Below are 288,358 nucleotides of genomic sequence, written 5' to 3'. Positions count from 1 at the left end.
CTGTACTGCTGTTTTTTCCATTCCAATAATTCTTCTCAAAGAGAGTTTTCACCTATAAAAGTATGTTAGGAAGGACTGCAGATTTGATAGGCGTCCTTCAAGAACTCCGTGCCCCCTAACACACAAGCATTTATTAAAAATTAGCATTCAATCCCTTTTGTGAAGGCTTCTTTGAGGGAATCTCAAACATAGTGCTGAAAGGAGGTAGCAGTTGCTATCTCCTTCCGTTCTCTTTACCTGTAGAAACTGAGGCAGGAAGGAAAGACACAAGTGTGCCCAGGCCCTTTGAGTGGCTCAGCTGACTGAACTGCTTCCAGGCCAGAATCATGCATCTAGATACATAAAGCAAGCCAGAGGAATGGGAAGTAAGAGAAGTGGAAATGCACAGTTTAAAAATACTGCAGTTTCCGATGTGAATTGACCAGAATTGAGGTTAAAGACAGATTTCAGCATTTTTTCATCACCAGTTTCTCAATGGACCATTTCCTGTCCTCTCATTGTCAAGTTTAGAGCATTCAACAAACCACAAGGACACGTCTCTGCTCCACACACTGCCTCAAGGCAGAGTTGGTGTTCACAAACAGCAAAATGCGCGCACTACGTCTGCAAATGTACGTGACACAGCCTCGCATTTCGTATGTGTGTGACCACAACCTCAAAGAAACAAACAAAAAATGGTAAGACGTTTCATTTCACCAGAGTACAAAAAAATCCAAAAGTGCAACAGAAGCAAAGAATGTGAGGCTTAGGAAAAAACTTAAGAGTCTGTGTTAGCCGAAACTCTTCATTTTATAGAAAAAGAAACTGGACCTCAGAGAGATTTCCAATTTAAATGGGAGTTACATCTGAGAGTCTGAATCTGCGAACTTTTGTGGTACCACTTGAAGATAGGGTTGGAATTGACCCTATGAATAATGTATTCTAAGTTCCTTACTTCACGGATGAGGAAACCGAGGCCCAAAGACATTAAATGACTACCTGGAGGTCATAGAGTTCCTTAGTAGAACTAAATCCCCTGTGTTTATGTTTCTCAGAGAGAGCTTTGGTACCTTCCTTCCTCCCTGTCCCAAAGCCCATCCAGCAGCCTTCGCCACTCTTTCATTCTACGAGATGGGCTATTGATGTTCTTCAGATGTTCTTGTATAGATAACCACATCAGTAAGGGTTAAAGACCCACATCTCCTTTCCAACCAGATGAGCATTCCCTTGCAGAAATTCAGGAATCACCAGTCAAGCCCAGCCCAGTGCAAAAATGGCCAGATAGCATCCAGGCAATTTTAAATATCTGCCTGTGTTTTACAACCACCCAAAGTCGGTCAGCCTCAAAGAGATCAACCAGGAGCATTCAGCATTTTCTCATGTGTAGTTTATCTCTGTTAACCAAAATGAACAAATTAGAGTGCTGAAAGGCTACCATAAACACAGGTATTTTTACCTGTGCTTACAGTGGCTATGCTGCTCTTCTACTCTTAGTGGTGAATATACTGAGATAATAAGATTGCTGAAAATTAATCAAATTTAAGAAGGTGTTGGGGCCAGCCCCATGGCCGAGTGGTTAAGTTCATGGGCTCCGCTTCGGCGGCCCAGGGTTTCGCGGGTTCAAATCCTGGGTGTGGACATGGCACTGCTCATCAAGCCATGCTGAGGCAGCATCCCACATGCCACAACTAGAAGGACCTACAACTAAAAGTACACAACTATGTACCAGGGGGCTTTGGGAGAAAAAAAGGAAAAATAAAATCTTTAAAAAAAAAAAGAAGAAGGTATGTAGATTCTATGTGGTCCTGTAGAGAACTATTCCATTAATAATTCAGAAAAACTCAAGCTTTAGAGCCATTTGTTTCATTCATTTAATAGTTTGACAAACATTTCTTACTATGTGCCTGGAACTTTCTAGATGCTGGTGATGCAGCAGGGAACAAAGTTGCTGCCCTCTTGGATCTTACATTCTAATAACAGAACAAGGTAAAGCCATAATATGTTAGATGTTGATATGTGCCATGGAGGAAATAGAAAGCTGGGAAGTAGGAGTGTGGGTACCAGACTGAAGAGGTAGGGAAGGGGATTTGCTAATATTATACTTAAGATGGGCTTGCTGGTAAAAGAAATGAGACAGCAAGCTTGTGTATATCTGGAGGAAGTGTTTTCCAAGCAGAGAGCCAAGAAGTGCCAAGTCCTCAAGCAGGAGTGGCGTATTCTTGGAACAGCAAGAAGGCCAGTGTGGCTAGAGCAGAGTGAGGGAGGGGACAGTGGAAGGAGATGTTGTCTGCAAGGTGATTGAGGCCAATTGTGTGGGCCTCATAGGGCATTGGAGGGGCTTTGACTTGTACTCAAAGTGAGATGGAAACACATTGGAAGATATGGAACAGAGGAGTGACATGATCTGATTTCTATTTGAAAGAATCACACTGCCTCTGTGTTGAAAAACACAGAGCTTATTGTCTATTACAATAATCCAGGGAGAGATGATGGTGGCTTGGAGTCTGATGGTACTGGGAGAGGTGGTAAGAAGAAGTAAGGTTTTTGGAGGTAGAACGCACAGGATTTCTTGGTGAATTGGATGTGGGATATGAGGAAAAGAGAAGAATCAGTGACTTCAAGATTTTCCATTTCAGCAACTCCTGAGTGGAACTGCCATTTGCTAGAATAAGGAAGACCACTGGAGGAGTAGGTTTGGGTTGCAGGAGAGACAGTTATGAATCAAGAGTTCAACCCTAACGTTGTTGGGCTGGAGATGCCTATTAGATATCCAGTTAATAGACACATCCTATTACAGACAATTCTATTAGAGATGTGTCTCAAGAATGCAGTTGAATATACAATCGAGTTCAGAGCAGAAATCCAGCCTGGGGATATAAATGTTGGTGTTGTTAGCATATGGACAATACTGAAAGGCATGAGACTAAATGAGATCATCTAGTGAAAGTAGATAAAAAAATAAAAGAAGGGCCCTGAGACACTCCAATGTTTGGAAGTCAGTGAGATGAGGAGGAACCAGCAAAGAAGGTGGAGGAAGGGACCAGAGAGGAAGAGAAAGATCAGATACCAGTATTCCCAAATCAGGGGCGTGATCAGCTGTACCCAACGCTGCTGATTCTGGAAGCAAGGTGAATTATAGTGGGAAAAGCAACAAATAGCTGCCTATGTCTCCTGCTATCATATCTACAGCCTCCTGTTAATAATAATAGCAAGAATTAATTAGTAATTAAGAACTTCCACCTATAGAATGTATATCAAGTCCCAAGGATTGTGCTTTGGCAAGTGTCCCATGCCAACTTTGACAGTTCAGTAGTGGCTACCCAGAGCATTGTGTTGAGAATGGGTACGAGGCTGCCTCTTAGCTCAAGGAAAAGGATTGAGTTGTGATTTCTGCCATGGGCATAGAATGAGGAACGGCATCACATTTGCCAGGTATTCATGATCCCCATAGTAGGACTTTACATACAGCCCTTTATCCGTAGGGCTCACCACACCTCAGTGATCGTGTAACGATCCCCATTTTACAAATGCAGAAACCTAGTTCAAGGACATTTATCCAACCTCCCCAGGTGGCACTGCTAGATGTGGCAAAGGGGAGACCTGGCTCAGGTCAGCTGGCCTTTGCCCCACACTGCATAGTTTCTCTCTCCATCTCATCAGAAAAGTGCACAGAATTTCAGATCCCTGGAGTGCACCTCTTCTAATTTAAACCTACGGCACCAAAAGTATATATAGTCATGCACAGCATAATGACGTTTTGGTCAACAATGGACCACATATACGACAGTGGCCCCATAAGATTAGCACCATATAGCCTAGGTACATAGTAGGACATACCATCTAGGTTTCTTTAAGTACATTCTATGGTGTTCACACGATAACGAAATCGCCTAACGACATATTTCTCAGAATGTATCCCCCTTGTTAAGCAACGCATGACTATAATCAAAAGTATAAACTTCAAAAGTAATGGTTCCTCGGGGCTGGCCCCGTGGCCGAGTGGTTAAGTTCGCGCGCTCTGCTGCAGGTGGCCCAGTGTTTTGTTGGTTCGAATCCTAGGCACGGACATGGCACTGCTCATCAAACCACGCTGAGGCAGCGTCCCACATGCCACAACTAGAAGGACCCACAACGAAGAATATACAACTATGTACCGGGGGGCTTTGGGGAGAAAAAGGAAAAAAATAAAATTTAAAAAAAAATAAACATAAAAAAAGTAATGGTTCCTTTATGCTCAAAGACAGTACGGCACTACTGGGTTCATGAGCTAATTTAGAGAGAGAGATTTGCAAACTTAAATACAAGAGAAAAAACATAAGATAAGAGTAGTCAAAGTGATCCAAATAGAAGTTTTTTCAACCAAGGGCAGTTGAAGATGACACAGTAAGAGTAACCATTAAAAATATGACACTATTATTTTATCTTCATTATTCCCGTAGCAACTTAGTATTATTCCCTGCCAAAAAATAACTCAGTAGGCACCAAGAATTCTCAGCCTCTCTTTTAGCACCAAGCCCCTCCCACAGCCATTTGTATTAACATTTGCAAAAGATTTATTTCCCTTTGATTCAAATAATTCCACATTCCCAAGAATATCTGGACTGGACCATGGCCAGTTGCCTGCAGGGCCTGCAGCCGTCTCCCTGGTCCTGGGTAGCTCCCTGGTGCCCATGAATGGCTCATTGTTGAAGACAAACCCACTGCAGAGAACAGAGAGAAAACACAGAAGAGGAATCAGTGTCGTGTTCTGAGGACTGGTCTGGATTTCGAGCAATGAAACTGAGTGGGAGTGGCAAGCACATAAGGCTGTTACGAGTCAGTGATTGATGCCTCCCCTTGCAGGGCTCCTCTGAGCTGCTGCCCAGGTCACCATCAACGAAAAACTCACTTCGGGAGATTTGGAACTTCCATGTGACCAAGCAGAGAGCGAGAGCAGCCCTCAAACTGAAAATCATCTTCATCATCCCCAAGCATCTGTCAAGCACCAGCTGTATGCAGGAATAAACACTGGTATTCAGAGAAAAGTCCAAGGTCGCCTTCAAATGGTGTGTATGACTTGAGAAATTGGCCAAAAATCCAAGAAAAGTGTGATCTCTAGACCCTGACATGATAGATACTGGGAACACATACCTTGCTCTGATTTTTGCTACTGACTTTCTGCATGTGTTCTATTTTATCTCTCTCTCTTCTAAGAGGGTACTTTGGAGAAAGGTCCAGCTGCCCACTTCAAAGTCCATTGAAATCAAAGATAAAAAACACTATAATTTTAGCATTTCTTGGAATTAAGTAACCTTTTACTAAATTCAATTGCAGAGTGGATTAAATGTTTTCCTGACTTTCTACATTTAGACCATATTTATTACTTCAGAGATATATTAATAAACCCCACAATTAATGCTTGATGGATATAATTTAGTAGCCGCAAGCTATGGTTCAGAATATGGCTCTTCATAAAGCTGCACATTCTAATACTTATTCAGACCTTTTATTGTCCTTATTGGAGAATTTTCTTTTTAATAGTCAGAAAACTACCATATTTTGGGCCGGCCCCATGGCCCCGTGGTTAAGTTCGTGTGCTCTCCTTCGGCAGCCCAGGGTTTCGCTGGTTCAGATCCCGGGTGTGTACAGGGCACTGCTCATCAAGCCATGCTGAGGCGGTGTCCCACACAGCACAGCCAGAAGGACCTACAACTAGAATATACAGCTATGTACTGGGGGCCTTTGGGGAGGAGAAGGAGAAGGAGAAGCAGAAGAAGAAGAAGAAGAAGAAGAAAACTACCGTATTTCAAGATAAAATTCTCATGCTGCACTACTTCTCCCAGCTCTCAGAAACCCACGAAAACATATCAGAGAAAAGCAAAGAAGTGATCCAGAAACAAAAGACTCATTCAGTTATGGTCATAATTAATCTTTCTGCAAAAACAATAGCTATATCTGCTCGAGTGAAAATATATCTGACTTTACGCCATGGAGAAAAAAATAAACCTAAATTGCTAAGACATGCCTCTCTCTAACTGCCCTACTCACCGTTCTGCAAATAAAATTGAAAGACTATATGGAGTCTGAACTTCTCTCCTATGGACACATCTCAGTCTTCATTGAGGCCATTAATATATTAAAAACACTGATGAAGGGCTATTTGTTGGGTAAGTCATTTTTCCCTTGACATTTATTATCAGTAGAAAAGTTTTTCTGTTTTAATACCCACATTCTGGCATATAATTACTGTAATAAAGTCTACTTCTTCACTCTGGGTGACTGCTGCCAGTATTATGAAATCATGGCAATGGTTGTAAAAATAAGGGAGGTCACAACCTTTCCACACACACACACGCCCACTCTGCAGCTGATATTAAATAGCTTTGGTGGGAAAATGCAGACCTTTAAACTTTCTCCACCAAACTCAATGCATTCTGTATTTAACTTCTTCTTTAAAACAGTTTGTGTTATAAGAATTCAAAAACTGCATATGGCTTTGGAAAAAAAAAAAAGAAGGAGCTTATACTTAATTAGCTCCTAAGTCTGACTTGGACGAAGCATAATAACAACCGTTTCTTTGTGCTAACTATTTTTAATGATATGCATTGCATGCATTGGCCTGTCTACTGCCCAGACTATTCCAGCATCATTCCTGCTTTGGTGTTACGCTTTTGGCAAAGCACAGCCTTGGGAAAAGTCTCCATTTCAATGCTTTGCCATTTTGGTAGGGATAATAATTCCTAACAGCATGAATTCCCTCTAAACGTTAAACCACCACTGTGGCTTCACGACCACAAGATAGTCAACATCCAAGTACATCAGATGCTATTCAAAGATTCTCCTTATACCTCCAGCAGTACTCAATATTTTGATTCATCCTCTCTGGGCTTAAACTGCTTGAATATTTTAATCCAATTGCTTTCAGCTATTCTCTTACATAATTGTTGGATATAATTTTTCTACTTCCAACCAAGACTCAAATCAAGCTAATTCAGGATCATAATAAGGACAGAGAGGCCCAAGAGGGAGTATCTTGTGCATTTTTTGAAAATCTGCTAGTTATTTATGGGATAAGAATTTCCTTAGGGAGGATCTAAGGAAATACCTATTTTAAAAGTAGAATCTTAGATTTCCAAATTTAGATAATCCTGAGTAGAGATACTCTTTGGAGGGTCAGAAGGTCAGAATCTCTCCTTGCTCTTGGAATGGAAAATCACGGAATCTGCTGTCTTTCAGAGAAACATAGAGAAATAGAAGCAAATAGAATGTTGGAGAACAAGGTGTGTTAGAACCACAAGAAAGCACCAACAGAGCACCATACAGAGAAAGCCAATGCTGGGACTGACACCTGCTTCAAGCAGCACAGCTCAGCTGTCATCTCCTTCATTTCCTGGCCTTGTGCAGCAGGCTTTGTTTAGGGAGGAAAAGAGCTACTATAACCACGCTAGAAAACAGGTTGAGGTGTTCATACCTTGTGACCAGCAATTCTGTTCCTTGATATATATCCTGGAGTAATTTGTACGCATGCCCCACATCGCACGTATATGAATGTTCACAGCACTGTTGTCCATAGTGGCTCCACCAGAAGCAGCCCAAATGTCCATCCTCAGTACAATGGATCAGTACATTGTGGTGAATTCTTACAATGGGAAACTACACAGCAGTAGAAAGAATAAACCAGAGGTTTGTGCCACAACATGGATGAATTTTGCAAACATGATGTTGTATGAAAAAAGCCAAGATATAGAAGAAATGTAGAATTATTCCATTTGTATAATACAAACAAGCAATATTAATCTATATTGTTTAGAGATGCACATATTGGCAAAAAAAACACCAAGAAAAGCAAGTAAATGGTTATCACAAAAGTCTGAAGAATATTTCCTTTGGCGGGTGAGAGAAGGCTGTAGTCAGGACTCAGGATGGGAACTAGAGGAGATATCTGGGATTCTAGTAATGTTTTGTTTCTCATCCTTTAAAATGTTTCTATGTGAATATTTTATCTTTTATTTCAATTGCAAAAAACAAAAAGCACAACTCCTAAAAGAGAGAAATTTGAAAACTCTCTGCTTCGATCGAGCTTCTTCATGGGAAAGATAAGGAACTGGAGGCCAGGGAGATTAAGTCAATTGCCCATATCTCCTGTCACTCTAATGTGCAGCTCCTGGGTCCAGGGCTCAGTCACAGAGTCTCTTCTCTGGTGGTTTAGGGGGTTGAAGGTCTGGAGGCTCAGAGGGCCTGTCATTGTCTCCTCAGGCTCTCAGTCCACCTTGCAAACTGACCCACTCCTCTCCCTTCCTCATCCCACCACCCCTCCCCCTTATGACCAGCCCTCAGCATCTCTCGCTGTGGATTCACAGCTGAGGTCCTCCTCTGAGGCCCAGGGGACAGATGCACATACAGTACATGCATCCGCAGATAAATACACATGCCCACCTGTACTTTCTCTTGATTATATGTCTACCTGGCTTGCCAATTCTATGTAGACAATATCTAATATTCAATCTACACCCTAAGGCCTACTATACTTTGCATTCTACAGCTATTTAAAACCCAAATAAAATTTGTTAACTACAAATATTCAATCCAATTCTTGTAGACACTTTTCAATCATCCTTCCAATAAACAGTGGAAGAGGCAGTGTGAGTTATATCCTTGCCACTGTGGGGTCTCTTCCTGAACTACTTCTCCTTGAGCTGCACAGTATGTATTGTTTCTATAATGGAGTTTTAAAATAATATTTCTATTATTCTCTTCTTTAAAAAAAAATATGTTGCTCAGAAAACACCTAGCCAGAACTTTGATTAGAAAGTAAAATTGTGAGTTAACAAATATGAGACATTTGGATAAGCCATCACATACGGATATGAGTAATAACATGATTTTCAAAGCCTATGCAGGAGTCTATTTATGGGAGTCTTCAAGTCAGTGACATTCTTGGATTTTTTTCATATTTAAAGACTATATATTTTTTAGGAGCTGTTTCAGGCTCACAGCAAAATTGAGAGGAAGATACAGATTTCCCATATACTCCTCGCCCCTACACATGCATAGAATCCCCGATTACCAACATCCCCTCCAGAGTGGTACATTGGTTACAGTTGATGAGCCTCCATTGACACATCATAATCACTCAAAGTCCACAGTTTACATTATGCATCCCTCCTGGTATTGTACATTCTATGGATTTGGACAAGCGTATGATGACATGTATCCATCATTATAGTACCATAAAGGGTAGTTTCACTCCACTAAAAATCCTCTGTGCTCCACTCATCATCCCTCCCCACTCCTTCAACTCCTAGCAACCACCGATCTTTTTACTGTCTCCATATTTTTCTTTTTCTGGAAGGTCATACAGTATATAGCCTTTTCAGATTGGCTTCTTTCACTTAGTTGTTTGAATTTCAGTTTCCTCCATGTCTTTTCATGGCTTGATAACTGATTTCTTTTTAGTGCTGAATAACATTCCACAGTTTATCCGTTCACCTACTGAAGGACATCTTGGTTGCTTCCAAGTTTTGGCAGTTATGAATAAAACTGCTGTAAACATCCATATACAGACTTTTGTGTTGACATAAGTTTCCAACTCCTTTGGGTAAATACCGAGGAGTGTGACTGCTGAATCATATGGTAAGAGTTAGTTTTGAAAGAAACCACCAAACTGTCTTCCAAAGTGGCTGTAGTATTTTGCATTAGGTTAGAAATTCAGACTTGACAAGGTAAAGGCAGAAAAGTGAAGCTATATCCCATACATTAGAAATTCTATGACAATTCTCCTAAAAATGGAATTACAGAGGAAGCCAAAAATCCAAGGTAGTGTACATCACTAAGCAGAGCAAAAGTACAGGAGAGAAGAAAAAGCAAAAATGTAGTCAACAAAAGAAAAATATTACATAAGAAAATCCAAATAAAGGGATAGAGTCCTTAGCCTGTGTACAGCTTCTCTCCAAGTACACTTGCTATCGTTCTCAAACAAGCCCACATGCATGTGGGAGTTTTCCAGCCATGGATAAACAAGAAAGAAGCGTCACTTCAAGAAGACCATGGCCATGGGAAAAAATGCTTTTGTCAGAACAGCAATATTTCCAATCTCCCACCTTATCTGTAGAAGGCAAATGTAACTAAAAACATCTGAAGAAGTCAAAATCCTGTGTCATGCTGGCATTATGCCAGTTGCAGATAAAGCAAAACAAGAGGGGTGATTCTTTTTTCTTTGAAACAACCCTACGCACAATGATTTGATTTGTCTTCTGGTGTGCACCTTCAGTGGGATGAACTCATTTAGTTAAATTCCAGACTATATCACTTTTTTAAAAATCATTCCCAGGGAATTTGCTCTCTGGTCCTGCCGTCTGTGACCAGCTATACTCTACTCATCCTTCATGGAGCTGCTTGAGCACAGCAGCCCGCAGTGAGCCTCCTGTCTTTGAACTCCTAGGGCACCAGCCGTGCGTCACTCATTCCGACTCAGTTCCGCAGAGCCCTGCCTAGGGCCTTAACCACTCCCCAGGTGTGCATTGTTTGTTTCCCCACGCAGACTTTAAGATCATGGAAGACAGGCTTCTGATGCTTTCTTATCCACCCCATACCACAGTGCTGAGCTCATGGTAGGTGCTCAAATCTTCCCCAGGAGTTCATCCACTCCATGCTGCCTTCCCCTCCGTGGCTCAAGATCATCACCAGAAATAAACCCTCTTACAGCACTCCCCGTCATGGCAGCCACAGCTTCCCCACCTCTGTTACTTCAGTCCCTCTTCTTTCTGTTTTGCTTTAAGTAGATGGTGTGGACAGAAACTAAAAACACAGCCAGATCAGTGAGTATGCACTTTATGGAAAACAATGACTGTCAACACTAGAACGTAGATCAAGTCACCACTAACCTTTAACATATCATGATGGTAACAGAATTCATAAATGGGTTATAAACATGGCAGGATCACTGCGAACAACAAACAAATGCAGAGAACGGATTGAAGCTCTCATTGTCATTCAGAACTAGATTCTCAAAGCTTCCAACAGTACTGTTTCTTCTGCTGTAATGTGATATGTAGAGTCCTATAAATAACCTGGTTTCCTAAAAATTATGATATTAAAATAATTGTTTTTGAAGAAGAGGAAGGTGTTGAGGTTAGGATTGGAGAGTTTCAGACATAACAACCAAAAATAGAAGAATTTCATAGTCATAAGTAGATGTTATTATCATAATCTAAAATGTATATATCCATTGATCAAAGTTGACAAAACAAATCCAAATGTTTCATTCCACATACTCAGGAATTTCACAGTCTTCTCCATGTCCTTTGGCTTTTATTTTGTAGTCTTAAGTCAAAGAACAAAGGAATATAAGCCAAACTCAGAACAGCTCACCCAGGAGACAGGCAGCAGCATCTTTCCAGGCTTTGCAGAGCCATAGCTTTTCTCTTCCTCCTTGGGGTGCTGGTCCCTCAGTTACCCACTACAATCAAAAGCAATTGTATACTGCAAAAATGCTCCTTTCTTGATAGAAGGCTTCATATCTAATTTCCGTTATAAAAACTCCCAATGTAGGAGAAATGGTTTAACTCCAGGCTCAAAATTAAATTTGGGCTTTTCACATCAATCGCTGACATCTGCGATGTTTTTGCAAGGGGTCTATGGTCATAGAGACGTTAGCCTCATCCATTCCCTACCAGTCCCTTCAGATTCACTTTCCCCCAGCGCTGCAGGAAAATGGTTATTGCACAATAAACAAAACCAAAATAATCTAGTAGCAAAGGCCAGGTGCATCTCCTTAAGGTATAGGCAGCTCCCATATCAAGAATGATTTTGGAGATGAGACTGAAGGGGTCTGCGGCCACACCTTCAGGACAACTCTTCCTGTCACATGGCTTATTGGGACATGGTTTCTTGAAGAAATGCCATCAACAGTGAAACTAGCAGATTCCTAAAGAAGGTGAGAATGAAAATCTAGTAAACAACAATTCATCTGGTTCATCTTCTGCAGAATCCACCAAATCCATCCTAGATGAGTGGGTGAAAAGTCTTACTTCCATGTCAGTAGTCCTGCCAGTACTAGCATATTGGTCTGAGCTTAGTCAGGATTTTGACTCAAAAGCCTACACAACAAGTTTTGTGATGAACTCATTCTAAGTTATTCTGAGGCCCTGGGAAAATCAAACCTGGATGCTAAGTGCTCTACCCGAATGATACAGTCCATCCTTACATTTCAAGAAAGACTTCAGTAGTCTCATTTCACAGATGAGGAAACTGTGGCTCAGGGAGGTTAAGTATCTTGCTCAAGAACATGTGCCTGGTAAAACTTAGTGGGATCAGGATTCAAACCCAGACCCTCTGAAATAGACCCATGGGCTTAACCACTACACAACACTGCCTTTCTTGTATAAGCCACAAAGACAAAGGTTAGAAAGGATGATTGATGATTTGTTGGTGCCCATATCACATGCCCTCAGCCCACCTCTGATTTCAGCCACAGTTTTGGCAGAAAGTTTCATGAATCTCAGGCCATCTTTCTGCTTTCCTGCCTCAGGATCTCCTCTGAAAGTGCAGGAACCCGCTCAGCCCATGTTTAAGCTGGCTTAGAAGTCCTCAACCAGTGGGGCATGGGAACTGGGAGAAATGCCTCAGCTTCCCAACCTTCCAAAGGACTATCCGGGAGATACCCCGTACGCTTCTCGGAACACCAGTATAATGGAGCATCTGCTGCCCGCAGCAGCAGCCATGATAACACGCCCTTATAGTAGCTTTTTCTCCTTCCTGCTGCTCTCCCCATTCCCTCACTCATGCTTCTTGGGTCTATTTCCTAAATAAACTACTTACACCTGAGATCTTCTCACAGGCTTGCTTTTGGAGGATCCAAACTAAGACATTCTGCCTTTGTGGCCTGATTGACTAGACAGTTTCTTATGGCTCCTTCCTAATCTGTTATTCAGTGACTTTTAATCACAGAAAATTTCAACAATCTCACACCCAATTAGCCCTGAATGAAGTCCATTAGGAATACATTCCAGAAGGAGCTACTGCTATTGCAGGAATGTGGAGACGCAACTATGAGACAGTTCCGCCATATGACAATTCACTGGGGTGTGAACAGCTGGATCTGAATTTCCACCTAGATTTGCAGATAAGTGGTTGTTTATCTGGGAAGGCTCATTCTATTCACTAGTCTGTCCAGAAGGTATGCCATAATTCTGTATTAAATTATCCAGAAAGACAGTTCTGATCCTCATGTTATCATTTGCATGTGTCTGTATCCAATCTAGAGAGGTCTTGAAGCATGATTGACAGGTTCTCTTCATCCAAGTAAAATTTTCTAAGGCCTAACCCTTTCTAATTAATGTGACCCTATAGGCATACCCATGTCCCTCTGGATGACAGTCCCCAGAAACTCCTGGGGGTATGTCTAAAGAAGGAGTAGGGACAGGATAAGAAGAGGCACAAGGGTCATCTAGTCCAACCCTATCTTTTCACAGACGAGAAAAGTGAATTGCTCAGAGAGTTGTTGAGCTGTGCACCATGCCCCCAGCCAGTAAGAAGTAGAAGGACAGCCCAGGCCTCCCGGCACTGTGCTGCTTCCTGCATGGAGAGCCAACTGCTGACAAAATCCAGCCTGAGAAATTCTTCATAGTCCCTATATCCCGATGCTCTAGAATCAGTATGGCATACTACCTTCTGCAAATCTCATAAAGCCAGTCTCTCAGAAATATACCATGCAGTCAGATCACAAGTTTGCAGAGTTTTAGAGCTGAAAGAGATTCTGGTGATAGCTGTCACTGTTACGTGCCGTTAATTTGGAGAAACTATGTATTTCTATCTAAGAAGTGGCAAATTGCTTTTTCTTTTGTTTCTCCAAATGACTTGTTTTGTTGTTGTTGTTTTTTATTCGATTGTCGTGTCTCCTTAGTCTCTTTTTTTTATTGAGGTCATAATAGTTTACATCATTGTGAAGTTTCAGTTGTACGTTATTTCTTGTCTGTTCCCATATAAGTGCTCCCCTTCACCCCCTGTGCCCCAAATATCTTGTTTTTGAAGAGAGAATGGCAATAATAATTAACATTATGTGATTACTATGTTAAATGCCTTAAATGTATTATGTATTCCATATGCGGTAAGTACAATTATCGCCCCATTTAATCCCTATAGATGCATCATAAACTCAGAGTAATAAGTTAACGTTCAAGATAAATAACAAAATCTAAGTTTGCAATTCCCCACAGAAAGAGAGATTGTAAACATTTCTTTAGAGTTCTGTGACAGGAATGTTAGTTTGGTTTAAGACCTATTTTCAGTACACTGATCATTACTGGGGAATGTTATTTGTTAGCGTGTTGTGGTAAAATATACACAACATAAAATTTACCATCTTAACCATTTTTAAGTGTACAGTTCAGTAGCGTTAAGTATGCAGTCATGTGCCACATAACGATGTTTTGTTCGGTGACAGACCACATATTCAACGGTGGTCCCGTAAGATTAGTACCATCTAGCCTAGGTGTGTAGTAGGCTACACCATCTAGGTTTGTGTAAGTACACTCTATAAAGTATGCACGACAATGAAATCGCCTAATGACCTATTTCTCAGAATGTATCCCAGTTGCTAAGCAACGCACGACTGTATTCACACTGTTGTGCAACCAACCTCCAGAACTTTTTTATCTTACAAAACTGAAACTCTGTACCCATTAAATAACTCCCCATTTCCTCCTTCTCCAGTCATTGGCAACCACCAATCTACTTTCTGTTTCTATGAGCCTGCCTGGTCTAAATACCTCAAATAAGTTGAATTAGACAGTATTTGTCTTTTTGTGACTGCTTTATTTCACTTAGCATAACATCCTCAAAGTTTATCCATGTTATAGCATGTGACAGAATTTCCTTTTTAGGGCTGAATAATATTCCATTGCACGTATATACCATATTTTGTTTATCCCTTCACCCATCAATGGACACTGGGTTGCTTTCACCTTTAGGCTACTATGAATAATGCTGCTATGAACAAACATGGCTATACTAGCAAATTGCTTTTTTTGTTCCCTCCCCAAAGCCCCAGCACATAGTTGTATATCCTAGTTGTAAGTCATTCTAATTCTTCTACGTGGGACACAGACACAGTGTGGCCTAATGAGTGGTGTGTAGGTCCACACCTGTGATCTGAGCTGGCAAACTCCAGGCCGCTGAAGCTGAGTGTGTAAACTTAACCACTCGGCCATGGGCCAGCCCCCCAGATTGCTTTTAATTAAAATAAATTAATTGCACTCTGTGGTGTTCCTTCCAGCGCATAGTCTTACATTCCTGTTCTTAAGAAAACCTAACCTCAGTCCCTCTTATTCAGTTATCCATGCTCAGAATAATCTTAGCCTGTTGGCCAGTCATGATCATATGTAACCATTCATCTCACAGCACAGAGGAAAAGACAATCTGCCTAGGAGCAAATAGGCTCATGAAGGGCTGGCCTTAAAAAACTCATTTTATGAAGTGGTGGCAAAGTTCTTTAGGGAGATATTATAAGTAGTGATTATAAGTGCGAATCTGGGATCAGAATCCCTGCTCTAGCAGTTACCAGCTGTGTGACCTTGAGAAAGTTGCTTAACCTCTCTAAACTTCAGTTCCTATTCTCTAAAATAGAGGCAGTGATAATAACAGTACCTACATGCTGGAGTCATGGTAGGGAATAAATGAAATAATCCGTACAAAGAATTGAGCATAGTATCTGGCCCATAGTAAGTGCTCAATATTTATCAACCTTTATTCTGTGGTTATAAGTCACCAGCTCTAAGGCCCTCAATCACAGATGATGGAGGCCCATCAAGATGAAGGAGCACACACTCCTGCCTTCATAGCCACAGAGCTCCGGATGGACAGAGACCCTTCATCTGATGTGAAAACCCTAGTGATCAGGCATTCACTGTCTTTTTTTTTTTTTTTTTGAGGAAGATTAGCCCTGAGCTAACTACTGCCAGTCTTCCTCTTTTTGCTGAGGAAGACTGGCCCTGAGCTAACATCCATACCCATCTTCCTCTACTTTATATGTGGTACACCTACCACAGCATGTCGAGCCAAGCGATGCCACGTCCGCACCCGGGATCTGAACTGGTGAACCCCGGGCTGCCAAAGTGGAACGTGCGAACTTAACCGCTGCACCACTGGGTCAGCCCCTCACTCTCTTTTTAATCATAAAAGCCTGGTTTGTTTCAAAATTTCGATGAAAATTCATCACTTAACCTAAGTTTGGCCCTTTTAAGTCCACAAGCTTAAAAATAAAAGCTAAGAAACAGGAACCGAAAATGTTAAAAAAATAAAATCCAAGAAAAACCAAATAAATATCAGAGACACCTTTCTGCTAAGAAAACCCTTGACCTTGTAAGTATATTTCAATCTTGTTGAAAAAGTATTTGGTTTTCTTATGCTTTTGCATCAAATGTGGATCGTCACAGCCATCATGCAACCCACCCCATTTTAAACAATGACTCATGCTCTTACTTGGCCTTTTCATGGGCTGTACCAAGTTTCTCTCGCCACGACATTTCTGCCTTTGCAATTCTGATTTACTTAGAGTTTAACAAATTCAGGCAGTCCAAGGCTTCAAGGCAACCTGGGGGCCACATTCCGATACAATCCAGAGCACTGTTGATACCCTCAGCCCGAGAACCACTCAGCACATGAGTGCCGTGCATTAAAATCCTCTGGAGCACTTTTTTGGTAAAACTTTGGGTGCCTGGATATCACCCCACACCGTCTGAAACTGAATTTCTGAGGACTGAGTACAGGGTTCAGCATGTCTTAGGAGCTCTACAGATGACTGTGATGGATAGTGAGGTTAAGAACCTCTGCCCTAGCCAAAACAGGAAGTCAGAGCACAGCATCAAGCACAGCCCTCCAACGGCAGGCCACACTCAAGACAAAGTGCTGCCTGTATCCTTCAATCCTTTGAGCCACACTAAGGATTCTAGTATGTGACTCCAATTCACCACTGAAGGGGACGATGTCCTTCTTCAACTCATCTAGAAATCAAACCTGGTGGTAAACTGCCTGAATTGAACTCTGGCTCTGATCCATGATTTGGGGTAAACAAAAAAACAAAAGCAAAACATGGGCCAGCCCAATGGAGCAGCAGTTGGGTTCACACATTCCGCTTCAGCAGCCCAGCGTTCACCGGTTCAGATCCCAGGTGGACCTCTGTACCACTTACCAAGCCATGCTGTGGCAGGCGTCCCATATATAAAAGTAGAGGAAGATGGGCACAGATGTTAGCTCAGGGCCAGTCTTCCTCAGCAAAAAATGGAGGATTGGTGGCAGATGTTAGCTCAGGGCTAATCTTCCTTAAAAAAAGAAAAGAAAGAAAGAAAAAAAACCACTCTAAGCCTCAGTTTTCTCATCTGCCAAATGGAAATAATATTACTTTTCTCACAGTGTTATTAAACATGATAGTGAATGTGAGTACCAACACAACAGCTGGAGTCAATCAAATTTTAGCAGTACTATTATAAGAAAAAGAGGCAGCTCTTAGGACCCAAGACAGAGGTTTAGCCAGAAGGACATAAGGCAAAAGGCCAGTTACAAGTCAGAGCAGGCCCTGCAGTAGAACTGAGCAGCCAGGCCACCATGATGGAAGCAGACTAGGTTCTAGTCTCTTATTAAAAACCGGGGTAGCTCGAGAGTCTCAGGCAGATAGAGCAGTTGTGGCCTTAGCTGCAAAGGTTAGAGGCCTGGAGGCCGAGGGAACCAAGCAGACCATTACAGTGATTGCCTTGGCACAGGTTCAAAGCCAAGATCACTCCCTGGGACTCCTAGAGGCCACTTTCCTTTCAATCCACAGGTCTTTCCCAGTGTGGCCCTTACCTTCAGAAATTCCCCTTTTTTGTTTGTTTGTTTAATAACTCCTAGTATTTTGTGCCTCCTGTTCTAGATTCCCATTCTTGCCCTGGCCAGTGGCCTCCCTCCTGTCCCCCAGCTCTCCATTTTAATTTCTCTAGCACTTCCCCCATTTTGCTCAGTCTCCCCTCCTGCCTTCATTCTAGGCCCTTCAGACAGGCCCACGGAGTCCCCAGAGTCCGAAAGAAGGCTTTCTTCCCTACCCTTTCTCCCCTACCCCACCCAGTCCCACACCCTGACTACCCCCAACCAGCCAGGGTCCTATTAGCCTCCAACGCCACCCTATAAAGCTTTCATTTAGGAATTCTCATACATATTTTCATGTTAATAACACCCACCATCTTCCCTGGAAAGTTCCCATTAGATTTTCCTTAAGCACTCAAAATACAGTAAGACTTCACATTAACATCTTAACACAGAAATCTCTGTGTTGCTGGCTCTTCAGTTCACTGTCACTAGGGGGAAGGGAAGCATTTGACTGTACTCTGAAAACAAACCCAATCAGGAAGTGGATAAATGGGGACATTTTTCTAAATGTGTTTGTTTCTGATCTCCCCCACCCCCACCCCCATGAAGCCGATACACCCATCTCATTGGACCAGCACCCTGGTGACAATCTGCTGCCGTTTCTCATTGCAGCAGAGAGATGTTCAGAGTCTGTTCCCAGCACAAACCAATAGATCTCTTCTCTGCCGGGGCCAAAGCTTGAACTTTTAACCCTGTCCAACCATTTCACAAATTCAGTTATAGGTCAGTTATAGATCTGTGATAAGGCAGACAAAGCAAGAGAGCTCACATGGAGCCATCCAAGGGCATCAGTGTGGCTAAAGGTCAACAGGCCCAAGTGGTAGGGTGCCCAGAGGTAATTATCCATCTGGCAGAAAGTACTCCTATCTGTGCCTGCAGGGTTCTATCTTCTGCTTATTTTCTACACTCATGCAAAGGAACTGAGGGAAAAAATTGAATAATGATATTGTGGTCAGCTGTACTCTTGGGTTAGCCACTATTGGAAGAACATTCCCATTTTATAAAGATACCAACTCATAGACTATTTTCAGAGCTGGAAGGGACCTCAGGAGTAATCTTTCCATCTGCTTCATTTTAGAGATGAAGAAACTGAGATCTTGAGAAGTAAATGAACCTACCAAAGGTCACCAGAGTGGAACAGGAACCAGTTTGTCTCTTCCTGTACTCTGTCCACTGTACACTATTCCATGAATATCTTCATCCTGGCTATTTACAAAATGCACTTTTTAAATGTAAATATATGACAGAAACTGAAAGGGAATATATGAATGGATTTTTTTCCTTGAAAAGTATTTGTAATGCCACAGTGTTTTTACAAGTAAAGAATGAGAAAGCACTAAGGATCAAAGAAGTTACTTGGTTGCAGGGAAGAAAAGAGAAGAAAGTCAGATGGGGTGGAAAAAACCAAGATGGGAGGTTTAAACAGTATTGAGATTGAATACAGGATCAAGGAGGGAAGAATGGGGCTGAAAAATGACATTCATGGAAGAAGGATATGAGAGGCCAGGAGAGAAGAAACAACTCTAAGAATCCTGAGGAAGGACTTTGAATGGTAAAGTATGAGAATCCTTTATGTTAGAGATTTAAAATATAACAAAAATTTGCTAAAGTTTGATCATATTTTCGGTATAATTTAGCTCCAAAAATTTTGATAGTTCCTCTATTAAGAATATATCACTAGATACCCACGTGTTGGGGAAATGTCAAAGAATTGATTAAAAGTTCAGATTTCCTTGCTAGTTTATTCCATTTCAAGGAAATGGGTTGGACATATGATAATAACTTCTTTAGGAGGTGCAATTTGCTTTCTCTTAGGATTACAACACAGCTGGAAATTAATTTAATTTTCATGCTCTCTTATGTAGGTTCTTCTTTTGTTCTTCAGATCACTTCCTAATCCTCCTTCCCCCCAAAATCATAATATCAAAATAACTGAGCTGATGCCATTTTTTAAAGTTCTAACATGACAAAAGAATTCCAACAGCTACCAGAAGTTGACTTTAATCGATTTTGATAGATTTTGTTGATTTCAATAGATTAGTTATGATTTCAAATATAGTGAGAAGGTGGAGAAGGAATTGGAGAAGATAAGAACATCAAGAAAAAAGGAGTTTTTTCAGCAAGACAAATTTTTTTTTTTGAAAAATATTTCCAGCAATGCACTTTTAAAATCCTCTGGCGATATAATGTACCCTTTGCAGACCTCAGCATATACCAAATTTTTAATTTAATTGTAGGATTTGAATTCAGTGGGGACATACAGACCATTTCAGCAATTTAAGAAGGAGACAATTTTTGTTAATTTTTTTTAAATTCAAGATTGAATTCACGCTTTGTTCATTTCCCTGTTAAATTATAAACAACACGTTTTGAGGTGTTATTTTTAGATGTTTTTAATTTGCCTAATCTAATACACAACATAAAAAATTTCCACAGGGTGTGACAATGCTTAAAAACAAAACCTTTTTCCTGTTCTGTGTAAGGTGGGTGGATCAAAGAATGTCTAGGCAGATAAGAGAGCTTCAGATATTGGGCAGTCCTAGTTTCTGAGAAGAATAAAAAGGAGGGTTCTTACAATCATGGCTGTAAATAGTTTCTTGCCCAAAAAAGCAAGAGAATTCTCCAAACCGCTGTTTGGTAAATGCTCAATTCAGTTTGCCACATTTCACATCTTCTCAGTCTTCAAAGGCTACAAATTTGAAACTTGGGTAGGAAGGTTTTGAAACTCAAGTTCCATTTATTCTTGGCCAAGCCCAGCAGTCTGGTTCCTGGGATGGGGACAAGGGAGGGTCAGCCTGTTGAAATAGTTTCTCATTATTTCCCCATCACTCAGGCTCCCCAGAGAAGGAGTTAAAAATGTTTGTTTTTAAAGTATGCATCTAAAATACAACTACAAAAGGTATTTTGTATTTCAGCAGCCAAGGTCCCAGTTGTTCTGATTCTGTATATTGAGTCCCACCTTTCTTCTTGGGTAAATTCTGGTTGGTTGGTTGGTTGGTTTGGTTTTTATTCTGGGCACAGTGATGCTTTGAAAGAAATTGGGGACCTGTTAGCAAGGAGGAAAGGAAGAAGAGATTTTGAGTAGGTGTATTAGGTATCTATTGCTGTATAAAAAATTACCCCCAAAACATCCAGCTTAAAGTAGTAAACATGAATTATCTCACACAGTTTCTGAGGGAGAGGAATCCAGGAGCAGCTTCCCTGGGGGTTCTGGCTCAGAGGCTCTCAGGGAGTTACAGTCAAGTTGTTAGCCAGGGCTGCCATCACCTAAAGGCTCAGGATGCACGTCAAGCACACTCACATGGATGTTGACAGGGCTTGGTTCCTTGCTGGCTGTTGGCTAGAAACTTCATTTCCTTACCATCTAGAGCTCTCCGTAACGCTGCCCGCAACAGGACTTGATTCTCCCAGAATAAGTGATCTGTGAGAGAAAGACAGGGAGAGAGAGACAGGCACAACATGCCCAAGTTGGAAGTCACAGTCTTTTATGACCTCATCTCAGAAGTGACATTCCATCACTTCTGCTGTATTGTATTGGTTACCCAGACCACCCTGGTACACTGTAGCAGGGAATTACACAAGGGTATGAAGACCAGGAGATGGAGATTTTTAGGGGCCTTCCTGGAGGCTGGCTACCACAGAAGGCAACCAGCAATATCTGCCAGACATTGACACCCCCTTATTTCTATATCATAGACCATTATTGAGATTTCACACAGCCATGATACCGGGGACACTTAACAAATATTTGTTGAATGAGTGAGTTGAAAAATGAACATTTCAAGCTATTATGCCATGCTGCTATCGTTTAGCCAATGTTTGGCACCACAACTTTTATTAGGACTTCAGCATTTCTTTCTGCAATTATTTGAGTATTTATTGGAGTAATTTTCAAATGATGCTCCAAGGGGTCCCAAGTAGGGGCCCCAAAAGCTATCTCCTCAATCCTTCTTGGTTCAATCAGAGCAACTCCCCTGACATCTATTTTTACATGTTGAGCTTCCTTTGAAAAACAATTCTTTTGCTTAGGGGAAAAAAAAAGATGTGAAACTCTCCCTTTCTTATTGCATTTTGTCTATTTATTTCAAACAAAAATATTAGAAAATGGAAAAATGGAAGTGTGGATAGTACCAAAAAGAATTGGTGTCTAGATTTATAGAACTCAAAAAGAAATAGAAGTCCTCAGGGAAGCCAGAAGCAGTAAACTCTTAATGTCAGTTCAGACACTAGGTTTAAGCTGATTGACTTTGGATTCAGTTGTATAAAACGCACACACACACACACACACACAAATATTTGCAAAAATATAGAAGTATGCAATTAAAGATTGTGCTTTAAATGTAAGATAAAATTAGAAGTTTATTTTTCCTAGCTCTTGAGGAATGAGGACCTTCTCAGAACAGATGAGCTCATCTTCTGACCTTCGTGGTTGACTTTCCTATTACTTTGGGGTACAAATGACATAGTGTAGAATCTTGCCTGCCTGCAGGTGCCTAAATTTATCTTGATTTATCATCTTATATAGAAAATTCACCACATTTCAATGGCTAGCTAGACCCTAATCAAACACTGAAAGTGTTTCGAGGGGCCCTTAAAAGTCATTGGGCCCTTGGCCTCACCTTAGGCCAAACAGAATATTTGAATTTCTATTTAAATAGCATTTCTTCACTCAAGTTCTCAAAAATCACAAGTCTCTCATGTATCTTCTAAATGAGCTGTTTTGTGTTTTCTACTTAGGATAAAGCAAGGATTATTTGCTTTACCATTGGCTTCATGTCTTAGTTTACTGACATTTCGATTGACTTAAAGCTGCTGAATATCTACACATTGCCTATAACATTTCAGTAAGGTATGTCATGTCTTCTTAACTATTCCCATAGAAAGGGGCAATGAAAAAATTAGTGAATTAGCCTCCACTTATAATGAAAACAAAGACCTTAACTATTGAACTATGCTAGCTAAAGGAGTTGAACTGTGTCCCCCAAAAAAGATATGTTGAAGTCCTAACCCTTAGTATCTCAAGATGTCACCTTATTTGGAAATAGGGTCATTGCAGATGTAGTTAGTTAAGATAAGGTCATACTCGAGGAAGGTGGGCCCCTAATGCAATATGACTGGTGACCTTATAGGAAAGAGCCCTGTGAAGATGGAGGGTTGGAGTGTTGCATCTACAATCCAAGGGATGCCTGTGGCTTCTAGAAGCTAAGAGAGAGCAAGAGTAGACTCCCCGAGAAGCCTCAGAAGAAACCAACTCGGCCAACACGTTGATTTTAGACTTCCACCTTCCAGAATTGTGAGAGAATCCATTTCTGTTGATGAAGTCACTCTGTTTGTGGGCCTTTGTTTGCAGCCCTAGCAAACTAATAACAGTGAACTGGTCTCTGACTGCTCTAAGCCAGTGTCCTCAACAGCTCCAGGTAAATTAACTCTCACGCCATTCTGGGCAGACCACCAAAAGCCTCCATGACTCTTCCTTGTCCTCAAGAAGGCTCACAGGCTGGCAGTGACCTTGCAGACAGGTTTTATTTTGCCTGTTTGTTTTTTAAAAATTTGTTTTTGGTTCCACTTGTAAAGTTGGGAGATTTACATTAAAATCTGGATTCCCAGTTTCTCTTGAAAAATCAGGAAAGTTGGCAGCAAACTCAAACTCATAGGATTCTAGTCCTCCTTTCCACCCATTATCTTATCTGCTTTGTTATAGTTATTTTTATACCTGTTTTTCCCTCTTACAAACTTACATAAGTGTCATCTATGGGTCTCCTTCCACAATGGTTCTCAAACTGCACTGGGCATCAGAATCACCTGGAAGACTTGTTCAAATCCAGATGGCTGGGCCCCACCCCAGAGTTTCTGATTCAGCAAGTCTGGGATGAGGCCAAGGGTTTGCATTTCTAGGATTTCCCAGGTGATGTTGCAGCTGCTGGTCCCAGGACCACACTTTGAGAACCACTGCCCTACAACACAATGGATGGCCTTGCACATAAAATGGGCTCAATAAATTGTTGAGCTATTCTAGTTATTGCATGGAGATTAAGAGGACACAAATGCCTTTTGCAAATTCCAGTTTCACCATATGATTTTCACAAGTTACTTGAATCTCCTTGTACCTCTATCTCCTTGCCTGTATTAGGAGAAAAATACGAGACTCTGTGTACTTCAAAGGGCTCTTATCAATATTAAATGAGATAATACATGTAAAATACTGCATCTGATTGTGCTCGGCAAACAGTTGGCTGTTATCACTGTTTATTAATTCTCTCCGTTCCACTCTGTAAGTTTGAAGCCAGAATCTCCCTCTTATTTTTCTTTATGTAACCACCCCCTAGGATCCTCACCAATATCTAAAGCTGTACCTCATAACAGGTACTGAATAAGTATTTCCTGAATGCAGAAATGAAGCAACAATACACATTCAAATTTCATGGTTCAAACATGTCAAATAGGGCAAGCGAGCTCAGTCGACAGTTTCATAGGGACCTTGTAATTACACCACAAACCCAAATTAAAATGAGTATTTCTACATTAAAGTGTAAACTCAGAGATAATTGGTAAATCTAATAATTTCCCAAAGGGGCATTAACAGCTAACCTTTATGCACACTTACTTCGTGCCAGGCACTGTTGTCCACCCTGTGAGTATATTAACCCATTGAATCAGGCCTCAGGTAATATTAAAACTCAGGTTGATGTATGTTAGAAATTGCATTTGGCTACCCATGACAGAGAACCCGAAAGTAGTGACCCAAACACACAAAGGTATTTTCTCTCATTAAAAAAAAAATCTGGAGGAGCCAGTTCAGGGATGGTGTGACAATTCAGCAAAGTCTTCAGGGACCAGATGTCTTTTATCTCCTGCTCCACATCTCAACACAGGCCTCTGTCTTCAAGGTCACCTCAGAGTCCATAAGGGCTAATTGGGCACTAACCTCATACCAGCTTTCCAGCCCATAGGGAGACAGAAAGACTCGGGGCAAAGCTGTCCTCCCTCCCTTTTAAGAAGCCTTCCTGGAAGTCTCATAGAATACTCTGCCCAAGTCCAGTCAGCCAAAGCCAGGTCACACAGCCACACCCATCTCAAGGGAAACCCGATCTTTGAGATCTTTGAGCTGACCACGTTGCTGCCCGGGAAAGCAAGCTTCTGTTAGTCAGGATAGAGGGAGAGCCCGTGCTGGTTTAGAGGATTAGAGGTGTCTGCAACAGCTAGGACTCTCTCTCTCTCTTCCTTCTTGGCTCCCACTGAACAACAAATCACACATTTGAAACACATCTCAATATTTGTTAAGTAAGTTACTGTGATTGTAGGTTTCACTCACATATTTTTGCTATCACATTTTTGATGAGGCCAAACATGAAACTTAACTGTATCTCAGCCTTAGGGAGAGCAGCTGGCCCGGCAGCAGGGCCACACGCTGCGTAAAGGCAGAGTGTAAATTTGGATCACACACACTATGATGATGCTGGCAGTTGGCATAAAAATAACTATCTCCCAACACCCTCCACATTGTGATTATAGTATTCAAACCTTGGTGAAAGCAAACAGCAGGAGAACGAACCCACTGTTATACCTCCTTCAAGGAAAGCTGATGGGATCTGAAAAAACAGGAGGCATCATTTAGTAGGGAACTCTCCTCCTCCCTCCACCTCCCCCTTGTCTCTCTCTCCCTCCCTCTCTCTTTCTCTGTCTCCTTCTCTCTTTTATCCACTCCCACTCCCAGCTACCTAAGATGTATCATGGCCACAGCTTTCCTTAACTTTTGCGAGCTAAATTGTAAAGCACTTCTATGCAAACCTCCAAAGAAGGCCTCCTCCGCTGAAACACTCCAAGCCATCAGCTAACCTGGATTTGCAGTTCCTCCGTGGTTGGAGCCTTGCAAGGCAGACAAAAACTCCTTTATAAAGAAGCTCGGAAAGAACTGAACTCTGAAACGATAGGGTCTCTGTGTTCTTTGTGTAGGTAGGCAATTTCCCAGCAAGGTTTTGGGTTTTGCAGTTCGCTTTTGTGATAACAATAAAAGAGAGATAGTACCCTGTACAGTGAGTGGCAGCAGCACCCTAACACTAGGCTGAGTGAAAACAGGATCACATTACCGGGAGCCTCACATTGCAGCCGGGGCGTATTGTGCAAAACTGGGTTCCGTTCTAGGCATCCAGGTAGCCTTTCTTTATCGAGGCAGGTCGTTGCACCTGTGCAAAGCTGATTTGTTTTTCATTCAGGGAAAAACTCCCCTCCTCCCAATTCAATTGATGTTGAAAGTCACTGCTAAGTGGATTTGTGTAGGGAGCTGTGGGAGGATGGGCAGGAAAGGAGGAAATCTTGCAGGGGGCAGAGGAAGCACCCACAGGCTAAATAAACTACTGGGTGAACCCTGTCAGGGGCGACACTGGTCTGTGATAACTTTGGGTGCTGTCTGTGACCTGCTAGAGCAGAAAGATGGTAACTCAGCAGTTTGGCTACCTTGATCAGGCCACTGGACCAACAGAGTTTGCAAACAATGGTTTCCAAACCATGGTTGACTCTAATGGTCACCATCACCTGTGCTTTCCTGTGATGAGAATGGATGCTATTAAATTAGGAACTGTTTTCAGCTCTGAAGACTTTCTTTCAACTTAGTTCATAAAACAAGAGCATTGCATGCAATTATATCCTACCTAATAAATACCAATATTAAAAATCACATCCTAATAGAAAATCATCCTTCGAGCTGAGCTTCTGCTAGTAGAAGAATTTCAAGGTCATGGTTCTTATCTACTACTGTTAATTGGCCTCCACATCACCATGGAGGGGCTGGAACTGTGTGGAAGAGGCAATGAATGGTGGAAATTCAGTGCCAGTAAAGGCTGCTCAGTTGACAGAAGACATAGAAGATGTGAGGAGAGCAGTCATTCAGGCAACAAACGTTTACTGAGTGCCAGTGTCAGTAAGAACTGTTCTAGTGTCAGTCACTGTTCTAGGAACTAAACAGACCAGATCTCTGCCCTGATGGAGTCCATGTTCAGCCAATGTTTCTTGAGCAGGACATACGGGCAAGATTCCACACTAGGCATCGTTGGGGCACAAAGATTGATAATTCACAGCCATGGATAATCCTCAAGTTTCTTACCAATGCCATGTGAGGAGCTTTAAAAGGATATTGTCAGGGCTCAAGGGAGATGTGTATGCAAGTGAAGTGGTCTGAGACTACTAAATTTGCGAAAGCAAAACCAAATTGACACAAACTGGGAAGCGCTGAGGAGTTGGAGAAGGGAGCATGGAAAGTGGGGCCAACCTAGCAAGCCAATTTGGGACTGTGCTAATTTTGAATCTGGAGTTTAGGGCTCTTTGCCCCGGGTCCCTGCCATAATCTATAAATTTCTGCTGGATCCAATCACGCCATTAGCTAGAGGCCAGAACACATCAACTCTGCAGCCCGAGTGGCTGAAAGTGGGATGTGAGGGCCATCAGGACATTTTAGGTACGTGTATGTCTCCCATTCTGTCTTTGTAGGGACTGAAATGTATATGCCTCAGATGTCACAAAGCAACCCAAGAAAGTATTTTTTTGTCTTGAAAATTACTTGAAAAAAAATTTTTTTCAGCCCAATGTTTAAAAATCAAAAGATTTCACATTTTGAAATGGAGATTTCCAGCTTCTTTAAAAGAAAGCAGAAGATATGGCAACACCAGTCCTACATTACTGAAATATAACAAGAGGCCAGAGTCGGATAAGTTTCTGATCTCCACCCCATCCTCCCAAGTAGGTGGGCCTTGCACCCCCACACGTGGTCCCCACCACATCCCACGGCTTCCCCTAATGTGAAGTCACTCATCAGTTGTCATTTCTCATGACAATTATAATGCTGGTATTTTATACTAAAGAAATAACTTCTTCCCAAGTCACTATCAAATACAGGGACATGAAAGACCTGAGGGATTCTATTTCTTTTAAGAAAAAAATCATTCTTTCCTGCATGTTACCATTATTAATTGAGGACATGCTATGAGTCAGGTACTGTTTTAAACACTAGAGATACAACAGCGCGGAAAAAAAGACATGTTGCTACCTTGTGGAGTTGCTTCCTGTTTGTGAGAGAGAGATAATAAACAAATATACAAGATACCTTCAGGCAGTGGTATGTAATAAGAAAAAAAGTAGGAGTAAGATAAGGATCGAGGGCAGAGATGGGGTGAAGGGGCAGAGGTATGGTCAGGAAGGCTGTTCTGATGAGGTGGCATTCAAACAGAGATCTGAAAGAACGGGAGGAATGAACATTGAGAAAATATATTTCTTTGTGGAAGGAAAAAACTATTATGATATATTTACTATGCAAAGAAAATTTGTGTCAAAAGAACTTAAGACATCAGTATAAAATAAACCAAGGTAAAAACTATGGAACAGCACACAGAAAATTGAGGTCTAGTCTTCAAGAAGTCTGCTTTTTAAATGATTTTCTTTTAGAAAGATATACATTATATTTATTTCACTGGAGAGGAGAACAAAGTCTAGTTTGATACTAGCAATTGAATTACATTTCAATCTTAATGACCTTGTGGGATAGGTAAGAACATCTCCATTCTACAGATGGAGAAGCAACGCTCACAATGGTTGACATCCTTGCTTACAATAACATGGTTCCCAAGTAGTAGAGACAAGATAAGGCTCCCTTGACTCCAGTTCTAGCGTCTTTCCAAGGCTAGTGATTTAAGAACTCCCTCTGAAGCACCTGTAACAAGAGTAGAGTGAAAGTTAACCTGGTCAGAGGAAGTGAGGGGATACGGGCTAGAGGTCCAGGAAGGGCTTCGAAGCAACCAGCTCTAGATACACCTTTCTTCATGGTTTCATGTTATCTTCGAAATGCATACAGGTTTTACATTTATTCCATAATATATCTGTATTTTTTCCATTTCAATCAAATAAAGAAACACACTACAGGAAGTTGGGCTGTGTTTACTTCCCAGCTTTACTTGCCATCCCCCCAAATGCACTGAGTACCCCAGTTTTGAAAATGGTGCCCAAAGGCCTGCAGAATTTCACTATCAGCCTAGCAAAACCAGAGCCAGCAGGGAGTTGAAGACCCAGCAGTGCTATAGACCATAATATTCTATGTCAAACGCATACTTATTAAGATATATAAAGGTGATTAAAATACTCTGTATTGCAAACATGAGCAAGCATGTATTACAAAATGGCATTCAAGTGTCAAACATCATTTTATTTACTTTAGTGTAATTTCTAAGATGTTGTGCACATCTAGAGGTGAAACAGCACAATCCAAGACAACTGGGGATGGTAAGATCCAGTAATAAAGCTATTGCCATTAAGCACAAATCAGCGCATGACTGAGACAAGTTTCCCTTTACTGTATCATAATTTATTATTTCATTAAGGGTAAAATACAACGTTACTGTTCCGGAATGTATCACATAGATGTTTCCAAGGGTTGGTGTCTCTGTACTCTTCTAATCATAAGCTGTTACAGATGTGTTTCTGGGGTACTGTGGATCACATGATAAAAATAACTCTCCCTTGCCTTGTCTTTCAGTCTTCGTATAATTGCAGGAGGTTGTTGCATATCAGTCTTTGGCTCATTTGCAATAGAGAGACTCTCTTCCCTGGCTTTTCCCTAAAGGACTATATTTATATTGCACCTGATACTTTACCCAATCTCCAAGTAGAAGGATGAACTTGGCAAGCATCTTCCTTCAAGTCATTCATCACTCTTGCAAATGGTTGGCGTGAGTTGATATTATTTCCCTCATGTTCCAATGTATGTTGTTCCATCTCTTCATGTACCTTGTAGGAAAGAGCTCCACACACCAAGAAACAAAAACCAGCCAAGGAATCTAATATTCTGTCCAAAGACCTGTGAAGGAGATGCTGATGTTGGTTCACTTGAACCAAAGACTTCTAGAAATGAATGTGGGTGTGAGTTGGCAAAAGACTGAAAAGGCAGATGCAGAACTGTCCTTCTAGGGCCCATTTCAAGGGGGGAAAAAAAGGACGTCTTTCATCTGCAAGCCATTTGAGGAAGCACGTGATGGGGCAGTTCTCTTTAAACACTTTGATGTGGGCTCTCACAAGAGAAAAGCTGCCATTTCCCTTGCATCTCTTCTGCCACCTCCTGATTCCTGTCCTTTAAAAGTATTGATTATGTAAATCACTATAGTTCACACCTGCTCAATTGCCCTAGGTCAGGCTGTCATTTTTCTCTCCTCCATTGCTGAAATGGCCTCCTAATTCATCTGCCTTCCTCTTGCATCACCTCCCTCCCAGCTACTATACCCACTGCAAACTTAGTGAAGCACACATCTGGCCCCATCCCTCGCCTGATTAAAAGTCTTGGAGGCTCGCAGCTTACCTTTTTCTCCCATCTCTGGTGGTTCCCAGCCCCTTGTACTCTGCGCCCTGCTCTCCCTCCGCCACACCTGTGCACCTGCGGGCCTCTCCAAATGGAAAAGCTTTCCCTTCTCCCTGCCTGTCTGGCTTCTACTCATCCTTCAGGATTCAGCTCTCCTCCCTCTAATGTTTCCCTAGCTCCACGCAGAGCACCTCAAACATATCTCCAATTTAACAAATATACTTTAATTGTTTTTTTTTTTTTTACCACCTCTATGCAGGCCCCACCAGCCTTCAGAGGATAAGAACTAGGTCTTCATTATCTTTAATATCCCCCGACCCCGGGGAGAACTCCCTCCCGGGCACATCTAGTCCTCCCTACTTTGAAAAAACTCAAGGAAGGAAGCTGAGGGATGCTGCAGCAGGTGCTTGAGATGGGGCCCCCACAGCAACACCAGGACTTGTCCACCAAAGTTGCAACAGAAATCAGGAGAGCTGAAGGCATTCGACTCAGGGCACACAGTGTTCTGCTGCAGGCACACAACTGTGAATAGCATTGGAAGCTCAGTTTAAGAGAGAATCTCAGAGGCCCCCTGAGCCAGCCTCCCATGCAGTGCAGGACCGCTTTGACAGATCACTGACAGACGGGCAGCTTCTGCTCCTCCCCTCCTTCGACATAGCCAAATGATATCATCACACAGCTCATTGCTTGACATTTCTGCCAAACATAAGTAGATCTGATTTTAATAATAATATTTTTAAAATTAAATAATAATAACGTTATCGAGTGCTTATTATATGCCATATGCTGTACTAAGAGCATGGCATATTCCATTTAATCTTCCTAAATACCTTCTGTGGTAAATGCAATCATCATCATGCCCGTCTTCTAGGTAAAAACCGTAGCAGATGCAGCCAGTGCCCTGACCGTGCCCCCGCAGGTGCCCCATTTTAGTGCATTCTGATAGGACTCCCCAGTACCTGCGCCTGCATCCCTGGGCCAGAGACCACCCTCTGGTACCAGAGCTCATCTTCCTACAGCATAGTTGGACAGAAGTGCCAAAGAATTAACACCCCCTAGAAGCGTCGCTCTACCAGTGACTGAGAGGGCTGCCTCTCGAGTGGGTTGGCTCTGAGGTGTGTGGTCTGCTCTGGCTCCCACAGTTTCCCAGTGGAGTGAAGCTCTGGTTGCCCACAATTGTAACACACTTGATAACTCGCCCCTTATTGGCCACCTTCATGGACTCACTCCCCTACCAGCGTTTCCTGGGATCGTCTCCCAACATTTACACTTGAAACCTGGTCTCCAGGTTTACTTCTGGAGGAACCTAACAAGGACAAGGAGGGGAAAGCACAAAGAGATGCAGGGACACGCCCAGGATGTCTTGTCCTAGGGTCCACACTCGTCTCCACTACCCTGTACTGCTTCCTCATCCAGGTTTCCCACTGGAGAGAGAAATGCCATCTTTTCCTTCCTCTGTACAAAAAGGCATGAAGACAGCCAAAGCACCTCCTATTCCTTCTGCCACGAATGTTACAAACGTGGCTTTCATACCCATCACCCCATTGTGAGGCCTCCTATCTGGCTTCAAACTTTCCACTCAAAAGTAAACATATGAAATTTTTCTACTTTAAACCTTTCATAATTCCATCCATCTGTTTTTAATCCTGTGCCATTATAGAAGTAGAGAATTTAGAATATAGTCTCATAAACCATTAAATTTTAATCCTGGGACTATTTCTATGTTCAAAATAGCATCCATACACACAAAATGTTAAATTGGTTATGATGAATCTTATTAAATATGACAATATAAGTAATAATTATGTTAATAAGGCCTTATCAATTTACTATGATATAAATATCAAAAGTCTACTATGTATTCATTAACAAAATAACAACAAACACTCTAATAACTCTTCCCATGTATCTCAGTCAATCGCACCCTGGTCCTGGGTTTATCTCTGACATACCTCCTTCTCAAGCTTCTTCTTTGTTAGCTATAAATAAAAATTCAGGCATCATAGATTAACTGTCTAGAGAAAACATTCCCAGAAGTAAGCCCTCCACAGTGGGATGTGCAAAATGTATTTTTGATGAGTTTAAGGTTCTTGAACTGCTGTATAGAATCAATCTAGGTACAACATAGTCAGGTAAAATAATTGATAACTTCAAGAATTGTAACATGTCATAAACAGATTATGAAATGAAGATTTATAAAAATGTTAGGGGAAGAGGAATCTTACAGAACATCTACTTCAATTTCATCTTTTGCAGAGTTAAGACCTTACAACTAGGTTGCGACATAATCAGAAATAGAACCCAGATTTCTAAGCTCTCAATTCAGTGCTTAGTCCATTTTTCCACAATCTGTCACATATTCTGAGTAGTTCATTTTCCATCTCAATCACAATAGAGTATCCTTATATATCGAGTCACTAATTCATCTCCATGAAAACCAACACCTAATTTGAAATAAAGTCAAACTAATCAAATTTATGTCTCAGGAATTTAGAATTAAGACAATGAGAGACTGAGTCAGTGGAAAGTGCTTAAACGGAGAGGTGAGACTAAATACTGTAGAGTTAACGCCAGGTGCCATGTTGGGTCTAGGCAATAAGATCAATGTAAGTCACCACCAAGCCCCCAAGAGATAGAGAGTAGCCAGAGTATCACTTTCCCAGACCACTTCTTCTGAGGCCTAGTGTTCTTTGGACTTTGTGAAGCTTATTTGTATTTTTACATTAATATCCCTCAACCAATTTACTTGAACCAGCTTGAGTAGGCTTCTCTTCCTTGTAACCAAAAGTCCCTGGGTAGAAGTCTCTTCCCTCTTACGGCTACTAAACTAAGCGAATATAAAAAGGAAAAGTGTGTTGAATAATGGGATGGTAAGAATGGCCACTGGAACCAGCATGAAGAAGGGAATGAAGCAGGAGACTAAGTTTAGCCAGGTGCCAGCCATGGTTGGAGAATGTCATTGTATGGAAAAAAGACACTGAGTTCTCTCTCTAACTTCTTAAGCTAGTTTAGGAACAGTTCCTTCATATTACAGTGCATGGGTTTTGAATGACGAGTTTTCTGCCCCCCTTCTCCTTTAAACTCACCCTGGGAGTTCCAAGAAGAGGAAGAAAGAAGCCTAATCCGTGAATACGAAAGGGCATGTTCCCTTTCCCACAGGCTGCTCTTCTGATCATGAACTTAACAGTACTTCTGAGCTCTAAGCTACTTCCACCCTCTGGGGATAGGCCAGAATCTTAAGTCAATAGGTCCTCTTCCAATTTCCTACTGGTCTTATTGGTTTTCTATAGACCTAAGATAGTCAAATACCTAAATCAATAAATCATTTTAAAAGGTCTTCTCCCCAGTAGCATTAAACACAATTGATTTGATGCTCTGTTTTCAACCAGCAGCCATTCTCCTACTTCTTTGTTGACAGAACCCTGATGATCCATTTCTCAGGGAAGAGGATCCTATTTCCAGCTCACCAGCTCAGAAGAAAATCCAGATGAATTTAAGAGAAGCATGACAATGCCATTCCCTTTGTCAGTTATTGGTTCAGGCAAGGGCATGTGACATAAATCTAGCCAATGAGATAACGGTAGCTAATGTTTGTTGAAGGCTAACTATGTGCCCTGCTTTAAGTGTTTTACAGGAACACATTCTTTTTTTCTTCATTACAAGTCTATAAGATAGGATCTGTATTTGTCCCTACTCCATGTCTTCTTGAATTGTAAGATAATTCATCTTCTTCATGGTTTAAGCCATTTTGATTGGATTTCTATTACTTGTTACTGAAAACATCTGAACCAATACTCCAATTAATTTGTTCTCTTCTCTTTAGAATTCCATTTAAGCACATGTGCCAAGATAGCAAAAGACTACGTAAATGCCATACATACTACCACAGTTCTTTCCTTCTCAGTTCCTGTAAGGGTCTTTCTGATCCTTTACTATGAGCAGAAAAGAGCAGGCAGAGTGTAAAAAACCTCATTCTCATCTATTAGGCTTATTATTAGGATACCTTATTATTGGCTTATTCTATTCATTAAAAAACCAACCTTATAAATAAATGTAATGAATGTAAACAAGTTTTCAGTACAGCCCTATCAAAAAGATAGACACATAGCTCTGTCCAAGCCTACATTATTTCCCATAGGACTATGATTTGCTGAAGCAATGACAGAGCCTTCCATTTCTCATCCTAGGACCGCTGATTGCCTGGTTATCAAATGATATCCAGTATTCTGCTCTAATATAGCATATTTTTATGATTTTCATTTTTGGACCATTTCAAATCATTGTTCACTAGTGAACCATTTCCCCATAAAATAACATTTTCATTAGATGTTTCCTGGTACTTTGGTTATATATCTACATATTTTTGAAAACACAGAAAAAATTACGTTTAACTCCTTTTAGTAGATATATGAAATAGCCATTACATGGGCTCCTAGTCACTATATTTCTAATGTTATATTACTAAATTGGTATTCAGATGTTTCTCTGTTGCTCTCTGGCCAAAAATAAGGTGAATTGTGACTGGCCCCCTGGCATAGTGGTTAAGTTTGTGTGCACCACTTCGGTGGCCTGGGATTCACAGGTTTGGATCCCGGGTGCACACCTATGCACTGCTTGTCAAGCCACGCTGTGGCAGGCATCCTACATATAAAGTAGAGGAAGATGGGCACAGGTGTTAGCTCAAGGCTAATCTTCCTTGAAAAAAAAGACAAAAAAAAGACAGTGACTCAATCTAAAAATTTTAATATGTTATTATATATAATTCAGTTATGCTGAGGTAGTTTAATATAGTGGTGGAACCAGATGCCTAGTGTAAATGTTACTCTGTAACTTATTATCTTTGTAGCAACATTGGCCAAGTTAACATCTTGTGCCTCAGTTTCCTCAAATGTAAAATAGGGATAGTAATAAAAATAACTAGCTTTTAGGGTTGTTGTGAGGTTTAAATGAATAAATACATGTGACCCACTCAGAAAGTTTCCAGCACAAAGTAAGAACACTTAAGTATTATTATTCTCACCAGGGTTAACATGTAATTAACAGAAAACTTAACAGTGGCTTAAATTATAAGAACCCTTGTTATTTACTTAATAAGAAGTCTGTTGGTCCCAGGGTTGGTTCATAGCTCGAAGATATTATGAAGGACTCAGGCTTCTCCCATCCTTCTGCTTTGCTGTTGTCGTTGTATTGGCAGTTTCCCCTCATAGTCACAAGATGGCTGCCTCAATTACAAGCTCAGCAGACAACAGGGTCCCAAAGAGTAAAGTAAGGGCAGGAGGGCAAAACTAATAAACAGGGGAGGAGGGGGAGGAGCTTTTTCCTGATGAATATTCATCTTTTCAGAAGAAAAATATTTCCCAGAAATAGCCAACAAATGTCTTCTTCATGTCTTATTGGCCAGAACTGGGTCACAGGGTCACTTCAAGACCAGTCGCTGGGAGAGAGCAACAGAATTGCAGGGACTGATTTAGACCAAGCATGAGTCATTTTCTGGGGCTGGATTTTCTATTGCTTGATCAAAGACAGGTTTCTACCACCTGTCTTTGAAAGAGAACAGCCACTGGGTACCCAACCAGCAGTGTGTGGCATCAACAAGCATTCATCCATTGCCTACTGTGTGCTCGGCTTGCCTTCCTAATACAACTGTAGAAACTATCAAAGGAACAAATGGTAATTCCTTTGCCCTTGAGGTCCTGCTCACTTGGCATCTTTAGACTGACGGCTACTTCTGCCAGGCTCTTCCAAGGAGCTAACCCGGAGGTTTTAAGGCCTCCTTCCTAATCCACTCACTCTGAGTGGCTTCACTCATTCTCCCCAAATATGTTTGATCTTCCTTTTCTTGGTCACATCCTTGCATCTCACCTTACAGTGTTTTATACTCTGTATTGCTTCTCAACTTTCAAGTAGTGCTAACTGAAAGATTGCACAAAGACTTAATCATCCAAAACTCCATGTTTGGAAATTTTGAGCACCCCAGATACCCAGGGGCAGACTCCATTGCTCCATTGGTCTTTTGTTCCCCCTCTATTGAGGGCCTACTGTGAGCCAGACACTTCTGTAAAATTCTTTCCAATAATTCTCATCAAAAAAATCCAGGAAATATAAGATATAGATAAAGGAAAGAGAGATCAAAACAGATTAAGTGACTTATGAAAACCTCTGGCTAGAAATAGGAAAACTAAGTACCCCTTAATGAGCATCTGCTACATGGAAGCCAAGCACTGTCCTAAACGCTACGTGTGAATTAATTCCTTTAATTCTCTTAACTACCCAGCGAGGTAAGTGTTTGCTCACAACAAGCACTTTCTAAATACCCTCTATCTGCCAGTTTATAGATAAGAAATCCGCAGCTTTGAAAGCTAAGTAACTTTGAGTTCACCCAGCTGGAAGCAATAGGTATCATTTAAAGCTGGGTCTGTCTAATTCCAAAAGCTTTGCGTTCAAGTCCAGCCCATCCCTACACTGCAGGAATTTGAACCCAGGCCCCCCAGCTCCTGGGCCCATTCCATAATTCCTAAATCAGGGATCGAACACTCTGAGGTTTTATTCTGTCCCTCTTGGTCTCTGAGATGTTCTCCAAATAGTTCACGATTGGCCTAGCTGTCCAAAATGAAGTCGAGGATTTATTAGAAAATATTTAGCGAATTAACAATTCCCCTTCTTCCTTTTGAGAGTGGAGAGGCAAAGCTAGCTGTTCCCTGCTGAGTTTAAAGAAAACGGGCCCCAGGGAGGCACATCATCAACATTTATCACATTTCTGCTTCGCTCTCAAGCCCCAAATTGAATGTTAACAAAAAAACAAAACAAAACAAAATCCACTTGGATTAAGCAAAGTCATGCAGTTGCTCATTTTACCCAGTCTAAATTTTGTTAGCTGGTCGGTTTTAGAATAATATGGCCAAGGGCTCTGCTATAAACCATTGAAACCTTTCAGTCCCTGTCAGCCCCAAATTAGTCCTTGCCAGGAAAGAGATGTATCAATTTGTGACTGCTTCAGCTTCACCTCTGAAGGAAGCCCCTGTCCCTGCTTCCCTGTCTCACGCAGCCTTGTTCTGGGAGCCTCCTATTCAGAAATCAACTGGGTGCTATCCCAGAAACGTGGAGTTCGGAAGATCTTTCCTTGCCTGTTTCCAGCACAGCAAGAGACTGGCAAGAAGTGGGAGGTGCAGAGAGAGATTTGTTTCTTTTGTTCATTCTTTTTGTTTGTTGCTATCTTAATTTAGGTACCTAGGTTGGAGACATGTCATGAGTCAAAATATCACTAAGTCCTCTCCCCACATGCATTCATTTTCATGAAAGAGTGAGGTTTCAGAAAGTAAAACCTGAGATCTGAGCTCTGACACTAACTCCATGGCTCTGCAGGGCTGGCCCCCGCTAGCTGGGAAACCATGTTAGGGAAGCCTGTGAGTGCTGATCAACACGACTGTATCAACACCGCACCAAGTTAAAACAAGACAGATGTGATAATCCCAGTGACCAACAAAACCAGCAGCGAGTTAGCCATTGATGATTAAGTAGCTAGGAACTAAATGTTTTTTTCCTTTTTGCAATTACTGATTATAGCTTTTAGCTGTTTAACCCACCCATTGTTAACTGTGCTGTTTAGGCGATATGTTCTCTGATTCCCACTAGGCTCCTATAGGTAACATCTTCCTGGAGCCTGGGTCACCATGGTAATGGGTGTGTGAGCTGTTTTTCAGGAATTAGAAGCCCTTGTCCACCTCAAGTCAGCTGAGACCACCAATCCATCAACTGGGCCCACGAAGATGTCCAATTAGGCAACCTTTTGACATCAAGAGGCTAAAAACTCCACCCTCAGATCATGCGAACGTCGTCATTTTGTGAACATGGGTCCTATGAAGAGGCATGGAGTCTGACTACGCTTGTGCAGATCACCAATTACCTCACCTCTCCTCACCTCCAATCACCTCTCTCCACATTTCAGACCACCTTGCCCCTATCCCATAAAAATTCTTGAGTCCCTATTTTCAGGGAAGCAAATTTGAGGCTCATGCTCTTGCTTCCTCGCATGGCTGCCTTGTGATTAAACTCTTTCTCTGCTGCAATCTCGTCCTCTTGGTGTTTGGCTTTCTGGGCGGCGGGCAAAAACAAACCTGCTTCGCTAACACCACGATATTTCAGAAGGTCGAAAGGACTATGTAAAATAAACAATTACAGAAAACAATGTAATAAAGTAATATTACAATTTTCTTTTATTTGGATACAAAACACATACACACACACATACCAGAGTAACCCTTACAAAGTTCACGTGGGTGGGACAGAAAGCAAGATGTAGATTTTTAAGGCTTTTCACACAAATGAAGATACATTAAAGTCTTCCTAATTCTGAGCCCTAACTTTCTCTTTGTGAAAAAAGTTTCTGACAGACTAGAGAATTGTCTCCAAGGTTTCTTTTAGGGCAAAAAATCTTGCTTCTTCCTTTTTCTTCCCTTGCTCTTTGCAAGTCCATCTATTGTGGCACTAATTATATTCCACTGTTCTGTAACTAGCAGAGATGCTTTCTTTCTATCTCCTACCACTGGACATGAAGACAAAGCCAGGTACTAACCCAGGACATGTTTTATGGTGAAAATGTAGGAAATGTTCATTAAAATCAAATAGGGGTCTATGAATCTGTTCATTTCAACGTCTCAATCCAAATTTTGAACGCTGCTTATTGCTGTTAGGAAGTATTCAAAATCATCATGATTCTAGAAATTCCCAAGAAGCAATCAGCCAACTGTTACTAAAAACTGTGGTTCAATAACCTTTGGGCACTTTTCTATCATGTGTTGAATGTAATTATAAGATGTGTGCAATCTTTAGTCAGATGAGTGGATTAATTTTTTAAGTGACTTTTCCATGGGATCATGGCAGCCTTTCCCAACCCTTTCCCAATTATTTTTTTCTTTTTATTTTTTTATCGAGGTAACATTGGTTTATAACATTATATAAATTCTAGATGTACATTATATTTCAACTTCTATATAGAGTACATCATGTTCACCACCAAAAGTCTAGCTACCATCCATCACCATACACGTGCCTCTTTACCCCTCTCACCCACCCCCCAAAAAAACTACATAAATCCCAAGCACCACTAAATCATTTTTTCTCATAGTTCATTCTATGGACTCCTGTATCTGAACCAGCTAGAGTGCTTAACGTAAACACAGCACCCTGGGTCCTCTTGCAGCCCTGCTGAATTAGACTCTCCAGAAGTGGAACCCAGGAAGCTGCATGTTAATAAACTCCAGGGTGATTCTGAGACACACTCACGTGTGAGAACCACTTCTGAGGACCCATGAGTTAAGACTGAAGGGTAAACAGGATGAGACTGTGGGGATCTGTTGAAGCAATTAAGTGGGCTGAGGCTCCATTAGCTTACAAGATTACTTTGACTCCAGCACCCGAGAGAAGCACCTTGATTCCTGAAACTCTAAACTGTGCCTTGACTCAGTCTATCACCATTTGTAATTCCTTGGTCTTCTGGGTTCATTCTGCCTGCTTTCTCTGTGAATGGAATCATTTCCTTCTATGTCCATGACAGTTACTATACATTTTATGTTTAGAAAACAACATCCCCTCACTCCTCACCTTCTACATTCCCCCTCTACTTCTATCAAACTCCACTTCTCTGCCTTTCCTATAAAGAAGGGAGACACCTAAAAGGCTGCCTACCTTACAGCCATGTCACCCAGCGTTCTGCTCAGTGCTGGGGTGCTCTCCTCTGAACCAGAAATAATGAAACCACTTTATTTAATGGAGGACAGAAACTCGATCCCAACGAGAACATGTTGTTACTGAAAAGATGGGTGTTTTTAAAGATTTTTAAGTGACTATGCAAATACTCTCAGTTATTGGCAAACATAAGCTTTTCAGCGAAAACAAAAGTTTTTTGTTTTTTGGTTTTTTTTTTTTTGCTGAGGAAGATCGGCCCTGAGCTAACATCCATGCCTATCTTCCTCTATTTTATATGTGGGATGCCTGCCACAGCATGGCTTGACAAGTGGTACATAGGTCTGTGCCCAGGATCCAAACCAGCGAAACCCAGGCTGTGTGCAGAAGCAAAGCATGTGAACTTAATTGCTGTGCCACTGGGCTGTCCCCTGAAAACAGAAGTATTTTAACAATTATAATAATGGTGCCATTAAGGTGGCTTCTCCTTCTGGAGAGTACTCTGCTCCAATGAGAGAGAAAATAGGAGTTTGCAGAGAATCTCATGGGAAGACCTTCCCCAAAGAAACCATCCATTGTGCAATGTTCACTGGTCTCCTGTACATGCCTTTTCCAGCAATAAGTGGGCATATTCTGAGATATAGGAACAAAGAGGTTTAAAGGAGATAGAATGTTTTGTTTTACATGATCAGAAATAAGATGCTATCACAGACTGGATACTCAAAAAAAAACAAGCAATTAATGAGTGAAAAGTGTGTTCCTTCAAAAAACAAAACAAAAAATGTATAGAAGAAAGGAAGAAGGAATTCTCTAATTCCATTCGTTTGAGTACACCACTGTTAGAAGAAACGAGGAAAAGGGATGGATTTCAAGAAAGAGCCTGATATAATGGGAGAGACCTAAGAAAGGGAGTCTGTTCATTTCTCCACTTTCAATGAGTTGGAACAACCTCCCCAAGCAGATTCCTCACGCACTGGAGGAGAGGCTCTGAGAAGCAGCTTTGCCAAGGATGCATGCTTCTTTGAATTTTTGCTTTTCAACTGCTAGATAACAGCCACATTAATGAAGGAATTTACCAGACTTAATCATGCTAATCCCCCTCCACCCAACACAGAATGGAATGAGCGTCTTCTTTCCAAGAGAGATAGGCATCCTCCAACCTTCCCAGTGCTTGGATCCTGTCTGCAGTGGATCACCTCCAAGTCACCGGATTAAAACAAAGTGGAGTAAGTAATCTACTGAGTGGGAATGAGGATTGCTGTTGAAACAAAATGTCCATCTCACCTGGTTATTTGCCACATCCCTCTGGCCATCCAGAAGACACCTGAATTAAGCCTGTCTCTTAATTAAGAGAAATTGTCTCCAGGTAGCTGTATAGTTGAGTCACCCTATGGAGTCCAAAAAAAAAAAAAAAAGCAAGGCAGAAAAAACAGGATGCAATGATTATTCTATATCAATGTCCTCATTTCCCCATGCACCATTCCTCCAAGAGAAAATGGTCTTCGTAAGGAGCTCAAAATGCGAATAACATAAAAACCTTGGAGTTCAGACAGATTTCTAGTCTAGAAACAAAAGGACCACTGCTATAATTTAAATTGTTCTCTTACACAGAGGAAACACAGCCTGGTGCTGCCAACTTAAACCCTAGCACTGCAGCTGACTACAAGGAGTGAACATTTACTGAGTGCTTACTTTACCAGCTAAGCACTTATATGCAGTATCTCTTTTGAAAATCATGTTTGGAACAAAGTAACACAGATTTGTTACTTTCATGCCTAGAGCACAGAATCTAGGATAGAGGTTATTCTTCTCAGAGAAATTATTTCACCAAAGTAATTATAGTCACTTTATCAGCAAAGTAGCTGATACAAAGTAAGAAACTAATTTTTTTTTTTTTAAATCTTGGCTCAGAAACAAGGCAAAAGAGCATTTAACACAGTCCTCTAAACCCAACCTTGAAGTTGCCCTTGTCTCAGTCTCATGCTCTTATTTGCAAACCCAGCCTTTATATAAAAGGCCAACCTCACCGGGTGTGACTGGCATGCCCAGACAGGAGACATGTACATTTCTTTTTGGGGATCAGCATTTGGGGCAACCTCAGAGCAATGTCATCACGTGGCTAGCGTCCAGATCTCAGGATGAAAGCTGAGGCTCTGAATAAGCTGAATAAGAGAGTATCTGGGAACAAAAAAGTGGAACCTACCCACACGTTAATGTGGAAGAATTGTCGAGTCTAGAGGCCAGTTCAGGCTGCAGGGAGGCAAGAACCTCAGAGTGTAACAGCCCTGGATCACGACAGAATCAGATTTGGGTTTTCCACCCTGCCCATTAGTGTACCAGGAAACCAGAAAAGCTGATGGCAGCGCCGCATAAAACCAGCTCAGACAGTTGCCAAAAAGCGGCCCAAAAGGCAGCACGTACAGTCAGCAAGCCTGAAACGAACACTGCCCACAAATGCAATGCCAGTTGGGCCGCTTCCCCGGGAGCGAACGTGATCTTTCTTGAGATTAGTTCAGAAACTTGCCTTCCAGAGATTAAAGGAAATCTTACTCTGGAGAGCTTGGGTGCAGCTGTAGAACGAAAAATGCCCGAGCTTTGGAGAGAAAGCTGTACATGGACTTGACCCAGTTATAATCTTTCTTACTCTTTTTTCCCCCACCTGTTCAGGAGACTCTGTCCTTACTTGAAAGTATTTTTTCCTTTGCAATGGGATTTTCCTCTTAGGGCTCGAGTACATTCATTTTCATTTTCTATGACAATAAATGAAAACTTGCCCATTATAAAATTATACACAAAAATACAAAGAAGAAAATTAAAATCATACCTAAACCTACCACCTGAACGATCACTGACAATCTTATTCTTTATTAATTTCAAGTCTTTTAATTTTTCTTTCTGTTTGTGTATGTAAGCTACATATGTATCTATGTATATACATATGTTTATACATATATTCAGTTATTTTACAAAACTGGGATTGTTCCAAAATATGGTTTTGTGATCTGCTTTTTTCCACTCATTACAATGGCATCACATGCTCAAGTCATTAAATATTCTTTAAAAACACATTTTTCAAATGACTACACAATTACTATTCTTTTTCAGGATTTGACATTCTGAGTGCAGTACATTAAACGGAATAATACATGGATTTTTCTCTCTTTTTAATGTAACTTTGAGCCATTTGTATTTGATTGCACTCATTTTAATGCACTTCTCTACTGTTTGTCAAGATCAGACACTTTAAGTGCAGCCAATTAAATTGAAAACACTAAGAACATCAGGAAAGATTTATGGATGGTATAAACTACTAAAGAAACCTAAAGCAGCTGTGTTTCTCAAAACAGTCATGGATATCCAGAATCAAATAAAGTTCGTCTCCTATGAATAAGAGATTGCTTGTTTTCTGTGACTTTAGGTATTACAGTAGGCTGGTTTAGTTGTGTTGTGACCTTTGACGGCCCTCTGTCCTCAGCTATTGGCCATTCACTCACAAACATCTGAAATCTTTTATCCTATTAAATGATATTTGTTAGCATCACTCCATCTTGTCATTTAGAAAAATCTGGATGATTGATTGCATTATCAGTAGGACTTAGCTTTTGACAGCTATTATTCTCAATGTTTGGTTCCGAAGGTCCGGTTTCAACCCAGTTGTCTGGAGCTCTCAGAAAACATTCTCCCAAAGAAACAAGCTCTAAGTGGTAGTTAGCTGACCAGGAACCTGAGGCATAATACGCCATGCTAGGAGGACCATATAACAGTGTAACAATGATACTGGGAAAAAATGAATTCAGAATGCTTTGGTGGGATCCATGACTCTTTCTCACCTTTCACTCCAGCTATCCAGCAGCAAGGAGTAAGGGTCCCAGATGGCAATCTTGGGACACTCATAGCAGCAGAGTTGTGACAGAAGACTCAAGGGCTCTAGGGAAATTTGTCACCTTCTCAGCGATGGTCAGCTTCCAGACGCTCTGCACTGAGCACCTCCGGGGGGGATCTACTTGCTTCAACTTTCTGCCATCACCACTTTTTGACACCCCTCAAGATTTGCCCCCTGCCCTGGCCCATTTCCCAAATTCTCACAAGCATTTTTTTTCCTATAGAAAGCCCAAAATCTTTTTTGAGGTTTTCTAGGAGTTTGTGTTGCTAGGAATACTAAGAAAGAGAAAGTTAAAAGCTCCCTCTTAAGTCCACTCATAATTTAAATATTCTGTACTGAAAGACAAGGGTGGCAATATAGAAACCAGGTGGGTACAGAAGACTTAAGAAAAACAAGCATCTACATTTCAGAGGAACTTTCTAGTCCAATGACTTTCCTGATCATTGGGGCTCCTGGAGAGTAAGAAGAGAGGGGAGAGGATAAGGTAATGGAGGGGATCAGAATTGGCCACCCCAAAATGTGTCTCTTTGGCTTGATTATTTTTAAGAACAAAAAAGTCTGAAAGAAACTTTGGCCTTCCCCCTAACTGCCTAAAAGAATTTAAAATAGAAGGGCCTGTTCCAGGAAGGAACTAATACCATAAAATAACTGTCATGTAATCTAAAATGCGTCTCTCAGGTCACATTGTCTATAGTTGGCCCATTTGCATTTCCATCTTTATGTAAATTGCCTTCCTCCCCCTTGAAGTCCCAAAACACTACCCCCAACATTCTCCTTTGTCTATAACTGAAGATAGTATTTAAGGTGGCAGCTTCGGCCATTCTGACGAGTTACTCAGCTTTTCTGGGTTTCTCCCATGTATACATGTTATAAAGCTTTGTTTGATTTTCTCCTGTTATTCCATCTCATGTCAGTTTAATTCTTAGGCCAGCCCGAAGGACCTTGAGGGTAGAGGAATTGCCTTCCTCCCCTACAGTAGAGACTAGGATTCCTCCATGAAGGACCTCATGAATATTAAAGGAGGGAACCCTATAGAAGAATCAGCATCTTGTCCTATTTTCGTCCCTTTTTGCTATTATCATTTCCTCCATTTATGTGGATGGGAATTGGTTACATTAAGAAGGGAATGAATGTTTCTTAAGTTCTTAGCATGAGGAAATGAGGAAACAGACTCAGGGAGGTTAAGTGAGAAAAACGGACAAAGGGAAGCCGGAAGAGGGTGCAGTTCTTAGCAGGAGCAAAGCCAACACAAGCAAGCTGGAGGACAGAAGGAAGTCCCAAAGGATGTCAACTGGGAGGGGGAAAGAGCCCTCTGTTCCCCAACTGCCATTCCTTGATGCCTGGCTGGAATGGGACTGCCATTCCAAAGACTGTTGCTACACATGGGACGGAGGAGAGGTATGCACCTGTAGATCAGGGTTATACACTGACTTTCACTCAGATGTTTAGGCATCATGTACACACCACCATGGCATGATTCAGTTTCTACCAAAACAAAAGAGACTCAGAAGGAATTATTTACCTTAAATGTTTCCCACCAGGCAGCCATTTTACCCTTTCCAGCCTGCACTGTCAATCTCTGAATTTGGTTCCAAGATCCCACTTGAGTCTAGAGTCTTTAAGGCTGGAAACATGTCATGATTTAAATATGAATTGAATTATTTTCAAATTGGATGGTGCATGTCTTACTGTCAGTTCTTCTTAGATGAACTTAACAGGATTTTTTGTGGAGTAGGGGGATCACCCAATTCTAAGTTTCTTTTCTTTTTAGCTGGTTAAATCAGTTTTTTCAATGTTTTGAGTTTATTTGTTCTAAAGCCTTCCAATAAATCTAAGTTGTAGACTCTCTCCCTACAATCTCTAGAAAAGTTATCTTTCCTATGGTAACTAATTTAGAGCTTTATCATCCTAATAAATCACTTAGCATTTGTTTTTATTCTCATTGGTGGATAATATTAACAACAATAAAAAACATTCCTAAGCAAAGGAGATGGATTAGAAAGTTCAGGCAAGAATTGATATCCTAATAAATATTCTCTTACTTAGGAAATTTCATGTTTTTGCTCAGTTCAGAACTTGGCATTATTAATGCTGTAGAAACAAAAATACATGCATTCCTGGGAGAGTCTTATTTTAAAAGAGCAGGAAAACACTTGACAATCATCAGAAAAGGTCTAGACCTTTCTGCAGTGAATCAGGAGAAGGGTGTAGTTCTACCAGCAGCAAAGTCAACAGAAAGGGAAGCTCAGAAGAGTCTCTGGATTGTCTATTATAAAATAAAACTTCTTTGGGCTTCTTCCTGTTCCCAGCTGTCCCCTCAGCATGGAATACAAGCAACTGCTTCATTAGCACCACCATCAATTAGAAGTCCTTTGCAATCTAAGCATATTGGACAACTTGATGGCTGAGGGAAAGCAGGATCCAGCTCCTCAGTCAACAGCCAAATCCCAGAGGCAAAACGAGATTTTCTTCACTATTCTGATGGGACCCAAGATGTCTCTGAGGTTTATAGTTCAGCTTTCACAGGCACTTTCCCTCTGCTTTCAGGATGATTTTATACTTACGTGGTGGGGTCCCCTAATTCCCACAGGCAAATTTATTCCCCAAAAAAGAAGTCGAAAAGTCAAAGCAGACTAAAAGGCTCAGAGACTTCTGAAGACTTCAGATTTAATTTATATTTTTGGTGCCTTGGGATTATTCTTTTTGTGGGTTAGGTTATTGTGGATAAAGAGAACTTGTTCTTAAAAAAAAAAAAAATTTGTTCTTAAAATTAGGTGAAGGGGAAATCATGACAAGTCAATGCATTTATAGCATACTGGTATGGCCTGTAGCCTATTACGCCACATTGCTTGACTTTCACTCTTCAGTCACTAATAATTATATCTGAAAGGGATAAACCCTACCTTTCATTACATATGTTTATTTACGAAGCACGATTTCAATAACTATAGCTTTCCTTCTAAAGTTTTATGTGATATATTTCAAATGAGCCTGCTCTCTTTTTCAGTATTCTGTTCCATGATTTTGATTTCCCCTTATTTCTTTATTTTAAACATACTTATTTTATAGTATCCTAAATTTCATATTGCCTTATTGAGTTCCTGGGGTATAAATTTTTCGAACTTTTGTTCTCATCATTTCATTCTATGGCATGTGTGTGTGTGTGAGTTTTGTATTCTGTGAATTGTAGAAATGTTCTTAAAGAACAATTTTGAGTTTTCCTGTAAAAGAAGCTGCAGGGGTTTGATTAACCCATAGTCAGTTTCTACATTAGTTTTTCAGCTTAGGATGCCCCAAGATGCAGGGAGGATAAATTTGGATTCCACACTCATGCATAGCACACTCATGAAGTGTCAGTTTGTCGTGGGAGGTATTTTTTCAATAGAATCCAGGTACTCATGAGCTTCCTTGCGCTGCCATAAGTTTTTAAATTTCACCTTTTATTGAAAGAGCAGGCATCCATGGTCCTGGCTTCATGCTGGGATCTCAGCAGCCTTGAGTAGCCCAAGGACAGATCTTTGGGCATTAAACCCTACCATCTACCTAGGCATTTGGGGCCTCTATCAAAGTCAAATTTTCTCCTGGGCCATGGGGACATCTGCGCATGAGCTTATCACTCTGGTTTTGAGTTCCCTCTTCATTCCTGGTACTTGGAGATTTCCCATCTTTTTGAGTACAGTTTCTACTTTCTATTTTTAACATTTTATGTGTTGTTTAGAAATCCATTATTGCTATGTTTGTATACAGGGTTTCCACAATAGTCTATCATTTTCCCGGGACGAAAAATCCAAAGAAATTTTAAGTAATTTTCTCATTTACTCATCAGGACAGGGACATAAACAGAATTTATTTTCCCAGTTTTACCAACAAGGGAAGAGAGGCTCAGACATGTTAAGTCACAGAGCTAGTGTGTGATGAAGCAAGGTCGATGACATCTAGACCAGTATTCCTTCCACTCTGCTCGAGATTCCTAAACAGGGGCTCCTTCAAGGATTTTCCTCTAGGTAGTGTCTTCGGGCTGAATAAACAATGCCTTAACACATATATTCTAGCACATTTCCAATATAGCTAGATTTTTTTATTAGAAAATTAAAACTCCCAGCAAGTCTACTTCCTGGCATCTGTCCCAAAGCTCCACTAGCTACATCGTCCTAAGGAGGCACATACAGACAAAGGATGTTTTTTGCATCACTTTTCATAGTAGAAAAATGTAAATGACCAATGGGGAAGAGTGGATAAATAAACTAGACTACACAGGAGTAAAAAAGAATAAGTGGGGCTCCCAGTGAACTGACATGAAATGACTTCCAAGACACAGTGTTGAGTTGCAGCGTGATACATACAGCATAATATAGATTGTGTTAAAAACATATATATCACACATAAAAAGCAGTGCCAAATATTTTTATAGATGCATATATATATATATGATAATAGATAAAAGGCGTAAATGGATACCAGCTATGGTACTAATAGTTCCCTTCAGGGAGGGACCTGGAATTGGGGCTCAGATCAAGAGGTGAGAAGGAAGCTACTGCTTTATGGATTGTATCTAATTAATCCAAATGAAAATAGGGACATATATTAATTGTCTAACTAAAATTAATAAACAGTTATATTTAAGTACATTTAAAGAGGCCACGTAACTGAATGCACAATAGCTTTGTTTTTACATTATGTAATTTCTCAATCAACAGATACTAAAAAGACGTGCTAATCCATGAAAATTGTTGAGACACAATGGGCCCCCTAATCACATTACTGGTGACCTCTGTCCTTAGCCACATGCCTTTTATGTAATTAATGGCTATGCTCATGAGGCTGGAAAAGCAATCTGGCATTATTGTGAATCTGTAAGTCCTGGATGCTTGAAGTCCATGAGTAAGGCTACTAGATCCCACTGAGGTGGCATTAAATAGGAAAGTGTCACATGGACTTGCTGCTACCACAAAAGCGAATGTAAGAAAGGTAATAGATCACAGGCTCTCCCTGTGAACGCTGCCTTTACTTGCACGTTGAACTATAAAATGGATCAAATGCAAAGATCAAACAAACAAAAATATTCACATCTTTCTGGGTCTTTGTCACATATTCTTTGCTGTCTTTGGAGAGTCTTGATACTTGGTATGGGATAGGTACACTGGGTGTTTCTATCACCACTGAAAACACAGCACTTATCTTGTTTTCCCCTTAGGTTCTCTGAGGTGTTTTTTAAAAAAACAAAAAACAAAAAAAGGTGGCCCAAATCTATCGAGACCTGTGTCTCCTCCTGGTAGGAACTTTTACAAATACAGACCAAAGGATCTTTAAATTCAAATAATTTTTAGCTGCTAAAGACCCTGTGGTGTTCTGGGAGGGCTCATGGTGAAGACGCCTCAGAAAAGATGATAGAGGAAATGCACAGCGTTAAACAGTCAGACATTGACCATGAGATACCACACCTGAGCCTAAACATCCCCTTTGCTGATAACTGGGTTTCGGCCTCCTTCAGTCCAACAAATTCTTTCAGACCACCATGAATTCACCTTGGCCAGGGGTAAAAAAGTAACGCTGACCAACATATACCTTTAAAATGGGACATGTCTTTAAAACAGGGAGGTCAAATCCTTCCATAAATACAAATCCATTTATAGATCTGGAATTAGTCAGAAAGAAGGAGTTCTGCAAGGCTGAGCCAAAGCAGTCAGGAGCAGTTTGACTCTTGGAACGATGTGCAAGCTCCTCTCCAGAGTGTCAGGAGGCTGTAGGGGCGTGCAAGAGTCTAGCCTGTATGTCAACACCTCATGGGGAACACTTCTCATTTTTTTGTTTTGTTTTGTCTTTTTGAGGAACATTTCTCAATTTGAATCAAACATCTAAAAAATCAAAACAGATCTATCATAATGTCATTGGGGAAGTCAAAGCACTCATGGATATCAGTGCATGTCAATAAGGTTTAGACCCACGTTGCTGAGCGAAATCCCAACACAGGATTTAAAGAAGGCAGTTCTTATTCAAAAGAAAGAAAGAAACACATTCAGAAATCATAGGAGCAATTCTCCAAATGCTTGCTTTAGAAGACAATTTCCCATCACTTTTTTTCTTAAAGATTGGCACCTGAGCTAACAACTGCTGCCAATCTTCTTTTTTTTTCCTGCTTTTTCTCCCCAAATCCCCCAGTACATAGTTGTATATATATATATATATATATATATATTTCAGTTGTGGGTCCTTCTAGTTCTGTTCTGTGGCACACCGCCTCAGCACAGCCTGATAAGCGGCTCCATGTCCGCGCCCAGGATCCGAACTGGTGGAACCCTGGGCTGCCAAAACAGAGCACACGAACTTAACCACTCGACCTCGGGGCCGGCCCCCATCACTTTTTAATAAAAAAACACATTTCCTGGTACAAGGACATTTTCATACAGATTGAAGCATTTTATTCAATTTGGAAATGCAGCAAAAGTCATTTCTCAGATATTAGCAGAACAACACAAAGACTCCAGGGCCTTGTGGCACCATGGAAATGTGGGAGCTCTGTTTTTTTAAGTAAGATGCATTAACTTTAGAAATGCCAACCAGGCAAAGCCCTTAGCTGTTTTTCTCAGTTTCTTCATAATAAGCACCATTGTACATTTTGTCTACTCAGAGTTTAACAAGTTTTAATATTATCCCTTCAAGCAAGGGTGTGTCTTGTATCCACAGAAACATCCTTATGAATCTGAACAGAAGTATCTCGTTTACTTTCTCCCACTAGATAGAATCTTGGTTTCAAGGTTGCAGTGAAAAGTTGTATTGCATAGGGAATTCAACCTTGAGTTCTCATCCTTTCAACATGGCTTAGTTGTTCTTAGCTGTGTATTAAGGCCTCCTCCTGACATCAGATGGGTTGGCAGTTTGGATCGATATGGCTAAGTATAAACAGGGAGTGAGAATTAGATCCAGGATCCCATGAAGAGCGTGTGTCATCACACAAGTCAGACCAAGCATCACAGGAGTGTCATTGCTGCAAAGGTCCTTACAAATCTACTTAATTTTTCCACTGGACAGGAAAGGAAACAAATAACTATGGCTACCATCAATGGAGCATTTGGCTTTAATGCATTCTCTCATTGAATTCTCAGTGCTCCCTTGTGAGGGAGGCACTATCATTATCCCCTTTATAGATGAGGAAACTGAGGCGGGGAAAGACTAAGGACTTCCTTTAGATCTCCACCCAAATGTCACCTTATCTGTGAGGTATTCCCTTCATAAAATAGCAACCCCTCCCCAGCACTCCCTCTCCCAGTCATCTTGCTTTATTTTTCTCCCTGACACAGCACATATTTATGTTTTTGTTGTCCATCTCACCCTTCTAGCATATAAGCTTCATGGGAAAGGCCTTTGCTTTGTTCACTCTATGTCGCCAGCACAGAGTACCTGGCACACAGTTGGTGCTCAATAAATACATGTGAATAAAGAAACTATTAAAGAAAACTGCCCAAGGCCACAGAGCTATCATTGGTGGACACAGTATTTGGACCCAGGACTGTAACTCTTGAGCACCTACTTTTAACCATTTTGCTGTTACTTGAGGTCACTTCATTTTCTCTTTCTAAGGAATTAGCTTATTGAACATCAAGTTATTTTGCAGGAATTCCAGGCCACCCTTAATTTTCTCTGGTTGTCTCTCTTGCTGTGACTATGCTATGAGGATACTTATTTGAAGGACACAGAAGGACACATGGGCTGGGAGTCCTAGACGAGGCTCTACTCCCAGCTAACTGGCTAGTGAATCTCTACGTCTCACTTCTTCATCAACAATGAGTATTCTTTCTGTTCCAGTTCTAGCTCTATCATTCTAAGTCCTTAGAGCAGATATTTACAATGTGCCAAAGACTTGCTGGTGACTCCAAACGATGGATGAAGCCTCCAAACCAAATTAATTTTAATTGAATTAAATTTAAAAATAACTGTGCATATTATACCCCACATTCCACCCACCCAACTTCCCTGCCAAAAAACAAACCAAAAAACCTCTTGATAGAAAGATCTGCAAGAAATTACAGAAAAATATTAACAGAAATGGTCTTTGAGACCAAGGATGATTTTCTTTTCTTTTTACTCTTCTGTATTTCCATATTATTGTTGTAATGGAAAAATACACTTTATTTTAAAAATAAATCTAAAAATAAAATAAAGAGAGCCAGCCCTGATGGCCTAGTGGTTACAGTTCAGCACGCTCTGCTTCGGCGGCCTGGGTTCAGTTCCTGGGCACAGAACCACACCACTCATCGGTCAGTAGCCATGCTGTGCCGGCAGCTCACATAACAGAACCAGAAGGACTTAGAACTAGAATATACAACTATGTACAGGGCTTAGGGGAGGGAAAAAAAAGAGAGAGAGAGAGAGAGGAAGGTTGGCAACAGATGTTACTCAGGGCAAAACTTTCCCAGCAAAAAAAAAAAAAAAAAAAAGATAAAGATATATCCTGCACAACTTTTAGAGCAAATAGAGTTTTATCAAGAAAGCAACAATTCATTTGTCCTATAATTTGTTGTGTCATTATACAATAGGCACTATATTATTCCTCAAGAAAAAAAAGACTATCAGTCTTTATTTTATAAAGTTTAAAAACAGCAAGAGTCTCTGATAAAGGTTTTGCTAGATTTTATTTCAGTCTAAGAAGGGGTTAAAAAAAGAAGAAACTGAAAAAAAAAAGAATGGGTTAGATTTAACAAGAAGACAGGAAGAAGAAAGATTTCATCACCTACTCCGACCCTTTTCCATAGAAACCAGGTAACTGCTGGTGCCATTCTAACTGAGGTGAGTGTATTCATGAAGGAGTCAACTTAACACTGATTCAATGCTAGCACAAGCCATGGGTATTGACCAGAGAGTGGACATGCTTCTAACTGACAGAGGGTGGAACTCTCAGTTTGGAATTCTCCTCCTTTCCTTTCTCCCATTACGTGGTCCCCCTGACCTTCTCACTCTCCAGGTCCCTGCAGTCTCTGCCTACTCCATGTTTCTTTATGGACCAGTGCTCTCAGCCACATCAACCGCCAACTTCACAGTGCCCATCCTCTCAGATTTAGCCACAGCAGAACAACATGCCTAACGAGAGAACGGGCAAGGGAAAAATAGCCAGGCTCTTCTGTAGCCCCAATTTATTGACTCATTAATAATCTTGGTGTCACCTAGTCTTCCAAAAACAATAAGGCAGTAATTAGCTTGGCTTGGCCAGTCAGCCAGCCCACGATGAAAGGCAATAAAATGGGAACAAATGGAAAGACAAAAAGTAAAATAGGTTTATAAGCAACATACCTTTAAACATTTTATTATCATTTAAAATGAGAAGGTTTAGAGTTTTAACTACATAATTAATAGCCCAAGAAGCTACTTGTCTGGACAGAAGGCATACCAACTTCAAGCACCAGAGGGAGGGTGCCTAGGAGCAACCTGGGCACAGCAAGGTACAAATTATAAATTCTTTCACAGACAACAGCAAGGTCCAAAATCCTCTGATCTGCCTCATGAGTCTGCCTCCAGAGACTAGTAAGTGTTCTGTCCCTCTAGGAGTCGCCAGCACTGGCAGCCCAGGCACCTCACAGGGTAATTAGTGGGCTGTCCTTTACCTTAAGTGGAGGCAACAATGTCTATTTCTGGACTTGGTGCCCACTTCACAAACACCCCTGCTACATTCTCAGTAAATGTGCACACATATTTCAGTATATATGTATTTATATATACTTGTAAATATGTATTTTATATATACGTACATATATGTATGAATGAACCAACCCCAACTCCAAACATAAGTGTCACTTCAGTTTAGCATCAATGCAGGATTTCAGTTTAGTTATTCAGATTTCTTTCCGTGGTCATCTTGACTTGCAATGTTCTGAGGTGGAACTGAAGAAGACTTAAATGTTTCAAACTAGAAGCAAGAAAGTTGGGATCTTCTCACCACCACTGTCTGGTTCATCTCCAACTCCGTTTCCTCATCAGCAAAAAATAATGTTACTACTGTTATTGAGAATGACGGCCCTTGTGGCATTGTCTCTGTGGTCACATCTGAGCAGGTGCTGCTCCTGTGGTATGAGTGGGGGTAGGAGCATTGAGTTATGCTGAAACCATAATGCCAAGCCAAAGGGAAAAGAGAGAAAACCAAGAAAAGAAGGAGCCACAGCCAAGGGAATGAGGCCATGTAAGATGTGAGCCCCCAAGGGGAGTGTCCAGCGGTCCCAACTGCAGTGTGCAAAGGGGCAAGGTGACCTCAAGCTTAATGCAGACCAGTATGTATGGTGCTGAGGCGCTGAGTGGACACAGAACCTGGAGACCCCAGACAGACAAAGATCAGCACACTAATTCTAGGATGTCCTAGTTCAAAGCAGGATCCACCCCAGAGAAGTTTCTAGAAAGGGTTAAGGAGCATGTGTAGACCTCAGATAACCAGGCTACAATTCATACCTAGTTCTAAGAGGACAAAAAATAAGGAATGAGGAGAAAGGCCACAGCTCCTATAGCAGTGCTCAGGTCCATCGCCATCCTGGGGGCACCAAGAGGCAGGGATAAGGCAAGAAGAAGAAACAGAGTTGCTAATACCCTCCAAGCCCTGACCAAGATTGGCTCAGGATCGGAATCTGTCAATGGAAAATCCATGATGTTTCAGCAGAGCTGGGAGCACTGAGGAAAATCAGAGACTGACTTGACACTCATTGACATTCACCCCTGAAGGTTCCCAGCACCCTGGCATTAAGTAACTGAAAGCCCTCAATGGGAAAGAAGGTATATTGAAATAACCGCGATAGTTATTAAAGTTTGACATCTACCCTAGGCTGATGATTGGTGGAAAACTGCTTTTAAACCCTTTTTTGCTTCCTGAAAGTGACCATTAGTGTGAAAAATCAATACTCTGAATTCCTCAGTGTGTTTCTGCTGTCCATAGGCAGGCAACATGGCTCCTTGTGGCACAGGCCTGGGTACCATCTCCTCAGAAACCAAGATTAGGGGCAAGGCAACTGTCCTCCAGGTTCTACACAGAGCCACCCTCCAAGGCCAGAAGAGAATACTCAAGACTAGGAATTTTAACAAGCTACCATCTTGACACTTTTGAGTGAATCCAGTGGTTACATCTGTTCTTGGCCAGGAATTTTCTAACCAGATCTGAATAAATGCTTAGTGAGTATTGTTTTCACTCCATCGGGGTCTCTGGCTAAAAGGTTAGTGGTGTTTTGTTTTACAGTATGAGGGGAATTTGGTGCCTTGGAAACAGAGTGGTTAACACAGACCATAGGCCAGTGGTTTTCAACTCAAGCTGTACCTAGAATCATCTGAAAACTTTTTAAAAAATACCAGTGCCAGGGCTCCACCCCTAGAGATTCTGACTTAATTTGTCTGGGGTATGTAATATGCCACAGAATGTTTTAAAAGCTCCACAGCCAGGGGCCAGCCCAGTGGTGCAGCGGTTAAGTTCACACATTCTGCTTCTCGGCAGCCCGGGGTTCACTGGTTTGGATCCTGGGTGCGGACATGGCACTGCTTGGCATGCCATGCTGTGGTGGGCGTCCCACATATAAAGTAGAGGAAGATGGGCACAGATGTTAGCTCAGGGCCAGGCTTCCTCAGCAAAAGGAGGAGGATTGGTCGTAGTTAGCTCAGGGCTAATCTTCCTCAAAAAGAATAAATAAATAAATAAAAGCTCCACAGGTGATCCTTCCATCCTACTAGGTTGAAAGCAGCACTTCTCAAACGCTAATGTGCGTATGAATCCCTGGGGATCTTGTAAAACATGCAGATCCTGATCCAGTAGGGCTGGGGTGGAGCCTTAGATTCTATATTTTTAACTAACGTCCAGGTGATACTCAAGCTGTTTGCCTACAGGCCACACATTGAGGTGTTTAGAAAATACGGAAAAAAGTTTCAAGAAAGAGGGGTCCACGCTCCTTTCCTCCCAGGGCTCTTAGTAGGGGAGCCCTCCCTGACCAGGGCAGACCCACCCCCACCCCCAGATCTGTGGCTCTGACTTAGCTGTCTGTCAGGTTGAGCAGATGCTTCCAGAGCTCAAAGATGACCTTCTGAGTTAGCTATGAAAGTAAGAAATCGTCCAAATGTCTAGTAAGGCCTCAAATCAGTCAGGGCAGCACTAATGGGAATCCAAGAGTGAGCAAATAAGAATCAAGCAGTGAACTTTAAAAAACTGAACCTGCCTTTGTTTCGCTTTGGCTCCAGGCTTGTGGGGAAACTCCCTGAGCAGAAGCTTGGGTGGCCCCAGTTTAGTCAGATGGTGAGCAGAGGCTTCCGGGGAGGAAGAGGGATGCCAAGGAAGGAGGGCTCCATTTACAAACAGTGGCTTAGAACACAGCACAGTCCACACAGCTCTGCAGACCTAAGCCTTGTCACTGAGATGGGACCCTGTGAGCTCCTCCTGAGGTGACTGCCACTCTCTTCTGCCTTCACCTTCCTGACATCCTGCTTTTCTCGGCTCCCTTCCCTGATCAGGAGGATCCAACATGATGAACTTCAAACTCTGTGTGGCCTCCACATCTGTGTGATCCTTCAGCCTTACCTCCCAGGACATCCTTCTTTCCTCTCCACCCAAGCTCAGGGGCCATCTCCTCACCAGGGCCTCAGCATGGTCTTCCTCCACCTGGAATAGTCTCCTTTTCACATTTCCAATCACTGAAAGTCTCCCGCCCTTCAAGGCCCAGCTTCAGTCCTATCCTTCTCCTCAAGTCTTCCCTGACCTACCAGCTCCCACTCTGTCCCCGGCACTTCTAGAACATTCCCTGGTTGTTCCTGGCTTTTACATGCCCTGTTGGTCCCAACTTAATCATCTTTTCACAAGAATATGGTGCATCTCCCTAACCACATCATGAACTTCTGGCTTACAGTACTGTGCCTATACTTTCTTATACCTCTTGCACCCAGTACAGCTCTTCATAAACAAAACGTGCTCAGTAAGATTTGTCACACCTTTGCTAGAGAGCTCACCACAGTCGATGAAGCTGTGATGAAACCCAGAGGCAAGATTCCCATTCCACTCACAGACAAGACTTCTCACCAATAACAGAAGCATCCATTACCACAACGCTTAAGATCTCTGTCTAATCTGGGGATGTTTGCCATTATGTGGCATCAAACAGTCCCTGTTCCGGGTTCCCTCAATGCCCTATTCTTTATACTCCCTCGTGCCCGGGACAACCATCAAGCTGGGATGGGCATCCAGTTCAAAAACTTAATCTTCAGGCTGTACAATTTTCACTCCTTGTAAGGAAGTCAAAGTTCTTTGCAGGATCAGGCCGTCAGTCTGTTCTGAAGAGAAAAACAACAGGGTGTGGTCAGAAGAAAAGTAGAGACCTAGCGAAACAAACGTCTTCTGGAAAAACAGCTCATACAGCTAGAACAAACAGGTATAGCCACTTCCCTAGCTCCTAGCAGAACTGCACCAATGCAAAGATGCAGATACATATGTACGAACGCCAGCCAATGCCATCTGTCTAGGAACTACCATCAAGCTTTTCTGCAGGGCTAAATCTGTCCAAAACAGTAAATAAAAACAATGGAAGCTATGAATGTGATCATTAGATTGCTCCATGGGAATACTCTGAAAGCAGAACCTTGCTGGGGGTCTTAGGAATGTCCCAGTGTGCTGGCAGCCCTTGACAAACAGCAAAGGAGAAATGAGATGCATTTGCTGCACATTTCTGATTCTCTCCCAGGGTTCAGTGCACAAAGGCCCTGTTCCTTTCCCCCCCAGGACACACGGCCAAAAATGCTGCCCTCGGTTGCACACATGGCTTGCCTTAGCCAGGTTCTGTGTTGGCCTTGGGCACTAAAGCCTGCTCTGAATCCTCCCCCGCTGCCCTGGGGCTCCTCTTTTGTTTCAGCCAGCCTTCTCTCAGGTGCCAGTCCTCCGGCATCACAGAGAGGGAAGAGAGTTAAATTCAGTCAATGTTGAAGGGGAGGAGAAGACGTTGCAATTAAATTGCTAATTAAGGAAATACCAACCTGAAGAAGCTAATTTGCACTGACCTATTTAAAATATCTACCAGTAGATCAGGCATGAATTGAGGTGCAGCCCTTTTATGCAATAGCCAACTGGCTTTCTTTCAGAGCAGCAGCTATCAATAATTCCATGCTGAGGACCATCTGATAGGAAATCAACCGCTGGCCCCTGGAATGCCAGCATTCCCCACTGCTCTGTTTTCCCAGTTGTCAGCTCTGTTTATAAATTGTCCATTTATAGCAAATCCAGCACCTGCTATGAACACCTCATCCTGCCAAGTGTTGGAGTGCATCGCAGAAAGAGCCACTATAGACTTGCTCAGTTCCTTTTAACCTTTTCCCAGCTCGGGAGTTTGAATATTTGCATAGGAATTCTGAGGGAGGACTTATTCTGAAGGAAAAGGATAGACAGTCTATTAAAAGTTAGCATTTTGCTCCACTAAAAAAAAAAAAAGCAAATCATCATTCTCTTGGGAGACACAATACTCTCTTTCTGAACAAGTCTGACATTGGGACACATTTAAAATAACCCCTGGAAAATTCAACAGGGTAAAAACACTCTGGAGAAAGGTTAAAGGAGGCTTTCTTTTTAACTCCATTATGTGGTTTTTTAGCTCACTGACAATACTGCCACTTAGCAGATAATGCTGCCTGCTGCTCAAAACCATTATGTAAAATATATTTAAAGACACTTTCCCAGTGCTGGAAACCCAATACACGACTGACATTTGGTTTTGCTTCTTGCCAATTATCCATTTGCAAAATCCCTAGAATTGATTCTCATAGTCCCACCCCTTCCCCCAATCCCACTGTTTCTGTTCATTTTGTTCTTTGTAAAACAAAATAAAGTCAAATGGCACACATAGAATATTCATGTTGTGTGGGTTCATAGCTTCTGGAGGGTAGTGAAGGTCAAACCAGACGCCATGGCGCAAAGAAACATAGTGGTAACCTTGGGGAGGTGAGGCAAGCCCTTGATGCTTCAGTTTACACCTTCCTACAATAATCCTTCTCAAGCACAAGATTGTCACCCTTTTAAAGCCACAGAGGGAGACCCTGATTAAGACCACGTGGGCAGAGGCAGCTGGACTGAGGGGGCGGCATTCCTGATCCCCAGCCCTGCATTCAGCCTGGTGGGCGGCCCCATATTTTTATGAGAGGACTAAAGGGCTTAATACTTCTTTAAAAAAAAAAAAATGTTGAGCTATCTGCCTATAAAAGACAACCCATCCAAGGTTATTACTATTAGTGGGCCGGCAAAGTTAGGTAGTCCTGAGATCAGGAAAAACAGAAGTGATTCAAGAAACAGAATTAGAGGGCATGAAATTAAACACTCAAGAAATTAAAAATGCTTGCTCTGGGCAATGTATTTTCCTTTGCATGGCCCAGGGTCCTCAGCATTCCGTCTGGCATAGCTTGTAGCTTTTTGTTACAGTTTATGCAGATTAAACTAATCCTCGATTACATAGGCATCAATTCTTTCTTTCCAAAATGGAATCATGCTTAATCAGTTACATGTCACACTGATGCAAATCATCCTTGCTTACTTTTTGGTCATTCGATGGCCATCTGTTTTACCAACCTGGATTCTTTCACTCATCACAGAAGTCAGGCTCCATTACTCGAGATGATCTCTGAGATGCCCCTGCTGGAGAAAGGAATGTGCAAATTAGGAGACTACAAATCAGTTTGAAAACTCAATGACTCCTTCCCATAAATCTGTGTCCTTAATATTAAAAATCATTTGGAGGTGCTGAAAAGAAAGAGAACTGATAGCCAACAGGAACCAGCAACCCTCCTCTCTTCGGAGCACGGATTAGTCGTGGAGAGGGACTATGCAGATCTAAATCCATATTCCGCTACCAAAAATAGAAAAGAGGAAACCTTTGAAGCCAGAGAAGGCCTAAGAAGAACTGTCAGCAAAGAGCCGGAGCTACCCGGGCAGGAAGCAATGCTCCGGTGGCAGTTTCGTGCTGCCTTTTTTTTTCTCCCCTGTGGCTTTCACATTCATCCTATTAGAAAGATAGCTTTCAAAGGCTTCCCTTCAACACTGACACGTACGCGCCTTCACAACCTGCCTTTCTGCAGCAGCTCAGGGGCCTGGCGCTCGCTGAACGTTGCTTCCACAGAGCCCTTGGGTTTGGTGTGATTTTCCCCTATCGGTCATTTCAATCTGTTTAAGGCTGAACAGTGAACTCCTCATAGAGACGTTACACAGAGAGCCCTCAGTAGGAAACGGTTAGCTGAGCAAACATTTGTTTCCTGTTTTGCTCTTGATAATTTCACATTTCAACTCAACCTAGCTTTCATCCTTTTAATTTTTTTTAGAGTCATGGAAATCAATGCACCAAACCAGTGAAGTTTGTTTTTTCTCATGGGCTTTGAATGACACTCTGAAAATGACCCTTGAGTCTATCTTATGAAAGGTATTTGAATTAGAAGTGGTTCTTTGGAAGCAAGAGAGTGAGAGAGCTTTGGAATGGCCTGTGGGACAGCTGGAGAGGCACAGAGGGTGAGAGGGTTTCTAGTAGGAGATTAGGTTCATGGGTGGTGATGAGGCAGCTTACGGGTCAAAGAATGGAAATTAGGGTATGGAGGAGAACGCAGATAAGTGAGACGCTGAGGAAGGTGGCAGAGCCTCTGCTACCCCATACGGCACCTTATACAACTTAGGAAAAGTCACCCTTTCTTCTGAGGCCACACAAACCCATGTCAGGGCACGTGGCTAGATTTCAGTCCTAACTCTTCCCTTTGGCCTCGTGCCCTTCTGCAAGGCTCAGCCCGCACCGTACCATGTGTGGGGCTCAGGAAAAATGTGGGCAAGAGATTGAAAGGCCCAAACGGGGAACTTTAGAAGAACTGGCAAAAAAAAAAAAAAGTCACAGATGCTTCTGGTAGCATACAGGAAATCCTGTTTTGAATCATAGAACTTTGCTGGTGGGTGGGGGTGGGGGAGGATGGTTAGCAAAATTGATTTCTCCAAACTAGATATATGAAAACATCCCAGTGCAGCATTTTATCCTTTGTCATGTTTCATATGATACTTGTATTGTTCATTTGAAGAGAGCTTTATGTTCATCACATCTAAAGAATAACTTCCAGGATTACTACAACTTGTCTTTATTTGTCAGGATCAAAATCTGTGCCTAGATCCAAACTGCTGTGACTACTCAGAATCTGATGACAGTCTTCAGCCAAGATCCAAGAACTTTTGAACTTCCTAGGATGAATAATTAGAGATTCTTAACTGCCTTTATCACAAAATTCTTGAATGTTTTTTGAAACAACTGGTTAAGCTTCAGCGAAAGGAAAAAGTACAACAACCTCCACCACTCAGACCATTTTTCAAGGTCCGTCACCAATCTGCTTAGGTTAGGTCCACGAGTTGCATCATGGTTAGCAAAATTAAAGTGAGCAAGAAGTCTAAATCTCATAGAAAATAGAAAGTCAAGAGAACAAACAGTAAAAATGACATGACATGCCTATTATCAAAACACAGTGAATACGTAACAAATGTACCACTCTTGCTCTTGTTTAGAACCTGGGCCTTCAGTGACTACGAGGGAACCATTCATGTTCATGCGACAATTCAGAGAGTTTACAGTTCTTCAACAACTGTTGCATGCTCCATCTCCTCGAATCCTTTGAAGCAAGTATGGTTTTGTCACTGCCTTTTGGTAGATGAGAAAACTGAGATTTCAGACAAGCTAACAGACTCACTCAAGACCATCTAAATAGCAAGTTACAGAACCAGGACTCAACCCCAGGCCTTCTGGCTTAAACCAGTGATCTTGCTAATACACCAGCTCTCTGGTTCAAATGGAGACATCTCCTGACAGCCTTTTGCATCACAGACAGGTCTACCTATTTCTGGGAGGACAAATATTCAGCCTGACCAAGGATGGGATCAGCAATGATTTACTCTAGCAACCTCAATGACTTAGCTTTTGAATATGTACTTTACTTTCCAAAGATTTTGGTCTATAAAACTGTGTTCTCTGTTGCAATTGACCCAGGGCTCTAACAATCAAAAGAGTCAGTCAAATATATGGAATTACAAAAGTCATTAGCAATATTATTGAAACTCATGTTTTAAACAGGACAGTTAAAAAAATCACTTAGTTATTTTTAACAAATAAAAATTATATGTATTTAAGGTATACAAAGTGATGTTCTTATATATGTTTACCTTGTGAAATGACTGACAAAATCGAACTAATTAACACATCCATCACCTCCCATTGTTACCTTGTGTGTGTGTGTGTGTGTGTATGTGGTGAGAATGCTTGCGATCTATTCTCTCAGCAAATTTCAAGTAAACAATACATTATTATTAACTACAGTCACCATGTTGTACGTTAGGTTTCCAGAACTTATTCATCTTATAACTGAAAGTTTGTACCCCTTGATCAATCTCTCTCCTTTCCCCCTCCTCCCAGCCTCTGGTAACTACCATTCTACTGTCTGAACAGAACAGATTTTGTCTGGTTTTATTTTGGTTGTCTTTGGCTAGTTTGGGAATGTTAGTGAGTGTGGTGTTTACTGTAACATGAAAGCATGTAATGAAGTTTAAAGTAGGTCTTGCAAAGAACTCAGGGTTGAGGCCAATTCTAAAGGTAGGTCTCTAGTTGATCAGTTCCCGTTGTTGGAGCACCAACCGCCCATGTAAGAGGACACTCTAGTGTGCTGACTCACCATCCAGATCAGTAACTTGCACGTTGAAGGCTGAGACTAAAGTCCTCCTTCCTGCAGTCCCTCTGCCAAACACATTTTTGGAGAAGTAAGATGTTAACTGATTTCAGTTAATAACAGTCTCTAAGTTATCTGCTTCTGTAACAACATATCTCTCAACCCTACTTCAGATTCCTGGTTAAAAATGAAAAACTATTTTTAAAAATTGAGAATACTGTTGTATCTACCATTTCAGGTGTCTGAAACCAATTTGATCAAATTCAGAATATCATAGTCTTAAGTTGTCTAACAAGTGACAAAACAATTTGCGAGGTTTTAAGACCAAGGCTGGCAATGATCCATTAGAAGGCCTGCTTCCTAGAAGATTCAGCCATGTGATCGAATGATGACACTACACGGTCAAACTCATCCATCATCACATCTTCACAACAACAACAGCCCCTTAGAATAAGACTAATGGAAATGACATATATACTCTAACCAGGTAACTACTGAGAGTTCCAATAACTAGCCCCTTACCGCTTATAGCCGCCTCAGTCATGAACACCCAGGCGACAGTGCTAAAATTCACCATTTCCCAAGCTACTCTACAACACCTGCAATTTCACTTCTAGTTTTCTACCCTAAAAAAATTGTTGCATGTGTGAGACATACATAAGAATGTTTGTGGCAGTGCTTTTGTTATTTTTAAAAGGTTGGAAGCAACCTAACTGCCCCTCATTGGAGAAATGGATTTAAATACTTTGAATCCATGTGAATATAGCAGAATGCTATACAACAAATAAAATGAGTGAATTAAATGTACATGTTTCAGGGTGGATAAACCTCAAAAGATATTGTTGAACGAAGAAGAGCAAACTAGAAAAGGCCACATGTAGTGTGCTAGTTGTCTGAATCCTCGTGGCTGCTATAACAAAATACCACAGGCTGGGTGGCTTATAAACAACAGAAATGTATTTCTCACCGTTCTGGAGGCTGGGAAGCCCACGATCACGGGGCCAGCAAGGTTGGGTGCTGGTGAGGCTCCCCCCTCACAGTTGCAGTTTGCTACCTACTCGTTGTGTTCTCATATAGTAGAAGGCACAAGGGATCTCTCTGGAGCGTCTTTTAACCCCATTCTTGAGGGCTCTGCCCTCATGACCTAGTCACCTCCTAAAGGCCCCACTTCCTAATATCATCACCCTGGAGGGTTAGGATTTCAACAAATAAATTTAGGGGAAGGGGGGAACACATACATTCAGATCATAGCACTAATATTTAAGTAAAAGATTAAAACATACAGGGGCCAGCCCCGTGGTATAGTGGTTATGTTCAGTGCACTCTACTTCAGTGGCCTGGATTTGAGGGTTTGGATCCCGGGTGCAGAACTCCACCACCTGTCAGCCATGCTGTGGTGGCAACCAACATATAAAGGGGAGGAAGATTGGCAGAGATGCTGGCTTAGGGCTAATCTTGCTCAAGCAAAAACAGAAAAACCGAGGAAGATTGGCAACAGATGTTAGCTCAGAGCTAATCTTCCTCAGGAAAAACAAAAAGATTAAAATGTACAAAGTAAGTTATAAATAACATGCAATAAATGTATGAAAGCACTCATGGAATTGTGCACATCAACTTCACAAATGGTTACCTCTGGTGAAGGAGAGAAAGAAGAGACGTTTTGTTCTACCTACAATTCTTTTAAATCTTTTAAATAGATTTAAATTTTTTTTCACAGTAATCAAAACAGTATGGTACTAATATAAAGACAGACATATAGACCAGTAGAATAGGGAGTCCAGAAATAAACCCTTGCATATATGATCAAATGATTTTTGACAAGGGTGCCAAAACCACTCTGCAGGGAAAAGGACAGTCCTCAACAAATGGTGCTGGGAAAACTGGATATACACATGTAGAAGAAAGATGCTGGACTCATACGTTATACCACATGTAAAAATTAACTCAAAATGCATCAAAGACCTAAACATAAAAACTAAAACTTTATACTCTCAGAAGAAAATATAGAGGAAATGCTTCATGACGTCGGATTTGGCAATGATTTCTTGTATATGACACCAAATGCATAGGCGACATAAGAAAACAATAGATAAATTAGACAATCAAAATTAAAAATTTTATGTATCAAATGATACTATCAACAGAGGGAAAAGGCAACCTACAGAACAGGAGGAAATATTTGCAAATCATATATCGATAAAGGATTAATATCCAGAATACATAAAGAACTCCTACAACTCAACAACAACAAAATTTAAAATTGGGCAAAGGACTTGCATAGATATTTCTCCAAAGAAGAAATACAAATGGACAACAAGCACATGAAAAAATGTTCAATATCACTAATCATTACAGAAATGCAAATCAAAACCACAATGAGATGCCACTTCACATCCATCAGGATTATTATTATTTAAAAAAATATATAAGTGTTGGTGAGGATATGGAGAAATTGGAACCCTTGTGCATTGCTGGTAGGAATGTAACATGGCGCAGTGACTGTGGAAGACAGGATGGCAGTTTCTCAAAAAATTAAACATAGATTTACCATATGATCCAGTAATTCTACTCCTACGTATTTACGCAAAAAAGTGAAAGCAGGGATTTGAACAGATTTTTGCACACCAACATTCAAAGCTTCACTATTCACAATAGCCAAAATGTGGAAACAACCCAAATCTCCATTGACAGATAAATGGATAAACAAAATGTAGTATATACACGCAATGGAATATTATTTAGCCTTAAAAAGGAATGAAATTCTGATGCATGCTACAACATGGATGACTCTTGAAAAATTATGCTAAGTGAAATATGCCAGACATGAAAGGACAAATATTATATGATGCTACTTATAGAAGTTATGTAGAATAGTCAAACCATAAAGAAAGTAGAATAGTGGTTAACTGTGCTTAATGTCACTGAATTGTACACTCAAAAAGGGTTAAAATGCCGATTTTTATGTTATGTACATTTTATTGAAATAAAAAGAATTTTTTCAATGAGAGGAAGAGAGAGATGAATCAAATATGGCAAAATGCTAAAATTAAAATCATTTTAAACCCAGGGATGGGTTTTACAGATGGTCTATTATATTGGTTTCTGTACTTTTCTGTGAATTTGAAATGTCTCAGCTTAATTTTGGCTAATTTATTATAAAATTTGAAGGAAAGTTTTTCTTAAATTTATTCTGACCCGCACTTCAAGCAGAGTGATAAGAACATGGAATAAGGTGCTGAAGGCCATCTGTCTAATTGTTTGATTCACTTCCTGGGATCTACAACAGTGTTTCTCGAATTTAATGTGCATGCAAATTACCTAGAGATCTTAGTAAAATGCAGATTCTGATTCAGTTGGCCTGGGGAAGGACCTGAGATTCTCCATTCCTTTTTTTTTCTTTTTTCAGATTCTCTATTTCTAACAAATTTCTAGTTGATGCTAATGCTGCTAGTCCACAGACATACTTTGAGTAGCAAAAATCTAGAGAATGCATATATTATCTTTCATCTGAAAGTTTCATCTCAATTATGTACTTCTAGATGATAAAAGGCTGAAGCCAGACTTGATTGCTCTTAAATGAAAATTTCATCATCTTATCATTTGTTTGATAACACTACCATAAACCAAAATTATAAATAATTAAACCCTAACCATTATTGAAAATATTTCAAAAAGGCTATACCTCCTTTAAAAATCCTAATTGGAACCTTTGGACTCAGCTGTAAAAATGCATAGTTTGGGACATATTAATCCCTCGTCCCCCAATGCTTTTGAAATAAAAATTACTATAGCACAAATTTCCGCTGATGGCAAGTTACTTCACTTAATTTTATGGTCCTTAAACAGGCTCTTTTTATTTTGTAAATTCCAGGATAATCCCTGGTTGGGAGCTAATAATTTCATCTACTATAAAAGGACTAATTGCCTAAAATTGAAAAAGCCACTAGGAGAAGATTTCTCGCCAGAATTGTTTAGAATCTGTTCTGTCTGGTGGGCCCAAGGTGCCCATGTAGCTAACTGAATTAAAGCTTCAGGAGGTATCGTGCTCCCAGAACTGGCACAGCTGTGATCTATCCCATTTTCAAACAGGGAGAAATCCTCTCCAACCCCAGTTAACCACCAAAACACTACTCTCTGGAATCAAATGGTAGGGTTCCCTAAATGAGTATAGTTGATTAAGAGTAAGCAGATTTCAGGCAGATTATCGCACTGCTGGCCTTGTTTCATCACATACAGCAAAGTTTTAGATATCAGAAGCTTGTCTGCAGCATTCACAAATCTTTCATCAGCCTGTGATTTCAGAGGCATGAATTGCCTTTAATCCAAACTGAAAATTTTGACACATATCCTAGGTCAGTGGTTCTTTGGAATCTGTACCCTGTTCTTCCAAACAGAACCATTATAATAATACTTACATCTAAACTTTACAGTGCCCTAACTCTGTGCCAAGCCCTGTGCTACACGCTCGGTGTGGATTATCTCCCTGAGTCCATGCAACAACCCTGTGAAATAGGTATCGTCTCAAACTCACAGTTAAGAAACCTGAGACTCGGAAAATTTTTTAACGCCTCCAAAGCCATAAAGTAAGTAACATTGTCTGACTCCAGAATCCAGTTCTTCACCATGATGCTCAGGTGCTAATTTTAATTGTAATTGCTAATCCCAGTCATAAATGGTGTCCAACAGGGCTGCTCCAAACTGCTTGATAGAACTATGAGAAATTGGAAGCATGCATGCCCCTTTCTTATAGCAAGCATCCTCCTCAATAATGTCTTTATTCACTCTCATTTAGACTAGTCATTAGAAACATATGGGCTTACTAGCTAATTTCTGTCAAGAAAAAATACGTTATATTTGGCAGAGTCTGCAATATTTAAGTGGAAGATCACTAATGCTTCTATTGAATCAATCAGTCCAGTTTGGCTACCTAGGGTAGTTAACATCAGAAACATTATCCCTAAAATCTAGGGATATGCTAAGTTTTCTTTTCCCAGAATGGCTAGCTGTAATGCAGGCCTGAAAATAAAAAGCTGGAGTTTGGATAATATCAGGACATTTTCATTTCTAAGGCAATTGAATTCCCTTCCAAATGACTTACTTCCCTCCACAGAAACTAGGCTCTTCCTTCCTGGGCTTGATACTTCATCAGCGAATAGAAGGGCTCAATATACATACGAAATATTAATAGCCCGAAAGGAGGTCACATTGCTTCAAGCATCATCTATCCATTTGCTGTGCCAACGTCAGAGAGCAAATAGTGTGGGTGGGTGGAAGGACGGAAGGGCTGAAGGATATGGACAGTATCAAGTCAGAAAAGAGAAAGCCCAATCTATTTCAATCCCATTTGCAGTCTTAAATTACAACTTCTACCGACAAAGTCACTATTTCAAAAAGACATTTCTCAATAAAATGTAACTCAAAGGCGATTTGCTTGCCAGAGACCAAATGGCTATCTTATTCTTATAGATTCACATAGCACATATTCTTAGGATCTGAAGGCACAAAGGCATATTTGACTTAAGAAAGGGGGCCAAGAGGCTTCCTAAAGACAGAAAAGTGAGTGATGGTTCTTTTAAAATTAGCCACTACAAATCAAACTCTATCAAAGGGTCAGACAGGAAAAAGGCAATTATGTCATTGATGAAAATGATTAATTATAAGGACCTTAAGTACATTTTTCTTAATTATCTTCTTTACCCTCGCAAACAGAGAGAGAAAACAGCAAAGCTAACGACTGCATCCTGAGTGGGATCAGAACTACAGTATGGCCATTAAGTATGGAACATAAATACATTCTGGTATTTTTTGTTTTACAGATTGGACTCCCTTGATTACTTCTTTTGGGTTATGCTAAAAGCAAAGGTTTATTTAGTGAAAACCAGTTACCAGTCGTCTGAGGCTACTCATCTCAGACGCACGTGTAGAGATTGATGGAAATGCTGGATTAATGCACAGGTTCATTGCAATTTTGCAGAAAACATTGAACTATGCATTGCCAATGAGGGACAACACAAAAAAAACACATCATATATCATAACGTAATACAAAAATCATTTATTTATTTTTGCCATATTTCCAGACTTTATGATTACCCTGTAGAATTCAACCAATTATTCTAATAGACTGGTGCTTGTCAAATATTTTGGTCTTGGGAAGTTTCCACACTTAAAAATTATTGAGAGCTGGCCCAGTGGTGTAGTGGTTATGTTCATGTGCTCCACTTCAGTGACCCAGAGTTTGCAGGTTCAGATCCCAGGCATGGACCTACACACCACTCATCAAGCCATGCTGTGGTGGTATCCCACGTACAAAATAGAGGAAGACTGGCACAGATTTTAATTCAGCAACAATCTTCCTCAAGCAAAAAGAGGAGACTGGCAACAGATGTTAGCTCAGGGTCAATCTTCCTCACAAAAGAAAAAAAAAAAAAAAATAGGGGGTTGGTCCCATGGCCAAATGGTTAAGTTTGTATACTCTGCTTCAGCAGCCCACGGTTTTGCCAGTTCAGATCCTAGGCACAGACACGGCACCACTCATTAGGCCATGCTGAGGCCGTGTCCCACATGCCACAGCTAGAAGGACCCACAACTAAAATATACAACTATGTACTGCGGAAATTTGGGGAGAAAAAGCAGGAAAAAAAAAAGAAGATTGGCAACAGTTGTTAGCTCAGGTGCCAAACTTTAAAAAAAAAAATTATTGAAGACCCCCAAAGGTTCCAGGTTATGTCTATCAATATTTACTGTATTGGAAATTAAAACTGAGAAAAATTTTAAATATTTATTCATTCAATAAATAATAAACCTGAGGCCGGCCCCACGGATGAGTGATTAAGGTTCTGTGTGCTCCTCTTCAGTGGCCCAGGTTCTCAGGTTTGGATCCCGGGCGCTGAACTACTCCACGCATCAGCCATGCTGTGGAGGCATCCCACATACAAAGTAGAGAAAGATTGGCATGGATGTTAGCTCAGGGCAAATCTTCCCCACCAAAAATAATAATAAATCCATTATACGCTAACATAAATAACATTTTAACAAAAAAAAATCTATACTTTCCAAAGCGAAAAAAAAATAGCAAAGGGGCCGACCAGCCCCATGGCCAAGTGGTTAAGTTCTCGAGCTCTGCTTCAGTGGCCCAGGGTTTCCCCAGTTTGGATCCTGGGTGCCGACATGGCACCATTCATCAAGCCATGCTGAGGTGGCATCCCACAGGCCACAACCAGAAGGACCCACAACTAAAAAACATATATACAACTAGGTACCAGGGGGCATTGGGGAGAAAAAGGAAAAATAAAATCTTTAAAAAGAAAATAATGAAAAGAGTGGCATTATTTTACATTTTTCTCAATCTCTTTAATGTCTGCCTTCATGGAAGACAGCTGAGTCCTCCCGCTTTTGCATTCAGTCTGTTCTGATATGTTGTTTTGGTTGAAGTATATGAGAAAGACCCACCCTCATGCGCATATGCAGTTGGAAAAGAGAAGAACATTTTCATAACCTTTGCAGGTAATTGTGGTATTCTTTTTTGATATTATACCAAAACTGAATAAATAACAGTTTTTAAAAGATTAGTTGCAATGTCGAATTTAAAACCAGTGAACTTTTCATACTGTTCCATTACAACCCATTGGTCTTGCGCCCTTTGGCAGATCTTTTACCCATGTTATAGTGTAACACTATGCATTGTCATTCGGAATGTGTCAGTTCTCTAAAGGGATGAAATCTTCCAAATGTTGACACATTCCTTTATACAATAAAATTTACATTTGTTAATGTGTAATATTAACAATGCTAGTATGTAGTAACATTTAACATAACACTAATCTCAAAAAAATCTTTAAATATTAGAAAGCTGTTAAGCTCATGGTGATGAACACAAGATTTTTAGAATTTTAATTTTTGCTTGAAATCTCAGATTTTAACATTGGCAAAAATATTGCCAGTTGTTTTCCTTAAAGTGGCAGCTTCCCTTTGTTCGTTTTGGGGAAAATGTTTGCCAAATACCCAAATTTGAATATCCATGGTTTTTGTCTGTCGGTCATTTCTTCGAGTAAAAATGGTGTTCCAAAAATAACGTTCTAACTCAAAACAACTGCGTAACTTCTCTTTTTCAAAACAATGTACTTTGGCTGCAGAAGTCCTTCATGAAGCAGACTTCCTGTATCATCCCACAAAATATTAAAAAATTGTACCAACTGCACAGTGGTGAAGAATAAACACAATGACAAGTCAGACAATTTGGTGCCACTGCGTTGATTTGCGTTAAGGCATGAGCAGCTTTGCCCTCCATTGCTTTTGTGCCATCAGTGCAAATGCCAATGCAGCTAAAGAGGTAAGCTCTTAATGTGATTATCAACATTATTTTGATGTCGAAGAGGTCTCAGGCATTCCCAGGGGTCTGTGGGTCACACTTTGAGAACCATGGGAGTAGACTACAGCTCACATAAAAATTCATTGTGTGACAAATGGGTTCTTTGGAGATAAAAGCAATTCTGTAGTGTGCAGTCACTGAGCAGATGGCCTACCGGGAGGAAGACTCTTGACTGAAGATCAAACGTTATGTGTCAAAATGCCATTTTCATCGGAAAAATTGTGTTACTTTCTTTGTACGTCATCACATGGGAGATGCTAGGAACCATGAGTGTGGCGAGGCGGGAGATGCAGCGGGAAATCAGGGAGATGAGACTGGAAGGACTCAGGAATCTCAGTGACAGACCTGACTGAGGTGATCGAGAGCCAGGGACCGATTCCCACATCTGGCAGGCAGTGGAAATGCCAGGAGCCACTGGAAGGAAGAGAGGCCTGGGATCTGGCATTCCAGATAGCCTCAGGCAAGAGGGAGCTTGGGCAGAGATTGCTGTCAGCTGTGAGTTGGACATTTCCAATGAGGACATTGTTATGCCAGAGGCCATTGGAGCCCCCTCCCTGGCCCTGCAGTTTAGTTGACAGAACTTTGTCAACATCCTTCCAGATCCCTTTCAGCACACACCTCCACGTTCCAGTCCCAATGTCACAATGAAGTTTCAAGAGAGGAACTAAGTCACTCCTTGCCTCCTCGCACCCCAAAATTGGGTAACCCCCAGATCTTAAATAAACATCTCATGATTTGGTTCCAATAACTCATGTTTATAGTATAACCTTGCACTTTTTATTTTTGGTGTGAATTGGTGATGTATTTTTAAAACTCTTGTTCTTATTATTCTTAAATCAGTGGACAAAGATAAGATTTGACTACTCTCAGCCTGATGTGTTTTCTCTTAGGGCAGTGGTTCTGGGGGATTTCAAAACACAGGCTCATATCCCACTTCCCTATCTACCACCACCTCCCACTACACCCCTAGCAAAAATATCGTTTTCAGTTTTTTATCCATAATACATTTATCCATTGTAAATCTATAATTTTTTATCCATTATTGTTGAAAATATCTGGGCTGTTAATTAGGAAAGTGATAATGACAGTAAATACTGAGTAAATATCAGTCAGCAACAAGAAAGAAAATAAGTAAAGTTTACTAGAAAAGTTTTTCCATGGTGGCTTTTAGTTAGAATAATAAGTTCTAAATATGTGCTTTTTAAAAAAATAAATAAGTATTGATTCGCTAGCCTATTTTACCCTGTCCAGCAGTCTGCAGATTCTACCTTTAATTAATGCCTGGAAGCAGCACTCTTAACTTCTTTCAATTTGATTGTTGGATCTATATTTTTATTATAGAAAGTGCTCTATAATTTAATACTTATAAAAAAAAGTGCTACTTTGAATTGATCTGTGACCCCGGTAGCATTTTTCCCCCATCTTTGTTCTGTAAGAAGAGCTTCTGTTGGATTTTGATTTATAGTACTAAACATACTCAAACAAAACCATAGCCCAAGGCCCAGTGTTCTTAAGTTTTCATTCAATTAAAGATAGAAATGAAATTAAGAAGCTCCCTGCGGTGCAGAGAACATGCATATTGGATGAAAGGTTTTATTGGAATAGTAATGCTTCTACTATCACTTATCTGTACCTTTGTCATCGGACCAAACTTCTCTCTCCTGCCCAGGCATTTAGCTCATTATGGATACTTGAATTATTGATAACTAATTAGTACTTAATGAGGGCATTGTGATAATGAGGTCAAAATGCAGGTGTACGTCTATCGATGTCATTGGTTCCCCTCCATTCACCCCAACCCCGGCTCGCCATCTTGCATCATGTTTCCACAGGTTCACAAAGGGAATTCGGCAAGCAGCCAGAGCTGACTCAATAAAAACCAAATACAGCTGTCAAACAACTTCCAAAATGCTTATTCTTTTGATAGGGAATCAAAAGCACGGTCTAAAAAGAGTATTTAATTCTTAGTATGTCTTGAATTTGTACAGGGTATTTCTACTAAGGAAATTAAAGCACTACTGAAATTATTTTATCTTAACAAATATTTATTCAGTGCCTATAATGTTCAAGACGTTATCCTAGCCACTGTGAGGGATATAAAAACGAATAGGCCTGGTCCCTGCCTTATTGGATCCTAAAATAGAGGTGGGAAGATAATTATAATGCATATGTCATTGTTAAGCCTTATGTTGAAGATACTGTTCTAAGCACTGTATGTACATTTTCTTATTTTCTCCCCAACTATTTGGATAGGTATTATTATCCCCATTTTACCAAAAAAGGAACTGAGGCCCAGGAAGAGTATACAATTTACCAAAAGATATTAAGCACCTGAGTTATGACTCAAACTCACGCCTCTTTGATTCCAAAACTTAACCACAATGCTACAAAGCATAAAGACTTAAAATAGTAAAACAAAACACCAAAAAAGACAAAAATATAGCTCAAATATCCCTACATTTTCCCAGTCCATGGGTTAAAAAAAAGTCACAGAAACATCAATAGTGTACAAACCTTGTTTGCCTCACCTACACCCATAGAGTATCTGGCTACCCGCTTGAAATGTACACCCCTCCTCAGTAATTTTTGGAGGGTACAAAAGGAGGTACAGTCTCATACATGCTCACAAATGACTCTATCAGCTGCAGTCATCAGGAGGCACCTACCGGAGGCTTTACGGAACATGAAGAGTTAGAACTAGACCTTGACGGACAGGGAGTCTTACCCTCGATAGAAGAAATAGACTCTCAACTGGCTACAATAATGGTGTTGAGAGGACACACAAATAATTCCATTAATCTATACTTTGTTTTGGGATGCCCTCAGAGATGGTCATTCACACACACACTCAGATTGAACCTGGTCCCCCCATGTCTCAATCATTACTAAATGCATTCAAAGGGTTATGTCTTTGAAGCTTGAATTAAAAACAAGAAAAGTATATGCAAATGTGAAATCGAGGAAGTTGCTGGGTTTTTTTTTTAGGGAAATGGAATTTTGGGTTTGGTTTCTGTGGAAACACAACACCATATGTTCACTACACCACTGTCTCTTTCTAAGCACACAGAAAGAATGCATTGCCCATCTTCCTTTGCAAGTAAGGAACCAATGGAATATGGATGAAGGTATTCAAGCCATTTGTTACTCTGGTCACTAAAAACATCTCCCTCAATCCTCAAGTATTCTTTTCTCCCTTGTGGGGACTGGGACACCACATGTCCAGATACAATAGTCAAAGGAGGGAAGTTTGACTGGATCCTTGAGTCATAGCCTGGAGGTGACCTGCTGAGAAAAACCACCTGACCTGAGTTAGACTCTGAGGTGAACAAGAAATAAATCTTTGTTCTGTGAAGCCAAAGAGATGGGGTGGTTTATGTTACCAAGGTATAATCTATCCTGACCAATATGGTCCCTTAGCGGAAGCTCCAAGACTCTTAGCAAATATCAGCAACATTTTTTTTTCTAGAGAAATCACTGTTTGTGTTTGATACTTAGGATAATAAACAACTGGAATAGGGACTGTGGGAGACATGGAGTTGTGCCACGCACACATTCCCTGGTGCTATGCTTATAAGAGAGGAAAGGGACTCTAAGGGACTATACCACAAAGGAGCAGCAAGACGTACCTGCATGTACCAGCCGGTCCAGGAGTGGATACGTAGGACTGGGTTCTGAGGTACTTGATCAAGCAGGCTGGAACATAAAATTGGAGGGTGAATAGTGTATTGACTTGGGATTGTTTTTCTGAGACACAGGACTTAGCACCTTGGAGAGAACCCCAGGAGATAGTGCAAACTCAACACTACAATGGCTCCCAGAAGTTTGGAAAAAGTGATGGACGTGCTAAGTGAAGTTCAAATGCCAGAATTACCGTGGTAGATAGTGGATGAAGAGATTAAGAGGCTCAAGGAAGTTGGCATGCTGGAATGGATATACCATACCTGGCCAGAAGATCCACCAGAAGATTATGTTCCACAGGAAGGCCCACAGGACCCACAATTTGTCAAACCATAAGGTATACACTAGTGAGAGGGGCAAAAAATTCAGTGGTGGCTCCTCTCTGTAGGCCAGGGCTGACCAGGGCAAGAGATGCCATTATAGAACTGAGTCTACTGATAGCAAAGGGAACGCCAGGACCCCAAAGCACACAGTCCAGGTGGCAGCCCTTAACTGCCAGAAGCCAGTAGTTTGCAATTATTGCAAGAACCAGCAAGGTTGAAGTGGCAGTCTAGGGTGCCTAACTGAGAATTCAGCATCCAAAGGAGTAAAATAATGGAAGGCAGACAGGGTACTACTCAATTTGTACCAACAGAAAAAGTTAAGGACAGATGACTGGGAGGCCAAGGGCACTCTTCCCAGTAAAAAGTCACAGTTCTTGCCAAGTTTCTGGACCTGAGCCAGGTTTCAGATCCAGACCCATGACTCAAGGTTTGGACAAGTTCCCAGGGGGCAGGACCATGCTACGCCATTAAGAGGGAAGCATATACCTGGTGAGCCTCTTGAGCTTCTGGAGACAGCATATCCCAAATCTAGGGATACTTAACAGCCCGTATACTGGGTGAGACAGAAGGCTGCCAGACTTCTGTGCAGCCTAGAGCAGAGGAGGGCTCCACAGCAGGTCTGGTCTATGGTAAACATAGCCCTGCCTGTAGGGCCGCAGGATCTGCAGGCACTATGGTGTTGGAAGTATCGGTAATAAGGAAAAGGTGCCACGTAGAATTGATGGCAAGTCTCAGTGGAAGAATTACACTACAGAGAGCTACAGGTGTTAATGCCTGTCTCAGTGTCTGCTTCCAGAGAACCCAACCTATGATCAAGGTAAATGGGATACTTGCAATATTGCCACATGAAAAAGATGCAGTATAGAAAAAGACAAATTAGGCAAAAATACCAACTTCATAGGAAGCATATAACGAGTAGGTCTATATGATGTTTCTGTATTTAAAAAAGGGAAATTACCCCCACAAACAGGCAATTCATCACTCCTTCTGTGAAAAATGTTCTGGAAAATATTGCCAAGATCTGCTCTATGAACTTTTCATCAGAAGAGGCCACTGTATCCAAAGTCACACAAGACCCAACACTCAAGCACCAGTGCCAAAGCTTGATTCTCATATTCACTGATGAAGACCATCAAGGAACCAAAGAATCGCAGAATGTTGGGAATGGAAAGGATTTTGCTGGTCTTTATTCTCACTGATAGAGCCTGACTCATACTATGAAAGCTTCAAATGCCTGATAGTCCTTTTCCCACCTTCCTTTGGGATTATGGTGTGGGACCTAAGGAGAAGTCTGCTGGGGTCTTCTAGGAAACGTTTCCTCCCTAATAAAAAGACTCACGAGGAAGTAAGCCCTTCAGCTCTTCTTTGATCTGGTAAACTCTTGACGCCTGGAACTACAGCAGCCATCTGCAACCGTTGGGAGACTAAAGATGATGGCCCAGTAAGACAAAAGAGCCTGTGTCTTTGATTATATCACTGAGCTGTTGAATCCATCCATGGAATAACCCTGAGTCCAGAATTTGATTTTGACCTAATATGTACCTTATTTTCACTTAGGTATTCTGATTTGCAGCCAAAATCACCCTGATTAGGGATTATCTAATCCAATGGTTTCGTTTCACAGATAAAGGAACAGACTCCAAGTAAATAAGTAACTTGCTCAACATCCACAGTGATTAACTGACAGAGCTACAGCTCAAACGCAGGTGTCCTGATTCTTGGACTAAAGGACTTTCTGCCAACCCTGAGAGAACATTCTGGCTGGAATAGAAGGAAATGAGACGAGCAGAGAGAGGCCTGGTAGGCTCTGAAGAGAAGCAGTCTCAGGCACTCAGGCAGGAGAGGGCCTCCGCTAGTGAGCACAGACCAACAGGACAGGATTCCAGCCAATGGTGAGCGACTCTTCTGCCTTGCTCCTGACCTCTTAGCCCATCCTTGTGTCCCAAGAAAGCCAATTAAAAATAAGCATTGACCATGTCACTGTCCTAGATACATAAAAATAACATTACTGTACATGACCAAAAGTGAACCAGATTCTCTGAATTTTTTTCCAACTTCCAAAAATAGTTAGGACTTTCTGCCAAAGAGAGTGGGGCTTGAATTCCCATGAAAAAACATCAGTCCATGGCATTTGCTCCAGTGTAGAAATAATTAAATACACACTGAAGAATGGAATTCTCAGTGCTCTCTCACCCCACCAGCCTGTTTTTGAAAGTAAAGAAAAAAAAGTTGGCAACCACGATGTAGTGAAGAAAACATGAGACCTGCAATCAGGAAACCCGGGTTCTAGTCTGCAGGAAACATTTGTCATTCTTTTTAGTCACCCAGGATCTGACCCTTCCTTTACAGGTTTGAGGAATCTCTCATCTTAAGACACAGAACCCACATCTCATCATATAAGCTTAAAAGGCCAGATCCTTATTTTCCCAGCCTCCCATGCAGCTAGAATTTGGGCATGTGACTTAAGCTCCACTGTGATAGTTAATTTGACATGTTAATTTACAGGGCACAGGGTGCCTAGATATTTGGTTAAATAATATTCTGGGTTTTTCCGGGTGAGATTACCATCTGAATCAGTACACTGGGTAAAGTGGATGGCGTTCCCAATGTGGTGGGCCTCATCCAATGCATCGGAGGTCTGAATAGAACCAAAAGGCAGAGAAAGAGAGAATTCATTCCTGACCTGCCTCAAGCTGGGACATCCATCTTCTCCTGCCTTCAGACTCAGACTGAAACTATACCATCAGTTCTCCTGGGTCTGAAGGCTTGCCAACTGCAGATCCTGGGACTTCTCAGCCTCTATAACCATGTGAGCCAATCCCTTATAATAAATCATATACATATGTATGTGTATATATATCCTATTGATTCTGTTTCTCTGAAGAATCTGGACTAATGCATCCACCAAAAAGGCACCTCCTCCAGATTTTGAACAGGAAACCAGTCTGGCAACGAAGTATTCAGAAAGAGGGGTTGATGAAGAGGGGAGAGGGTAGAGAGAGTTGCTTAGACGCTCCTAGCTGAGATTTGACCCGGTGTCACAGGAAGAATCCTGGAGCTTTACAAGAAGACAAAGGGGTGGCGTTTTGTGTTCTCTCCCGGGGCTGAGGCACTGGACAGTATTTATTCACAGGTCAGTCTCTGACTCTTGGCCACACTGGAAGCTCCATGAAGAGAGAAACCTTCAATGGCCTGTTCATCTCTTCATCCCCAACACCTACCTCAGCACCTAGAGCCCAGGACCTGCTCAAAATGTTTGTTGAGTGAATGAAGTCTGCTTTGTATCAGAACACATCAGCCATTTCTTGCAAATAGGATCATTTTGTTGAGATTTGTTTACTGACCAAATCAAACCTTGCTCAGTGTAGGAACACTGAGGAAACCTCAGGCTAACAGAGGCATCATCACAACCAAAGAGGTTTGTATTTGGATGGACCTGCAGGTTTGGCTTTGATTGGAAGAAGTCACAACACTGAACGCTTCTCTAACGATGACGGGTTAGTGATTGGTGCCTTGGCTGGGAGGGTGATACCTACAACCGCATACACTTTCACACCTCACGCCAGAGGAGCTGGGATTTAAGGTGACAAGACCCGCCTGGACCACCTCTGACCGGACACTCTTCGGCAGTGGCTAAACTGGCATTCTGGTCTTGTTACATTTCGATGTTGCCGTTAAAGGTGAAAGGAGGATCGAGGGAGTGAGCGGATTCCCCCTTCACAGTGTAGCTTGTAATCCAATCCTTAAGTCTTTAATTATTTTCTGGTTGTGTTTATTACAAGAGAGCTTCAACTTAAAAGGTAGGAGCCTAAAGCAAGACTTGTATAAAAATTTAAAATGCAGCTTGTTTTTTCAGAATTATACTTCAGGCCAACGTGTGGGTGTGGCAATGAAAAGGCGGGGCACAAACAGACCAACAGTGCTTCACTGGAACAGAAACTTCTCTGTGCTGATCTTGGGTGTCCTAACAAGCTTCTGTGTATGACAGACACAAGAGCTGACACGCATGAGCACGCACGATGTGCCAGTCACCGGCTAAGCATTTCACGTATGCTAACTCAGGTAATCCTCACAAATCTCAATGAGCATGTTGCCATCATCACACCCATTCTACAGATGAGGCAAGGCAGGCCCAGAGAAGTAAGTAACTTGCCCAGGTTCATACAGATAGGAAGGGAGGAATAGAGATTTGGACTCATCCATATGGCTCCAGAGTCTGTGCCCTTAACTACTACCCAAGTGAACACTAACCAGAAAATTCGGTGCCTCCTGCCTCAGATAACATGGTGCTCATTGCTGAAATGTGAACCAGGGCTAAAAATTGGTTCAGGGGATGGGGAAGAGAAAACACATTTAAGGTCTTTTAAAAAGCCACAAAAATCACCTGTGGAGTCGTTTATTTCTGACTATAAAAATAAGCTGGTAGGAGAAAATGTGGAAAATACAAAAAATGAAGTAAAATTTTCACGTGAATTTGAGTCCTTCACACCCATCCACAGGTCTCACTCATTCATCCGCCCGTCGATCCTACCAATTGTTCTGTCTACTTTTGCCAAGCGCTGTGCTTGGCTCCATGGAACAAGTGAAGTTGTGCGAGTCACATAAACTAATGGAGCTTTAGTTAACTAAAACTGACCAGAAGAGGAAATAAAGCATACCTAAGAAATGTCTTCTATTGCCTACAATCTGAGGCAAGCTGTAATTGAAAGTGATACAAACGGAGCACAGAGGATCTTAGGGCAGTAAAACTATTCTCTCTGATGCTATCCATTTGTCAAAACCCACAGAATGTACAACACCAAGCACGAACACTCATGTAAACCATGGACTTTGGGCATTAACGATGTTTCGATATAGGTTCATTGATTGTAACAGATGTACCACTCTGGTGGGGGATGTTAATAAAGGGGGTGGCTCTGCATGTGTAGGGGCAGGGGGCATATGGGAAATCTCTGTACCTTTCCCTCAATTTTGCTGTGAATCAAACTATTCTGAAAAAATAATATGTAAAACTGCTCTTAAAAAAATAAACTGCTCTAGGGGCGAGCCCCATGGCTGAATGGTTAAAGTTCTGCATGCTCTGTTTTGGTGGCCCAGGTTTGCAGGTTTGAATCCCAGGCACAGACCTGCTCCACTCATCAGCCATGCTGTGGAGGCATCCCACATACAAAATAGAGGAAGATTGGCACAGATGTTAGCTCAGTGACAATCTTCCTCACAAAAAAAATTAAATAAATAAACTGCTCTAATAGTGAAAGCCCAAAAAAATCTAAAAATAGACAGTTTGAGAAAAAGTGATACGAAGTTAAAATAACTAATGCTTTGTGAGTGTTTACTGTGCACCACACATAGTTCTAAGAAACTCTCCATGAGTTCACTCGTTCAATTCTCACAACAACGGAGTGAGGTCAGACTATCTTTAAATTCCCCTTTTATAGATGATGGAGCGGTGGTGCAGAGAATCTAAGTAAGTTACCAAAAGTCACAGCTAGTAAGTGGTGAAGCCAGAATTTGAATCAGGGCAGTGGGCTCCAAAAACCATGCTCCTAAGCACTATTGTTCCCTGTATCCGTGGAGGTTTGGGATAGCTAAGGATGGAGGAAGGATTGTTCAGTGAGGGGCAGGTGCAGTGGGGAGGAAGAAGCTCAAGAATGATCTGAGAGGGGTGAAGACCATTTTAGTCATATGAAGGAGGAGTCCTCATTTTACCCTGTTCCTGAAGTATTTCAGGGCCTAACAATACTATGTGGTCCAGTTCCACCAGGGCAGAATGTCAGATTTCTGGTCGTTGGATGGAGGGTCCTCACCAAGTGAAATGACAACCCTTCCCAGAAAGGCAGCAAGATGATACCTTCCCAGCGCTGCAGATACACTGCATCTTAGGCCAGAGTTGGAGACAGGTCTCCAATTAGTCATCTTGTCCTGAGCCTCCCTCTTCCTTCCCCTCACAGCAGTCTCTATCTCAAATCCCTCCCAGCGATGGCTTGCCCTTGTCCCTCTTGGGCTGCCCAAGGACACTGTCCTGCCAGCATTCCCCACACTCTTCCTCTCCTAGCACCTCTGCCCAGGTTGCAGTTTGGCCCTAGAGGTCTGGACTGGCCAGGGACAGCCTGAGCTGAACCCCAGAGAACGGGAAAGCTCAGTGTTGGCCTGAGGCATGACAAGTCACTCGATAGTACCTCTTACCAGTTAGCACTCCATCCCAGAGGTGCCCTCACTGTTCATTTAGGTCTGCTGAGAGAGACAGTCTTGATGGGCCTGCTTCCCTTACTCATTCTCCTTCAAGGGGTATGAGTAAGATTTCCTTCTGACAGAAATTTCTATCTATGGGATTTTAGAAGCATTCAGCCACTTCACAAGTTTGTTTAAAACAGTGCCAAACTATACCTGAATACATTTTCAAAAATGATCTGTGGTAGCTTGACTCTAAAGATGGCCGCCATCAATTCCTACCCTCCCTGTAGGAACACACCACTCTTCCATCGCGAGGTAGAATCTATTCCTCCATACCCTTGAATCTAGGCTGGCCTGTGACTGCTCTAAGCAATAGAATGTGGTGAAGTGACATTGTGCCAGCTCTGGGCCCTGGCCTTGAAGGGACTGACAGCTTCCCTCCCTACCTCTTGGAGCCCTGAGTGCTATGGAGGAAATCCAGGCCACTTCACTGGCGAGACGCCACGTGGAGGAGCACTGAGACATCAGATGCGCGTTAAAGAAGCCCTGTTGAATACCCAGCCCAGGGAAGCCTTCAGATGGCTCCAGCCCCAGTCTCCATTTGACCGCATGAGATCCCAACCAAAACCTGCTGAGTTCAGCCCTCCCAATCTGCAAAATCATGAATAATAAATTGTTTTAAGTCACTCAGCTTTGGATCAGTTTGTTACATAGCAATAGATAACTAAATTACTATCATTCACTTTAATTCAGTAATTCTAGAAATCTAGAAAACATTCTGAAAGATGAACCAAGATTCATAAACAAAGATGTTTAATATATCACTAATAATCACTATAGAGGAGTAGAAAAAAATAGGATAATAGTTAAGTAAGTTGTATATATGATCTATTATATAGCTATTTAAGTAATGCCTGAGTTTTTAATGTCATAAAATGCTTATAATATATTATCCAAAAATAAGAAATTGAGTCCCCCAAATTACCAAAACTGTAAAATACTGTATGATCACATAATATACATACGTATAGAGATAATTGGAAGTAAATTTGCCAAAATGTTAGCATTTTTAACTGAGTGGTAGGGATGGGATGATTGCTATTTTCTTCTTTATACTTCTCTGGATTTTTCCAAATTTTCTACAGTAGGCGTGTATTTTTATTTTTCTGATCATAAAAGTAATGTATGCCCATTGTAAGAAAAAAAAGAAACATTCAGACAATACAAAAGGTCATAAAGATAAAGTGATAGCCAACCCTCGCCCACCTTATAGAGATAACCACTGTCAACATTGTAGTGTTAACATTTAGGATTAATTTTCCTCAGCAGATTTCCATATGTAAATGCACATTTCAAAATAGGCTAGGATACTATACACGCTACTTTGTGTTCTGATTTTTGTAATCAAAAGAAAATAAATCTTAAAATGTAAAACTGATATCATTTTTCTCAGATCATCTCATTGCCTTTTATCCCTCCTCTTACATACAGGTTTGCAGAGATGTGCAGATATACACAAATAATGTAACCACAGGAACATACATACCATGTCCCAAAACAACATTGTAAAAACTGCGCCACTAAGTAGTAATCCATAAACGAGGAAAGTTGGTATTTAGCAACTTTGAGGAAAAGGCTTCTTGGCGCTCCCTTTGCCCTTATCGTAGCTGGTCTGCCTTGGAGGACCTTGAGCCTGACACTCAGTTCACAGCAAGAGAGCCTGTTGAGCATAGAGGTTACAGACAGAGCTCTACCCAGCCAGCCTGCCCGAGTTAGAATTCCTCCTCCCACACTTCATGCTGGCTCTCTGACCTTGGGCAAATGACTTAACTTCTGTAAACCTCCATTTCTTTATCAAAAAAAAGAGGCAATTCTATTAACAACCTCAAAGGGATACTGTACACATTGAACTGGGCTGTCCATGTGATGTGTTTAGCACATTCAGTTAATATCTAGGTAGTGGTGATGTCATTACTGTTTCTTTCCAGAAAGAGTTGTCACATTTGATTTGGCTTGAACTCCACCCAGATAACCAGCTTTTAGTCCTTGAACATATTTTGCCTACATTGTGTAGAAAGATTTCAATTTAGGAAAGAGAAAAAAAATCAAGGCAGCAGGCATTATACATTATATGGAATGTATATCATAATAAAATAATGTTCCACAGTCTGTTAGTGTCCCATGATGGGTATTAACAAAGAGTTTGGAAGTGGGAAGAAAGGTTAACATTTAGGTTTTTATGCATTTTGCTGTGCATTAGATAAAATAACAACAACAACAGGAGGAGGAAGGGAAGAAAAGAAGGGCAGCTACAATTTTTACCTGCTTTCCATATGCCAAGCAGCAGGCTCAGGGTAGTTACAGACCTGAATCCTGCCTACAAGTATTATTTACCCACATTTTACAAATGGGGAAACTGAGGCTTACTCAGATGAAGCAACTAGCCTAAGGACACACATCTGGTAAATGGGTGAACCAGGATTTGAACCCAGTGTGTTTGATTCCAAACCTCTGAGCTCAACCACAAGGATAATCTTCCCAACAACTCCATGAAGTGGGCTTTACCTGGAGCATTACCCAAGGTCACGACCTAAGAGGGTTTTCCTGGTGGAATCTACTAGAGGTTTTCTGGAATAGTCATTCCCTCATACCCCACATGTATGCATTCCCTGTTCAGAGGCTGATTTCATGGCTGCACATTAAAATTATCCAGAGAGGATTTGAAGTAGAGCAACCTTCTCTACAGAGATTCTAATGTACTATGTCTGAGTGGCCCCAGGCCCAACTTGGCCCAACTGAGCCAGTTTGGAGAAGCACCGCCCTTGACGGTGCCAGGAGCACCCACTGCTTCCTAATGGACTCTCAGGTGGTTTCCCCACCCCCTCAGCTCCCTAGGGACTCCTACTCCCTCCAGCAGCACCTCCAGCTCTTGTCCTGGGTTTGTTCTCACTCATTGATTCTCTGCTCTGTCACCAGTGATCTTAAGACACTTTCCTGAATGATCCACCTTCCCCTGCCCCTTTCAAAGTTTCCTAGAAAGCTTCGGTGAAAGCATGTTCTATTCCTTTGTTTCAGTGAGCTTGGGGAACTGCTCTGCAGTTTCAATAATAAAAAAGAAAAGAGATGCTCAAAATCACCATTTATCGTTCCTAGAAACCTATTCTTATCAATGATTTTTAAGGATAAAGAAGAGAAGACTTGCCAGGCCCTTCCTGCCCCTAAAATTGCCTGGCAGGAATTTTGCTGGCTTCTTAGGAGTGCATTCTTCTGGATAGACGGTCATTTTGTGTCTTGAGGGCTGGCTGACCCTGAGGAGCTGTAGCTTCTGTTTTCTAAAAGTTACATTGCACAGTCTGTGGAAGACTCTTATTATGTGGATCTTATTGCTCAAAGAGTGTTCAGTTCTTAAAAATCTCAGACTTTCTAACTGCTATAAGGGAAAACCACACTGATTTATTCACCAGTAAAACCATATTAAAATATGCCCTAGACTAATGCATCTAGGTCTTTTGCTTAAAATGATGCCCCACTGCTGTTTCTGTTGACTGCTCCCTCTGCGTGTTCTATATTCACGTATGGAATACAATTCTGAAAATACTTCTATTGACCTATTTCAGTCTTTATCTTCCCGTTTTAGTTGTTTATCTCCACCTCAAATAGCTCACAGAGGCATCAGTCAATGTAAAACTTGTACTACTTTTCACTGAAAAGCCCTTTTCCGTGGGTTTACATTTGAGATGAATTGACTATTCTCTCTCTCCATCTCTGACAGTTTAGCATCTATGTGGCCACAAGAAAAGCTTTAAAAATCTCAACCTTCAGCTCTGCCTCTGGTAAGAATCAGGAATAAGAATGATGATCTTGTCTGAACAATCTGAAAGCGATTCCAGCCTCTACAGAAGGTTTTTGCGGTTTTGCACCCCAGAAGAATCAGAGACCGAAAGTAGAACGCAAGCACTGAAACCATGACGTTGCTCCCCTTGAAAGGGCTTTGGCTCGATTTGTCTGCACCTCATTATTAATTTACCCTTTGCTGCAGCAGAGACTGAAAGAAAAACGTCTAAGGATCAAGTCTTACAGAGCCCTGACTCAACAAAACGGATGCGGTCTACCCGGCTGACCTGGAGAGCAGTCCCAGACCAGCACAGAATTTGGAACAAATGCTTCCCGCGACACAAGGCTGCTTCTTTTCCAAACTGGCCTTGAAAAAAATACACAGAAAAATGAGTTAAAAAATGCTTCAAAAAGTTACTAAATTAAGCAAATGTATCTAAACTTAAATAACTAGTCACTTAGGGGTAATTTATTGATTTGAAAAACGAGGTGACTGAGAATTTCGAAATCCTAATTTACAAATTATATAACTTAGTAACTATTAAAAGCCACTCAAAATCATGTATTTATTGTAATCATTAGCATCTCTGAAGATACAGCAAAACAAACGAGATATACTCAGTCTTACAGATGACATGGAATAAATTGGAATCAGAACCAGGCAACCAAGAGGTGGACCAGATCTCTGCAGTATTTAAATACGCTTGTTTACAACTCCTCCATGGACACAGATATATTCATGTCCGTGGATATACATACACACGCAATCTTTTTCTGGACTGATAATCACAAATAATGGTTATGTTTAGTTTTCATTTAATGTTCAGTTTAATGCTGCTCAATTAAACTTTCTAACCACATACTAGCGACAGTTTCTTTTTAATATAACAAGTGTTATCTGGGTAGTGAGAATATAGCCCATATAAATTTTTTTCTATATTCTTATATTAAAAACCTAATAAATCCTATTTTAAAATTAAATATCATTACCCATTCTATCATTCCAAAAATTGGGGAAGTGGGGAAGCCATCACATTAAAGTTAAAGCAAATAGAAAAACCTTATGCAAGATACTCCCTAGGAATCCAAACGGACTTTTTCCCATTAGCATATTTATTTCACTGCCCATTCATAACCAGTAGATTTTAGTTTTATGTTCTAGTTTTTAAAAAATTCTGAAATTAAAAAAGCACCTCAAGATCCACCAGAATAGGAAGTTTTTTGAATGTTGACAAATTATCATATGCCATATTTTAAGTAGAGCCATAGGAAAAAAAATAATAATCTAGAGTTCCATGAGCTCTACTGCAGATTTTGGGTCTAGTCCGCTGTTCCTCATAGTTATGGGTACTTTTGTACTTCTTTGTTCCTCACAAAGTATCATTGTTCCATTTTTTCCATTGTCCAGCCACCAAGAACCTTGACTAAAGAACCAGCAGTCTGTGCAGAGTTTGAATTCACCATTAGTGCCCAGGGTAACCTCAGTCCACAGAATGTAAGAAGACAAGTGAGGCAATGTTTGTGGAGCCCAGCGGCTGAACCCGCTCTACCACGGAAGAAATGCCCCAATTGTCCTTCCTAAGAAAAATTGCCACGATTCCCCATAAACAAGCAGTTGTCCGTTGACTGTTATAAATAGACTTTAATACACAACCAGCTGTCTGAGAGAGAGTTTATAACTGTTGACCAAAGACACAGTAGGGATGGGAAATGGGCGATTTCCACAGAGCAGGAGAATGGCTTGTCTGCAGTGGGTGAGGTTGCACACAGACGCCCCATTTAAAATATGTCAGCGTGCCTAGATTAAAGCTAAAATTAGGGGACAGCTCAACGGGCTTCATGTGAGAGTCGTTTCAATAGATACTGTATTCTTCTCTCATGAGCACTCTTGAGTTCAGGATTGTGAAATAAGAGACAGTTACCAACAGATATCCTGTAAAGTGCTGGTCGCAAGAGATATTTTAGATGATACAGAGCAAGAAGCACCAGTTTGGTTGCGATAAGAACTAACCTCTGCCCCCATCTCTTCCCCATTTCCTGTACTGTTTTCCTTTATCTTTTCCAAGATGACTCTCATTTTTCTTCTTTCCCAAACTCCCCAGATAATCTCTCTCTCTAATAGAGTGTTTCTGCACAGTTTATTTTAACCAGGCCCAATCCCTGGGGCAAGATGGTGCCTCAAATATCTGATGGGGTGTGACAGAGAACAGGGCCCAGAGCAGCCAGCCAGCCAAGGGCACGTGCCTGTCTGCAGCACAGCAGAATTCCACCCACGGCTGCTCTGAGTTCTGATCAGCCAGCCAGACATAACTGGATGTGGCCCAGGCTGAAGGTGAATGGGATGTTCTTGCAAAACTAGGTAGAACTAAGCAAGGAGGACAAACATAGCTGAGAGAGATAAATATGGAAATAAAGGGGCAGGTACAGAAGACAGACAGGGAGTAGAATCCAGAAGGAAAGACTTATGAGAATGTTTCTTCCCTTAGTAAAATAAGTAGTGATGAAGAAAGAACAAAAAGATTACATTTTAATAGAAGACAGCAAATTATATGCATTTTTTAAGCGTACCTTTCCCTAAATGTCTGTCAATATGCTTTGAGGCACTGAATTTTTTCAAATGAGTTCCTAGTTTGATCCTTACTCCCTAAGAAATTTACATGGTACTACAAGTTTTGAAAAATTCACTCAAAACAAAAACAAGTCTATTCTGATTGCCTTTGAACTATCTATCTAGAGCTGGGACCCATCCTGTGATCCCAGCTGACCCTCAAATTAACATGAGTGAGAAAGTTTATGGTTAGAGCTTAAATTAGAGAACTTTGTTTCCCCTTCTGCTCGAGAGACATGCAATTTAAGACTGGGCCTATTTTTTAAGAATTAGAAGTTCTTCTAAAGATTGAAAAACTTTAAACTGAGTAGGCAAAGCAATGTACTTCTAGAGATGTTTACCCAGAAGATCTGAGATATTTGAAACATCACCTACTACGAATCTATAGATGACTACCCTTTTCTCAATAAACTGCTCTTCCTCAGTTTCCTCTTCTAAAAGCAGCACCGACCTCAGAGAGTTCTAGCAGGATGGAATGAATTAGAGTGCCTTGCACCTGGCACTCAATAGTGTAACCTATTACAAACTAATTCGCTTTAAGATTTCCCATTGTTTCTTTTCTCTTCCAGGGTAACTTTTTACGGAAGTAGAATAGAACATTCAGACAAAAGTGCACATAAGTACACAGTTTGATGAATTTTCACAAACTGAACATACCTAGGAGACCCCTGCCCCGATTAAGAACATTCCCAACGCCTCAAGAGCTCCCCTTATGCTCCCCTCCAGCTAACGGTAACCATTATCCTAACAAATTAGTTTTGCTTTTAAAAATATTTTTTATGTTTAATTGTGGTAAGACACACATAACATAAAATTTACCACCTTAACCATTTTTAAGTGTACAGTTCCATGTTCACACTGTTGTGCTACCATCACCCCCCCCCATCTCTAGAACCCTTGTCATCAGCCCAAACTGAAACTCTGTCCCCATTCAACAATCTCTCCCTAGTCCCCCTCCTGCTAGACCCCGGCACTTTCTATCTCTATGAACCTGACTATTCTAGGTACCTCATGTAAGTGGAATCTTATAGTATTTGTGCTGTTTTGCCTATTTTTGTTCTTTATAAAAATGGAATCATATAGTATGTACTCTTCTGCGTCTGGCTTTTCCCCCTCGAGATCACGTCTGTGGGATTCACGACTCCTGCTGCAGACAGTTCTACTTTATTTGTCCTTATGACAGAATATTCCTCTGTGTGAATATACCACAACCACTGGTGATGGGCGTTTGGGTAGTTTCTAGTTTGAGGTTTTACACACAGCACTGCTATATCTTTTGGTGAAATATGTGCCTGGGAGTGAGATTGCAGGGCTTGGCAGTCCAGTAGACCCATTACTTTAGTCCAAGTCACCACAGAGAAGTGATCTCTCGTTTCCTGTGACTTATGAGTTCTTTCATGAAGAAAAGCAATACATTTGAATACATACGATGCCACGGGCTCTGCCCAGGACAGTCCTTCTTTCCCCAGGGTTTATCTGCCCACCCCACTTACCTCAATTCCTCCCACCTCAAATCTACTCTCCAGCTCCACTGAGCTTTCTGCACTTACCCGAATGCCATTCTCTTGCTCTCTTCTCCCTAGGCCAGTGTGGGTGCTGCTTTGTTCGGGCCGGGAAACATCTCACTTCCCCTACCCTCTTTCACTTGGTTTGCCAGCTGCTTGTCACTCAGACCTCATGTCCTTTGAGAAGTGGTCCCAAAGCACACAAGCATGCCTCCTCAGAACACGTGTCCTAGTACCACGAGTCTATTTTCCCTGTTGGCACATAAGCTCCAAGGATGAAGCTCTGACAGTGTCCTCTTGCCCAGGTCTTAGCACTTACTACCTCTGCTTTTTCTTCTTCTAGAAACTGTCTGTACGTGTCACTTCAACATATTTTGAATCTCCATCCTGGGTTCCTCACTGCTATGAAACATGATGCTTAGAGTATACACAGATCCAAACCACTCAGATTTGGCTTCAGTAATCAATTCAACCCGCTTTCCAATAGTTAATTGCACATAACACCATCTTGCTGTTTGTGAGGATATCAAGTCTAGAGACTCACTGGTGTTTATTAACTCCATCTAATTCAAACACAGAGGAAGAAAAGCTGCTCAGCGGAACTTTCCAAGGAACTAGAAATCACTGAACTCTGAGTTTGTCGTCAGTGTTAGACAAAAAACTCAAACTCCAAGTCTACGTGGTTTTAGTTACTAAATGGGGAGAGCAATATGGAGAGTGATGACGGCATAGAAGTGAGCCCAGCTAACAGTCCCATTCACATTACAGCAGTACCCTGGACCTAGGAATTTATCTGAGTACAAATAGCCATAGCCAAATGAAAAAAAAAATGAGAAAACTTATTCAGGTCTTTTTGTCCTTCATTAAATGTAAAATTATATCATATTCATGGGTGGGACTTATCATAATGTCTTTTCTCCGCGAGTTACTCTATAAACTCAATGTTAATCCAAATCAGAGTTTATGGATCTCAACCTTGTTCTAAAAATAAGCTGGGGAAAATATGCATAAGAACTAATAAGGCAATTTAGTGTACGGAGTAAATCCTCCGAGAATCCTAGGTATACATTAAAACTATAGGAATTAGCTTGATAATATTGATGTGAAAATGGACAAAGATCAGTGGACTGGAGTGGAATGCAGGAAAAGGACTCATTTAGCAGAAAAATGATAATGGTGTTTCAAATCAATGGGGAAAAGTTTGAATAGTCAATAAATGGTCAGGAGAGTTGGCTATATGGAAAAAAATTAGACCCTTATCAGGTAAGAATGCATTTGACTGCAAATAACCAAAAAAACTACAGCAGCCTAAACAAATAACTATGTATTTTCTCATACAGGTCAGAAGAGGCAGCTGCTGGCAGTGGCCCACCTGCTCAATGATACCCTGGGCAGACATTAGCAAACTGTGGCTGATGGGCCAATCAACATCTGTGCAGATCAAGAATGGTCTTCATCTGCTTAAATGGTTGAAAAGAAAGTGAAAGGATGTTTTGTGACAAGTGAAAATTATATGAAATTCAAATTTTAGTGCCCATGAAGAAAGCAGTATTGGAGTACAGCTATACCCATTGTTTATGTTTCCTCTATGGCTGGTTTCACGCCACAATGGTTGACTTGAGTAGCTGCAACAGAGAACACATGGCCCACGAAGCCTAAGAGAGCCACTACCTGGCCCTTCACAGGAAAGGCTTGCTGAGCTCTGCCCTAAGGAACCCCAGCTCATTGCAGCGTTCTTCTTTGCCCTCTTTATTACATCCCTCCAGCAATGTTGTTCTTTATTACTACACATTAGGCCCTAGCTCCAAAGCTGATCTTTTCTGGAAAGCTTGCAGACTCTCACTTATACCTCATTGAACAGAACATCACACGGACATCCCTGGACACAAGGGGGTCTGAGAGACCTCCACCTCTCCCTACACAAATTTCAGAAGGAAGAAACATGTAAATAAAACCATAAACACGAAAACTAGAAAGTAAGAATGCGTACGATCTTTTTTTAGGGAAAACTAAGTAAATTTAACACCCAGAATCAATACAGCAGTGACTGACTTTCTGTATAAAACCTCCAAGTAGAAAAGATATCTTAAACCGGAGTACATTCGCACCACATGTTGTTAAGAGTTTCAATCTAAAAAACTGAAAAATGATTGATAAATTCAAAGAATTCAAATGTCCTAGAAGAGGCATTCAAGTTCATTTTTAAAGACGCAACTTAAAACAATTAGATTAACAAAAATTCATTTGCCCTGTATGGTGGGGGTGAAATGGAGACTCACGATTGATGAGAATATAAACCGACCACCTTTTCAGAGTGAAGTCAGTAGTGTGGCAACACCAAGTCACATCTCTGACCAGCAGCTCTACATCCAGCACTTTCCTCTATAGACATTCTCCTAGTGCATGAAGATATATGTTCAAAGCTGATCATAGCACTGTAACAGCACGTAACTTTAAATATCTTTTGAGTGTCCACCAACAATGGAATTAGTTAAATGGGTTACTGAACTACTTAGATACTACAAAAGAACTAGTGTCCACGAATAAAGTGATATAATTTTGAAACATCGCTATGACTCCTTGGTAAGGAGATACAGGATTTCTTTTTAACTGTGTTTATATATAAAGCAAGCCGTCCGGCAGGGACATGTCAGCCCTGACAGTATCCACCTCAGGATAGGACTGGTGGTGGAAGGTGGGCCTTCCGTTTGTATACTTTGCTATTCTTTAGATTTAAAGCACAAACTACTTCCGCAAATTTGTTAGAAGTTCGGTTGCAGGAGTACTAAAAGTCTAGCAGTGAACAAGTTAGTGCATCCCTGCTTCCTAGGATCCACCACACGTCTGAGACAGAGCTTGGGAAAGGCAGGAGCCGGGGGCTGTTCCACCTTCTCTAACTCAGCCCATGCCGACCACCATTCTCCCACACTGCCAACCACAGAGATTATGGCACAAGACACAGGATCACATGGAGAACTGCGAATATCTGCTGAGAACGCTGAACACAGCAATCTTAAGATTATTTCCAAATGTAAGCGATGTATTCATCCCCCTTCTAGGATTTTATGACAGACCGTGCCATACTATGAAGGTGCTGAGTAAACGCAGAGTGTCATCTTGAACTTTCAGTTTCTCTTCTGCATCAAAATCTAACAAGTAATTTTTAAATTAATATCCGCATCGGAGTACTCCCTTATATTTTTTGTAGCTAGATTTTGGGACCTAAAACCCGAAGTCATTTGAGTGAACACTATAATGGACAAATATTTCAAAGAGCGTTTGAGTTGCTTCTCTCTGCTGTGACCCTTGACAATAAGATCTGAGATCCAACATACAGTCACTCATTCTCATTCAGATGCTCAAGGACATTAAGTGATAGGGATCTAACAAAAGACATCCACAACACTAGTATCATGGTTAGAGAGTTTTATTAAAGATAGTAAAAAAGCTAATATAATTAAGTTAGGCAGTCATTAGGCAGAAAGCTCCTTAAATGATGAGAGACTTAACCCTTCTGTGAGGCCAAAGGACCCTCCACCGAGAGTCGTCTCCAGCAATGTCCTCCAAGCCCCGTGGTTCTCAGGCTGTCATCCGACACTAGCAGCTAAGGCGTAGGTGTCCTGCACCAGTGGCTAGCCTGTGACAGAGTGCTCCCTTGGCTAAGAGCCCTGACTCGCTCCAAACAGGCTGGGAATGCGAGGTGGGAAGGAATTGATGTTCCGAGGCCCGGCCCAGCTTTGGCCTAGCCCCAGGCCTATGGTACAGAGAAGGACAGGAGCAGGGGAGTAGCTTGAAAGGATCTAAAGTAGAACCCCAGTCAACACCAGTAACAGTTTTATCCCCACTCCAAGGGCAGACACATACCCATTCCAGGTCTTCCTTCCCCACCTAAAGGATCCCCAAGGTGGCACTGAGCTTGGCCAACAATCTAGGACAAAACAATACTCAAACATCCAGACACACAATGAGCCCAGCTCCCTCAGCAACAGGGGAGGCAAGAACAGGACTAGAGGGGCCTCTGCCTACGTCAAAGATAAGCATCCAAGGAGGGGTTACTCCCATAACGCCATCCTTCTAACTGCACTGAAGAGATAGAAACCAAATCTCACCTCCCTTCAAAGAGCCTTCACTATGAGGACCAATCTTAGTCCCTCACTAGAGTCCTGAGACTTGAGCGAAGGTGGGGAGGCTCCAGGCTCAAAAGCAGTCATACTTTTCTCTCTGGTATGTGTTCACATGGTACAGACTCACCTTGTGTTCCTCATCCTCGACCATCAAGGATAAAAGCCTGACCTTGATGGGACCACAGCCCTGGAAGAGCCAAAAGCAGGCGGGAGCTTCCCTCTGCAGGAAAAAGGACAGGAGGGTGGACGCTATAATAGCCACAGCCCTGTACTATGGGCATCAGTAAACTAGGCGAAGATAAGTGGGAAAGGAGAAAGAGGGTGTAGGGAAGCTCCCAGACCAGGGCTGCTTCAGAACAATCTTTAGGAAACTGGTGTTCCTTTTGGACAAGTATAAATAAGGTCCCACGGGGGGAAGATGCAACATACGACGTTAATGCTAGGTCACATTAGTGTCACCTTCAACAGCTTCTTTGCCTAAAAAGAGACAGGCCTGAGCACTTAGCACCATCCCAATACTACCCCAGAAGAGAAAGAACAAGGTTCCACATCTTACCTTAGAGCGCTTGAAGTTGGCCTGATGGAGCTCACTGTTCAGGGTCAGGCAGTCCCCTGACAGCAAGGGAAGTTGAAAGTCGGGCACAATAGTACACATATCCTAGGCAGCTCCATGAAGGTTCACTTTGTGATCCTGCAGATGACAGAGCTTCTCTGCTGGAGACATAGTCCCTCTCCCAGTGACGCCGGCCCAAGGGTCCCGGGACCAGCTGCTCCACAGTAGGGATAAAGGGCTTGTGCATGTAAAGCAGGTGAGACAGAGGCAGCTGTGTGACACTCATTCAGGCTGGCGTCAGCAACATCAGTGATGGAACCTTTTCTTCCACCATAAGCGTGGTGTTCATAAGCGTGGGCACCAGCTCCGTCAAATACCGTAGGAAACAGTAGATCTCCAAAAATGATCCTCTCTTTGACCAATAGGATTGAAAGATAATGGGGAAAGAACCCAGGAGGAATCTTTAGGGGCCCCTCAATGTTCTGGAACTCTAGAATTAGCTGAGTGGCATGGGGAGCAGTCAGTACCCAGGTCCACAGCTCTGTCAAGGAAATTTCCAAGAAGTGGGCTGCTTCAAAATGGAGGAGGCAGTAACTGTATAGGAACTGGGAGCCTGTAGGGAAGAAGAGAGGATGCTCCAGGAGGCTGCTATCACAAAACATCCCATGGAGGGAGCTTACTAAGCCATCACCTCTCTTTCAGCTCCTTCCTCCCCACCAACCCAGCTTCACAGAATAGGGCCAAGACTTGGCAGACCCAGCACATGTACACCCACCTATGAAGCCAGCTCTTGACTCCATCACAGCCAGGGATGGACAGAACTTCCTCTACTGCCCTCACCCACCACTGCTATTAAGGCACAGGATGGACTTTATGCCCTTGCCCTGTTGTATCTCCTAACATACTGTAATTTCCCAGGCAACTGTTTGTACACTCCATGCTTTAGAGCATCTTTGCACACAGAACACTAAGGACATCAGCTGCAAGCTTAGGAACACCTCGCCTATCAGACCTGCAGAGCTGAGACCAGGAAACATTCCTTTCCTGCTAGGCCAGCTGAAGAGTATTTCCTGCTCCTAACTCCTTGCTCTACCCGCAAGAGGCCCAAATATCTGTGGTAATTACATCCCACTGCCCCACCAACCCCACAAAATGCTACCAGGCAGCTTCTGGAACATTCCTTCCCTGGCAGGGACCAGAGCTCCAGCTATTTACTTTTGAAAGTGAGGGTAAAACCACATAACCTAGTGGGAAAGATCTCATTTACATGGGAAGGCAGAATCCAGCTGGGACAGTCCCACGACTCCACCCAGCTAAAATGCATGCATCACAAACCCAGTGCCAAAAGCACAGGAACAAACCAAGAGCTGCCCCTCCTACTGCTGCAACCCTGCATCGTGCCTGCTTTCAGATGCTGGGCTGCCCCCTTCACAGCCTCTAAATATCCGTCCACACAGCTGTGGGCCCTTGTCTAACTCCCACAGCGTGGGGCTTATGGTGAACCAAGAGGAATTGGATTCAGGAAGAGAATCTCCCACTCCCAGGACAAGTTCAACACCTACTCCTGTTTATGGAGTGGAGGTGCAAGAAGTGATGATAGAGAGTCTTTCTCACACTAAACCCAAAAGCACAAGTACGTGATTAGTAGATGGATGCACTTCTGTGGAAGGTGTGCTTTGACAGACAATGTCAGTCCAAAGGCTGGCAACGAGGACAGATGTGGACAGTTTACAAGTTACAAACACTTTAACTCAACTCGTATCCTCCAGAGCAGTGCTTCTTAGACCCCAGCAAACATCAGAATCACCCAGAGGGTTTGTTAAAATGTAGACTGCTGGGCCCATTCCCGGAGTTCCTGATTCAGAGGTCTTGTGCGCAGTCCAACAATTCACCTCCCTAACAAGTTCCTGCGTGATGCTGGTCCAGAGACGACACTCTGAGAACCACTGAGCCACATCATCTATACTAGAACTGTAGATAGAAGACGCTCCCTAAGTGTATGCTGATTCATTGATAATAAGCTATGTCTGGTGTGTTTTGCAGATCTAGAATTCTTAAAAAAACAAAAACAAACTTCAAGTTAAAAAGATGAAATTCACTAAATCTAGAAATTATCAAAGGAAGTATCCAAGTAAAGATAGGAATTCTTACATTTGGGATTCATGCTCTCAACGTTCTTTGGTTTTATTCAGTGGAGAAAAAATCTGGAGTTTCAAAAATTAAAAAATAACAAAAACATAAGAAACCAAGACAGTCTTCTTCATGCTTCCCAACACTTACAAGTTATTATGAATACCATGGGAATAGTCTGTCAATTAAGCCTTCAAGGTAAGGCATACTTCATTAACAAATTAACCAACAGTTCACAATATTTTCTTTTCTTAAAAGACCAAATCATACTGACACATACAATCAAAAGAAGAGAAACTTGAGATTTATTGTCTCAATAAAAAATCCAGAGTGTGTCCCAAAGTATATAAATATCAAAAGTACTAATAATCAAGATGTTCCATCTTTAGAAATGCTTCACCAGCATGAGCTAATGAACTCACGCAGCAAGCTTGTGGGGGAGCCATTATTATCTTGTTTTGTGGATGGAGAAACTGAGGAAGGAGGCAGTAATGATTTGCCCAAGCATGAGTCAGCACCAAGTGCAGAGTAGATTCCACATTAAGATGATTGCTTTGGATCTTTGTCTCTTAAAAATCAAGAAACACAAAGCAAAACCAAAGGAGAAAATAACTCAATTTTTAAAAACGAGCTTTGGAAAAAGGCATAGGTATTTTAAGCTAAGAACAGAATTTCGCAAGCTAATAATTTGTATGCCCCCAAGGTTCCTACTAATTACCTCCACCTCCTCTGTGTTATCTTCCCAGTCAATGAGAGGTTGATGATAACTCTGTCTTTCGACACGATATGCTTTGCTTTTTAATGAGCAGGTTCTTATGGAACCCCAATTAAATATGCAGTGAGCTTATGGAATTTCTAGCAAACATGGCTTTCCTTCTTGTTTACATAAATTAATCTTCAAATTCTCAGCCCAAGAAAGGGGAGTTGCTCCCATGTAATCCCCAGACCTTCCCTAAATGGCTTAAAAAGCTACAGCAAGTGTGAATGTGTTAAATAAAATCCTTCATGAATTTGTAAATTGCTTTAAATAAAGCCCTTCGATGATAATAATCTTGCACCAGAAGCTTGTTTTAGTAATTTATAGCTAAGCAGCTGTTGTTTTGGTGGCGTCTTCAGTTTCTTTTGCATAAGAAAATCTGAAAATGAGTCATTTGTAGACAGGAAGACCAGATTGCTTTCTATAGTAAATGTTTCTGTATGCTTGTCTCATAGAACTTTTACAGTTTCAGGAAAGTAAACACCAAAAAAGATCATTCATTAGCCATCACACTGGAGAAAATGCTGGCCAATGATATGTTCAACTTCTATTCCCACGGATGTCATATTTCATTGTCATTGCCATGCCATAGTTGAGTGTGTGTGATGAACACATAGGCTAGCAAAATATGTGCCAACTTCTCTGAGGCCCTGCGAAGCCTAGTAAGTGCCTCATCAAGGATGTAAGGATTGACTTCTCAAGTCATTTATGCTGGGATGCCTGCGTCCACACCATTCGGTTCTGTCCACTTGGATGTGGCAAGAATCAGAAGCTGTTGAAAAGTACATAGTTACTAATACGTTCAGCGTCTCCTTGCCACTTAGGGTAATGTATGTAAAGTATATATTATAAATTATAAACTGTAATTCCCTTCTGTAGACAGGGATGTCGTGTATATCAGTAATGCGATCATCTCTAAGGTTTTGATTGAGTACCAGTAAAAAGAAATTAACATTTATATCTATATATGTGTTTATTCATTTATTAATAAACTGTATATATATATATATACTTCTCTACTAATATATATGACATAAAAATAGAAATTGAAAAGGGATAAGAAAAATAGGAATAGAAATTCTAGTATTTTCTTCCTGCTCCCAGTGGATTATCTTTGGAGACTACTGCTCTAAAGGAATATTAAGTCTATTTTGAAAATAAGGGGTGATAATTATAATTATAGTATATGTAAATACTGCTAAATGTTATTAATTCTAGCGCTTTACATATATTAATGTTTTATCTTGGTATCAGCCTTATGCAAGAGGTATAATTATTCTCCACTTCACAAATGATGAAATTGAGGCACAGACTGGTCTCCTAACTTGTCTGTGGCTACGCAATTACAAAGTAAGAAGGGTGGGATTTAAACCAGACAGTTTGGAGCTAGATTCTGGCTAATCTGAAACTCTGACAGCCTGGCAAGTTATCATCACGCTAAGCAATAAGTGATGAGGCTCCTAGGCATTCGTTTCCATAACACCAGCATAATGGCATGAATCTTACCAGATTATAATTGTTGCTTTGTATGTTTGTCTCTCCCACTAAGATGAAGACTCCTTGAGTTCAAGGACTAAAATATTTTTATATTTGTATCACAGCATTGAACATAGTGTCTGGTATCTAGATAGCACTCGGTGGGCACTTGTTGAATGGATGGCTGGATGAAAGAAAAAAAGATTTTAAAAATGAGTGGATGGATGGGTGGATTTACCCCAAATTACTAGATATCCACTAAAATTTGAATGTCCTTGAAATAAGGATAGGAAGCTATCCTGCCAACAAAGATATTCTCAGACTTTCTTCTTAATGGGCTATTGCTCCATTGCCAAATCAATACTTAGAAAAAAATAACTTGCTGATGTCACCTAAGCCCCTTCAGTAGGAGTACTATTGCACCCATGAGCCTTCCAATCCTTGACCCTAGAGAAACCAAAAGATGAAAGAAAAAAGATAGGAATGTTGTTTATGGAAATAATATGTCTCTCAGGAGCCTTATTCATATTTTCTCTCATTAAAAAAAAAACAAAAAAAAGAGAATGTGTCCTCATGCTCTGGAGTCAACAGAAAACCTATTTCATTACAAACTTAGCCTGGATACCACCAGTCGGGGGGATAAAAAAAAAAAGGATGGGTGAATGAATGAATGATGGACTTGTCTTCTTTGAAGCGGAATCCAGATATCCAGGTCTCAATCCAGTCTTAATTTAGCATACGTTGTTACACTTGCATCGGCAATATGCTTTGTCACAACACAAGCTACCCACATGGCAGGACTGACATTTATCCTCAAACCATGAGAGTTTGTATATTTCCTTTCCTTCATTTTGAGTGGCACAAACCAGCACCAGGATATGTTAAGCCAAACCTTGCAAAATTCCTTCCTATAGTTGAAGCTAGAAAATCTTCAAGGCACTTGGACCCAAATGCACATTCCAGTAAGATGTGTGTTTCTTTCACACCAGTTACTTTGTACACAGCTTAAAGTACAAAAGCCTCTGAATCAAAACAATGACTGTGGAATTGCTTTAACAAATCAAATGATGTACTTAATATACAATGTGAAGGGTTCCATCTGCATACTATGTAATTTTGTCTGTTTTCCACTGCTTTGTACTCTTTCCAGTGAAAGACAGTTTTACTGAAGTTGAATTCCGGACTCTTTGTTATAGTTATATATAATATATATTTTGATTTAGGCCGATCAGTGTTGCTCTTTGGAGCTTTCATTTAGCAATCAGATACAATTACCACTGTTGTATAACACTGCCTATCAAACTTGTTATTTCATTCTGAGAGCTGTGCCTGTCTGTCTTTATTTTTTCCTCTTGAGGACAATGCCCACCATAGTGTTGATAAATCTTTACTGAACTGAATAACTATTAAACTACTTAGTGAAAATAGCATTTTTCAAACGTATTCGTTTTAGTGAATCAAGAGGGAACGAGCGAACTTAACCACTATGCCACCGGGCCGGGCCCCCTCCTCTTTTTTAAGTACTTGTTTCAACTCAATAACATGATTTCGTAATCATTCGATTGGTTATGACCTGCAGTTTAGAAAATCTTGTAGCAGAAAACCTGTTGTAACTTTGAATATGTAGTACAAGACTAATAGTCCTACAGAACCAAACTAACATGTTTAATACCATTTTGGAGAAAATAATGGATATAATTCCAACTTAGTGTTCCAAGATACAATTCCCCACTGCAATGGAACAGGGAACATTCCATCTACTCTACATCCTGCTGTGGGACTGTAGGGAGATTTTAGAACCCTCATACATTTTGGGTTGGAATATAAAATAATGCAACCTTTTTTGAAAATAGTTTCGTGGTCCCTCAAAATGTTAAACATAGAGTTACCATATGACCTGAAACTCCACTCCTTAGTATATACCTATGAGAACTGAAAGCATGTTCACACAAAAACTTCTACATGAATATGTTCATAGCAGCATTATTCATAATAGCTAAAGGTGGAACAACGCAACGTCCATCAACTGATGAATGGATAAATTAAAGGTAGTATATCTATACAATGGAATATTATTTAACAATAAAAATGGAATGAAGTACTGATACATGCTACAACATGAATGAACCTTGAAAACATTATACTAGGTGAAAGAAGTCAGTCACAACCACATACTGTATGATTCTACTTACATGAAATATCCAGACCAGGCACATCCACAGAGAGAGGTGGTGGATTAGTGGTTGCCAGGAGGTGGGGGTAGGGAGGAATGGAGGCTGACTGCTAATAGATATGGGGTTTTGCTTGGCGACGATGAAAATGTCTTAAAATTAGACAGTGGTAATGATCCCACAACTCTGCGAATATACTAAAAACCCTTGAATTTTATACTTTTAAGTGGTGAATCTTACGGTGTATGAATTATATCTGAATATTTGTTACAAAATAAAACATTATAGGAAAAGAATATGTAGGATGCAGATAAGTAGAGTTTTGAGGAAAATGTATAAACTCAAATGCATGCGCTAGGGAAAAAATTGAAAATTAATGAACTAGTCTTCAAGTCAATTAAGTTGAAAGAGAACAACAGAATAATTCCAAAGAAAGTGGAGGGAAGGAAATAATTTAGGTAAGAACAAACATTAACACAGGAAACAAAAGAAGAGTGTCAATAAAACCAGACTCTAGGTCTTTGAAAGTTCTTTGAAAAGACTAAAAAATTGACAAAACTCTGTTGTGAATGGTTATGAATAAAGCCCAAGTCAACACTAGGAATGGGAAAAAAGAACATTCACTACAGATATAGCAGAGATTTTTTAAATCCTAGGAGATTCTATGGGCTCCTTTAAGATGATAAATTTAAACTCTTTTTAAAAGAATGGTATTTTTACCAGGAAAAAAATGTCTAAAACCTTTATGGAGCAAATTATAAACATCTATTCAAGAAAAAAATGAGGACTTAAATATTTGGTGCAAGTCTCCCACCTTATTTTCTGCAGCGACCTTCCCTATAGTAACGCTTTAGGTCTTTCTTCCCACTCCTTGAGTGAGTTTTTGATAGAAGGATGATATGTCTGACTTCCGTGGGCCCCATTTTCTCTATTGGATGGAGTTAATCTATTAAGTTGCTCCAAGCAGTGGAGATTCACCCCCTTTTCTTGTCCCTCTTAACTCTAGCTCACATGAAGCAGCAAAGCTGATGGCGTACCTGCTTTGCAAGCCCAGACTTTCCCTGAATCCCAAGGTCTTCTAGACTGTATATGGAAGAGAGTAGAAGAATGTTATCAAGCCGTATTTCCACAGATCTAAAGCCACGTTTCCTAACCACTTTTATCAACAATAAAAGTGATATTTTGATCACCATTTATCCATCTCCTATAGCACAACTGAGGAGGGAAAAGGGGGAATTATTTAACGATCTCCCCAAATCTCAACACTACATAGTATTGAATGCTTACTGTGTGCTATGCACTATTAAGTACACTTTATGAATTGACATTCTTAATCCCCAAAAAAACTCGGAGGTAAGTATTATTAATTTGTCTTCATTTTGCATATGAGGAGAGTGGGGCACACTAGCTAAATGAAAGGATACGTCAGCTCATGAATGGAAAGATCCAATAAAATAGAGAGGCCAATTCTCCCCCAAATGATTCTATGAACTCAATGCAGACTCTAATCAAAATCCCAATTCTAAAATATGGAAGAGGAGAAGCGAGAAGAAGAAGCAAGATATCCAAAATTTTGAAGAAGAGTAAGGAGAGTGAGATTAATCCTCCCAGATATTAAACTTAAGATAAATCAGTGTGGTTGGTAGATAAATAGATCGATCAATGGAGCAGATTAACAAGTCCAAAAGTAGAATCAGTGTCTATGAGAACTTGGTGTATGACAGAGGAAAGAATGTACCAGTCTAATTAGCTATCCATACGGAACAGCAAATTAGGCCTAAATAAATTAGGCCTCACCTCACAAGATACAGATTTAAGCCTGTGCTGATTAAAGGTATCAGTGCGAAAAAATAAAACTTTAAAAACGTTTAAAAAAATTTGACCGCTTTAAAATAAAGTGTGTAGGCAACAAAAGACACCACACACAAAATTAAAAGACAACCACATACTAAGAGAAGATACGTGCAATGTAAAATTCTTAAAATCCAGTATCCCTAGACTAAATTTCTTAGAATTGTACAAATCAACTTGAAAAACACTATCCATTTTTTCAAATGGGCAAAGGATCAGAACAGATAATGCACATCAGAATGATCAAGAAATCTGTGAAAAGATTCTCTTTCTCATCAGCAATCAGGGAAATGCAAAGGAAAACATTATGGAACACTACTTCATATACAGAAGATCGGCAGAAAATCGAAAGTCTACTAATATAAACAATTGAGGAGTATGTAGGGAAGCAAGCACCCTCAGCGCAAATTATGAAATTTGGCAATATCCAGTAAAATTGAAAATACACATATCCTACAAACTAGCAATTCTGCTTCTAGGAATTGACCTACAGTCTCCCTACCACGTCCTCCCTGGAAAGCTATACGAGTATATTCCAGGTAGCATCCTTTATCCCGTGGAAAAATTGGAAGTAATCAAAATGTTCATTGATAAGCCAATAGATTAAAAAATTGAAGTGTATTTGCACAGTGGAACACTATAACATCTTAAAGCATGAATAGTTCTATGTGTATCAACATGATTACATCTCAAAAATGTTTCAAGGTAGATTTATATAAATTTTTATAAATCATGAAACTATTATTTTTTTGTTTATGGATATAAACACATGTAGTAAGAGCATAAAAACCTGAATCAGCTTCAGGATAGCGATTACCTTTGGCGATCAGGGAAGGAAATAGGAAAGGGGGGTCTTCATCTTTATCTGTTATGTCTTATTTCTTCAAAAAAATATTTGAAGCAAGAGTGACAAAATATTAGCACATATTAAAGCTGGTTAGTGAGTATCTAACTCTCTACTATTGCCACCAACTTTGCTGGTTTAATAATTAAAGAAACAAAATATTATAAGCTTCACTGATTTCTGTGTTCCTAAATTTTTTTCTAAATAAAGTCATCAGCTAAATTTTTTCTAAATGAAGTATTCAAGCACATATGAGAAAACTATTCTTTAAAAACTGATAATAAAAAAGGAACAATTTTTCTCAATTGTCAGTAGGATATCAAATATCTATAAAATTTTGAAGAAAACAAAAAAAACGTACAAATAAAACCTTTCTGGTTGGCTTTGCAGTAGGGTGAATGCCAAGGAAGAGAATTTTTGGTGTCTTTCTCAGGTGTACAAATGGACTTGGGGGCTATAAGGAAAAAAAGAGGGCGGTAATTTATGCCCATGAATCCATCTAGAATGCACTGCGGGAATGAAGCCAGAGGTGGCTGCCCAGTGCTTGGGGGCTTTTTTACAGGACTTGAGTGACTGACTTAGATATGTGAAACAGGATAACCAGTTTTCAGGCACATCTAGGCCTTAATTCCAATTGATTTCTTTCTGGTAGGACAAAGTTCCCATATGTCCAACTTCTAAAATGTTATCTTAATTTCACCTGCAAAAATTAGATTATCCAATTTTGGGGGGTAGTTAGAGAGATTTCACTTGGCTTTGAACATGTAGTGTGGCTTCTTGCAGCTAGGGCCCTTTGGAGACCATAAACATTGAAAAGATTATGGAGCCCTCCTACTCCATTGGTAACTCAAAATTTTATTGTGAAATTAAAAGTTGTTTTCTGCACTTTTTTTAAAAGTTTTGTTTGTTGTTTGTTTGTTTTGAGGAAGATTAGCCCTGAGCTAACATCTGCTGCCAATCCTCCTCTTTTTTGCTGAGGAAGACTGGCTCTGAGCTAACTTCCGTGCCCATCTTCCTCTACTTTTTATGTGGGACTCCTGCCACAGCATGGCTTGACAAGTGGTGCGTAGCTCTGCACCTGGGATCTGAACCAGCCAACCCTGGGTCACCGAAGCGGAACGTGTGAACTTAACCACTGTGCCACCGGGCCGCCCCATCTTTGCTACATTTTTGAGTGTGAACTTCTGGAAAAGTATGTCAAAGTCAACTTGTTCATTTTTAGAGGCAGAGTGCCCTTGCCTTGCTGGTGCTCTGAATACATCATGATCTACTGGGTAGGCCTGCACTGTCTCAGCTATCAATAAACCTGAAGGGTTCCTTAAGGCAACACATTATTTTAAACCTTCTAGGTGACTAGGAAAATCTAGAGGCTCTAAGCTATCTAACTGAATGAGTAGAACCACATGGCTGACGCATAACATTGAAATGCTCACGTACACTCTCCCATCCTCTGCCACAAAGCTAGAACGTAAGACATCAGTGGAATTTGGAGCTACAGGCTTCTAAATATGCTAGACGAACCCTTTTTGGAAAGGCTGTACTCTTCAGCTTCAGGACTGTTTTCGTTATGTTTGATATGGTGCGATTAGCAAAATGAGGTTGTTGATCTGCCTTTCCCGGCCAATGCTACAGATCTCTGCAAATACAGGTCAGGTAGGAATATGCACATTTAGGTTTCAAAAATAAGGTTAATCGTAACAATGGGTAACAATTAATGGCTTTAAACCAATTAATTTTGAGCTCATGCAAGCTTACCAAAGGGCTTTATATTTTTATAAACTTTATGTAGCAAACTTGTTGAGAGCAGGACTGTCTCTCTGTGCTCCCCTGTGCAGTAGCCCGTGAGGGAGGAGGTGGGTGAAATGTTCAGTTGTTACATTGCAAAGCCAAAGTCACCTGTTTTCAAGTTATGTAAAGACATTAAAAAGTATACGAATTAAAATTCACATAAATCTAGGGGCCGACCCCGTGGCTGAGTGGATGGGTTCTCGCGTCCCGCTGCAGGCGGCCCAGTGTTTCGCCTCGAGCCCTGGGCGTGGACATGGCACCGCTCATCCAGCCACGCTGAGGCAGCGTCCCACATGCCACAGCTGGAAGGACCCACAACTAAGAATATACAACTATGTACCAGGGGGCTTTGGGGCGAAAAAGGAAAAAAATAAAATCTTAAAAGAAAAAATTCACGTATATCTAAAAAGGCCAATATAGTGACTTTAAAAAAAAACAGGGCTGGCCTGGTGGCACAGTAGTTAAGTTCGGATGTACTGCCCTGGTTCGCCAGTTCAGATCCCAGGTGCAGACCTATGCACTGCTTGTCAAGCCATGCTGTGGTAGGCATCCCGCATATAAAGCAGACGAAGATGGGCACGGATGTTAGCTCAGGGCCAGTCTTCCTCAGCAAAAAGAGGACGATTGGCAGCAGATGTTAGTTCAGGGCTGATCTTCCAAAACAAACAAACAAACAAACAACAAACAAACAAAAATGCACCAAAGGAATCATAGAAGATACTATAGTAGGAAATAGCACCTGAAACCATTTTCTTTTTAAGACTCGAAATCAGTTTGGTAACTCCAAGAGGACTATCAAGCAATCCATCAGTTAATTAATGTCGTTGAGTCCCTGTTATATAAAAAGAATCATGACGGTTACTGTGTGGAATATAAAGAAGCATAAAGTAAAGTTTTCACCCTTAAGAGAGTTATGATTTGGTCAGGAAGAAAAGGCTTACATACCTTAAACCATAAATCGCAATGTGAGAAAACAACTCAAGAGCAGACAGGGGCAAATGCGTGATCATTGGTTGCATCAGTGGTACAAACTCTAAATAAATATAATGCTTTCATAAAAGAAAGAAATCATTACAGAACCAAATTTTGCATGTGAAAAATTTCATTATTTAACCAAGAACCGCTGAAAGACAGGTAAGTTATAGACCATTGAGGCAAGAGGGTTCCCTTACCCTAACGTTAAGACCAAACTAGGTCACAACTATTTAGATATTTACTTGTCTTTAAGGTGGTGAATCAAGATTGTAGACAGGGGAAAGCCTGAGGGGAACAAGCTGTGGTTGGGGAACCGAAATGCAGGGACGCCCTTGCACGCCTTCCCAGGAACAGGAAGTGGCTCTCTGTTGAGAGCCTGAGAGCACATTAAGGGGTGGGTCGGGTCAGTCTCTGGGGAAACTTACAACATCTACTACTTGAAATATTGGAAATATTTTAAATGTTTTTCTTTTCTCTTTTTTAGACACAAGTGTAGACGGCCAAGGTAATCATACTCCGAGCTCATGGCACATTGTCATAGACCGTACAATGCCCTCTCTTGTTTTCTATTTATTCATTTACTTATTCCCTTTTATCTCTGTGTTTCACTCCCTTTTCCCTCTCAGACAGTCATTCGGATGTATTTGATGCGTTTAATGTGTAAACATCTACATATGTTCTTACAAAATGGATACTATTGTTTCATCTGAATGTACTTTTGTAACACTTTACCAAAAAAAATTCACATACCATACAATTCACCTGTTTAAAGTACACAATTCAATGATTTTTAGTACATTCACAGAGTTGTGCAAGCATCCCCACTATCAATTTCACTATACTTTTATCTTCTCAAAAAGAAACTCAGTACCCATTAAGGAGTCACTCCCCATCCTCCCTCTGCCCGGGCTCCTGGAACCGCTGATCTGCTTTCTGTCTCAATGGATTTGCCTCTTCTGGACGTTTCACATAAGTGGAATTATACAGTATGTGGCCTTTTGTGTCTGGCTTCTTTCACTTAGCACAATGTTTTCAAGGTTCATCCATGCTGTAGCATGAATCAGTACTTCAATCCTTTTTATGGCTGAATGATATTTTGTTGTATGAATTTGCCATATTTTGTTCTATCCATCAGTTGATGAACATTTGGGCTATTATGAATAATGCTGTTATGAACATTCAAGTATGAATCTTTGTGTGGAAGTATGTTTTCAATTCTCTTGGGTATGTACCTGGGAGTGGAATTGCATAAACATGGTCACCCTATGTTTAGCGTTTTGAGGAACTGCCAAACTTTTTTAAAGTGGTTGTACGATTTTATATTCCAACCAGCAATTTCTCCACGATCTCACCAATACTTGTTATTATCAGTCTTTCTTATTTTAACCATCATGGTGGGTGTGATGTGGTATTTCATTGTGCTTTTGATTTGCATTTCCCTAATAGTTAATGATGTTAGGCATCTTTTCATGTGCTCATTGACCACTTGTCTATCTTCTTTAGAGAAATGTCTATTCCAATTCTTATGCTCATTTTTAAATTGGGTTATGTATCTTTTTATTATTGAGTTGTAATTATTCTTTATATATTCTAGATACAATTCCTTATCAGAGTTGTCTTTTCAATTTCTTGACAGTGTCCTATGAAATACAAAAATTTTTCATTTTGATACAGTCCAATTTGTCTCTTTTTCTTTTGCTGCTGGTGGTTTTGGTGTCATATCTTAGAAATGACTACAAAACAGAAGGTCACCAAGATTTACCCCCATGTTTCCTTCCAAGAGTTTTATAGTCTTAGCTCTTCTATTTGGTCTTTGATCCATTTTGAGTTAATTTTGTACATGCTATGAGATGGGGGTCCAACTTCATTCTTTTGCATGTGGATATCTGTCTAGTTATCCCAGAACCATTTGTTGAAAATACTATTCTTTCCCCCATTGAATTGTCTTAGCACTCCTGTCAAAAATCAACTGACCCCAAATGTGAGGGATTATTTCTAGACTCTCAATTCCTTCCATTGATCTATGTCTGTCCTTCTGCCAGTACCACAATGTCTTGCTGACTGTTGCTTTGTGGTAAGTTGTAAAACCAGGAACTATAGGTCCTCTAACTTTGTTCTCTTTGGAGATTGTTTTGGTGCATATATTTTTTGATTTATAGCATATTTCATTTTTATTCACATATTCTTTTTATAGCTGATTTTGAAACAAAATCCTAGTGGTAAGTCCGTATAAAAGCTGCCTTTTCCTCTCTGTGGAGGAGTCCTGTCATCCGCTTCTTCGGGTTGATGTTTGTCAAGGTCTTCTTACTGGAACTGACGGAAGCAGCTCCCAAACAAAGCCCGTCTGTGAAGGCGGCGGTCCTTCCTTCTTCCTCAGAGTTTCTTCTCAGACCAGGTCTCGTGTCTTTGCATTATTTTTTTAAACTCTTGAGAATTTTAGGACAATTGCTCTATCTCTGATCGTTTCAGTTGAATTGCTCAAACTGAAACTGAGTGAATGCCTTAATAATAGGCTTTTTTGGTGTATTTTTAAAATATGTGTATATAAAACATGCACACAGAGATAAGCACATCATAATGGCACAGGTGTGTACACATAGTTTAATTTATGAAAATAATATTGTGATAGATATAGACATATAAAGATAGAGATAGACGTATATCTTACTTTTTTCCACATAAAGTTCCAGATACAACTCCCCTCATAGTTGACAAAATGTAAACTTGATTCTACTCCCCCACCAGGCAGAGTATACATTATAATCTACAAACAAACAAAAAACTCTCCCTCTTCAGGCATTAGGCTATCTCCGTTGACTATTTCCGTGTCTTGAGGAGCACAGTTTCCCTGGTGCCACCATGCTGGCTGTGCCACAACCCCAGAGACCAGTGGCCAGCCATTGCCTGGCACCATCTATGACTCAGCTAAAATTCTGAGACCTAGTAATGCATGGTGAGTGGGCTTACCTGGAATGAGAGACTGATTTATTTTCTTAACTAAATTTTAAACTGTCCAATGTATAAATCAAAATTATCCGTTTTGAAAAATAGCAAAAACAGACTTCCAAAAAACTGACAAGAGACTGAAAACAGCAGGTAACATTCCGCTAATATAAAAATTGTGGTGTGTGGAGAGGACCCCTATGTCTACTTTGAACAGACTTTGTAACAATCTCCATTGTATCCTCAGCAAATGTAAGTGACCATGGCTATTTAGGTAAAAGTGACAGAAAACTGACACGACAGACAAGTCCAAATAAGATGCTATCTATGCACAAAATAAATTCTTTGTTTTATACCACTTTTGAATACCCGCTTAGTATTTTGAAAATTAATTGAGGTATTCAGTTTTTATTAGTAGAGCACTGCTTTTTCTACACTCTCCTCAGATGAATATCGACCAAATATTTCAATAATATCTGTTGGAAAGGTGCTGATCATTAGCCTGCCTGTGGTGGGTGGTAGAGGGGCAGGTCCCATAAATCTCAGTCCAGGACAACTTTCAGCAAAACAAATTTTTTATCTCCCACCAGAGGAACTGACAAAGGGTTGGAAGAAAGGTTCGATGGGGAAGCCATGTGAACATGAGCAGAGATTTTCAAAAGGTGGCCACTATGGCGTGTCACAGGATAGCAGTCGTTGCTAGCACAAGTAGCAGGTTTACGGAAAGGACCAACAAGGGCACATGGTCAGGGTTCTCTCACAGCAGGTTCATTGTGAGGCTTGAATTACGAAGCACCCCATGGGTTTCACTGTGGACAAAGGGGGACACAGGCCAGCTGGGATTTCTGAGCATGAAAATGCATGGATGGAGGGGCTTCCTTACTTGACCTGTCAGAAGAGTACAAGGCACCAGACATTAATATTTGAAAGGAAATGTTATATTACAGGGATAATACACATTCTTGGGAACAAAAGTTCTGCGTATCTAGGGGTCGGGAGTAAATCCTGAGCTTCTAAACAATGAACCCCTGAAGAACAGAACTGGGTTTAGACATTTAGAATCCCAAAACATAGCAAGAACAACAACTTACACTAACTTCAGGGAAAACAACAGTTGTTTTCCACGGATTAACTGTGAATAGGGGTCATAATGAAAACACTCAGTTCTTAGATAACCCAGATTACAATTTGACTCCGCTGGGAGGATGGGGCACTTAGGATGAGGGTGGAGGAAAGAACCCGGACTAGATCCTCTTCAGTTCTGGTGGGAAGACAACAGAGGAGGCCCAAGATGAAATAATGGAGAAGTGGCAAAACAGCACGCCGAAGGACATGTGAAGATAAACAGAAAACAAGCCGTTAAGAGAAGTGATGGTGGCTGCCTCGGAGAAAGCGGGACAGTGGAAAGGAGGGTGTTTTTCACAACAAAACTTGTGGAACTGCTTGAGTCTTTAAACTATTTTTATTGATAAAAGTAAAAGAAAAAAAAGGAGGAGGAAGATGAGGAGAAGGGGCGAGAAGCTGGGGAATAATCAAACTCTAAACTCTGATAGAGAAGATGGAAATGGGGGAAAAATGGGAGAGAATTGAAAGAAGTTTCTTCGGAAAATTGGAAAACACTTAGTGCCTGAATGTGGAGGAGAGGGACTGAGAGGGTTGAAATCTCTAGCCAATTTACTGTGAGAGTAGTGTGCACTTAGAGAAAAACCAGCTAGCGTTATATTGTGCATATCGTCCTCCTCGCACAATTAACACGTTACTGTACACTACGTTGTTTTCTAATTATGTATCTGTAGAATTTAGCACTTTTTTTATACAGGGCTGTCATTTCCACAAACTGCTTCATGTTCATATCATCCTTTTAACTACACCATAAACTTTTTTGCTTTAAGCCACTTTCAAATGCCTTCCTGGATCCGTGTAGCTGGGGATATAATTGATTCTCCATAAACAGTCCATGGTTAATTGATGATGTTAGGTGGAAAAAGCAGGCTTTAAATGTTGATGGCAGATAAGTGAGAAGAAATACAAATCTATAATTCCTAAAGTTACTTTATTTATAAGTACTTTATATATGTTATTTTATATAGAAGTATAACTAACATTTATATACTACGTTCTGTGTTCCAGACACTATTTTAAGCGCTGTACACATTTTAACTCATTCACTCCCCTCACTGACCCCACACAGGAGGTAGTACCATTATCTTCATTTTACAGATGAGGAAACCAATGCACGTGGAGATTAAGTAATTTGTTCAAGGTTACATGGGTACTAAGTTGTGGAGTCAATTTCAAACCCAGGCAGGCAGTCTTGCTCCAAACTTTGCATTCACATATATGTGTCCCATGTTCCTACCAACATGATATGACACTATTATGTGATATAGATAATTAGAGAATAGCACAGCATATCATAATGTACAGTGTGATTCAGAGAGAGAACATAAAAGGGACCAGAGAAGAGAGCAGCCCTTATGAATGGAAATGATTGGAAAAGAATTTCCTCAGGAGAGAGGCTATGAGCATGTCAGTTTGCTATAAGTCAGTTTACCAAATGATTAATTTGCCGAAGGACAAATTTGCTGAAATTTGTCAGAAAATTTATCACAGCTGTGTTACCACAAGAGCCATCCACGTGGTCAGGGGCAAAACGGGACAGCGGTATCTAAATTGTGAGATTGATAGCCAAAATTGATAGTCATTTGATAAGTCTAACAAATCTCTAGCTATGGGATCGTAGCAAAGCTTTAAGGAAACTAGGGCAAGTGGGAATGGTAAGTCCCCAGTAAGGCAATGAATTGATGAGTCAGTGAACAGACCATTTGTGGATCCTTTGTGATTTTTGGTGAAGTAGCTTGTGGCAAATTCACTGTCAATGAATTGATTTTTGCTGCACGGTCCTGAGTTAACATCTAGAACCAGAATGTATAAACATAGGCTAGGTGCTACCCTCCCCAACCCAATGATCTTGAATCCTTTTCTATTGCAACTTTGGTATGGAAGACACTTTACAGTGTGGCTACACACGCACACACACACACAAAACAAAAGACTCACATTGCCCTTCCTTTGGGCAATGGACTCATATTTTCTATCCTACTTCTTTTTCTTGTTTTTGGTAAGTACTAATTTCAACCCAATAACATGATTTCTTAAGCATTCAATTGGTTATGACCCACAGTTTAGAAAATCTTGTAGCAGAAAACCTGTTGTAACTTTGAATATGTACTACAAGGCTAATAGTCCTATAGAACCAAACTAACATGTTTAATACCATTTTGGAGAAAATAATGGATATAATTCCAACTTTGTGTTCCAGATACAATTCTCCACTGCAATGGAACAGGGAACATTCCATCTACTCTACAGGCTGCTGTGGGACTGTAGGGAGATCTCGCAGCTCCAAATCGCTGGGATGGCTACCGGGGCCTGATGGGTTGCTGAGGAGCTAGTTAAGGGGCTTTGATCATCAGATGCCTCATAATGAGCCCTTCCTTTTCCTCTACCAAAGCTCCCTGTTTCCACCTCTTTCCACTGCTAGAACTGCCCATAGGAATTGCTCTTACCCTTGTTCCACTAATAAACCAAACACCATCTTAAGCTTTTCACTTCCTCTCCTGTCCTGGAATCAAGTCACCAACCCTTTGAGGTTCCCCCAGAGGGAATAGTGCTGGTACTAAGAAGGTGAGATGAGGCGGAAATTTTGTGCTGAATTTGCATCGTGCCTTTCTTTTTCCCTTGGGCCCAGTAGGAAAGGGCAGAACTGCACGTAGATTCTTGTGGTGAGTGTCCAAGTACAGTAATGTTGATTCATCATCATTTCAAAAGAAAATCAGACTTGGGCTGTCCTGACTGGGCTTTCATGTCGTCTGGCTACATCCATGATTTTATGATATTATTTCTAATTCAGTGACATATAAATATTAGAGGGAAAAGTGACAGAAACATACACCATGTGTTATTGTATAATATCTCTTCATTTCGCCATGCATTTAAACAAATTAGATGCTGATTATACTTCAAGTGTAAATTGCTGAGGGCCTAGTCTGCCCTTTTGAGTTGAATTAAATTTTTAATTGCTTGGCAAAGGGAAGCACTTCAGGAAGGAGAGGTGACATTTCACCCAAAAACTTTTCTAAAGTCAAGAGTTGAAGAACAATGATATTTTCATCCACTATTGTTTACTACTGACCAGCCAATGCTTTTTTATGAACAAGTTTTGCTCAGTTTTAACCATCTCCAATGGACCGGTATCAGTCCTACAGGATGCTAATAGAAAAGATTAGAGTCAAAGATGGAAAACAAGTAAAATCCCACCTGTTTTCAGTATTTGCAAATTTCTGAGATTATACCCTTCGCAGCTGGAGCTTGCCATATTGGAGTCAGCCCAAAACTTAATTTAGGGAGAAAGTTTGATTAGCATTCCTTCCGTTCTGAGGCCTTTAATAAAGCAAACTGTTTTCTTGGCACCTTTGTTAGATTTTTTTTTCTTCCTTATCCATGTAAGTATTTTAGAAGGAGAAGAAAGAGCCAAACTTTGAAACAAACTTACTGAGAAGGTGAATGTGAAGTACTCAGTTTGCGAAACTGAGAAAATACAAAACTGAGAGTGTTATATCAGTATTTGAGTATCCTGAATGCCTACTGCGCATGTTGGTTAATCCTAGTGAAATGTGTAAGAATCTGTCATGAAATTCCAGTCCCACATTCTCTAACTCAGCGAGTTAGAGCACAATGCTAATGCGGTGACAGGGCAGGCATGATCCCTGGTTGAGTTACTCAGCATCTTCAAAGAAATTTTGCTACTTCTACCACCAACTGAACTTCTATCCCAGTGAACTGCTGGGAAATTTTGTGCTACTGTTCAAAATACAGCTGGTTGAGGACTGTGAGCGATTATGCTATCGCTACTCAAAACACCATCAAGCGCCTGGTACCTGATAGGCACTTGATAAACATTTGTTGACTGATTAAGTGATGCCTGATTGTTATACAAAGAATACGTTGATTCTTCCTGGAAGCAGTCACATGCAATGGAAAGAATACCAAATTTAGAGTTAGCAGCCTTTCCTGCCAATTTGCCAGCTAAGTGTTTTGGGGCGGGATAAAAAATAAATCTCCCTAAGGCTCTATTTTCGAGTCTGTAAAATGGGAAGAACCATGTCTCGAAGAAGCTGTGGGAGAATTAAATGGGAATGACAGTGTGCAAAAACACCTTACACGCAGGGGGCCCTCAGCAAATGTTGGTTGAATCAAATCCTAAATTACTTATTCTCATGAACAAGTGTGTCCCTAATTTTAGTCTTTCCACCAATAATTTTAATCTCTATATTTATTTTGTTCTCTGAATTATCTAACATTCCTCCTCCCTTAAAAATAACAATTCGTTTTTGGCAAAGTACAGATGCAAGCAAAAATAATAGGAATATTAAATACTACAATGTCAATAAAAAGGATGAAGACCTTCTCTGAGATAGTCATAAGCTCACAGAGCAGCCCCAGCTCGTGGCAGTGAAGCCAAAGTCACCTCCCTGGATAAGGACAATGGCAGCGTTTCACAGAGAACCCAGCTGAATGTAATTTTATGCTATCTTCTCATCGAAGATGGCCTCTTGGCAATTACCTAAGCTGACATTAATTATTATTATTGATTAAATTAACATGAGAAGTTGTAACGGATGCTGAGATACTTCCCTTCAAATAAAATGAAAATAGCATCCAAGGGAAAAATAAAGAGATACAAGTGAAGGGGCCAAAAATCAGCTGAGTTAGAAGGAACCACTCAGAACATACGCTCGGCCTTTTAGGAGACCGACAGCCCCAGTATGTGACAGGCCAGACTGTGTGGGAGCTGCGCCTTTTCTGTCCTGCCAGCCCAGATGATGATCAGTAACTGTCACATGAATCGGCAGAGCTGGGCCTGGGCCGGGAACTGCAGTGAGGAACACCGGTCCCAGCCAAGGAGCCTGCAAAGCGATCGGAGAATAGAGAAATGCAAATGTCCTGGGTCTCCGCAGCCCTCACGGCAGTCGAAGCACCTACATCTGGTCGGCTGTTTCGGGAAGATAAAGAATAGCTTTTAGGAAAAGATGGCAAATTAAAAACCAGCTTAGAAATGTTCTTCTATGTCAGAAGCTTTTGATTTTCAACGGTATTCCAATATAATTTTCATCCCTGGACACTTTAATATTTGAAAAATTTTAACAAAATGAAATCTTTAAATTAGTTCAATTCATTTTGTCAATATCCTATTTTTAAAGAGGAAGATGAACATTCAAGCAAAATTTTGAGAGCTTCTGAGATATCAAAAGTGATTTAAAACAAGATGAAAAGTTTATTTCAATGGTCTGCCTCTGCCTAGTCCCATGTTTTCTTATCTTAAAACGAGTGGGCGTTCGAATGTTTTCATATGTACTACGAGTTATACCAGCAATAAAGATAGTCTTGTGATTTTCCCCACCACTTGGAGCACTTCTCAAAGAAAACCTGTTCTTAGTTCACCTTTCCCTCTCAGACTGGGATAGGATACAACTTGCCTTCAAGTCCACGAAATTGAGCGGAAGAAATGCTTCTGTTTAAGCTCCTGCATCTTCCCATATTCTCCTACAGCTTGGCCCAGCAGATTCTCTGCTGACTACACCATCTGAAGCCACAGATGTATCCTGCAATTACCAATAAATACGTTTGAAGGGGAGGGCTGTCTGCAGAGATTTTCTGTGTTTCAGAGCTGTTGCTGCAAGGACGCTTTTACTTTTTCATCTTAGAAATTATTTTTCTTTGTAATTTGACTAGAGATGGAAGTCAGTGATAGGTGTCCTCTTAGGAAATGCGGAGTGGTACTGAACTCGGTCTGAAAATCGAGATTGTTTCCTCCATCTCATGAGTAGTATTTCTTTTTTAGTTTGTTTTTTTAACCTTGCAAAAACACTTTATTCAATAACTTAAAGTCCTGAAAACCATGCTGTAGCCACAGCATGCACTAAAGATATTGCAAGATCAATCTCTCCAGTCTTGTAACTTCAGACTGAGGCGCAAAGGCTTCATAACCAACTCAACGTTTCACCACTAAACTTTGCAGAAAATGAGTAAATGAGATCTGTTATAAAGTCTTATGTTTCCAAAAGACAACCTGGCATTCTAGCATTTAACGTCACCCTATTACCCTACCCAAAGTGTAAACTTCATAACGTACGTAAATTGGTGGACTTGCTATGGAAACACTTCTGTTTTCAAGTTAGTCAAGTTATATGAGTCTAACTAAAACTTAGCCAAAATCACTGAGAATATAAAACATACTTTTTCGGTAGATTTATTATTTTAGATTTGTATTATTAAATTTATTATTTATTTAAAGACTGATTATTTACAAAAGGACACACATCTGTTTTAAGATGTATGAACAACATAGAAGAAAAGTGAAATTTCCTCCATCCAACTTGCAAGAGATACTCTTAACCATCTTAAATATATTTGAAATATACCAGAATTTAAATCATATCAGCATTATATAAGTATATATACAAAATATATATATAAACAAAAATGAAATCATATACTGTTCTGCTACTTGCTTTTTCCACTTTACATTTTAGACAGCTTTCTTTGTCAGTACAATAAATAGGTAAATAGAGCAAGCTATTTTATTCTTTTTTATCACTTAATATTCATTTAGTAGCATAATTTTTAAAAACCTAACTGCTAAGAATTGGTATTTGGTTTATTGGTACTCTTTCATCAGCGTAAACACTCTTGGTTGTCTGTAGAACAGAAATGGTTTTGTGCAGAGTGGAAGTGCTGTTTGAAAGCACAGGTTTATCTAAATCTTGAAGGGTATTTTCCACGGCCCTCTAACTACGGTACGGTATTGGAAGCATCCTGTGCCCACCTCACACCTTGGCCCGCCTTTTACTTCCACTACTGCTGCCGCTTCAGGCACCTGGCCCCAGCCTCACCTCATCAGCTCTCACCTCTTCCCCAGGGTTTCTCAGGCTGTGTGAGAGGTGCCTGGAGTGCGCTGATCCGCTTTTGCACATGCACAAACTTTGAAATGTGAAAAGTTAGCACCTCCTTGTCCAACCCTTGTCCAGTGAAGCTGATGGGTAAATGCTCTCCTCCCATCTCCCATCCTTCAGGTGGGCGATCATGAGGCACAATCTACATAGCTCCTCAGAAGGTCCAGAGGGATCCAGCCCCAATTGCCCACAGGGGTGGTGACCAGCTGGAAAAGGCTTTCCTGGGTTGGCTTTCCCTCCCCGTTTTTCACTCCCTCACTCCTGTTCCCCTATGTCAGGCTCTGCTGTCTGGGGGCACCTCTGTTAACACGGGTACAGAATAAATCCTACCAATGGTGGTTGTTTTTTCTTGTCCTCAGCCACACCATGTATTATCCACCTTTTTAAATGTTGTCAACCTGATAGGAAAAAAATAAACCTCACTGTTTTAATTTTCATGTCTGATTAATAATAAGTTAAACAGAAAACATACTTTTAAAAATCAGCAAGTAGGGGCTGGCCCCGTGGCTGGGTGGTTAAGTTCGCGCTCCGCTGCAGGCGGCCCAGTGTTTCATTGGTTCAAATCCTGGGCGCAGACATGGCACTACTCATCAGACCGCGCTGAGGCAGCGTCCCACATGCCACAACTAGAAGGACCCACAACGAAGAATATACAACTATGTACCGGGGGTCTTTGGGGAGAAAAAGGAAAAAAAAAAAAATCAGCAAGTAAATCACAATCAAGAATCAGTCATTTCTTCTAACACTAAAACTTAAAGGAAAAATAGCTTGTTGCCTCTTGTTTTTCCCTCCAAGATGAAGGTAGTACTTTCTGATTTTCACGTAGTAATTTACATAACAAAGACAATAGCAAGAAAACCGCATGACCAGAAGTGTTTTCCTATAGTCTTATACCCCCTGAAGTGTTAAGACAGGACCAGCAAATGATGGTTACATCACTTGAATTAGGGCCTTTGACCACACACGTCAGACTTTCATAAAATTTTAGCACTGAAACAGATGTGAAATATCCTCTAGTTCAGGATCCTTTGAAAATGGAGACACTGAGACCCAGGGAAGGGAGGGAACTGAATGACTCTCCCAATATGAAACAGACAGAGGTAACACAGACCTGAGACTCTTGACTCTTGGTTTGGTGCTTTTCCTACTAAATCATGCTGCCCTGACTTCAGAAACTGATCATTTGGCTTTTCCAAAACATCCTCAGCCCTGGTGTTGGATAAGATTCCATTTACTATTGAAATATAATAAGGTAAGAAATGTTATTCATAATTTCACCATAAAGACATCACAAAGGACTATTTTTAAAGAAAAATATCCAGAGAGGTTGTATCTTTGTAAGCAACTTTGTAACGGTGAGCTCCTCACCATTCTAACGGCTGAGAGAGAGCATTCTAACGGCTCCAAAACTGGAATTTATTACTGAAATACTGGGATGCTGGCATGCATCACTGTTCAAAGGTGACATAATATATGAGGTCAACACAAGGACCTAAAATAAAAAGACAAAAACAAAACTGACAGTTGCTAACAAACAATCAAGATCAATAAATAAGGGGACAGACTTTAAATTTATTAGAAGCCTATAGCTACCAGCAACGTAAAGGGGGCATGGGATCTGCATCTCACAAGACTAGATTCCAGAGTTGACTTTGTCTCTTTGGATATGTTAGAGATTTACCTAAAGTTCCATATGTATAGTTTTTATTTATTATGGTAAAACTCTATTTAAAATAATGAAAGTTTTAAAAAGTCATTGGACAATTGAGTTTTAAATGCATATTTCCAATTGCTGTTATGGTTACTTGACCTATAATAACTCTGCTGAGTTTGTTCAGCCGTACATTATTTCAGCGCAGGGAAGGGCTAATACCTGTGGAGCACCTACTATGTGCTATGTACCTTACATAATTGCAACTTTATTTGTTGCTAGCCGTTGTCTTAGTTTGAGTTCCCCCAAGAGCAGAACTTGAGACAAGATTCTAATTCAAATACTTGTTGGGGAGGTGAAGGCAGGGGAGTGGAGAAGGGAGCCAGGGAAGGCAGCCAATAAAGGCTGTATTTCCAAGCTGGCTACCATTATGTCCCGGGAACTGGAGCTTAATCCTGTGGGGGAAAAAAAACAGAAATCACTGTAGAACACACTCCTGAGTTATCCCCCCCACCCAAGGGTAAGAAAGCTGGTATGTTGGCCAACGTTTAACAAACAGCTCTGGGAGAGGGTGGGGAGTTCTGATTTAAAGCATTTGCTAATTCCCGTGGTGCAAATATTCCCATTTTGGCCAATTTTAAGCTACCAATATGATATCACTGGAGTGGGAGTTGGGAAGAGATGTGCACTGCAAGTTCTCATAAATTGGTGCAAACCATCTGCAATACACCACCGCAACTCTCACCATTGGTGCAGGACTGCTCAGGATGGGGTGTGGGGCCCACTTCTAGCTGGCCACATATTTAGCAAAGTGAGCTTCAGAAGCCGGAGAGATGCAGTTGCTGGCATGGAAATCTGGTTGGTATGCACCAAAGCAGTGATAAGGGTGAGAGGAAAAGGGCCAGGCTCCAACAGTATATCTCCATATTAGTGATGACTAAAGTGTGCACAGCTGGCCACAGGTCATGTAGCTAATAATGGAAGAGCTGAGACCTGGCTGATACCAAAGCCCTGTTGTCTGTCTGTTATGCTGCTTCTCGTATAGAAAGCTGTAAGTAGCACAATGCATTAGTGAACAGAGAAAATTATGTTTATTACTTAGGTTAGATTAAACTGCTCTAAGAAACAGATCTAAACAAATAATGGCACAAGACAATAGAATCCTATTCCTTGATCAACAAAATAGAATTTTATTCCTGAGAAGGAATTCAGGTTGTCTAGAGGGGCTGTCCTCCACCCAGTCATTCAGGGACCCTTTTATTCTGTTGCTCTGCCATCCCATGGGGCATTTAGTCATCCGTATCCAGCTGGTACCATTTCTTTAAAGCCATGGCTCACGTTCTGTTGGTGAGGACCAGTCACATGGCCATACCTAACTGCAAAGCAGGCTGGGAAACAGTCCCTGGCTTGGCAGCTTCTTCCCAACTACAACTGTATGGTAATGGATGGGGAGAGAGAATTTGATGGGTACCTGTCTCTACCACAATTTCCAGAGAATATTTAGGCTGGATATTATTTTCCGTTTCTTTGTATAATGAATTTTAAGACCTATAATAATTCAAAGGTAATTTTTTATGTCTATTATGTAAAGATTTTTCAAATAGAAGATTTGAAACAACTTGGAACTTTGGTTTAAAAAAACAATAGACATGTAATATCATTTTGCCCATTCAAAGCATTGTGTTAGTAACGACTCTCATGGTAAATTTTTCATTTGAGATGCTTAAAGCATTAGGGAATAAAAACTGCATTGAGGCAAGAACTGTGCAAAATATCATGAATATCTTAATGTTTACTAAGAAAATAATATCTCACCACTGAAAAAGAACAAAGATATTTTATATGTTATATTAGTAATAATTGATGTCTATTGCAGCTTTGATGTTAAAAGAATGGGCCATGGAGCCAAAGTATCTGAGTTCAAATCCCACCTCCACTACTTCCTGGCTGAGTAACCTTGGTTAAATTACCTAACCTCTCTGTGCTTCAGTTTCTTCATCTGTAAAATGGGGATGATGATATTGCCTACTTCATAGGGTTATTGTGTAGATTAAATAATATGCATGAAGCACTTATCACTATACTGCACAAGGTGAATGTTCGTAATTATTAATAATTTTTAACATCCTCTGCTCCCTAGAAACATTCTAGAATCCTCTTACCATAAACTTTCAGGTTTGTTTCATGTGTTACAGATAGTATACACACCTAAAGACATTTTTCTTTCTTTTTTCAGGCTTCTATCCAGAGGTTCAACGTCTTTTGGTTTTATGAGCCCCAGCACCACCTTGACCCCAGGCCTTTTCTCAGGGTTCCACCTCCTGCCCTTACCACCAACAGTCCCCTCTTCCTCACCGAGGCCCTTGAAGTGCAGTGTTACAGCTGACTTCACCGCCCTTCACCTTCCTTAAACTTCCCTGAGGCTTCTTTGCAAAACTTTCCGCTCCTTTTCTGCCATTCTCTCTTTCTGCTTTTCAGATTCCCACTCCCCAGTTCTCTTTCTTCTTCTCCCTCCTTTGCCTCCTTACCTCTCCTTTCTCTCCCACCTTCCCTCCTAATTGCCCCCCAAAATAGAATACATATATAAGTGAATCCTCACCTTTTTTAAAGGGGTGCACAATTAAATTTGCAAACGAAGTGGTATTACTTTAAGGAAAGAGAACTCCCTGTGAGGGAGGGAATGGCGTGACCTAAGGGCAAAGCCTGAGGAGCCTTAGTTGGCATTTTGTAACCACCTAAATCACCTCCTGTTAATTGAGCATCTGCTACACACAAGGCACTCTGAGGAGGCAAGGACGACCAAGAGGAGATGGTCCCTGTCTCCAGGGTCTCATGAGCTGGTGGAAAACGTGGACATGGACAAAAGTGGCTCTAACACAAGGCAAATTCTGGAAGTCCTCCAAGGAAAAGGGCATTGTCTCATTTTCTTTACTCCCAGCACCCACAACAAGACCTGCCCATTAGCACGTGCTTGGCAGTATCTCCCTCAGACCTGGGCAGGAGGAGACGCTGCCCTTGGCCCTGGATTTTACAGTGCACCACGTGTCACAAATCTGGAAAAACAAATTTGTTGAAGAACACAGCTGCCCTAGTCACTCGGGTCTGGTGTGCAGTGCTGGCTCAGCATGACCCCTAACCCCGAACATCTGCTCTCAAGACCAGTGCCTTTCAGGCCCCAGGGAAACACCGCTTCACACGCTCTGTCCCAGGGCCTGGGAGTGTCGAGAAGGTCTGTGGCTGAGCCACTGCAGATGCTGGAGGACAGCATTGCTTGGAGTCAGGGAGGACCTCAGCTGTAGCAGTGTTTAGTAAGAGAAGAGACAAGTGAGCTGCCTTGTCAAATCTGTCCCCTCACATAACAGAATGCAACGGATTCTCTTCAGAGTATCGATGTTCTTGCTTCTCTTTGTGTCCCCTTTCGTGGGTCCCAAGCTACTCACCATGAGGGCAGTATTCACAACGGTTGCACACGAACACTGAGGAACATTTTGCAATATTAAGCAGTATGTGTGACTTAGATTTGTATTTACAAGGGTATAGACAAACATGTGAAGTGTGTTGCTGTTCCTCACGTTGGCAACTATATAGGTACTGAATGCTAGGATTGCAGGACGTTTTTAAAAATTTTTTTAATTTTTAATTTTTTTCATTGGAGTAACATTGGTTTATAACATTATATAAATTTTGGGTGTACATCATTATATTTTGATTTCTGTGTCAATTACATCATGTTCACCACTCAAAGACTAATTACCATCCATCACCACACACATGGTCTAATCACCCGTTTTGCCCTCTTACCTCCCACCTTCCCCTCCGGTAACGACCAAACCAATCTCTGTCTCTATGTGTTTGTTTGTCGTTGCTTTTATCTTCTACTTATGAATGAGATTATATGGTATTTGACTTTCACCCTCTGACTTATTTCACTTAGCATAATACCCTCAAGGTCCATCCGTGTTGTCACAAATAGCCAGATTTCATCATTTTTTATGGCTTAGTAGTATTCCACTGTGTATATATACCACATCTTCTTTATACATTGGCCCCTTGATGGGCACCTAAGTTGCTTCCAAGTCTTGGCTATTGTGAATAATGCTGCAGCAAACAAAGGGGTGCATATATCTTTATGCATTCGTGTCTTCATCTTCTTCAGATAAAGACTCTGCAGTGGAATAGCTGGATCCTATGGTAGCTTTATTCTTAATTTTTTGAGGAATCTCCATACTGTTTTCCATAGTGGCAGCACCAGTTTGTGCTCCTACCAGGAGTGTATGAGAGTTCTGTTTTCTCCACATCCTCTCCAACACTTGTTATTTCTTGTTTCATTAATTATACCCATTCTGACGGATATGAGGTGATATCTCATTGTAGTTTTGATTTGCATTTGACTGATAATTAGTGATATCAAACAGCTTTTGATGTGCCTGTTGGCCATCTATATATCTTCTTTGGAAAAATGTCTGTTAAGATCTTCTGCCCATTTTTTAATTGGATTGTTAGATTTTTTGTGGTTGAGGTATATGAGTTCTTTACATCTTTTGGATATTAACCCCTCATCTGATATATGGTTTGCAAATCTCTTCTCCCAATTGTTAGGTTGTCTTTTTGTTTTGATGTTGGTTTCCTTTGCTGTGCAGAAACTTTTTAGTTTGATGTAGTACCGTTTGTTTATTTTTTCTTTTGTTTCCCTTGCCTGGTCAGACATGGTATTTGAAAATATGCTGCTAAGACCGATGTCAAAGAGAGTACTGCCTATGTTTTCTTCTAGAAGTTTCATGGTTTCAGGTCTTAAATTCAAGTCTTTAATCCATTTTGAGTTAATTTTTGTGTATGGTATAAGATAACGGTCTGCTTGCATTCTTTTGCATATGGTTGTCCAGTTTTCCCACCATTTATTGAAGAGACTTTCCTTTCTCTGTTGTATGTTCTTGGCTCCCTTGTTGAAAATTAGCTGTCCACAGATGTGTGGGTTTATTCTGGGCTCTCGATTCTCTTCCATTGATCTGTATGTCTGTTTTTCTGTCAGTACCATGCTGTTTTGGTTACTATAGCTTTGCAGTATATTTCAAAATCAGGGAGTGTGATACCTCCAGCTTTGTTCTTTTTTCTCAGGATTCCTATGCCATTCAGGGTCTTTTGTTATGCTATATAAATTGTAGGATTTTTTGTTCTATTTCTGTGAAAAATGTCATTGGATCTTTGATAGGGACTGCATTGAATCTGTAGATTGCTTTAGGAAATATGGACATTTTAACTATGTTAATTCTTCCAATCCAAGAGCAAGGACTATCTTTCCACTTCTTTGTGTCTTCTTCTATTTCTTTCAATAATGTTTTATAGTTTTCAGTGTACAGATCCTTCACCTCTTTGGTTAAGTTTAATCCTAGGTATTTTATTCTTTTCATTGGAATTGTAAATGGGATTGTATTCTTAATCTTTCTTTCTTCTACTATGTTGTTAGTGTATAGAAATGCAACTGATTTTTGTATGTTCATTTTATATCCTGCAACTTTACCGTATTCATTTATTATTTCTAAAAGTTTGTTGGTGGATTCTTTAGGGTTTTCTATATATAAAGTCACATCATCTGCAAATAGTGACGCTTTTACTTCTTCTTTCCAGGTTGGATCCCTTTTATTTCTTTTCCTTGCCTGCTTGCTCTGGCTGAACTTCCAATACCATGTTAAATAAGAGTGGTGAAAGTGGGCATCCTTGTCTGGTTCCCGTTCTTAGAGGGCTAGCTTTCAGTTTTTCTCCACTGAGTATGATATTAGCTATGGGTTTGTCATATATGGCCTTTATTATGTTGAGGTACTTTCCTTCTATAACCATTTTATTCAAAGTTTTTATCATAAATGGATGCTGTATCTTGTCAAATGCTTTCTTTGCATCTATTGAGATGATCATGTGATTTTTATTCTTTATTTTGTTAATGTAGTGTATCGTGTTGATTGATTTGCAGGTGTTGAACCATCTCTGCATCCCTGGAATAAATCCCCCTTGATCACGGTGTATGATCTTTGTAATGTATTATTGCATTTGATTTGCTAGCATTTTGTAGAGGATTTTTGCATGAATATTCATCAGCGATATTGGCCTGTAATTTTCTAATAGTTTTATTTTAATAAAATATTTGATAACATTTCATTAAATTTTCAAAAAGTTAACAAATTCAGATTTATTTAAATAATTTTTATTTAAAATTTTGGTACTCATCCATTTCATATTTTAAAATAGAATTTTGCCCTTTAATAATAATAGATCATTGGATTGTTTCAAGTGATTGAACATAAATTATGTGAAAATATCAATTATAACAATATAGCCATTTTGTTGAAATAAAACCTAGAAAATTAATGTCAGTCTTTATTTTATTCCACATTTGATGTCAGCTCATCAATGAAACTCCTAGATATGTGCAATTAAATACAACTGTCTTTGGAGGCTGGCCTGGTGGTGTAGTGGTTCTGTACACATGCTCCGCTTTGGTGGCCCAGGGCTCGTGTGTTCAGATCCTGGGCACAGACCCACACATAGTTCATTAACCCATGCTGTGGCGGTGTCCCACATACAAAATAGAGGAAGATTGGCACAGATGTTAGCTTAGGGACAATCTTCCCCACACACTCACACACACACACACACACACACACACACAAATACAACTGCCTTTGGTATTTTGTTGTTTCAGTTGTGTAAAAACCATAACTTTACATACAGTATTCAATTTTGTCTTTATAAGTATATTTATCAAGGTAGGAGCCTAGAACATATTTTTTTTATTGTTAGCTCACATTTTAACTTTTAAATAACTTAAAATGTTGTGTGGAGCCTCTGTCTGTACTCACCCTGGTCCTCCAAATGTTAGGAATGGGCCTGACCCAGGGGTGGTGGTGGCCAGAGCTTAAGGAAGTGTTTTTAGGAGAAGAGGGCCCACAGGTGAAAGCATGGAGAAAAGAGAGCATGACCTGTTCCTGACCCGGGACAGCTCTCTGTGGCTAGAGCCCAGGTGATCTATGGTGAGAAGTGAACAATCAATGATGGAAAGCAGGGGGAGGTGACAGACTGGGATTTACCCACGAGGGTGGAAGACATGTTTACTTTATCCTTCTAGTATTCCTGGGCCTTGCATAGTGTCCAGCCCCTAGGAGTGAATGCACTCAATATTTGTTGAATGAATGAAAGAAGGAATTTGGATTCTACACTCTATGTAATTGGAACCATTAAAGTGTTCGAGGAGAGGGGATAGGATCAGAACTGTAGTCTTGAAAGATAACTCTGACAATAGTGACTAAAATTTATTTGAAAGGTTAGTTACTGGAATTAGAAAGACTAATTTCCTTCATTGTATGTTACTGATCTACATCGATTGTGCTTCTCTATTTCCTGAACATACAAATGGGGACATTTTATTGCACACTAATCTGGCCTAACCAGTCATTTCACAATCCGTAAAACTCAAAGGTCTTAGGTACAATGGCTCTAGAGCTGTGAAGTCTGATACTAGCCACTAGCTACGTGTGCTTTTGGAGCGCTTGAAATGTGGCTAGTCCAAAATGGCGTTCAAGATATTCTGAAGTGTAAAATACACACCAGATTTGAAAGATCTAATAGAAAAATAAATGGTGAAAGATGTCATTAGTAATATTTCATATACTGATTACATATTGAAATAGTAATGTTTTGAATATATCGTGTAAAATAAGACATACTATTGAAACTAATTCACTTGTTCCTCTTTAGTTTTTTTTTTAATATGGCTACCAGAAAATTTTAAATTACATATGTGACTTGGCAGTTGTGACTTGCATTGTATTTTATTGGATGGCACTGCTCTATTGGATGCTTCGACCCCAAAACAATGCAAATCAGTTGCAAAGTGAAGGTGCAAATGTTGCAAAAGATGCAGAAGTTGACTAAGCCACTGAAAGTGGTACTGAACTTCACAGATCATGGGCAAAGCCTTGTGAGTGTGGAATTCAGCACAGTTGGACCAGTGGACCACAAAAGAGAAGAACAACAAGGACATCAATTCAAAAAAAGTAATTGAATATTATAGGAAGACCTTGGGAAAATGTATGAAGTCTTCAAACACTTTTTGCAAAAATGATAGTCATGATTAAGCCACAAAAGTCAAATGGAAAAAGAATGTCTCATCATACACCAAAAAACAGCAACCAACATGGCTCATTCAAAGAATTCAAAGAAATCAGTGCAGAGTTGTGAAGGTAAGGAGAATTTTGCTAAGTGTGAGATAGATCAAATTTTATAAGTTGTAGTTTCATTTTTAAACATAAAATCCCAATTCAACTGTTTTCTATTATTCACTAGAGAATTTAGTTTCCAATTTTAAGTACATGCAAAAATGTTTAGGTGGCTGGTTAATAAAAGGGAATCATGAATATATGCACACACACATATATATACACACACACACATACATACATATATTTTTACTTTAGCTTCAAATACAAATAACAAGGTTTTGTTTTGTGTGGTGTGAGGTTTTCTCCCCAGCATTTGGCTGCAGGCCCTTAGTCTTTTGAGTCCAGTATTTAGAGTCCCATGTATCTTTCTCATATATTTCATTGTCTATGATTTTCACTTTTAATTTCTTTAAAACAAAGTGAGAACTGATAAATACTTGCAAAGTTCCAATAGATTTTAATGCTTTTCCCCCAATCTTATACAATCGTCACACCCACAACTAATTTGATAGACTTTTTTCAGTGTCTCACCTTCGTTCATTCTTTCAAAGCATTTAACTTAGTTTTCAGTGGAACAACTTTCTTTTTGCACTCACATACGCACGTTTTATGAATTCAATAGTCAATTTAATAGTATTTAATTAAATGTCATAGGACAGTTATAATAGGTGTAATCAGGTTTGGGAATAAGTATGACGTATTCTCTTGGGGCCCATAACTCAGCAAGGGCAGGTGCCATGACCATTCATTGTGCTGTGGCATTCTCTGCATGTTGTACGCCACCGTGAATGACGGGTATCTGTTACTGGGTGAGTCAGCGAAGTGGAGGCTGGTTAAGAAACTTTCTACTATAATGTCACCTACGGTGTCCTTGGAGGGGGCCAATTATCCCATAAACTAAGTCAGATTTCCTGACTTAGAATATCTGAAAATATCTGGGCAGTATGGTGTCTAGAAAGAGGATGGAGAAACCAAGTTCTAGCCCCAACTCTCCTGCAAGTATTTCATAATAAACATTTATAAGTCTCATAGAACACCAGCTTTTGCTCTATCCTCAAGGTTACATTCTTACTCTTTAAGTGTACCTAAGGCATAGATCTCACATATGGAGGCTTGAAAACATGTGCACGCATGCACACACACACACAAACACACACAGTGATGGATATGAAATTCTATCAGAGTCAGCCTAATAAATACCCACTAATAAAAATATCTGTAGATGGAAATGTTTTATTTAATTTTGTAAATATGAAAAACAACAAATATTCCCAGAGAAGAAGAAAATCCCTTGTATGTGCATAGTAGGTGCTTAATAAATATATGATGAATGATATACAGGCTGAAATATTTCTGCCAGTGCATATGAAATCTATTCATTCTAATGTCAGTGATATTTACGCACAATGAGGAAATGCACCAATATTAAACTGGATCCTCCAAGTGAATGTGGTGTAGGAACCGAAGTGTGACAGGTGATTTCCAGAAGCACTACGTGGAAGCAGTGATCTGTAAAGCATAGGCGTAAAGGTTACCGAAGTTGTCATGGCATAAATGAAATCGTTGCAATGTTTATATCTGAGAAAGGATGGAAATGACCTTGGAAATAGTAATTGGAGTGTTCAGTGTACAAGCAACCCTTGAAGAGACAGTCTCCTGTAGGCCATTAAAGAAATCAAATTAAGCCAATTCGACATATGCTTTGTCCAGTAATATAAAGCAGGATCCAACAGCACCAAAACCAGAGCTGGAGTCTTAACCACGCTCCAGACTCAGCCCATGGGTTAAATTCTCCTCAAAGACTTTGTATTAACGTATGACAGAGGAAGAACATCCTTTTCAGTCAAGCATATCCTTGGATTATTTTTCTCTCTTAAAAAAAATCAGTTTGTCAGTGTCTAGATGCATAATAACAACCTGAATATTTATATAAAAGATTAGGGGGGAAATGACTCAAAGCACCAAAAACTGGGTGGAAGACCAGCACTTAGGTTTTTCCCTGGCGGTGTGTGGTGGACGGAGGCGGTCAAAGAGCCGTGGCTAGTTGACAACGCTGCGTTCGGTACCCTGCTCACTTGGTCCCGTTCTCATCACTGTGTACCAAGTGAGGCGAAAGCTAGTTTTGCAGGAATCCCTTTCTACTTTGCTACTCTGGCCAAACTTCAAAATTGGAACACGTCTGAGAGGTGAAAGGCGTCCTCTCACTACTTTCACCCACAGGTACCTGAATATGAGTGTGCACATTTAAAGGTCTTTCGATCTAAATAGGAAACAGGAAAGTTTACCCTTTTCAATTTAGGATTTGGTGGGTGTGGTCATCCGGGAAGACCTGGGAAATAACTACTGTTTGGTTTGGATGATACATTTGGCTACCATTGAAAGAGCGTGTAATTATAGCCTAAAAGTAGACTTAAAATTTTAACAGATTTACCTAAACTTTCAAAATTTGTATCGTTGGATGTAACTATCCAAAACTACCTTAAGGCAGATGTGTAGCAGTGTTCAAAACATTGAGCTAATATGAAATCAGGACCGTTTAAAAAAATCCCTCGGATATCCCCATCCTCCTCTGTTAACATTTACACTCGCGAAGGGCGCTTTCGTTTTATCTATTTCCAAGGAGCCAAAGGAATTATTTTGTAGACAGTTCAGACTTTTGTCTAAATATATGAAGACTAAGAGAGCGCTCTCCTTCCTGTTCATGAGGAACCTTCCCCCTCCGTCCCCCCTGTCTTAATTAATGTTTCACAAAATAAGCCTAGGGACGCTACTCCCGGGTTGTGGGAGATTTCCCATCACAGACAATCCGGCTCGAGGAAAAGAAGGGAGGGGAGAAATAAACGCGACACAGCAGCTCTACTAGCCTGAAGAAAGGTCGAAAATCATTAACATGTAAATAGTGCTTTTTCCATTCCAAAGCACCTTATCGCCGAGACGCCCCCAGGGACTGGAAGGGGTGGGAACGCCACGTTAGGCAACTCGGCCGCTGCAGGGGTGGGGGCGGAGGGAGCCCCGATCCTGCGGGGAAGAGCGACGTGCCACTCGCCGCATCGGATTCGGGGAGGGCCAGAACCTGGCGGAGGATGACATTAGCGAGCACTTCCTGGCACAGCGCTGGTTCCTTCCCTAAACGTGCTGTATCTGGTCCCGTACACCAAAGACAGCGGAGCTAAAAATAAACACCTACAGGGACCCCCGCCCGTCCCTGTCTCTCTAGCCGGGGGCGGGGTAGGGGATAAGGGAAGCGTCCCAAATCGGTGACTTTAGGTTGTGAACAAGACATTCCAAGAAACTCAAGTTTTCTTTGCAGCACGAGGCAAAGGCAGAAGGGCAAAAGAGGAGGAAAGCTGTTTTAAAAAACTTTTTTGGTGCGCGGCAGCACGTCTGCCGAACGTTGGGTTCCTTTCGCTTTGCAGCAGAGGACAGCCCTGGGCGCCACCTGCGCGTCGCGCGCCGAGTTGGGGTGGGGGCTGGGTCCGCGCCCGGCTTCCCCGACGCCCACGGCAAAGGGCAGTGCGAATGACAGACTGCACGCCCTCTCGTCTGAGTCCTGTTCAACGCACCATACACCCAAGTTCGAAGTGCAACCCGCGCTGGGCGAGCTCAGGCCGAGATTGCGGCGGAGAGGAAGCGGCGCGACGCCGCCGCCGAGGCTCCTCCTCTCGCCGGTGCAGTCCGGGACTACCTGGCGGCGCGGCGGGCGCAGCGCGCAAAGCGCAGGGCGCGCCCGCAGCGGCCACGTCCGAGGCCACCCTCCGACCCGCAAGCGGGGCCGAGCGCGCAGCCCACTCCCTCCACCTGCGGCCCTTCGTCCCCGCGGCCGGACCCGGTGCGCCCGCCCGTCCGTCCAGGCCGAGCGCCCGGCGGGCCGCGCTCACGCTCTTGGCGCAGGCGGCCCTACGCTGGCGGCGCAGCGCCCGCCCGTCCGCCCGCCCCCTGCACTCTCCCCGCCCCCTCCCTCCCTCGCAGGGGCCGAGCGAATGTAGCCCGCGAGAGAAAATGGCGGCGGCGGCGGGCAATCGCGCCTCGTCGTCGGGATTCCCGGGCGCCGGGGCGGCGAGCCCCGAGGCGGGCGGCGGCGGAGGGGCCCTCAAGGCGAGCAGCGCGCCCGCGGCGGCCGCGGGGCTGCTCCGGGAGGCGGGCAGCGGGGGCCGCGAGCGCGCGGACTGGCGGCGGCGGCAGCTGCGCAAAGTGCGGAGTGTGGAGCTGGACCAGCTGCCCGAGCCGCCGCTCTTCCTCGCCGCCTCGCCGCCGTCCTCCTCCACTTCCCCGTCGCCGGAGCCTGCGGACGCTGCGGCGGGCGGGAGCGGTTTCCAGCCTGCGGCGGTGCCGCCGCCCCACGGAGCCGCGAGCCGCGGCGGCACCCACCCTTCCGAGCCGGCGGCCGCCCCGGACAGCGGCGCCCCGAGCCCCGCAGGGGCCGAGCCCGGCGAGAAGCGGACGCCCGCTGCCGAGCCGCCTCCTGCGGCGGCCCCCGCCGGGTGAGCAGCGCGGCCGGGGGCGCGGCGGGGACTTGGGGGGCGGGCGGGGGCAATGAATGAACCCGGGCGCGGCGCACGACGTCTTGGATCCGCGCGGAGAAGCGGGCGCGCCGCTCGCCGGGACCGGGTCCTCGGGCACCCCCTTTGACCCTCGGGCGTCAGGCGGCGCCCCGGACCTGGCCTGAGAGACAGGACAGGGGCCCGGGGCGGCGACGTGCCAGAGAGTTTGTTATTGTTTGCAGACATGTGACAGGCATGCGAGCCGCGCCGCGGGGACCCGTTGAGATAAGGTGTGGGGGCCTGGGCTGGTTTTGTGGGGCCCCCGGAATCGGAGCTCTCCGAGGCCCCCGGTGCAGGACCCTGGTGCTGCCCTCGGGTCCGGGCTGGGGGGCAGGCAGCAGCCTGGTGGCAGCCCTCCTGGACGAGAGTCCCCGGGGGCGACGGGGATGAGGCCCGAGCCTGCAGGCGGGCAGTAGTCAAAAAAGGGGCGGGGTGGGTGGGGACCCCCAGCCGGAGGCCCGGTGGGGAGCTGGAGGGCGGAGGAGAAAGCGGCGAGGTCCCCGCGGCTGTGACAGGCCGAGCCCCTCGGCAGGTATGGGGGGGCCAGGCCCGGACGGAGGCGGCGCGCCCGCAGGGGGCTCCGGGTGGACCGCTCGGTAATGCCTGTCAAAGCGGTGCGGGCGGACGGGCTGCGAGCTCGCTGGGCTGCTGTCTTTTAGGACGTGGGGTTTCCTAATTGCATTCCCCAAGGGGCTCCGAGTGTTCTCTGGAACGCAGACTGCACCGCTACAACTCGAGTGACTTCTGTTTGGAGTTTGAATTTGGCCTTTGAAGTTTGCGTTTGGCGGAGTGGTGTGAGGCCAGGACCGGATGTGTCAGCCATTCAGTTTGAAAGCGGTGGGCACCGCTCCCCGCAGCCTCCCCGGCGTGGCTGGGGACCGCGGCGCGGGTGCGGTGCTTCCTGCTCGGTGCAGCTGCGCGGGCCGCCCGCCCACTGCCGGTTCCCCGGGCCACGGTGCCGTGGGCTTCGGCTCAGAGTCCTCCGGTGCCTCTGCATTACGGGGTGTGTAAGGGATCTCAGACCGGCGGTTCTTGGCCTGACCCTGTTGGCAACTGGAAATTTTCATGTTAAAGGAAGTTCTTTTAAGCGTAACTGCCGTGATCCCTGTTTTAAAAAAAGTCTGACTACTGTATGCAAAGCACAGTCTCGATGGTGGTTTTGAGTTGCCGGAACTCTTTCTGTGATCGTCATCCATTGCCCTGTAGAATTTTCTGACCTTTATTCTGAGTATTTTAAAGGCAGTGTCTTATGTTTGTTTCCCTTGTGAGACGAAACGGACAGTAGGGATCTTTGGTTTTGGTTAATTATCGAAAGTTATTTGGCACTTTTTTTGAACTTGATTGTTTATTAAAAACACAGTTCGTTTGTTACTTGGAAGTTGCCCCCTCCATTTTACCCTCTAAAAAAACCCTTAAAAAATGTGGTCAGCACTGTCATGGCAATATTGAGAGGAAAGGAGATCTGTGACTGTGATAGTTCTCTGTGTGCACTTGTGCATGTAACTGTCTTACAGGAGTTGCGTTCCTCTGCACTTTCCTGCTTCTGTGCAGATTGGCTGAAACCTTCACTAGAATAATTCTTTGAAGGCACTTGTTACTACAAATGAGTTCCAGATAAAAATATTAAACCCTAAATTTGAGAAATTAATGGTATCTATTCTCATGAGACCAACTTTTTGGTTACAGTAAATAATGTAGCAAGTGTCAGCATTCTAGTCATCTTAATGAGCTATGAATATAGTAGAAGAGCAACCATTGTAAAAATAACGTGTAGAAGTTGTTTACAGTTATCGCCACACAAAATAAGAGGACTAAAGTGGAGGTAGATAGAATTCAGGGACTGAGTAATCTATGCTTAATGTTCGCATTTTATAACCCAGGTCTTTTTCCCCTCTTTGTTTAAGGGGTGGATTATAGTCACACAGTATATGAAATAATGGGCTAGTCAGCATAATCATTTTTTAAATGAATTTCATTAGCCAGAATGCTGTTTGTTCACTCCAAATGTCATACCTAAAGAATTCCTTTATAATAAAATGTTGATTCTGTGTCCTTTTGAAATACAGTGATTCCCCCCCCCATTTCCTTGTCAATGGGATTGAAATTCATTTGAATCTGTTGGTATAAGCACTTTGATTATAAGCAGTTCAATAAAATCTCAATAGAAATTTACATTTTACTTTTTTGATGATACATAGTTATATTCGTACTTTCAGGAGGAAAATCTAACATTGAGATTTTGAAATACTTTTATGTTTCTGTAGTAGTGTGGGTCTGGAGATCCCGTCTTTTTAAAGACCTATTGTATTTTGTTTTAAAAAGAATTCTGTGATTTTTTATTTGAGAATTTCTTGCAGTGGATCTTTGTATGTAGAAATTGAAAGTGTAGAAAATACATTTGTGGAGTATGAATTATATAAATAATACTCGTATTAAAAATAGAAGATTTGAAGTCTGTCCCTCTTCTTCAGGGTAATAACTGAAATCATTGGAAGTTTTGTGCCTGTAAGTGGCGCCCTAGGGTTTGGAATTTTTACTTAGTTTACAGAATTAGGGGCTTTTTCTTCCTATTTACTGTCTTTGAAGAAAAATTACAGTGTTACTCTCCATTGAACAGGCTATTGTGAGTTTGGTAGATATAATTACTCCATCCTATTTTTGTACCTTAAAAAAACCTAACTATCAATTTGCTGGCCCCATGAAAGAACAAGATATGCTGTACTTGTTAATGTTAGTTTTTTGTTTAAAACAATTTCATAGGCTGCTTTTGTATCCTCATATAGCCCTCAGCTTTCACTTCCTTTTAGAAGCTGCTAGGATAAAAATATAATTTACTGACTTTCAGTAAAAAGAGGAGATATAGAAGCATTATTACCTAAAAATACATTAAAAAAAGTTACGTTGTGATTTCATAAAACAATAGTAGTTACATAAATTAATCTTACATGAATCTGTAATTTTGTAGTTATGAATTGTCTCCAAGTTTTATTTTAAATCAGGTAAAAAAATTAATGCATTCTTCAAAGATTAATCTCACTAAATATAATTCTGAAAGAGAAATATCAGAGCTAGAATTTTTGCCAAATTTTGTTTTCTTTTCGTATCTGATTTTGGCAAGGGTGACTGGTTAACCAACATTCCTTAATATATGATTTCCAATACACTATAATAACTCCATTTTGTGAGAGACAAAAACCAGGAAGTAGCCCTGTTCATTGATTTCTTTCATGTCTGCTGTACCATCTCAAGCGTATGTTGCATGTTTTGAAAATGATCACTGACTTATCAACATGAAGATTTCAAAATATGAAAAGAAAGGAGTGTTCTTTGCTTTCAACAAGAGCTAAAGAACCAGCTACAGCTTGCCTAGGCTGTCTGCTGATCAGTCCTTGACACTGGCTGTGAGCATTCCGGAAGGAGAAATGATGGGGTGGCAAGGCAGTTAATGGGGAATGGATTCCCCTGAGGAAAAAGATGGGGCATTCAGAAGTGCTCTGAGTTAAAAAGCACAACTTTTGCACTTTGTATCCCATTTTCTTGAGTTTAGGGGTATTTCTCTGTTAAGAAGGCAGTAGAAAAACATGGCATGCAAATAGTCTCCATAGGCTGCTTAAGAGCTGCAGGATACTGCACCTCTGACCTTGGAAGGCTTTGCTTATATCAGATAGACCAAATATATTCCTTAGACATGGTGGTTTTCCTCAGTCCTGGCCTCTTTAAATATCCTAAGTTAAAAGTTAGAGCTACTTAAAAGTGTAAAAGGGTAGAAGAATAATGTGAGGAAATGTGTAGTATTAGGAATTAATCCAAGTTGTCTTTAAGAAATAACTTAAGAACATTTTTAAAGATGAAAGAAATAACCGGGAACAGAATGAAAGTAAATGGTTCATTGCAAAGCAGTGAGATTAGTTAGATGTTCTTATTGCAAGAATATAAGAGGATTTTAGCTTTGACTAAAACCTGTTCGTTGAGCATATAGATACGTCTTTTTATATGGTCACCTCTTGCATTCTGTGTGTCAGGCAAGTTATATATATATAAAACCTCATCTCGCATCACTGCAGCCCTCCAAGGCATTGTAATTTCTGTTTTTGAAAGGTGGAAACTCATCTGCAACGCTTAAGCCCCATGATCACTCAACTAGAAGACAGAGCTAGGATTCAAACCCAAGTCAGTCTGATTCCACAGTCCATTTCTTTCCACTCCTCTATGCCTCCTCCATTTTCTTTTTCAAATTAGTAGATGATTTTTAAAGAGAAAGTTCTGCAGGAGTCTGAACAGACTGGTAGGTCTCTAGCTAGTGACACTGCCAGTACATTTGTCTCCTGATATGTGTACGATGCTTAACTTTCTGTAACCTGGCCTCGTACATGTAATACAAGTAAATTGGACTTAGATCATCTCATCATGTTAGGCAAGGATACTAATCACTGTTGAGTGTTTCTTAGATATCTTGATTTGTGCTGTATTAAATCGTAAGTGGAAGGAAATAAAGAAGTTGAAATAAACATCACTCACTCATCTTAATCATCACGAAACTTCCACTATGGCTGGACCCTGCCTCTTTGTTACTATTTTAGATTTCATTCATCCAACGTTTAGGAACCTCTACAAGGCAGTGGTCTGGTGGAAGAGAAAAAGATGATCAATGCACAGCCTCTGTTTCTGTTGGTAGATTGTTGAATGAACCTGTTTCGCAATACCATGTTAAGTGCTGTAATGGAGATGGGAGTACAGAGGGGCACCCGGATTAAAAACTAGTGCTCTGAATCTCATCCACAACATTCCACACTGTATTCCTGCGGTGAATGCAATGGTACTTCCCTACCTTCCTAAGGAATTACTTGGCTGTCCAGGTTAGTAGTTAAGGGTGGGAGCTTTGTTCTACTTTCTGTTTGTACATTTGGTTTGCTAGCTTTTGCTCTTTTCCTTTGGTCTCTTTCCCTTTTCTGAGGACAGATATGTGCTGTAGTTTTCCCATTTCCATAGTAATGGGAAAAGGACCCTAGATACAGATTAGTTTCAAACTATTTCTGCCTGTACTCTTAAGAGCAGTATATATGGAACTGCAAGTTCAGACATGATTTTTTTCTTTCTTGAAAGAGAAAATTAAAATGGGGAGCAAGAAACTCGTTACCTGCCAACGCTGGTTTTAAAATTGTCCTTGTTAGTAGTAACAACAGTTCTGCTAGTTAAGAAAACGTTGGGAGATGTAAAATATGCTCTAGGGCGTAAGATAATCAAGAAGATATGCTTGTCTTCATTGACTCTGGCATATCACAGTTGGTTTAGGTATGTTTGGTATGGAAGGGAGTTCTGTATTGTTAACGATTGAGTCCTTGGGAATACCATTCTGGTTAGTTTGGTTTAATAGATTGAGGTATTGTAGAGTGCCAAGAACTGTTAAGTTCCTGAGACCCACCAAGTGTGTGTATCAGAAATTATAGTCTGTCACCTGGGAATCGTTGATGAGACCATCGGATCTCTTGAAGACGGGAGGATGTTCCTGGAACTTACACAGTGCTATAGTTAGTGAATTAACTAGTTTATTCTATGTGAGCATGATGATGAGCATATGTGGAGTGAGGAGAGGGGAGATGCTGAGCCATAGGGGGAGGCTTTACTCTTGATGAATAGACGTGATCATTGCCTTTCTTCATTGTCTAAATAATCATTCAACTGATATATTATCAAATGATCTTCAAACTGGTCTTACAGCATTCTGAATACTAAATATCAGTTATTAACAGCCAAGGAATTCTGTCTTATTCTTTATACCGTTGCCCAGCACCTAAACTAGTGTCTGGCACCCATGAGTATTAGGTGCCCATGAGTGTTAGGATGAATTAGTTTTCCTAAAGTGGTTATTTTAAAATTAGTCTATCGGAAGATTACAGTAATTTGCTGTGATGTGATTTTAGTCATGATGTAGCTTAAGGCAAGTTTTAAAGACAAGAACTGTTTCTTAAAAGTTTTCGTCCATTGCCTGATACTTAGTAGCAGTAGTTGGTATTTAGCAAGCAGTGGTTGATAGTACTGAACAATTTTATATAATATAAAACTTACAATAATTAGTTTTAATAAGTGAGTGTAGTTGCAAAGTAATTGGAGCCATTCTCAAAGTGTCAAACATTGAGAAAATTGAGTTTCTGGTATTTGAAAGCATCTAGTTATTTGGGCTGATGGGTAAACCCTCCTGATTTTCTTCTTAACCCTGGCAGTTCTCCCTTGATGGCCCATCATCCTTCTCTTGAACATTAATGTTAGAAGATCCTCAGAGTGGTCCTAGGGCTTCTGTCCTTCTGTCTCCTCCACCCCCAGCCCAGTCTCATTAATGCCTTTAGATCAGTTATTGGTCATTCACAAATGATTGCAGAGTTTCTTTTCCTAGCCATGACCTCTCCTAAGCTCCAGACCTACACCTACCCGTCTGCATGACACATCCAAACCCAGATACTTAAAACCAAATTCAGGATTTATTCCTATACCTTGTGCTGCTACTATGTTCCCTGCCCATGAAATGGCAAGACCAGAACCTAGGAGTAATCCTTGACAACTGCTCATGTTCAGTCCATCGTCAGAGGCTGCTGATCTGACCTGTTACCACATCCCTAGTCCAGGCTGCCATAATCTCTCATTTGTTCTATGTAGCAGCCTCTCCACTGCTCCCTGTATCCTGCTCCCTGTATCCTGCTTTCTCCCTTCCAATCTGTTCTCCGTATTATGTGGCCAGAGTAATCATTTAAAAAGGCAAATCTGATTATAACAGTTTTCCTCTAGAAAAGTAAGTAAAATTAAGTAAAAAAAATTTCAAATGCTTTCCATTTGGATAAAGACCGGAGAATCCTTAGCATGCCCTACCGAGTCCCTGCCTGCTCTGGTCCCTGCCTGCCTCTCCAGGCCCGTCTCAGATCACACTCACCCTGTTCTCTGCAGGGTTGCCTCCTTTCGCTTCCTCACGCTCAGCACACGCCTCCTGCCCTTGGGCCTTTGCTTGCACCGCCTGCTCCCTCTGCCGGGAACACTTGCCCCAGTCCCCGCTCAGCTCCTGGTTCAGATCCCAGCTCACTGATCTTCTGGAGGGAAGCCTCCCTTCCCTGAGCTCCCCACTGACTGTGTAGCCGTGCCCCTACTGCTGGCCGTTTTGAGTTTACACTTGTTACCTCATTTGATGAATGGCTGCCTCCCCCAGACGACGGTGAGACCTGAGTGGGCAGGGCCTGTCCCGGGGTAGGGACCCAGCACCTAGCAAAACGCCTGGCCCAGAGTAGACACGCAGTAACTATTTGTTGAATAAATGGGTGAGGGTAATAATGACATGGCGAGTTCAACGTAGTGGAGTGTCTGTTCTTCCTCTTTTGTCGGACGTGGTCTAGGACGTAGCTGAGACAAGGTTAAACGGCAAAAGCCTAGATGACTAGTGCTTCCAAATTGTCCATTTGTAATAGATTCCTTGGGAGGTATCTGGACTATGAGACACGCCAGGTGCCTTGAGTGAAGTAGGACAGCTTAATGTGGTATAGAGGAAATAGCTGTAGTGCATGATAATCTGCTATAGGTAAGGAGAGTTTGCTATCTGTAGGTAATTCTTCTGCACTTACTAGGGAGTTGAGAATGTGTGTGTATACATATATATATGAATAAATATCCACATAAAGGTTATGCATCAATATAATTGAATTACTTTTTTCAAATTCTCAGAATGTTATCTAAATTTAAGATACCATTTTTAGGATTCCTATTCCAATGTATTCATATGAATAAATATAAAGATGTCATGCATTAATGTAATTGTTCCTTTTTCAAGTACTCAGAATGTTATCTAAACTTCAGGTGCCACTTTTAGGATTTTTGTCCCAATAACCCTACTTCATCCAAAATTTATTAATTTGTTATTGATAATAATTCAACTTGAGATAAATAGTAGTTCACATTTGCATTAAAGAAAAGATTTGCTAGGCAAATACTTTATGAGATTTCAGGAGCCAAGAACCCATGTAACAGAAAATGTTTTAAAGTTTACTGGTGGTAACTAAACCCTGCAGCCTCCCTTATCTGGAACATACTAAACGCACTAAGAAGTGAGGAAAAAAGGCTCTGAGCCACCAAAGGGCCTGTAACAAAATCTGTGCTTTGAAGTTCTGTGATTTTACACTTAGCAGAGTTCCAAGGGCATTCGCTCCGGATTAGTTGACACTTATTTAAAATATTATTCTTGCATCTTGTCCATTTGGTGTCTATATCATGCAGCAATTAACAACAGCCAATGAAGGACTGGCAATGTGAGCAGAGTCAGGTTCCCTGAAGGCAGCAGTGTCGGCAGAGAGACCTGAGAGCAGAGGAGAGAGGGAGAGAGAGGAGGACATTAAAACATTGCAATCGGGGGCCACCTGGTGTTGGAACATTCAATTCCACATACCTGAATACCTCTAAGATTATAAATTTATTAAATCACAGCACTTTCCAACGTTACTTTTTGGGCATGAGTTTGTTTATTTGTAAAATGAGTGTGATCAGGATTATATATGATTTCCTTTTTTAATGGCAACCGTGTCTCGTTACTACAAGCTTGTCTTGTTTCTGTCTACTCAATGAACTAAAGTTAGAAAGCTTGTAACTTCTTAAGGAAGATTTCCATCTAAGATAGTTGTAGAAAGTATTTTGATCCCTAAAGTGGTAAACGTCTAAATTATCTAGAAGAGGTAGTTCTCTAGCCTTGATGATACTGGATAAATGAAATACGTAAAATTGGATGTTGCTCATTAGAAACATTTTGTGGATTGTCTGTGTGGGGAAGTATTTTTGCCTTATTTGTTGACCTGAGTCATTTTATACCCTGCGATTTCTTTAAAGTACTTAATAATTAATTGCCACCACCACCAATATATACTGACCTTTCTCCTAGTTAGACTGTGAGGAGTCAGAAGTAAGCTCCAGCTTTGTAACATTGACTAAGTTATTTAATTACTGCAAGGTTTTTGGTTTAATAAAATGGCTACTTGTGAAAGCATTCTTTTATTTTTAATTTTTTTTTAATTTTAATTTTTTTTTTTTGAGGAAGATTACCCCTGCGCTAACGTCCACTGCGAATCCTCCTCTTTTTGCTGAGGAAGATTGGCCCAGAGCTAACATCCATGCCCACCTTCCTCCATTTTATATGTGGGACACCTGCCACAGTGTGGTTTGACAAGCGGTGTGTAGGTCCACACCCGGGACCTGAACCAGAGAACCCTGGACTACCGAAGCGGAACGTGCGAACTTAACCACTGTGCAACTAGGCTGGCCCCTGTGAAAGCATTCTTAATGTGTATATGCTTTAAGATGATAAGTATTTTGAAACAGATATTTCACATTTCGTCTTTTTTTCCCCTTCAAAATAATTAATGGGCTGCATCCATTATTTATTTTCTGGATTTCTGTTGGTATTCTTAAATTCTTCTTGGTAATGCATCATATTATATTCATTGAACCTTAGATTTTAAAAAAGATGTGGCAGATTAATGTGTATGTTAATGTCCCTGAAAAAGTTTTAGTGTTTTAATCTAAAATTATTTTGAATTTTGAAAATACATTTCAATTGTTTTGGCACACTAGCACTTCCATGCTGTTATGCAAAGTCCTTATGATGTTTGTGGGATTCTGAATTTATAGAATTAAACTTCATTAATAAAGTGATCAGAGCAGAACAATTTATTTTAAAAAATTTATATCTTTATCATTTAACAAAAAGGACTATACCATGTAGACTGCTATATAATTTGCTTTTTTTCTTAACAGTATTTTGTTAGTTATCTTAGTGATGAACATAGAGCTATCTTTTTAATGATTGCATGGTGCACCATCATATGGGTGTCTCATTAAACAGTTTCCTGTTTTTAGACATTTATATTTTTTGCTTTTTGGTTGTTGTATTAAACTTCAGTGACTACCATGGTATATAGCTGTTCATGTATTTGTGCATCTAGTTCTGTAAAATAAATATTCAGAAGTAGAATTGTTGAATCAAAGGACATGCATATCTAAAAATTTGATCAGATAACCCAATTGCCCTGTAAAACGTTGTGCCAGTTTACATTTACCTCACAGTATGTGAGCGTACCCATTTGTCCCACACTCTTACCAACATTGCATATCATCAGTCTTTCATTTTTGCCAATCTGATGGATGAAAGATGGTTTATTTTTATTATTATTATTTCTTTTGGTGAGGAAGACTGGCCTTGAGCTAACATCTGTGCCAGTTTTCCTCTATTTTGCATGTGGGACGCTGCTATAGCATGGCTTGATGAGTGGTGTGTAGGTCCATGCCTGGCATCTGAACTTGTGAATCCCGGGCCACCAAAGCAAAGCATGAAAACTTAACCACTGCACACTAGGCTGGCCCCAAAAGATGGTTTATTTTAGTTTGCATTTCTTAGTTTTTTGGCATCATTGTACAATTTGTCACGTTTATTGACAATTTCATACTTCTTTTGTGTACTGCCTTTCACACATGGGAGAGAATTGTTCATTTTTTCTTACAGATTTGTAAGCATCCTTTGTATATTAGAATATTAGCTCTAGTATTTATTGCAACTCTTCCACTTTTGTGTTATGACTCATGAATTTCAATTATAGTATTTTTCCATAAAGAAACTTTAAATATTTTTTCACATTCCAGTTCTTTCTTTCATTATTTCTGTGTTCAGGTCTTATAGAATGGCCCTCTGTACAGGCAGTGCCGTGTAGCGGTTAAGAGTATAGACGCTGGAGTTCTAGTCAGAGTTTCACCACTGTCAAGTAGTGTGATTGGGAGTTTACTTAACTTCCTTGCACTGCAGTTTCCTCAACTGTGGAATGAAGGTACTACTTCACAGTTGTTGTGAGGATGGAAGTGTTTGTAGAGTTCTTAAACCAGTGCTTGGTGCATGGTAAATGCTATGTAAGTCATAGCTATTATTAGTACCTACTGCAAGATTATAAAAATTCACCAGTGTTTTCTAGTGGCATTTTTATAGGTTAAAAATACTTAATGGGTTTTTAAAAAATACTTTAATCTCTGATCCCTCTGAAGTTTAAGGGGTGACCTGGGACTCTGACTTTACTTTCTCCAAATGACTGGCTAGGTGCCCCAGCACTATTTATTGATGAAAAGTATCCCCTTTATCACATACTAAATTCTCATATATTGGAAATTCCCAAATGCATTTCTTTATTTCAGATCTTTTTCTTGCACCAGGTGCCTGAATTCCTCAATAACTATATCTCAAGTTTTGTACAAAAATTAAAAGAAAGTCATTGACTAGAGAGAAAAAGACATATCAGATTATTTGCTGTATCTTTGCTGACTCATTCTTATTGGTGTTTTGGTGCCTACAATGTCTTGGCGTCAGTGACAGAACCCTGCATCCAGTTCCCTCAAGGATAGCTTCTCTAGGAGGTGCAGCTCTGCCAGGCGCTGCACACCACATATCCAGACTGAATCCCTCTCCTCCCCAAGCTCTCCGTCCTCCTCTCCGATCTCCTGGCCGTTTGGGGTACGCGTTGGTAATCCCTGCCGCCATCTCTCATTGCTGTGCTCTTACTCCTCTGGCTTTCTCACCCTCAGCGTCCAGTCAGTCTCCAGTTCTCTGCCAGCCTTGGAATCCACTCCCCAACCCGCCCCCACCCTCCCGGCTGCTAGCTGAGGGTCAAGCCCCTATCACCGTATCCCAACTTTTGCAAAGCCTCTTTCCTCACCAGTCTCTTGTTTTGGGACATGTCCTCCTCTGTCTTTTCTCTCCACTGCAGTTAGAGTGAGGCTTGACACTTCTGTCCATGAAACCTTTTCTTCACCCTCAGGATAAAGTCTAGACTCCGTAATATAACTCAGAAGTCCCTGGTGATCAGCTCTGCTCCCCCTTCCAGAACACTTTGCTCCAGTCATTCAGTGCCGTGTTCATGTTTTTGTTTCCCCAGTTCGCCTTTCTTTTTTTTCAGTGTGCTAAATGCTGTTTCTTCTGTCTGGAATACTCATTTCATCTCTGCTGTGAGATATTCTTTAATATGTTTTTATTCACTTTGCAGTAAAAAAAACTATTGCTATTCTACTAAATATAAATGTGGCTATTTGCGGAAGTCAGTACTGTATTGTGAATTCTGTTGAACTGTAGTTTAAAGTTTCTCAGTATCTGAGTTATTAGATTTACCACTTTTAAACCTTTTTCGTTTTTCCTCTGTAATCATATATGCAGTCATATCTTACCGAACAAGTGTTTACAAAGAATTGTTTGTAAAGTATACATTATTGTAAAGTGAATCAGATTTTCCTATTAATTTGTGTTAAAATTTGTGTTAATTTCCTGTTAATTCGTGTTAAAACTGTGAGGTGCAGTCTCAGGAAAATATTTTGTTGCCAAGCTATGTATTGCTGTCATTGAGAATAATTCTAGACCACCTCACGTCAGAGCACGGATGTGCTCAAATGCTTTGAGCACAGAGCTGGACCGTGGCCTGGGCACATCCGCCACAAGGTTTACATCGGCTGCCTGGCCTCCATGGGCAAGGTCCTAGGTTGCTGATGGATTGTGGGGAAACCAGCACATCAGGTCTGGGGTCATTTCGCGTCTCCTTTGTGTGGTCGATGGATACTCTTTCTAGATGAATAAAAGGCAGAGTAGTAAACATGCTAGGGTGAATGCCTTTCGTCAGTGCTGTCACCTCTCCTGCCATGGGCAGTGTCCATGGCTTCAAGAACACTCTGAGACTGTAGTGAGACAGGCACCAAGGTGCTATGGACCCAGCAGGGAGGAAGCCTGTGAAGGAGTTTAACAAGGTAACGTCTGTCTGATGACAAGGGTGGTGCTGGCCTCAGTCAGCTGAGAGTGAGAGGGGTGTAGGGAGGGTTTTCTGAGAAATGGGAGGTCCACGCCAAGTCCTGAAAAATGCGGAGGAGTTAAATAGGTGAAAGAGACTTGCAGGGAGGTTTCGTGGCCTGGGGGCAGGGGTGGAGGGGTGTGTGGAGAACACACACAGGCCCAGAAGTCCGCGGTCATGTACTGACATGGAGAACTGCAAGTTTAATCCAGGTAGCTCTGTCTGGACGGAGAGCAGGCTGCAGATGGGGCTCAGGAGCCAAGCTGGCGACAAGAAGCCTGACTCTAGCCAGAGAACCATGCAGAGCTCTCTGCCTCCTTATTGCTCCTACTGGCAATCCTTAGATCTCTGTGCTTAGGACAAAATAAAAAGCCTTTGTAATTTGACAGGTAACCACAGCATGCTAGGAATTAGGTCAGGAGGCCCCAAACAGGAGTTATATCAGAGCTGGTGCAGGACAGTCTGAGGCCACAAGTCTGGGAGCTGTGGCTCTTGCATTTCCAACAGCTCCCCATAGTTTCAGAGGTTCACAGATGGAGAAATGTTCTCAGGCAAAACAATTCCATCCACTCTGGTCCTGCATGTGGTTTTGGAAGTGCATGTTTACGTTTCAGTGACAGCACAGTGTAGTGATTAGGAACCTGGGCCCTCGAATCCAGACCTGTTAGCCACTTATGCCTGTTGGGCTCCAGGGAAGTCACTTAACTTCTCTGAACCTCGAATTTCTGATCTCGAAAATGGAGTGAGTGGTGGTAAGTAGATGAGATAATGAAGCACGATTCTTGACCCAGGAAAGCACTGAGTACACATTAACTATGGTCATCTTACTGCAAGTAACCATGAAGATTCGCTAAACCTTTGACTGTACAAATGAGGGCGAGACTCACCTTCCTGGTCGTCATTAGTTTAGCAGAGGCAGTTTGCATCGATGATGCATCATCTTGAGAGAGTTTCTGTTTCCTTCTTATTTGGAAACTATTTACTAGAATAATGGAACACTGCAACTTTCAAACTTACGTGATGTGGGATAAAGCATGTCTTCTGCAGTCCGTGCATCAGTGTTCTTGTCACCTTGTGAGGATCTGACGCCTGTCTCCTGGGTCTCGCTTTCTCATCGGTGGAAAGAAGAGGTTGGCTTACGTAATCTCTTGGTTCACTTCAAGCTCTAGCAACTTTCCAAAAATTTAGTTTGAAAATTATTTCTTGTGGTTAAATTTAGTTTTAATTATTGAAACAACAATTAGTTTTTTGAACTTAGAAAGTCTTGGAATTTTAAACCAGGGTACCAACTATAAAGAGAACTACAAATGAAAAGCAATCAAGGCTCAGAAAAGAGAGAAATAATATTTGTTAACTGACATTAAATGATAAAATATTTATTTTATTTTTTTAAAAGCATGTAACTATCCTGGGAGAATAGTATTTTGCAAAGTGGAGAAAATCATGGTAAAGTAGTTAACATGGTTGTGTTTAACAATGCTTTGAGAGCAGTTTTGAAACTAGCTTTAAATCTAATTTTTAGTTACTTTACAGTTAAAAACTATCTTTTCCCCCTTAACTTTAATTATATAAGAAACAGACATTCCCCAGGGATAACTCTAATAAGCAAAGCGATCTTTTGACTTTTTCTTGTATTTATAAAGACCTTCTCATAAATAAACATATGTATACGTTAATTCTTTTTACTTAGAACTTTAAAAAGTGTACTGTTCAAGGGCCGGCCCGGTGGCTGAGTGGTTAAGTTTGTGCACTCCACTTCAGCGGCCCAGGCTTTCGCCGGTTCGGATCCTGGGCGCAGATATGGCACCGCTCATCAGGCCACGTTGAGGCGGCATCCCACATGCCACAACTAGAAGGACCCACAACTAAAAATATACAACTATGTACCAGGGGCTTTGTGGAGAAAAAGGAAAAATAAAATCTTAAAAAAAAAATGTACTGTTCAATGACACCTAGTTGTATTGTTTCCTAATTGTGAAAATTCAGACTTAATTATATTTTGGGGGTTCTTCTCACAAAATTTGGACAGAGTTGGCAATTACTGGAAAGTATGAATTTCACTATGGATTTTTTTTCTTTTTAGTCCAATAATTTGGGGCTCAAGTTCTAGAAAATTTTGACTTTCAAATAGATTTGGACTATGGCTTATTAACCTATTTAATCATGGTGATTGCACCAACTTGAAGCATATTCACACAAAGCTCTTTTGCCCATTGCTGTTCTTCACACACTGAACTAAGCCTCTCGTAATTCATTGCTGAGCACACGGACATCCAGTAGTGATTATTGCTAGTCTTAGACTCGTGGTGGTGAAGAATACTTAACCCTTCCTGCTTCCGTTACAACTCATACAGTTCCCTAGTTCTGATTGTCGTGAACATTTATTCAGATATTTGGGAGCGCTTACTACTTGTTCCCAGCACATGATTTCCAGGCAAGGCTGTGATAGGAAATAGAGCCAAGTCCCTTTGAGTCTTGGTTGCCTGAGCATTCTTCTAGCCTATTCGCAGTCAGTGACTGATGGTGATAACTGGCTGTAGGTTTTGTCACCAATAAATAAGGCAGCCCGACTGTCATTTGCACGATGCAAACTGAAATCATCCTGCAGTGGTATAAGTGGATATTAGAGCATTCCCTCCTCTGCAAGAGGATTTGTTGGAAGAGTTTTGAATAGTGCCAAAGACTATGAGAACCAAGCTTTCCCTTTTTGGACTTAGGTGCATAAAGGCGGTTTTGGCATCAAAGAGAAAAGGTTTATGCTCAAGAACTACTTGCTTTCTCTCTCTCTTTGGAGAAGCTTTGGTGGGCCAAGTTTTGGTGATAAGATATAAAACCATTAGTGTCCAAAGTCAGCTTATATCTACATACAGCAGGTTTCAAAAGAAATATGTTCAGAATTACATTATGTAATATGATGCTTTATTCTTGTTGAAGTTTCCCCAAAATACTGAATGTTGCAGATTTCAATTACTAAAAACAGTTTAGTAGAAATTTCTTATCTAAGTAGAGGATAGTGTTCTCCATACACGGAGCCAAGATGAAATTGTTTTTTCTGAGTTCTGTCTTTGTTTCTTATTCCCTCCTACAGATACACATGCCACCTCCCCTGCCCCCCTACACGCGTGTGCACACACACACACACCCCCATACATCTTGCCTTTTCACTCCATGCTGGCAGGTTGTTCTGGAACTTGCTGTTACTGGGTCTTTGGTGAGCCGCTTACACTCAGTTCTGTGATATAGCAAAGTTCCTGTAGTGCGAGTGCACTCACACTTTTTCCTGTATTTCTCAGTTCTTTATTAAAAATATGTCTCGTTTTGTAAATGATTTACTGAGCATTGATAGGGTTTGCATTTGTGATCACGTTTGCTTTACACTTTGGGGTTACTTATACCATACTTTTACTCCTAAACTGACTTCCTGCCCTCACACTGTTGGGTTGCCTCTGCCCAGTGTGTCATTTCATGTGAATGTGGAGTACGTGAGCCACATTTTATATTGATCAAAGCCAGAGAGTTTTTAAATATGTCACAAAAGTTACCCCAAGGACATAGAAAACTGGATGCTATCAATTAAAATTGATTTTCTAAATTCCTAATCTAGGATTGATTTTTTTTTCTTTCAGTGTACTATGGGAGATAGCTTATATTAAAAACATTGATAGTTGGGGCTGGCCCCGTGGCCGAGTGGTTAAGTTCGCGCGCTCCGCTGCAGGCGGCCCAGTGTTTCGTCAGTTTGAATCCTGGGCGCGGACATGGCACTGCTCATCAGACCACGCTGAGGCAGCGTCCCACATGCCACAACTAGAGGAACCCACAACGAAGAATACACAACTATGTACCGGGGGGCTTTGGGGAGAAAAAGGAAAAAATAAAAATCTTTAAAAACATTGATAGTAACACTTAGGTTTTGTAAAAAATTTCTGTTTGAGTATAATATATTTAAAATGTTGATTCATTCTTTCCCATAGGCTTAGGCAGCGATGTGCGTAAAATCTTTTTAAATACAATATTCTGTCTTCTTTCCATAAACCATTACAATGTCTTGGAAATTTCATAATTTCAGCATTCTAGCTCTGTCTTCCACAGCTCTCTTACCTGTGAAAATGGGGCAAAATTTTGTTTCTTAGGATCACGTGTGTGAATTTGGGGTTTAGAGACTGGTCACTGTGGAAACCTGACAGTCTTCACGGACTCTTCTCCAGGGTTCTGTGTTGCTTGTGCTTGTCATGGGGGAAATGGCAGTGTCAGTGCTCTTACCCGCTGTGGCTTTCAGATTTTTCCCTGCAGCCCAGTAACAATTTTGGAGTTGCTACTGTAAGTCTGGGAAGAGAACATCGTTAGGTCTCATCTAGGATCCTGGGCAACAGAGGGATCAGCTGCTGTGCTGCAGTTGAAGCCAGGGTGGACTCCTTGGCACAGATACCGCGAAGAACTGCTCTTCCTGAAGAACACTTGCTCAAAAGGCTGTTACCTGTTCTCCAGCGTGCTGGAGCCTAGAAGCAGCAACGGGATGTTTTAGGAGATCAGATCAGGATGGAGAGCGGGAAGGAGTGGTGGCAGTGTTAGTGGTGGTGGCTGGAATCAGCCTCCAGAACCAGTGAACTACAAACCCTAATCAGGCTTCTTCCGAGATAGTTAAGACTCTGAGAGGAAGATGGACCACTAAAGACCTGGGCCTCAACTTTTTTTAACCCCTTATTTGTAGCTTAATGAGTTCCTGATTGTCCATTTTGTTATCAGATTTAATCAGAGTAACTACCAGGTGGGCCTTTAGCCTGCCATGTCAAAAAATGGGTGGCGTGTTAACTTCTACACTTACTAAATGATATTTAGAATCATTGTTTCTCTTACAACTTTAGACATTTTTCTGAAAACTCTTTCGAACATTCTAGTCTATCTCAAGGTATTCTGTGATTGCTTATGTAGGACTAATAAAAAATCAGAAACAAATGAATTCCATGAGAATTCTTCTTTGACCTCTTGAGAGTCAAGTAGCCCTACTTAATGGTGAGACAATGTGGATAATAACTTTGAAAACCAAAATTATTCTGATGCACAGCTTCAGTTTTCTTCACTATTTCAGTTAAACTGAAAAGCCTAATCAAATCGCAGTTCAAATTCAAGAGTTCCTTATGGACATATCTGATTCCTTCTTTCCCTTTTCTCTGTTGGATAGGGAATTAGCAGGTGTGTTTAGTTGAAATGTATTTAACCTGCTCTCCAACTGCTTATTGTGGTCGACTGAATGTGAGTGTCGGCTCAGGCCCGTCAGGCCTGTCCCCAATACTGTCTTTCCACCTCTGCAGGTCATTAAGTTACTTGAACCACTTTCAGTTTGACTGTCCTCATCTGTGAACTAGGAATAACGATCCTTTCCTCCTTCCAGAATTTGAGAAGATCAAATGAGATGATGGACATGAAAGTGCTTTCACAGGGTAAAAATAAAGCAGTAGGATTTGTGGTCACGGTGTTTTAGAATTGGAAAGTGCAACCTGCTGACTCTGAGGGTTGGAGTGGCATTAGAGAGCTCCAATCACCCTCAGGAGGTTGAGCACCGCAGCGTAGGGTGGGGTTGGGCGGCCGGGCCTAGGTTACCTTAGTTCATCCTCATTCCGCAGCGTTGTCCTCCTGCTGTCCTTGTCTTATTGGAAAGAGCAATAATAGTTAACTTCTTCTGTGCCTGGGACACTGGGCATCCTTGCACCATCCTTGTGAAGTCAGTGCAGTTTTTATTCCCATTTTACAAATGAGAAAGCAGAGACTCTGAGAGGTGCGGTGTCTTGGCAGCTAGTGGGCAGTGAAGCCTGGATGTGAACCCAGCAGTTTGACTCCCAGACTGTGCTGTTAACCTTTATGGTAATCTTTTATGCATGCTTTTGTATTTTTTTAAATCAGGAGATGGGTTTGAGTTACGTCAGCACAAATTTCATTATCTATTATTCATTTCCTTGTCTTGGCTTTTATTCAAGTAAAAATCAAATCTAGTGATGACTTTAATGTTTAGGTCTTCCAAAATATACAGGAAGAATCAGTGAAACATTTTGATATTTTTCATCATTACATGAAGTTCTTATAACATAAAGCCAATTGTAAACACAAATACATTTAGACCTCACTGTGTTTACTGTGCCAGAGAAGAGATAGGCTCCAGGCTGCAAATATGGGTGAATTTTCTTAGTGCGCAGACTTTTGCCGGCGGAATTGGAGACGTGCTTGGAGTGCATGTGCATTAAAAGCAGCCGTTGGTAATTAACCCTTGTGGAGCCTTCACTGTGAACAGAGTGCCTGCACAGACTCTGGCTCACCCTTGCCCTATGACACAGGCGTCGTCCCCATTTTACAGTTTGTGGGAATACCTCAGAAAGGTTAGGTGGCCTCCCCAGGCAAGTAGGACAGGCCAAGTGAAAAATCCTGTCCCTCCGCTCTGTAGCTGCACGCACTTCCTCCTCGGCCGCTTCTCATCTCACACCTGAGTGTCCTAGTGCGTGTTCCGAGGGAGCTGTCTTGGGTACCTCAGGCATTTTGAAATTTATTTCTTTACAACTAAATGTAGCTATTAGAGCTCTTTATAAATGGATCCTGAAAAAAACCAGCTAGTTTTGTTTCTGGTGGTTTTAAATTAAACCTCAATTCAGACTTCAGCATTCTGTTAGTGTGTTTTAATTGTTGGTTGTGCCTGTTTACTCATTTGAGTAAAGATATTAATATCTAAGGTTAACATCCAGTATAGAGTTATACCTAATGAATTTCAGTTCATTTATTCTCTTATTGATCTTTGTTCTCTACTAGTAATGTAAGTTAACGAATGCCTGCCTGTCAAGTGTGGGATCTTTATTTTGTGTTCATCAGGCATCTTCTTTGATAATTAAAAGAGCTTAGTGGCTGTGAGAGAATTCAATAATCTCCCTGACCCTATACCTCCCCTACAAACAGAGGAGATTATCTTTGAGTTTAACTACAGAAAGGTCACTCAGTTTTGTAAAACTGAAATCTCGTTCAAGGCGAGATAAATATCTTTGCCCTTAACTGTGTGTGTGATCTTCCTCTGTTTTGTTTTCTTAAATGATAATAGCAATGTGTTTGCTGTCCAGTAAGTCTTATATATGTGCTGCTTATGGAAACTTACACCATCACGTCAACTCAGTACATGTTTACTGACATACTATGTGTATACTGCTGTGCTAGGAACTGACTTATTCTCAGATAAGAGCTGGGGAAGTAGCAACATAATTCAGTTCTTGTGTTCTCTAGCTAGTTATTGATTGCTGGTAACTGGATTCATGAGAAACTCTTGGAGAAAACTGAGGGGTAGTTGCAGGTGCAACTTGGATTTGACAGTATTCATGTATACACTGGGTATGAGGACAGCTTCATGAGTGCTGCCTACTGATTGCCCTTTTAGGGTACACGTGATGTAGGCAATGAAGAAAAAAGGTAAAGAAATACTTAGTAAATACTTAAATAAATACTTAAGAAAGTCACCTTAATAAAAATGTGAATTGACACCCCACCCCTAAAACCAAGAATGATTCAGTGTCAGACTACTGAAAATGATTTTATGATGTATATTTTATTTATACACAGCTTTTAAGAAAATAATTTGTGAAAAGTAAGATATGCTTAATTTTATATCTTATTACATTGATAGTAATTCCACCTTTAGGATCGAAGTTTCATGGCTTCTCAAGAGTGTTTCTTTCTAATGAGACCTTTGCTCAGTTGAATCCTGGGGTGGTCAGACTCTTTCACAATTGCCAAGGACTGAGGAATGAATGGGGCGGTCCTGTGGGCAATTTTAATTCCTTGATAGTTAGGCCCAGGCTCATATCCATACCTCTGGAAGGGTGGTAGGGAAATTCTAGCTCAGATTTCTCCCTCTGAGTAGTGCCTGGGTTTCCTGGAAGAGAGCAGAGAAGAACCCACAAAGGACCCTGAGGTGTTGCAGGACAGACGACACCTGAAAGGCAGGAGAGCTTTTGTCCAAGGAGACAGTGGTCAGAAGTAGCCACGCCGCTGGGCAAGGAGTGCAACGGCGGCAGTGACTGTCTCAAGACCAGCAGTTTCAGTGGAGTGATGGGTGTCAGAGCCACTGTGCTTTAGGAGGGGATGACGGTGGTGAGGAAACACAGGCTCCTCTTGAGAAGCTGGAGGAGGACAGAGGAGTAGAGAGGCGGAAGCCCAAGGATTTGCAAAGGCAAAGAAGCATTCTGGGGTCAGTTTGGTTGGTTTTTGTTTTAAGGCAAGAAGAGGAAAGAATGCTTATAGCCTGAAGAGATGGAGCACAGAGTAGGGGGCTTATTGTTTAAATTATTGTTGCTCATGGTGTAACAAAACATTCATTCACTCAACAGATTTATTAAGAATTGGCCATATGTCAGGCATTAGGAATACAGCAGTGATGAAACAGACAAAAGTCCCTACTCTCAGAGATTATGTTCTAACAAAAACATGGTTGTAAGTGTGCTTGGAACTCCTTTCATGGTTTCTACTTGGTTTTTTCATGTTTTATGGACTTCCCTTAGGATGACGTGAACACTTCTTTTAAAGTGACCCTTCCTGCCCCAGGTATTCAGAGGATTACTTTCTGTCCAGGCTCTCCTGGTGGCTCTTGCATTCCTCTACCCTCTTCCTAATTGTCGCTTGTAGTTACGCTATAGAAATACTGTCGCAGTCCCATTTTAACTTGGGTCAGCATGTGTACCCGACTGTGTATCTGATCAGTCACATTTTGATGTTGAAGGCGTAGATGTGGCGATGCACCTGGGGAGGTCATCCAAGAGTACTTTCTTGGTAATAATAAAATATCAGATTTTTAAAATGACTTATTTTTAGAAAAATAATTTAGGACATATTAAGAAATATCTCTATGAATATTACTTCTCATGCATAACTGATAGGCTTTCTTGGATGGAAAGTGGTAGAAATATGGCTAATATTTGGCAGTTATGCAGTTTATCGCTGCCTCAGGTAGAGGGTGACTTGTTACTTATATATGGGCAGTTGTTGTGCCATCGATAAATTATGCCCCGTAAACAACTTTTTTGAAGTTTTGTCTTGTTTATGTGAACACCAAATTATGATGTGAAAGTTGTTGAGAACAGCTTTGTTAGCTTATTAGTGAACATTTTGGCCATCCATTCAGCAAACTTCTGTTGAAGAGAAAGGACCCAGGAGTGTCTTGTGCAGCCTGCCATCCTGGGAATGCTTTCTTGGAACAATGAACAAAATTGATTCAAGTCCTTAGTCTCATGGTTTACCTTAATTCATTTGAATTTTATGTTTTAGTCATATTTGTATTTTTAACACAAAACTGTCACTGCACCCCCTCCCAAATCTTGGAATAAAATTGACTTTCTAAAAATAGATGCTCTATTTTTCATTCTTATGCTGTGGTTTCAAATGCATCCTGCCATCTGTCTCCCCCCAAACTAGGAGAATCCCGGTTTGAGGACCCTGAATTTAGCACTACCTCTTCCCTGGCCACACCCACTTATTGAGCCCCCTCAGCTAGTTCCCTTTCTTCCTCTCAGGTTGCTTCCTAATAGGATGTGATCTCATGGCTCCTCCTTCTCCCCTCCCAGGCACAACCCCTTTTGGAGTTTTCTTCAAGACCTTTTATTTCTATTAACTACCGGAAAATCAACAGGCATTAACAAAATTAGAGATGTGGACAAGTTCCAAAGTTAAGAGAAAGTTTTATTCACTGAAATATAGATGTCTAGGCTTGTGGATCTTAGCTTCTTTTACTAACCACCTCTTAATGTTTTACTGGGGATGAAATCTGTCACTCTCCCCATGACTGGTGTTCCAGCTCTTCTCTGTTTCTGCAGTGCCCCTACAACTAATGGTGGATACTTGGTTTACACAAAGGCCTCAGTGAAGTTTATTTGCATCTTAGAGATCTTTCTGGTCTGGAGGCTAATACTGGAATGGCAGTGCTTCCTCACAGCCTGCCATGTACAAGTATCAGGCATTTGAGAGTCAGTACTGTTAGAATGGAAGATGAGTAAGACATGGGCCTTGCCCTCAAGTAAAATACAGCCTGAGGGGAAAGATCAATCTGTTCCTTTATTCAGTGTATATTTATTGAGCTTTCTGCTGGGGCAGGGGACATAAAGTTGAGACCCATTTCTGCCCTCAAGAATCTTAGTCAAGTGTTGAAGACAGATAAGAGGCCATTTTAATAGAGTGCTATTTGCTGAGTGGGGATGGAGGAGGACCCCCCCCCCGCCCTGAGTCAGAGGAACTGTGACCAGTGGGGGAGACTGAAGGCAGCATCTGGAACAGTTTCTCAGAGGGAGGGTTGACCCTAGAACTTGAGTGATGGGGTGAGAACTAGACATATTGACACCAAGAGAAATGCCTAAGGAAAACTAAACAAATTTTATTTTTATTTTTTGCTGCTTCTGTATACAATCACGTGACACATAATGACGTTTTGGTCAGTGACAGACCGCATATACGATGGTAGTTCCATAAGATTAGTGCCATACAGCCTAGGTGTATAGTAGACTATGCCATCTCGGTTTGTGTGAGTACTCTATGATGCGCACACGACAATGAAATCACCTCACGACGACAACGAAATCACCTCACGACACATTTTTCAGAACGTATCCCTGTTAAGTGACACATGACTGTACTGGATAAACTCACGTTTTATTAATTGTCAGCTTTGTTTCCATTTTTCAACTTAAAAGTTTTGGGATTGAGTATCAGCCAGAATGATAATCAATTGTCATAGTTATTCTAGGTAAAAAGAATATTCACATGCATGCTTATGAAAAAGAGTTGCTGTCACATTTTAAAATAGGAATAATACAGTAGTATAATTTATATATTACAAGTACAGTCCTTTGCCCCATTTCCATTCAGATTATTCTTTTATAACTGAATTCATTAAAATTAGACAATGGTTATGATGACTGTCTTTTGAAGCCTATACCAGGCTAAGTCATAAGTCTAAACTTGCCAGTTTAAAATAAATGCAATTATTTGGTTCTGCTGAATTGTAGCTTTTGCTGCAGTGAAAAGAAACTGGCATATTTGTGAATACCTCCAGAATTGTTGAAATGAAGAAGACCTTATTTAGGTAGACAGACAGTAACGATTCAGACTATATTTGGGACAGGATGTTGGAATTAATGTGCCTTTTCTCTCAAGTGATTAGTGGGCAGATGGCATCTATAATGTTAATATTTGCTTAAATTACATTTTTAAGGAAAGAGTGCCACATACTGAATGAAGTTTTTTTTCCTTCCCTCCCATTCCATTCCTAGAATGTTCTATTTCACTTTGAATTCTTAGTTTCTCCAACTCTGTGTTGTTGTTAATTCCAGTAGGTAACTTATGCTAGACAATGAACCAAGAAGTTAGGTTCATTCCTGATCTACCTTCCAAAGGATTAACCAGAATGGGTAGTATTCTTACAGGGAGTTTGTGCCTCCAAAAGCAGTTGTAGAAACAACACCTAAACATAAGCATGATTCAGCACTTTGCAAGTTTCAAAACCTTTTCATTATTTTAATGTACTCATTGGCCCAAAGGTTTTTTGTTTGTTTTGTTTTAAGATGGGTATATAGACACTCAGTGAGTAGGAATAGGTGAGCAAATGGCTGGGAAGAAATTATTCCAAGGAATAATTGAAGGGGATCGAGGAACATATGACATTGGTCAAGACCCACTGGGGAAACTCCAGTCTCCTAGGGGGTAATACTAGTCTAGGGTTGTTTGATCTCAACTTGGCTGAAGGTGGTTTGGGGAGATTCTTGAGGTTGCAAGTCCAAATACCTACTTTAGAATAATCTGTATGGTACTTCTCGGTACCAAAAAGATATCATCTAATCAGTGAAAGGGTGAAAACATGAACACTAGCAAACGCACCAGTATCAGAATTAAAAGATTTCATTTGAGAATTTTACATGACCATTATTTGTAGTTTATTGGCACATTTGTGGTATTTTGGCTTCATTTATTACTAGGCATCAACCGTCTCCAGCTTTTTCCACTTGTTTACTGGACTATGCAAGTAGGGAGTGATTTTTTACAAAGGAGGTGGACAGATTAACTGCACAGCCCACTGAGGGATGATATTTTGTATTAAAATCCTGAAGTAAACAAAAAAATATATATTGTAAGATACTAGAATTCCCTCCATAGAAAAATGTTTGTATTGTCTAACTCAATTATGTCAAACTTGTGTCGCAAACACCAGATGTAATTAACCAAAAGTTAGTCACTGTTTTCAGTTTAAAGAATAAATTGCATCTAAGAAAGATCTTAAAAGTAGAAGAAGAAAAAGGGAATAAATTGCAGTGACAACTGCTCATGTTACTTAAATAAGGAGTGTTAACTGGCTGAATGGCAAGCGTTCTCTAAAAACATAATTTTTAATAATACAAAAGCAAAAATATTTTAGCAGTAATTGTGTTTTCAGGTTAGCACTCAAAATAACTCATTAAATATTAGTGTATCCTAGCTTTTCTCCATTTAAAAAACGCAAACCATCACTTCTGTGATTTGACACAGATAAGCATTTCTGAAATTATGATACAGATTATGAGAAAAGCAGGCTGTGTGGCTGCAGAGAGCCCTTGACTGAGGGAGTTAGAATTCAGGTTGGGACATTGTCACAAGTGGAGCTGAGACTGACTTGGGCAGAGAACCGCCATGCTTCAGTTCTCATTTCAGGCTGCTTCTTTACTTTACATCTTTTTGACTTGTAGCACTTAAATTTGCAAAACGGTATGTGTCTTTTAAGGAGGAGAAATTTGTGGTTCATTCGTTAAAAAAAAAAAAAAGACTAGAAGAGTTAATGTTTTTGGTGTAAAACAACCTTAAAATCCATGTTTTGTGGTTCTTTCTTGAATGTTCCTCCTGATAGTTTGATCTTTCTGAGAGAGCTTTGACAGAGTCCCTTATACATAATACTCACCCTGTTTAGTAATTAGGTTTGAATTGCTTTTATGATACAAACTATCTAGGGTACCGAGTCTAAAAGTTTAGTATTTCCCAGCCTGAGTTTTCACAGGGTCTGTGGATCCACATGTGTACCATGTCTATGGTGATGGTAATGTTAAGAAAGGATTCTCACATTTTCATCTTTCTTTTTTTTTTTTGAGGAAGAGTACCCCTGAGCTAACATCTGCCAATCTTTCTCTTTTTTGCTGAGGAAGACTGGCCCTGAGCTAACATCCATGCCCATCTTCCTCTACTTTATATGTGGGATGCCTGCCACAGCATGGCTTGACAAGCAGTGTCATGTCCTCACCTGGGATCCGAACCGGGGAACCCTGGGCCGCCAAAGCGCAACAGGTGAACTTAACCACTGCACCACCGGGCTGGCCCCCAGATTCTCACATTTTAAAACGCTGGGACCCAATGAATTACAGGAGTAGCAAAGAATATTTTATGCAAGTAAACTATTGAGAGGTACTTTCCAGATTTAACAATTAACGTGAGTTTATGAGTCCTGTTGAGCTTTAATTCTTTGATGTTTTATCACCCTCATAGGATTACAGCATTTATATAGTGGCATTAATAAATGAATCATAATGTTCACACTGGACATCCCTAAGATATCATTTCGTATTTTATTTGGTAAAGTTCTTGATTTGATAAGTTCTTGAATTCTAGAAAGGTTGTGAGTTACTTAAAATCCTGTAGCTGATTAATGGCATAGTTAGGACTTGAATCTGATTCTCCAGACTCCCCACTTCTGTTATTTTTCTCTGGTTCCATGAAGCTTTCCACAGTGTAAAGAGTAGTAGTACACACAGTAGCACATGTTTATTTTTAAGGAACTCTTTCAGCCATACAGAAAAATACAGAGGGAAAATATTAGAGAATAGTATAACGAACAGCCATGAAACCTTCGCCTGTATTTAATAAATGTTAACGTTTTATCATATTTGCTGCAGGTGGGTGCAAAGAAATGAATATTTAAAAAACAGTCGGAGCTTCCTTTGTCCTCCTCCCTCCTGGCGCCCCACCACATGGTAGCCTCGCACAGCAGTCTTCACATTCCAGATGTCTCTAGTCAATGTTGTTACCTCCTGAAACTAGAAAAAATAGTTGTATTTTGTTATTTTCATCTAACATATTATTAAAAGAAATTCTGAAGCAACGTAATGTAGAAGAGGGGGACAGGGCTTTGAAGCCAGGGGGCCTGGTTTTGAAACTCAGAATTCTCACTTACTGGGGATTCTTAGTCAAGTTACTTAATCTTTCTGCAGCAGTTTCTTCATCCACACAATGAAGATGATGTGTCTTACCTTGCAGCCCTGTGTGAGACTCAGAGACACTGTATGCACCGCACCTAGCATAGTACCTAGTTCAGGAGGTGCTCCATGAAGAGTAGCTCTCATCATCATCATCATCGCCATAAATAAGAATAGTAGTAGTTGTAGTAGTTACATTTATTGTGTTCTTACCATGTACTTGGCATTGTTTTAAGCACTTCATCCATGTTCATTAATTTTAAAGCTGAGGTGAGAACTATATGTAAAGGGCTTAAAACAGTGAAAGGCACAGAGGAAATGCATTATAAATGGTAACTATTACTGCTGTTTTAAAGAAAAAGTTAATGGGAGAAAATTAGGGAGGTTAACTTCCTTTTAAGCACTTTACATGTATATTAACTTATTTAATTCTAATATTCACTCTATATGGTAGGTATTATTATCCCCATTTTACAGTGAACAAGTTGAGGTACAGAGAGATTGAATAACTTAGGCCAAAGCTATATAGCTAGTAAGTGTCAGACCTTGGATTTGAACCCAGGCAGTCTAGCTCCAGAGCTCATGCCCCTGATCACTGTGCCATACTTCTTGATTATGTTTATGGTATGACTTCTCACTTTATCTACCCTGTCCTAGGAATATGTCCTTCAAGTTATGTCATCTCTGTTGAATAAGGAAGCCATTTTCGTTTTGCTGTGTACACAATCCAGATTTTACTAGTTTGGGTGGCTATTGCGCCATCAATACCCCTAATAGACCTCCCCCCCCCTCCCCCCCCCCCCCCCCCCCCGCCCCGGCAATACTTTCGAAACTCCCCGGTGTGGGTTTTGCATGTGCTGGTGAATTAATTGGGTCAGTTGCCCTGTAGCCACCTCTGGATAGCACTGCCTCCTCAGCCATCACCTTCACCCCCTTCAGCCATGTTGGCCTCCCTGCCACTGCTGGGCACTGATGCTGCTTCTGCTTAGACCTGCTTCCCACCAGTCACTGCCAGGAACACCACAATCAGTGCTGGAGACACACGAGTGCTCCCACTGTGCCAGAGCTCTGGGGGTTTGCAGTGAAGTGAGGACCATGCCTGAGGCCCCTTTTTAATTTCATATTCTGGGGCTTTCCTCTAGATGTATAGAGATTTTTAGAGAAAATGGCTTGTCAGAGGTTTTTTTTTGGCTGATGTCTTCTTTGTCTTAACCCCAGATCTAGGTCCTTGGCTGAGAGTGAGTGGACTGGGCCAGAGGCAAATCTTGGTGACAAACTCTGGTCTCTGCTAGTGGTTAGATTGGGCCAAGTTTGAATGTCTGCCTCCCACTTCTCTTAGGATGGGTTCATACCAGCTGATCTTACCTGTCTCTCTAGCTGGCTGTCAAATAATCTTTTTCCCCGCATTTTGAATTCTTGGAGCCTTAGTTGCACTAAAGACATGCTGAATTTTGTGATAGCTTGAGAAGTCTTAGATTAAGACATTAGGACAGCTGGTGTTAGTTTCTTCTCTAGATTTTTCTTCTTAGATACACTGACTAATTTGGGCCAGAAGTACAGATTATCCAGTACAGGTTTCTCACAGTATATCCCCAGGAGCACTACTCTGTCAAAAGTGTTCTGCTAAAAGGGATTCTGTGCCAAGTAAGTGTGAGGAATGCTGCTCACCTGCTTTTCCTTTCCTCTTGGAGAATTATGTGCAAAGGTCTTTAAATAAACCTGTTTAACTTCATTTTATCTAGTGTTTCCTAAACAGCAGACCCATAAGCTGTTTAGTATTTTATAGAACATTATTTTCACCAAAGCTGTTTCTTTTGTCTAGAAAATCTCTTTTCAGCCTTCGTCAGCTCCATGCCTGCCAGTCTGTTCTTTCCTTTGAAATTATATAGGCATTCTTCCTCTGTGGATCTTTCCAGGGCTCCCTTAGATAAAATTAAGGATGGCGATCCACTCCATCCTTGCACCTATTTATGATATATTAAAATATTTCTATTATAGCAGAGATGGCATTGTATTTTCTCTCTTCTACCTGACTAAGTGCCTGCAGGGATAGAGATCCTGTCTTATTTATGTTTTGTTTCTTTATCTGACTTTGTATTTGTATCTCTATTGCCTAGCCCTTAGCTTACACTTAGTAGGCTTGCCAGCGTTCATTGAACAGGGTGGTGGTTTTCTAGCATTAAAAGAGAAGAAAAGCTACATTTGTCAGAAAGTCATTCGTCCTCATTCTGAGCATCCCAGTTAACATGCCTTTCCACAAGCTAGAAGGAAGTAGTGTAGAAATAGTACTAGCGTTTCCACAGGGTTTGAAAGAAATCCTTTTCCTAGCAAAGGCTGTAAGAGGGCTTTGTGCTCTAATTCAGTGCTATACCCTCTTCTCCGTTAATCTGGGAACATTAGAAACAATCTAAGGGTTTTCATTAACGTAGAAGGTACTCACTCAGTGTTACATTTTTAACTTTAAATTAACTTTAACTTTAAAAAAAGGGGGAATATTCTCAATTATTAGCTTTGTTCATTTGATCTCTTAGAATACTACTCAAACTGAACTACCTCATTTCTTTAAAGATAATTGACTTAGTAAAAATGTAGTCACAGATCCACTGGAGAAGGTTCCAAAGAAAAACATACACCAGAGCCTCCACATAACACTGACTTGGGATATTTTTGATGAAAACCAAAATGGTGAGGAAGCAGCCGTCTTTCCCCTGAATACCTGCTTTGTACCAGTGCACTTAGATGGAGGACAGGACACATTGATTTGCTGAAAACTGCCCAACGGTAGCAGCGTAGGGAGTTTGGATCTACTTTTCTAATGTAGTGTAAAAGCTCACTACATTTATGCATCACTTGTCTTCTAGACATTTCCAACCCTAGATTTGTCAAGTAGCACGAAAGGGGAATTCTCAAAAGGAAATACACATTTAGCCAAATACTGGAAAAAATTAGCATCCTTTTCCTTGCTTACTGATCTATCTTCAGCAATCCTTAAGGAAGAGGATGCTCATACGTCCCTTTTTTTTCCCCAAAGGTTTCTAAAGGTTCTTCGTCAAGTATCAAGGACACAACAAAGGGAGGAATAAACAGTGGAATTTTTGGCACTGAATATCAAAAGAATACTAGCCTACAGGATTAAAAGTATTTGAAGCTTCCATGGCTTTTTGTTGGAAAGGATCAAATGAGAAATGGGACGATATTGGTCTTAAACTCCTGTAAACATGGGGCTCCCAGAAAATAGTTTACCTTAAACCCTGTAGATCTTCCGAGTTCATATTGAGAAGAAAAGGGTAGTGTGCATCTCTCCCCCTGGGAAGATGGGTGGAAGAAGAGTAGTAGTTAGAAATATTGTTACAAAGGTGATTACTTTGATGAGTAAGAGAGAGATTTTTGAAAAATATTTAGTTTAAGTTGTAAACATTCTAGTGACAGCAGGTAATGTTTCAGTCCATTTGTTTTATCATTGGTAGCAGAACAGCATTCACTGTTTTTCTGTTAAGATTTTCATATGTTTTGTGAGATGGTGAATCTTACAGAATCACAAAACACATTTCTGTCCAATTCTGACCATTTTTTATAATTTTCACTTGTCTGCATAAATATTACCATCAAATTTTAGTTCATAATTTGTGATAAGTCAGTGAATTTCATTGAACTTGAGTCTTAAGTCATTATAGAACTGACAGTGTGTTGGTTTCACTTTGTAGTCTAATTTGTTTTCTTTTATACCCACATATGAGGGGTGTTAACTTGAAGACGTGTCTGCTCTTACCTTCTCTGGTTTTTCTCCTCAACAGCTTTTTTAAAAATAATATTTTCTGATTTTAAGTTGCTAATCTAGGATTTTCATTTCCTTACTAACCTGATTACTAACTTCATTCATCTTATTTCCTTTAGTTTTCTTTAAAATTCTTATCAATTTTAATAGTCATTGCATATTCTTGAGTGTCTCTGCATAGCTACTTTCCTCCGCCTCCCTCTGAATTTTGCTGTAAATTTGAGCTGTCTGAATTATCTTACTCCTGGCAAGTTTTAACTTCTATTGGATTTTGACAATTTCTTGACTGATCAGTTACATACTTGTCAATACATACGATTGTTATTTTATATATTCCCTGGCTTGATAAAGTATACATAATTAGTTTCATTCTTATATAAATTTGCTGATTTTTATTTCATCTATTAAGACATTTAGAAGAAAGAATGATTCTTTTTCCAGATTTGGATAGAACATCTCAATTCCATTATTGGGTGATGTCATCAGTAATGCATATTAGACTGATTTGTTTGTTGTACATTAATAACTTGAATGTGGTAGCTTTTAATGGAACGGGCCAGCTACATTTCTGAGGGACATGGATGAAGGAAACATCTTAACCAAGTTTTGCATTGCTGCTCTATATTCTTTCTAGGACTAGGCAGGTGTTAAGAAGTGATTTAGGGGCCGGCTCCGTGGCCGAGTGGTCAAGTTCGTGCGCTGCGCTGCGGCGGCCCAGGGTTCGGATCCTGGGCGCGGACATGGCACTGCTCATCAGGCAACGTTGAGGCGGCGTCCCACATCCCACAACTAGAAGGACCTGCAACTAAGATATGGAACTATGTACGGGGGGCGGTTTGGGGAGATAAAGCAGAAAAAAAAAAAGATTGGCAACAGTTGTTAGCCCAGGTGCCAATCTTTAAAAAAAATAAAAATAAAAAAAAGAAGTGATTTAGAAAATTGTTTTGCATTGCATCTTTAAAGTTTATCTGGGTTTCAGCCACAGGAACCACAGCCCCTTTAGTTTGATGATATTTACTCATACATAGGCATGTCCACTTGAAAGTCTAGCTGTGGTGTTTTACCTTAAACCTGTCAATAACTTTGGAAGCTCTTGAATTCTATCCACAATGTTTGTATATTAATCTCACAAGAGTTACTTTTCCTGCAAGGCAGTTTTATCAAATTCATATTTGAATATTTCTGTGAATATCTGTGATCAGGAAAGTTGCCTTTTAATCATAAAACAGTTTTGAATGGATTTAAACAAAAATGTGACTCATAAAAGAAAACCTAGAATCCTTTTTCTTTCTTCACTGAATAATGTATCCTCTGTTCACTATCACTATCATAATGGTGTCTAGTTGGTAGTTATAAATATTTTATGTACCTTTTAAAAATATATTTTAATGGTGTCTAAATTTTTAGCACACTGATTTATAATTACCAGTAATAATTTACTTATCAATCCCTTAGAGTTTCATTCAGTATTCTGTAGAATATCAATTGCTTTAAATATATTCATACATTTCTAGCATACATATTACATATAGTATAGGAGAACTATACAGTTAAAATACAGTTTTCTTTTTGATTCACTTGTCTTCTCTAAAGGAAGACTTTGAGGCACATAGTTTACTCTATAGACTAGGTCAGAGGTAATTTACTGTAAAAAAAATTCCATAGAAGGCCAGCCTGGTGGCACAGCGATTAAGTTCGCACGTTCCACTTTGGTGGCCCAGGGTTTGCTGGTTCGGATCCCTGGTGCGGACATGGCACCACTTGGCAAGCCATGCTGTGGTAGGCATCCCACATATAAAGTAGAGGAAGATGGGCATGGATGGTAGCTCAGGGCCAGTCTTCCTCAGCAAAAAGAGGAGGATTGGCAGCAGATGTTAGCTCAGGGCAAATCTTCCTCAAAAAAAAAAAAATAGAGTTACTACCTTAAGAATGGTTTGATACTGTCTAGTAGCTCTCTGCCTTTTGCAAACTCCCTCATTATGTTTGCACAATGATTGTTAAACCAATCTTTTACAAATTAGTAATTTAGAAGTAGGAAACTTTTTGAATATTCTTCCTGTTCTCTTTGAAATTGTTTATATGTCCCAAAGACACTAATTTGTGGTAGAAGTTATGGGTTAAATGGGCGATGTGTGTCGATTGTGTGTGCTAGGTGCAACATCTGCATGGTGTTAATTCCTGGATCTTTGTTCATCAGAAGTGATAACCAGCTACTCTGACTCAGAATCAGCAATTGTTTATTGCGCCCCTGGCATCTGTTGCTGTGGGTGCTTTCTTTGTAACTGCAGGCAGGACATGCCCAGGGAAAGGCCCTGCCCTCAGAGAACTTGCGCTTTCTGTCTAGTTGGCTTACGTCAGCTAGTGAGTGAGCATTTGCTTTGTGATTATCCATTAATACACTTTTGGTTTAATTTTGGTTAATTTCATATATACTCTTTGTGTTTCTATACCATGTTCTACTTTTCAAAAATCCTATAATTTTTACTGGAGAATAATTTTAATGTTAAAACTCAAATGGGATGATATTTTAATAGAAACTAACCCATGATGTCAGATATATTGACTTTTAGTGACAATTTAGAATAATTTCTAAATATGAGTCAATCAAAATTACTTAGGTGGTATTAAACTGTGTATAATCATTGTTGATAATGTTATATTATTGCCCTCGTTATTTTACCCCTATATTATTGAACTTTTGGTGTAGTTAACCAGAACATGAACATTTTGAGGGTGAAATTCTGTGCCTGTATCCCTCAAAGGACTAAATACGAAGGTTTGCACACAAACTAGAAATAGTTTTTCCCCCCGATAAAGATTTCTGATAGAGGTTGAACATATTATAAAACTGATTATACCATGGCCATCCCCATATTAAGAAATGACAGTCCTTTGTTGTGCTAAAGAGAGGATGTTTACTCTGTATGGGGAAAAAAAAACGTTGCCCGTTTCTCATTGTAAATAAATAGGAGTTATGCCATATTTAGCTCTCAGGGTCACATATTACTGAGCATAACCTGGAATAAAATCTTTTGGGGACTGATTTTCATAATATGAGCCATTTTTATATACTATTATTTCTTATGTAAAATTAGATATATTGTAAAAGTTACGTTACATAAAGATGGAAGGGTTGCCCTTACCAATGATTTTATTTAATCCTTCTTGCTCAGAAGAGGGAAAAGGCCAGCAGTTGCCAATAACAATATATCTCTGGAGAAATTTTCTTACGGGAAAACAGAGTTGTTCCAGTATCGAGATACAGATTTTTTGCCCTCAGATCTGGGTCAGCAAATTTTAAGCACTTGTAAATACTCATTTTCCTTTTGCCCCATAGGAAACAAGAGACTGTGGAATCATTCATATCCGAGTTTAAATCCTGTATTTTTCACATATAGATTTTATCACCTTGGACACGTAACTTAACCTCCTTGTCTTTTTTCTTCCCTGCCAATGGGATATCAGAGTCCCATCTCATGAGAGTTGACTGAGATGACCCACGTGGAGCAGTTAGCACAGTGCCCTGACCATGGTAAGGGGTTGTTAGCCTCTGCTGTTAGCCATTGTGCTCCACCACACACTCTCCCCACCCTTGCGGCAGTCATTCCTTCTCTTGCCTGTTACTCAGAAACTTAAATTTTAAGGGTTCCACATGGGCTAGTTTTGTTTTGAAAGATGGTTCTTCCCTTACTCTCCTCTCCTCTCAGTAATAAAGCTGGTGGGTTTTAGTACGTGAATTCCTGCTGCTATGAGAACTTCACAGGTGGACCTCAGTTGGGTGGCTCTGAATTGAGCTTGTCCCAAATAATGCAGTGTATTTTGCAGGGTTCCGTGAGGTTCCTTGGACACTGTGAGAATTGAGATTCTCTCTATATAAAGTCATCCATAATCTAAGCTGTTCTGGAAATCTTTATGTATACCAAGGCTAAAACCCCATTAATTTCCAGAAAGATTTCCTGTGATCATTATAGTCTTTGTTACTCCTGTTACAGTGAAGTGCTCTTCTAGTGAATAGAATTAATGTCCTTCTTTAATTCTTAAAATAGTCACCATTGTAAAAACTTGTTTAAACTTCTTTGTATTCTTATCAAACAGATATCTGATGCTAACTTGTAAAAGCAAAATCAGATTTGACGGTGACCTCCCATACCAATGAAGAACACAAACTTCAGAGTCAGACAGACCAGGGTTTGAGTTCTGGTCCTGCTACTTACAGACTGTGTGGCCCTGGGCATGTAACCCAGCCTCTCCAGGCCTCAGATGGTACCAACCTCATAGGGTTGTTGGGAGAGTGAAGTAAGTTAACACATGTACAGCACCTACTTGTCTGGCATGACTTCTTCTATTATGATGGAAGTCTAGCAGTTAGTTCTCCATATCACTAGTTGTTGACTAATATTTGCATGCTAAAGATGAACCATTTAAGAAATACCTTTAAAAAACTGTAGTAAACTTGGTAGGATTCTAATTTTGAGTATTTATCAGATATCCTCTATGTGCCAGGACAGCATGCTGAATTAGTGTTTTAGTCAGGCTTTTTGGAATTGCAGGGAAGAAAGACACGTTAGGGTTTATTTCAGTGCAAAGGAAAGGGCCCATGCAGTTTCCTCCATTGCAGCACGTACACGCGGCCTCTGGAGAACTTGGTTACTTACTACCCAGGGAGGCATAAAGTAGCTCTGATCGTCTGACAGCGTGTCAGGGAACCCAAGCACACCTCATAGGTTTACTTTTATTGCGTCTTCCCTTCTCTCCATCTCTACCAGCATCTTCCTTCTGACTAATGTCTCTCTCTTCTCGCTATTTCTGTCTCATTGCTCATACTTACTCCTTTGCTCTTTTTCTCTATTTTGGTGCCATTCTTCCTGCAGTGACACTGTCCGTGTAGCCTGCATTCAAACTCCCATAGAGAGAAGACCTGGTTAAGATGTTCAGTACCATTCAGTATAGAAGGTCTTTGGACCAGGGCACATTCTTGCCCCAGCCAACTGTGGGCTGCGGGATGGATTCACGTGTACAAAGCATGGTGCCCCTGAGCACCATCCTCAGAAGAGGAGCTGGCTGTGGCTGGATAGGCCCTCTGCCTATCCAGGACATTTGGCACTGATGAGAGGAAAATGAATAAGCTATTATAGCCTCTCCTGGAAGGGCTCCCAATGTGGAGAGGGAAGCAGATACTTACACAGACACTTGAGTTTATGCTGTATTATAATTAATATTAGCATACTGGGAAGGAGTGGCTGACAGCTGTAGAATGGTGGTAAGAAATTCTTTACTGAAGGCAGATGGAATGACAAAGGTATTCCTGTCAGGAAAGAAATCATCTGCAAAGGCAGAGAGGTATGAAATATCTTGGTGTGCTTAAGAAGGGAGTATTTTAGTGCTGTGAGAATAGGGCAGTGGCTGGCATATAAGGGACTCCAGGACAACAGTCTGGTACTGATGAGGTTAGTCAGAGTATTAGAAGCAGAGCTAGGGAAAAAAAAATCATCTCCTAGAAATCAAGGGAGGGGAGATCTGTAAGAGTGACTGTCCAGTCAGCAATGGCTGGGAGCAAGTGGCTTCACTGAGAAGGGGCCATTGAAGCATCTCATTTTTTAGCATGTAAATTCCGTAGGTCTAGAAAGAGACTAGAACTACAAACCTACCCTCAAGGGAGAAAGGTTCTTTGAAGCTCTAGGTCAATCACAAATTCCTTCTGAGGTATGTTTAGAAACCAAAAAAAGCAAGAAACCTATGTTTTCTAAATAAACAGAAAAGGAAGATAAAGCTTAATCTGTGACAGTGTTTAAGTTTCTCATATTACCTGGCTAAAATTCTGTTTATTTTTTAAGTCTTCAAAGTAGTTCCTGAAACATCTATGTATGTTTTGCTAAAAAGTCAGAAAGATATAAGCCATTATTTCAGTTAAAATAATAGGTACGGTTGTAGGTAATAGATAAGGCAGAAATAACTCTCCAAAACACTCATGTTTAACCAAAAAGGATTAGAGGCTCTCTGATATTCTGGTGATTTTGCAACTATCTGTTTAGATAAGTGTGTGTTAAATATATATGTGTATTTCCTGCTATAGCTATAATATTAATTGGATAAGATGACAAATCACTGCTATATACGCATGCACACATACCCCCAAACACATATATCTGGTAAAAATAAAAGCCCAAATATAGTTGATCTATGAAGACTGTATGTTAGGATTATAACAAAACAATAAACATATGTAAGAAAAACTTGTTTTTCTTCCTAGGTTGGTTTCTATTTCAGAGACAAATGAAACTGAGTAGGTATGATTTTTTTCCTGGCAAGTAGAATAGGATTTACTATATATTTTATTGAATATAAAATCCAATTGGTTGTAAATTGTACTGTTATTTTATATACCATGAAGAAAGGGAATAAGAAAATTCTGCCGATTAAATTATAACAGCATTTGATTATAACAAGCATTCAGATTTCAGAAATAAAAATGTGAAAACATACACATTTTAGAATTAAAGATATATAATTATTACTTAATGAAGACATAAGAAAGAACACTGGTTTACATTTGCAGATTAATTTAGGAACAACAAGAATTGTTCTGAATAGCATCTAAATTGCAAATTTAGTCTTAATTAAATACAGAACTATAAAAAGATTAAATAACATGAGTAGACATTAAATTTTAAAACCAGAAGGGTCTTTAGGGCTGCCAAAGATGTTAATAAATAATCATTCATTTAATATATGTTTGAATACCTATCATAAGCAAGACATTGTTAGATGTTGGGTATACAGCGATGGATAAAACACTGATCCCTGCCCTCATGGAGGTTACAGTTCATGGGGGAAGAGGAATAGGTTTGCAAACTGCGATGAGCACTTTAAAGGAAAAGTACAGTGCTGTGAGGGAATGGAGCTAGGGATTCCTGATTGAGATTGGAAGATTCTCTGAGGAGTTGAAGAAAAGCTGGAGTGGGTGGAAATTAACAAGGTGAAAAGTAGACAAGTAAGAAACAGCCCCTGCAAAAGCCCTGAGCAGGAAAGGTGTTTTTTAGGCAGTGAAAGAAATAGAAGGGTGGGGAGGGGTCTGGGCGACTTCACTAAAGGTAAGACCAGATGGTACAGAGCCTCATAGGCCTTGTTAAACATTCTGGATTTTAGTCTAAGCCCAGAAGGCGACCACTGGAGCATTCTAATGGGGGAAGCGACTCTGGCAGCACTGTGAAGCCTGGGTTGGACAGGATTCAATGTGAAGTAGCCCTCTTAGGAGTCAGCTGCCAGTTCAGACCAACTAAGTTGGCAGCTTGACCTGGGGGATTGTGAATGGAAGATACGTTTTCTTGAAAATAATTAGCCAATGTTACCATAGTCTTCATTTGTGTACTTTTTGACTCAGCAATTCCATTTCAGGGCATTTATTGTAAAGAAATAGTCTTAGGTTGAGCTACTAGGATGGCTATCCTCTATTATTTATAATAAGAAATTGGTTTAAAAGATTTTGGTGTTTTCAAACAAGTGGTAAGGAAAGAGGCAAATCATGCCAACTTTAAGGAGGCCGCATCATCCAGGAAGATTTGTTTAGACAAGGAGAGTCCTCTGCATGTTTGGGTGGGTGCCCAGGAGAGAGAGACTGAAAATACAGAATGGAGAAGAGATATTCATAAAGTAAATTTGGGGGAGGAGAGACATGTAGGACAGACGGAAGATAAGCACCTTTGTCAGGGAGTGCCAGAGCTTCTGGTGTAGAAATGCACTGTAGTTCCACAAGGTGACTTAATTTTTGAGAACCAGCCTGGGAATCTAGCCATGCCTTGCGACATTGTTACTGAAGGAGAAAGTGTTTGCTTTTCAAACTATAGAGTTGTGAGTTTTTGGTATGCAGTCAGCCCATAAATTCCATTGCCTATAAATCTGAGCTTCCCTGGGTAAGTACTGACTGAGCAGGATGAATTTGGGGGAAAATATTTCTTTCTCCTCCCTCCCCCTTTCTTTCCTCCTTTCCTCTCCCTTTCCTCCCCCTCCCGATCCCTTAGCCTCTCTTCCTTCCCTCGACCTCCTTCTTTTCCTCTCCTTTTCTTTCCCCTTCCCTCTCCTCCCTCCCTCTCCTCCCACCCAACCCTAACATTTATATTTTACAGTATAATCAGAGCAGGAAAAACAACCAAACACTTCTAAGTAAATAATCTACCTCTCTTTCCTTTCATTTATTTATATTTTTTCTTCTCATATTGCCTCTTTCTTTGTGACACTATTTTTTCATCTGTAGTGGAAATATTCTACTACAGTCATGCGCCACATAATGGTGTTTCAGTCAGTGAGGGTGGTCCGGTAAGATTAGTACCATCTAGCCTAGTGTGTAGTAGGCTATACCATATAGGTTTGTGTAAGTACACTCTGTGATGTTCTCACAATGACGAAATCGCCTAACAGCATAATTCTAAGAACATATCCCCATCGTTAAGTGACATGGCTGTATATGGTCTTAATTTGCAAGTTTTGAATGTTATATGCTCTTTGCATTCCTAAAAATATGTAGGCCAGTCTCTGGCACAGAGGTATTTACCATATTGGTTTCCACTCCTCTCATAGTAATGATGTTTCAGTAAAGCCAGTTAACTGTTTCCTTTCTAGTGCATATTTAGTTTTAAGTAGATTTTTTGCTTGTTCTCTGAAGCTGCTGCTGCTTTATAGTTAGGATTAGCTGGAAAATTCCTAGAGGAGTTTAAATTTGACTTTTTAGTAAGCTTGCGCTTATCATCTCTGATATTTCCTTAGTATTTCCTTTTTCTGTCAGTGTAGCAAAATCACTGTATTGTAGCTTTATAGAATTTCCAAAATAGTTACTGAATTATTTATAATAGTTAGCTATTTTTTAAATTTTTACTTCTTTCAGAGGGCAGTTGCTTTAACTATTTCCATTTGAACCAAGGTTTAAAATTGATGCATATGCATATTATGTGTTGTACACATCCACATGTGGATGTGAGTGTATTTTGAAATTAGCGGCTGCTTAACCTGTTTGGCTTTGTAGAATTACTTATCAAAAGTTACTAGCTACAGATTATTTTATTCTGATAACTCCACATTGTATTCTGGAGTAAAGGTTAAAATGTTCATACCAGATAATTTTTATTCTTTTTATATGGAGTACCCCAAATGCTTTGTGGTGGAATTATTGTTTTGAGAATACAAATTTAATCATGTAGGCTTTGAAAAAATATTGTGGGGTCATAGAAGATGTGGTTAGATTTCACCTAGCTTATTAAATATTTATTTAGTTTATTTCAGAAAATGAGCATATCTGCCAGATTTTATCTATATTGACTTAAATTGTTGGAAATCCTGGGATACAAGGTAGTAAAATACTCTTCCAAATATTTGTCTGTTATGTACTTGAGTATGTTAGAGTGATGTAATTAGAAACAATGCAATTGTCACCAGTGTATTTGTTAATATCGTACTTAATGTCTTAGTATCCTTTTTGTTAACTACCTAGAAACACAGTCTGTATTTAATATTATTAGTAAGCCTGCCCTTTCTAAATAGAACTTTTCTTTCAAAAGGCATTATTAAACTCATGTAATCAGGCAACATTCAACAATAGATTAGTATATGATTCACAGTATTCACAATGATTCACAATTAGCATATTAGTATACCATATTAGTATGATCATCAGTATATCATATTAGTATATCATTCACAATGATATTTTTATACCTTGCTCATAACTGTTAAGCTGCCATCAAACCACTCATTTGACATATTTTGGGGGTTTTTAAAAAAGCAGCTATCTTTTTACCTACATGTCCATTGAAAGTATAAAATAGAACCATACTGATCTATTTGTTCTTGGAAATTATTTTTCCTATATAAATCTCATACTCCTTTTTTTCTCCCTCCATTTTAGTCGAGAGATGGAGAATAAAGAAACTCTCAAGGGATTGCACAAGATGGAAGATCGCCCAGAAGAACGAATGATCAGGGAGAAACTGAAGGCAACCTGTATGCCAGCTTGGAAGCACGAATGGCTGGAAAGGAGAAATAGGAGAGGCCCTGTGGTGAGTGGCTGTGGGTGACCTTCCATAAGGAAGAAAGCATAGGAGGAAATGGAAAATAAAGCATAAATAAATTCTCTTCTAAGCTTTCCCCTCCCCTTCATTTTAAATGCAGTACTTTTATTTGCTTGATATTCTAGCCACTTGGAACAAAACATACCTAAAACTCTGCTTATTAAGCAACTTAAACTGTTCTAGGAACTAAATTGGTTGGCTGGGTGGGAGGTAATGCTTAAAGCAACACTGCCCTCTAATGTCAGTATCTAAAATCCTTTTATTAGAGATTTATATTGTACTTAAACTTTTAAAAAGAAAAGCAGTTTTTCCAATTTTATTTTGCTGTTTTATCTCTAAGGTAGGATGCAAGGATCTTAATTCCAGAAATCTTCCAAGAAAGCAGAAAAAATTAAATAAACTGATGGGGTTTGGGATAAATTAGAAAGATGCCCAGGGTTTGGGAAAAGAAAACCTAGATTCCTAGGTTAGGAAAGGCAGGCATACTCTATCCTTTGCCATGGCTATTCCTTTTAAAGTATACGAATACTATGAAATGTGCTTCTTCATTCTTATAAAGGAAGAAGTAGATCTCAGTTGTTACAGTGGCCCAGTGCCAGTCTCTACCAGCAAGTTTTTGTTTGTTTTTTGTTCTTTATAAACAGAGATGACAATTTAAGATTCATTGGGGAGTGTGTGTGTGTGTGTGTGTGTGTGTGTTTTGAGGGGCAAAAGGGGAGGGTATAATCATAAAAGTTACTGAGCAAACCACTCATTTGGAAACCTCTAAACTACACCCCTACCAAATGATCCTCTAGCCCCACATTCATTCCATATGCCTATCTAATTTTAAATTTAATTAAATGTAAATCAAAGTAAAAATTTAGTTCCTTGGTCACACTAGCCGCATTTCAGATACTCAGTAGCCACCTGTGGCTAGAGGCATCTGTAACTGGGCAGTGCAATTACAGAGCATTTCTATCATCTCGGGAAGTTCTGTTAGACATTTAGTACTAACTAGCTTCTTAAATATCTCAAAAACCCCTGAGATTCTAGACATTGCTCATCATTGAGCTGCAGTCCGTCTTTCTACCCACTTGTTCTAACTCTTGGAGCTAATAGAGAATATATCTAATTGTTCCTTTATAGACCAGCTTTTTAAACTGCCATGTTACCCATGAGTCCTTTACTTTCCAGCTAAGCTTCCACATATCTTCCACTTATTCGTCATATAAAGTAGTATGGTGAGAATGCCTCACCATTTTTAGTAATTATGTCAGAAGATGAAGATGAAGAAATTAAGGATTTTCTTAGAAAAGAGAAAGTTCTATTGAAACATCCTATAGAAGGTGGCAAATTTATACCCAGTTAATATAAAGAAGAATTTTTGAACAATTAAAGTCATCTGAAGTTTGAACATGCTGCTTTCTGGAGCTCCTTGAGCTGGTGGAGAGTGAATCTTTTGAGAAGAAATCAGAACTTTTTAAAAAGAAGTCAACTCTTGGGGCCGGCTCAGTGACGCAGCGGTTAAGTGCACACGTTCGTTCCACTTCTGTGGCCCGGGATTCGCCAGTTCGGATCCCGGGTGCGCACAAGGCATTGCTTGGCAAGCCATGCTGTGGTAGGCGTCCCACATACAAAGTAGACAAAGATGGGCACAGATGTTAGCTCAGGGCCAGTCTTCCTCAGCAAAAAGAGGATTGGCAGCAGATGTTAGCTCAGGGCTGATCCTCCTCAAAAAAAAGAAGTCAACTCTTTATCCTTTATTTCATATGAACTAAGAACATCCATTTATCTTAAGACCAAATTTTGTTTTTTCTCACTGTCCCTTTTCCACCAAATACTTAATTACTTTATCTGTGTAGTGTATAGGACAGTGGTAAAGAGGGAATAGATTTGTGAAATAAATTACATAACACATAGTTCTTGAGCTCCATTATACCACTCTACATGTTACAGATTATAGATTTTAGATTTTCCTTAAGAATTTTATAGTCTATTTGGGAGGTCTGATTTTGTTTGTTTTTATTATGTTTTATGTAAGTTACAGCAAATCCATCTTGAAATATGTGAGGCATAAATATCTCTGATTGTGAAAGTAAGAATTATGTGCAATAAATAAAAATAAAGTAAGGCATGAAATATCACAAAGCAGTTTGTGACTATGTGCCAAATGCATGGGATAGGCAGAAGAGCAAATAAGGACTTAGGAAAGAGGAAGAATTACCTTAATAAAAGGTATTTACGAAGGATTTTGACCAAGCCTTAAAAGATGGGTAGGTTTTCACTGGGTGAAGTTATGCCTGGGGCAGTGCTGGCTGGAGATGTGGATTAGGAGGGAGAATGTAAATGACAGCCCAGGAAGAGGACAGGTGAGCCATGTTTGCTGGGCACAGCGATTGCCTAGCAGAACAGAAGTAGTGGGAGAAAGGTCTGCTGAGCTTTGATGTTCTAAGGCTACAGAGTTTGGCCTTTTGTGTCATAGCTTCAGTTAGGTCTGAAGGCCCTAATAGGTTAAAACAGCAGATCTTGTAGACTGCATTTCTGCTTGAGAGATTGATCTTTAAACTTCTAGCTGCTTTTGGTGTTTCTGAAATACATGTTTAAACTATCTATTGTAATATAATATTGGGGGAAAAAAAAGGTCTTATGGTAATCTATCAGACTATTTGAGCACTTTAAATATGCCCAGTATTGTTTTCAAGATCCTGCATTTTTGGGGGGCTGCCCCATGGCCAAGTGGTTAGGTTCTTGCGTGCTGCCTTGGCGGCCCAGGGTTTCACTGATTCAGATCTTGGGCTTAGACCTAGCACCACTCATCAAGCCCTGCTGAGGTGGCGTCCCACATGCCAAAACTAGAAGGACCTATAACTAGAATATACAGCTATGTACTTGGGGGGCTTTGGGGCAAAGGAAAAAAAAGATCCTGCATTTTTTCAATACAAATGAAAAAAAATCTACTTTAATCTTGTTGAATAAATTAACTGTAGAAGTTATAAGTGCTTATTTTTCACATTTGTTTACTAATCTTTGATTGTTGATTTTGAATATTAAGTCATTTAGGGCACATAATAACAGATAACACCAAATTCTAAAATTATGAAGGGTAACGTTTTAACTAGTGATAAAGCTTAAATGACTGAAATCCGTCTGGGTAAAAATAGTCTTACATTTACGGCTTAAAGTAATACTAAATAAAAGTTGTTATGTTGTCTGTTATATTTGTATAATATTACATAATAAAAACTCATTGAGTTCATTTATTATGTTCAAATTTTCTTATTTTTCATATTTTTAAGTAATCAAAATATTGGAATTTTAATTTAGGTGGTAAAACCAATCCCTATTAAAGGAGATGGATCTGAAATTAATAACTTGGCAACTGAGTCTCAAGGAGAGGGCCAGGCAAGCACCGCTTCACCAGCTCCCAAAGGCCGACGCAGTCCTTCCCCTGGCAGCTCCCCATCAGGTCGCACAGTGAAATCAGAATCTCCCGGAGTAAGAAGAAAAAGGGTTTCCCCCGTGCCTGTAAGTTAATGTTTCAACAAATATGTTAAGTGTCTACAGTTTTTAGACAGAAAAGATTGGCTAGATTGACTAGCCATCTGTTAAGCAGCAGTTCTCAAAATGTGGTCCACAGACCATTGGTTGTAGGGAGAGGGCAGGTCCTGAGACCCTTTCTGTGGATCCATTAGGTCAAACTAATTTTGTAATAAAACTGAGATGTTATTTGCCTCTTTGACTGCTCTGACGTTTACAGTGGTGGGTAAAGCTGCTAGTGCATTCACCTGAATTAAAGCTATGAGAACAGAAATTGTATTTTTCACTTGGGTACTTGACAGACATTTTCTTTAAGATGAATTAAGTGAAACTTACTTCAAGGAAAACAACTGAAATTTTTTTTCACCAGTGGTAAAATTTGAGATTTCAAGCAAAAATTAGAATTTTGGAAAACTCCCATCTACCACTGTAAGCTTGATGGTTTCCCAATACTTAGACTAATGAGATTGGTGATACTATCAAATGTGATACAATGAAATGTGGAACATTTGAGAGATCTGCAAAACTTAGTGAACCACTATTTTCCAAATCACCAGCACATGATGAAACAAAATCATTCTTGGGTAAATGATCCATTCAAAGTATGTAGGCTATACTATCTGGATTTTAATATAATAGTAGGAAAAGTTTGTTGATGTGGTTTCAGATTCCACGTTACAGCCTCCTTTAAGAAACTACTTCTTTGGTGTAGTATCAAAGAAGAATATTCATAATTATTTGAAAAGGCTATTAAAATACCTTTTCGAGTTACATATCTGCATGAGGCCAGATTTTCTTTGTGATAACCAAAGCATCATATCACAGCAGAATGAATGCAGAAGCATCAGTGAGACTCCAGCTGTCTTCTATATTAAGCCAGACATCAAAGAGATTTACAAAAAGACAGATACTAACTTTCTGAGAAAGAGAATTCTAGTGGCAGAAATGCAAGTTAAAACTTACTTTCTAACCTTGAAGAGCAAATGAGTGAATGGAAAAATGATTGAGTTAGTGACCACAAGGGGAAGATTTGGTTTTCCTCAAATCTAAGGTTGTTAAAGCATATAAATCCTTCAAAAAGTAAATTTTAAGTAAAATTTTTTACAGTAAAGCCCAAGATACCCAACAGCATTTATTGGCTTTATGTTGACAGACTTTTAAATTAGCTATTTTTTTTTAACTTAAAACAAGAGCGATCATTTATTAGCTCATGAATCTGCAAATTGGGCAAGACTCACTCAGTGTCTGCTCCCCATCGCATCTGCTGAAGCTACAGTATCCGAGACTGCTTATTCACTCACATATCTGATGCTTCAGCTAGGACGCTAGTACAGTTGGGGTCTTTTGGCATGTCTTCCTCATAGCGTGGAAATTGGGTTGCAACACGAAGTGTTTCATGCTAGGAGAGAGCATGGAATAGATTCTCTCTCACAGCCCTCAGAAGGAACCAACCCCGATAACAACCTTGATCTTGGACTTCTAGCCTCTGGACCTATAAGATGATAAACTTCTGTTAAGCAAAAAAAAAAAAAAAAAGCCACAAGAGTTTCAAGAGGGCAAGTCCCAACATGGAAGCTCTTATCAAGTCGCCATTTGCATCATGTTTGCTAATGCCTTATTGTCCAAAGCTAGTTGCATGCTCAAATCCAGAATCACTGTGGGAGGGGACTACACAAGGGTGCATATACTGGGAAATGTAGTTCATGGGGGCCATCAAAGTAAAAGTCTACCACAAGTATATACTGAATTGTATCTCCCCCTGCCCCACTTTGGGATATATGCTAAACAAAGTTACTCCCTCATTGTTTTTAACAGCTACAGAGCATTTCATTATCTGGATAAATCATAGTTTATTTAATGCACTGCATACTAATGGACATTTATATTCCTTTTTAACCTTTCATTACTAAAAAACAGTGCCGCAAAAATATTTTTTATGCATACATTATTTTGCACATCTGTGAACTTACCCATAGTCTGAATACTAAGCAGATCAAATAGCATGTGCATGTGGACTTTTTTTGGTTTTTTACTTTTTAGTAACTGCCTACTAAAAAATAATGGCATTATCGAGATATAATTTATATACTATACAATTCACCTGTTTAAATTGTACTATTCATTTGTGTTTGGTGTATTCAGAGAGTTGTAGCCATCACTACAATCAATTTTAAAACATTTTCATAACCCCAAAAAGAAATCCCAGACCAATTAGCAATCTCTCCCAGCCTTAGGCTACCACTAGTCTACTTTGTGACTCTATATGTAATTTGCCTGTTCTTGAAATTTCATATAAATGGAATCATATAATGTGGGGTTTTTTGACTGGCTTTTTTCACTTAGTGCCATGTTTTCAAGGCTCATCCATGGTATAACTTGAGTGAGTACTCCACTCAATTTTAACTGTAGAATAACATTCTATTGTGTGGATATACACATTTGTTTATCCATTCATCAGTTCATGGACATTTGGGTTGTTTCTACTTTTCGGCTATTATGAATAAAGCTGCTGTGAACATGTGTGTACAAGTTTCTGTGTGGACATAGCTTTTCCTTCCTCTTGCTTTCTACCTAGGAGTGGAATTGCTAGGTCACATGTTTTCCGAAGCAGCTGCACCAGCACTGTATAAGGATTCTATTTGCTTCATGTTCTTGCCAACATTTATCATTTTTAACCATTCAGTTAGGCATCAGAAAGAACTAGAATTTCCACTGGGTATTAATGGAAAGACCAAGTCCTAGGGGAGTCGCTGGAGTGGATGAGAGTGACATATATCACCTCACCACAGGAGAGTTTCCGTCAGCCTCCAGTGAGATGTCTTACTCTGGGAAGAGTCACTGCCATTAGTTCTTACACAGTGTGCCATGGGAGGAATTCCATGGCAGTGTTTGTAAATACCAGTTGCAAAGAGCATTTAGTAATGCCTTAAGTGGAAGCTAGGAAACTGAATGTTTAATTTTTATCACTAGTCATTTTGTCTGCTTATGAGGTATATTTTTTATGCTTTTTATTTTGATTTACATAATAGTTTTCAAAGAACTCAAGTATTTATAATTTGTAAAATTGCCACATGGCTGTCTCTCTCTGCCAAAGATTTATCCTTAGTTATAGGGATGACTGAGACTTTAGAAGTTTACTCATGATGAGTATGTCAGAGGATAGTATTTGCAAAATGCATTTTGTCCCATTATATTATATATCGCAGCATTTTTTCAGAATATAAAATGCTACCTGGCTACTTGGTATGATGTTTTTTCAGTAATTGTTTCTTTCCAAGAAGTAAGCAATTTGCCTAATGAAAAAACAATGTTGTGAAGTTTCAGAGTGGTAGAATCACACCACCTCGAAGAGCCCCTTCACCAGATGGCTTCTCACCATACAGCCCCGAGGAAACAAGCCGCCGTGTCAACAAGGTGATGCGGGCCAGGCTGTACTTACTGCAGCAGATAGGACCCAACTCTTTTCTCATTGGAGGAGACAGCCCAGATAATAAATACCGGGTGTTCATCGGGCCTCAGGTAGGACTTGTTACCATTTATATTTTCTTAGTATCTACTACTAACTCAAATTTAAACACTATAACATTCTTAAATTTAGATCACCCAATTCTCTTTAGTAAACTAAAGTGAGTTTAAAATATATTTTGGGGCTAATAAACATTTTAATTTAATGTATATATCAAGGTTTTTACTATGACTTAATACACTTTAGAATACAGATTTGATCTATTTAATAAATTCACCAAAAATAAGATCTAAATTAATTCATGGAGATAGCTGTAGACTTTCCTTGTGTATCCTTATATATTTTATTATATAAGGATAATGAAGCAAATTAATAGAAACTTAAGTATAATAAACTTTGAAATATAAAAAAAGTGATCAACTTAGGAATTATGATAGACCATAGATATATTAACCCATAGGTTTTCTTTTAACTCTTTAGAACTGCAGCTGCGGACGTGGGACATTTTGTATTCATCTGTTATTTGTTATGCTCCGAGTGTTTCAACTAGAACCTTCAGACCCAATGTTATGGAGAAAAACTTTAAAGAATTTTGAGGTAGTTTTTAATAAATGCTTTAGAGTAAAACTGTCAACAAGTTTTTATGGTATATTCCTGAAAATTTTCCATGAGGTCTAAATTTAAGTAGACAGTGGTCATTTTGAAGGTGTGAAGGTGTATAAGAATTATTTGATGCTTATAAATAGTTCTCTTATAATCTATTGACTAGTTTTTTTTCTAGACTAAAAAAAAAAGTAATCACTGACCTGCTATAAAAATATTGTCCTTAGTAAGCTATATGTATTCTTATTTTTGAAGCTCTTAAATTGTCTATGAAAAAACGTATGAAATAAAAGACAGTTCAACCTCTAGAACTCTTCATATGTATATTATGGCACAGATATCATTGTTACTGTCTTTTTTCAATGTTAGGTTGAGAGTTTGTTCCAGAAATATCACAGTAGGCGTAGCTCAAGAATCAAAGCTCCATCTCGTAACACCATCCAGAAGTTTGTTTCACGCATGTCAAATTCTCATACATTGTCATCATCTAGTACCTCTACATCTAGTTCAGAAAACAGGTCAGTACTTTCTGAGGAATTAAAAGCATTCATCCAGTGTTACTTTTTAATTTTAGGGGTAATTTTTTAATTTCTACTTGTTAATTGCTCTAAAGTGATTTAACTGTTGGTTCTTGGCTTTCAAGTAAAAATCAAGGGTAAAAAATATTAAATGTCATCTAAATATATATATGTATTATACATATATTTTTTTGTCCTGAAAACTACAGTGTTGAAAAATAGCACCTTAAATATCAGAATATAATAAATGTCCATTCTACAAGAAAAATCAGGTGGCAGGTATAAAATATTAAGTGGCTGCTGTTTATCATCATTACTTTGTGCAAGTACCTATGTTGCTCATTCTGTTCTTACTACACCTTCATTAGGTAGGTTTTTAACAGTTTTGCAGATAATGAAGCTAAGGCACTGTGCAAAGAATATGTCTGTAGTTCTTTTACAAACAAATTATATATGAGGCAAGGTGGTTTTCCAAAATCACTTTCAAATATAGGATTTTAAAATTATATGACATCACTACTGCTTTCATAGATAGTTTCAGGGAATGGTCATTACAAGCTGTTTCACCTATGAGAACATAAGTATGCTCTTCTAAACAAATAGACTAATCAGTTGTAATTAAGAAACAGAGTAGCTGTTATAATCACAGTTATTACTTAAAATCTACGGTGCTTCTCAAACTTTTCCATTGCCTAGTTGCTGATAAAAATGAACTGATAACCCTGAAGGCTCTGAGATGTAGCCCAAAATGACAGGTGTGAAAATTTTTTCGAGTCTTTAGCATTATCATAAAAATTCATGTGAATTTTCTTTCTTTTCCAAGATTTCTGTATTAGTTTTAATGTAAAAATGAGGTTTTAAAAATTAATCCATAAAGGAGTGCTGCTTCTCTTACAAGGGCACCTCCTATATGTTCCCAAGGCATCCCAGTTTGAGAAGCACTGCTCTAAGTGATTAAGTCCCACCCGCATTCCATCAGTCTATTAAGTATTGTAAATACTTTAAAATTCATGAAGAATCGAAAGTGATGATATCAGGACAAGGGCCTGGTGAAGAAAAGAATTGAGAGAGAGGCTTTTGCATCTGTGGAAAAAGTAAATGTTTGAATTTTCTTATTTTTGGTTAAATAAAATTGATTTTAGAATCATAGAATTTTACAAGGTTTTTGGGACATTAGAGATTCTGTAGTTTATGTGGTTCAATGATGAGTGAAGCCAAAAGAAGTCGAGCAGCTCATTTGAGCAAAGGCAGAACCAGATCTGAGTATCTTGACTTCTAGTTCAGGGCCCTTTCTCTTACTCCTCGTCTCCTATAAATAGAATGAAAAAATGAGCTTTGTTTCCTTACACAAACTTATTATAGAGCCTTTCTCATTTTGACTAACATTTCTGTAGCTTTTTATTTTGGAAAAGAAATAAATGCTTAAAACCGGGTAGCCCAAGTTAAAATAGAAAGTTTCTAAGATGAAGAAAGGCACCTTCCAAATATGGGCTGGCCATAATTTACGGATTTTATTAATTCATTTGGATTAGCATGTCCATGGGGGGAACCACAAAAGTTGTAATCTTGATATACTGAGATTATACTGTGTAGGTAAGTAGGTTAATGTTTCATGTAATCAAATTTTTATATCTAAAGGCTAAAATCAGTAAAAAAAGAAATTTATCTGGAGATCTGATTATACTGTATTAATTTAAAATGGTATATAAGAAACAGTAAAAAACAGAATTAGGACAAACAAATTGAATATACTCACAAAAAATAATTAACAAAACCTTACCAAAGAAATAAAAGCTGCAAACAGGAACATAGGCATAAATGGGCAAAGGGTGTGAAGAGAATATTTACAAAAGAATTTCAAGGGGATAACAAACATATGAAAATTGTTTGGTCAACCTAATAACTAAGGAAATACTCATTAAAAAAAAGATGCCAAGGGGCCAGCCTGGTGGTGTAGTGGTTAAGTTTGCATGCTCTGCTTCAGTGGCCCAGGGTTCCCAGGTTCGGATCCCAGGTGTGGACCTAGCACCGCCCGTCAGGCCATGCTGTGGCAGCTTCCCACATAAAATAGAGGAAGATTGGCACAGATGTTAGCTCAGAGATCATCTTCCTCAGACAAAAACGGGAAGACTGGCAACAGATGATAGCTCAGAGCCAATCTTCCTCACCAAAAAGAACCATAAGATGCCAAGTTTATTTACAGAATTAGTGGAAACTTTTGTAATGAGACAATTCAGTTCTTCTAGGGACATGCTTCACCCTATGTAAAGTAGTATAGCCTTTCTGGGGAGAAGTAAGAGGCTTTTTAAAACATTTATATTTATTGATCCTGTAAATGTACTTTTTGTTTTAAGAAAAAAATTTTAATCTGAGAAATATACAAGATTTCCATTTTATGCCTGTTTCTCACAGTATTATTGTGAAAAATTGGCCACAAATTAAATATCCAGCAAGTGAATGGGTAAACTATATCCATGTTACGAATATTTCATGCAGTCATTAAAATTATGCTTTTGAAGAATATTGAATGGCATGAAATAAAATCCAGGTTAAAATACTGTATGTCATGCATGAACTCAATTTTTATATATAAAAGGTATAGGTGCATAAATATTGGAATCAGTAAAAATTTTCATAGTTATTAACAGGTGGTGTTATTACAAATGACTTTTTAATACTTGGGGCTTTGAGGGCCGTCAGGTCTCTGTCCCAGCTCCTCAGCTCTGCTCTGGTGGCTGAAGCAGCCGTAGACGATAGGTGAATGAATGGGCGTGGCTGTGTTCCAATGAAAATTGTTTGCAGAAGCTGGCCACAGGCAAATTTGATCATCTTGTAGTTTGCTAATCCCTGCTCTCTACTTGAGTGATTTTACTTCTGAAAAAACTACTAAAAAGAAAACCTGAAATGTTAAAAAGGTGGGCACAAAGATGTTTCTAATGGTTTCTTAAAATGTGAAAATATGGAAATGTGGAAACAACTCAAACGTCCAACAATAAGTGGATGCTTAAGTAGTTAGGATCTTTCTAGTCAGTGGAAAATTATGCCACCATTAAAAATTATGCGTATGAAGAGTTTAAATGACAAGTGGAAGTTTTGTGCTAAATTATTTTAAGAATATGAAATTGTATGTGTATATAGATAAATGATCTGAATAATGTTCACAAAATATGTACTTGGAAAAAAGATGAGCAGAAAATATCCCAGAATGGAATTTTTTTAAGTCAGAAAAGCATTTAAGTAATAAGTTGCATTTGCAGTTTGATTAAATTGTGGAGTTTATTTTTCCTCTGTTTAGGTCTTTTGAATAGGCTAATTTTGGTGTAATTATTTGAAAAGTTAGCTCACCTTGGATCATCTCTGCCGTTAGTATTTTTATTATAGATTGTTGTGTAAATCCTTTCTGCCACGTTTCTGTTAGTTTTTGTCATTAATGCATGCATATTTTGACAGCTTTTCCCCACTCCATGTAGCTCCATAATTAGGAAAAGAGAGAGAGAGAGGTGGGGCAGATAATTGGGAGGCAGAGAGACTAGTAAGTGTGCCTTCTTCTCAGGAGTCATGCATCATGATTTTGCTGACTTGTTTCTTCACCTTTCCGGAACGTTTTTTAGGGAGCTGTTATTTTCCTGTCAGTCCCTCAGACCTGTTTTTCAGGAATTATAGCTTAGATAGTAGAAGTGTAATATTGGGCCCAGGGGAGAGCCTGAGCTTAGCAGAGATTCTGGAATTTGTAGGGGCAGCCAGGTTATGGGATATTCTCAAATGGAAGCCTAATGATAGGTCTACCACAGACTGATTTTTATGATCTTGGGCAACTTATTTAACATCCCAGAACCTTGTCTTTATGTTGTAATGGAAATATTGTTACTGATTTTAAAAGCTACTCATCACATCATGAAGGTTCAAACAAAAATTTATAAAATAGACAACAAAACCCCTCTCTCCAATCTGGGCTGGGCTGCACACAAAATAACTACTGTTAACAGCTTACAACAACTTTTAAAAATTAGATAAAGCAAAGAAATAAAACTGTTCTCTGCATTCTATGCTTATGCAAACAGACACATACAAACCCCAATACTTAATTCATCTTTCTTGCTTTTTAAACAAACATAGTAATGCCATATATTTTGATCTGCAACTTGTTTTTTTTTTTTTTTACTTTATTTATCAAGAACATTTTCCTGAGTCAGTACAAAAATACACACTACTTTCTTTTCATGGCTGTATAAGATTATGTGGATATGCTGCAGTTTATTTTGCCATTGCCATAATTAATAGACAGTACACTTCTGTTTTTTTGTTTGCCTATTAAATGCAACAAATTTTCTATTTTTTAACTTACATACTTAAAATATTTCTGTAGGATAGCATCCTAGAAAATAGATTTTTTAGGTCATGGATATGTACATTTAGTATTTTGAAAAATACTAGCAAATTTCTTTCCAAAAATTTCAGTTTTTACTCCCACTAGTAGTATATATGAGAACCTGTCTTCCTATGCCATTATCAGGGCCAGAGGCTACCAGCCTATTTAATTTTTGTCATTTGGATTTATCCAAAAAAATAATAACACAAAGTAAGATATGGCTTCATTAATTTAATATGCTTTTTTTTTTTGAGGAAGATTAGCCCTGAGCTAACATCTGCCACTAATCCTCTTTTTGCTGAGGAAGACTGACCCTGAGCTAACATCTGCACCCACCTTCCTCTCTTTTATGTGGGATGCCTGCCACAGTATGGCTTGACAAGCAGTGTGTAGGTCCACACTCAGGATCCCAACCGTTGAACCCTGGGCCGCCAAAGCGGAACATGTGAACTTAACCACTGCGCCACTGGGCTGGACCCCTATAGCATTTTTTAACTCTCCTTTTGATGTTCATTTGGTTGATTTTTTTCATTATTCTAAATAATACTGCAGTGAACATACTCATACATATATCTTTATTATTTGTCTCTTTATATCCTTCGCATATATTCCTAGTAGTTGAAAGGTTGTATATATTAAAAAAATGTGACGTTTCTAGATTTGTTTATAGGAAAGTTGGATCACTTTATACACCCACCAAAAGTGTGTGAGATGGGCCTTCAAATTTAGGATGTGGAGTAGATGAGCTCTAAGGTCCCTTCCAGTACTTGAAATCTTGAAACTCTTGGCATGTAGTGTGTTTGTACATAGCCAAACATTATAGCAGTTTATTCAAAAGGTACAATAGTAGAATTTTGGGCATACATATCCAAGATTGTAGTTCATACAGTGAATTGTGATCACAGCAAATACACAGTGGTGTGAATCTAATTTAAAGTACTGTATCTTAATAGAAGAAACAAATATTTCTCAAATAGTTATATATAAGATGCTCCACAACAAGAACTTCTGATTAGTTTTTTCATATTCCGAAGAAGCCAATGCTTATGGCATTAATTCTGTGTGCTTAATGCTTTCATTTCCCCTTCCTTATAGTATAAAAGATGAAGAGGAACAGATGTGTCCTATTTGCCTGTTGGGCATGCTTGATGAAGAAAGTCTCACAGTGTGTGAAGATGGCTGCAGGAACAAGCTGCACCACCACTGCATGTCAATTTGTATGTGGCTCCTCTTCTCCCTGTGCTTACTCAACACAGTTACTCTATGAGCTAACTGTATTATTTAGGACTTTAACGTGGCTTTTCAGGAGACTGGTGAGAGAAGAAAAGAAGTATATCTAGGCCCTTTCTGAATTTTTCAACAAATTGGAGTTTAGGATCTATTAGGAGATGAGCTGTGTGAACAAAGAAATGTAATATAGTATGATACATTTGATAATGGAAGGAGTGCACAGAATTAGAAACAGAGTTCTGATCTGGAAGGTGTACATGGAGGGAAGGAGGTGGAAGAAGGCCTGGGCAGCCATTACAGAGAGGGTAGCATCAAAGCAAAGTTTGGAGTAACATTACCAGGTAATTAAGTGAGCAGAATGTTTTGAAAAATAGTAAGCAAAATACATGATATAACTAATAAAATAGCATTTGCAAAAAGTACAAGCATCAGAGTAATTTAACCTGCTGTGTTTGCCTGCTTTCAGGTAAATATTATATCAGATTATTTTTTGAGGTTCCTTCCATATAAATCCTATACTAACCATTATGAACAATTATTACATATAAATACTTAATGTTAAGCATTTATATTTTTGTAAGGTTTTTTTCCTTTAATTTTTAGGGGCAGAAGAATGTAGAAGAAATAGAGAACCTTTAATATGTCCCCTTTGTAGGTCTAAGTGGAGATCCCATGATTTCTACAGGTAACAATCTTGAATTAATGATTTGGATATGTTCAGTAAAAAGTAAAATGTTCTCAAAGTGTTATTTAAATCTATTAGTTATTTTCAGCAAGCTTTGTTAATTTTTCATTTAGCCACGAGTTGTCAAGCCCTGTGGATTCCCCTTCTTCCCTGCGAGCTGCGCAGCAGCAAACCATACAGCAGCAGCCTTTGGCTGGATCACAGCGAAGGAATCAGGAGAGCAATTTTAACCTTACTCATTACGGAACTCAGCAGATCCCTCCTGCTTATAAAGATTTAGCTGAGCCATGGATTCAGGTAAGTAGTTTTCTTCTTCATTTCTCAAAGAAACATTTATAGACCAAATAATGTAGTTGTCTCCCCAGTTATTTATAATTTAAGAAAATACTTTTGCTTGCCTCCATCATGATTATTTCATTTTTTTTTTTTTTTTTTGCTTGAGGAAGATTAGCCCTGAGCTAACATCTGTTCCAATCTCCCTGTATTTTTTTTTTTGTATGTGGGACACCACCACAGCATGGCTGGTGAGTGGAGTTCTGTGCCTGGGATCTGAACCTATGAACCTGGGCCGCCAAAACAGAGCACGTGGAACTTTAACCACTCAGCCATGGGGCTGGGCCCCTGTTGAACATTTTAATTTTACCTTTGCTGTTAATACTAGGCTGCTTATTATAGAGATTAAACTTCAAAAATTCGTTGTAGTCGCACTCCCTATCTCTAGAAACATCTCTTTTTCTGAACTAACAGACATAAAAGGTTATCCAAAGATAGACACTAGAATCTTTCAGTGTTAACTTGTTCTAGTATTTAATCCCATTCCTGCTAAAAATTTTTCATTTTTCTTATTTGTTACCATCTAGACTCAGTTTCTCCTTTCTGTATCCTCATGGCATATAATAGGTGCTTAAGAACTGTTGAGGGGCTGGCCCAGTGGCGCAGCAGTTAAGTTCGCACGTTCTGCTTTGGTGGCCCGGGTTTGCCGGTTTGGATCCCAGCTGCAGACATGGCACTGCTTGGCAAAAGCCATGCTGTGGTAGGCATCCCACGTATAAAATAGAGGAAGATGGGCACCGATGTTAGCTCAGGGCCAGTCTTCCTCAGCAAAAAGAGGAGGATTGATGACAGATGTTAGCTCAGGGCTAATCTTCCTCAAAAACAAAACAACAACAAAAAAGAATTGTTGAGTGGATGAATGAAAAAAATATGTGGTATTTACTTTTTATTAGTCATTCGTATTTGTAAGGACAGTTTCCATTCCTTTACCCTTTCTTCTGATTAAATGCTTTTTCATCGTCAGTAAATTGGAATTTCTGTTGGTCGGTTGGTTGGTTGGATGCTAATGATTTTCTTTGTTGTTGTCTTCTTAGTCCATTATGTTTAAAAATGTAGAATCCAAAACCAGAATGTCTCCAGTAGACAATAGTGAAGTAAAATATTTTCGATAATCTGTTAAATTCTGTTTTATACTGTAAAATTTGTAAATAGACACACTGATTCATTAAGCTTGTATATCATTAGGATTCGTTTCCTTTTTCTTTTTGTGACCATTATAGTCCTGCAGCTTTTAAATTCTCTTTTCTTAGCATGTTAGCAACCTATTATGAATCTAATAAAATTTTCAAACTCAATAAATAAATCTTATTTCTTTTATCTAGTTCATTAATGGTATTTAACATAGGCCCTCGCCTGCCCCTTCAAGGGTCCTCAAGAGAACTCTCAAGTTGATATGAGCTACTGGATGCCATTCTTTCAAGGCAGTGGTTTAGTTTGTTTTGTTTAAGCTTTATATTGGACTAGGCTATATATTCCTAGTTTCTTTATTAAGAATATTATGTAAGACAGCATTAAGACTTAGATAGTGGTATGCTATTTAACAGTGTGTATAATAAGTTTACTGTGTTCTAGTTGATTTATTCTCCTTTACTATCACTTTATAACAGAACACATATAAATGTCATGATTTTTTCCCCCAAATTGTGTTTATTCATCTCTAAGATTCATCTTTAATATTCAGAAATTTTTCATATGCTAAGTTATCTTAGGTATTAAGTTTACTTTTAGCTAATTGGCTTATAGTGTCAAGACCCAGTGCCCTTTCCTTTCTTTAGGGACTGTGTGGCTTTGCAGGCATGGTGATGCTGACTCTTAACGACATGCAGTTACTTATAGGTATATCATTATTCTTTGCTGTCTTGAACACAAGAACCTTTTTCTTTAGTCTTTTGATTTTTCCACTCCATTCATTATAGTCCCACCTACTTTGTCTAGTTTTTTTTTTTTAACCCTTTTGTAAAAGTCAAAAATCAAATAAAAGCCTGTGACTTATCACTATCATCTGTGGGAGAAATATTCCATCTCTTGAACACTCCACTGCAGTGCCTTTCTTGATTTTTTTGATCTTGCTTCAGTTTTTTCTCTGTAGACTATCTTAATAACAAATATAAAATTGAGGTTCTTCACAGATTTGTTCTGTGGTAAGCACAGGAGTACAGAAATGAATATATATATATATATATATATATCCATCCACTTAGTCGAGTTCACTTTTAATTTTACTTGAACTAATACATGTTAAGGACTTTTGATAATTCCCAGTTAGACTTGACTATAGAATCCCTCCTTATGCTTTTTAAGTGGCTGAATATATTTGAAATTGTGTAGTATGGTGAAGATTTAAGAAATGTCCAATTTTCCTTTAGTAATCAAAAATCATGCTTAATTCAAAATACTTTAGGTTCATTAGTTTTTCTTCACATTGAATTTATTCTGTTTGTTTGATTATAGGTATTTGGAATGGAACTCGTTGGCTGCTTATTTTCTAGAAACTGGAATGTAAGAGAGATGGCTCTCAGGCGTCTTTCCCATGATGTTAGTGGAGCCCTGCTATTGGCAAATGGGGAGAGCACTGGAAATTCTGGGAGCAATGGTGGAAGCAGCCCAAATGCTGGAGCCGCCAGTGGGTCTTCCCAGACCAGTATCTCAGGAGACGTGGTGGAGGCGTGCTGCAACGTTCTGTCAATGGTCTGTGCCGACCCTGTCTACAAAGTGTACGTTGCTGCTTTAGTAAGTAGCTTCATTCCATAACCATAGTGTTAGGATTTTTTTTGATAGTTTCTAGATATCATTTTTTAAGATCCAGTAAAACTACTTTATCTAATTTAATTTTGGAAAATCTAAATTTTGTTTTCATTCCATAATTCTAGGAAATTGCAGTTTTCCATTTAATCTCTTCATTTGGATTTTACTTACATTAATTAATCTGTTCAAGTTTTCTTAAAGTCATGTATCACTTAATGACAGGGATATATTTTGAGAAATGTGTTGGTAGGTGATTTTGTCATTGTGCAAACATCATAGAGTGTACTTACACAAACCTGGATGATACAGCCTACTGCACACCTAGCTGTGTGGTGCTAATCCTCTGGAACCACTGTCGTATACGTGGTCTGTTCTTGACCGAGACATCATTATGCAGCGCATGACTGTATACTGTTTACTTTTCTCCCCTAAAGTAGCAGTGTCTTGCTGTTCATGTCTTTACATTTTCCTTATGTTACACATAACCAAATTTGAAATGCTCTGTGGGCTGGCAAAGTGATCAAAGTTACTTTTTTTTTTTTCAATTTGATATTAGTGGACATTAAGGGGAACTGATTTTCAATAAAAATTTTTGTATGGAAATTCAGGAGCCTTTTCACAGAAGAGGGGTCCATGACATAATTACTGGGTTGTTTTTCTAGTTTAACCTGTAAGAAGTTGTCCTTCATGAGTGGGATGGAATGACGAGGAGGCTGTTCTGTTTGTAATTTTAGAGGTTAATTTGACTTCCTCCATTCTGAATATATATTTCTTTAGAGCAGGGTTTTTCAGCCTTAGCACTATTTGACATTGAGCCAGATTTGTTGGGGGCAGGGGTGCTGTCTTGTGCATTACAGGATGTTTAGCAGCATCCCTGGCTTCTACTCACTAGATACCAGTAGCAAGTCCCTCTTCTCCCAAGTCAGGACAACCAAGAATGTCTCCAGGCATTGCTAAATGTCCCCTGAGGGTCAAAATCACCCCCAGTTCGGAACCAGTGCTTTGGAATAATTCTTATTTAGTCTGTTTTAAAAACTCATTAATCTCTCCGCTTCTACTCTCAATCTTTCTCTAATCCATCCTATTAAAACTATGCCTAGTGAATCTTCCTTTTGAGAGGTAGTATAGCATGATGGTTATGAACGTAAGTTTGGAGTCAGAATTGGGTGACCTCGTAATTTATCATTCAGACTGGGATACTTAAACAATCTGCTAGTTAAACTGGGACTAGCCTAGGCAGTCTGGACATACGGTCAAGATTATAGAGACTTTGATTCAAATTCTGGTTCTCCCATTTGCTAGCGGTGTGACTTTAGGACTCTCAAACTTCAGCTTTCTCATCAATAGAATAATGAAAATATTTACCTCTTTGGTTTGAAATGAGATTGTATAGAAACCTCTAACCATAATGTCTAGCACATTGTAAAAACATTGAATATATAAGTAGACATCATTATTCCTTAAACACCACTTTGATTATTCCCCAGCTCAGAAACCTTTAGAGCTTTCTGTGGAAGTTTGGCAGGATTATGAAAAGTTCCCTGAAAAAAAGAGTTCTGTGTTGAGTTAAAATTGATGAGCACTGGGGCTGGTCCCGTGGCCAAGTGGTTAAGTTCACGCGTTCCACTTCAGCGGCCCAGGCTTTCACCAGTTCGGATCCTGGGCACGGACCTAGCACCGCTCATCAGGCCATGCTGAGGTGTTGTCCCACATAGCAGAGACAGAAGGACAACTAGAATATACAACTATGTACTGGGGGGCTTTGGGGAGAAGAAGAAGAAAAAAAAAAAGAAGAATGGCAACAGATGTTAGCCCAGGTGCCAATCTTAAAAACAAAAATAATTGTTGAACACTGAATTACACAAGGTTAAATGGGTCTGAAAGGCTTCTAGAACCTTCAATAAGCTAATATACATTGGGAATCCATAAGATCAAGAGATAGAATGCATTATTTCCCAAATTTATTATTTCCCAAAATTATTAAGATAAATGGTAAGCCATTGTCTGTTTTTTCATGGAACATCTTGAGGGATTAGCATACTGTAGAATACTATAGAATAAACGCCAGCATACTGGAGAACAATGACCAGTGTTCTCAGCCCAGTTTTTTACTTCTTCTTACTGTTTTCCAGCACAAACTTTCAGACACACTTGATTGTTCAGTATGCTGCCTTGCTGTCTGGTCATCTCTTCTTAAGTTCAGATAGTTTCCCTACTAGTTTGTGAGCTCCTAGAGTGCAGGGACTCTGTGAATGACACTATATTCTGATTCCTCTACAATTATTTAGTGTGCCAGGCACAGTGGAGGCAGAAACAGTTCCTGCCATTAGTGCTCTCTCTTCCCTTCCTCCACTCCCTCTTGCCCTTGCTTTTTTTCCCTTCTGCCTCCTCATATATAATTTTTTGCTAAACCCAGTGAGAGTTATTTGCAGGCATCATGACATTTCACCTCAAATACTTTAGCGTGTATCTCTTAAGAACAAATACATTCTTCTGTATTACCACAATGCAATCAGCAGACTCGGGAAATTTAGCATTAATAACAATACTATTATATACTATAAAGTCTACATTCAGATATCCCCAATTGTCCCAACAATGTCCTTTATAGCTAAACTGCAGACTTTATTCAGATTTCACCAAATTTTCCATTAATGTCTTTTTTCTGTTTTAGGATCCAATCTAGGATCTCACATTGTCTTTAGTTATTACACCCCCCAGTATCTTCCCATCTGTGACAATTCCTCAGTCTTGCCTTGTCTTCCATAGACCTTGACACTTTTGAGGTGTGCTGGCTAGTTATTTTGAAGAATGCCCTCAATTTGGGTTTATCTGATATTTTCTCATGTTTAGATTGAGTTTGTTTATTTTTCGCGAGAATACCAGAGGTGATTTGCCCTTCTCAGCATATCGTATCAGGGGTACATAATGTCGATATGTCTTAATATTGGTGATGCTATCCTTCATCACTTGGTTAAAGTGATGTCTACTGGGTTCCTCGCTGTAATATTACTATTAATAAATGTCTTAGGGGAGATACTTTGAGACTGTGCAATATCCTTTTTCTCTTCACTGCCCACTGCCCACTGATTTTAGCATTTGTCAATGAATCTTGCCTATAGCAGTTATTACTGTGGTGTCCTAATGGTGCTCTTCTGTTTCCCTCATTCCTTCTACATTAACTTATTGGAATTCTATAGAGAATAGCTCTCTCCTCTCTCCCATTTATGTATTTATTCAGTTTTTTATTTATATCAGTATAAACTCATGGGTTTTTATTTTATTCTGTGGTTATAATCCAGTACTATGATTTTTGTTGAACATTTATTTTGTTGCTCAAATTATTCCACCTTTGACCATTGGGAGCTCTTTAAGGTTGGCTCCTGTTCTCATTTTCTTTTTAAAATAATTTTTTTTAACTTTTCATTTTGAAATTAATTCAGACTTTTAAATATTGGAGAGGTTCCTTTCTACCCCATCTGTTTATTCATTTATTTGTATCAGTATGGTCTCATGGCTTCTTATTTTATTCATGGGTTATAATTGATTCCTATCATTATTTTGTTTCTCAAATTATCTTAGTTTAGGCCATTGTCTCTGATGCTTTTTAAATATAGTTAAACTGACCTTCAGTTTTTTTCTCCCTAGAAAACGCTGAGAGCCATGCTAGTGTATACTCCTTGCCATAGTTTGGCAGAAAGAATCAAACTGCAGAGACTTCTTCGGCCAGTTGTAGACACCATTCTCGTCAAGTGTGCAGATGCCAATAGGTAAGGTCCTACTGATGAACTGTTTCAAACCCTCTTGTGTTAAAAGCCTAGCAGCAAGCCTTACACCTAGTGAGTATGTGATACATATTTATTAAATGAGGCTTTGAATGTTGTTTTCTAACGTGAGACTTGAAATTAAAATTTAATACTTAAAGCTCTTAAGGACTAGGGAGAAGAACTAATGGCAAGTAAAACATGGCTAATAAACCATGGACCTCCACACTATTGTATTGTGATTGATTCTCTTTTATTTCAAAGTGATATTCTTAATCTGGAGTCTCGTTAATAAGAACAATAGCTGATATATAAGGTATAGTCTCATTTTAGAGAGTAAGTTATACAGGATAAGAACCAATAAAATCATTATACTTACTTTGCCTTATCATCAGGATGACCCCTCTCCCCCCCAAAAAAAACCCATCCCATTATTTTCTGTGTAACGGAATTTTACTCTAATTATGACAATTTATGTCAAAAAACAGCAACAACAAATTCTATATATCCCTGCAGTATTCTTAAAAGTCAAACAAGAATAACCCTAATTAGAGGGGTAAAGATAGGAAGTAGAGAAGTAAGCTATGGCGATAGAAAAAATGAGCACAAGCTATGCTTTTATTAGACCAGGTTCTCTTTTATTTTCCCTTTCCGTAAAGTGGGAGGAAAAGATCACTTTTCATTTAATAAGCATAGCTCCAGTGATGTTGTTTGGCAGTTCTCATCTCTTGGTGTCTCAGCAGTTCTCAAGCGGTAAGCAGCATTGAATCTCCCCTGTTTTGCCTCTGCCATTACACCCATTTGGAGCTCTCTCAGTCCAGCCTTTGTCTCCTCCCTAAGTCACATGATGTAGTTTGTAGAGGGTCTCAGAAATTAGGTACTTAGCTTTGGCTTGTTTCTCATCTCATGAAGTCTGTCTTTTTGTTTCCATTGTTTTCTCTACACAAGCCTACAGACTGAAAGTATTAGAGATTCTCTTGTTGGTTAGAGGGAATACTATAATATCTAAAAAACATTAGGGAGATTAACAAATAATTTGCAGAATGCATAGAAAAATTACATCGTTTTCAATATGAGAATAAGTATTTTTCTGAGAACCTCAGTGCTTTTGTGGCATTTGTTGTGTGGTCCGCTTTCTGAAATTCCAAAGTTAGGTTGTTTCCCTGGTCACTTGAATGACTGAACATCAAAAGAAACACTGTAAGGAGCTTTTATGACATTTGGAACTCACTCTGGCTATATAAGAGAATATAAAGGTTTTGAATGGGAAGGTTTTGTTTTTAATTTAAGAGATTCTTGGTGAAAATTCATAACGTTTTTTATATTTTAACAAGATATGGTAGTGAAAATAAGCCTTTTATCTGGTTTGATATGTAAATCTAATACTTGCTGTGTAAAGGCCAGTAGTGAAGATTCTGTGCCTAACATGGATAAGGTAAAACTTATGAAAATAGACCTAATAATTTATTATTTATAGTGACATCATTAATGCGATTTTAATGGTGGAAAAGCAAATGCTCTTGAAAACATTTTTTCCCACCTTTCACAAGGCATTACAGTACTACTCTCTTTTTAATATATATTTATCCAAGATCCAAGTCTGATGTTTCTTCCTTTCATTTTCAGTCGCACCAGCCAGCTGTCTATATCAACACTGTTGGAGTTGTGCAAAGGCCAAGCAGGAGAATTGGCAGTTGGCAGAGAAATACTTAAAGCTGGTAATAACTTTTTACTTAAAATTAATATTGCATGTTGTATCGTTTCCTTAGCAGACTGTCTAATCTTATAATCTTTGATAGAGCAGTTACAGGATTTTGAAGTAATTTTGTAAATTGATTCAGCTAACATTAGAAATATGAATTAATCAAAGAAATTCTTGAAGTTAGTATAACTTACAGTATTTTTGTTGGCCTTATGCCATTTGATCATGTTTTCTTTTGGATTTTAGTATCACTATTTTTCAATTATTTATTTTTACTTTCCTTTTTTGTAGGATCCATTGGTATTGGTGGTGTTGATTATGTCTTAAATTGTATTCTTGGAAACCAAACTGAATCAAGCAACTGGCAAGAACTCCTGGGCCGCCTTTGTCTTATAGATAGACTGCTGTTGGAATTTCCTGCTGAATTTTACCCTCATATTGTCAGTACTGATGTTTCCCAAGCTGAGCCTGTTGAAGTCAGGTAATTTTTCTTTTGAAAATATATTACTTTCCTCTTCCTTCCTACCCCATCCCACTAACCCTCCCCACCCCACCCCCTGCCCCGCTCCCCAAGAAGTACGTTGGATTCATAAAAGACTCAGAAATTAAAGCACATATATATGTTACTACGACCTTAATATTTGATTGACATAAAAATCTGAAGTCTAGGCTATTTAAGTAACAATTTATAGATCCTTCATACTGAAATGATTTTTTATTTTGAAATTTACAAGCTGTAAATTAGTACCATCTTATTTGGATATATTTTGCAGTAATTTTAACTTGTCTAGTAATTGAATGATTTTTTCTTTCAGGTATAAGAAGCTGCTGTCCCTCTTAACCTTTGCTTTGCAGTCCATTGATAATTCCCACTCAATGGTTGGTAAACTCTCCAGAAGGATATATTTGAGTTCTGCGAGAATGGTTACTGCAGTACCCCATGTATTTTCAAAACTGTTAGAAATGCTGAATGTTTCCAGTTCCACTCATTTTACCAGGATGCGTCGTCGTTTGATGGCTATTGCAGATGAGGTAGAAATTGCTGAGGCCATCCAGCTGGGCATAGAAGACACTTTGGATGGTCGACATGACAGCTTTTTGCAGGCATCTGTCCCTAACAGCTATCCAGAAACCACAGAGAACAGTTCCCTTGAGCGCACAGACCATTTAGAGAAAACTGGAAAAGGATTGTGTGCTACAAAACTAAGTGCCAGTTCAGAGGACATTTCTGACAGACTGGCCAGCATTTCAGTAGGACTTCCTAGTTCAACAACAATGGAGCAACCAAAGCCAATGGTTCAAACAAAAGGCAGACCCCACAGTCAGTGTTTGAACTCCTCTCCTTTATCTCATCATTCCCAAGTAATGTTCCCAGCCTTCTCAACTCCTTCTTCATCCGCCCCGTCTGTCCCAGCTGGCACTGTAACAGATGTCTCTAAGCAGAGACCTCAGGGATTCGTTCCCTGCAAAATACCTTCTGCATCTCCTCAGACACAGCGCAAGTTTTCTCTACAGTTCCAGAGAAACTGTTCCGAAAACAAAGACTCAGAAAAACTTTCCCCAATCTTTACTCAGTCAAGACCCCTGCCCTCCAGTAATATACACAGGCCAAAGCCATCTCGACCTACCCCGGGTAATACAAGTAAACAGGGAGATGCCTCAAAAAATAGCATGACGCTTGATCTGAACAGTACTTCTAAATGTGGTGACAGCTTTGGCAATAGCAGCAATAGCAGTAATGCTGTTATACCCAGTGATGAGACAGTGTTCACCCCAGTAGAGGAGAAATGCAGATTAGATGTCAATACAGAGCTCAACTCCAGTATTGAGGACCTTCTTGAAGCATCTATGCCTTCAAGTGACACAACAGTAACTTTTAAGTCAGAAGTTGCTGTTCTCTCACCTGAGAAGGATGAAAGTGATGATACCTACAAAGATGATGTGAATCATAATCAGAAGTGCAAAGAAAAGATGGAAGCTGAAGAAGAAGAAGCTTTAGCAATTGCCATGGCAATGTCAGCGTCTCAGGATGCCCTCCCCATCGTTCCTCAGTTACAGGTTGAAAATGGAGAAGATATCATCATCATTCAACAGGATGTAAGTATAGAGTCTTTAAGAGGTTAGAGTTTCCTTGGACCATGCTAAAATAAATCTAACTCAGAAATGCTGCTTTTAACGTGAGTTGATTGTGACAAGCAGGTTTTTCACACAGAATTATAAAACAATGTTTGTATCATTGTTTGAACAGACGTACTCCTTGCCTATTTCGAAGGCATTTCTGGTTGATTTCATAATGGTGATCACTTCTGCATTTGACACTGGTCATCAACAATGTCCATTCACAGATCAAGTTTATAGGTGGTTTGGAAGGCCAGACTGAACAGGAGTAATACTTTGCCAGGCTAACTTCACAAACTCTTACTCTTTTAACCTAGTAGTAAAAAGATTGATTTCATTTAATATGCAGACACCAGAGACTCTACCGGGACATACCAAAGCAAAGCAACCTTATAGAGAAGACACTGAGTGGCTGAAAGGTCAGCAGATAGGCCTTGGAGCATTTTCTTCTTGTTATCAGGCTCAAGATGTGGGAACTGGAACTTTAATGGCTGTTAAACAGGTAAATATCTAGTGAGCATATAAATGATTAAAATTATAAAAATAAAACATGAGCAAATGAAAAGAATAAAGCATATGTCCCTGTGTATATATACTTTAGTTCTTTAAGTTTCCAAAAACTCAAATTTCAAAGTAGATGTTGCCAAAGCACCAAAAGCATCATGAACTCTATTTAAAAGTTGAAGCATGATTATTGTAAGATGCAACATCAAGACGGGCCTTGTGAGGTGGTGTTTTATTTGTACTTTTTATAGTTGATAGAGTTATGGTTCCCTACTCCTTTCAGCAATGTTACTGGTGCAACATCATCTTGGGATTTCTGTAGTTTACTTTTTATAATGAACATACTTATCAAGATATGAAAATGATAAAGCTTTCATTTTTAAATCTTGTTGATTCTTCTCCCATGATTGGGCTTTTCTCATTTTTTACTGTCTTCAGACAGTTTTGGAAGATTGGCTGTGCCCCAGTTTTTTGTCATTTTCCTGATATTTCACTGCTTCTTAAGGTAGATTCTTACTGTCTAAAAGAATTTGACTTGGTTTTTAATTAAGTATCTACATTGCATCCGTGAGAGTAAATGCCATCTGCTATTAATATATAAGCTAATTTGGATTTATCCATTTTAAATCAGATTGTTAGTGAAAATAGTAAATAGAAACCTCATCAGAATTCAGAACTTTGTAAACATGTTTACTGAAACAGGTGACATATGTCAGAAATACATCTTCTGAGCAAGAAGAAGTAGTGGAAGCATTAAGAGAAGAAATAAGAATGATGAGCCATCTGAATCATCCAAATATCATTAGGATGTTGGGAGCCACGTGTGAGAAGAGCAATTATAATCTCTTCATCGAATGGATGGCAGGTATGTTCATGTTGTAAATTACAAATACTACTATATGCATTTAACTTTCTACTTGATATGAAATTTAGGAAAAACAGTTTAATGAACACTTACTTTTACTAAATAGTTTGGATTTCTAAAAGCAAATTACCCCTAACATAGTAGTATGAACTATAAATACTTTGTTTTGTCTTTCATTTAAAAATAAAATAGTCATTACCACTACCTTTTAAACTTCTTCAGTGTTTCTTTTAAAATGATTATGTAGCATTGTTTTATAGGAATAATTTTTTTTAAACCTGCTATGTGTAAGATCTCTATTTTTCCAAGTGACCATCATTAGTTGGACAGATTTAGATGTTTTAACATGACAATATAAAAATAAAATTAAGATATAACTTGAAAGATTATGGGTAAACTAGCATTGAAGCATAAAGTTGAACCTTGTCATCTACTTGAACAATAAAGACTCAGTTCTATTTTGTGTTTTGCAGTGTATACGGTAAGATAAATGACTTGGGATGTAATGAATAGATAAGTGTGTGGTTTAAATTCTTAGATTTTTTGTGCTTGAAAAGTGTATTTCTATTTACAGATCAGTTCTTTAGTATATTCTCTGATGTTGGTTGTAGCTGGGTTGATTGTCGTACTTAGGTTGACTATTATAAACACTTTTAAATGAGGCTCCTTGAGTGTGTGACTCGTCCCAGGTCAAAGCTAGTAAACAGTAGGATACGAAGCCTAACTTTGGGTATTCTGGCTCCTCTTGTTCTCTTTACCTTCTGCTAAATAACATGTTAGCAGTGTTTACTTAAGTTATTAAGAAAGGCATTTTGTATATCGTGGTCAAAAAGAGAAGTGAATTGTACGTTTCAGAAATAATTCCATCCAAAATTGTTAACTTTCACAGCTTTCAGAAATCTTGACCTTCCAGAAAACGAGTTCATGAGGGTTCCATGAAAATGTCTCCCAATTGACAGGTTTTGAGATTACTGGAATGTGTTAGTTTTTAAATCAGTTTCACTTCTGATGCAGAGTATAAATTTAATGTTTCAAATGTGATTGTGAGCTCATGCAGTGCAAGCTTCTGTAACCAAAGTGTAATAAACACTTTTAATTCTGGTTTAAGTTTATGAAATTATTATTTGTGTGTCTTATAGGGGGATCTGTGGCTCATTTGCTCAGTAAATATGGAGCCTTCAAGGAATCAGTAGTTATTAACTATACTGAACAATTACTTCGTGGCCTTTCATATCTCCATGAAAACCAGATCATTCACAGAGATGTCAAAGGTGGGAAATCTTAATTATTATCTACTAGCAATAAGTAGAAAACAAATGTAATTTTAAAACTTGGACCTTAGTTGATAGTTTCTAACTTGAGATCAACGGTAGGATTGTTTCTTCTGAGTAATTCAAATCACTAGAATTATTAGAAGTGAAAGGAACCTTTGGGGTCATCTAATCAGCCTTCCTCAGAGAGGCTGTGACTCCCACAGTCTTACTGCTGACTGCTGGCAAACCAAGTATAGAATCCAGGTCTCTGGTTCCCTGTCTTGGTCTCATGATGTGCGTACCTGGACGTTCCCCTTGCCGGTTTTATTTAGAATCATTGGGATATTAGAAACTTCTTTTAAGAAAAATCTTTTCAAGTCTTTTTCAGGCCATTTTATTAAGAGCAGCTTTAGTTTTCTGACACGAATGTCTTTAGCTAGTATTTGAAATAATGTGTTCAAATAATTTTATAATATTAATTTTTTATTGTTATAATATGAAATTACAGTATATAGTTTGAATTGATCTAGGTCAGTATGTTTCAAAAGAACTTTGTCTTCAAATTTAAAAACCACAGTCAAATTTGTACTTTGAGCAAAGATTTTTGTCAAGAATCATTATATTAAAGGTTTTCACAACGTCTGTTATTTAAAGTTTCACTAAATTTCTGCCTTTATCTCCTTATGCCTTGATACTTTGTCATATCTTCCTGAGGCTTTGGATTTTATTTCTTTTATACTGTAGAGACCTGTGTGCCTTTAGCAATAATGAAATGAATTGAGAGGAGAGTAGATTTCTCTGAACCTCTGACATGTAGTCCACTTCTTTCTCTTGTTGTCCTATTTCTTTAGTAATATTTTACTGAGTTTTGTTTTTTTTTTTACTGTTTTTAATATACAAGGTCATTTGCTGTTTTTGTTGACAGGTGCCAATTTGCTAATTGACAGCACAGGTCAGAGACTGAGAATTGCAGATTTCGGAGCTGCAGCCAGGTTGGCATCAAAAGGAACTGGTGCAGGAGAGTTTCAGGGACAGTTATTGGGGACAATTGCATTTATGGCACCTGAGGTGAGAAGCAGTTTTGAGTGTGATGAAAGAAAATATTTTGGGGTTCTGTGTGATAGCATTATACCAAATTATTTTGCAGTGTTAGCCAGGATGTGCTTACCAGTTGAAGTTGATGGCCCTAAAAATAAGGTTTTAATGATATCCTTGATTTCAGTCCCTTAATCCTCACCTTTCCATCTTTGTCTTGACAAATTTTAAAAGACAGCTTTTAATAGGTTTGCTCAAAGGCTATTTCTAACATAGAATTGTTGGGTAATATATAGTAGTTACTTTCTAGTCATCCCAAGGTACACATAATAGAAATTTTTTAAATTGTTCTCTCTCTATTCCAAAGGGAGATGAGCACACAGAAGCAGGTCTTATTAGCAGTGGAAGAAGTTTAAGTGTTGCTATTCTAAAGTGGGTCTCTTCTGTTGTGTTTAGAACTCTTCATGCTCTTACATAGTGATTACTGGTTGTCTTCTTGCCTCGTAGTTTACTAAGTGCCCTGGGGCTGCTTTGAAAGTCTGTGATGTTACTCTTCTTCAGAATTTCACAATTCTCTAAAATATTTTTTTTTCCCCCTGAGGAAAATTAGCCCTGAGCTAACATCTGTTGCCAGTCTACTTTTTTTTTTTCACTTGAGGAAGATTTGCCCTGAACTAACATCTGTGCCAGTCCTCCTCTATTTTGTATGTGGTTCCCCACTTCAGCATGGTTTGATGAATGGTGTAGGTCTGCACCCAGGATCCAAACCTGCAAACCCAGGCCAACAAAGCAGAGCACAGGACTGTAACCATTTAGCCACGGGGCCAGCCCCTTTCCAAAATATTTTTGTGCCACATAGGAGATTAAGTTTGTTAATGAAATAAATGAGACATCAGGTAGTCCATGGAATTGCTGTTTGTACCATTGTTTTGCTCTGAAGTAAAAAATTAGAATCCATGACTACAGAATGGCTTTCCCATTTTTAACGAGTCATATTTCCAAATTAACTCTCTGCTTTATTTTAGGTACTAAGAGGTCAGCAGTATGGTAGGAGCTGTGATGTGTGGAGTGTTGGCTGTGCTATTATAGAAATGGCTTGTGCTAAACCACCTTGGAATGCAGAAAAACACTCCAATCATCTTGCTTTGATATTTAAGGTAATTGTGAGATAAAAATTACTTCTTTCTGCTAAAATTGGAGGAGGAAAATTTTCTCCTTAGCTATGATCTAACATGAAGGCATATCTTCCTTGAAACAAAAATATATATGTATATATCTCCAGGAATTTATATGGTGTGGTCAATGTTGGTGGCAAGTACAGTCAATTGTCATTATCTTTTAATAGCCATGTGACTAGGAAAATTACTTCTTCTGTCTACCATTTTCTTTTTTGTAAAATGGGTGTAGTAATAGCATCTACTTCATGGGATTATTATGAGGAAAAACAAAATTACCTCTGGGCCTGAGTAAAGCACTTAGCATACTCAGTCCCCTCTGTGCGAAGTGGCTGGTATTAGTCCTCAGAGCTGGCCCCCAGCACCTCTCACTTGCCATAATCTCCTCCAGTCCTCCCCATGCTTGTATAACTTCCTCAGTCACCTGAAAAAATCAGTACAGTTGTGTTTCCAGTGTACTAAATCGACTGGCCAGGTTTAGTTTTTCTCACACTGAATAGCTCTCTGTGCTGAAAAATAGAAAATGTGCAGTGAAGCACAGAGGAAAAACCATCGTGGAGAGTGAACATGAGGAAAGCAGAATTCATTTGACTGAATACTTTACCTGTCTAATCATTTTGCTGTCCTTAGACTTGTTCATTTGAGACAGTAAGGAAAATTGTAGATCCCTCTGATCAGGATGTACTTGATCAACTTCTAAAATCCTAAAATTTGAAGGATTCTTAAGGGGAAACCTCCCATCCAGTGGGTGATTTTTCCATAGTCTCCTTGTTAGCAGAAAGTTCACCCACTTCTGCTTCAATTCCTCTGTGTACAGGATGTATACATATAGAGGCTGTGAAATATATGCACGTGTATTTCTATACCAAGAGCTCCAATTGTGGAAAGCGTCAACACTCTGGTGTTTTCTCCTACAGATTGCTAGTGCAACTACTGCTCCATCAATCCCTTCACATTTATCTCCTGGTTTACGAGATGTGGCTCTTCGTTGCTTAGAACTTCAACCTCAGGACAGACCTCCATCAAGAGAGCTACTGAAGCATCCAGTCTTCCGTACTACATGGTAGCCAATATACAAATAAACTATAATGGAGACAGGATGCTCAATAAGAGAAAAAAACTTTTGTGGGGAACCACGTTGATAATCTGTTGGCCTTCATGCCACTGAACAGCTATGAACGTGACCAGTGGGGAACCCTTACCTAAGTATGTGATTGACAAATCATGATCTGTACCTAAGCTTAGTATGCAAAAGTCCACAATTTGTGCAGAAACTGTAAACTGTGCCTTTCAAAGAACTGGCCCTAGGTGAACAGGAAAGCAATGAAGTTTGCATGACTAATTAACAGAAGCATAATTTTTTTGGAGCACTTTTTCAGCAATATTAGCAGCTGAGGGGCTCAGGATCTATTTTAATGTTTCAATTCTTCTTCCATTTCATATCGTGGTCACAAGCAGGGGGTTCTGTAATTCCGTTTGTTTTTTGTCACTGGCTATAAAAATCAGTATCTGCCTCTTTTAGGTCAGAATATGCTATGAGTAGCAGTAAATAAGTATAATTTTTAAAGTTGATAACTTCTGTATGACCCACAGTTGACCTTTTTTTTTTTTAATGCCTGGGCAGTTGTGGTTCATTGTGCATTTTACTGTTGGCCCATTCATTTCGTTTTTGGAAATTATGGTTCTATATTTTCATTTCACCTTCATTTTTGTTTAACATTCAGGGAAAGGTGATCTTCTCAAACCAGAAAAAAAAAACTAGGTGTGAACTAGAGTTTATTAAATATCTTGCTATTGCAAGAGTTTTTAAAAATACAGATTTGTTTGTTTTTAAAATTGGAATATAATAAAGTACTACCTTCATTGAGTCAGTCACTGCTCTTCTCGTGCAGGTTAAACATAAATTAAATGAAAATCAACTATTCTCTGTGATGCCACTCACAACCAAGATCAAGATTACCTTGAAATTTATTTGAATTTTTTTAATGTATCAGTTTCTCTTGTAGGAAACTTCACACCATTTAAGTCTTATCTGTATGTAACAATCCATCATTCATCATCACCACTGATAATAACATGTAACTGCTATTTTCCTTCTACCATGCATCATCTCTTTACAGTAGGCCTGGCTGATAGGTAATTAAAGAAAAATTAACTAACTATCAATGAATCATAGTGTTTTTAAAAAATAAATTTGCTTTGAACTTCAAAAATGTGTTCAGAAAGAAAAGTGAAATTGAATTTCATTTACACACTAATTCTTTAGATTTTGAACAACTATCTAATGGTTTTCGTCTGAGTTGAATTCAGATGCATGGAATTCTGAAGGAAAATGGCAGCTCTTTTATCCTTTCTTTGTGAGTCTTTTAAATCAAGTACTGATTAAGTATTTAATACAACTTCCTGAGATGTTAAGTTTTAACTCTTCAGAAGCCAGTTGAATTGTTGCAGAATGAAATAGAATTGGTTATTCTCAAAGACTCAGGATAAACTAAATAAGCTATATAAAGTACATTTTAAATGTACAACACAAATTGGAAGTAAAGTAAGTTACAAGGTAAGTTTACAGGGATATATTACATATAATTTTTAAAAGGCAGTTTTTTTTTATGTGAATGTGTTTCTTAGTGAAATTTTACATTCCTTTGTTTTGGAAGATTGGCAATATTTGAAGAGTTAAAAATAGTACTGAAATGTGAAGTTTGGTAGCTCTAAATGTGTTGTACTTGACTTTCTTTTTTATTTTCTTCTTTTTTTGACTACTTAGAATTTTCACAATTCTAATAAGATTGTTTCCAAGCGTCTGATGTGCAAGCTTTAAAGGATGCACTCTTGCCATTTTATGTACTGGAAGATCGTTGGTCAGATTAATCCCGTGTCTGGCAGAAATGTAAACTGCATACACTGAGGAACCTCAGCTAATCAGTATTACTTGTAGATCCCCATGCCACCACATTTCAAACTCAAACTGCCTCTAGATGTCAAAATCCATTGTTTGAGTTTGTTTGCAGTTCCCTCAGCTCGCTGGTAATTGTGGTGTTTTGTTTTTTGTTTTGTTTTGTTTTCAATGCAAATGTGATGTAATATTCTTATTTTCTTTGGATCAAAGCTGGACTGAAAATTGTATTGTGTAATTATTTTTGTGTTCTTAATGTTATTTGGTACTCAAGTTGTAAATAACGTCTACTGCTGTTTATTCCAGTTTCTACTACCTCAGGTGTCCTATAGATTTTTCTTCTACCAAAGTTCACTTTCACAATGAAATTGTATTTGCTGTGTGACTATGATTCCTAAGACTTCCAGGGCTTAAGGGCTAACTTCTATTAGCACCTTACTGTATAAGCAAATGTTACAAAAAAAATCTCTGGGTTAAGAAAATTTGGCTTAAATGTATCCTTTGTTATTTTAAATATATTGAGATATTTTAATTAAAATTTTTACCCCATCGAACCAATTTTATAGTATTTGTACCTATTTTGGTGTTTTGTCTTTATAGTAAATAAAAGTTTTTAAACAAAGGTTGTTACTTTTATTTATTTTGAAATAATTTCACACTTACAAAAAAGTTTTAAGAACACCACAAAGAGCTCCCATCTACCCTTCACCCAGCGGCCTCACTCAGGTTTTGCCTTTATAGCAAAAGGATCCAAAGCAAGAACACGTGTTGCTCTTAGCTGTCATGTTTCTTCAGTCAAACCAGAACCATTGCTTAGTTCTTCCTTGACCTTCATGACCTTAATGTTTTTAAGATCACAGGTGGTTGTGTTGGAAGTGCCTCAATTTGAGTTTGGTGCTTCCTCATGATTTGATTCAGAGTATGCATTTGTGACAGGAATATCACAGAGGTGATGCTGTGTTTTTTTCGGTGTGTCATATCTGGAGACATAGGAAGTCAATTTGTCCCATCGCTGGTGATATTAACTGTGATCATCTGAGTAGGCTTCGCCACTGTAGAGTTACTCTTTCCCTTTATAATTAATATCCATCTTTATAGTAAGCATTTTGTGAAGGTGATACTTTGAGACTACATAAATACCTTGTTCTTTATCCAGCTTTAGCTCTCTGCCCTTAGCTTTCTTGACTGAATTATTACTACTCTGATGGTTGCCAAATGGTGATTTTCTAGTTTCTGCATTCCTTTTGTATTTTATTAATGGGCATTTTGCTATAAGGAAGAGCTTTCTCTTCTCCTTGTTTATTATTCATTTATCTCAAAAAGGATTTGTAGATTCCAATTCAGTGAGAGAAAATCCATTACTGTCATTACATATTTGCTCAAATTGTCAGATTTAGCCTTTGGGAGCCTCTGAGAGGTAGCTTCTCTGTCCATTTACAAGCCACCATTATTCTTTGAACACTTCCATACTTTCAGACCCATCTTGTGTATGCTTTGCTTTAGCCCTGGGAGCAGCCATTTTTCCAAAGAGCCCTGATTTCTTTGATGGAGGTTGGTATTTAAAAACTGTTTGCTACATATGCTTACTGCTCCTGGGTGTCACTGCTCCAAGGCCCTCTTAGTAGGCAAAGGTAGAATATATATATATATGTATATACAGGTTTTTTTGCACACATACATGAAACATACATACTTACATACACATACACACATAAACCATGAGTTCACACCAATCTTCCAATTCCAATCTACCACCACCAGGGTTCATTCAAGCTTTCCCTTTCTATATTTATAACTCCTTTCCTGGACAGTGAGAAACCTAACTCCCATTTATCTCAATATATTGACTTATTTGCTCATGTCCTCCCCAGAGCCCCCATCCCCGACATGTAACCAATCTCCTGATCCCCGTCAGGCTGCCACCTCATTCAGCTATGTTCCCTGCATGGCCCCAGCCCCTGCTGGACTACCCTTGTTCCAGCTTGCCTAAAGGCTTTAATATGTATAAATACATAATACGTATAAAGTACTTTATTTTTTAGCTCAGTTTCAGGTTCACAGCAGAATTGAGTGGAAGAAGGAGAGATTTCCCACATACCTCCTGGTTCCACATATGCATAGCCTCCCCCACTATCAACATGTAAGGGCTTTTTTAAAAAAGGAAACAAAAAAAAATTAACTTCTTTATTTGTTTTTAATCTTAAGTGAAAATCATACCTCTTTTACAATCTATCTTAGGTAGTTTGACATGTTATATACTTTTTCACATAAATACAACTACTGTTCCCAGACAGCATAGATTAAACTTGATTCTTTTCACACAACTTTTTTTATATCATATGGTATAAAAGAAAGCATAAAAACTGTCTTCTTATGTTAAACTGCTGGGAAGGTGAATGAAGATTTATTCAGCAACTATTTGTCAGGCATACTTTGGAACACAGTGGAAACACATGAGGAAATGAGGCAATTTCAATCATTCTGCAGTTCAAGCCGCACCAGGGAACTCCCTTGGCCTACCTCACGGTTTTAGTCTGAGATTGTACCTTGTGGCTGTGTGTTGCTATTTTCCACTTTCATCCTTCATATTCTGCTCAGTGGTCATTTCTCACATGATCAAACTTAATCAGAAGGTAGATGATTCAACCCTGCAAGATAGGTAATATCACTGAATACCTGGGAGTTCAGAAGCAATTTTGTGTCTCTACATTTGTTTTAAAGTTTCTATATAATTCGATTTAAAATGTACATCTTTTAAATAGACTGGTTATTTTTGCTAAAGGATATACTTATGTCATTTCAGGAAAATATTGTGAGAAAAGCTTTTTGCTTCAGAGGAATTAAGAAAATACTTCTATTGTTCCTTGATTCTATTTAAATGATACTAATAATTTTATAAAATGACCAAATCTGCATGTTAGAATCTAGAAAAATGTTGGGGTATCATGTTCATATGGAAATGCCGAGGAATGCATCTGTGAACTGACACAGTAATTCACTTGTTGCAAAACAAAATGCATGAAATACTGCAGTCACTGGAGAAAACAGTGACTAACAAACTTAAGCAAATTGCCATCTTTCTATGTCATGGCAATTTTTAGGTTTGTCATTAAGTTATGCTGTAAGCAAAAATCTCAGGTTTAAACTGATGTAAGTGATGACAGGATGAGCCTTTTAAAGTAGGTGATGATGATGGACCTGGTGACCACAGAGCCTGAGACATAACCTGGGTCAAATCTGGCTCTGCCACTTGCCAGCTGTGTAGCTCCCGTTTGACTTTCCAAACCTCCATTTCTGCATCTGCACGATGAAAATGACAGTGTTGTGAGAAGTAAGAGAACTTATGTAAATATGTCCTAGAACAGTGCCAGGCACACTGGATGCACAATATATGTTTGTATGAGTGAAAATGAGTGACCCGAAGGTCACAGACTCAAATGCCTGTGAGGCTAGAAGTGTCCTTAGCATGGCTTGTGGCTGACCTGAGAGTTCACGTCACATTCATGTCCAAGGATTTGCCATGTTGGAATGAAAAAAAGCCTAGTGTTGCCAAAGCCTCTAAACTTTTTAAAGAAACTGGAAATCTGAATTTTATGTGCAATTTCCTGATGTTTAAACATTGAAAACTAATTTAAAATTTTTATTAGGAACTGTAGACTAAATAAAACTCATATACTGGATTTGGCCTTCGGCTGGCTGCTTTGTGTGTGTGTGTGTGTGTATGTGTGTGTTTTCTTGGTTGGCTGCTTTTTGACCTCTGGCCTGAGTCCAGGCTTAGAAAACAAAAGAAAGAAGGTAGAAAATTGGAAAGGAATCTCAGCTTTAGGAAACTGAATCCAGGACTTTTGTATTCTAAAATATATGAGATGAGGGGAAAGTAAAGATGCTGACATAGATGCTAGAAAAGTAACCTCTGAAGAGAAAATGAATGTCTAATTATATGCAATAATGTGAAATACCCCTAAAGCCTAATTATTGTGAGGGAAATTATGCATATGTAACATTCAAATATGCCACCACAGTGGTATAGTTAACTTTGTGAGTTTTATTTTACAGTAGATACTCTGTCTGCAGGATCTGTGACTAAAGAACTCCATCCATGACTGAAGCCAGTCTCATCCCTTCACAGACAACCTGGTAACACCATGGCCCACACCTCGTAACCCTCAGTTCATAGCTCTGCCAGATCTGTAGAGATAAAACTAGGCGAAGCTGATGATATAAGAGACAAAGCCTTCATGCCCCAAAGTTCCTTTTCTACAATTCTGAAATTCCCATTAGAGTTTATTTTTGAGAAAACTAAGTGATATTTTCCCTTCAAGTCAGTTTGCTGAATGAGATTTCTCAACATCTGTGCAGACACACTGAGAGGACGAGGGCTGTAATGAGGGTAAAGGGAGAGGAGGAAAAAGAGAACGAGGTATGGCTGCTGCTTTGACAGAGGGTAGCATGATCATATTTGGATTTTATAAAGATCATTCTAGCAGTATCTTGAAGAATCAAATGGGGTTGTATAAGAGGCACAGAGAAAGTCAGAAGACAACTGCAGTATCCAGATAAGAAATTATGAGGGGAAAGTGACGTCAGCATCATGGCAGAATAAAATATCCCTACCCAACTGAATCATGAAGAAAGAGAAAATCTGAACAGACCGATAATGAGTAAGAAGATTGAATCAGTAAAAAACGTGCCAACAAAGAAAAGGCGAGGACAGGATGGTTTTACTGGTGAATTCTATCAAACATTTAAAGAATTAATACCATTCCTTCTCAAACTCGTCCAAAAGTTGAAGAGAAGGGAACAATCCCAAACTCATTTTATGAGACCACTATTACCCTGATACCGAAGCCAGATGAGGACCCTACAAAAATTACAGGTCAATATCCCTGATGAATATAGATGCAAAAATTCTCAACAAAATATTGGCAACTGAATTCAACAGCACATTAAAAGGATTACACACCATGATCAAGTAGAATTCATTCCTGGGATATAAGGAAGGTTTAACATATGCAAAGCAATAAATGTAGTACACCACATTAATAGAATGAAAGATAAAAATCATATGATCATCTCAATAGATGCACAAAAGTATTTGACAAAATACATCTTTTTAGGAGAAAAAGTCTCAATAACTTGGGTATAGAAGAAACATACTTCAACATAATAAAGGCCATATATGACAAGCCCACAGTTAATATCATACTCAATGGTGAAAAGTTGAAAGCTTTTCCTCTAAGATCAGGAACAATCAAGGGTGCCCACCACTTCTATTCAATACAGTACTAGAAGTCCTAGCCAGAACGGTTAGACAAGAAAAAGAAATAAAAGGCATCTAAATCAGAAAGGAAGAAGTAAAACTGTCTTCATTTGCAAAAGAAATGATCTTAGATATAGAAAATCCTAAAGACTCCACCAAAAAACTCTTATAACTTAGCAAAGAATTCAGTAAAGTTGCATGATACAAAATCAACATACAGAAATCAGTTGTGTTTCTATACACACAAAATGAAATATCTGAAAAAGAAATAAAGAAAATAATCCCATTCACAATAGCATCAACAACAATACAATACTTAGGAGTAAATTTAACCAAGGAGGTGAAATATCTGTACATTGAAATCTATAAAACTTTCATGAAAGAAACCTAAGTAGACACAAATAAATGGAAAGATATTCTGTGTTCATGGATCAGAAGAATTAATACTGTTAATATGTTCATACAACCTAAAATCATCTATGGATTCAATGCAATCTCTACCAAAATTCCAGTGGCATTTTTCACAGAAACAAAAAAAATCCTAAAATTTGTATGGAACCACAAAAGACCCTTAACAGCCAAAGCAATTCTGAGAAAGAACAACAAAGCTGGAGACATCCTACTTCCTGACTTCAACAGCTATAGTAATCAAAATGGTATGGTACTGGCATAAAAACAGAGACATAGACCAATGGAACAGAGTCAAGAGCCCAGAAATAAACCGTTGCATATACAGTCAATATGTGACAAGGGATGCAAGAAAACTTAATGGGGAAAAGATAAGTCTCTTCAATAAATGGTGTTGGGACAACTAGACAACAAAATTCAGAAGAATGAAACTGGACCCCTATCTTACACCACTCATAAAAATTAACTCAAAATGGATTAAAGACTTAAACAAAAGATTTGAAAGCATAAAATTCCTAGGAAAAAACAGGGAAAAAGCTTCTTGACATTGGTTTTGGCAACAATTTCTTGGATATCAGACCAAAGCACAAGCAACAAAAGCAAAAATTAATTAAGTAGATTACATCAAACTAAAAATCTTCCATATATCAAAAGAAACAAATCAACAAAATGAAAAGACAGCCTATGGTATGGGATAAAATATTTGCAAATCATTTATCTGATAAGGGGTTAATATCCAAAATATATAAAGAACTCATACAACTCAACAAAAAAAAGCAATGTGATTAAAAAAAGAGACAATTTGAATAGATATTTTTCCAGAGAGGCATACAGATGGCCAACAGATACATGAAAAAGTGCTCAGCATCACTAATCATCAGGAAAATGCAAATCAAAACCACAAGGAGATATCACCTCACACCTGTTAGAATGGCTATTATCAAAAAGACAAGAAATAACAGGTATGGACAGAGATGTGGAGAAAAGAGAACCCTTGTGCATTGTTGGTGGGAATGTAAATTAGTGCAACCACTATGGAAAACAGTATGGAGGCTCCTCAAAAAATTAAAAATAGAACTACTATATGATCCAGCAATTCCACTTCTGAGTATTTATCCAAAGAAAATGAAATTCCTATCTTGAAAAGCTATCTGCAGCCCATGTTCACTGCAGCATTATTTACAAGAGCCAAGACATGGAAACCACCTAAGTGTCCATCAACAGATGAATGGATTATGAAGATGTGGCATGCACACACACACACACACACACACACACAATGGACTATTACTCAGCCATAAAAAAAAGACGGAAATTCTGCCATTTGCGTCAACATGGACGGACCTTGAGGGCATTATACTAAGTGAAATAAGTCAGAAAGAGAAAGACAAATACTGTATGATCTCATTTATATGTGAAATCTTAAAAGAAAAAAAAAAACAACTCATAGATTCAGAAAACAGATTGGTGGCTGCCAGCAGCAGGGGGTAGGGAGTGGGTGAAATGGGTGAAGGTGGTTAAAAGGTATAAACTTCCAGTTATAAGATAAATAAGTCCTGAGGATGTAATATACAGCATGGTGATATACGGCATATTTATTTAATATACAGTGTAGTTAACAATATTGTATTGTATATTTGAAAGTTGCTAAGAGAATATATCTTAAAAGTTCTCATAAGAAAAAAATTGTAACTATGTGTGGTGATGGATGTTAATTTAAACTTATTGTAGTAATCATTTCACAATATACATGTACATATATCAAATCATTATGTTGTACACCTAAAACTAATACAATGTTATATGTCGGGGGCGGGGGGGGGGGGAACTTGTCTAAGAATAAAAGTGAAGGAAAGTAGTCCAGAGGGGGCCTAGGCCCTGAGAAGGAAACACAAATGCTTAGCATGGCTTATAAGGTTCTTTTCATGGTATGGCTTGTCCAACTCTCTCACCTCCTTAACTACCACCTTCTCATAGCCAAGACACCTCACTAGCCATTGCTATTTCCCAGAGTAGGGCATGGTCTCTCTTGCCATCACTCTACCAGAACATTCTGTCCCTCTCTTCACTTGATTCATTCCTACATTTCCTCAAGACTTACTCTTGGGCCAGCCCAGTGTCATAGTGGTTAAGTTCACATGGTCTATGTCAGTGGCCCAAGGTTCATAGGCCCGGATGCTGGGTGTGGACCTACACAACACTCATGAAGCCACGCTGTGGAGGCATCCCTCATACAAAACAGAGGAAGACTGGCAGGGATGTTAGCTCAGGGACACTCTTCCTCAAGCAAAAAGGGGAGGATTGGCAGCAGATGGTAGCTCAGGTCTAATGTTTCTCACCAAAAAAAAAAAAAAAATACTCTTAATTCTTCCAAGAAGTCACCCTGTCCCTGCTGAGTCAGATGATACTCTCTTGTGATGCTTTAGCACCCATGAGTCAACTTCCACTATAATGTCTGAGTTACTTGTCTTTTTACTCTATGGGACTATGAGTTTTGCAGCTGTAGGAACAGTATCTTATTTATTTCGGTGTCCTCAGTGACTAATACAGGGGATGGAACATACTCAACTTAAGTTTCTTGAACTAAATGGCAAGGAGAAATTATAAACTAAAAAAATGAAGTTGATTTCTAACTTAATTAAAATATTTATAGCTTAAGCAACAGATGAGAACAGTTTTCTGACTGTATACATTTAGTAGGATATATTCAAAGCACAAAAAAAATAGCAAAGAAATATTTGGTTTTGGTAGTGGTGTTGTAATTTTGAAAGTACTTTGTGTTTTGCAGGATAGAGTAAACAAGCAAACATATTGACGTCACTGGGAAACAGAGTTTTCACTGTGGGAGAAGGCAGATACAAATATGAATGGGAGAAGGTGGGGAAGAATCAAATGGTATTAAATTTCAATTGGATACGAACTCATGGTTTTTTAAATACAGTTTTTAATAACAATAAGCATACCTACCTTCTAGATCTTAGCTTCTAAGGCTGACTCCCTAAATAAAAAGAAACAGAGCTCTTCTTATAAATATCTGGTTCCAGATCTGGAGCAATAAAACAGAAAGTGAGCCTTAGTACATAAGACAAATGGGGACATATCAAAACAACATAGTTTGATAGGGCTTCTACAGAACAAATTTGGGGCAATTTGATCAAATGGAATAATGATGCTAATATGCTGAATAAAAAAAGATCCTTGAGTCCACAATGATTATGAGAGGGCAGAGGATAAGAAAGGGAAAGCTGTTCTTTACAAAAGAAGAATAAGCTATCTAATAAATATAGAAAAAAGGATAGAATTAGAAACACATCATTTTGTGAACCCCAGTATAATAACTGACTCAGGCAAAAATCCTATTGACACAAATCACTGAGTGAAATGTTGTTTCAAAACAGGATATTCACAGGGCCACAGAGCATCACTCTAGAGATTACTTATTAAGTACAAAGAGAAATAGTTATCTTCCAGTGGAGGTACGGCAGTCATCACTTTTAAAAGGTGGCCACATTTAGCATCAACAATAGTAGGACAGCCTGAAATGATATGACTCCTAATGTGATGCAGTAAGAAGCGTACATTATAGATGATATATATCATAAATATATATCATAGGTATCATAAATATATATTTTTTTGCCAAAAGTGTCTAAGTGGAACTGAATTATGAGGAAACAATTAGAAAAACACTGAACACAGAATATTACGCAAGACACCAGGCCTGATCTCGTCACAAAAGTTTTATGTCATGAAAAACAAAAAAGCAGAAAGTAGATTAAATTAGACTAAATGCAGTGTGTGAACTAGGATCCAATTTAAAAAACAAATAAGAAAAGAACAAACAGCTATCAAAGGCATTTTTGAAGTGAGAGAAAATTAAATATGGACTAAATATTCATGATATTGAATTAACGTTCTTTTTTTCTTTTCTTTTTCAGTAAGGAAGATTTTCCCTGAGCTAACATCCGTGCCAATATTCCTCCATTTTGTATGTGGGATGCCTCCACTTCATGGCTGCTGAGTGGAGTACGTCCGCACCCAGGATCCGAACCTGCAAACCCCAGGCTGCCAAAGCAGAGCACAAGGAACTTTAACCACTCAGCCATGGGGCTGGCCCCTAATGTTCATTTTTAAAGATGTGATAATGGTATTGGGATTATGCAGAAAAATGTTACTCTTGGGGAGCTGATATTTGGAATTTATGTTCAAATGGAAAGACAAAAGAGAGAGAGAGAGAAAGGGAAGAAATATTGCAAAATGTTAACAACTATTGCACCAACATAAAAGATATATAGTTGTTCATTGTACTTTTCTGTAGATTAGAAATTTTCAAAATAAAAATCTGGGAAAATATTTCTAAGTTTGTATATTTTTTGGTTTGGCTTAATTTCTTTTTGCATTTTACCTTAATTCCTTTTTTCTTTTTTGTTTTTTTGCATCTGAGTTCCTGTATTTCAATGGCAATTCATCCTACACTAATTGACCACCAGTAGAATTATTTAGGCAATTATACAACATCCAGAAGAGGGCAGCAGAGTAAAACTTTTCTTCAATTAAAGAACGATATTAACACTGTGTTAACTTTGCCAAATATCTGAAAATCAGACTTTACCTCACCTCTTTCTCAGGAATAAAGCAGTCATCTCAGTGTTCCTCTTAGAATATTAAAAAAAACTCAAAGCATTTACTGAGAATTCCATTTTTCCAATCTAAAACCTACACTCATTGTTTATCTATTATCTAATATGACATTCCTATTCTCCCGCCCACTTCTGACAGACAGTCACAACCAAGGACAGGCTGTATCAAGGCACTTGAGGTGCTCCTTCCCAGTCTCCTGTTCTCAAGAGCACCATGCTCTTGGCTGGCCATCCACCCACCCCCACCCCTCCACCTACCATCCATCTACCCACTCATCCATCTCACCATCTGTCTACCTACCCATCCATCCTGCCAACCACTGTTCCTCTGAGCTTCCCAACTATTTCTACAAGCTAGTGCTCTGCTTAAGAATCTTCAGTGACTACCTACGACCTACTACCTCAAATCTCAAGATTTTCCAATGGTCTGGCCTTACTCTGCCAAAAAACTTTATTTCTACTATTCCTGATGCAAGTTTTTGCTCTATTCAGATCATTACACTCTTGATTTCTGAATCCAATTGTGTTCAATCCTGCCTCTGCACCTTTGTTCATGCCAATGGTTCTCAAGCTTTTTGGTCTCATAATTTTGTCTGAGAAGCAGCTGAGAACCAATGGCATAGAATCTTCCAGTTGATACTCAAAGCTGCCACAACCAACTGTGTACTACACAGCTCCGTAGGGCATCATTCACACAACAGTCCTAACAGATCTGTATATTTATTACAATTATTCTCCACTAGATGGCAGTAAAATGGCTGGAAGAAGGGTAGCTTTTGTGAATTCACACAGACCAGCAGAGACCATTTTTTTCCCACATTTTATACAATATTTTAGGTCCTGCAGCACAAAATAACTTCAAAATACTTTGTATCTAATTTTATCAAGATATTATATACTACTCTAATCGCAGAATTAGCTAAATTAACTTCAAGATCTGATGAAATGCCTTGTCACATACTTTGTCAAAATTTTGCATCACAATACGTGGTTCTAATACTCAATTCTCAAACATTTTTGTCTTCGGACCCCATTACACCCTTAACAATAACTGAGAGTCCCCAAGGGGCTTTTGTTTATATGGGTTATATCTACTGGTATTTACTATATCATATTAAAACTGATACATTTTTAAATATCTACTTATTTCATTAAAAATAACAATTAAAAAATCTATTATATGACAATATGGAGAACACATCTTTATGAAAAATAGCTAAATCTCCTCCCAAATAGTAAGAAGAATGGCATTTTTTATATTTTTTGCAAATCTATTTCATTTCCGGCTTAATAAAAGGCAGCTGGATTCTCCTATCTGTTTCTGGGTTATTCAGTCTGTCTTATCGCACATCATGTAAGCCCTAGAAAATGCCACTCTACCTTTGTGAGGAAATGGGAATAAATAAAGACAAATAACATCTTAGGACTATTATGAAAATAGTTTTGACCTTGCAGATCTCTAAAAAGATCCCAGGGACCCCCAGTGTTCCCAGGCTACACTTTGAGAACTGCTAGCTTATGATATCCCCTCCCTTCCACTTCTCTTCTACCTATTTCTCTTTGAAGCACTTCTTAACTCCAGTAACTCACACAGAAATTCTATGGTAATTAATATTTAATTTTTCTAAATTGTGTTTTTCCAACTAGACTGTAATCTTTTGAAGCTGTACTTAGGCACACAGTTATCAGTGAATGAATACTTGCCAGTTATGTTACCCGTATTAGACGGTGTAGCTATTCAAATAGCCTCCAGGATATCTACCATCTTTAAATATCATCTCTCTTCCAGCAGAGCACTGTGAAATCAGAGCTATGCCTCCTAACTCCTCTGCTCGCTCCCCCTCAAAACACACACACACACACTCACTCTCTTTCTGTCTCTCAAATTCCACTCAGGGAACAAGGAAAAGGGACTAAAAATGTATCATCTAATTCATGCAAAGTAAGCCTGTCCTCCAACTTATAGCTTGCAAAAAACTTTTTTTCTTGGACAAAGTCAAAGCTCTAAAATATTTACTGATTCTGCCCATAAAAAATTAAGTGGATAAATACTGCCAGATTTCATAAAATGTCTGGATATCTGCTAGTTTGTCAACATAAACTCAGTCTTTTCAACATTTTCCACACAGAGAAAAATCTTCTTCCTCTGAAGGTCGGGAGAGGGAAGAGGACCCTGTCCTTGCTTGCCCAGGATCAGAAAAACATGGGTGAGTTCACTCAAAATAGTTAAACAATTCCCTCCTGCATTTCCCAAGTTGGCCTTCCCATTCTGGGCTATTTCACCTTGTCTTCTCATCTCAAACCTCCAAGGTTCCCCCATAACTCTTCTCAGGTGAAGATCTTGCCTCATAGGTAACGGAGAAACTAGAAGCCGTCGGATTCAGCCCTTATCTTTCTCCAGCCAAATCCATGAATCCACCCTCTGCTAAGCCCATACTCTCTGCCTTCCCTCCTGCTACAGTTGAAGACGCATCCTTGCTCCTGTCAGAGGACAATTTCTCCACTTGTGCTCTGAATCGGTTGCCAGCTTTATTCTGGAAATTATGCATGCATCCATATCAACTTCTTTGTCTCAGTTGATCATTCTCATCAGCACACAAATATGCTAGAGCATCTTTCATCTTACCAAATTCCTCTCCGCCTTTGGCTCCATTTCTCTGCCTCCCTTTCAGTAAGCTTATTGAAAGAGTTGTGTACCTTTGTTTCTCCTTCCTCACCTCATATTTTCTCCTCAACACACTCAAATACATTCAAACTTTTCACCAAAACTGCATTTGACCAAATTATCGTGGGCCTGCATCTTGCAAAACTCATGGTCATTGCTCAATCTACATTCTTCACTGTCTCCTTTTTCTTCCTAGGTAATCTCATCCAATCCTCTGGCTGAAGGCTCTAATTTCATCTCCAGTTATGGCTTCACTTCAAAGCTCCCGATGTGGATATTCAACTAGTTACTCAACATTTCTCATAGGCATTTCAAAACTTCACCCTCCCACATCCAATCCATCAGCAAGTCCTGTCAACTCCTCCAAAACATAATCCTAATCCATCCACTCTCTCCATCTCCACAGCTACTATGAGAGCCTGGACTACAGAACTACTCTATCAGCCTCCTAATTAACCTTCCTTGTGTGGTAACTGACCACCTATTCTCCACAAAATACTTAAAATGATCTTTTTAGAAACAAGAATCAGATCATATCATTCCCCTGCTTAAAACTCTCCAATGTCTTCCCTTTACACTAAGAATCTCAACTTTTCTCCTGGACCTACAAGGCCCTACCTGAATTGGCCTCCTCCCTGACTTCACCTTTCCCTCCTACGGTGTTCCAACTACAGTGACCTTCATTTCCTTGCTTGAGTACATCAAACTCCTCCCTGCCTCAGTGCCTTTGTATCTCATATCCACAGACTCTCCCCAAAGATCTTTCTAACTTTGGTGCCATCTTATCATTTAGGTCTCATTCATTCATGTTATCACCCTATCCAATGTTGCCACTCCTATTCCCACCCCCAAGTAACCCTTATAAAGAAAGTAAGGTACCAGTAGGAAACAAACGACACAAAAGTTATCCATTCCACTCTCTTCTCAGTACCCTGCCTCATTTTCTTCAGGGTACTAATCACTGTCTGACGTTATTTATGTGTTTGCTTAGCATCTGTCTCCTACACTAGAACCTGAGATGTACTGGGTGCTCAATAAATTATTTGTTGAAATCTCATTTTAACTGGAAGTTACAATTCATCTAGGGACACATGCCCTATTTGTGGATTTTTAGGATATTAATAATAAAGATGATCTCTCCTACATGGCATTTTTGTGATTTATAACATAAATCGGTTTTAAATGGAAAAATACACCATACATACCTTATCCTTAATTGGGCAGAGTATTTGGAGAGACAGGAAATAACAATAGGAAGTGGGGGTAAAGAATCAGAGAGAAGAGGGTAATTTTGAACAGCAGCACATCTACCAATGCTAACTTTTGCTTGTTATATACAATATACTATCAAATTGTCTACCAGTCTGTGGTTTCTCATTTATCTGTACTTAAAGTTTTATGTAAATCATTAAAGACAATTTAAGGGATACTATCAACCACCATGACCCAATTGATATTTACAGCACACTAAACCCAACAACTACAGAATATATGCTTTTTTTAACTGCACATGGTATGTTCACCAAGACAGAGCATATCCTAGGACATAAAACAAGTCAAAAAACTGAAAAGAATTGAAATCATACATGTTCTCTAACCACAGAAGAATTAAATCAAGAACAAATTTCAATAAGATATCTAAGAAAATCCAAAATATTTGGAAATTAAAACACTTCTAAATAACCCATGGATCAAAAAAGAAATCACAAGGGAAATTTAAAAAGTAGGGGCCGGCCCGGTGGCTCAGCGGTTAAGTTTGCACATTCTGCTTTGGTGGCCCGGGGTTCGCCAGTTCAGATCCTGGGTGCGGACATGGCATCGCTTGGCAAGCCATGCTGTGGTAGGCATCCCACATATAAAGTAGAGGAAGATGGGCACAGATGTTAGCTCAGGGCCAGTCTTCCTCAGCAAAAAGAGGAGGATTGGCAGCAGATGTTAGCCCAGGGCTAATCTTGCTCAAAAAATATATATCTATTTTGTATGGAATGATAATGAAAATACAACATATCAAAATTCCTGAAATTCAACTAAAATAATGCTTGGAAGAAAATTTATAACTTTAGATGCTCACATTAGAAAATAAGAAAGGTCTAAAATCAGTGATATAAGACTCCACTTTAAGAAGCCAGAAAAGAAGAGCAAAACAAGCCCAAAGTAAGTAGAACATATAAAATAATACAGAACAGAAACCAACAAAACAGAAAATAGACAAACAGTAGAGAAAATTAATAGTCAAAAGCTGTTTCTTTGAAAAGATCAACAAACTCCTCGTTTACAATGATAAAGAGAAAAAGAGAATGCAAACCACCAAAATCAATAAAAGTGGGATTATCACTATAGATCACACAGACATTAAAAGGACAGTAAGACTATATTTATGAACAACTTTATGCCAACAAATTTGACAACTTACATAAAATGAACAAATTCCATGAAAAACATAAAAACTTATGAAATTGAAACAAGATGAAACAGAAATTCTGAATAGCTGCACGTCTTTAAAAGAAGTTGAATTCATTATCAAAGAACACTACAAGCCCAAGTGGTTTCACTGGTGACTTATATCAACACTCAAGGAAGGAAAACACCAATCTCATACAATTTTCTCTTTAAGAAAGTAGAGGAGGAGAGAATACTTCTCAACTCATTTTACGAGGTCAGCATAAGCCTAGTGCCAAAACCCGAAAATAAAACTAAAAACAAGCCACAAGACTGAAATTTTAAAAACACACTTCAAAATAAATGTAGGATGACAACAAAAGCCTATAAAAACCTACAGGGTATGACCAAAGTGTTACTCACAACTGAGCAGGGTGATCTCAGGAATCCAATGATGGTGCAACATTTGACAATGTCTCATTATAATTCACTTCATTAGCAGAAGAACAGAGAGAAACTACGTGATCATCTCAATGAATAGCAAAGAAAAGCATCTGATATGGATCGTTCATTTAAAATTTAAGACAAAAATTTGTGACAAACCAAAAGTAGAACTTTTTAAACTCCATAAAGTACCAGAAAATAACAGTTAATTTTAAATTTGAAGGTGAAACCTCAGAAATAGATAGAAGAATGAAGTAGATGTATACAAATTAATATGGAGAGACTCCAAAATATATTTTTGAATAAATAACAGAAGTTGCAGATAGACATAGAAATAAGACTGGCAGAAAAGATACCAGCCAGTCAACTTCTGAGTAGAGAAGGCAGGACCAGGATTGGTGGAAGCACAGGTTACAGAGTGTCATTAAAAGAGACTTTAGCCTTATCTACCGTGTTTCTATTTGTTATAAGGAGAATGCTGTTTTCATGAATTACTTGGATAACTAAAAAGTAATTTTAATACCACAAATTTAAATTCAACATAGTATTGAAAGTCCTAGCCAGAGCAATTAGGAAAGAAAAAGAAATAAAAGACATCCAAATTGGAAAGGAAGAAGTAAAACTGTCACTTTTTACAGATGCCATGATATTAGATATAGGTATTATATACAGAAAATCCTACAGAGTCCACCAAAAAACTGTTAGAACTAATAAACCAATTCAGTAAAGTTGCAAAATACAAAATCAACAGTCAGCCCTCCATATCCACAAGTTCAGCATCTGTGGATACAACCAACTGTTGATTGAAAGACCTACAATGGTTGTGTCTGTACTGAACATGTACAGACGCTTTTTTCTTGTTATTATTCCATAAACAATACAGTATAACAACTATTTACATAACATTTACATTGTATTAGGTATTATAAGTAATCTAGAGATGACTTAAAATATACAGGAAGACATGCATAGGTTATATGCAAATGCGATGCCATTTTATATAAGGGACTTGAGCATCCAGAGTTTGGTATCCATGGGTGTCCTGGAACCAATGCTCCACAGATACCAAGGAAGGGCTGTATACAAAAATCTGTTGTGTTTCTATAGACTAATAACAAACTAACAGAAAGAGAAATTAAGAAAACAATACCATTTACAATTGCATCAAAAAGAATAAAATAGGAATAAATTTAAGCAAGGCGTGAAAGATCTGTACACTGAAAACTATAAGACATTAATGAAAGAAACTGAAGAAGACACAATTAAACAGAAAGATATTCCATGCTCATGGATTGAAAGAATTAATATTGTTAAAATGACCATACTACCAAAGCAATCTACAGATTCAATGCAATCCCTATCAAAATCCCAATGGCATTTTTCATAGAAATAGAACAAATAATCCTAAAATTTGTATGGAACCACAAAAGACTCTAAATAGCAAAAGCAATCTTCAGAAAGAAGAACAAAGCTGGAAGTATCACACTCCCGAATTTCAAAATGTATTACAAATCATAGTAATCCAAAAGTATGGTATCGGTATAAAAACAGACACATAGATCAATAGAACAGAACAGAAAGCCCAGAAATAAACCCACACATATATGGTCAATGAATATACAACAAAGGAGCCAAGAATATACAATGCAGACAATACATGGTGCTGGGAAAACTGGAGAGCCACATGCAAAAGATTGAAACTGGGCCACAATCTTGCACTATACACAAAAATTAACTCAAAATGGATTAAAGACTTGAATGTAAGACCTAAAACTATAAAACTCCTGAAGAAAACCTAGGTGGCAAACTCCTTGACATCAGTTTTGGTGACGAATTTTTGGTTTGACACCAAAAGCAAAAGCAATCAAAGCAAAAATAAACAAGCGGGACTTCATCAAACCAAAAAGCTTCTGCACAGCCAACGAAACCATCAACAAAATGCAAAGGCAACCTACTGAATGGGAGAAAATATCTGCATCTCTTCTGATAAGGGGTTAATATCCAAAATATACAAATAATTCATACAATTTAATAGAAAAAAATCAAGCAACCTGATTAAAACAATGGGCAGAAGATCTGAATAGACATTTTTCCAAAGAAGACATACAGATGGCCAACAGGTACATGAAAAGATGCTCAATGTCACTAATCACCAAAATCACAAAGATACCACCTCACACCTGTTAGAACGGCTATTATCAAAAAGACAAGAAATAACAACTGTTGGCGAGGATGTAGAGAAAAGAGAATCTTTGTGCACTGTTGGTGGGGACGTAAACTGGTGCAGCCTCTATGCAGGACAGTATAGAGGTTCCTCAAAAAATCAGAAATAGAAGAACCATAGGATTCAGCAATTCCACTTCTGGGTACTTAACTGAAGAAAACGAAAAAACTAATTCAAAAAGATATATGCACCCCTATTTTCATTGCAGCCTCATCTATAATAGCTAAGATATGGAAACAACCTAAGTGTCCATTGATATATGAATGGATAAAGATGATGTGATATAGATAGATAGATACACACACACACACACCATGCAATATTATTCAGCCATAAAAAAAACGAAAACTTGCCATTTGTGACAACATGGGTGGACCTTGAGGGTATTATGCTAAGTGAAATAAGTCAGAGAGAGAAAGACAAATACCATATGATCTCACTTGTATGTGGAATCTAACAAAAGAAAAGAAAACAAAACAAAAACAAGCTCATAGATAGAGCGGATTGGTGGTTGCCAGAGACAGGGTTGCTAGGTGAAATGGGTGAAGGGGGTCAAAAGATAGAAACTTCCAGTTATAAAATAAGTCAGTCATGGGGATGTAATGGACAGCACCGTGACTATAGTTAATAATACTATAATGCATATTTGAAAGCTGCTAAGAAAGTAAGTCAAAAGTTCTTATCACAAGAAAAATATTTGTAACTACATATGGTGACGGATGTCAACTAGACTTCTTGTGATCGTTTCACAATATATGCCTATATTGAATCATTACGTTGTACATCGAAACTAATATAATGTTACATATCCATCAGGCCTCAATAAATAAATAGTCTACAAAAAATGGTCCTTTGTACTGGATGTACACTGTGGGTGATTAAACCACATGATAAAAATTAAAAATTAAAAAAAGCACTGGAAATATATACAAAAACCACTTATTTTTTAAAAAATAAGTATATGACTATAGCTAAGGATTCAGCTAGTTCTTTCTGGTTCCTTCTAGTCTGGAGACGATAAAGTCACTGTCTTTTAACGCCGTTTATTAATACACCCTGGAACTGAACTGAGTCCATGCAGCAAATCAGGTAAATCTGGATGATGCCAATTTACCAAATCCAGCACCTGGCGGGAAAGCCTCCAGAGTCTGCCAACATCCTATATATTAGAGTGAAATAGAGACTTTGCCCGATATTCTTTCTTTCCTTTGATTCCCCTCTGCAATAGAACTAATGAGTCCTGAGGCCTCTTGCCTGCCTGACGTTTCACCAGGTCTGTGTGACTGTTCGGTTGAGACTACAGGTCAGGATTCACCCTCTCTCAGGCAAAGAACAGGAAAGCGGACTTCCAGTCTGAGGACAAGGCATCAACATATTTATTTCTCAATAAGCACTTGTCGATTTGAAGATAGCTGAGGGGTTCTTGTAGTCTGCCCCCCGTGGAACGAAGCAGCGTCTAAACCTGTCCCAAATATGTGTGTGTGTGTGTGTGTGTGTGTGCAAACACACAAGCGAATGGAGAACGGAGACGGGGGCCTCCTTCGGCTCCACGCCCGTCTCATTCACTGAGCTGGGGTCGAGAACGCGGCGGCACGGAGGCCACGGCGGCAGGAGCCGGGGGACCCGGGACACCGAGCGCCGCGCTGAGGGCGGAGAGGCGGCGGGGCGGGGCGGCGGGCCTCCCCTCCTCCCCGGGCCGGGGCGGGCCCGAGCCCGCGACCCACCTCTCCGGCGCCGTCCCCGTCACGGCGCCGCGGGACAGCCATGCCAGGCCGCCTGCTGCGGGGCCTGTGGCAGCGATGGCGCCGTTACAAGTACCGCTTCGTACCTTGGATCGCGCTGAACCTGAACCACAACCCGAGGTGAGAGGGCCAGGCGGCCGGAGCGGCGACGACTTCCTTCAGCCCAGCGACGCCACCATGACCGCTGGGCCTGTGGCAAACCGGCCCGAGGGGGCCGGAGCCTCGGGGGCGGAGCTTCAGGAGGCCTGGGGACCCGGGGGTGGGGCCTCAGGCGGGCGGAGCCTGAGGCGACCAAGGAGCCTGAGGCTGGCTGGACTTGAGTGGGCGGAGCCAGAGGCGGGGGTGGGGGTCGAGGTGGGCGAGGCCGAGGCTGCTGGAGTCCGAGAGGGCCAGGCGTCTGATGAAGGCGAGTAGTATTAGGTGGGCGGGGCCTGAGGCCTATTTCCCATCGTACCCCGCGCTCCGAGGGATGCCACGCTGGGCTCGCCGGGGGTAGTCGTGTGTGCTCTTACTCCTGTGTCTGGGCAAAAGATAGAAACTTTTGAAAAAGAAGAAAACTCGTGCCCCCTCAGGGTGCGTGGCCTTCTCTCCACCAAGGCATAGTTAGGAGCTTGAAATTCCTTAGAAAAGCCAAACCCAGGTTTGTCTTCATAGCTCCGTAGTTGATATGTTGAAAGCAACCCAGATCAGCTGTAGGGATAACCGCTTGGAGCAACTGACGCGTACAGACGAGCAGAAAGCCGCTGTCGGAGTGTTGGGTTTGGAAACCGAGTCAGTGCCTGCAGAAAGAGATCTAGCTGAGTGGGCGGCCGTGAGATCAGTGTTTTTGCCGGCTCTAGCTAGTGGCGTGCGAGTGATCTGGAAGAAATTCCACATACTGCTCACTTAAATAGGCAAACTAGCTCCGCTGAAGGCCAGTTAATAACCAGAAAGAGCTTTCCTAAAATTTCATACTACGGAAACGTGAATTTAGATGCATCGTTACTATAGAATTGTGAGACAGGAATTGCTTCCTTTTTTTCAGAAGTAAAAATAGGACTATTATGGGAATAAAAGTTATGCAGTCATTAAAGAAGTTAAGTACTTCTGGGAGAGAATGTGACAAAGTTTATAATGTTAGCTTAAATTTATCTTTGAAACCATACTCCTATAAAAAGAGCCATTGCAATAAGAGGATGCCCGTTACAGTGATAATATTGACATCATGGCTATGAGTGTAGTGGGGAAAAGAGCTAGCTCTGTTTCTGCTTCTGTCTCTCCCGCTTACCAGCTTTGGGACTTTGGGCAAGTTCCCTAACATCTCCAAGCCTCAGTTTCCTTGTCTGAAAAGATGAGATAATGAGTGTATGGACCCAACAGCATTTGGTACTAACTGGGCTTTTTGTAAACATTGGCTATTGTTCACTTGTGTAGGTATTCTTGGGAGTTAGGTAACTAGAACCATCCTTAAACAACTCTTTTCTGTATCTCTTGGTTTTATGCCCTTCAACCACGTGAGAATCACCTTCATTAAGGCCACTAATCCAGAAGGCATCAAGACAGTCTGGCTTTTATCAGTTGAAGGGTAGTGAATAGAAACTTTTCCCATTTTCAGGACCCTCCGATATGTTCCAGAGGAATCCAAAGACAAAATTATCTCAGATGAAGATGTCCTAAAAACATTACTGAAAGTTTTCCAGGCTCTGTTCATAAATGATTTCAATAAACAATCAGATATCTTGACTGTGCTTCCAGAAGTTGTTAAATCAAAGTATCAAGACCTACTGTCAGTTCAACATCCAAGGCTGAAATTGCTTGAACACAGATATCAACAGCAAAATATCTTTAAACCAGAAGAAATTCTTTATAAGACATTGGGTTTCAGTATTGCTCGAGCAACTAGTTCATTGATTTCTGCTGGAAAAGGTGTCTTCGTTACTAAAGGATTGGTACCAAAAGGCGCGGTTGTATCTATGTATCCTGGTAATGGCACAATTAGTACTTTGCCAAGAGTTTCTTATACTGATAAATATAAATTCAACAAAATACCCTGCCCTGTAATCCTTGGAATAAGGGGTTGAATTGGAAACTCAGATTTCCACAGATTTTTAAACCTTGATTTGGAAATTAACTGTAAATTATCTTATGTATTAGGAAGTATCCTGGAGTATTTGTTGGGATAAATACATTTTTTTAAGGATATTTTTCTGGTCAATGTTTAAATTTAGGAGAATATAGTATGGCCTACTTTGATAATACTGATTACTTAAAAAGCACTAGAGAATAAGTCAGTTTGGCTTGGATAATTGATAACTAGAGGTAAAAATGGTATGGGTTAAAAAACATGAAAGACAGAATTTAAACGCATAAATCGCTGAATAAAGACTTTCTTGCCACTTGGACAGTAAAGCAGCTTCTTTGCAAAAGATCATTGACTAGAACGTTCAGTAGAGTATGTTGTTTGTTAAACTAACATATTATTTGGTGTAGTGGAAAATATGTGTGAATGTTTAAGTCAGATAGACCTATTTTTTTTAAAAAAGTCATTCTACTGTTTTCTAATTTTACGTCCCTAAGCAAGGGAGTCTCAGTTTCCTCCTGCACAACTAACGTAACTCTGTAAAGACTAACTAGAACAAGCCAGCAACAAACTAATAGCAAAATAAACTGAATAGATTAACATGCCTGAAACATAGGAAGCACTCAATAAGTATTAATTTTCTCCTTTCCTCCATTGCCAGTGAAAGGAGAAACAACCTGAATGTCAGACTCATCTATTCCCATATATGTCAACATTATTTAATTGGTTATTAACAAAATACATTTCTTAAAAGACTCTTTAATAGATGTCAGATCACACTCTACTTAAAAAAAACAAAGTATGACTTTCTAAAACTGACCCTAAAATGTGGTGTTCACATTTTTGTTCACCAAAATAGTCATATTATTATTCATCTATGTGGACAAGTTGGTTCTGTGCTCCATCTGCTCCTGGGCACTCTTTAAAGGGGGAAAGTAGCCAAAGAGAATGCGATGGTCTAAACTGGAGGTGAAATATTAGAAAAAGGTGGCGAAATTAAAACAATTTCTTCGATGTTATGTTTATGATCCAGAGAAATGTCTTTATCATGAAGTTTATGATTTTTCCATGTTGCTATAGTATGTCTTTGTCTTGTATAATAGGTACAGTATATCAGAAGTATGAGCCAATCTTTTTCCAATCCATTGGAAATCCATTTATTTTTAGATGCTTAGATGGGATACTCATTGATGGAAATGACAAAGGAATATCAAAAGTCGTATACAGGTAAGTTGGAGCCCACATCCAGATTTAATTGTGGGAGAGAGAACCACACCACAGTGACTCTGAGCCCCGGCTGTTACACTTCAAATAAAAATCTATGTGGGTAGCTGCTGTGTACCAACTCACTTGCCCTGTTGATTAGACAAAAGTTTTTTCAAGAGAGATTGCACTTGTTCAGTTCTAGGGTTAATTTTGTATTTTTGAATTTTAAGATATAGAAGAACAATCCCTTAGCTCTTGCTTTCACCTGTTTCAGATCTTGCAATGGGAGGGATCGACTTGGCCCTTTAAAAATGAGTGATAGTACATGGCTAACATCAGAAATTCACAATCCACTGGCCGTAGGACAGTATGTAAACAATTGTTCAAATGGTAAGTTGGCATCATGGGGCTGTGAGACGTGACATAAAGACAGCCATGGGAATTCTCCACCATCTCTGCTGCTCAAAGCCCTTAACTGTAACTTTTTGAGGGCAGATATCAAGGAGAGAATTTGGGGAAATAATGATATACTTTAATTGGAATTCTTTAATTTTCTATTTTTGTTCTGATTTTGCTGTACACATAGACAATTAATAACTATTCTTTTGATCATTATTATTTTAGCTTTTTTTTTGTCTCGAGGAAGATTAGCCCTGAGTTAACATCCACCACCGATCCTCCTCTTTTTGATGAGAAAGACTTGCCCTGAACTAAGATCTGTGCCCATCTTCCTCTATTTTATATGCAGGACACCTCCCACAGCTTGGCTTGATAAGCAGTGCATAGGATCCGAACTGGGGAACCCCCGGCTGTTGAAGCAGAGCTTGCAAACTTAACCACTGTGGCACCAGGCCGGCCCCAATTGTTTTAGCATTTTTTAATAGTTAACTCAGATTATTTTGTCAGTGCCTCCATATAGCCTTATAGCTTAATCACTAGACTCTTATCCCCTTTACTGTGGCTAAGTTTGTGAGTCACTTACCTTCTGTAGGGCTTGACTTTCCCATAAGTATGTTTGTTCATCTGGCTACATTTAGCATAGGCTGTGGTGTTAGGGAGGCGTGAACTTGAATCCTGACTCTTCTACTTAACCTTTAACCTTCCTAAGCCTCTGCTTCCTGATCTTCAAAAAGTAAATAATAGGGCCGGTCCAGTGGCGCAGTGGTTAAGTTCCCACGTTCCGCTTCGGTGGCCCCGGGTTCACCAGTTCGGATCCCGGGTGCGGACGTGGCAACACTCATCAAGCCATGCTGTGGTCAGTGTCCCACATATAAAGTCGAGGACGATGGGCACAGATGTTAGCTCAGGGCCAGGCTTCCTCAGCAAAAAGAGGAGGATTGGCAGCAGATGTTAGCCCAGGGCTAATCTTCCTCAAAAAAAAGAAAGTAAATAATAAAACATATGTGCATATGTATATATATAACCTAGCAAAACCTAGAACATAATAGTGGTTATTAATTTGAGCATGTTTGTATAATTTAGAAAACCATACATTGTGTCATAATTCAGTACTGTTTTCCATGCCCTTGTAAAATGGCTCTGTTTCTAAAAATTATATACTTGTTCCTAGACAGAGCAGCTAATGTCTGTTATCAGGAATTTGATGTGCCTGCAGTTTTCCCTATAGAGCTGAAGCAGTATCTTCCAAACATTGCCTACAGCTATGACAAGCAAAGGTTAGTTTCCTAGAAGAATTTTTCTTATCTTCTGTCTTATGCTGTACTTTACAAAATTTATTTTCTAAAAGAATGCTATATAGAATTAGGTTGTTTTTACTGAAAAATTATAATTTGTTTATGTTCATCACCCCTTAATGAGTTAATGTAGGCTTACTTGAAATTAAAAATTTTCCTATTTTAAAAAAAATTTCCATTTTGCCTATTATTACCCATTTTTATTCTTTGTAGTACTTTATAAGTATTAACCTTAAGGTTTTTTTCAAGTGATTCTGTTTTTTTCCTACCTACAACATCTTCAAATACATTTTTACTTTAATCAATTTAAGGTTCACGTTCTCTACCTCACATGAGAGCATCCAGTGGAAGAAAGGAGCCAGATTATGCTGTTATTTCTTTTGCCCATTTCACTATTAGGCTTGGAAACTTAATAGTGAAAGAAAAAGAAATATTCAGAAGATATGTATTTTTGATGTAACATTTATTTTCTGTTCATTAAGTGGAAAATCTACTGAGAACACTCAAGTAACAATTTCTAAATATAAGTAATTCTGTGAAGTTCTTTATTAACAATTCTGTAGGAAGATATAACCTTTATATCATTTCACTGAGCTGCCAGTTGCTAGCAGACCTTATTTTGTATAGGTCGTATTAAATTGTCCGTTTAAGATGGATGATATTTAAAACTTAGACTATTCCTGGTACTTAAAACTTGATAACTTTTCTGTCTCTATATGTGTGTATTTGTGTATTTAACAATTAGGGTTTTTTTAGCCATATATTCTGGGACTTGTCATTACTGTTCGACAAGTACAGGAAGAGTTAAATGAGTAGGAACATTGAAGGTTACATATGTCTTAGGTTCATAAAAAGTATTTTTTAAAATTATGGTACCATTTTTGGGAGCCTGAACAGAGAAGCATATTCAGAAGGGGTAGTTACTTCTAAACTTATTGATTTATGGTCCTTTTAAATGATATAGAATAAACATACTCTACTTTAAAATACCTCTATCAGGGATAAGAACCATTTCCTCATGGAGATCAAATATGTAAACTAAGATGATAGTAAGGAATCTGAACAAAATTACGTCTGTAAAACCCATATTGGTCACATTAAAAATATAAGCTCGTATCTCTTAATGCCTCTAACTTTTGTATATTTTTTTGTTTTCAGCCCCCTTCGATGTGTCGTTCTTGTTGCACTCAGGGACATCAAACAAGGAGAAGAGCTTTTTTCAAACTACTATACAATTGTCAGCTAACTCTATGAATTAGAAATTAGGATTTATACTCAGCTGTTGAGTTAATTTAAATGTTTTTTGTTAATTGTTTCTCTGAGTTTCACCTGAAGAACAAATATTTTGAGACCTAATCGGAATGGGAGTTTTTTGTTTTTATTGATATTATATTTATGTTTCAATTTCATGATAAAAGCTATCTGCTGCGTTATAATTTCAAATTTGCAATGCAATTTTAATTGGTTTTCACCTGGATACACAAAAGCTTATTAAATTAAAATCTACTGCCTGAACTTATAATTTCAATTTTTCTTTTGTTTCTTTTGTATATCTTTGTGGTGGCTTATAAAATTTTAGCTAAGTCATCAGCAATTCTTATACTGTTGATGTGTACAAACTCCTGTAAAAACATTATTTTTACAGAAAAAACTAAAGCCAAAAATATTTGTTGTGGTGCCATGAGTTAATTGGTATGTGTGTCTAATTTAAAGATTGTTTTAGCTGGGTAAGAGGGAAAAGGGGGGTCATTATACTATTTTCTCTACTTTACGTGAACATTTACACACACATACACAAAGTTTAAAAGAGAGAGTGAGAGAGATTGTTTTGGCATGGGAATATAGTTAAAAGATGGTGGTGGTGGGAGGAACACTAGTCTCCATTTCTCATGTTTCCATGTGGATGGCTTCCATTAGTAATACTCCTGGCCTCTCTCTCCACTCACTGGAGGAAGAGTGCTTTTCTGAGATTATTTTTGGAGAACTATTACCCCATGGTTCAGACCCCTCTAGTTCCTTCTCTGTGGATTCTGCCAGCCAAGAAGGTGACCTGGTCTGCTCTCTGTTCTGTAGTCAGCCCAGCCAGTGACCGAGTGAGTCTAGTTCACACGTAGAGTATTAACTGACCTGGCCACAGCTCTGAAACCACCTTCTCCAGAGAGTTTTATTTGTAATAGTTACTTTGATCTCCATTGACCGGACTCCTGCATCAAACAGTCAGTTCCAAACTTGGATAGAGAGAAGGGTGTTATTTATTGGACCCCTCAAAGTCTAACATGGAACCTGTATAACCAAATTCTGACCACCTTCCTGCTACAGCTTTTCTCACTTAGTTTACTGCAATTTCAATAGCCTCTTAATCACCTTCCCTGTTCCCACTCCTGCCTCTTTACAGAATAGATCACAAAGGAGCTGGTGGGTGGGTGGCATAGTGGTTAGGTTCCTCCACTCCAGGTGGGTAGCCCAAGGTTTGCAAGTTAGGATCCCATGCACGGACCTAGCACTGCTCCTCAAGCCATGCTGTGGTGGTGTCCCACATAAAATAGAGGAAGATTGCTACAGATGTTGGCTCAGTGACAATCTTCCTCAAGCAAAAAGAGGAAGATTGGCAACAGATGTTAGCTCAGGGCCAATCTTCCTCACACACACACAAAATAGATCACTAAGAGTGATTCTTTCAAATGTAAAGCCGATCTTAATGGCCTCTGCTCAAAAACTTCCGATTACTCCTCATATCATGGAGTAAATGCTGAAGTCCTTCACGTACATAATCTAGTTGCTCACTACCTCTGATCTCATCTGCTTGCAGCACCCCAGCCACACCTGCCTCTTTGCCACTCCTTGAACCTGCGAGGCACATGCCCTCCTCAGGGCTTTTGCACTAGCTCTTTCTGCCTGCGAAAACCTTCCCCCAGACAGCCATATTGCTCATTCTCTCCCTGTCACCTTGCCGAACCACCTATTCAAATTTACAATCCCCAGCTTCCACCCCTGAAACTCTCCATTCCACTTCCCTTCATTTTTTTCTATAGCATTTATCATGAATGTATATGCACATCCATGAGAGCAACTCTGATTCTTTTTCTCAGCCTCATTTGTCTTTTATGTCACCAACATCCTGAGAAACCAGGGAAACTCATCTTGTAAAAAAGCCAATCTACTTGATCAAGAAGATCTTGTTACAGAGAAAGTTATGTAAAATATGGAAACTCCTGCAGACATGTTACGTGGACTGAAGTATTTAGGAGTGAAGTGTTGCAATTTCAATGATTTTTAAAAATAGTTCAGAAAAAAATGCATATTGTATAGAAAGATCAAATATGGTGAAATGTTATTGTTCAATCTGGGTTGTTCTTTATACCATTCTTTTAACTTCTGTTTTAAAAGTTTTATTTTTAAAAACAGTTTGGGGAAAAGTCACCATCAACTTAAGCGCAATTTAGGTCACCAGACATTTAGTGAATGCCTACTGTGTGAAGGGTGCCAGGAGATTCAAAGAATAAAACATGGTTCCTGCTCATAAAACGCTCACGGGGAGAGTATAAAGCTTGCCTAGTACCATGACTTGGTCTGGCCTGGAGGGGTGGAGTGGAATGAAGGTATTTTTAAAAAATAAAACATTAGGGGCCAGCCCTGTGGCTGAGCGGTTAAGTTTGCGCGCTTCACTTTGGGGGCCCAGGGTTTCACCGGTTTGGATTCTGGGCATGGACCTAGCACCACTTGGTCAGGCCACGCTGAGGCAGTGTCCCACATAGCACAACCAGAAGGACCTGCAACTAGAATATACAACTATGTACTGGAGAGCTTTGGAGAGAAGAAGAAATAAAACTGGTATTTTTAAAAACAGGTAATATTTGTTTTCTTACTAATTTTTTGGATTTATAAATTGCTTATTTCATTTGTGACATTCTTATAAAATGTTTTGAATTCTACACCAGAAAACACCTTTGTTGTACTATCGGCTTTACCTGTGTAAAAACAGTTTCATCAAAATTGGAGGTACATACACAGCGTGTCTCTCTAAAGTCAATGTCAGCTACAGTGTATTAAACCTAGAAAAACGTGAGAATTCCTGGTCTGAGCCCATGAATTCAGTGCCCCCGTGCACTGTGTTGTCAGAGAACCCACACAGACACAGACACTGAGGGTAAGGACTAAGGATCACTTACCCGGATGGGAAATGGTGAACAGTGCTATGTCCCAGGGACTAGTTTAAATCAAAGCGTCTAACGAAATGTCCAAGTTTACAGATGCCACAATGCTTTTGAGAAGTTAGAGAAGCAGCAGGCTCAAAAAGCGTACCACTTCTGGAAATTATAGCCCAAACGGATAAGGTCTGGAAGTCACTAGAGATGATGGTGCTCCCGTGAGGCTCTCCCTCCCTAGAAGTCTGAAGTACTATGCAGCTCTCATAGGGCACTTGGCTGCACTCTCAGATGTATTCAAAACACTTGTACTTGTCGCCCCTCTGGAGATGCTTCTGTGTATGCGTCCACCATAGAGCCCTGCAAATTAAGGCCTTCTGGTGTCTGTGAATGAAACAATGTGGTTTTAGACAAATAACCAAAGCAGAGGACTCAAGATATTTGCTTTCACTTTATCCTCTTCTTGTCCTTGTACAAAATCTGGACATTATATGCAATCTGTTTACTGTATATCAAGAATGGAACTAGATAGAGAAAGCTCTGGTCAGAGCAAATGAAATATGGGGACAAACTTGTGAAATTAGGCTAAGATTAGATCTTTAGCTTGAAAATATGAAGGCTTAGGAAGATATGACGAGTCTACAAAACTATCAATATTATAGATAAGAAAGACTAGTTTACCATAAATATATTCTGTTGAATGACAACATCTGATCAAATTTCAGATATGTCATCCTCTTTTAAAAGATACAGCTACCTAGAACAGTGTTTGAAACATAATAGAGATTCAATAAATATTTCCTGAATTAAACTAAAAGTATAATCCTCACTTTGAGTGACTAGAATTTTATTATAGATGGAAATTTATTATAGAGGATTTAAAGAAAATCTATTTTATCTTTACTTATCAAATATCTTATTTACTACATCTAAAACCAATTTAACAGTGGTTAAATATCTACCCATGTGTTATAGCTTAAGATTCATTAAATAAAAATCTATTTGTGGCAAACATTCACACAAACCAAGAAAAAAAAAGATTTCCAGATTTTTATTTCTGGAACTGTACACCAGGTATTAAAGTACAACAAATACAAAATAATGCTCAAAAAAATCAGTGTTTATGTACAAATATTAAAATCAATGCAACAATAGCAACTTCCTCTTGAACATCTGATACTAAAACTTGTTCTGATTGTCACTAATTAATCTCATACTCACAGGGTACTTATTTCAAACTGGTACAATTGGAATCACTGGTCATCTAAGAGGAATTTTCATATCTACCATATTTAACAATAAAACTAATAGTTTCCTCCTTTTAGTGAAAAAATTAAGAACTTTTTAAAAAACATAGTAATGTCAATATTTTTATAAATTATTTCAATTTCCATTTGTAGACAATGTGCTTTGAAACTCTGGGTAGACAATCTCCTTGGTGGTCAGGTTTATTCATCAGTTTACATTCAAAGTTGAAATATTCACTAGAGACTTTGGTTAAATTAAATAGTATCATTATGCTCTATTAGATCTGACATTCGCAAATATTTATGACCCTCAATTTTAAAAATTAAAAAGGAAACAATTGCACAATTCTTTGACCTAATTGTACACACTTTAGTATTCTTTAAACAGTATTCTACATCCTTCAAGTAAATTCAGCAGTTGACCATGACAAGAGGAAAACTAAACATTTAAGAAGCTAGCCTGAAGAAGATGCAGTATGACTAACAAAAGTAAAGTATTGCTATAATCACAGCACCAGGTACACTTCTAAACGAGTCCGCTGGCCTCTTCCAACTCCCTGTACATAAAAGATACACCAGCCAACACTGCAACCGCTCACCGTGGATTTTTGGTTTGTTCATACAAAAATAATGCGGCAAAGAAAAAAAACAAAAAGAATTTATCACAGTTTGTTATAAGAATTGTGCTTAACACTTGATAATAAAGGCATTATTGTTTCTTCATATGATTGCAAATCAGTTATTTTCATGCTCTCAAACGCAATTCTTCTAATAAACAGTAACAAATTCTCTGTTAAGATGCTTAAACGGAAAGAAAAAAACAGTAAATCCAGCTTTTAAAAGAAAATTCAATAAATAGCTATTTTACATGGATAAAGTCATAGTGGTACAATTTATGAATGTCACATCAAGCATGCACAAAACTGGTATATTATACATGGTGGAAGCAGTCAGAAAATATTGAATTAGATCTAAAAAGATATGAAGAATGTACACATATATACAAAACCTTGCAAATTATTGCCTCATTTTAACAAGGAATTAAAAGTAAACGTTACCAGCTAGTTAGCACTCTCTAAGAGGCTAAAATCAGATTGGCATTTAAAAATCTACTAAACTAGCTGGAATTTATTTTTCTCTCATATCATTTTCTGGATTTTGGTCAAAAATCTTTATTTAAATAACTAAAGTGTCCATTCAACTTGCTGATAATCAAAACTTTAGATAAGAAACACTGTTTCCATCTTATATCAAGATCCCAGCAATGCATAGATAAACTGAATATATTACTGCATCAGCTACTGAGAATGGGCATGTTCATTTAAGTGCAACTGGTATAAGCATTCAGCCATCTTTGTGTAAGTTATTTTATACAGACCAGCCACTGTAAACCCAGAGTGAAAATTAAAGTTATAACAATGGAAGATTATGGCCAGTATCTTTCTAAATTATAGAAAGTGTATTGATTTTTAACACAAGAAATAAGGTTCAAAGTTTAGCACAACACCCACAGCAATCAGAAGTTGACAACTTGGATAAAAATATCTGAAAGCAACACAGAGCCCAGGCTACCCATTATTGACTGTGTGCATAAAGGAATGCTAGACTTCAGATGTATAAATTAGAGACTGATTTTAAGTTATTAATTTAACTACTTTTGTCCACTGTGCTAAACTAAATTTTATAGTAAATGTGCTACTGCGTAAACACTTCAAAGCAATCTTCATTAAAATGCTGCAAAGAAAAACAAGAGTACACATCATCCAAAACTAAGGATGTCATTGCAGTTCACAGTTTGTATAATAAATACCCTCCCTTTCCATCACTACTAAGGTCACTATATCCTATCTACTCATCAGCACAACCTTGAAGCGACTTATACTTACAAATATCAGCAAAGCAGCCAAACATTTAAGTTTTTTTGCAAAGCCAGACAACTAATAAAAATTGAAAATTTTAATTAAGATGGTGCAAAAAAAAAAGTACAAGAATGTGTTTTAACTGAACTATAAATGCAAAGCTTATTACATCCTAATACTGTATTACATATTGTTTTAATTCACCTTATAACTTAAAGATGCATGTCTACAGAGCAAAAAAGGCCAAAGTTTATGACAATGGCTTCTCATTCACAATGTTTGAAATAAAAATAAAACTGAGTTTGAGATGCATCTGAACGTCTATCACTTTTTAAAACTTAAAAGTGGTAACGTACCATTCTGTTTCAGATAGAAACTCACATTTTCTTGCCAACTGTTCAAGCTAAACAAAAAGTTTAAATATACTTCAAGGTTCTACTGCATCATGTGTAAAATCTAGAAGTCCCTCCTACATGTTAACACTCTGAACTGCAGTGCTACAAACAACGTAAGAGGTGTCCCCAAATGTAAACCATTGAGTGGCAACATCCTGGGCTTTGCAGGCTGTGCCCTGCAAGTCAACTGCCTCAGGATAAGCTAAATTATCAATGACTGGGATGATTTTTATGATTACAATCTTGACAATGGTGGACAAAACCCCATCTGAACACCATATCTTCAAATGCCAAATTTTTAGCCAATAAATGAAGTTACACAGAAATCTTCCAGCAGTAAAACGACCACTTCTGTGTAAGGTAGCCCTGGTCTAGAATTTTGAAACAGGATCCAACCAAGCGTCTTCATAATTTGCACGCAGTTCCTCATGCTGGCTTCCATAAAGATGGACTTGCTGTTTTGTAAACTGAAGTGCTCTAGTTGAATAACATGAGAGAAGTTTCCATTTTAAAAAAATCCTTGCATGTTTGTGCAGTTTGAAGAAACCTACCCCTGCTTTTTTTAATTAAGAAAATAAAACCAAAAAATGCTACATTGAGCAGGGATCGGGATCGGTACCTGTAAACATTGTTATTCCACTGCATCCATTACGGCAAAAGGAATTTACACAAAGAGAAGCCACTCCATTCAGTTCAGAACATCTGTGCTGGTTTTGAGCTGGTGGCCTCTGTCTACAGGTTTTAAAATTGGGAGTGAGGGTAGTGGGGAACAGAAAAGAATAGAAAAAGAGGGGAGTGGGGAAGAGGTATTGGGGGCTGAGGAAGAGATAAGCAGAGCTTAAAGCTGCACCACAGAGTTCAATCTTAGTTCCCAACTCTGCTGATCGTAGTTCGTTTCCACATTTATGGATTGAAAAATGAAAATACTCTTGATAAATCAAGATATAGTTCTATACATACTGACATCACTGATGTCATAGTGAAAAAGTTCAAACTTCCAGTGAAAGACTAAGCAAATCTGATAGTTTCCTCAAGTTTACTGGTACTGCACACCCACTGTTTCTGGGCCCCTCACTCATGTCACTCAGAGTGAAGGGCAGCATGCTGATGCAGAGTGTGGGCACTGATGAAACCATTGGTCTCACTGGCAGACAGACTGCCGAAGTCAGCCACAGAGACGGCCATTTTGGCACTGGTGATATGATGCGTGTGATTTTCAAAGTCCACACCCAAATTATTTACAGAAACCTCATTCATAAAGGATTCAGGAACAGCAATGCCCATTTTCAATCTTTTTGCTGGTCTTTCTGATTCTTCACTGCACATGTTCATGGGGTTTAGCTCCGAGTGATAAAATCCAGTCTCAAATAAATTAAAACAATCACTTTCCCCGTTGCTGGGCAGGGTGAGTAACTCCTCTGTTACAACAGGCACGTGATTTACTTGTCCACGGGGTGTGCTGCCCAGTGGAGGAAAGTTATCATCCAAACAATTCACATCCGTGGGGCTGCAGACCGTCGCTACACTGTTGGTCAAAGCTACAAAGAAATAAAAAATGGTTTAAGTAAGTGATCCTATGTCATGAAACAAAGAGGACACAATTTTGCCCCAAGCTATACTAAAGAGTGCAAACAGATCTCATTTTACCTGTCAAGTCACTGGCAGTGAAAGAGTTGAGAATGTTCAGCTGTTGATCAGGAAGAGGCTCAGGTCGGTGAGAAGTTAAGGCTGAAGAATTTACCGCCCCACCCAGAGCTTCCGTTTCATCTACCAAACGATCCATATAGTCCCTGAAAAACACACCCCAGTAACTTTACAGCTGCATATCACAGTTACAACAAGTCCCTGAAATCAAGCCCGCAGTACTTACGTAACTCCAGGGTGATGGTTATATCGTTTCTTTCCAAATCTTGTCTGTTGAGCAAAGTAATCATAACGTTCAGATTTCTTCCACATGTAGTAGAAGGCCACACATTCAGCAACTGTTCTACTTCTCACCTAACGAAAAAAGTTAGATTCTTAAAAACAAACCAACAAACTCAACCCATTTTTTAGTAACTTTTTTTTTTTTTACAACAATATAACTTCAATCCATGGGTCTTATTTACTATCTTCCCAATTATGAAATTCTGAACACTTATTAGTGAAATGTCTTTAGATTTACACCATTTAATAATGAGGTTACCTTAAAAAGCCCAAGGTTTGTTTTTTATTTAAATCATAATGTATTAGTTTATAACACAAATGTGTATCCAGAAATTATCTTACACCTTTACTGAAAATCCTAAAACACTGACATTCTTTACTTTTCTTCAGTGAACTCTCACTGTGATTCTGACTACAGCAAAGGTCCTTTTTAACCCTGAGGGATCCATGAATGGGTTTCATTCCCCAAATTACAAGCAGGGATACTTTTCTGGGGAGAAGAGCTGCAGCTTCATCCGATTATTAAAGGGCTCCATGACCCAAAGGAGATTAAGAATCCTTGGCAAATAGATCACCACTCTACAGCATCTGGAATTTAAGATGATTTGCCAGCTAAAGGCAGGATTTTTTTCCTCTAACGCATGTTTGGCTCTTAGTTCCAACAGAGTTTGGTAAGCATAACACCAGTAATAAAATTTGAGCCTCACCAACTTGGCTCTACATCCAGACCAGGGCTCCTCTAATTCTGTATAGCTATAGGTGTGAGTACAGACAAAATTCTCTGTGCTTATCCAAGAAACACTTTCTCCACTACTTAATTGGTATCCAAAAGGAAGTTTCAACATCTCCATCCTGATTAGTGAGCATGTTGTAATATAAGATCATAATATAGGGATAAGCTTTTTAAACTAAGAAATAAAGTATACTTTTCAATAAACATCATTAACTGCAAGTTTTTGTAGAGAATATAGGGGGATATTCTCTGTGTTCACTGATGTATCTCTAGTGCTTAAAACAATGTCTGGTAAATGGTGGGACTTATTTATGGAACGAATGGATACATTTCATAAGTTAATGCAAAACTGATGTTTCATTTTGACTTAAAAGGGTAATCCAGACTTTTTAAAAAATATTTTATCTATTTACTAAATTAAACACTTCATCTCATCTTTGAGAAAACATTAAGTTCTCATACATACAAAAATGCATGAAACTATTCAACATCATACTGAAAGGTCTAGCTAATGCAATAAGACAAGAAAAAGAAATAAAAAGTATACAGATTAAGATGGAAGAAATAAAATTGTCTCTGTTTGTAGATGACATGATTGTCTATATAGAAAATTCCAAAGAATCACAAAAAAACTCCTGGAACTTAAATGATTATAGCTAGGCTGCAAAATACATGGTCAATATGCAAAAGTCAACTGCTTTCCTATATATCAGCAATAAACAATTGATATTTGAAATTAAAAACATAATACCATTTACATTAGCACTCCCCCAGAATGAAATACTTAGGTATAAATCTAACAAAAGACATGTAAGATCTATATGAGGAAAACTACAAAACTCAGATTAAAGAAATCCAAGAAGATCTAAATGGAGAGATATTTCATATTCATGGACAGAAAAGACTCACTATTATTAGGATGTCAGTTCTCTCCAACTTGATTTATTGATTCAGTGCAATTCCAATCAAAATCCCAGCAAGTTATTTAGTAAATATTGACAAACCAATTCTAAAGTTTATATGGAAGAGCAAAAGACCCAAAACAGCCAACACAATACTGAAGAACAACAAAGTTGGAGGACTGACACTATCTGACTTCAAGATTTACTATAAAAGCTACAGTAATCAAAATAGTGTGGTACTGGTGAAAAAAATAGCCAAATGGATTAATGGAACAGAACAGAGAGCCCAGAAATATACCCACACAAATACAGTCAACTAACCTTTGACAAAGGAGCAAAGGTGATTCAATAAAAGGAGGATAGTCTTTTCAATAAATGGTGCTAGAACAACTGGACATCCAAATGCAAAAAAAAAAAAAAGGAACCTAGACACAAATCTTAGACTTTTCACAAAAATTAACTCAAAATGAATTATAGACCTAAACGTAAAATGCAAAATTATAAAGCTCCTAGAAGATAGCAGAAGAAAATCTCGATGACCTTCAGGATGGTGATGACTTTTTAGACACAAAACTAAAAGCTTGATCTATGAAAGAAAATTGGTAAGCTGGACTTCATTAAAATTAAAAACTTCTACTCTGCAAAAGATACTGCTAAGAGAATGAAAAGACAAGCCACAGACTAGGGGAAAATATTTGCAAAATACATTTCTGATAAAGGACTGTTATCCAAAATATACGAAGAACTCTTAAAACTCAATGATAAGAAAACCATCTGATTAAAAAATGGGCTAAAGACCTTAACAGAATCTCGCCAAAGAAGTACAGCTTGCAAATAAACATATGAAAAGATGCTCCACATCATATGTTACCAGGGAAATACAAATTAAAACAAGATACCACTACGCACCTATCAGAATAGCCAAAATCCAAAACACTGACAACACCAAATGCTGGTGAGGATGTGGAGCGACAGGAACTCTCATTCACTGCTGATGGGAATGCAAAACGTACAGCCACTTTGGAAGATAGTTTAGCAATTTCTTACAAATGATCCAGCAATTGCACCCACTGGTATTTACCCAAAGGAATTGAAAACTTATGTTCACAGAAAAACCTCCACAAGGATGTAGACAGCAGCTTTATTCATAACTGTCAAAACTTGAAAGCAACCAAGATGTCCCCCAATAGGTGAATAAATAAACAAACTGATAAATCCATACAATGGAATAAAAAGAAATGAGCTATCAAGTCACAAAAAGACAGAGAAACCTTAAATGCATATTGCTAAGTCAAATAAGTCAATCTGAAAAGACTACACACTGTATGATTCCAATTATATGACATTCCAAAATGGCAAAAGCACAGAGACAGTAAAAAGGCAGGGGTTAGGGTGACAGGCAGGGAGGAAGGGAGAAATATGTTGGAATAAGTTGGAGCCCAGGGTACTTTTAGGGCACTCAAACTCTTCTGTATGATACTACAATGGTGGATATATGTCATTATGCATTTGTCAAAATCCATAGAATATACAACACAAAGAAGGAACCATAATGTAAACTTCAGTTGAAAATAATGTATCAATATTGGCTCATTAATTGTAACTAATGTATCACACTAATGTAAGATATTAGTAATAGTGGAAGCTATGTATACAGGGTAAGAGGGGATGTATGGGAATTCAGTGTACTTTTGATCAATTTTTCTATTAACCAAAAACTGTTCTAAAAAAAATAAGGTCTATTAATTAAAAAGAAAAAGGCATAAAATATTGACCTACCCACCTAAATACTTCAGAATCCTAGGTTCCTTTAGGATGAAGAGAGAGAATAATAAACAAAGCATACTTTAATGAGACTTAATTATTCCAAACTATTAGAATATACATACACACACACACACATTTTAAACAATAGACTATTTTTAACGCAATTTTAGGTTCACAACGGAATTGAGAAGTATGGAGTTCCCATACACCTCCTACTCCCACTCACACGTGGCTTCCTCCACTATCAACATCCCCCACCACAGTGGTACATCTGTTACAATTAATGAGTACATAGACACATCTTTATCACCCAAAGTCCATCATTTGTATTAGGGTTCACTCTTGGTATTGTATGTCCTATGGGTTTTGACAAATGTATAATGACATATATCCACCATTATAGTACCATACAGAGCAGTTTCACTGCCCTAAAAATCCTCCGCGCTCTGCCTATTCATCCCTCCCTCCCCACTAGCCCCTGGAACCACTGATCTTTTTACCATCTCCAAAATTTTGCCTTTTCAAGAATGTCATATAGTTGTAATCATACAGTATGTAGCCTTTCAGATTGGCTTCTTTAACTTAGCAATATGCATCTAAGGTTCTTCCATGTCTTTCTGTAGCTTCATAGTTCATTTCTTTTTAACACTGAATAATATTCTATTGTATGGATGTGCCACAGTTTATTTACCCATTCATCTCAAAGGACATCTTAACTGCTTCCAAGTTTTGGCAATTATGATTAAATCTACCAAATATTCACGTGCAGGTTTCTGTGTGGACATGTTTTCAACTCCTTCGGGTAAATACCAATGAGTGAGATTCTTGGATTGTATGGTCAGAGTAGAGTTAGGTTTGTAAGAAACCACCAAACTGTCTTTCAAAGAGACTGTGCACCATGTTGCATTCCTACCAGCAATGAATGAGAGAGTTCCTGCTGCTCCATATCCTTGCCAGCATTTGATGTTGTTAGAATATTTTAGTTGCTTTTAGTAACCAATGTTTCTTCTTTCAGTAACTGCAGTTCTCACTGCTAAAGAGAAACATTTCCGAGGCCACAAACCTCTGAATAGCTTAGAAAGAAATGAATGTCAAGGAAAAAAGTAGAAGAGTAACACTTCCTGAAAAATACATTGAATCCATTTTCTGTGAGTAGAGCATGATAACTGTATTTGTCAAATGATACTTGAGTGTACTATCAGCCAACCCATGAGCAGGCTATGGCATCTTTGAGCAAATCCTAGTCATGTTTAGAGCAATGTGAGATATGTTAACGGCAGGGGAGCATTAACAAGTTGCTGCCTTTTTTTTTTTCCTACCCAAGTGACTTAAAAGTTAGTACTTATACTCATTGTAATCACTAAGCAATTTCTCTGTACTAATTTGCCTAAGTTACCTTATTCTTCTGTATAAGATGAAAATCTTTTCCAAAAAGCATGAGTGCATGTTCGAAGTTCCGGCATTCTTCCTCCGTCCATGCAGTCATTCCTTCTAAAGAAATTTTAAAACAAAACTCATTGGCCTCAAAACTCTTTTCTATGAATCACTGATTTACTTTCAGTATGTTTTACCAATAAAAGGCCATAAAGGTACACACACACACACAAGTTCTGTATGTAGGAGATTTCAGTTAGGATTACCAAAAGAATGCATACTATAAATCCTATCAAAAAATCTAGACTACGAAAATATAAACACTGTTTTTTTCCTCTACATGGCGGGATTAGAATTTAATGTTTTTCTATAATTTATGCTCACCATTTTTCTGACTTTTTTAAACAGTGAGCATATATTTTAAATTAGGTTATTTCCTTCATGAAAAAAAAAAGCCTTATTTTGGTCTTACATCAAAACCCTAAGTTCTTTAATCAGAGACCATACATAAACAAGACATATTTATTTAGTCAGTTTGTAGTGCTATACTCTGTAAATATAAAGGGAATAAGAAACAGCCCATGCTCTCAAAAGACTAAATCCCATTTAACTTCCGGGCAATGTTAATGGTGAAGTCAAATCTACCTGGGGCAGAGGAGACAAAGTGCCTCACTCAATGACCATGGAGACCAGGTCCCCAAAGCCATTAACAGTAGTCCATCAAAAAGGTGGCAAATAGTTTGAACTGAGGAGGAAATCAGTATTTAGTTTTTGAGAGTTATGAGAGCTTAAAATAATTTTTTCAAAAAAATAGCTTTTACAAAGAAACATTTCAACAGGCTATCACAATCTACAAGTTTAAATGTACCGTTTCCAGCTTTTACATTTTTCCAAGCCATTTATATAATATTACTAAGTACTGTTTCACTCTACATATTCTTAATGAGAACTATGGTGCATGCAATCCATTTATACAATGACAAAAACACTGAAATTAAAGTTAACCATTTTTCCGACACACACAAAACCTTAGCATTGTAAAAATGTTATTACATAACTATGAAAAATACATTTCTGGCAATAAATCAATGGAATATATTATACATGTTTCTTTTCTTAATCTTTAATCTCCTTTTCACTTCCTGTCTGATTTTTTAAAAAAAGAAAAAACAACTTTTTTTGTCAACGAAATCATAAAATCATTCTTTTTAATTACTTTGGATATATTGTCATCTCTGGGGTCTGCTTTGTTCTGTAACTATTTCTTCAAGAAAGTGGAGGTGACAGGGGGGTAACTAATTTGTATTTGAACAATCTCTGGTACGTCTAAAAATAGAGGGCAAGAAAAGGAAAAAATTATTTGCTATGAAGATGAACACAGATCTTACAAAAGTGTTATAGGATTGCTCCATCCTTTATGCTATTTTGCTTATTCTGATCCCCAAATGGCCATCCCCTGCCTTTTCCCTCTCTTGATCCCAACTGTTTCGTACCTTGTGATGCCTTTCCATTGCAGCAGTACCTTTCAATGGCTTCCTTTATATTATGATTACACTTGAGAAGTTCATATAATGCCTAGGACAGAGAGAAAAAACAACTCAATAAAAATCACCAGAAGTTCATGTTAACAGCATTTTTTAAAAAAAGGCATACTGTAAGAATCCTGAAAACTAGTGGCTGAAATGTCTCTAATTTCAGGACACCTGATGTATGTCTGCCCGGACATTTAGTCCATATAAATCCTGCAGATGGACTCTGGCAACCCATGAGTTTGTTCATTCTCACTCTACCTCTCAGAAGTCATCTACCAGTATCATGCTTGACTTTTTTTTTTTATTGCTACACCTTCTGGGCTGGAGGAATTCCCCTAGTTTAGGTGACATTTTTCGTAGCTGGGAAAAATTAGAACTATGGTCTTATCTCTTGATATCACCTACACCCTGCCTTTTAGAGTTTTAACAAAATAGAAAAACAGCAGGTCTGGAACAGGAGGACAGCTACATTAGTGACTAGAGTTTATAATGGTCTCAATTATTTCCATCTACTATGAAAGGTGCCATTTTAAAAAAAATTTCTTCCTACTAAATCTGTTTAGAATTGTGAATATACTAAATAGTAGCAGACAGAACTCAACTGAGGGTAAGAAATAATAATCACCTTCCCAAGTAAGTTTCAAGAAAGGCAAGGATGGCTCAATATTAGGATATCTATTAATACATCAATAGATTAATAATGAATACATTAATAATCATTAAAAACAATAATCTCAACAGTTACTAAAAAAGCATGATAAATCAGTATTCATTTCTAATTAAAATAAGACAAAAATATAATAGCTATAAGTAGATGGATACTACCTTACTATTATAAAGATAACCTACATTGAACCAAGGGCTGCTATTATTCTTAATGTAAAAATCTTAAGATGTACTATTTTCCAGCAAAAGGAGGCCTTAAATCAGTATTACTACCGAATGCCTCTGGGAGTTATGGCTAATGCAGTAAGACATATAACAGGAATAAGAGATATAATAATGGTAAGGAGGGAACAATAGTATAATTCAGTAATGATTTTAAGACTAGAAAACCTAAGAGACACAACTGAAACATCTCATTATACTAAAGAGTTTCAATAGCTTGAGAAAAAAATTTTTAAAAAATTGCTTTCTCTATATCAACAATATACAATTATACATATAATAGAGATCTCATTTACAAGAGTATTATATACAAAAGATATTGAGGAATTAAGCTAAGTAGATGCATGTGATGTTCAAACAAAAACATTTGAGTGATTAAAAAAGTCAAATAAATGGAGACTCAGACCATGTTCTTGAAGTGGAAGGTTTAATGTTCTAAAGACACTAATTCTTCCACTATTAGTTTATAGGAATGTCAGTACAAAAACCCAAGGGGATTTCTTTTAGACAGTTGACAAAACTACTTTGAATTTCAGCTTGTACGACTTCTCTATGTTACTTGGGGATTCAAGTTTGAGTCTACCTATCTTTGGGTATTTATTAGTCAGGATCATCTTGGCTGGCAATACAGAGTGAAAAAGTATATGATAGGGGCAAAATGATGTCAGAAGGGCAAAACTAGGGGCATTCAAAAAGCCCTTAATAGGCAATACTCCCACCCTCATCCCACCTATGATCAGGAGAATGTTCTGCTTCTACAGGTAAACAGTGTTTAACAAATGCTCCTAAAGCAAATTTATACAATCTTAACAGACATTACCTTTAATCACTTCCTGAAGAAACTTCAAGAATAATCCAAAAAACACCTTTATCATAAAATCTAAAAGTCCAACCATGGAAAATGTTTAAACAAGTGCTATTACAACTACAGGGTGGAATACACAGTCATCAAGAATGAAGTATTAAAGAATCCTCAACAGCAAAGGAAAATAAGATTACGTGATCATAAGGATACTAAATGGTACCTAAAGTAAGATATGTGTATATGTATAGAAGAAAAGACCGGAAGAAAAGACATGAAATAATAGGGAGGGGTTATCACCAGGTCTCGGGATTTTTCTTTTAAACCAGTATACTCTAAGTTTTGAAAATCTATTAGAAAAAGAGGTATCCACGTCACGTTTAAGAAACAGAAGAATCAAATATAAGAAAATCAAGAAGATACTACTAGCTGCTGTTTCAACAGATGTTAAAGTATACCTGTTCATTGTCCCTTGTGTGTGTTCCAGCAGAAATCCTATCCATTATTTTTTCATTTCCAGTTCTTAAAGAGGTCTCAACAAGGTACTCCTTAACTTTGCTCTCCAAAACCACACCAGGACGCCAAAGTAACTGGTCTTCATTTTCATACACTGATAAAGAAAAATCCCATTAACACATTAAAAATAGTGAATGCCCTCCAAGATGTATACAAACTGTTCTTTCTCTTTCTTAATAGGCTATACACTGAGACAAGTAACTAACTTTGAGGACACCACTGATTTGATTGTCTGGCAAGCTGAGCCTTTCCTTAGTAAAGGTTTAAAAAAGTTCTTTCTAACTTTATTAAGGGCCAAGTGTTCTAGTGGCTAGAGCTTGCAGCTTTTTTGGTGGCTGAATTTACTAACCAATCACAGGCTTTCTATGCCTAGTAAAGTCTAATGTAAAACCCCATAGTGGTGTCTTACATTCCTCTAATGAGGGGATAAAAAACCCTACGTAAATTCTTTAATGACTTGATTGGAGTTTTCTCTTGAACTCCCAAAATGGTTCTATGAGATGTCTAGAGGTTAAAAATTACAAACAAAAGAAACAAACAAAAATAAACAAAAACTGAAATATGTGCCAATAATGAAACACCTAAGAAAGGTATATTTTTCTTTTACCAATCTCCTCCCAGAAGGTGAATTTTTGTCTAAAGGAAGAAGCAGATTAATCAAAAATGGAAAAGAACGATAAATAGAAGGGGAGGAAACTTTCCACAGTCTCTTAGAGGCTGATATATTAATAAGCAAAATGTCACTAAAACAAGGTGTACACTAACGCACACACTGCCCCCATACTCAAATCTTCTACTTCAGACAATACAGACGGCCTAAGTATTTATTCCACTGCTTCACGTACAATCCATTCTTCAAGGGTATAAGTACTGAATATAGCTAATAAAAATAACATATTGAGAGCACACTATGTAGCAGGGACCGTGGTAAGTGCTCTGTATTCACAACTGTAAGGTAGACATTATCATTCCTAGTGAGCGAGAAAGTTAAAAATAAAGTGTGCTGTGAAGCAATAAGACTGATTTTTGAGGTAAGTTTCTGGAACTAGTTTCTTTACTTTTTGGTCAAAACTGAAACAGGTAAAATAATTTAGATTTATTCTCTCAAGAGATAGAGAAGGTATGCCTTCCCTCCTGAATGTGTAGAACTGAGACGCTATTACCTCCATTATATATAACCTGTGGACCAACAGCTGCTCTGCATGTGCTTAGCTCCAAGGGTATGTGTGGCATTTGGGTTAGGGGGGCAAGGCTGGGGCACCTGAAGATGATCAGCTACTGTTTGCTTCCCCAGAACAACTGTCTTCCATCACTTAGAAAGAGGTATAGGAAAACGGTGTTGCTAAGGGCTGTCAAGGCTACTGACCCCATGGTAGCCAGTCCTCCCTTCCTTTAAATGAGGGATGACCCAATGCAGAGGAAAGGAAGAAAGAACTCAGGAAGTGTTGTATCGCTGTCCTGCTTTTACCCTCATGACCTCACAGGGACCAATGAACTCATTAGGGAAAAAGTCAACTGCCCACAGTCAAATCTACTTGGTACCCAAGTTCCACTAGGAAGGTGTACCTGTATTTTTATTTTCCACCACCTCACCCTTCCATATTTTCAGAACCAACTATAGTTGCAATCTACCAAAAATGTGAAGAAAAACTGATTACACTTAATCAAGGGTGTACAACAAAAGCAGCAGAATCCTTCTATCCCACCACCTTCTTGATCAGGGCTGGGGCAGAATTTCTTTGGTCTCTTTTCTCCTCAAGAGTTTTCCTTCCAAGAAGATTATATCCCCAACATTGCCATTATCTCAGGTGCTAAAATTCAACCCACTTCTATTGGAGGGGGATACAGGCCATGCAGTTGCACCTTAAGAGGCTCTCCACGACTTTAAAAGGAGCTCAGCATACTGGCTAAGAAGCACTGTACGGAGAGGGGGTAGTTCTCCGAGTCTCATGGTTAATTGTGATATATTATTCCTAAGTCAGATCCAAATTTTCCCTGACTCCAAATCTACCTTTATAACGCCAAGGCTATAATCAGATATTTAAATAAACATATTAAGGGTAACTTGCCCTACCAAATATCAAAATCAAAAGCCTTCCTTACCTTTCTCATTACCATCATACTCTCCAAGATAAGGGGGAATCTCTGCCTGATACTGTAAACCGATCATTATTTCCTACAGGAAAATTGAGAAATAGAAAACAATTCATTGTAAAAATAAACACTGGAAAAAAGTTCCAACTCATTAATCAGTTACTACAAGTCAGAAGAAACTTCTTGCAACAACAAAATTATCTCAAATTATTTAAGAAATGCTTTTAAAAGCTACTTTAGTCCAAACAGTCTGATAAGTTATGATGGTAACTAAACTTACCTTCCTCAAATCTTCAGGCGAGTTACCACTGTCTGTTTCAACATCTTCAACTTCTGATTCCTTATCCCCATCACATGTAGTATTTGCTTAAGAGAAGAAAACCAAATTTTAAAACAGGTTTTTATTGCCTATTTGTGCAGCACCTGGAAGACTGTCTGGCACATGGGATTTTATGAAAATTTGTTGAATAAATGAGATCAGCACAAATACACTAACCCTCTTGTACTAGTCTCACATTTTGACACTAGTCAAAACAAGACACTGAAAACACTAAGAAAGTGTATAGTATCCTTATAATTATTTGGTATACATTCAAATAGTTCGGGGAGGCAAAGGGAAAACCACTATGGTCACCTTAAAAAAGAATATAAAGCACAAGAGTTCTGATTATACTAACCAGAGTAAGATCCACACAAAGAGCTGCACGTTAAATCCAGCAAAATTATGTTTCTGGAATAAATGTGTGTATGTGTGTTTAAACTCAACTGAACAGCTCTTCTACCATAAAAATATCTGAGAAATAAGTGAAGCTGCATATTAGAAACTATTTCAGAGGCCAGCCCGGTGGCACAGCAGTTAAGTCTGGTGCACTCTGTTTCAACAGCCCAGGGTTTGTCGGTTTGGATTCTGGGCACAGACCTAGACACCGCTCATCAAGCCAGGCTGTGGTGGTGTCCCACATACAAAATAGAGGAGGACTGGCATGGATGTTAGCACAGACAATCTTCCTCAAGCAAAACGGGGAAGAATGGCAATGGATGCTAGCTCAGGGGCAATCTTCCTCACCAAAGAAAGAAAGAAAGAAAAGAAATTATTTCAGTTCAAAGACCTGTTAAATACTACTGATACTCATTAAAAGAAAACACCAAGACCCAAAAGGAAAGAAAAGGATTAAATAAATCAGTAAAAATAAAAAATAGTTTCTGAGGAACTGATAGTTTTCAAAACCAGGACAGTAAGGGCCTTTTAACAGAAGTCCAAAGGATGTCTATAAAATTTCATGGTTGAACTAAGATTGGTTACCATAGCAATAGATGAGTCTTGGAAAAGAAAAGAAAGCAGACAGTCTTGCAAAACTAAGCAAATGTTTTAATTTTTAAACAGTATATTAGTTTACCTCTAACTCAACAAAAGAAGGGTATAATCTTGTTCAGATAATAACAGCATTCTTTTAAATTAAATAAAACACTTAGAATATTCTGACAAACTACTGAATACAAGAAATGTACTCAAGTGGGAGTATCAATGTTACTAATAATCAGTAATGATTGGGCTTCTTACATCGTAAAGGCCTAGGGAAGAAATCAGAAGTTTCATGGGAAGTCACAGACGGTGTCAGATCATCTGCAGAAGACTGCGTTTCCTCATCATCACCTGACAGGAGGTCTTTTGCTATTTCCTCCTGTAAGAACAGGAGTGCAGTGCAGAGTTAGAAATGATTACATCTCACCAATTAAAAAAAAGTCTTTTTATAACACTTTCATAAACATATTATGGTATTATGATATAGTTAAGAACTAGTTGAAACCTTAGTTTTGAGAGATGTAAATCTGAAATTCTCCTATAATTGACTTCATGTAGATAAATATTTCATAACATTTAATATTTAATTATATATAATATTTAATAACTACACTAATATACACTTTTAACAAACAATTTGCCTAATTTGTAGGTATGCAAGAGAGCTTATCTAAAGCTGCAGGCTAATTTTTAGTGAATTTACCAAAAAAATCTTACTTCTAAGTGGTTAACAATTAAACTCACTTTCTGCCAACATAAATATATAAAACAAAAAAAAGTCTCCAAACTCCAGTCTTCCAATAATTTTTAAAGTCTAAGTAAGGAACAGGCCGGACTAGTGATATAATTTTAAAAGGAACAGATTTGAATTAATTTTTACGTAAGTGTATAGTCACCCTTGTGCCTGATACACAGTAGGCACTCAATATTTGCTGGATGACTTCGGTCATTAAAGTCTGCAGTACATTAATATCACATTTGACTCAAAACTGGGAACAATTAACTCACAGGAAGAGGTTCCAAGGTGTGGATTCCCTTCCCTGCCTGAGATCTGAAAGGCGAGGAAAGCTTTCCAGGGATGTGTTAGCAGAGACCGTGGCTGTGTGAATTTTCCTCAGCAGGGACCAAGCCGCCCCCACAACCAGTCTATGTTAGAGACAGATCACCGAGGCCTTGGCCGCTGTGGCTGCTGTCACTCCCAGAGCCCAAGAAAACAGAACTTCTCTGCAACTACTCCATGCCTAAGCCAGCTTGGGTTCAAGCTTCTGGGGGATTTATTAATCAATGTATTCAAGTGTTCACAGGATCAAAAGAAGTTAGGGCAAAATCTAAGTTTAGATACAACATGTCTACATAGGAAAGATGAAAAAATTATGAGAACACTCAAACGCAAAGTATTACAATGCTACTACTACTTTTAAAGTAGTGTGAACAAAGCCAAACAATATTTAAATCAGTCACCAAAATGATGAGAGCAACGGGACAATAAGAAATCTACATTTCAGGATTCTGAAATGCTTTAAATTAAGGCAAGTCTAATAAAAACAGTCAATGGTAACAGATCTGGAATTTTTCTTTTAAACGCTTGTACTCACTTTGTCTAGTGTCATATCTGGGAGTTCATCTGCAAGTTCACTTGGGGAACTGTTTGCACTAGAATTTGCAACCGCAGGAATTGCAGGTTCATAGCCATAGAACGCCAGTAAATCTTCTAGAGGCATGTTTCCCTCCTATTCAAGCCAGGACACAAACACACACTCATATGTCACAATGCCGGACCAGAGATAAACTGTGATGCCCTCACTGTTCATAAAGCACACTATAAAAACAGCAGTATCAAATCAAAGCCAAGTTTTAGTTTTTCTATTTGTATCACTGCCAGAAAACGACTCAAACACCTATATCAACAAAAGCCTAACAATTAACATCTGAATTTTTATTTTCCACCACCATTTTAGGTTCTTAACAATTCCTCAAATATTTGCTTTAGTGCAGACCTTTTTTCCTTTTTTCAGCTTTCACATTAGTATAAACATTTGCCTTGAAAATATTTCCAATTAATCAATCAATAACTTCATGTAATTTTCAGTTTGTTTCCTGGTGATTAATAGCTGATCACTTGGTTTATCCTTCGTGCTCATTAGAAGACCCCTGATGGGAAAACTTTGCTGAACATTTACTAACGCAAACAGTATTTATTAATTTTCAAAACACAATTATCCTTTTATATTCATTCCTACTACTTTACCTATATTCTATACCAGTTGTTTGGGGTTTTTTCCTACACCATCTAGTGAAGTGCGTATCATTACCACCATCTTACGGATGAGAAACCTGAGGCTCTGCTCTGGGTTGGAAGCCCAGGCTACCCAGTTCTCTCAGCGGCTGCGCTGCTTTGATAAAGCCACCCGCTCCGGCTGCAGCGCTGCCTACGTTAGGAACACCTGTGCCAGGCCACAGAGCAGCACCCAGTCACTGTTTTTCCCTCCTCAAATCCATCTGAAAATAAGTGCTATACTCCCTTTTTAAAAAATATTTTAATTCACCTACGAAAGTGTACAGAACTATTTATAATTATTCAAAGAAATAAATTTGAAACAACATATGCATGGACTGGTTAATTTGTAAAATATTTTAAAGACGTTTATGTCCATTTATTAAGAGATTTGTTTTTAAAGCTTACTTTTTGGTTTAGTTTTCCCTTTAAGACAAAATACCTAAGTCATGAAGCAAACAGCACAAAAATGCTAAAGCGAAGTGTACAAAACACACACACAGTTAGTCACAAAGTGAGCTGAGAAGAGCCAGTGATGACTCCTAGAGAGCCAGCTGACTACCCACCAGGGCCCACAGGGGACGCAGGCTTTGGGGGGGTCCCCAAGAATCTGGCCTTCATCTTTGCAGGTGTGGAACTTACATTTTTAACTGTGGCCGACTGAAACAGATTCATGCTAAATGAACTTAAAATAAGGTATATGACAGAATGCTAATTTGTAAATTTGCAGTAGTAGACATGCACCTTTCCAATGACCATACCAATCATGTCACTCATGAAATCTTTTCAGCTTGGGATTCAGATCAGTACAAAGCTGCCTTGGGAACACGGAGTCAGCACTAACTGAGTAGGATGGTCAGGATGGACAGAAATCTACCCATGCTATGGAGAAACCTCATAAATTATTCTTCTCCCAAACCAAAGAAGCTTTCTGAGGTGCCCAGAACCAGATTTAGAGTCTAACTCCTGCTCCTCGAAGAGTCCGTGCAGCCATTCCCTTTAGCTCATAGTGATTATAACATAAGAGGAGATTGGGATGCAGCCTTTGCCAACCACCTGTCAGTAATATTTCTCCAAAACCTCAGTTTCAGATTCCCTCCATGAGCTGGGGAGATGGCAATTTTCATTCACCATACACTAATAGTCCACCTTCCCATCAATACAGCATTTATGGGGTTCTCGGTATTGTGTGGAGAGCTACCGGCTATGGATACAGAAATGAAATTTACAGAAAATCAGTGTTCTCAAGGAGCTCAGTCTTAGTGGAAGAAGCCTATAAGTTAACAATTTATAATACAACGTGATGGCTGCAATAATCCATTCTGGAATTGGTGCTATAAATTGGTGGGTACAGAGAAGGGAATAACGGTCTAGGGTAGGGAGGTACCACACAGAGGGCAAAGTCTGAGCTAAGTCTTGAAAGATGCAGAGAGGGCAGTGTACTAGGCACTTGTGGTCTGTCACCAGAAACACTGCCTGAGCAGTGACTGTGCGCCAGGAGGCCACTGTGTCAAGCGCTGGTATGAATCACAGATCTCGCCCTTCCACAACTTACAGTCTAAGGGGGATACTGACAATACACAAATATAGAACTGCCAATTATGACGCGTGTAAAGGAAATAAATAGGATCCTGAAATACAGAGTAATGTAGGAAGTCTACTTTCAAAGAGTCACAGGGGAAGACAGTGAGTGACCTTCAGCTGAGGCCCAAAGTCTGAGAAGTGACCAATCCTGTGAACAGCATTCCAGGCAAAGGAAATGACAAATTCAAGCCCTGAAGGTGTTTCCCACTAAGCCAGTGGCTAGAGCATGGAGAGTAGATTGAAGAGTAGCTCAAGAGGAGACTGGAAAGACAGACACAGGCAGATCATGAAAGGTCTCATGGGAAAGGAACTTGGACTTTATTCCCAGGACAATGAGAAGCCACTAGAGAATTATAAAAACAGAGTGACATGACTTTCTTTCTTCTTAAATGTTGGGCAGCTGCACGAAGGAAAGTTTGGGGAGGTGAAGAGATAAGACAGAAGCAGGCAGACCACTTAGGAGCCTCATGCTGGGTTAGGGTAGTGACATAGACAGGGAGAGAAATGAATAGGCAAGATAAGAACTGAGGTAGAATCCAATGGGTTACTGGATGTAGGAGTGGAAGGGAGAGGGAGGGCATATGACTCCTCAGATTTGTATTTGAGCAATTGCCTAGATACTGGTAACTTTTATTGAGATAGAAAAGACTCAAGAAATGAAAGCTTTTTGAAGAAAAAATTAAGGGTTCTGTAGAGGACACAAGTTAAGTTTGAGAGGACTATGAAACATCCAAGTGGAAAAGTCAAGTTGGCCAGGAGCCTGGAGCTCAGAGGATCAGGCTGGGCTAAAGATATAAATCTGGCATTCATTAGCATCTAGATGATATTTAAAGCCACAGGAGTTGATGAGCTCACTCAGGGAGAGGGTAGAGAGAAAAGAGAAGGGGACATATACTTTATTAGAAGAACTTTCAGATATATTACCCTATAGTATGTATATGGAAAATTTTAAACATGATTTGCATTTTGGAAATAAGGTTCTAGGGAGAGTAGAAGAATGAGAACCTGAACTAAGGAATGGAATAATCTAAGCAAAATTAAGAAAAAAGCATTTGTTTCTTGACTTACTTGATAGAGTGAATGAAAGTGACACAGGAATCTAAAAAGACTGCCCACTTCTGGCCCGAGAAGGCTAAATAGCTACAGCACCATTATGAGACAGAAACACAAGACAAATAAACTTGAGGGTTGGATGGTAAATGATGATTTAAGGTGAAAGCTAAAGTAATGGACTTGCATGAAATCATCCATAAAAGGCATACAGAGTGAGAAGACAAAAGCTACAACCCAGGGGAATACCATCGATTAAAATGTGGGCACAGAAAGAAAAGCCCATAAATATGACAGAGGGAGACACCAGAAAGTAGAAATGGAACTAGGAGAAAGCAGAATTATGTAAGTTGAGGAAGAAGCAAGTGTGGAGAAACCAGGGATGGTCACTTGGGTCAAATATCAAAGAGACATCAAGCGAGATAAAGACAAGACAAGAATTCTTTCTATCTGTCAATCAGGAATTATTGGTGACCTTACAGCCTGTCAGGAGAGGCAAAGCTGAGGACCGAATGGAAGGAAAGCAAGCACATACACTATAAAAGAATGACTAAGGATAACACAGGGTTAAAAGAGAATTTTTTCCAAATGTAGGAAATGTACAAGGAGGATTCTTTGCTGAAATACAAAAATAAGCAGAAGAATAAACTGAGGGCAGGAGGGATGGAATCTAGGGGTTAGCCTGGGAAGTGGTAGTTACTTTGGGGACAGAAGGGAAAGAAGGAAGAATGAATACAAAGCTAAGACTCTATGTGTGGGGCGAATAGGAGCTTCCTGTCAGTCATTCACGAAAACCCTACATTCCCTATAAAGACAGAAGCATGATCATCTGCTGAGGGAGAAGGTAACCATCTTAGCGGAAACCTCATTAATACATTCAAGGGATGACAACGTGTAGTCCCCGAAAGGCAGCTGGTACTAAAACACAGAAATTATCTGTACCAAAACTAAGGCAAAACTGGAAAAGGTGAATCCAGTATCTGAAACACTTCACAAAGGAGCTTTCTACTAGAGCCTATTAATAAAGCACTTGGTCCTTTGAAGCACAAAAAATTTTTTTCAAAATTGAATTAGTAAATCTCAAAGTCTCTGAGGATCTGTGGTGGCTAACTCAGCCTAGAAGTTTGACCCAGCACCTTATCCCAGGTATGAGGATATTTCTCTTCTGCCTTCTTCTCAGGTATTTTGTTAAAACTATTTAAATTTTAAGAGACCCAATTGAGTCTAGTCAAACTTATAAAGGAATTGTTGTATAAGCTGAAGGGTTTATATTAGGAAGAGCACAAGATTTAGAGACAGAGGACTCAGTAATTGCTAACTATTACTGTAGGCAAATCACCTAACCCTGCTCAGGTCCATTTCCTCACCTGTGAATAGAAAGATCCCATAATTTCCTTGACCCTATAATGCATACCCTCACATATCAGAATTGAGGATGCATCCCATTACCAACAGGCAGATTTCTCACAGCAGTGTTCCTCCCTGCCACCATCTATGCTATTTCTAAATCTGTGGTACATCTTAGAATCAACAAGGCCTCTGAGCCAAGGAAATAATGCTAATACTCATTTGACATACCTGATGGTATTGCTGGATGAGTCATACGAGATTGTCTAAGTGAAGTGCAGATCAATTTTAATATAACACCATTCTGATATCTTAAAATACAGTTTGCAAAACAGTGTACATACAACTTTTTAAAATGCTTTTAAAAAAAAAAGGAAAGACCTATACCAAAATCTAAGTGGTAAAAAGGTGATTTCTACTTTCTCATTTCACAATGAATATCAGGGGAGAGGGAAATCTATATATTAATAAAAGCAGAACTGTAAAGAACATTTTTAAAGTTACAGCTCTAAATCAAGGGGTGTTAAATTAAATCCTGTCAGGCAAGAGAAACATGAATAAATTAAAACATAGAAAGATACAACATAAACCTTATTTTAATGTCTAATCACAAAAATCTAGTCACATAAGTCTCTATACTTATCAAAGCACTACTCTAAGAAAGCTGATTTTGTATCTCTCTTACTTTCCATAATACATTATGTATTAAAAATTTGTAGGCACCAAAATATAAGCCATATTTAGTCCACAAACTATCGAGTTTATTTACTATGAGTATAAAAACTTCTTGTAATTTTTTAAAATGAACATTAACATCAAACCCCTAAGACTGTTAACATGTGCCAATACCTAAATCACTGTTCCAATAATAAAAGATTAATACATTATTTTAAATTGTATAGAAATAATTTTAAATTTCTTCTAAAAATTAAATGATCTTTACTCAATATTGTGTCTCTATCTACTGTTTCTTTTATTCATTTTCATGTTCCAATAAATATCAATAAAGAAGAGAGACCACAGCTACAGAGTTACGCTTTACTACAGATAGGAATCCCAGATCAGAGGACGTGGGCAGTCAGTCACTCTTAGAAACAGCTCCCCTTGCTCCTTGATCACTGAGAAAAGGACTGGCCTTCTGAGTTGGAGCACAGCTCTTAGGTCTTCACTAGCATTTGTTTAAAGATCACCTGTACTTTTTGGTCTCAATTTCCAAGAATGTGATAAACTGCCAAGAAGTAAAACTGTCCAAGAATGGAGAAAGTGAAATATTTAAAGGCCTATACTTTTTCTGAATCTACAAATTCAATGATAGATAGCATTACAAAGTGAAGATGTAATTACCAGCATTTACTAGACAAAATGAAAGTCAAAGAATAGGGACTAGATATTTCTGTGAATAGTTAAGTGAGTAACTCTTTGCTGTTGATTATTTCTCTGTATCTTCCCCAATTTCCTTTTAAAACTCACTAAACACAGATCAAAGCAGCTATTACTGTCATCTCTAGAAGAACAAAACTTTCAAATCTGAAAAATAAAATTTTACCAGCCCATAAAAATCTCTACCAAATTACCCACACTCAAGTAGTAACTGAGTTAACACATAAAATGAGATTTTTAATCCTTACTATTTTACTGACAAAATAGCTCTGCATGGGTAAAACGCAGTCCAGCACATTTATTTCATTTTCTTATGTCATGTTGTAACTAGACTGCCAGCTCCCTATCTTTAACAACAAACAGGTAATCAAGGAAGGTGCATTATGAGACCACCTGGGACTTTTGCCCCATGCCTACAGCAGTGTCCTGACTTAAAAAACTACAGAAGAAAAGCGTCTATTCTAAGAAGCCTTTCATGAGCTTTCACATCAGGCTAACCATCTTTTACTGGATATATACTACTTGTCCCACAGCTCTCACTGCTTATCACTTTCATAGTTCTTAACATATCATACTAAAAATCTTTGTTCCCATTTGTCACCCCAAATTAGACTGTAAGCTCCTACAGTTCAAGGATATTGTCAAACTGCTCATTTCTGCAATTCCAGGTCCTACCACTGTCCTTGGCTTAGAGATAACGTTAGTTGGATTATAATTCTCAATTATTCCAGGCTACCCACTCACAAGAGGTAGGAAGGAATTGCCTGAATAAAGCCAAGGCAGAGCTCGAGACTCTTGGGATCTTTTCTCATCAACAAGCAACATTTTATCATCACCCCTGAAAGGAGTGACAGGCAAGACTTTTCTTCTTGAGTACTTTCTAACAATTTTATCTCTACATTCCCAAATCTGCTTGGCTCTTACAGGAGATATATTTTTTAAAGAAAATGATTAATCTAACTGCAAAGTGTTGGATTAATTTGCCAAATGAGTGAATGTGTTTAGAAAATTTCAGGTCTACAGGAGCAAGCCTGAGGTCTAGTCCCTGAAGACTCTGCCTTGTGTTTCTCTGTGTATTAACACGCAGGAAGAAATACAACAGCTCATCCTCCCTCCCAAATATAGCACAAGAGAATACGTAAGAACGTGCTAGGTCTTCTTCAAGAAAAAGAGGTATGAAAACTCAAAGGATGGTTACTATTCAACATTACTCATGAAAGCTTTTGTCCTTCTGGGCTGATTAGAAATTTCCAAATAAATTTATACATAAGAATAATTCTACAGTTTTTCAAGGTGACGCCTATAGAAGCCTCTCTTTGTAGTCTTGGTATAAACGTGTTTAAAATCCAGTTCATGTGAATTTTTACTGATTTTGGGTTTAAAAAGTTATAAACTACATTCACTCTTGCCAACTTTTTAAAAGATACTGATAGGTAGGGAATGGGATATTACTAATTTACATTTAAAAACAGAGTAAAACTTTTTCTCTTCCAATTTTCTTACAGTATTCTACCAGATTACAAGCTATCTGAAGGAAAAGACCTCTCTCTGTATCTACTGCAGTGCTTAGTTAAACTTCAGTTTAACCCTCAGTACAACAGTGTTGTAAAATGCAAAGAGGGCTGCCCTAGCATTCAAACTAAGTTTAGGGCCCACAGTTCTCTACATCTCAATAATCTCATCTGTAAAATGACCAGATTTACCTACTTCACTATGCTGGTATAAAATTAAAAATTAGGTTAACAGATATAACTTTGAAATATTAAATGAAAATGTATTTATTAGGCTATTCTACAAAATAATGAAGAAGTCAGTGATATTCTGTAAAAGTCAGGTCAAAAAGATGCTGATCTCTATTTTTTTTTTTTTTAAAGATTTTTTATTTTTTCCTTTTTCTTTCCAAAGCCCCCCAAGTACATAGTTGTGTATTCTTCGTTGTGGGTTCTTCTAGTTGTGGCATGTGGGAGGCTGCCTCAGCGTGGTCTGATGAGCAGTGCCATGTCCGCGCCCAGGATTCGAACTAACGAAACACTGGGCCGCCTGCAGCGGAGCGCGCGAACTTAACCACTCGGCCACGGGGCCAGCCCCCTGATCTCTATTTTTATTTCAGCTATACTGTAAAATAATTTACAACAGAATTTCAAAATCTCTAAGTTTGTATAAAAATACTAACGTAAAATCCTTTACCTTTTCTAAGTCTTCAATTTCAGAGCTGAAGTTTTTACCCTCATCCATCATTTCTTCTTCTTCAAGAGTCCTTTCATCATCATAGTCATGGACCAACATCTCAGCAGTGGGGTCAAAATCATGATCCTCAGAAGACAAAGACCCAACTGGAATGAAACAAACTGAATCATTTTACATGTTGACAAGGCTATTTACAAAAGAAAACAACTTGTGTTCTACTGTCAGTTCCTTTTAATGTTTATATGTGAACTTTATTAAATGCATGTATTATATGCTTTCAAGTTATACGGTAAGACTACACAGTTCTGAAAAGATATCTAAATCAGCAAAAGAACAAGGCAGAGTAATTTAAAAACACTTTTATAAGAGGTCAAGTCCATGAGAACACGACTTAGAAGAACAGCAAGGGGTTTAAATGGAGTGGTCCTAACAAAAGGTTCTAACAGAAAAGTCAAACTTTTTCAATGTAACATATTTGTCTAAAAGCAACAGAAAAACGTCAGAAGGATTATGTTGGAATGGAAGATTGTGCAAGAATCTGTTATATACTAAGACTAAACACTTCAAGTGAAGAGAAATTTACCCAAATTCTAAACCTCAAATAGAGGTGCAAAACACAACAGAAATCTGGTTTATAAACAAGTACAGATTTCTGTGAACTAGCTACACAGCAATTCAGTCTTTAAAAGCACGATATCATTGTCATGTCTGGAACAGTATTCCAAGTTCCCCAGCATTAATCAAACAGGCATTCAACCGTAGGAGCATGCTTTCCTTTGGATTACTAATAATGTTCTTAAGATTATGTGAAGGGAATATACAAAATCATATGTAAAAGTTTTGGAAGATGTATCCCATTGTAAGTTGTTCTGGTCAATTCACACTTTGTTTATAAAATCATAATACTTTTTTAAGGGCAAATATGAAACGGGATCCTTGGGAAACCAAGTGGAGAAATGAATAAAATCCATAATCCCAAGAGAATGAAACTAAATTTATGAACAATAGGATTTTCTCCATTTGTTTTACTCTAGTATCTAATTCAATTAGACCAGTGACTCTCAGAGCAGGGAAGGAAAGAAGTATCAGAACCTTGGGATGGAGGAAGGAAGAAGTAGAAGGAAGCATATGCAACATAAAAAGTGTGATCTGGTTTTAGTCAAGCTATTTAACAGTTTAAAATTTCAAACATTTAAGGACGGTGTGAGAACATTACCAAAACACTGAACTAGACCAAAGATTTTCCACTACAGAGAAAAACCACAGATATAATTCAGTGCTTCTGATTCTGAGTTTGGAGAACTCTAACCCTTAGTCCTAAAAATAATACAATTTCTATGGGACTTAATTCTTTAGGAGGTCTACATTATGATATTATTTCCTTTAATGTTGAAAGATTTTATCTGCTCATTTTAAAACCTGTTGAAGTATAGGTAGTTTAACTTAATTTTAAAGAGAAAGATGAATGATTATTAAATAGCTCAAAAGCAGAACATCCACCATCACAAGTTTTCTTTTATTGAGGAATTCCTGGAAACCTCTGTGGTACGCCCAAGTGTCAGGGATGAAATAAATGGTAACTTTTCCACCTTTTTGAGGGCAGAACTCTCCCGTCTTTTGTAATCCACATATCCCTTGGCACAGCAGGCTTCCCCGTTAAAGTGGAAGGTGTTCAATAAGAGCCAGAAATGAAGGGCCCAAGGGTCTACTCTTGGCTTTGTCCCTGCCTTTCTGAGACCTGAGGCAAGTCATTTAAACTTTCTGGGCCTGGATCCAGTTTTTCATTTGTAAAATACATGGGGTTGGCTTAAATGACCTCAAGAGTCTCTTGTAGCTCTAAAATTGTCTTTAAAATTGGCTAATTGATTAAAAACAGGTTATAAGTTTGTTTAAACACCAAAACCACATTGTCCTTTTGCTTTTTATTTACATTGCAACTTCTTAAAAGCAGACAGTGATGCAAAATGGAAAAATTCCATTATCATCCAGATGTTTGGCATCAGGTACATAAATAGTCTTTTCCTGAAATAAGTTATAACAAAGAAATGTTTGTCTCAAAACAAGAGAAACTTTTTAGAACAATTTTTAAATGTAAAGACATAGACAGCTATTTTTAAAATAGCCACAAATTTCCTCTAATTGGCATTGATTAATTATTCTATAATATCTTATAACAATAATCAAGTGAGACTTTAAAAGTCAATTAAATACACAAAGTAATATGCATGGAAATGGACCGTTCCCTCTAAGGCCACATGTTGTAAAGGAAGACTTGGGAGCTCATCCAGGCTCTGCTATTAACTGGTGACTCTCAGTCGAGGTATTTAAAAGTCTCCTCAAGAGTAAAATAAGAGAGTTGGACTAGTTCAGAAGTACTTTTCCTGGAGACTATGAGAGGGAAAAGAGGCAGCCCAGAGGAGGCTGGAAAAAGGATGAGAAACTGAAACAAAACTGTCCTTACATTTCAGCACATGAGGAAAGGTCCCTGCCATGGATCGGCTTCGGGGGTTCTACAAACCCCAAAATGTATGCAATTATGCATATGTGCATAGTTCTGGAGAGAGTCCCTCACTTTCATCAGATCCTGACAGTGGTTTCTGACCCCAAAAAGGATAAGAAATACTGTTCTAGGTGATCTAAAGCTGTCTCACCTTAAAGATTCTTTATTACCACTCTTCTGTGCCAAACTTGGAAATTCTGTGTGTCTTTTAAGGCAGCCTTACCTCTCAATTTTCAATTTTAATACAATCTATAGACATTTCCCAATTATAAAAATTTTTAAGACAAAATAAGAGAAGATGGGGAGTCATGGTTAATAATTGATATAAGCAACCCCAAAGTTCTGACCAAGTAAAGAGTCGATTTCTCGGAGAAACCAGAATTAAAATCTAAAGTTAGTGTACAGTTGATTTGGGATTAACTGTTTCAGGCTTGGAGAAAAAACAAGATAGATGAGAATCAAAGATATATTACTTAAAAAGAACACGTCTCTTGGCAGCTTGGCAACAAGGTAGTTTTTCAACATGCAAAAAAAAAGAGGCCAGTATAACTGTTCCTTCCTCGAACAATTTAATTACCAAAATGTACACTAAAACTCTTGAAAACAAATGATGAGAAAGTAGCAGGACAAATTTTTGTGGGAAAACTTTTAGCAGCAGATTTTTGAACCCCCATTACCCTTTGGGACCCACTGAAGAGGTAAGAAAACAAGACAAACCTGGGCTCGAACTTCCAAAAGAAGCCTAGGAGAGAGAAGAAAATGTGCGGTTAGATCGCGCAGCCGGGGAAAGAGACAGCGCCGGCAACAGGGCGCAGAGGAGGCGGAGCCCAGCGATCCTCCGCAGCTGCCAAAAGTGCAAGACGTAGCTTCGCTCCAATCGCTCCCGGCCCCTTTCGGGCCCCTCTTGGCTGCCTCGCCTTCCTCCTCGAGTCCCCAGTGTACAAACTCGCAGACCCGGGACGAAGCCCGGAGTCCAAAAGGCAACTCCAAGCCGCCCCTTGGAGCTCAGCAAGTTACAAAGCAGAAGAGCAAAACCCAGAGCAGTCGGCTCGCAGCATCAGTCCCTCACCCTCGGCATCTCGGGAGTCCCCCAAATCCCACCCGGCTCTCCACCGCCCCAAACAACACTTCGCAACGCAACAACCTTTCCTAGAAGGGACTCGCCCTCCGAGCACCTGGTCCACCTCCTGGGGTCCGGGAGCCCCAACTCTTGGCCTGTCCTCTGCTCCCGAACGTAGGTCGGTTCGCAACAGGGCATTTGCCCCCAAACCAAAGCTCAAGCCCCCCATCCTCTCTCCCGAGTTCGGAGACGCGGGTCCCGAGTCCCAGAGATGCTGGTTCCTTCCAGGGCGTTCAGCCCCTTCTCGGGCCCGCCAGCGAGACCCTCGCCTCAGCGGGCTCCTGCAGAGGGGCTCCTGCTGCGCCACCCCCTCCCCCCAGCTCACTAGTCCCGGGGGACACGGCCAGGGCGGCTCCGCTCGCCCTGCCTCCCGCCTCCAGCCCAGAGAAAAGTGGGGCCCCCGAGGGTCCCTGGAAGGAGCGTCGAGGATCTTGGTCGGCTCCCCTGACCCCCAGGGGCTCCGGCACCTCTCGGGCTGAGGGCGGGGAGTCCCGCTCGCCTCCCGCGAAGCCCGGCGGCCGCGCATCCCCCTCGCCTCCGCGCCCGGAGCAAAGTGGAGCGGGAGGCTGCTCCCCGCCGCAGCCCGGGCCCGCGGGGCCGGGGGCACAGAGCACTCCTCCCGCAGGGCAGTGGCGCAGCCCGCTCCCCGCTTTGCAATCCGGCCGCGGAGGGGGGGCTCGGCCGGTTTCCACCCACCCCGGCCCCGGGAGGCTCCGGCGGCCCGCGTCAGCGGCCCGGGGACACGGCACGGCGCCGTCCCCCGGCCGGGGCTCGCTGCTGCCGGCCGCCGCCTCCCGTCCCGCCCCGTCGCCGGGCCGGGTCGGGGCCGGAGCCGCCGCGGCCTAGTCCCGGAGGGAGACCGCTCCCGCGCCCGCTCCCGCCCCCCGGCCGGCCCCGCCGCGGCCCGTCGCCGCCCCGCGGCCCCCGCGCCGCCGCGCCGCCCCCCGTGGGGCCGCGGGAAGGACCCCGGGTCCCCCAGGCCGGCCCGGGGACGGAGGGGGCCGCCGGGCGCCCGCCCCAGCCCGGCCGCTCCTGCCCGGTTTCCCTGCTCACCTCCGCCATATTGGTACCTTTAGGGCGAACGAGCAGCGCCGAGCCCAGTCCCCGGATGGGGCGCCTGAGCCAATCGCAGCCGCCGCCGCCGCCGCGGTCCGCCCGGCACCCGCCCGGCGGCGGCGGCGGCTCGGCCCCTTATAGGGCAGGGCGGCCCGCGACGCCCCCGGCCCGCGCACGCCCACCCCGCCCGCACCCCGCGCCCCGTGCCCCAGGCTGGCCGCCCAGCCCGCACCCGCGCTCGGCGCCTGTCCGCTCTCGGCTGGAGTAAAGTTCCTGCCGGAGTGGAGGCGAGCAGGGGATGGATGGAAGCACGGGCGCGGGACAGACCCCCGGCCAGCCAGCCGAGGCCCAAGAATCGGCCGGGGCGGCTGAGGACCGACCGACAGACACTCGGGTCCGGTAGGGCGTGGGGGAAGCGGGCAGGAGACCTGGTGGGACAACTCGACTGACCTCCCTGAGAGGGAAGAGAGGAGGAGATGATCGATGGAGGAGACTGATGGACGAGAGGAAGCCCCGGGAAATGGTCAAAGTGGCTAATGGACGGCAGCGTCAGTCCAGATGAAAGGACAGCGACCGGGCACTTTGCGGTTTCCCGGAGGAGACTTGCAGGAATGTGGGTTGCAGACCACCGTCCACTGGCTCACGGATGGAGGCAGTGGTCATTTGCCAAACAGGCTGTGGAAGACAGTGACAGTACAGAAGAAAAGACAGAAGATCAACAGGGCGAAGAATTGATGATGAATAGACTTGCACTATTCAAAGAAGACGCTCGTAAAATATAAACTGTGCACTAACGAAAAAAATTAGAACAGTCCTAAGGGTCATTAATCACCAAATAGTCCAGGGTATGACCCAGAGGTACACGCTTGGTAGACCTGTGGAAGGGTAGGAATAGTATTCAAAGGCCCTGAACTGAGTCTCAAAAACTCTACCTCCAAAAAGTCCAAAATTTGCTTAGGGTCAGAAAAGAAACTAGTTCTGTGGGCAAGTGGTTGAGTGGAGAAGAGAGAGCAAGGTTTAACAGGTATACCTGCCCCTACACATGCCTTATAACGCTTTACTATTCACTGGGAGAGGTAAGTCTCACTTCCAGCAGGTCCATATCCACACTGAACGACTTTGAGCAAAGTACCCAAAAATATTCACTAACGACTCCTTGGTAGCCCAAAAGTAAATCCTGCAAGAAGTTCTGTACACTTGAAACTCATGCAATATTGTATGTCAACTATACTTCTATTAAAAAAGAAAATTGTGCAAGAAGTTCAAGTCAGCATGCCGAGTTGTCTTGGCACATGATTGTCTTGAGGCAGGAGGCCAGAAATAACAATATGTATGGAAAGGAAAGTCAAAAATGTGGAAAAGAAAAGTCTGCTGTGAGGTCCACAGATAAGTGAGGTGCAAACAATCAGAAAAGTCTGGCAGGACCCCACAGAGACTTGGAGAGGAAAGTGATCTTGGGCGCCTGAGCTCTTCTCCCAACTTGCAGAAACACGTAGTATTAAATGATGGAGTTGAGGTTTTTGCTGTGATCTCAGAAGTTGAGGCACTTTTTAGAAGTTGAAACTTTCCATACTCTTAGACCAGCAGTGAAAATTCTGAATTTTAACCTGGGGTTGCCTTCGATTCTCCCCCCGAAGTGTGCATACCAAGGAGGCTGGAGACTGGATTATGGATAGCAGGGCAGGAGGTTACTTTCAACTTGCTTTTAACAAGGCATCTCGAAATTACAGTTGCTGGAAAAATTTATTTATGGAAATTTTAGAGGGAAAATCACTTCAACCATTTCAAAACATCATAAGGACATGGAAAGTTACACTTTCCCTGCTGAGAAAGATATCTTTCGACCTTTTGTCCAGTGAAATAACTCAAAAACAGCTGAACTTTGAAACCAGTGGCTTGGCACACACTGTATGTACTGTCCTCAATGAGGCATTTAGAGTTTTCAAAGTAAAAAATGGCTTGAACTTAAGTGCAGGTGATTAACTTTAGAAGTGTGGCGTGAGCACGCCCTGTGGACAGAGCCATTAAACAGCGTATCAAGCTGGACCACAGTCTGAACCCCCACAGACTAGCCCTGCATCCGAGTCATGAAAAAAGCGTCTCCAACAGCCTGCCTCAAACTTAACACCAAGGAAAAACGTCTCCTTCATAGCAAAACATGGCTAATCCAAACTGTAAATGTAGCCTGAGGTTCCATTTTCCCATATCTGAGAGATATCCAGACTCATGCACTTGCATAAACTTAGAGTTTCTGCCGATTCTCTTTTTATTGAACTGTAATGATTTTGTATAGGCATTTTGTAATTTTGACTGCTTATATTCTCTCCATCATAGTACACGGTTTATGCACTCTGTGTCCAGGGTATTAAATAAGGATTCATAGAGAGATAGTGAAGCTAAATTAATTCACAGTTTAAAGTAGCTGAGCTACTGTCCTGCCTCCTAATCACTAGAGAAAAAGTTTACTACCCAGTCTTACATAACACATTCCTTTTAAGGTAAAGTGTGTAAAGTCTACTGTATGTACATGGATCTTTCATTGTTTTTGATGACAAGGCTTCCAGGAGTTGGTACAGATAAAAAGTCCCCTTGTTCCAAGGAGTTGAAATAAAAAATTACTTTTTACTATTGTTATTATCCTGTCACTACACAACAGGTGGCATTATATAGGAAGTAAGTCCAATGCTGGATACTGGGCTCTATGGGATCACCAGAAAAGTCCTTGTCCCTCAAAAGCTGACCATAGAACTGAGTAATTCTTGTCTGTGGTCAATGGGAACAGGAGCAAGGAAAACTCAAGACTGAAACCACGGCAACCCCCTATGGAGAACCAAAATGTAGCAGATCCTCCAGCCATCTTTAGAAATGAAATAAATCAAGAAAAGATTATAAATGTGTGATTTGAGATGGCTTACAATAAATGGATACAATAAAATAAAATGTAAATATAAAAAATTTAAATGTAAAAAAATGAGTGAAACTAATTAGACTAGGAGGTTAACACCAGAGAAGTTGGAACAAGAACATGCAAGTGATGAGGTGTAACACACAATATGAGAGAGAAACCATAAATTTACCTTAGAGCTTTCTGGACCCAAAGCAAAAAAAAAAGAAAAAAAAGAAAGTAAATACAATCAGTTGATTGATGCTCATTGTTTTTGAGGAGAAATATACAAATTCTTCAATGGAGACAAAGCTTTTCAGGATACTTTAAAAGAAATGTCTTGCCGGAGCTACATTGTAGAAAAATAGATGTATAGAGGGAAAAATCCCCTATCAGATCCTCAAACACACTAGCAGGATTTACAACACTGTTTCTTTCAGTGACCATTCGTGAAAGTTGAGGGTACCATATGAATATATGACCTACTGAAAGCAGTTTTAATGGGGCCATGGTAGTGCAATACAAATATTTAGCTTTCTACAGATTCATCTAACCCAAGGGAAAATAACAGACTATCCAAAGTTAATGTCTCAATCTCAAGTGCCTATGGCAGTCAGGCAAGCACAATATATGAGGGAAGCAAGCCAATGTGAAGACAAGCGAGGGCAATAGCAAAGCAGTAGATGGTAATCCTCAATGGGGCATCCATTAGCTTAGTCTCAGCAGACTGACTCCTGCCTTGTGAGATTGTGGGCCCTGTGCTTCCAGACCTTCTGATCTTCCAAGAACAACTGGAAGGCTGGAAATCTCCTGATTTTTAAAACTTTTCAACTAATTAAGAATTTTTTAAACACAGGGTAGGCCAAATAAATCATGTGAAGTAAATTAGCCATGAGCTTCCAGTTTGCAGACTCTAACCTAGAACGTCCTCTTAATATTACCTCTCAACATGGCTTTGGATAAGACTGTAATGCCAACAATTCAGCTCTCCAGCAGAACAAACTACTTGCATTTTTCTAAATGTATCCACTTCTCCTGTGTGATACTCAATTATTTTTTGTTGAAACGATGATTATTCTCCCAGAAAGCTAATTCATTGGAGTAAGCTTTGCCTAAACAAAGATTAACAGAAGGGAGATGGTGTTCATGGTAACTTAAAAAAGAGAGAGAGAGAGCATCACAGAGATAAAAAGAGAGAGTGAACACTCAGTTCATTACGAAGGAGAAGGGAACCTGGTCCATAGAAATGAGGGTCTCTCTGACCCGCGAGTCAAGGCCATCATGATAAGACGGATGCATCAGTCTGACATACCTTTGTAAGGTGACCCAATTAGATCTTCCAACTCAGTGGTTTTAAATTTAAGGGATATACTCAGAAGAATTTTGAATAACTGTACCCCTTTCCACATATTCAAGTTGACATCTAATTTTTTCATTATATGTTTAAATAGTTGCACAAGATATACTTTCCAACATATTGTAATGGTAGTCATTTAAAAATAAAGCCTTTATATAACACTTTAAAATGTATGCAACGGAACCTAAATACGATAGCAATTTGATATGTCCATCATTCTTAAAAAAAGGGGGAGCAGCCCAGTAGCATAGTGATTAAGTGCATGTGCTCCACTTCAGCCTTGGGTTCAGGGGTTCAGATCCTGGAAATAGACTTACACGGCACTCATCAAGTCATGCTGTGGTGGTGTCTCACACACAAAATGGAGGAAGATTGGCACAGATGATAGCTCAGCAATAATCCTCCTCAAGCAAAAAGAGGAGGATTGGGAACAGATGTTAGCTCAGGGCCAAACTTCCTCACCAAAAAAAAACAAACCATGAACATGTTTCTTATTTAACAGTAGGAAATTTTACATGATTTCTTTTTCTTCTTGAACTTGTATTCCCATTTTATTTCCTCCAAAATATTTTATCCTAGTGCAATATGCTTTATGCCTAGAAGTCTTTTCTTTCTCTTCAAAAGAAAATCTCTATAAATTGACACTGAAAATTAATAATTTTCCTTTAGATTAGGTTATCGCTACAATTATTATTAATTCACAATTGATCAAAACAATATACACGTATTACAAATTTCACTTAAAGCTTATTGAACAAAAATCAAAATTGCATTAGAGATCAGTCTCTTAATAAGATGGATGGGACCTTAAAAAACTGATACATGTCCCAGTGGATGAATATTACTTAACGCTAGAATGAGAATGTTTAATATCAATTCTATTCTTATTCTTTATTTGTATAGAAGTAAGCCCTGAGAAACCATATTCATACAATAAGTAGATGGGAATGGAAGGGTTTTGCTGTTAAATCATCACTCAATTCTTTGAAGTCCTTAGTAATATATCATGTTGTGATCTTCTATCAAACAGTATTTTTAATGATCATACACTGATATTTTGGTTGTGTTCAATTTTGTGAAAGCAGAGAATTGAAAGCTACCTGACTTGCAAAAGGATTTGTTACCCAGCCCTTATAGTCCTTCACTATAATGCACTTCAGTTTTGATGAAGAATACAAAAAAAAAAAAACTTTGCCGAGACTTATCAAATGACTATTAATTATAGTAGGTATTTTTCTTTTTTTACTTAGAAGCACCTGTTTAATCCAACACACTCAGAAAAGGGAGGGAAAATGGGAATATTCTTAATTTCAATACTTTCTTGCCGACACAGTGTTTTTAAATAAAATGCTTTTGTCTTGTCACACATTTTAAATACATTTTTGTCAAAATCTTAAAGCTGCGGATTTAGCCCTTTCAGTTTGTGGAAAATGTCTGCCATATAACCCAGCTAGCAAAGACTGTTCTCTTTGTCAAATCAAACTTTCAGGTCAAACTTGCTTTCTTTCAGAAAAAGCCTGACTTCATTTTTCACTTCTAATGAGTATGTTAAATCTTATTTTGAAGCATATTAAAAACCATTGAGAAATAAATTATAAACCATTTGCTATAAGACAGATGACAAAGTAGACAATTCAAGATTAAAATGATGTAAGATCTAATAAAATTAATTCATTCATTTTATAATAGGTTATAAAAACAAGAGAAATCAATATGCAATTCCTCATTATTTAGTTTATCATTCTATGTAATGTGTAGCTAAAATTGATGTTATTTATATTGCAAGGAATATGATAAAATGCTCAGCATTCTTTTGGTAAACATGAGTACGTGACGTACTGAACTTTGGTTTTTGCTTTGGGAATAAAAAAGAATTATGAGTGAAAAATCAGAAATACTCCATTAACTTTATTTGTATTCAAATTTTTCTTATATATTTGATGACAGAGAAAAGAATATGCTGCTAAAAACAATCAGTCCAGGAGTTAGTCTCTCATTTTATTTTTAATAGGAAGTGGGAAAATATTATAAGATGAAATCATATAAGGATTTTTATTTGTGGCTTTTATCTACTGTTCATAGAAATGTAGAAGTCTCTGAAAATATTTCAGTTTCCTCTCAAAGACATGGCTTACAGATGAGTATTAGGACTAGTTGAAAATATTTACTTAAAATTTAAATAATGTTTAGTATTTCCTACCAACGCTGGCTTCTTTGCTCTTTCAAGAACAGTCCTTCAAGAGCAATGCATTCGTTGACAATGGTCAAGAGAGAAGGAAGAAAGTCTTAAATGAAAATTGCTCTCCTTCTCAGTACCTACACTCCACAATGTTCTGTCTCTGATATCAGAAAAATCCCAGGAAAGGCCAAAATACTCCATTGCACACACTGTGCTTAACCTTTAACTAATATATATATGAAACAGGAAGTTTAACATTTATTAAACATAGCCTAAAAGCTTACTATATTTCCTTTACTTCAATGTGTATTTCTAAAAATGTACTGTGAAGATTTCTTCTTGTACCTCATTAACCCTAATTATTAAAAAAAAATTCAATTCTCTAAGACTCACCAAAACAGGTTGAACAAAAAAAAATGTAAGTAGTGACAATTGCTTTGTAGTTCTGTGTTGTACTGTGTTAGAATGGGAGCTAGAGAGAATTTTGAAAAAGCTTAACTTGACACTTTCAGAATTTTAGCACAAAGTGACTGGGCCACCAGCTTGGAGAACTGGGTTTGAGATGAAATGCGTAGGGCAAGGATCAACCGGGACATCTCTTGATGCAAGATTGTTAGCACCTCCCAAGGGAAGTATTAGCAGAACTAGACTTATAAATTATGTTGGAGAAAGAATGTACAACTCAAGGAATGCTAGTAACTTAGCTTTCTGTTCCACTCAATGAATACACTCTGGGTTTGGCTTGAGATGGGAGACTTAAATTTTCTGTGCTCTTTGTTGGCTTCTCACAGTCTGAGCATGTTGCTGCACTGACTGTAATTCTGATGTTTATAGACACACTTTTTTTTTTTGGGTACAGCATGGCCTGTAAACACAAGCCAACTCCTTCATCTGCTGTTCAACAAAGGAAACACCCAATGCAGCAGGAAAATGGCACCACTGGGCTTTTTGAGAGGCTATATGTCCACCTTCAATGTGGCACTTTCCTAGCCTTTTTTTCTCAGTTGAATTTCTTTTTAAACTATTATTATGAAATGTTTCAGAAATACCAAAAAGTATCCCATTTAAATAGTTTACGTCTTCCTTTTTCTTCATTTAATCTGCACAAACTAAATGTAAATGAAACGTTGACTCACATTATAAGCATTTATTGAGTACCTATTAAGCACATTGTGATCCTCTCAGCCAGCTTGGAGATGAGTGTTGTCTACATTTTATAGATAAGGAAACTAACACTCAGAGAAATTAAAACTTACCCAGGGGCCGGCCTGGTGGCATCATGGTTAAGTTTGTGAACTCTGCTTTGGTGGCCCGGGGTTCACTGGTTCGGATCCTGGGTGTGGACCCACACACCACTCATCAAGCCATGCCGTGGCGGCGTCCCACATAGAAGAACTAGAAGGACTTACAACTAGGATGTACAACCATGTACTGGGGCTTTGGGGAGAAAAAGGAAAAAAAAAGAAGAAAGAGGAAGATTGGCAACAGATGTTAGCTCAGAGCCAATCTTTCTCACAAAAAAAATCACACACAAAGAAACTTACCCAGCTTGTAAATGACAGAGCTGAATTTGGGCCCAAGTCTGCTTGAATTAAAAGCCTGAGCTCTTTTCTGTATATCAAGATGTTAATGAGTAAACCAAGAACCATCAAAAAACAAAAAGGTAACATTTAGGAGAAATATTGATAATTACGAATGAGACTAAGCAATCTCTTTTGGAGGGAAAAAAGTGCTAACCTAAGGGAGCAACTTTTGGAAGAACCCACGAAACTGGATAAAAGAAAAAAATGTATATCAGATCTACTTATTGCAACAATAATAGATTTAGGGAAAATAATCTGAGTTATACAGTACTTAAAAAATGGTAGCCTAAGAGAGCACAGACTATGTCCATGTCAGTCCCTCTTTGCATACACTTGGCCTAGCACACAGCTTGGCACATAGTGCATGCACACTCAGTAAGTATTTGTTGAATGAATGAATCAAGATCTAGTCCAACGGTAGCCACTTCCTTGGAGAGAAATGACCCAAGGTATACAATAATGATGATAATAGGCGACGCTTCCTAAAACATCCTTAGGAAGGGGATTATAGAGGCAACAATCATTTATTAATTATTAATCCATTTACAAATTATTTTCATCCCTGGCCTTTGGCTGGATTGGCCTTGCCCATGCTATACTGGTACCAAGACACCCCACCACAGACACGAGCCCTCTGACTTCATTGTGCAGACAGGTAGCCCTCCTGCTTACCTGTTGTAACCTGTTGTAGTCTCTTCTCCCTCCTCTGCCTCAGACACCTAACTCCCCTTGATGTCACACCACAGAGTAATGTCCCTTGGGGCCCCCTTACTTGTGTGACTCACTGGAACATACTTCTTTGGCTTTCACCCTCAGCATTCCCTCTGGGACCTCCAGTCACACATAGCTGCAAGTTTCTCCTGGTCCACACAAGCCCCATACTGGCCACATCAGCTCTGCCTGGCCTTCCATCCGGGAGAGGAAGGGATATATGAGCTCACTGAGCTGGGATCTGTCAGGAGATTCATTATAAATCTACATTGCAAAACAGCCCTCCTCTCTCACCAACTTGTATTTCAACTTTAGAAATGCTTATGCTCCCAACATTTATATTTACACACGAATGAATCCGCCCCACCACTGAGTGGATTTCTCTCCAAAATTATCACGTCAAAGTTGTACAAGAACAAGCCTATCCTTTGGGAGAACTTCTCCACGTAGAAAGAAGGCATTTTAGGAACTGGTTGTGTCAGAAACGTCTTATGTGCTATGTTTGTCTGCTGCTGCCATCACAAAGTACCACAGATTCGGTTGCTTAAACAACAGAAATTTATACTCTCACAGTTCTGGAGGCTGGAAGTCCAAGATGAAGGTGTCGGCAGATTTGTTTTTTCCTGAGGCCTCTCTCCTTAATTTGCAGATGGCCGCCTTCGTGCTGAATACTCACATGGCCTTTCCTCTATGCCACTAGTGTCTCTTAGTGTGTCCAAGTTCCCTCTTATTATAAGGGCATCAGTCACATTGGATTAGGGCCTTCCCTAATAGCCTCATTTTAACTTCACCACATCTTTAAAGGCCCTATCTCCAAATACAGTCACATCCTGAGGTACTGGGGAATTAGGACTTCAACATATGAATTTGGCAGGCACATGATTCAATTCACAACATGTACCCCCTCAGGTTCTTTCTACCCAATCTACCTTTCAGACTTGCAGCCTCCACCACGGATGACCAACTCCATGCAGGCAGCTGTGTGCTGGTGTCTGGCTTCTTCTGCCACATCTGCCTTCAGATGACACACCAGCTGCAGAGCACAGAATCTGGCTTCCTGAGTGACTGTTGGAGGGGTTGGATGGTGTAAGCCAGAAACACGGAGGTTTATTGCAATTTGAGGCATACTTCAATGATTGCGGAAATTGGGAGACCAAAGGGTGCCAGGCAGTTAAATTCCCTCTCCTCTCTCACTTGCCTGGATGACTCTGGGGCACTGTTTCTCCCACACAGCCTGTCCTAAGATGTCCAGCGTGGTGGAGCAGCTGTACCAGTTGAGCGACCCGCTGGGTCTCCTGCGGCTTTGTCATGAAGCAATGACCAGCACAGTTGTGCATCACCTCACATTGCTTCCCACCCTTTCCAGCTTAACTTCCTTTTTTCCTCACTGTTGCTGCCCTGGCTTTGCACCTTCCAAATGCATCATCACTTAATTGTTGCCTCAGGCTCTGTTTTCTAGGGAATCCAGGCTAGAACACTGCCATACTTGCCAAATGGAAAATGAGACTGGAAAATAAAAAAAAAGAACCTGTCAATTGGACACAAACATTGATGAGGAATCTCGGGACTGATTCTGAGCTGAATATCATTTAATCAATAACATGCTCCTGCATTATATATGTGGACTTCAGAGGACTCATCATTACTCTTTACGAAATATAACATTAGAAAGTGTATCAGTCGGTTCCAAATGGAAAAACGGAAACCATTCTAAGATTTAAAACAAAGGAAATTAAAAAAATAAATAAATAAATAAAACAAAGGAAATTAATTCATGAATTGATTACACAGCTCATGAAAGAGCTGAGATGCCAAACAGAGGACTGTGAAGCAATTCAGAGATTTGCAAAAGCAGAAAGTGCTACCACTCCTAAGCTGGAGAGACAAAAGGAAGAATCAGTGTTACCACAGCCAGACGCCCGTCACTGGGGGAAGTTGGAACTATGATGTGCTTGACGAGCTAGAGCTGATACGCTGGAGATGAAGCCAGAGACACACAGAGAGGGACAAGCAGCCTGGCTTTTCTCTTCTTCCAATTTCCTGCCAATGCCACTCATTACCCGAACCCAGGAAGAAGCCAGCTGACCCGGGAGCCTGGGAAGTGCAGCTTGCAGGATTTGGAGCCGCTGTAGGAGAGAACCATTCAAGCAAAGGATGTAGAGTGGAATTAACGGCACAGCCTAAATACTGGCCCAGAAAACAAGATAGGTTAACTTGGAGAAATTGTTAAAAAGTCGGTAACCTTATGGGCCAAGCAAGTGTACTGTGGGAGAAAAAATATAAGACAGTTATAGTATAGTGGACATTGGAATTCAAGCGTTACTAGCATGTGAACTTATATAAGTCATTTAATTTATCTGAACCTCACTTTCCTTTTTTCAGTGTGTTGTAACCCTCTTAAAAACACTATGTGAATCTTCAGAATTGTCCCACTGAGGTGTGAAGAAGCTAGAACTTTCTCCACCAATTCCCAATCCCATTGAAGGTCACTCCTGGAATTGACTCCCAGGAACTTTTGGGCTGCCTTTCAGGAGGGCCAAGCCCCTTGTCTCAGCCAGAGAACACTCTTAGGCAGAGAGATGCAGGGACCACGTGGGTACAAGCGACCCCAGGGTAGACTGAGGAACGTGGATCAAGCATGGGCAGGATGTGCTGCTGATGTATAACTGAAAAAGATCTGGGAATCATAATGAGCCACAGTCTGGCCCTAAATCAGCACAGCTGTGCTTTCCCGTTTCCCTAGACCAGTGCTTTTCCACTTTCCTGACCAACATTCACAGTTAGAAATCTGTTTTTACATTGTGATCCTGTACACGTGTGTGTATGTTTGTATACATACACATATATAACTGAAACAAAAGTTTAACAAGATAATACTTATTCCTTCTAACTAGCATGTACTCTGATATTTTATTTCATTAGATCTTTTTAAACAAAGGTTGCAAGTCCCCAAATTGATTTTATGACCCTCTAAAGACCCTTAGTTCATTATTGTAGCTACTCAAAGTGTGAACTGCTGCTGTGACAAGTCAAGGAACTGGAGCCAGAATGTAAATAAACTCTGTCACTATGCACCAGAATCATTAAGCACTAAATTCAGCTGACATTTTTTTTTTGCAAGATATTCTCAGTGAAGGAAGTGGTGTGTTGGTTGATATTTTGGCACAAGCTCCTTCTCTAGTCAGAGACTAGTAACGAACAGTTCATGGATCCACACTTTGACTAAGCACTACAGTAGACCACACTTGAATAGAGGTTAAAAAATGGCTTATTTTAAGAGTCAAAAAGAGTTTTTCTAACACTTGCCCTTCTCTGTTGTTAAAAGATCTCTAACCCTCCAAAGTCCTGTTCAGCTATTTCTTGGGATCTCTAAGGGACATCTCTGATGATGACATCAAACTACATTCACGGAAGGTCCCCACTCTTTTCTTGGTGCTGAAGGCTAGACGCAAGGATGAAGACCACTGCTCACCCCCTCTGCTTACCCCTGCAAGAAGGACCACTTGGCTCATACTCCCAGACTCCCTGCTCTTGCTGCCACCCAGCCCTTGGGGAAATGAGATTCAAGTTGCACTTCTGTGGACTAAGAAGAGAAGGAAAACTGGGTTCCACACTGCAACCGTGGGCCCTTTCCAGCTTGCATATGAGTTCTGTGAAGCTACAATCTTCCAGGACAGCAGTCCTCAAACTGGACTACCCTAGCAGTGGCCCTCAACCAGGGGCCATTTGGCAATGCCTGGAGACATTTTTGGTTGTCACCACTGGGGTAAGGGAGTTGCTACTGGCACTTACTAAGTAGAGGCCAAGGATTTTGCTAAAGAGTGCACAGGACAGCCCCCACAACAAAGAATTAAATGACCCAAAATGTCCATAGTGCCGAGAGTGAGAAATCCTGCCCTGGGGTAGACACAGGCTTCTTGGGGGGAGCAGGCACAGATTGTTTTAAGCTGATTGTTCCTTATCTTCAATTTCCGTTTGTACTCTTTCCTGAATTTGGTCTGCCACAGTCTGCCAGTTCCCTTTTCCCACATCCTTTCCACGATGACCCTTCTCCCAAATCCAAAATATACATTCCTGGGTATAAAAACTTCCAGGGCACCCAATTAGGGACCATCTGAGAATGTGTGGCTCTCTCCTGTGAGGAGGAACTGTGAGGCAGTTCCCTGAGTGCCATGCAAAGGAGCTTCATAAAAATATGAACACAGCAGTGCCTTGTTTCACGCAGGTGACAAAGTGCTGGCAAGTCTCTGAACCTTATGAACCTATCTATATGTCTTAGAATTAGAATCCAAAAGTAAGATAAATTGATCACAGGGAGACATATGAACACATTTATATGAATTGATAAATGAAGTCAGATTTTTTTCTGACTGAAAATTCAATCTAGCTAATTGGTTTGACAATGAGGACTGACTTTGCCATTTAGATTATATAGCAGACATTTCCATGAATTAAATTGGCTAAATCTGCAGAACAAGGTACAATATATAATATGCCAGAAATGACATCCTTTGCAATTATTGAGATTTATAATGGAAAAATCTACACGTTAACTTAATATGAGAAGATGATGATATAAGTCAGAATAGTGGCTATGTATGGGTAGGAGAGGGCAGTTATCAAGAAGAGAGCATGAGGGAGCCTGCTAAGGTGCTGGAAATGTTCTCCATCTTGATCTTGGTGGCATGACATGAGTGTATGAATGTGGAAAAGTTCACTGAGCCACGTAGTTAAGATGTGTGTACCTTATAAAAATTGTATTTTAATAAAAGCACAAAAAAAAAGTAAAGGGGTTTTTCAAAATTCTTTTGTGAGAGCATTAAAGCAAAAATGTTTAAAGACCACTGCTTTAGGAAACAGAGAGGACTATGTCTTGCTGGCTTTATGTCCTTGTTTTTCCATAATCATGGTCCAAAATGTGTCTCTCGTCCCCTATCCTCAGTACTCTTCTTCCTAACATGTCTCACTTTCCTCCCACACCCTTCCACCAATTCCCTGGGAGTCAGAGTCTGTGATCAACACACCCCTTACACCCTGACCCACTTCCCCAGGCATTTCCCTCACAACCTGCCTTAAATGAAATCTGCCTCCTGTCCTTGCTCCCTGCAGGACGCCATCTTTCAGACTGCACAAATCTCAGGATCAGGAGTTGAGGTTCATGTTCTTGATCTTCTGATAGGAAGCCAAGATGCCCCTCCTTCTGAGAATTCTGGCATTCACTCATATTGCCTTCACTCTGGTCACTGTCATTTACTGACTGCCTGGCCACTGCCCTTCACCCACTGAGGATCTGGTGCACACATGGCCTTTTCCACCCCAATCCCCGCCGTTCTCTTGGTTACATTTACACTTCAGGAAAAGATGATTTTAATTTCGATAAAGTCCAATGTATAATTTTTTTGTCTTTTATGGTGGGTGCTTTTTGTAGCCGATATAATTTTTGCCTACTCCAAGTTTTCAAAGATTTTCTCTATCTTTTTTTTTTCCAAAATATGTTGCAGTTTTAACTTTCACATTTAGGTCTATACCCTATTTTTAGTTTGTTTTTATGTATGGTGTGAGTTAAGGGTCAAGATTCATTTTTTTCCATATAGATATACAGTTGTCCCAGGATGTGTGGGGGGGTGTGTGTGTGTATATATATATATATATATATAGCCTATTTCAGGGCTTCATATTTGTTTCATTGTTCTATCTGTCTATTCTTAAGACAATTCCACACTGTCTTGATGACTTATAGTAATAAGATTTATAATAAATCTTGAAATCAGGTAGTGTGACCCTTCAACTTTGTTCTTTTTCAAAATTATTTTGGCTAGTCAACATCCTTTGTTATTTCCATAGGATTTTTAGAATCAGTTTGTCAACTTCTACAAAATGCCTGCCAGTGTTTTGATTGAGATTGTGTTGAATCTATAGATCAATTTGGAGAGAACTGACATCTGAACAACAGTGAGTCTTCCAATCCATGAACATGACATTTCTCCTCATTTATTTAGGTCTTATTTATTTTCTCTTAACAAACTTTTATAGTTTTCAGTATACAGGTCTTGCACATCTTTTGTTAAACTTATCCATAAGTATTTTATGTATTTGGATAGTATTTTAAATGGTACTTAAAAAAATTTCATTTTACCATTGATTATTTCTAGTATATAGAAATAAAATTAAATTTTGTATATTGACCTTGCATTCTACAACTTTGCTAAATTTATTTATTATTTTTTGTAGAATCCTTAGGATTTTCTATGTTCACAAACATATCATCTGCAAATAAAGACAGTTTTACTTCTGCCTTTCTGATCCATATACCTTTTTCTTTTTCTTGCTGTATTGAAATGGCTAGGACCTCAAGGACAATGTTGAATAAAAGCATTGAGAGTACTTATCCTTCCTTGTTCCTCTTATTCCTGAGGGAAAAGCATCTCATCTTTTACCATTGTAGTGGTTTTGAAAGACATTCACAATTTCTCTGGTACTTCTCTCTTCAAAAAGTGGAACCTAACTCCTCTCCCTTTGAATGTGGGTCGTAGTTAATGACTTGCTTCTAATGAATAGACTCTGGCATAAATGATTGTTTGTAACTTTGAAAAGACTAGGTCGTAAAAGGCGTTATGGCCCACTCCTTGCTTTCTCCTTCTCTTGAATTACTTATTCTGGGGGAAGCCATTTGCCAAGCTGTGAAAACACTCAAGAAGCCTTATTAAGAGATCCATATGGTGAGGACCTTAAGCTTCCTACAAAGAGCTGTTATCCCAATAGCTTTGTGAATGAGCCATCTTGGAAGCAAATTCTCCAGGCCTAGTCAAGGCTTCAGATGAGCACAGCCCCAGCTGACATCTTCAGTGCCACCTCATGAGAGAATCTCAGGCAGAAACATCTTGCTAAGCTGCTCTCAAATCCCTAACCCTCAGAAATAGTGAGATAATAAGTGTTTATTGTTTAAGCTGCTGAATTTGGGGGTACTTTTTTTACACAGAAATAGATAACTAATATAGCCACTAAGTATCGTGTTCCCTGTATATGTCCTTTATCATGTTAGGACATTCCCTTCTGTTACTAGTTTGCTGGAAGTATTTATCATGAATGGATGTTGAATTTTGTCAAATACATTTTCTCCATATATTGAAATGATCATATGGTTTTCAGCTTTATTCTGGTAATATGGTGATTTTCAATGTTTAACAAATCTTTCATTCCCAGGATAAGTTTTACTTTATAACTGTCATAAATCCATACAATGGGAATATTACTGAGTAGTAAAAAGGCATGCACAACTGATAGATACAACAACATGGATAAATCTCAAAAATGCTCCAGTTCCATTTATATTAAATTCATGAGACAGTAAAACTAATCCAGTGACAGAAAGTAGATTAGTTCTTGCTTGGGGCCAGAAAGTGGGTGGGATTGACAGCAAAAAGCAGGAGGAAATGGCGATGGAAATTTTTTTACATCTGATTTATGGTGGTGGTTATACAAATGTATAACTCATCGATTAATACCCTTAAAATGAGGGCACTCAAATGTAAGTGAATTTCACCTCAAGAGATTGCTATTTAAGTTTGTAGTTGAATTCTACAAAACTAAATATGTTGAGAATGTATTTTCTAGTCATGCCCATTGAAACAAAAATGCTAAAACATAGTTATCTGTGTCACAACTAAAGCTAGCAATTTGGTTAATGACCACAATAATGGAGGAAACACTGGCCTGGTTAATGGATTTACTCTATTCCCACGTCTAAATGGTTGTTAAGTAAAGGCTTCTGCTGCTTATAGAACGGTTACTGTAGGAAAGTGTACTTACTGAGGCTGCTCTCCCAGGGTGAAGTTCAAACCTGAGTCAATTTTCTAAGGGAGAAACCTCTGTGTAAGTGATCCCAGCCTCAGAAGAGAGAGTTAAACAAAAACGCAGTCTACGACTTTTCTGATGGTTTTTCTGTTTGTGTTGACAACGTTTCCCCTTTAGCTGTGATAATCTTGCCATCTCTGTCACCCTGAACTAGGACTCTTCAGCCTGGAACAAATAGAAATGTTACAAATGCCAATGGTTGTTTCTGAGTAAGCCAGCCAAAAAGAGAAGTCACTGATAAAAGGAACAATTAACAAGACCAATTATAAGTTACTGTCAGTAAAAACAGTGATTTATTACTACTGTGCCTAATGTTGACTCTTCTTTCCTTTATCTTTCCATTTGCAGAAAAAGAAAAGACTGAAGGAAACGAGAGTTTACCTGTAAACTGGTAATTTCACTGGCCGTGTTGTCATCCTTTTCACTCTCAGGCTGGAATTCCAGAATGGCTGCTGTCCCCAGGTCAGCTCCTACTGGACCCCTCAGCTTGTCAGTCCAGCAACTAGAGCAGAAGAGAAAGAAAGGGCTAAGGTAACTGTCAGTCACATTCAGCTGTCCTCTTCCTCTACTCTTTTCTTCTGGGGGTGGAGTTGGAGAACCACACTATCTGCAACCTCTTTTCCTTAATGAGGGAAGCCAAGGGCTAATTCCGCCAGTGTGATGGAAGATGCCTTTTACAGAAAACCCTGAAGAGCCCTGAAATCAATGAAGTGCAAGACACCTAAGGTCAGTGAGCCCAGGGGGAGCCAGGAGCCAACAGCAAGAACTAGGGGACCATAACCAAAAAGACATGATAACAAGTGTTGATGAAGATGTGGAGAAATTGGGACCCTCACACTGCTGGTGGGAATGCAAAATGGTGCAGCTGCTTTGGAAAACAGTCTGGCCATTCCTCAAAAGGTTAAACATAAAGTTACGTTATGACCCAGCAATTCCACTCCTAGGTGTATACCCAAGAGAAATGAAAACATGTGTTCACACAGCTACTTATACACAGTATTATCCATAATTGCCAAAAAGTGGAAACAACCCAAATGTTCATCAACTGAAGAAAGGAAAAACAAAACATAGCGTATCCATACAATGGAATCTTATTTGGCAATAAAAAGAAATGAAACACTGATACAACATGGATGAATCTTGAAAACATTATGCTACATGAAAGAAGCCAGTCACAGAGGACCACATATTGTATAATTTCATTTATATGAAATGTCCAGACTAGGCAAATCTATAGAGACAGGAAGTAGATTAGTGGTTGTCTAGAGCAAGGTGTGGGGTGGGAGGGAGAGGAGGCACATGGAGGGGTTGGAAGTTAATGGCTAAGGAGTGCAGTCTCTGTTTTTGAGGTGATGAAAATATTCTAAAATTGATTGTGGTGATGGTTGCACAATTCTGTGAATACACTAAAAGCCATTAAATTTTACACTTTAAATGGATGAGTTGTATGGTATGTGAATTATATTTCAACAAAGCTATTACAAAAAAAAAAAAAAGAACCCGGGGACCAGGGCAGGAATGAAAAACCCAGAAGTTAGCCAGAAGGGAGAGGTTGAGAGAGAGAGAGAGAGAGAGAGTAAGCAGGCAGCAGCCTGAGGCAGTTCCCAGGCTGTGCTGTGCTGTGGTTGGTGGTCTGTGTTTGCTGCAACATGAGGCACTAATAGGATGAGTTGAATTTAAAGGACCAGGAATGGGCTAGACATCTGTACAGCGAGCTGTGGTTTTTATAACAGAAGACTGCTTTTATAGTTGCTATTAAAGAATTCCAAAGAGGCTGCTTCTGTGTTCTGGTTTTTTAGCAGGTAGGTTGTGGGCACCATGTTGATTTGTTTATTTACGTCCTCAGGGTCAGGAAGTTGAGTTACTCATACTCAGTCCAAGACACTTTATCCTCATTGATCCATGTAAGGCCTTTTTTCATATATTCCTCTATATTTATTTCTTTTTAATCCCATATCTCACCCAATCAATCGTTCTAATGAGCATAATGAATATCTTTTGGTTTGTGTACTTGCACATTGAGTGTTATTGTTTTGTATGCATGCATTCTTTTTTTTTTTTAAGATTTTATTTTTCCTTCTTCTCCCCAAAGGCCCCCAGTACATAGTTGTATATTTTAGTTGTGGGTCCTTCTAGTTGTGGCATGTGGAATGCCGCCTCAGCATGGCCTGATGAGCAGTGCTGGGTCCATGCCCAGGATCTGAACTGGCGAAACCCTGGGCTGCTGAAGCAGAGAGTACAAACTTAACCACTTGGCTACCAGGCCAGCGCCTGTATGCATGTATTCTAAATTTAGTAAATATTATTGTATTTGCTATCTCATTCTGGTTCTTCCTTTTTTACATTCCACACATTCTTTTTTAAGACCCACCCAAGTTGTTAGGTGTACATCTAATTCTTTGCTTCCATCTGCTCACTGGTACGTGTCCACTATAAATTACCTTTCTACTGTCTTCATGATTGACATACAGGCTGCCTTCCTCTCCCTGCTACTCCCAATAACGTGTGGCATCCATGAGAAAGCTCCTCACAGACCTCCAGCCACAGGGAGCGTAATTCACAAAAGGTCCCAGCTGCTGTGCTCTGAAATCCATCTCTGTGTTTCACCCGAGGTCACGCTTCCCACAGGCTGCTCCCAACCAGTGACTGAGCGCAGCAGGGACACTAAGACAGGCTCGTTCCTGGGAGACATGGGATGCCTCTCACAGCCGATTTTGGCTTGAGGACTTCCTGGTTGACTTGAAGAACCTTCCTGAGATTGTGTGGCAGTGTAGGGCACTTCCACAAGCCTTCCTTCCCTCTCTCCCTCACTTGGGATCAGACTTGCATCATGTTATGACGGTCCTCCAAGCCCTCCCCATTTTCTCTCAGAGGCATCTCCCCTAATAAGATCTCTGTACATTTAATTGATTTAATCCACATCTTGGCATCTGTTTCTCGGAAGACGCAGGCTAACCATAATGCTATCCCAAACATCCTTGTACACGTCCTCTAATTATGTAAAGATTCCTTGGGGATGTACATCTCGAAGGGGAATTTGGGGTCTTGGGTGGAGCCATATTGCTCCCTGGAGGGGCTGCTCCCATCTCCATTCTCACCGACAGTATGTGGGGTTCCTATATCTTTTCATCCTTGTCTCTTTGTGGCATTATCCAGATAACAGGCAAAGAGTGGTTTCTCTGTTGCCTTAAGTTTCTTTTCCTTGATTACTAAAGTTATTGATCATTTCTTCATATGCTTATTAGTCTTTAGGAATTCCTCTTCTGTAAATTGCGTTATACTGTTTACCCATTTTTATATTGGGATTGCTTTCTTTTTCTTTTTGGTTTCAGGAATTCCTCGTATATTCTAGATACTGAACTGTTGTTGGTTTTAGACATTGCAAACATCTCCCAATTTACCATCTAGTAATTTTGTCCACAAAGTCCTTGATTGAACAGAAATCCTTGATTTTAATACAATCAAGAGCATCTTTGTGGGAAGGAGAGGGTTGTTGACTTACCACATCACGGTCCAAAGCTTGAACCGTGGCTAGACACACCCAGACTTCATTCCTGGCTCACCATCTCCTAGAGGTGTACATCTAGGCAAATTACCTCTCTAACTTTCAACTTTTCATCTCTAAGATGCGGATAATGTAAGAGAATCCCACTCATCAATAGCAACTGGAACAGGTAGGTAGTTGATCAACTAAAAATGGAGAGTCATAAAACACCATGCAAAGGTTAAACATTTTCTTTTAACTTAAAACAAACAAATATGCATTTATTCATACATCTGAGTAGAGCATAGGTCTTTTCTTTGGCTAACTGTACTTCACATCTTTTTTCTTACCTAATCCAGATCCGTAACCCATTGGTGCTAATTTCCAGTTTGGGTTCTTTAAGGTATAGCAAGAACTTATATCTTCCAGATTTTTACAATTTTTTCTACCTGTTATTGTTCTTTCTCATATTTAATTGACAGAAAGTTTTATTTTTTATCATATCTTTCCAGAGCATTCCACTTAATTTTGTTAAAATAACTCTTCACACTCATATTTAATGTTTATGTACTATCTAATCAAATTGCACAATTATAACAAGTACAATAGGCACAAACAAGTTTGAGAACAAAGACAATTTCTTTTCATAACCATACGACTCACATGAGGGAGCAGAAGCGCAAACCAGAGTCCTTGGCTGTAAATATTCCACGTGCCCTTGAAATTCAACCTTGTGGTTCACGGAGGAAATAGAGAGCCTTGGAGAATCTGATGAGTTGTTTTAGTGGGATCTGCTTAGGAGTTTGCATTGTTATCCACCTTTTTGCTGGTTGTGTTGAACACTGTTCCTGGTAAGCATGCAGTAATTGTTAATCATTATTAATACTAGACAGCGGCTCTCAGTCCTGGGCAGTCTATGCCTTCCTTCCCCTAGGAACATTTGGCAATATCTGAGACATTTTTGGTTGCTTCAACTGAAAAGGTGGTACTATCTAGCGATAGAGGCCAGAAATCTGTTAAACATATTACAGTGCCCAGGACAGTCCCCACAGCAAAATCTCAATAATGCCCAGGTGGAGAATGCTGCCCTAGACTGTGTGCTTCAGGAGAACAGTAACCATACAGGTGTGTGTTCACAATTGCCTCTCTAGCACTTGACATCTCATGGGACCATAGTAAATACTTAATAAATGTGTGTTGGCACTGCAGGAAAACTGACTAAATGAGTGAAAGGCATTTGAGATGAGTGAGGGCGCATCCTCAGAGTCAGACCCCAAGCTTCAGAGGGGCATAACCAGACCCTTTCCCAGAAAATTAATCCAGACCACAATGCCTGATCCAACTTCTGTATCTGACAACTGGTCAATTGCAGTTGGTTTGATCCTGATCTGCTTATATCGTTTTTGCCTGTCGTATTTACTCACTAAGATTTTTTAAAAGAATTCTTTCAGTAGTTGATCTCCAGCTAGATACCCAAACTTTGCTCCCATCCTGCAATTCAACTTTGGTCCACTTCTCTGGAGAGTCCACCCCTCCACCCACCCGCTAGTGTTCAGCCTCTCACCCTGCTGCCTGGTGCTTGAACGCTTGCTTCACCTCTGCCCCTGGTCCAGAGGAGACTAGACAAAGGAAGAACATGGGGTTAGAGTTGGTGAGAGAAGGGCCTCGAGCGAAGAGAGTATAAGAGGCCTGGCCCAGGGAAGCAGCAGAACTGGCTTCTCATCTTGGTTCTACTCCTTATCAGAAATATCTTGAGCAAAATCTCATATTTATCTTTTAACCTCAGTTTTCTCATCCATAAAATGGAAACAATAATGCTTTTCAACCTATTTCACAAAGTGGTTTGTAACAAAATGATAACATAAAGGCGGTTTTCAGAAAGATTTACAAATAACCTAAAATAAATATCTTTGGTAACGTAAATGGTAAATGTCAAAGAAACCAAACTCTTTAAATATATATACGTCTACATATATATTTCACTCCCTCACCCCAGGCATTTTCCCAAGCTGGCAGGCAGAGAAATGCTATTCCCATTCCACAGATGGGAAAACTGACCCCACAGAGGTTAACGCTTTGCACTGTTCAAATAGCTAGTACATTCCAGAGAGGCTGGACTGGGACACAACCCACTGCTCCTTCAACCAGGATACACTGCTACTAAGCAGGTCCTTTGAAGACACATGAAAATGATCTTGATAAAGTAGTATAAAATAATCACATAATAAAGGGTTTTAACATAAAAGGAAGCTGCACAGCATATGCCCTGAGGACACTTTCATAGTCATGTTCCAGAATGTAAGATGGGAAATAGTAAAACTACTTAGCAACTTGTCTTTTTTTTTTTTTTGCTTAGAAACATTTCACTTAGAAAGGATTTGCATGTGGCCCTGAAATTTCTCTGCTCATTCAAGTTTTGGCTATTCTTTTTGTGGCATGCATCTACAGAACAGCAAATGCCATAACCTTTAATTCACGCATGACTGTCGCCTGTGTCACTCTGTGGGATGCAGCCAGGCCTGGCAATCCTGATGGGTGAATGGACTGGAGGAGGCAGCAAGACTTGGATGTATCTCTGTCTCTAGGGGTCAAACACAAGGGAGGGAGAGAGAACAGCAGCTGCAGCCGCCGTGAGTTCCAGTTTTGTGCGCGGCCCAGGGCGAGTGTAACCGCAGATAGCCTGGGCAGGCCGTTAGAGGGAACAGGAGCTTGGCAGGCGTGTGAAGCACAGGAATGGGGCATTTAAGGTGGATCACCCTTAGAGGTCCAGTACACCAAACCGAGGTCTGTCAGCACTGGGGATATTTGTGATTCTGGTCCCTGGGAGCTGGACTGGCAAGGCCAAGAGAGGCTCCTGTTCTAAGAGGAGACGAGGACACCAGCCAGGTTATTGGGTGGACCTACACCACTGGTCGGTGGCCATGAATGAATAAATGAGTGAATGGCTGAATGAACAAATCAGTGAATGACTCAAAGAATCAATGGACTGATAAATGAATGAAT

General features: G+C 39.6%; 3 protein-coding genes and 2 long non-coding RNA genes across 9 annotated transcripts; 2 read left to right on the top strand and 3 right to left on the bottom strand.

Moving 5' to 3' along the window:
* Nucleotides 1-52,243: 52,243 nt before the first annotated feature.
* On the bottom strand, nucleotides 52,244-59,967 carry LOC106843370 (uncharacterized). Of its 4 annotated transcripts, none has more exons than XR_001401178.3 (3): nucleotides 59,784-59,967; nucleotides 59,270-59,370; nucleotides 52,244-57,029 (listed from the first exon to the last, which is right to left on the bottom strand). It is a non-coding gene; the product is annotated as an uncharacterized lncRNA (long non-coding RNA). The 4 variants fall into 4 exon arrangements; XR_006528531.2 differs by having other exon boundaries at nucleotides 59,797-59,966; XR_011506469.1 differs by having other exon boundaries at nucleotides 59,801-59,961.
* A 69,978-nt stretch (nucleotides 59,968-129,945) lies between these two features.
* Nucleotides 129,946-205,222, top strand: MAP3K1 (mitogen-activated protein kinase kinase kinase 1). Its single transcript, XM_044771815.2, has 20 exons — nucleotides 129,946-130,872; nucleotides 171,658-171,808; nucleotides 175,127-175,327; nucleotides 178,658-178,858; nucleotides 179,286-179,402; nucleotides 179,778-179,926; nucleotides 185,391-185,512; nucleotides 186,129-186,210; nucleotides 186,324-186,507; nucleotides 188,995-189,273; nucleotides 192,937-193,058; nucleotides 194,679-194,770; nucleotides 195,046-195,235; nucleotides 195,570-196,851; nucleotides 197,222-197,374; nucleotides 198,079-198,241; nucleotides 199,381-199,512; nucleotides 200,420-200,562; nucleotides 201,555-201,686; nucleotides 202,622-205,222. Exons 1-20 carry the CDS (start codon nucleotides 130,391-130,393, stop codon nucleotides 202,769-202,771), a joined length of 4,527 nt encoding a protein of 1,508 aa, XP_044627750.2. The 5' UTR covers nucleotides 129,946-130,390; the 3' UTR covers nucleotides 202,772-205,222.
* On the bottom strand, nucleotides 156,871-224,646 carry LOC123286290 (uncharacterized). The gene is made up of 4 exons (XR_006528572.2): nucleotides 224,449-224,646; nucleotides 207,147-207,248; nucleotides 161,231-161,293; nucleotides 156,871-157,828 (listed from the first exon to the last, which is right to left on the bottom strand). It is a non-coding gene; the product is annotated as an uncharacterized lncRNA (long non-coding RNA).
* Nucleotides 224,313-231,006, top strand: SETD9 (SET domain containing 9). Its single transcript, XM_014860373.3, has 6 exons — nucleotides 224,313-224,482; nucleotides 225,957-226,324; nucleotides 227,525-227,648; nucleotides 227,902-228,017; nucleotides 229,198-229,303; nucleotides 230,480-231,006. Exons 1-6 carry the CDS (start codon nucleotides 224,385-224,387, stop codon nucleotides 230,565-230,567), a joined length of 900 nt encoding a protein of 299 aa, XP_014715859.1. The 5' UTR covers nucleotides 224,313-224,384; the 3' UTR covers nucleotides 230,568-231,006.
* A 3,495-nt stretch (nucleotides 231,007-234,501) lies between these two features.
* MIER3 (MIER family member 3) lies at nucleotides 234,502-265,418 on the bottom strand. Of its 2 annotated transcripts, none has more exons than XM_044771817.2 (13): nucleotides 265,301-265,418; nucleotides 263,845-263,869; nucleotides 260,628-260,773; nucleotides 252,400-252,534; nucleotides 251,063-251,183; nucleotides 249,782-249,867; nucleotides 249,511-249,583; nucleotides 247,350-247,501; nucleotides 245,163-245,244; nucleotides 243,692-243,786; nucleotides 238,838-238,965; nucleotides 238,615-238,757; nucleotides 234,502-238,505 (listed from the first exon to the last, which is right to left on the bottom strand). In XM_044771817.2, exons 1-13 carry the CDS (start codon nucleotides 265,307-265,309, stop codon nucleotides 238,048-238,050), a joined length of 1,653 nt encoding a protein of 550 aa, XP_044627752.1. In that variant the 5' UTR covers nucleotides 265,310-265,418; the 3' UTR covers nucleotides 234,502-238,047. The 2 variants fall into 2 exon arrangements, with proteins under 2 accessions (XP_044627752.1, XP_070375743.1); XM_070519642.1 differs by lacking the exon at nucleotides 265,301-265,418 and adding an exon at nucleotides 264,303-265,112.
* Nucleotides 265,419-288,358: the final 22,940 nt, after the last annotated feature.

This window comes from Equus asinus, chromosome 10 (genome assembly GCF_041296235.1).
Source record: "Equus asinus isolate D_3611 breed Donkey chromosome 10, EquAss-T2T_v2, whole genome shotgun sequence".
NCBI classification, from domain to species: domain Eukaryota; kingdom Metazoa; phylum Chordata; class Mammalia; order Perissodactyla; family Equidae; genus Equus; species Equus asinus.
Note: the sequence above shows the minus strand (reverse complement) of the source record. Positions and strands in the feature narration are given on the sequence as shown.

Coding starts and splice junctions, on each gene's coding strand:
- MAP3K1 (XM_044771815.2), top strand. CDS start 130,391: ATGGCGGCGGCGGCGGGCAATCGCGCCTCGTCGTCGGGATTCCCGGGC. Junction 189,274..192,936: donor AAGTGTACGTTGCTGCTTTA/GTAAGTAGCTTC, acceptor TTTTCTCCCTAG/AAAACGCTGAGAGCCATGCT. Junction 193,059..194,678: donor AAGTGTGCAGATGCCAATAG/GTAAGGTCCTAC, acceptor TTTCATTTTCAG/TCGCACCAGCCAGCTGTCTA.
- SETD9 (XM_014860373.3), top strand. CDS start 224,385: ATGCCAGGCCGCCTGCTGCGGGGCCTGTGGCAGCGATGGCGCCGTTAC. Junction 224,483..225,956: donor AACCTGAACCACAACCCGAG/GTGAGAGGGCCA, acceptor TCCCATTTTCAG/GACCCTCCGATATGTTCCAG. Junction 227,649..227,901: donor ATATCAAAAGTCGTATACAG/GTAAGTTGGAGC, acceptor CACCTGTTTCAG/ATCTTGCAATGGGAGGGATC.
- MIER3 (XM_070519642.1), bottom strand. CDS start 264,773: ATGCGCGGCCGCCGGGCTTCGCGGGAGGCGAGCGGGACTCCCCGCCCT. Junction 245,245..247,349: donor ACACAAGGGACAATGAACAG/GTATACTTTAAC, acceptor TCTCTGTCCTAG/GCATTATATGAACTTCTCAA. Junction 238,758..238,837: donor AACCATCACCCTGGAGTTAC/GTAAGTACTGCG, acceptor TGTGTTTTTCAG/GGACTATATGGATCGTTTGG.